This window comes from Camelus bactrianus, chromosome 18 (genome assembly GCF_048773025.1).
Source record: "Camelus bactrianus isolate YW-2024 breed Bactrian camel chromosome 18, ASM4877302v1, whole genome shotgun sequence".
In the NCBI taxonomy this organism is placed as follows: domain Eukaryota; kingdom Metazoa; phylum Chordata; class Mammalia; order Artiodactyla; family Camelidae; genus Camelus; species Camelus bactrianus.
This window is the reverse complement of record NC_133556.1, coordinates 28,644,224-28,906,264: the sequence shown is the minus strand read 5'-3', so window position 1 is coordinate 28,906,264 and position 262,041 is coordinate 28,644,224. Positions and strand designations below refer to the sequence as shown.

At 58.7% G+C, this 262,041-nt stretch overlaps 26 protein-coding genes, 1 long non-coding RNA gene and 2 other non-coding genes across 87 annotated transcripts in view; 17 read left to right on the top strand and 12 right to left on the bottom strand.

Moving 5' to 3' along the window:
• RAB11FIP3 (RAB11 family interacting protein 3) overlaps window positions 1–11,824 on the top strand; it is a 75,965-nt gene extending 64,141 nt beyond the window's left edge. For 4 of the 5 annotated variants that reach the window (XM_074346678.1, XM_074346680.1, XM_074346677.1 and 1 more), the window contains 8 exons: window positions 3,161–3,254; window positions 4,113–4,216; window positions 6,536–6,676; window positions 8,857–8,938; window positions 9,606–9,743; window positions 9,882–10,037; window positions 10,183–10,323; window positions 10,411–11,824. In XM_074346678.1, the coding sequence (XP_074202779.1) occupies window positions 3,161–3,254; window positions 4,113–4,216; window positions 6,536–6,676; window positions 8,857–8,938; window positions 9,606–9,743; window positions 9,882–10,037; window positions 10,183–10,323; window positions 10,411–10,524 (970 nt within the window). In that variant the 3' untranslated portion in view covers window positions 10,525–11,824. Of the gene's footprint in view, window positions 1–3,160; window positions 3,255–4,112; window positions 4,217–6,535; window positions 6,677–8,856; window positions 8,939–9,605; window positions 9,744–9,831; window positions 10,038–10,182; window positions 10,324–10,410 lie in introns of those variants that run through there. The other variant, XM_074346681.1, reaches the window with a different exon arrangement.
• Window positions 11,825–15,798: 3,974 nt separating this feature from the next.
• Window positions 15,799–36,936, top strand: CAPN15 (calpain 15). 5 transcript variants are annotated; one of them, XM_074346674.1, is made up of 13 exons: window positions 15,799–16,245; window positions 24,314–24,603; window positions 29,840–31,298; window positions 32,138–32,346; window positions 32,417–32,600; window positions 32,681–32,904; window positions 33,584–33,709; window positions 33,805–33,957; window positions 34,307–34,468; window positions 34,549–34,775; window positions 35,008–35,174; window positions 35,253–35,431; window positions 35,501–35,643. In XM_074346674.1, the coding sequence occupies exons 2-13, from the start codon at window positions 24,422–24,424 to the stop codon at window positions 35,508–35,510; spliced, it is 3,282 nt and encodes a 1,093-aa protein (XP_074202775.1). In that variant the 5' UTR covers window positions 15,799–16,245; window positions 24,314–24,421; the 3' UTR covers window positions 35,511–35,643. The 5 variants fall into 5 exon arrangements, with proteins under 5 accessions (XP_074202775.1, XP_074202774.1, XP_074202773.1 ...); XM_074346673.1 differs by having other exon boundaries at window positions 15,805–16,245; window positions 24,319–24,603; window positions 35,497–36,936; XM_074346672.1 differs by having other exon boundaries at window positions 15,805–16,245; window positions 35,497–36,936.
• A 5,237-nt stretch (window positions 36,937–42,173) lies between these two features.
• PRR35 (proline rich 35) lies at window positions 42,174–48,152 on the top strand. Of its 5 annotated transcripts, none has more exons than XM_074346685.1 (3): window positions 42,174–42,864; window positions 45,969–47,077; window positions 47,499–48,152. In XM_074346685.1, exons 2-3 carry the CDS (start codon window positions 46,008–46,010, stop codon window positions 47,941–47,943), a joined length of 1,515 nt encoding a protein of 504 aa, XP_074202786.1. In that variant the 5' UTR covers window positions 42,174–42,864; window positions 45,969–46,007; the 3' UTR covers window positions 47,944–48,152. The 5 variants fall into 5 exon arrangements, with proteins under 5 accessions (XP_074202786.1, XP_010949185.2, XP_074202783.1 ...); XM_010950883.3 differs by having other exon boundaries at window positions 42,186–42,864; window positions 47,331–48,152; XM_074346682.1 differs by lacking the exon at window positions 42,174–42,864 and adding an exon at window positions 42,908–43,128 and having other exon boundaries at window positions 47,331–48,152.
• Window positions 48,153–49,671: 1,519 nt separating this feature from the next.
• Window positions 49,672–52,024, top strand: NHLRC4 (NHL repeat containing 4). The gene is made up of 2 exons (XM_045513440.2): window positions 49,672–49,704; window positions 50,239–52,024. The coding sequence occupies exons 1-2, from the start codon at window positions 49,672–49,674 to the stop codon at window positions 51,184–51,186; spliced, it is 981 nt and encodes a 326-aa protein (XP_045369396.1). The 3' UTR covers window positions 51,187–52,024.
• PIGQ (phosphatidylinositol glycan anchor biosynthesis class Q) lies at window positions 49,676–65,849 on the top strand. Of its 5 annotated transcripts, none has more exons than XM_074346669.1 (11): window positions 49,676–49,704; window positions 55,631–56,329; window positions 58,152–58,283; window positions 58,426–58,546; window positions 59,990–60,116; window positions 60,393–60,546; window positions 60,667–60,778; window positions 61,420–61,500; window positions 61,971–62,085; window positions 63,548–63,609; window positions 64,434–65,849. In XM_074346669.1, exons 2-11 carry the CDS (start codon window positions 55,641–55,643, stop codon window positions 64,584–64,586), a joined length of 1,746 nt encoding a protein of 581 aa, XP_074202770.1. In that variant the 5' UTR covers window positions 49,676–49,704; window positions 55,631–55,640; the 3' UTR covers window positions 64,587–65,849. The 5 variants fall into 5 exon arrangements, 4 of the variants coding, with proteins under 4 accessions (XP_074202770.1, XP_074202771.1, XP_074202769.1 ...); XM_074346670.1 differs by lacking the exon at window positions 49,676–49,704 and adding an exon at window positions 50,924–50,971; XR_012500402.1 differs by lacking the exon at window positions 49,676–49,704 and adding an exon at window positions 52,367–52,688 and having other exon boundaries at window positions 63,528–63,609; window positions 64,434–64,520.
• Window positions 65,850–71,005: 5,156 nt separating this feature from the next.
• On the top strand, window positions 71,006–96,787 carry RAB40C (RAB40C, member RAS oncogene family). Of its 2 annotated transcripts, XM_074346671.1 has the most exons (7): window positions 71,006–71,196; window positions 71,913–72,131; window positions 87,851–87,911; window positions 88,409–88,469; window positions 93,777–93,854; window positions 94,081–94,303; window positions 94,889–96,787. In XM_074346671.1, the coding sequence occupies exons 2-7, from the start codon at window positions 71,990–71,992 to the stop codon at window positions 95,167–95,169; spliced, it is 846 nt and encodes a 281-aa protein (XP_074202772.1). In that variant the 5' UTR covers window positions 71,006–71,196; window positions 71,913–71,989; the 3' UTR covers window positions 95,170–96,787. The 2 variants fall into 2 exon arrangements, with proteins under 2 accessions (XP_074202772.1, XP_010949183.1); XM_010950881.3 differs by lacking the exon at window positions 71,006–71,196 and having other exon boundaries at window positions 71,743–72,131.
• Window positions 96,788–96,927: 140 nt separating this feature from the next.
• WFIKKN1 (WAP, follistatin/kazal, immunoglobulin, kunitz and netrin domain containing 1) lies at window positions 96,928–101,453 on the top strand. Its single transcript, XM_010950877.3, has 2 exons — window positions 96,928–98,917; window positions 99,538–101,453. Exons 1-2 carry the CDS (start codon window positions 98,747–98,749, stop codon window positions 101,002–101,004), a joined length of 1,638 nt encoding a protein of 545 aa, XP_010949179.1. The 5' UTR covers window positions 96,928–98,746; the 3' UTR covers window positions 101,005–101,453.
• On the bottom strand, window positions 101,447–103,168 carry METTL26 (methyltransferase like 26). 4 transcript variants are annotated; one of them, XM_010950879.3, is made up of 6 exons: window positions 102,914–103,128; window positions 102,609–102,771; window positions 102,330–102,389; window positions 101,907–101,974; window positions 101,738–101,816; window positions 101,447–101,658 (listed from the first exon to the last, which is right to left on the bottom strand). In XM_010950879.3, the coding sequence occupies exons 1-6, from the start codon at window positions 103,108–103,110 to the stop codon at window positions 101,611–101,613; spliced, it is 615 nt and encodes a 204-aa protein (XP_010949181.1). In that variant the 5' UTR covers window positions 103,111–103,128; the 3' UTR covers window positions 101,447–101,610. The 4 variants fall into 4 exon arrangements, with proteins under 4 accessions (XP_010949181.1, XP_010949182.1, XP_010949180.1 ...); XM_010950880.3 differs by having other exon boundaries at window positions 101,447–101,816; window positions 103,052–103,168; XM_010950878.3 differs by having other exon boundaries at window positions 101,447–101,816.
• A 576-nt stretch (window positions 103,169–103,744) lies between these two features.
• TRNAG-CCC (transfer RNA glycine (anticodon CCC)) lies at window positions 103,745–103,815 on the bottom strand. Its single transcript has one exon. It is a non-coding gene; the product is annotated as a tRNA-Gly (tRNA).
• A 5,811-nt stretch (window positions 103,816–109,626) lies between these two features.
• On the top strand, window positions 109,627–114,646 carry MCRIP2 (MAPK regulated corepressor interacting protein 2). The gene is made up of 5 exons (XM_074346666.1): window positions 109,627–109,920; window positions 110,023–110,140; window positions 113,744–113,871; window positions 114,100–114,201; window positions 114,440–114,646. The coding sequence occupies exons 1-5, from the start codon at window positions 109,869–109,871 to the stop codon at window positions 114,508–114,510; spliced, it is 471 nt and encodes a 156-aa protein (XP_074202767.1). The 5' UTR covers window positions 109,627–109,868; the 3' UTR covers window positions 114,511–114,646.
• Window positions 114,647–115,757: 1,111 nt separating this feature from the next.
• WDR90 (WD repeat domain 90) lies at window positions 115,758–131,978 on the top strand. The gene is made up of 43 exons (XM_074346885.1): window positions 115,758–115,900; window positions 116,118–116,209; window positions 116,338–116,514; window positions 116,601–116,709; window positions 116,923–117,093; window positions 117,391–117,505; window positions 117,594–117,661; window positions 118,039–118,142; window positions 118,220–118,429; window positions 118,877–118,945; window positions 119,541–119,651; window positions 119,736–119,881; window positions 119,953–120,010; window positions 120,492–120,610; window positions 120,705–120,848; window positions 120,938–121,068; window positions 121,141–121,257; window positions 121,577–121,812; window positions 122,025–122,164; window positions 122,391–122,521; window positions 123,032–123,162; window positions 123,478–123,639; window positions 123,820–123,948; window positions 124,163–124,293; window positions 124,377–124,417; window positions 124,615–124,746; window positions 124,885–125,163; window positions 125,216–125,222; window positions 125,267–125,486; window positions 126,096–126,198; window positions 126,397–126,518; window positions 126,698–126,857; window positions 126,950–127,140; window positions 127,229–127,397; window positions 127,515–127,626; window positions 127,762–127,933; window positions 129,876–129,998; window positions 130,174–130,348; window positions 130,461–130,591; window positions 130,696–130,839; window positions 130,915–131,034; window positions 131,146–131,230; window positions 131,554–131,978. The coding sequence occupies exons 1-43, from the start codon at window positions 115,891–115,893 to the stop codon at window positions 131,709–131,711; spliced, it is 5,655 nt and encodes a 1,884-aa protein (XP_074202986.1). The 5' UTR covers window positions 115,758–115,890; the 3' UTR covers window positions 131,712–131,978.
• Window positions 131,979–132,163: 185 nt separating this feature from the next.
• RHOT2 (ras homolog family member T2) lies at window positions 132,164–138,016 on the top strand. 13 transcript variants are annotated; one of them, XM_074346660.1, is made up of 19 exons: window positions 132,164–132,436; window positions 132,577–132,635; window positions 132,734–132,815; window positions 132,909–132,952; window positions 133,864–133,917; window positions 134,298–134,347; window positions 134,425–134,533; window positions 134,629–134,730; window positions 134,806–134,904; window positions 135,041–135,149; window positions 135,238–135,358; window positions 135,625–135,787; window positions 135,860–136,002; window positions 136,084–136,184; window positions 136,271–136,401; window positions 136,492–136,578; window positions 136,688–136,810; window positions 136,903–137,105; window positions 137,339–138,016. In XM_074346660.1, exons 7-19 carry the CDS (start codon window positions 134,477–134,479, stop codon window positions 137,511–137,513), a joined length of 1,614 nt encoding a protein of 537 aa, XP_074202761.1. In that variant the 5' UTR covers window positions 132,164–132,436; window positions 132,577–132,635; window positions 132,734–132,815; window positions 132,909–132,952; window positions 133,864–133,917; window positions 134,298–134,347; window positions 134,425–134,476; the 3' UTR covers window positions 137,514–138,016. The 13 variants fall into 13 exon arrangements, with proteins under 13 accessions (XP_074202761.1, XP_074202758.1, XP_074202754.1 ...); XM_074346657.1 differs by having other exon boundaries at window positions 132,304–132,461; window positions 135,238–135,313; window positions 135,703–135,787; XM_074346653.1 differs by having other exon boundaries at window positions 132,304–132,461; window positions 135,238–135,313.
• Window positions 138,017–138,166: 150 nt separating this feature from the next.
• On the top strand, window positions 138,167–143,028 carry RHBDL1 (rhomboid like 1). 4 transcript variants are annotated; one of them, XM_045513641.2, is made up of 8 exons: window positions 138,167–140,510; window positions 140,969–141,127; window positions 141,357–141,581; window positions 141,676–141,824; window positions 141,937–142,049; window positions 142,123–142,223; window positions 142,304–142,364; window positions 142,438–143,028. In XM_045513641.2, exons 1-8 carry the CDS (start codon window positions 140,472–140,474, stop codon window positions 142,707–142,709), a joined length of 1,119 nt encoding a protein of 372 aa, XP_045369597.2. In that variant the 5' UTR covers window positions 138,167–140,471; the 3' UTR covers window positions 142,710–143,028. The 4 variants fall into 4 exon arrangements, with proteins under 4 accessions (XP_045369597.2, XP_074202764.1, XP_010949173.2 ...); XM_074346663.1 differs by having other exon boundaries at window positions 140,966–141,127; window positions 142,574–143,028; XM_010950871.3 differs by having other exon boundaries at window positions 140,966–141,127.
• Window positions 143,029–143,220: 192 nt separating this feature from the next.
• Window positions 143,221–144,751, bottom strand: LOC105065821 (uncharacterized). Its single transcript, XR_012500400.1, has 5 exons — window positions 144,496–144,751; window positions 144,329–144,423; window positions 143,980–144,139; window positions 143,639–143,791; window positions 143,221–143,509 (listed from the first exon to the last, which is right to left on the bottom strand). It is a non-coding gene; the product is annotated as an uncharacterized LOC105065821 (transcript).
• A 62-nt stretch (window positions 144,752–144,813) lies between these two features.
• On the top strand, window positions 144,814–147,247 carry STUB1 (STIP1 homology and U-box containing protein 1). Its single transcript, XM_074346665.1, has 7 exons — window positions 144,814–145,104; window positions 145,644–145,842; window positions 145,931–146,096; window positions 146,292–146,379; window positions 146,532–146,588; window positions 146,674–146,790; window positions 146,868–147,247. Exons 1-7 carry the CDS (start codon window positions 144,946–144,948, stop codon window positions 146,991–146,993), a joined length of 912 nt encoding a protein of 303 aa, XP_074202766.1. The 5' UTR covers window positions 144,814–144,945; the 3' UTR covers window positions 146,994–147,247.
• JMJD8 (jumonji domain containing 8) lies at window positions 146,145–149,133 on the bottom strand. The gene is made up of 9 exons (XM_010950869.3): window positions 148,808–149,133; window positions 148,632–148,730; window positions 148,370–148,418; window positions 148,196–148,292; window positions 148,050–148,118; window positions 147,846–147,965; window positions 147,676–147,743; window positions 147,463–147,597; window positions 146,145–147,380 (listed from the first exon to the last, which is right to left on the bottom strand). The coding sequence occupies exons 1-9, from the start codon at window positions 148,918–148,920 to the stop codon at window positions 147,300–147,302; spliced, it is 831 nt and encodes a 276-aa protein (XP_010949171.1). The 5' UTR covers window positions 148,921–149,133; the 3' UTR covers window positions 146,145–147,299.
• On the bottom strand, window positions 149,126–154,628 carry WDR24 (WD repeat domain 24). The gene is made up of 8 exons (XM_010950867.3): window positions 153,314–154,628; window positions 152,013–152,190; window positions 151,190–151,862; window positions 150,539–150,657; window positions 150,339–150,460; window positions 150,140–150,244; window positions 149,718–150,058; window positions 149,126–149,543 (listed from the first exon to the last, which is right to left on the bottom strand). Exons 1-8 carry the CDS (start codon window positions 153,792–153,794, stop codon window positions 149,190–149,192), a joined length of 2,373 nt encoding a protein of 790 aa, XP_010949169.1. The 5' UTR covers window positions 153,795–154,628; the 3' UTR covers window positions 149,126–149,189.
• A 1,025-nt stretch (window positions 154,629–155,653) lies between these two features.
• On the bottom strand, window positions 155,654–167,010 carry FBXL16 (F-box and leucine rich repeat protein 16). Of its 2 annotated transcripts, XM_074346661.1 has the most exons (6): window positions 166,690–167,010; window positions 159,813–160,468; window positions 158,556–159,064; window positions 158,097–158,181; window positions 157,721–157,784; window positions 155,654–157,504 (listed from the first exon to the last, which is right to left on the bottom strand). In XM_074346661.1, the coding sequence occupies exons 2-6, from the start codon at window positions 160,452–160,454 to the stop codon at window positions 157,356–157,358; spliced, it is 1,449 nt and encodes a 482-aa protein (XP_074202762.1). In that variant the 5' UTR covers window positions 160,455–160,468; window positions 166,690–167,010; the 3' UTR covers window positions 155,654–157,355. The 2 variants fall into 2 exon arrangements, with proteins under 2 accessions (XP_074202762.1, XP_074202763.1); XM_074346662.1 differs by lacking the exon at window positions 158,097–158,181 and having other exon boundaries at window positions 157,369–157,504.
• Window positions 167,011–172,745: 5,735 nt separating this feature from the next.
• On the top strand, window positions 172,746–175,328 carry METRN (meteorin, glial cell differentiation regulator). The gene is made up of 4 exons (XM_074346646.1): window positions 172,746–173,116; window positions 173,398–173,798; window positions 174,750–174,809; window positions 174,886–175,328. The coding sequence occupies exons 1-4, from the start codon at window positions 172,761–172,763 to the stop codon at window positions 175,200–175,202; spliced, it is 1,134 nt and encodes a 377-aa protein (XP_074202747.1). The 5' UTR covers window positions 172,746–172,760; the 3' UTR covers window positions 175,203–175,328.
• LOC123615624 (uncharacterized) lies at window positions 175,321–178,501 on the bottom strand. 2 transcript variants are annotated; one of them, XR_006723296.2, is made up of 3 exons: window positions 177,329–178,501; window positions 176,157–176,296; window positions 175,321–175,669 (listed from the first exon to the last, which is right to left on the bottom strand). It is a non-coding gene; the product is annotated as an uncharacterized LOC123615624 (long non-coding RNA). The 2 variants fall into 2 exon arrangements; XR_012500399.1 differs by lacking the exon at window positions 176,157–176,296.
• A 203-nt stretch (window positions 178,502–178,704) lies between these two features.
• Window positions 178,705–180,210, top strand: ANTKMT (adenine nucleotide translocase lysine methyltransferase). Its single transcript, XM_010950860.2, has 5 exons — window positions 178,705–179,022; window positions 179,245–179,349; window positions 179,443–179,583; window positions 179,792–179,842; window positions 179,957–180,210. Exons 1-5 carry the CDS (start codon window positions 178,861–178,863, stop codon window positions 180,176–180,178), a joined length of 681 nt encoding a protein of 226 aa, XP_010949162.2. The 5' UTR covers window positions 178,705–178,860; the 3' UTR covers window positions 180,179–180,210.
• On the bottom strand, window positions 180,196–184,651 carry CCDC78 (coiled-coil domain containing 78). 6 transcript variants are annotated; one of them, XM_074346640.1, is made up of 14 exons: window positions 184,526–184,651; window positions 183,604–183,723; window positions 183,431–183,517; window positions 183,059–183,211; window positions 182,910–182,966; window positions 182,718–182,785; window positions 182,531–182,609; window positions 182,273–182,425; window positions 181,884–182,071; window positions 181,655–181,817; window positions 181,445–181,488; window positions 180,707–180,773; window positions 180,527–180,627; window positions 180,196–180,417 (listed from the first exon to the last, which is right to left on the bottom strand). In XM_074346640.1, the coding sequence occupies exons 1-14, from the start codon at window positions 184,592–184,594 to the stop codon at window positions 180,303–180,305; spliced, it is 1,464 nt and encodes a 487-aa protein (XP_074202741.1). In that variant the 5' UTR covers window positions 184,595–184,651; the 3' UTR covers window positions 180,196–180,302. The 6 variants fall into 6 exon arrangements, with proteins under 6 accessions (XP_074202741.1, XP_074202742.1, XP_045369583.1 ...); XM_074346641.1 differs by lacking the exon at window positions 184,526–184,651 and adding an exon at window positions 183,955–184,093; XM_045513627.2 differs by lacking the exon at window positions 184,526–184,651 and adding an exon at window positions 183,955–184,093 and having other exon boundaries at window positions 182,300–182,425.
• Window positions 184,267–187,845, top strand: HAGHL (hydroxyacylglutathione hydrolase like). Of its 7 annotated transcripts, none has more exons than XM_010950864.3 (9): window positions 184,267–184,408; window positions 185,263–185,446; window positions 185,833–185,897; window positions 185,986–186,103; window positions 186,180–186,288; window positions 186,364–186,467; window positions 186,704–186,802; window positions 187,094–187,173; window positions 187,469–187,845. In XM_010950864.3, the coding sequence occupies exons 2-9, from the start codon at window positions 185,342–185,344 to the stop codon at window positions 187,635–187,637; spliced, it is 849 nt and encodes a 282-aa protein (XP_010949166.1). In that variant the 5' UTR covers window positions 184,267–184,408; window positions 185,263–185,341; the 3' UTR covers window positions 187,638–187,845. The 7 variants fall into 7 exon arrangements, with proteins under 7 accessions (XP_010949166.1, XP_010949164.1, XP_045369592.1 ...); XM_010950862.3 differs by having other exon boundaries at window positions 186,701–186,802; XM_045513636.2 differs by lacking the exon at window positions 186,704–186,802.
• A 39-nt stretch (window positions 187,846–187,884) lies between these two features.
• CIAO3 (cytosolic iron-sulfur assembly component 3) lies at window positions 187,885–195,413 on the bottom strand. 3 transcript variants are annotated; one of them, XM_010950856.3, is made up of 11 exons: window positions 195,259–195,413; window positions 194,149–194,244; window positions 192,469–192,612; window positions 192,036–192,168; window positions 191,361–191,495; window positions 190,995–191,113; window positions 190,691–190,820; window positions 190,204–190,276; window positions 189,587–189,724; window positions 189,000–189,157; window positions 187,885–188,911 (listed from the first exon to the last, which is right to left on the bottom strand). In XM_010950856.3, the coding sequence occupies exons 1-11, from the start codon at window positions 195,322–195,324 to the stop codon at window positions 188,673–188,675; spliced, it is 1,431 nt and encodes a 476-aa protein (XP_010949158.1). In that variant the 5' UTR covers window positions 195,325–195,413; the 3' UTR covers window positions 187,885–188,672. The 3 variants fall into 3 exon arrangements, with proteins under 3 accessions (XP_010949158.1, XP_010949159.1, XP_010949161.1); XM_010950857.3 differs by lacking the exon at window positions 195,259–195,413 and adding an exon at window positions 194,675–195,170; XM_010950859.3 differs by lacking the exon at window positions 189,587–189,724.
• Window positions 195,414–210,735: 15,322 nt separating this feature from the next.
• Window positions 210,736–214,203, top strand: LOC105065708 (mesothelin). 5 transcript variants are annotated; one of them, XM_045513415.2, is made up of 11 exons: window positions 210,736–210,867; window positions 211,008–211,095; window positions 211,725–211,768; window positions 211,870–211,969; window positions 212,226–212,404; window positions 212,574–212,657; window positions 212,767–212,909; window positions 212,988–213,115; window positions 213,446–213,540; window positions 213,735–213,921; window positions 213,998–214,203. In XM_045513415.2, exons 2-11 carry the CDS (start codon window positions 211,011–211,013, stop codon window positions 214,084–214,086), a joined length of 1,134 nt encoding a protein of 377 aa, XP_045369371.2. In that variant the 5' UTR covers window positions 210,736–210,867; window positions 211,008–211,010; the 3' UTR covers window positions 214,087–214,203. The 5 variants fall into 5 exon arrangements, with proteins under 5 accessions (XP_045369371.2, XP_045369370.2, XP_045369369.2 ...); XM_045513414.2 differs by having other exon boundaries at window positions 212,743–212,909; XM_045513413.2 differs by having other exon boundaries at window positions 212,514–212,657; window positions 212,743–212,909.
• A 432-nt stretch (window positions 214,204–214,635) lies between these two features.
• LOC105065820 (mesothelin-like protein) lies at window positions 214,636–223,631 on the bottom strand. The gene is made up of 18 exons (XM_010950997.1): window positions 223,613–223,631; window positions 223,130–223,245; window positions 222,895–223,038; window positions 222,057–222,111; window positions 221,089–221,209; window positions 220,120–220,240; window positions 219,023–219,108; window positions 218,773–218,899; window positions 218,499–218,689; window positions 218,127–218,217; window positions 217,773–217,914; window positions 217,224–217,411; window positions 216,991–217,146; window positions 216,795–216,922; window positions 216,052–216,182; window positions 215,876–215,970; window positions 215,403–215,658; window positions 214,636–214,946 (listed from the first exon to the last, which is right to left on the bottom strand). Exons 1-18 carry the CDS (start codon window positions 223,629–223,631, stop codon window positions 214,636–214,638), a joined length of 2,478 nt encoding a protein of 825 aa, XP_010949299.1.
• A 3,041-nt stretch (window positions 223,632–226,672) lies between these two features.
• On the bottom strand, window positions 226,673–229,961 carry RPUSD1 (RNA pseudouridine synthase domain containing 1). 4 transcript variants are annotated; one of them, XM_074346638.1, is made up of 6 exons: window positions 229,867–229,961; window positions 229,051–229,240; window positions 228,831–228,954; window positions 228,598–228,700; window positions 228,345–228,446; window positions 226,673–227,896 (listed from the first exon to the last, which is right to left on the bottom strand). In XM_074346638.1, exons 2-6 carry the CDS (start codon window positions 229,230–229,232, stop codon window positions 227,469–227,471), a joined length of 939 nt encoding a protein of 312 aa, XP_074202739.1. In that variant the 5' UTR covers window positions 229,233–229,240; window positions 229,867–229,961; the 3' UTR covers window positions 226,673–227,468. The 4 variants fall into 4 exon arrangements, with proteins under 4 accessions (XP_074202739.1, XP_074202738.1, XP_010949156.1 ...); XM_074346637.1 differs by having other exon boundaries at window positions 229,793–229,924; XM_010950854.3 differs by lacking the exon at window positions 229,867–229,961 and having other exon boundaries at window positions 229,051–229,731.
• On the top strand, window positions 229,935–238,914 carry CHTF18 (chromosome transmission fidelity factor 18). 2 transcript variants are annotated; one of them, XM_074346636.1, is made up of 22 exons: window positions 229,935–230,317; window positions 230,537–230,731; window positions 230,813–230,963; window positions 231,139–231,307; window positions 231,714–231,806; window positions 231,892–231,944; window positions 232,082–232,220; window positions 232,684–232,893; window positions 233,374–233,471; window positions 233,783–233,906; window positions 233,992–234,143; window positions 234,282–234,375; window positions 234,622–234,720; window positions 234,823–234,953; window positions 235,273–235,393; window positions 236,199–236,423; window positions 236,505–236,654; window positions 236,748–236,878; window positions 237,556–237,700; window positions 237,796–237,927; window positions 238,332–238,389; window positions 238,466–238,914. In XM_074346636.1, exons 1-22 carry the CDS (start codon window positions 230,002–230,004, stop codon window positions 238,600–238,602), a joined length of 3,123 nt encoding a protein of 1,040 aa, XP_074202737.1. In that variant the 5' UTR covers window positions 229,935–230,001; the 3' UTR covers window positions 238,603–238,914. The 2 variants fall into 2 exon arrangements, with proteins under 2 accessions (XP_074202737.1, XP_074202736.1); XM_074346635.1 differs by having other exon boundaries at window positions 235,222–235,393.
• Window positions 238,831–239,349, bottom strand: GNG13 (G protein subunit gamma 13). The gene is made up of 2 exons (XM_010950853.3): window positions 239,252–239,349; window positions 238,831–239,066 (listed from the first exon to the last, which is right to left on the bottom strand). Exons 1-2 carry the CDS (start codon window positions 239,347–239,349, stop codon window positions 238,961–238,963), a joined length of 204 nt encoding a protein of 67 aa, XP_010949155.1. The 3' UTR covers window positions 238,831–238,960.
• Between the last annotated feature and the right edge of the window lie 22,692 nt (window positions 239,350–262,041).

The following is a 262,041-nucleotide window of genomic DNA, read 5'->3' as shown; positions in this document are numbered from 1 at the left end:
CCTTTATGTTTTCATTTGCTTTATCTTCCAGGCTGCTTTTCTGTCTTCACTGCCCAGCCCTCTAATGGGCCCACCAGGCAGCCCTGCTCCTGTCTGGATGGTCCCTCCCAGAGCTTCGGCCCTTTGTGTCCATACTGTGCAGACTGCACGGCTGTGGTCCCCTGTTGCTCCCTGGTCCCCTGTCTTCCTTTTTTTAGTCTCCATTTTTCATCCAGCATTTCATCTTCCTGTAGCTGCTTGAGAAAAGAAGTGCCCAGGGAATAAATTTTGGGGACCTTACTAGACATTTCACTCTCACAGTTTGGCTCAGTGTAGAATTCTAGATTGGAAATGATTTCCCTTTAGCATTTGGAAGGCATTGCTCATTATCTTCTAGCCCTGGGGCTGCTGCAGGACATCTGATGCTTTCTGATTTTTCTTTTTGACTATTTTCCCTCTCTGGATGCTTTCAAGATATTTTCTCTATCCCTGAAATTCAGACACTTTACATATCTTGTGAGTCTTTTCCCCATTGATTGTGCTGGGCAGAATGAAAGATGTGCTGTTTCAGTCTGGAAGCTTCTGTCCCTGAGTTCTGGGACCTTTCTCGACCATTGATTGACAGTCTTCCATCCCACCTCCTGCTCCTGGAACTCCGTGGCCGGAGCCTCTGGGTCCTTCCTTGAGGCGCCTGCCACTGGCCCCTCCTCCCTATCTCCTCTGAGCTCTGTCTTTCTTGCTAAAGGTTTCCCTCAAACCACAGAGGTGCTGTCTATTTGTGCTGGAGTGGCGGCTCACAGCTGGCACGGGCCTCTGGCCAGCGTGCGAGTGGGCAGTGCTGCCCATGGCAGCTGGCTAGTTTCCCCAGAGTGGAGTCCTGCCTAGTGCCAGCGTTCCAGGGCTGTGCCGGGCCTGCTGTATTGTTCAGACTGTGCTGCAGTCTCTGTTTGTAGGCCCATGTGTCCTGAGTCAGGGTTGTGGTGGAGACCCCTCCCCCTCTGCACTCATCTCTTCTGCCCCTCAGGGGCCGTCCTGACCAGCTCTCCAGCACCCTGATGTCTCCTTTCTGGTGCTGTCTTCTGCTCTGTGTTTCCTTGAGGGTGTAAACCATTTATTTTTCTTTTTCTCATTTTAAGTGCTTGGGATCCAGAGGAAGCAGAGGTGAATCCATCACCCTCCTCACTTGCTCTCTCCATCACCCTCTTAGAAAAGCCCTTTAGAAAAGTCTTAGGAACATAGTATTAATTCCAAACCCCACTTTGATTATAGTTTTAGCATTACTTTCCTTCTCACGCCCATCTTTTACCTGAACAGGCTACAGCTGGTGAGACTAAGGAAGGTAGAACTCCCACTATCCTGTCCTCTCAGACTCCCCCATCAGGGACACGGGTGGACCCAACAGCCACCAGGGCCCGAGCCACCTGGGCTGCTGGGCTTCGTGGCCACTGCTCTCAGAATTTGATTTTTCCTTCACAGATACCCTTTGTTATAAAACAAGCCCAACCCACAGGTATTTGTAGTTAACAAACAGTCATATTCTGCTGTCTGGACACACATCCCCACATATAAATGCAATTTTAACCTGCTGCTGTTTTGCCCTTAAAACTGCCTCCAGACGTCTAACGAAACCCGAAATGCCTGCTGTTGGCCATGTTTCAGCCCTTGCGTGTGGTTGGGTTGTGGCTGGGTCGTGGGTTTGGGAGCTACCAGCCCTGACCTCTGACCTGGTGGTGGGCCTTGACTGGATGCAGATGGCTCCACAGTCGGTGTGCCTGGGCTCCAATGACATTTCGGGTGCAATTCCAGCACCTGCTTGTCTACCTGCCAGACGTGACCTGCCTCCCTGTGGGGTGAATCAGGCACTCCCCCAGTCCCTTCTGCTACTGGGTCTCCTGAGTAGGGGTGAGTTTAAATAAACAAGCTCCCCACTCACCACTCCAGGAACCTTGGCCTTACCCTGAGGTGGCCATGTGCTAGGGCCCCACCCTGGGTGTCTGGGGACCATGTCCTTGGATTCAGACCTTGGGAAGTGCACTGAACCCCTGGTAAGAGCTCAGGAGTGACAACCCCCCTGGCCATGGCCTTTCCTCAGGGTGGTCTCCAGGCCTGGGGCGGGCAGCTTCCTGCCCCAGGAATGGCAACAGGAGCTCACATTTGGGTCAGGGTCGTGGGTGTTTAAGAGGAGCGATTTGGTAGGAACATGGTGGTCCCGTCTGCCTCCTGCCCTTTGGGTTCAGCGCCAGTTTAGGAATCAAATGAAATCTATAGAAAGGTACTCATATGTTCCCCTCACCCAGCCCAGGGCACAGTCTGGGGACTCATGATCCCCGGCAATGAAGATGCCCTTCTTTTTTGTTTCACTTGGAGAATTTCTAGGAAAAAATTGAAGAAAGGTACCAGCTCAGTCAGTACTAGAAAGGACATAGAACTTTGTGCAGTTAATAAAGAGAAAGTTTTTAAGAGCATTTTATAACAATGTGCTGTGTCCTTAGCAGAGCTGATTCTACAGCAGAGTGAGGGGAGTAGCTTCCTCCAGGTCACACAGCTTGGAGACTTGTCCTGGGTAAATGTGAGTCAATACAACATCACCACAGCTGTGTCTGCAGAGCACCTCCTAAGGTACTAGCAGCCGAGGAGCAAAGGAAGGAGCTCTGAGGGTATGGCCTGGTCCACCTGAGCCTGGGCTGCATGGCACCCGACGTGCCCACAGCTGGAGACCTGGCTGCCCTGGGGCTCTCACCACCGCTGCCCCAAGACATGCACCTGAAAGTCAGAAGTGGAGGGTGCATGTAGGTGATGGTGTGCCGAGAAGTCATGACCCTGAATTAATGTTTCATGCAGCTCAGTGCAGGATGAGATGATTTCTTATCACGGAGAGGCATGACGTCCTGTTTTATTGCCTGAGTACAAAGTACCCTCGCCCAGTAGCTGGCAGGGAATGGGGCTGGGGCCGGGCCTGTTGGGCCCCACAGGCTGCGGCCTGCTGGCCCAGCCCCTCAGGAAAGTGTCCTGCCTGGAAGTACCTCAGTGGAAACCTGGCCCCTGCTGCTGGTTCTGCCCTTCAGACTGGCCTAGGGGTGCTCATGTTCATAGGACTGGCTGCTCGGTCATCCCCTTTGTTTGCTATCCTTGTTCTGCTGAAGGGCCATCTCTGGACAGAGCTGTCCTTTCTTCTCCACAGGCACCTACACCATTCGGGGGCCCTGACCATGGAGGCCCTGCAGGACCCTGCCCCAGACCCCACAGAGTGCATGGAAGAGGACATTGCTGACAAGGTAGGCCCTGGACGGGTGGCAGGGCCCATGGCAGGGTGTGTGGAGCAAGGTGTGGAGAGAGCTCAGCAGGAGGCGGTGATAGCACTGTCTGGGCTGGTTAGACCTCCACCAGCCCTGATGCTCTCCAGCAGATTTCCTCAGGTGTCAGTGGTCATGGGACTGACAGGAGCGTTTCATGTTGTACAAGGAGAGGTGACAGGGAGGATGGGAACAGCCTGTGTGAACGTGTGGGTCAGCTGAGTGTGCACCAGACCCTGGGGGCACTCAGCCTGCAATGGTCCCTGAGCCAGGACGGTGGAATGGCTGCTCCTGAGAGGTCACCTGGGTCAGGGCAGCCTCACTATAGCCAAGGCCCCAAGGCTTCAGGACCAGCTCCAGCAGAAATGCAGAGGCAGGGGGACAGCAGACCCCTCACCTCCTCCCCCACCCCTACCTCCTCCTGGACCTCCTCTCTACAGCACCTCCAGCATCTCACACTCTGCAGAGCCTTCCCCGGCTCTCCAGGATGGCCATCACACTTCCCACCACCTGTTGTGCATGCCTGTCTCCTGTCTAGTTAATGAGCTCCTGGAGGAGGGTGGGACCAAACCCTGGGCCTTTCTGTCACTTGCACTCTGGGTGCGTGTTGCCTCCATAGGCTGGGTGTGGCTGAGCCTCAGCCCCTGTGTGTGGGGGCCCCTGGTGATGTCTGCCCCTGTGGTTTGTGGGCCCGGCATATCTCTGTCCTCACCAGTGCCCATCGGGCTGCACTGCCTTGTTTGTGGGATAGTCTCCATGAACGAGACGGACCCAGCTCCAGCCTCATGGGCACAGACCACTCCACCTCCTTGATTGTCAAGCCGCTGTCTCGCTCCCCAGGTTGTCTTCCTGGAGAAGCGAGTGTCAGAGCTGGAAAAGGACACGGTTGCAAGCGGGGAGCAGCACAGCCGGCTGAGGCAGGAGAACCTGCAGCTCGTGCACAGGTGGGCACGGGTGGGAGGGCTGCGGTCTCCCTGGAGGCGGGCCTGCTGCTGTCCTGTAAGGGGACACCTGACCCACCTCGAAGTGTGGGGGTCCTCTCGGGCGCTTAGCGGCAGAAACAAGCCCCAAGTGGGAGCCTCAAGCTCCAAGTCAGCAATAAAAGCCAAGTGGAAGGCGGTGGAGGGAGAGGGGTGCTTCCCTGTCTTCTGTTCTGCAGACTTTTCAGAGCAGATGGTGCCCTTTTCAGTGTCAGGAAGCCAGTCATGACGTGAACCTCAGAGCAGTGCTTCTCCTGCAAAGTACGAGCTGTGGGGACACACCAATTCTGGGGCCAAGCTGGTGGGCACCGGAGGCTGGAAGCGCTGTGCGTGTGGCATGTTTTTGCCAGGTGGCTATTGAGGCCTGGCTCTGCTCGGGCTCCTCCCCCACAACCCAGCACCGGGCGTGTGCACCGTGGCTGCTGGACCCCTGCCTTACTTCCCACCCTGGGCGAGTCTGGCCTTCACGACCTGTCCTCTGGTGTCAGGAAGGCAATCTGCTCTCTAGAGGCTGAGAGCTGGGGTGCAGCATGTCATCGTGGGCTCCTCCACACACTGCTTTGAGGGCTGGGTTTCCAGTGCCGCACCAAGAATGTGATGCATCTCCAGAGACACTCTTCCTCCTTCCCCATCCTTGTCCAGGGATCTGGGTGGGCCACCAGATCCTTTCTCTAGCTGACTAGGGAGGTTCATCTAATCTGATGGGCATTTGTCAGTCATCCACATACATAATGGAGAGTCCACGCTCCGTGCCCTACCCGCCAGCAGCTCCAGGGTCAGCCATGTCCAGTTCCTGGGGATGTTTCTTCTGGTGTTTGCCTGAGTTCCCCTAAACGACATGCTTCTGCTGCCTCTTCTGCTCTCCTTTGACTGCCGTTGTAGGAACTCCACGTGCTTTGTCCGTGTTTGGTTTCTGACTTTCCAGATTCCACAAGTTCTCTGCTTACTCATTTTCTGAACAGATCCCCTATTGCCTGGGAAAGTGTGCTTAGGAGCCAGGTCCTCTAGGACCTCGCACATATGAAAATGTGTTTGGTGTCCCCTACTCCTCCCCTCCCCTTTGGCAGCGTGGCTGAGTCTGTAGTTCTGGTTGGAAGTAGGCTCTGGTAGGAAAAGGGCTGGTGCTCTGGTCTCCCTGCTCTGTATGTTCTCTTCCTGTTCTGTTCCTGGACACATGAGGATCTCATAATTTCCTGTGCTGCGCAAGTGGTTTCCAGCCTCAAATCTGGAGACTGTGTCCCTCCACTTCAGGAGGATTTCCAGAATTATTTCTCTGTGTGGTTTTCCCCTCTTTCTTGTCTGGCTGAACTTCTGTTAATCGAATGTTAGACCTTGTGGGCTTTCCCTCTCATTTGCTGTGCTTTCCTACTCTCTGTTTTCCTTTTTTGTGTGTAGTATCAGTGGTTTTCTCCTTCAATTCTGTTGAATTTGAGACTTCTCCTTATCCCAGTTTTAATTACTGAGTTACTTCTGTTATCCATTCCCTCTGAGACATCTGCTCCTGTTTCATGGATGTGGTGTCTCAGGCTTCTGAGGGTTTTATCTACAGGGCTTTCTGTGTATTTCCTGCGCAATGTATGTTTCCTTCAGGTCATTTTTTCTGTTTGCTTTAGCCATTCTGCGTTAAGAGCTTTCTCGTGGTGTCTGGTGATCTTTGGCAGTCTATTCATTCTCAGATGGGAGGCACCAAAAAGCAGACGAGAAGCCCCATGTGTGTGGACCATGCCACCCATGGGCAGGGTCTGGAGCCCTTCTCTTTGGGATGGTCATTTCGTGTCTCCTGCAGGTGGGCATGGTGGTTTGGGAAGGGGCCAGGGTCAAGACTCCACGTGAGCATTTCCTTTGTCCCCGTGTTCTGGCTAAACCTGCTTTTGCATCTGCTGTGGCTGACCTGGGCAGAGCGGGACTGTACCCCAGGTCCCCAGCCTGGAGTGTCAGGTGAGGTGCCCTGGGGACCGGCACCTGGTGGGCTTGTGCCCAAGAGGGTCTCCTGCCCACACAGAGTGAACAGATGGCAACTGTTGGTGCAGGCTGGGCTGAAGGTGAGTCTCCCCGAGAGTGGTAGGGACTCTCCGTGCTGTCAGGACTGTGCTGTGGTCTGAACCCCGTGCACCCTCAGTGTGGGGGTGGAGGCTGTTTGGAGGGTACATCCCCTGCTTCAGAACTGCCCTTGACTGGGGCTGTGGGTTGTGGGGGGATGTCCTCCTCCGGGTAGGGCCTCTCTCTCCAGGACCAGGCACAGCGTCTCAGGACAGTCTCTCCCCTCCCCATCTGCCTTTGCAGAGCCAATGCCTTGGAGGAGCAGCTGAAGGAGCAGGAGCTGAGAGCCTGTGAAATGGTTCTGGAAGAGACGCGCAAGCAGAAGGAGCTCCTGTGCAAGATGGAGCGGGAGAAGAGCATCGAGATCGAGAACCTGCAGGCCAGGTGCGGGGAGAGTGGGATCGAGACCCTGCAGGCCTGGTCGGGGGAGAGTGATCGTGAGACATGCAGGCAACAACAGCTCCCACCCCAGGAGGGCAGGATACCCAGGCACAGGTTTGACTCTAGGAACAGTGAAAAGCGTCTGTGAAGAAAACTGTACCACTCTACTAAAGGCCACAAAAGACCTGAAATCAAAGGCTGACCCTACACAGATGTTACTTCCGTAATCTTTCTCCAGTGGAGGTCACACCGATCGAAATCAAAGTTGAAATCTCTTTTTAAGGCATCTTGAGAAAATTACCCTGATGCTCCTCTGAAGCATAATCCTTAGCTGAGTCGGAAGAAGGGGAGGTGAAGAGGGAAGGCTATGCAGACCCCACACAGAGGCACAGCCAGGAACCAGGAGCTTGGGCTGGAGGGCAGGCAGCACTCATGGTGACCAGTGCTTCTCAAACCGTGTTTGTCAAAGAAAACCGGCGGAGAACCTAAATGGCCACAGCTTAAAGGTCACCCTGAGGTTCCTGCCTATCCTCCTTCCCCAGAGTTCCGCTCCTGGGTGCGCAGTGAGGGTGGGGATACTTCATAGTTTTTTTAACTGAGCTGGCACCGCCCGAAGAGTTCAGCGTGCAGTAGTTTTACTTACTCGTGTACAACCCCAGGCCCCTTAGTATGTTTGTCTCTAGTTCTTAAAGCCCAGAAAATACACATTGACACATCTTCAAAACGGAGGGTGGCAAGAGGGGCTGCATGCAGAGCTGCGCCAGGGTCTCCCTGGATAGGGAGGCCACCTCCTGGGACAGCCAGGCCTTTCTGGGGCCTCAGCACGGTGCCATCCAGTGGACTCAGAGAAAGCGGTGTCTCTCCGCATGCTGAGGCCCTCTCCACAGGGGCTGTGGATACTGAGGTGGGCCATCCATCTCCCACGGTTGCATACCAGACCCTGAACCTCAGGGCATCCTGCTGGCCAAGCAGGCAGCAGCTGGAGGGGCACAAAGTGGATGGGGCCTCCTGAGGCTCTCAGGGAGTGAGGCGGGACTCAGGGTCACCACTGCTTCTGAGCAAACCCACTGCTTGCTCTGTGCACCTCAGGCCAGCAGCTCTGTGTACCTGGGCCCTATTGGCCTCCCACAGCTCCCTGGGGTTCTTGCTCAGACCTTCAGAGGCCCTGGAGCCCTGGGTCAGTGCCCTGAGGTCAGCCAAGCGTAGGAGCCTCCTCGGCTTGGCCTCGGCCCATTGTGTACAATAGTAGCTGCAGTGTAGCAGGATGATGACAGCCAGGCTGTGGAGGGGTCCAGGGCTCCATGGAGAAAGGGCCGGGTCTGTGGCTGAGCTGGGAGCACATGGAAAAGGCAGAAAGTAGGGAAATGCTCAAACAGAAGGGCACATGGATGACAGTGTGTTGAGGGACCCCCAGTAGTCAGAGCTGATGACACCACTAGACCACCACCCAGGGCGTAGCCCAATGTGAGGCTCCCATAGAGGAGGTCCAAATAACACATGGAGGCGGAAGTTGGAGTGCAGGCTGTACTCCATGGCTGGCTTCCAGAGAACAGAGAATGGACAGGAAGAGTAGAATATGATAGGGGAGACACCTGGCACACACCTCAACCAGGTGATCCAGGTCAATGTCGCCTGTGACAGGAAGGACATCTCACTTCTGTGGGACTCTCCCCACCCCACATCCTGTCCAGTCTGGAGAAAACACTGGACAAGGCAATTTGAGGGACATTCTACCAAATACACTGCTCAAAACTGTCATGGTCATGAAGAACCAGGGATGTCCAGAGACTTTTATAGACCACAGGAAGTTCAGGAGCCATGAGGGCTAACGCCAGGCACTCCTGGGAGGGAGGGACCCCAGACCAGAACACGCACTGGTGGGAAAGCTGGGTGGAGTCCGTGTTTTGGTTACCAGCGTGTCTGGTGTGTCCGGTGTGGGCTCAGGGTCCACAGGACCTCACTCTCTATCTGCAACTTTTCTGTAAACCTAAGATTGTCCCCAAACCAGAGTTGTATATAAACACCATCCAGACTCATGAAGAAGCGTTGGCCCAGAGCCCTTGTGTGGGTGCATGTGGCAGTAGGGGGACGGCTCCATGGGTCCCTGGGCGGCTCCTAGCAAGGTTTCCCCGAGGAGGTGCATTTCCTGGGAAGCGGGTCCCAGCCTTGTTCCTGTGCCCCAGGCTGCAGCAGCTGGATGAGGAGAACAGTGAGCTGAGGTCCTGCACGCCCTGCCTGAAGGCCAGCATCGAGCGCCTGGAGGAGGTGAGCTGCCAGCTGAGCTGTCTCCCCGCCTCTGCGCCTGTTGGGATGTGCTGAGAGGTGCTCCAAAGTGGGGCAGCTGCACAGTCTGCCCATGGGTCTGCCAGGGTGTAGCCAGCCAAGCTGTGCTGCTCCAAAGTGCAGGCTGGTGACACCAGGCCCTATGGCCTGGGGAGGTGAGGTGGTAGACAAGGACAGCTTGGGCCTGGTCGTCACTTTGCTGGAAGATGATGGACCCTGCCCACTTCTCAGGATTCTTGGGCTCAGAGATTCATGCTTAGATTAACCCCTGGTTTGAGTCCAGGGATGATGTCCTTGAGGGCCGACTTCAGCTTGGCCCCTGGTGCCCCTTCTTCAGCCACCCCGCCCAGCGTCCCCTAGACAGCTCTGCACCCTGGGGACGTCTGAGAGCACTTCTAGCCCCTGCTGAGTAGCTGGGGTCACCTCCTACTCTTGTGTCGGTCCTTTCTGCCCTGCCCCCGAGAAACAGTCCCTGGGACCTCGCGGGCACACCTGCCATGTGCGTTGGCTGGATCCACGCCCGCCCGTGATGGAAGTTCCCAGGTGCAGCCCCTGGACTCAGTGCATCAAGAGCCAGGGCATCAACAGCTGAAGAGAGCTGTGCAAACAGTGGCAGGTGTGCATGGCCACACAACTGTGTCACTTGCAGGAGAAGCAGAAGTTGCTGGATGAGATCGAGGAGTTGTCCCTGCGGCTCAGCGATGAGCAGGAGAACAGGAGGAAGCTGGGGGACAGACTGAGCCACGAGAGGCACCAGTTCCAGAGGGACAAGGAGGCTACCCAGGAGGTGAGTATGGCACCCAGGTGCACGCAGGCCAGCCCGCAGCCGGCCCCTGGGATGGAGGTGCTGGGTGCATGGAGGGATTGGTGTTCAGGCTGCCCAGAGGTCCTGAGGCCAAGGCTGAGCTGACACCCACGGCCACAGCTGATCGAGGACCTGCGCAAGCAGCTGGAGCATCTGCAGCTCTTCAAGCTGGAGGCAGAGCAGAGGAGGGGCCGGAGCAGCAGTGTGGGCCTGCAGGAGTACAACAGCCGCACGCGGGAGAGTGAGCTGGAGCAGGAGGTCCGAAGGCTGAAGCAGGTGAGGGGCTGGGCAGGCTTCTGGGGGTGGTGTGGAGCGTGTGGAGGTCAGCGCCCAGACGGGGTCCTGCCCCTGCTGGTCTCTGTGCAGCCTCGGCCGTCTGGGGACCATGGCCCCAGCAGTGAGGCCGCTGTGTTCCCCCTAGGACAACCGCAGCCTGAAGGAGCAGAATGATGAGCTCAATGGGCAGATCATCAACCTGAGTATCCAGGGCGCCAAGAACCTCTTCTCCACATCCTTCTCTGAGTCCCTGGCTGCAGAGATCAGCTCTGTTTCTCGAGACGAGGTAGCGTCCCCCACCCCCGGCTTGGCCCGGCCACCTGCAGGTGCCTGCGGTCTGTATACCAGACACCAACCCTTGCTCCTCCCACAGCTCATGGAAGCGATCCAGAAGCAGGAAGAGATCAACTTCCGCCTGCAGGACTACATCGACAGGATCATTGTGGCCATTATGGAGACCAACCCGTCCATCCTGGAGGTCAAGTAGAGGCAGGAAGGCCCCGCCCCCACTGCATTCAGGACTCACCGCAGCACACACACGGGGGCAGAGACCAGAGGTCCCATGCTGACCACCAGAGCACACAACTGGGCAGGGGCAGGGGGAGGAGAGACGCCAGGACTGAGCCCACAGCAGCTCTCTGTGCAGAGGTGGGGACAGTCTCTCAGTCTAGGGATGAGACTTTCTGACTTCTCAACTACTTCCTGCCTTGTCAGGGAAAGAAGGTAGGAAGGAAATGGGTCCCTGCTGGGGGTGCTGCTACCTGGTGCCGCCCAAACCATGGCCGCTCCTGGAGGGTGTAGAGGCCCCAGGACCCTGGCACCAGACAGGGTGGAGTGGGGAGGGCAGGTGGGCGATGCCAGTGAGAGTCAGGGTCTGACCAGGAACTGCAGGGACCCCCCAGCTTTCGTGGGGCTGCTCAGGCCACCACCCAACCAGAAGGGGCACCTTGGTCCAGCTTCAGGCCACACAGCTTTGCCCTCGCTGCAGTAACTCTCAGGGGCTCTGACTTGAGAATCCAACAGGGTGGAATGTGCTGTCTGGCCTGGGTGGGTGTCACTGGTCCCTGCTGAGTCTGGGGATGCAGGCAGGGCTGGGGCAAGGTGCTGCCTCCCCAGGGGTGTGTCCCCCTTCCCTGTGCGGACCTCGGCTGTCTCTGGGGAAGCCCGGGTTTCCTAGGTCTGAACCACATCTCTTCTGGAGGTTTGAAGTCTTTAGAAGTTCTCGTGCCTCCCCGAGGTGCATTTTGCAGGAGGCTGGGCAGGGCAGGCTCTCCAGGTACACAGATCAAGGCCTTCCTGGTGGCTTGGGGTTCCTTTAAGGAAGCCCCTGCCCGGCGCCTGCACTGCCAGGAGCAGCAGCGTCACTCCACGGGGGCTGCTGGGCCTGCCCCCCACCCCAAGCCTGAGCACTGGCCAGGAGCCTCCGGGTGCTCCCAGGTGGGCCACAACCCTGCAAACAGGCTGGCCACTGCTGTGTGTGAGCACGTATGTGAGGGTGTGTGTACGTGTGCGTGTGTGTGTGAGCATGTGTGGCCCTGTGTCCCTCCACCCTCACGTGGCCCACCTTCTACACTAAGATTTAAGACGTTGCCTCGTATTGTACATTTTGGGGAAAGCCTTGGGTGTAAATCAGTGTAAACTTGGAGGAGAGATTTTTCTATCATGTAGAGTAGGTATTTTTTATAGATTGAAGGTTGATCAATTTTTTAATACTTCCAAGAGAGAAAACTATCTGTGTATACACATGAAATATATATATATGTATGATAATAAACACTGGAACTCTGCTTCCTGCCCTGCTGCGCCCCGCCACGCAGACTGGGTCTGTTTCTGTGCCTCACTTGATAGCTGTGGCTGTGACCTTCATGCGAATGCCAGGCACTGACTTGCACACTGACCCTGTTTTTACCCCTTCGAGAAAGACTTCCAGGCAGAGTGACAGAGGCCTAGACGTGGGAGAGTGAGGCGGGGTGAGGGGTGGGCCGCACAGATGAGAGGTAGTGCTGCCTCTGCCAGGGCTGAGGGGCGGGCAGGAGCTCCCCAAGGCATCATCTGGGCTTAGACAGTGGGAGGCCTTCTGGTCGAGCCAACCCCTCCCAGAGGCCACGGGTTGGTATCTCCAGGCTGGGCCCCAAGAGGAGTCCAGCAAAGATGCTCCTGGGGCAGGGCAGCAAGGTAGAGGACCATTTATTCATGGTACCCAGGTGCAGCCCAGCTGCCAGCACAGTGCCAAGGGCCAGCCTAGTGGGAAAGGGAGGAACAGGGGCAGCATCACAAGTCTCTGGGGCCCGTTCCGGTGGGACATGTAATCAGGAATGAAGAAAAGGGCCCCAGGAGGGGCTGTGAACAGAGTACCCAGATGAAAGCACAGGAAATACAAGGGCTCCCTGGAATTAGGCTGGAGATGTGGGCAAGGGGCTGGGGAAGGAGAGCTCAGGTGCTACTATACTCATGGGGACACCACCAAGGAGGTCCTAAGGGTAAGTGACCAAATCTGACTTGAAAGGGGGGTTGTTAGCTAACAGTCCCCCAACTTGATTCCCCAGTCCAGACTGACGACGGTTGACCTGGCCTGGCCTGCAGTGAGCAGGGCCCCAGGCCTCATCCTCAGCTAGGGTGTGGCATTAGGACTCCAAGGGTCAGCAGTCAGGCCAGGAGTCCTGGGTGATGCACAAGGTGGCACTGAGGAGGCAACTTGGAGAGTGTAGAGTTCCTGTGTGGAGCCAGCAGGATTCCAGGAGAGGGTCTGGAGAGGATGCAGGCCCCCACCTGGGCTCCTGGTGCTCATAGGTGGTAGCTCCCCAGAGTCAATCCAACACATCATCTAGTCCATTAGTGGGGTTGGGACTTGTACCTAACTGCCCCCAGGGCCCAGTCCTTGCCAGGTGGGACTAACTGGCCACACAGCCAGGGAGCAGCCAGGGAGGGCACTGGTGTGTGGGCTTCACCCTCAGGCTTCTGGTGGGGCTCAGCGCTGGGGGTGCCCAGCTGCCACAGCGGGTTCAGGAGGCCACCTGGGAGGGCCTTGTCCCCAGCCCAGCTGCACTGAGGGGATCCCTGATGGTCCAAGAAGCCAGTGCCTCTGCTTTGACTCTGATGACACATCCTTATGTCTCTGCCTGGAGCCTGCAGGGCCAACTCAGCTAGGAGGACAATCCAGGTATGGGGTGGGGCCTCTCCCTCCATCAGGGTAGGGCAGAACCAGGAAGGGGAGGAGCGGGAGCAGCTTCCTCCTCCCCATGCCCACCGGTGCCTGCCAACCCCTCCATTCCATTTCCACTCTTAAACACGTGGGGGCCTCTCTCCAGTCCAGCTGGCCCCACCAACAGCTGATGCTGAGATCCCTTCCCTGGTCTTGAAGGGATCCCCAGCCCAACAGAGAGACACAGCCCTCCCCTCAGGATACGGTAGGGTGGGAGAACATGTAACAAAAACCCATTGTAAATGGAAACAGGGCAGTACCCAGCTGCTGCCCAGGAAGACCTTCCTAGAGAGCTGCTTACAGGTGGCCCGGGCAGAGCATGCTGGCGGGGGCCGCTGTGGGACACATGAGGCCAGTATCAAGGCCCAAGTACATCTCTTCTGTATGGGGACCTTCCACCCCCCAGCCCCAAAGTGTCCTGGCCCTGGGCTCTACTTATGTTGCTAGAGCTGTGGCTTGACCATTCAAAGTCTTGGCCAGTTCTTGACTGAAGAGCACAGAGCAAGGCTCTGCCCCTCCCCTGGAAGAAGACTGCTGGCAGGTGGCTGCACAGGCGGGCCCCTGCCCGTGGTTCCTCCAGTGTCCCATGGGCACTTAGCAGGCCTTCCTCTCAGGCCTGCTCCAGCCTGTCCACTCTAAAGGAATGTGTCCCAGTGCCTGTCACTCCATCTGTGGGTGGTTCAGGACCAGAAGATGGAGGCCTAAAGAAGGTAGCTCACCCATGGATCATTATGTAAAACTAGCCAGACCACAGGTGTGTCACACCAGGGAGGGTCCCTCATCCCACAGAATCTCCACTCCTTAAGGGCATCTGGGTGTCTTATTCACTGCTGTGTCCCAAAGCCATGGCAAGCGTGGGCACCAGTGAGACCTACCCAGGGACGCTTGACCTAATACCTCCCATCCCACCCCAGAGGACTCTTTCTGCCCTCCCCGACCCCTCCAGGTGGGCTCTTTCCTCTCCCCCCCTGGGCTGCTATCCCTTGAAATCCCGTATCTTTTGCTTTAGAGTTAAACTGTCCATCTGTGTTCCTCAGAACATCTGAGGTGATTACAGGCTGACACCACAGATGGTGCTCTGGTCCCCTGCCTCCCCTGCATGTAGAACCTGTTCCAGCTCCCTCCTGGGACAGACTTGAAGACTCCCCCTGAGGCCCTTTTCTGGGGACCGGGGTTTCTCTCCATAACAGGCCTTGGCCCCTTATTGGGGAGGGCTGGTATGCTCCTGCTCTCTCCCCACCCCCATGTAGGGACTGGCTCCACAAAACTGTGCAGTGAGTGGGCAGGAACCTTGGCTATCAGGCCACGAGGCTCAACTTCAGCTGTTCAGGGAGGTTATAGGGCTGTGGACACCAGTCCTGACACAATCACCCCAGGCAGTGCACAGGGAAAGAGGCTGGGAAGGAGAGGGAACCGTGGTCACTGAGCCCACACTAGCAGCTGGCTCTTGAGTCCATCTTCTCGTGATCCCGCAGCCACACTCGGTCAGAGGCTGTTCGTTGTCACTTCCATGCAGGTGAGGAAGTTGGGGGTGGGCTGAGTCCCCGCAGGCACTATCTTGGCTGTGGCTGAAGTCCAACCCTCTGCAGTTGGCTTCTGGGTGACTTGGCTGCCACACCAGGAGAGTAGGACGGAGGTGTTCCAGGAGCAGTGAGTGCTGTCCCTGTAGGTGCTGCTGAGCAAAAATCGCCCAACCTCCGCTTTACAAAACTATACTCCATCTGGAGGTAGAGCTGGACCACAACCCACTTTCCTGAAATCTGTCTTAGCCAAGGGGCCTCGCTTTCTTGTCTCCAGCAAGGCCTGTGCCTTCTCAGGCTCCCCACCCGCCCCTGAAAGCCAAGATCCTTGGAGATCCGACCTTAGCATCCCCACTCCCCCATGCAGCCTCTCCCTCTCTCTGTGCTTCAGTTAGTTGCACTCGGTAAACCGCTGACACCAAAGCCCTTTCCTGCAGGTCCCGCAGCCTCCATGACATCAAGGCGACGGAGGGCAGGATCCCCCCAGCCCCAGTTCCGTGGCTGCTGGGTGTGAGTGACCTCCCGGGGAGTGACCGCACCTGAGGAAGTTCTTTGCGAATGGGGTGGGGCGGGGGGCGGCGAGAGCGCGAGTTCTGCTCAGAGGCCCCGCGCACAACACAGGATTCCTTCCCGCCAGGCACTGAGCTGCGCGCTGTGCCTCCCTCGGTCCTCCCAGTGGCCGGGATACTAGTTTCCCTGCTGGCCGAGGAGAAACCGGTTCAAACAAGCGGCGTGCCCAAGTCACACCGAGTGGCGCGGCCGTGCTCAGCCCAGGTCGGTCCCAGCGAAACTGGGGCTCTTGACCATGACCTGAGGGGAGCCAGGGAGACAGACATGTCCAGAGGGGTCCCAGAAGAAAGCTAATGGGTCCGGTGGCCCCGCGGACCACAGGGATCCCGTTGGGGTTGGCTGCCGCAACCCCGGCTTCGCCGTACGGCAGCCGGAAGCGCCGCGACTCGGGTCCCGCCCCTTCCTCCCGCGCCGGGCATTCTAGGAGCTGTAGTCTGGGTCCCGTCCTCGGCGCCTGCCCCTCGCCCCACGACCTGCAGCGCCTCCTGGGACCCAGGGCTCAGCCACCTACTTGAGCGCCCGCGGTTCGGTAGGCCCGGGAAGTCGGCGGGCCCCTGGAGAGCCTCCAATACTGGCCACCGCCCCGAACTCCGCCTCCCGGCCTGCCTGGCGCGCCGCGCCGCCCTGTGGGAGCCGTAGTCCTAGCGCGCGATTCACAGCGCCGCGTGCGCCCCGGGCGCGCCGTAGCCGCGGGGCCCCAGCCGGGCGCTACGCTACGGAAGCGGCGCAGGGCGCGGCGCGGGCTGGGCCCGGTCGTGGTGCTTGCCGGCTCTGCCACTCAGTGCGGGAGGCCATCGGGGCAGCGCGCCGGCGGCACAGGGGCCGTCCTGCCCTTCGAGAACAAGTTGTGGGCCGGCCGGCGCAGAGGAGCGGGCCCGTGCCGCGGGGACTGAGGAGGCGCCGCGGGGTTGTGGAGGTGAGTCCCGCCGACCGGGCCGGACCGGGGCCAGGGGCGCGGCCTGGACCCCTTCCTAGCCGGGCCGGCCGAGCGGCGCCTGCTGGGCATTGGCCAGTCCTGCCGGGCTGGGGGCGCTGCTGGAGAGGGGAGCCAGCGTGACCTGGGGCGCCGGGCAGCGGGAGACCAGCCCAGGGTGCTGCGGACACGGGAGGCGGCCTCAGCCCCTCCTGCCCTTGAGTGTCCTTATCTCTGGGCAGTGTCCTGGCTCTGGAAGCATTAGGGGATGTGTCCGGGGGTCCCGTGGAGTGGGGAGCGTAAGCGCGCCCTGGGTGCCCACTGGCCACCATACTTCCTCCTCCCGGTTCCTCTCTTGCTGTTGCTGTGGAGAAGTTACCCAAGGTGGCCCAAAGAATGTTTGCCAGGCTACCGGCCGACGGGACTGTTTTACTGCCTAAGGAGGGGCCCTTCCGGTCCTGACTAGTGCACCCTTGTTGTATGGTCAAGTGGCCCTGACTGGACTGGCTCCGGGAGGAGAGGAGGGCCATAACCCACAAGAATTTGTGACCGGACCATGGGCAACAGGACCCCAGTGAGACCAGGCCCGAGAGTTTGGGGTCTTGCAGCTTGGTGCTGTGTTATGCTGTCGGGGAACTGGGGCTCAGGTAGGTGCTGAGTAGGTCCACACTCTTCCTGGGAGCCCCTCCTTTAGGAATCCCTGAGCTCTTCCCTCTGCCCAGGTCTGGGGAGCTCTGTAAGCCACTGTCAGGAAGATGCCCGTGATCACCCTCCTACCCCCAGAGGCTAGGCTGGGGTAATTCCATCCTTCTACTTCTAAGTGACTTTCTCAAGTGTGGAGAGAGAGAGAGATTGTGTTTCCCTGGCCAAAGTGGCAGAAAGAAGGCCCCAGGCAGACAGGGGAGCCTGGGAGGCACTGCTCTGTGGCCTGGCTGGTGGAAGTGGGTCTTGTGAGAAGCCAGCTCAGCCTAGCCTTGGTTTTGGGCTCCTCTTACTTCGTCTTAGGTCGTTCTGCTCCCAAGAGTAGCACCCCTCTTCCCTTCTGCATCTGAAACTCTCTCAAGCTGCTTTTCCTGTCAGGCTGATGACCTCGTGACCTACTGAGAGCCAGGCTTAAGCCGTCCTGGGCCCAAGGCTCAGTGACTGCATGGCTTTAAAAAGGGACTTTCAGTCTGAGATACACTGTCTCTGCTTTGACCCCCCAGACTTCGGGCTCCAAGAACAGGAAGTGGATGGGCACTCTAATCCTGTATCCATGAGGGTTGCTCTGAGCTCCTCTGCCCTTCGTGATAGGGTGCCTTTGCTGAAGCTCCTTGCTCTCAGGGCTCGTGTCTCGCGGGTCAGGAGACAAGGCTGAGGGGCAGCCGTTGCTGGTGGGGGAGGGGCAGACAGACTGCACATTCAGCCCTGATCTTCCAGGATTGCCTTTCAACTTCCTTGTTCCACCACCTACTGTTTGTCTTTTATGCACAGAGTAGGGAAGGATTCTGCTGCCCTAAAAATCCTCGGAAACCACAGATGTCTTTGTGGGCCCTAGCTGGTCAGAGGGCTCTGATCAGCTGGTTCTTTACCCTGCTCTTCTGCCTGGACTGCCTCTGGCACCTCCCACCCCATAATTATGGCACCCCATTATTCGGCTTCCAGCACCTGTGGGAACATCCCAAAGCAGGAACATGGTTGTGTTTCTCGCCTACTCCCTTCTGCCAAGGTCTCAGGCGTGTCCAGCACTGCCCCATCCACACCGAGGGGGTGGTCCAAGAGCGTCCTTAGTCATCTACTTACAGGCAGGCAGCTCTGGTGACCCAGCTCTGAACTTGGAGGGGAGCTCCCAGGGTGGCCTGGAACAGCACCCACAGGGTCTTTGGGATGAGGGGCTCACCTGCCTCTGCCTTCTTTGAATGAGTAGTAGGGAGGCTGTGAGTGGAGTTTGGGCTTGGAGACCTGCCTAGCCACACCCTGTCACTCTGGCAGTGGCCCAGGGTGGGGTCTGAGCAGAGGCTCACAGAAGCTGTTGGTGCTGCCAGGAAAGCGCAGGGAGCTGCAGGCTGGAGGAGGACACCATGGAGCCTCCTGGTGCCTGTGGGATGTGCTGTCCTTCCGGCAGGACCTGTCCAGGGTACCCAGTGTGGATTCATACAAGACCAAGTGGAACACATGGCTTCACTCTCTGCCCTAGCAGCTCTGTCTCCCTTGGACAGCTGCTCCACACCCTGTTCCCTGAGGTCAAGGACTGCACCGTTCCCCTCCATATCCCCTGTGGCCGGGCTAGGGGACGTGCCTGGATGGTGCTGCAGGATATCAGGAGGAAAACAGGTCGATAGCTGCTGTTGGGAAGAGTCACAGCGTCTGGGTCCCAGGGAAGGCAACCACATAGGTTCTGCTCCTCTGGGTGGTCACAGCCCACACATAGAGTAGAGGAATTCCTCTACACCCGTCCACCTCCACATCAGTGCTTCTAGGATCTCCTGCCCCAGCCCCGGTGGAAGAGGAAGGGCAGCGTGTTTGGAGCCCCTGCTGCTCCTGAAGAGGTGGCTTCAGAGGCTCCCCTACTCGACATCTGCCTCCCTTTGGGGTGAGCTGGAGGCTGAGTGCCCTCATGTCCCTGTGCAGCAGCTGTGCCACTAGCGAGGCCCGAGGTCACCAGGCTGACCAGGCCAGGGTTGCTCCTGCCACCACTTGGCAAACAGAAATGTGGATGTGCCAGAGAGCAAGAGTGCTCGTCTGGTGCCTCTCTTTTCCTGTTAAAAATAGTATTAAAAATAGTGTTCGTCACTAGACAATATTGAACTCATGAACTAGAAACTGGTGGCGTCCCTGACAGTTTCCTTTTTCACAATGCATGAGTGAGGTGGGTTGGGCTTCAAAGATACCAGAGGATACACAGTGACCTCCTTCGCCTTCCGGGAGGTAGCCAAAGGCCCCTGTGTGCTCATGCTCTGGCCTCCCTGCTGGTGAGCTGCCCCTCCCCTGTGGGTTTGATTTTGAGGGACCTGTCTCCGCTCCTCCACCCCAGCCAGAAAGCAGGGGCCTCGGGAGCAGAGCAAATCCCGCCGGACACTTGCCAGTCGTTTACGTCACCAGCGTCAGTGGCTCTGAGCATGCAGGGCACCCTGACCCTTCAGGGCTGACAGACACACACAAGTCCAGAAACGCCAGGCAGAGCATCTGCCTTGGAGCACACGCGGGCAGGGGTTTGGGGCCCACGCATTCCTCCCAGGAAGTTGGATACTAGGAAGTGCTGGTTATGATTTTGTTCCTGGACCTGGTTCTTAGAGGGATGTTTATAATAATTTTCAGCAGAACCTCTACAGTCCACTCTCAGAGATTGATAGTGCTGTTGCAGGGTGCTGGCCCAGCAGGTAGGGGAGGCATCAGGCCTCACACTGGTTTTGGGAAGGACAGGAAGGGGCACATGTACCCTGTGGGCCAATGGAGTGGCCAGGTGGTACCGGGACCTAGGTCCAGGTGAATCTCCATGGCTACTGGCTGCTCACCCAGAGCCCTGCCCTACCTGGGCACCTGTCCCTGGTGGCCCTAGCCATGGGCAGAGGACTATCCCCTGTGCCCCTGACTGACTTAGAGGTGGTCATGGTCTTGGAGCAAGCAACAAGGAGTGGCTGGGTCACGACATGCCCCTGGGGCCTCCAGCCTACTCTGGGTGAGGGACATATGTGGCTTCTAAACAGACATGGTCCCTGACTTCCTCCCATAGGACTGTTCTTGGGGTGGGGACAGAGTCCTCTATTAGGAGTTCAGGTGGCTGCCAGGCCCAGACCACGTGACTGGTTGGTACCACTCTCCAGTGGACTGTGGCTCCTGCTGATAAGCCTGGGGGTTGGGGCTGCTGCTCCAGGGCCAGAGTCCTGACCCTCCCAGGAGAGCGGGGCTTGCCCTCTGGATAGACGTGTTCTTGGCAAGTTTGCCATGGAGCCTTGCCTCCCAAGACAAAGATCCAGGCATGAGCTCTGTGGGTTTGTCCTGCTGCAGTGGAGCCGTGTGGGCACCCCCCTGAGGTGGTGTGCAGGCCTGTCTCAAAACCCTTGATTCATAGAACCTTTCCAAGACCCACTTCCCTGACTCCTGCCCTGACCAAGCCTGGTCCTCACAGCCCTGTGTGCCGCCATGCATCTGAGGCCTGGGGCTGTGGTCCCATAGTTCCAAGTGCACTGCAAGGCAGACTTTTGGCTGGGCTGTGTCTGTAGTCCCTTTGGTGTTCCCTCCACATAGAATCCCCACATCCCTGATGGCCCCACCTCTGACATGAGCTGCTGATGCAGGCAGCTGACCACTTTGAGGGAGGGTGGCTGCCAGAGGATGCTGTCCCATCGATGCTGGGGGCAGAGAGGTCAAAGTCGAGGCCCTCCCAGGGTGGGATCCCAGCCTGGTTTCTGGAAGGGACTTAGGAGGGTTCACTCACTGTCCTGGCCTATGCCTCACTCAGGCAGAAGTTTCAGGTCCTCTGCATTTCTGCCCAGGGTTCAGGCTTCACCTCTAATGGGTGCAGCCTTGGTGGCCCAGGGAATGATGCCCCAGAAAAGCCTGGGGTCCCCTCAGCGAGCCTTTCTTCCTTTGCACCCCATCCCAGGCCTAGTTCATGCATCCTGTAAGGGTTGTTGCAGTTGGTGAGAACACCATTATTACGGGATGGAGAGATGGGTCTTGAGATTTAATGAGACTTGGGCCCTGGGCCCAAGGTGTTGTGCAGTTGGGACAGGCCTGCTCACCTGGAGAGAATCAGCCAGGCATCAGGTGCGTGGGTCCTGAACACAGACCTGGGCCAGGTGTATACACACATGTCTGTGTGGAGCCCCCGAGTTTGGGGGGATGAGGCATGAGGACCGTGCACCCTCCCTGACCAGTACCTGGGGCTCAACTTCTGCCAGGTCTCGGCTCCCCAATTCTCCCAGTCCTTGGCCAGGTAACTCGCTTGGTGGGAGCAACTCACCTGTCACCCGCGGGGAAGTGCCCTCGAGCCTGTGTCCTTGCCTCATGGCACCTGCCCCCTTCCTGCCTCAGGTGTTGGAAGGCTCTGGGGAGCAATGAGAGGCACTGAACTGGATGAGGAAGTGGGGTGTCGCCCCCAGGGCCTGGCCTGCCACCACTGAGACAGATGTGCCCCACACAGGGTCCTGAGGAGAGGGTCGCCCTGATTGAGCCCTTCGTGCTCTCATCACTCTGGGGGAGAGTCCCCTGCTGTCTTCTCAGGCGCCTAACGGGGGTGCTGGTTAACCCTGGTCTTCAGTTGGGGCGGGGAGTGGCTGCAGCCCCACCTCCATGTTTTCTTGAGGCCAGATCTAGGCCGCCATCCCATTCAGATCTAGGACAGTGGTTCCAGAATGAGGACAAGGAGGAGCCAGCATGGTCTGTGGGTGGTGGGGCAGGCACCTCATCCCCTGCTACCCTGTCCTGGAGCGCCCGCCCCTCGTGCTGGCGGGAGGCTGGTGCTGCTGGCATGTATGCTCCAGCTTCTGCTGGGAGGCCTGCTTACATAGTGCTCTGGGTGCCGGCTTAGTAAGCAAGGACGCAGAAAGGAGGGGATGAAAGGACTTGGCTCTTGGGGCAGGAGCAGAGGTGACGAGGCTCTTGCCTGGGGTCTGGGTAGCTGTGTTTGTGAAAGCCACCTCCCTGGTGGGTTGTCCTGATATGGGTTTCCACGCATCACCCCAGACAGGGGGACCCTTGAGCCAGGGCAAGCCAGGGCTCCTCACCACCCCCGCAGGCCAGAGCTAGAGTGTGAGGGTTTTGGGTTCTGGCATCCCAGGAGAGGCCACTCCAGAGCTGGCTGCTTCCTAGGGGGCATCCATACTTTCTCTTGGAGCCCTCAATGAGGGTGGGCTACATGGTGGCCTGGCTGCCCCAGACCCTCTTATTTGCAGGGTCAATGTTTCCTGAAGGCAGGTCAGGAGGCCGGCACATGGGGTGTGGCTGCTGTTGAGACTTGGGTGCAGAGCTGGCCCTGCTCAGTACCGTGTGCTCTGCCCACATGCAGTGGGGTCACTGGCATGCACCCCAAATGTCTGTGCAGGCCTGAGCACCCACTACCCCAAAGTTTAAAGCATCGATGAAGAGTAGGCGGTCCTCGCAGGACTTTGGTGCCCTTTTCTCCAGGCAGAGCCAGGCCCTGTGGCCCGCAGATCCCCCATGGGCCCAGGGCTACACCTCACTTTTCACTGGGGCTGGTTTCCTCCCTGGCTGTACCTGCATCAGATGCACATGATGCCAGCTGACCAGGCCTCGGGCACACTGTCTACTCTCACCCGTGCTCTGCTCTCACAGTGGACACGGGTTGAGCTCTTACTCAGGGGCAGAGCAGCCCTGGATCGGGCTTGAGCAGTTCTGCTCCATGGGCAGCTTCGCTGAGCTCAGCTTCAGCTCAGGCCATCACCCACCCAGGATATGGCTGTGAAAGGGGAGTGTCAGGAACACCTCAGCTCTCTTCCCGTGAGGGCCTTCTGGATGCGGTGGGGTTCAGGAACCTGGGGGAGCTGTTCCAGTGGTTCTAGTATCCGACTCATAACCATGGGCAAAGCAGATGTCAAATGACCCTGCTCACCTCTGGCATGCGTGGCTGCTGCCCCCGGAATGTGGCCGGTCTCCGTGGAGAAGAGCATCAACCACCGTAGGGGAAGGACCTTGACTGAACACAGGTGGCGCGTGAGTTGCGTGGGGCTTCATCCTGATTTCCAGATGACACGGTGATGTTTTGGATATGTTGGGTTACCTAGGATAGGTTATCAAGACTCCTTTTACCTGTCTTATCTTTTTCACGTGGCTGTCGGAGGGTTAGAAATGACACATGTAGCTCACACAATGTTCCTACTGGGCTGCACTCGTGTAGCCGGAGGCCCAGCCGTTCTTTCAGGGTCCAGGTGGGCACTGTCAGCTTGTAGGACACGGGGCCTCTGTACCACCACTTGGCTCTGGTCCTGCTGAGCAGAGGACACTTGAGTGGTAGGTAACTTTCAAGGTCGTCAAGCCTGTCAGGGCCTTTGCTGCTCTGTCCATGTCCCTCAGAAGAAAGGGTCCAGGCAAACGATATCACTGCAGGAGACTCAGCTGTTGTGACTGAAGCTCTAATGGGGCAGTGGGCCCAGACTTCTCCCACCCCTGTCCTGTGGCGGTTGGTGCCCCAGGTTCCAGAGCTGCGCATGCTGGTCACTCCAGGTGTAGGCAGACTTACTTGTATACCCTGGATGCAGCATGGACCAGTATTTCTAGGGGGCTTGGGCGCTCACTGGCTCACCTGTATGCAAGGACAGCTCCCCTCGGTTTTACCCCACCGCTGACCCCTGTGCCCAAGGGACTTACTAGGAAGCTGGGGGAGGGTGTCATTGGGTGATGCAGACCAGGTGGTGGGGGCAGAGCTGCTGGTCACCTGCTAGGCCAGAAAGCCAAGCAGACACCCACAGTGGGCCAAAGCCCAGCCCAGGTGTCTTTCCTGAACCTGACTGGGACTTGCCTCGTTTGAAATGGGATGCACCTGGTCTCTTGTTACAGGGCAGATGCTCTTGGACCCATCGGCCTTCCCGAGAGGGCAGGCAGTCACCCTGCTGGAGGCCTTGCAGCCTCCCTGGTCCCTCTCGGGTCACCCATCTCTAGGTTGGGAAGGCTATCCCTCTAGAAAGGCCATGGTGGCCTCCCTGTGGCTGCGGGCAGCACCCAGTGCCCCTCTCGGAGGCCATCCTGCCAGGGCTCACCTGCCCCACTGGGCTCTCTTCCCTTACTTTCCTTTCCTCTAGTTAAATATCTCCTCCTTCCTTTCGTCTAAGGATAACACCCTCTTTAAAGACCAGTGGCTGTGGCACAGCCGTCTCTCCTCCGTGGGTGGCTGATGGGTTGGTGTGGGTTTTCAGAAACAGAGAAGAGGGCGTCATTACGCACAGAGGCGTGCCGTGTGCCTGGGTGCAGCTCTGTCAATGCTGAGCCCGAGGCCCTGGTAGGACCCCTTGCTGTGGGGGCACTGGAGAACCTCCCAGGGCTTCTGGGGACTCCATGCCTGTAAATCACGCTATCTTTTCTCTTTCTCTTTATTCTGTGTTTATTTCTGTTGTTGTCGTGTGACTTGGACCAGCCCAGCTGCCCTGTCTCCGGTGTGGGTGCTCCATGCTCCACCTCGCCCGCCACCGCCGGCCACATGTGACCAGGCCCGGCTCTCAGCGTGGCCACTGTCGCGGAGGCCATGGGGAGCTCCGCCTCCTCGCTGGCCGCCGAGACCGAGTCGGACCACGGCTTCCCCGGGGGACCGTCCTACCCAGGGCCCCCGGCAGCAGCCGGCTGGTGTAGGAGTGGCCCCGGGGGGCCTGTCTGGGGCAGCACCCTGGTCACCCGGCAGCATCAGCCCCCACGCCCCCGGGCCCAAAGGTAAGAAGGTGGGGAGGGGTTGGCCCCAAAGGACCCAGAAGGGTGGGTGCTGCTTTGTCAGGGTGCCCCCTCCTTGACAGAAGGGCTTTCAGAGAAATGGGTCTCTGTTCCTTAGGGTCCCCTGGGGTTGCTCACCCAGCAGAGAAGGTCTGGGATGCCGGCCCCTCCCTTAGCATGGCAGTGGGTCTCAGCCTGGCTGGCTGGAGGTAGTTGGGACAGGCACACACTGCCTGCCTTTGGCCCGGGGCTTGCTTATCTAATACTGAAGCTGGAGCTGCTGCTGGAGCTTCTTGCAGGGGAGGGGCGTGCACAGGGGATGCTGGCTTGCTTCTCATGGGACTTTGGGGCACTACCCTGGCCCCCTGCCTGTGTGGGGGCGCTCCTGCTCTGACATGGCTGCCTGCAGGGGTGCAGTGGGGACTATGGGGCCCTACTGGCAAACCTTCACCTGTCAGCTTCTTCCAGCTACAGCTGTGGCCGGACACAGCCCAGGTTTCTGCCCAGGCTGCCCCAGATAACCTGGAGGGCTTCCCTGCTAGGTGCTGGGGTAACAGAGTGGGGCAAGTTGGGCTCCAGCGTCCCAACCCACACTGACACCCCTGCCTTCACCACATCCTGTGGCCTCACTGGAGGGAAGGATGCCCAGGGCTCAGCAGACTTTTGGGTCCCCAGACCTTGGGCCAAAGACAGCCCTCACTCCTGGGCGCCCAGGCCTGGGTTCGTGGGTAGCAGACACCATCCTCTGTCTCTTGAAGGCACCTGCAGTGGCCCTTTTCTGTCACTTCCCTCAGACCCAGCCCACTTGTACAGAACATTCCCCAGGGTCTGTGGGCCCCATATGTGTCCCAGGCCTACCCACTAGGTGACTAGCAGGCAGGGCCCTGACAAATGTGCAGGAGCAGGACCAGCCTCCTGGGAAAGTCTTGTCGCAAAGTCTTGTCTGTGTTATCTTCAGTGGACAGTCATGGGAGCTTGAGGTCCTGAGGGATGTGCTGGGAAGCAGATGGTGGCAGGGACAAGCGAGTTAGCAGATCGCTTCAGTTCTCTTGTTACTGTATCGATGACACTTTTATTGAGGTGTAACTTACATACAGTCAAATTGACCACTCACAAGTGTTCAGCTCAGTGGTTTTAGTCCATTTGTGGGGTTGTGCAGTTGTTACCACAACCCAGCTTCACAGCATCTCGGTGACCCCAAAAGATCCTGCCCACTTGCAGTCACCCCCTCCCCTCCAGCCCCTGGAAACCACTCATCCATTTTTGGTGTTTGTGGATTGCTTGTTCTGGACGCTTGGTATCAGGGGAATCACGCAATGTGTGACCTGCTGTGTCTGCTTTTGTGACTGAGCCTCGTGTTCTCAGGGCTCATCCACGTTATAGCGAGTGTTGGTGCTTCTCTTCTTTACAGCCAAGCAACACTCCACGCATGGAGTTGGCCTGCTCATTAGCTGATGGACGTTTGAGTTTGGATTTTATGAATCTGCTGCTGTGAACGTTTCTGTGCGGGTTTTTGCGTGGACATGTTTTCACTTCTCTTGGGTAGACACCTCGAACGGAATTGCTGAGGTTTATTTAAGTTTATGATTAACTTTCTGAGAAACTGCCAGGCTGTTTTCTCTAGCGGCTGTGCTGTTTCGCGTCCCCAGCAGCCATGTGGGGAGGGCCCTGGTGTTTCCACACGCTCCGACGCTGTTACTGCCCGCAGTCCCAGCCTCCCGGTGGTTTGGTCTGCGTCTCCCTGGTGGCTGGTGCATCTCTTCACACCTCTCTCCAGTACACATGGCATTTTATTTCCACATATTTGTTTCCTCAGGATAAATTGCTAGGAGTAGAATTACTGGGTCTGAGGAGGGAGGCTGGGCCTGAAGCAAGCGGCAGTGAGGTGGAGACCCCGTGCCCCAGGCTGCTCGGGCCTGTTGGACCCTGGCTCACACTGTCCTGCGGGTGGCCTGGGTGACATTGCCCTTTCTTCTCTCCCTCCTGCCAGGCCTCTCCCCAGGCAATGCAGGCAGGCAGCCCGACCTCCAGACACCACTGAGAGCGGATCAGGAGGAAGTGCTGTTAGTGACCTCGAGGAGTCCAGACACCCAGGCTAGCAGTGAGAAGGGACAGTGCAGGGAGCTGGACATGGCAGATGGTGGGAAGAGGGGCAGAAAGGCAGGCGGCCCAACAGAACCCCTCTTTGCACCTACACTTGGACACCTGGACACGCACATGTGCTGCTCTGGCACCTCAGGGGCAGCTGGGCACGTGCATGGGACACAGTCAGGCAGACCCTTCCCTTGCTCCAGTGGGCATGCGCACGGTGAAGAAACCAGCCCTAGGCTGCCCCACTCACTGAACAGCCTCCATGTCTGGGCGTGTCACCCATCCCCATTGATATGGGTGTCAACCACCTGCAAGCTCCAGGCCTTCCCTGGGGACACAGACAGAGGACAACCGAGGCAAGCTGAGCGTGACCTCAGAGGGAGGCGCCTAGGTGTACCTCAGTACCAGCGAGGGTCAGGGGACAGGTAGCCACATCCTGCCCAGGAGCCTGGCCTCAGGTCTGGTGGCCTGACTGAGGTCCTTGAGTGCAGAGACCACTAACTGCTCTCAGCTTCCCTGGGAAGGAGGAGGCCATCTCCCAGGCCTGGGCTGCACCCAAGGTGGTGGTACGCCATCCCTGCCTGTCCCCAGTTGTCCCCGGAATGTCCTGGGCACCTCCGTCACCTCTCTCTTGAGTTGGGGCCAAGTGTTGCTGCTCCCAGATAACTGAGAGCAGAGCAGGCATTCGGTGTCAGGTTTTCCTGGACAGTCACCTCAGTTTCCCACTCAGCCTTTCTGTCGTGAGGAGTAACTTGAGTCGTTTCCTCTATGTCCTGGAGGTGGGCGTGCTGGCCTCTGCATGAGCATGGGAGGGGTTGGGTTGAGGGTTTGGTTTGACCCTGGGTTCTGGGTGCCTGTCTCTTACTTCCAGGCTTTGTCTGTGGTCTGCCCTCACCTTCACACATTGTAAGGATCCCAGGCCTGGGCCCCCAGTGAGGCAAGGTGGCCGTGAGAGTGACCCTGGGTTGTAGAGACTGGAGCTGGGGAGCTGAGTGGGACTCAGGCCCAGGATCCCCTCTGGCAAGCTCCCTGCTCAGGGCTCCTCAGGACACCCGATCACCAACCCCTGAGTCACCTTGTCTCAGCCCACCCGGTGATGTTGAGGTACGGACTGAGGTGTGGGCCACAGGGGTGAGAGAACGCAGCCCCCACTGCCTCCTTCTAGCCCTGGGCTTCCCTCTGCCTCCCTGGGGCTGTATTTGACTTCCAGGCACTGTTTTCAGGCAAACTTTCTGAACTCCACACACAATCTTCCTGATTCAGCGGGTCCACCAGAACTGCTGTGAAACCTGCCCTGTGTCACGCTGTCCTGGTCGTGACACCCCATCATGGGGTCGTGAGGGTGGGTGAGACTTGGGCTCCCTCTCTCCCCCAGGGTCTGCTCAGCGCATCTGGAACCATTGGGAGCCAAGGGCAGGTGTGTCCTAGGAGGGCCCCAGCCCACCTGTCCTGTGCTGGGGGCAGGGGCCTGAGTCTTGTCTCTGGAGACCTCTCCCAGCAGCAGGTGGTCTACAAAAGGTCAGACCAGCTCTGCAGGCCCATGTGACCAGGCCAGGTGGGGCACACTGGGAGTGACCATCCTCTGAGCCTGGGGCCTGGGCGGAGGCTGCCCAGGACCCAGTGTGTGTGTGTCTGTCTGTGTGTCTGTCTGTCTGTCTGTGTGGGCACACATGTGCCCATGCCTTAAGCATGGACCCTTCTCTGAGCAGGGAGCCCTGGTTGTAGGGGAACCCCCGGTCGTCTCCAGGCAGATTTCTTTGGCTTTTCGTGGTACAAAGGCCAAGGCCAAAGCTGACCTAGCCAGCCCACCCTGCTGGTGCTGGATGCCCCCACCTACCCACCCTCACCAGGGCCCATCCGCGTGGGCGCCCTGGGCAAGGCTGTGGGCAGCTCTTAAGTCTCAGGCACACAGGGCGGCTTCACAGTTTGCTCTGGGCCGAGAAACAGTCGTGCTGCTCGGGGGAGGTTTTTGGTTTATTGTTTTTGAAGAGGCAAGTTTTCTTTCTTCCTGAAGGGTTTGGCACAAACGTAGCATGAGAAGCACAAGCTTCATGCCTTGTTGTGAAGAACAATTGATTTTTCTGCCAAGCAGAGCGACTCCAAACAGTGTGGGAGACTGTGTGTGCTGAGGAGTGTGAACACCCGCTTGCACCTGGATTAGCCCTCGAAAGGCAGGTCAAAAGGCCGGCGCTGCCCACCCCCAGATGCTCCCATTCCCTTCCTCCCCTCTGGGAATTTCCAGCTCCTTCCTCCCGCTGAATTTGCCCGTCCTGAAGATTTCCTGCAGACAGAATCACACCGCACATGGCCTTTTGTGTCTCTCAAGGCTCACCTGTGTTGTAGTGTGTTGTGCTTCATCCTCCATGGTGGCTGAATAACATTCCACATTTTGTTTATCCATTTATTCATTGATGGATACTTGGGTGGTTTCCACCTTTTTGACTGTTGTGAGCAGATCTGCTGTGTGTGTTTGTGAAGTGCGCCAGTGTTCAGCTCTTCGAGTGTGGACCCAGGGATGGAATTGCTGGGTCACGTGGTGGTCCTCTTCAACTTTTGGGGTAACTGTCAAACTTTTCCAGTCCCACCAGCAATGTAGGAAAGATTCTGGTTTCTCCATGTTCTTGCCAACACTGTTTCAGTCTCCCTTTTGATTCTGGATCTCTTCGTGTCTTCAAGTCCTCTGCCCATTTTTAAAACAGGTTGTCTGTTGTGTAGTTTCAAGAACTATTTACATATTCTGGATACTAGAGCATTATCAGTTACATGATTTGCAGATACTTTCTATGCTGTGGGTTCTCTTCACTTTCTCAGTGGTGTCTTTTAAAGCATGAAAGCTGCTAATCTTGATAAAGTCCTCTTATTTTCCTTTATTTACCTGTGCTTTTGGTGTCATCACTGCCAAATCCAAGGTTGTGAAAGTTTACCTTTCTCTCTTCTTCTAAGAGTTTTCTAGTTTTCATTCCTACACTTAGGTCATTGATCTATCTTGAGTTAATTTTTGAATATGGGGTAAGGTAGGGGTCCAATCTCATTTTTCAGCATTTAGATCCAGTTTTCCCAGCACCATTTGTTGAAAAGACCATTCACTCTCCATCAAATGATCTTGACGGTCTTGTCAACACTCCCTGACTGCTGCCTTTCCTTGCAGCCACACGCACTCGCCTGGGCCCATGGCCGCAGTTGGGGAGTGGTCCTGTGCACGCTGCACCTTCCTGAACCCTGCCGGCCAGCGCCAGTGCTCCATCTGTGAGGCTCCCCGACACAAGCCTGACCTCGACCAGATCCTGCGGCTCAGCGTGGAGGAGCAGAAGTGGCCCTGTGCCCGCTGCACATTCCGTAACCTCCTGGGCAGGGAGGCCTGCGAGGTGTGTGGCTTTGCCCCGGAGCCCGTCCCTGGGGCCTCCCTGCTGCCTGTCATCAACGGGGTCCTGCCTAAGCCACCTACTGTCCTGCTGGAGCCCAAGGGCAGCTGCAAGGAGGAGGCGGGGCCAGTGCTGACAGCAGGGTCTGTGGAACCAGCTGGGGGGCAGCCTGAGGAAGAGCAGGAAGAGGAAGAAGGGGAAGGTGGGGAGGCGGCAGCAGAGCCTGGGAGCGGCTGGGCCTGCCAGCGCTGCACACTGCACAACACGCCCGTGGCCAGCTCCTGCTCTGCCTGCGGGGGCCCCCGGAAACTCTCACTGCCCAGGATCCCTCCTGAGGCCCTGGTGGTCCCCGAAGTCCTGGCTCCTGCTGGCTTCCATGTCACACCTGCCCCACCGCAGCCAGGGGAAGGCATCGAAGCTGACCCTCCCTCTGCTGTCGACCAGGAGCCCCCCCGGGGGCCACCCTTCAGTCCCTTCTTGCCCACCCTTCAGAACAACCCTGTGCCTCGCAGCCGCCGCGAGGTGCCCCCCCAGCCGCAGCCACTGGTGCCTGAGGCCACCCAGCCCTCCCCCTCTCCCAGCTCCAAGGGGCCCCCACAGGGCCTGGGACGGACCATGGCTGGGGCTTCCCGTCTAGCAGAGCTGCTCTCCGGCAAGCGGCTGAGCTTCCTGGAGGAGGAGGTGGCCGAGAGTGGCCCCACGTTGCGCCCACCTGGCCCTGCCAGCCCAGCCCACTGTGAGGCTGGCGGGGCCGTGCCAGGCAGCGACGTCATTGACCTGGCAGGTGATACTGTGCGCTACACACCTGCCAGCCCCTCCAGCCCTGACTTCACCACCTGGTCATGTGCCAAGTGCACGCTCAGGAACCCCACGGCGGCCCCACGGTGCACAGCATGTGGTTGCTCCAAGCTGCACGGCTTCCAGGAGCACAGTGAGCCCTCCGCCCGCTGCCCCAACTGCAGTGCGGACAAGTCCGGGCCCTGCTCAGCCCACAAGGCCAGCCGCCTCTTCCCCATAGCACCACCTGAGCGCCCAGGCCAGTGGGCCTGCCCTGCCTGCACTCTCCTCAACACATCCCGGGCCAAGCACTGTGCCGCCTGCCACACTCCCCAGCTTCTGGTGGCCCAGCGCCGGGGTGCAGCGGCCCTGAGGCGCAGGGAGAGCATGCATGTGGAGAAGCGGCGGCAGACAGACGAGGGCGAGGCCAAGGCCCTGTGGGAGAACATCGTGGCCTTCTGCCGGGAGGTGGGTCCCAGGACCTCCCCCTTGCGCCTCCCTAGCCCCAAGTGAGGCCCCCTCTGCATTGCTTGTCCTTCCCTGCTGTCCCTTCTCCGTCTGGGGAGAGAGTAGGACCCTCCTGGCTCTGAGCTTGGGTGGGCCACCACAACACCCCTTGCCTGAGTGTGCTGGGCCCTTCTGCCTCTGTGCCCACAAGGGTCCATGACCCCTTGGCTAGGGCGAGATTTCTTACAGATGGTGCCGAGGGAGGTGGGGATGCAGGCAGTGGCTTCATACCAACAGGCAGGCCTGGTGCTTCCTGCAGCCATGGAGACCCTGCTGAAACTCCAGGTTGCGGCACCCCCTCATGCTCTTCTGACCTTGGAGCTGTAGTAGATGTGAGCCCAGGGCAACATCACCCCCAGGGTCAGCCGGAGTGGGTATCTGTCTCCCCTTGGGCTGCTGCCCTCCATCACTGCCAGCAGCCCACCCAGAAGCTTGTGTTCTGGCTGCTGTCCCCCACCTCTCTTCCTGGGGCCTTCAGTGCAGCAGATGGTGCAGGAAGGCAGCCCAGGTTCCCCGAACCCCATGCCCACCCCCTCCCCCTGCAGCCTCCATGCTGGGGGCTGCACCATCTCCCTGGGTGCACACACCTACTGACCCATCACCAGCCTGCAGCAACGTCCTGATTGGCAGTGGTCCTCCATGCCTTGCATGGGGTGGTGTGGGCCCCACAAGCCACCCATAGGGATCAACGGTCTGCACGCATGCCCACTTCTTCCTTCTGGGGCTCAGGCAGAATTTTCAGGGTGCTCCCCTGGGCAGGGGTCCAGCCCAGCCTGAGCATGTGGCCATGGTCTCTGCAGAACAGTGTGAACTTTGTGGACGACAGCTTCCCCCCTGGGCCCAAGTCTGTGGGCTTTCCTGCGGGCGACAGCGTCCAGCAGCGTGTGCGACAATGGCTGCGGCCCCACGAGATCAATTGCTCCGTGTTCAGGGACCATGGCACCTCGTGGTCTGTGTTCCACACTGTCCGGCCCTCGGACATCCTACAGGGCCTCCTGGGGAACTGCTGGTGAGTTTGGGGTGCCCAAGTAGGGTGGGCAGTGGGCGGGCCATGCTCACCATGACCCTGGCTGTGGCAGGTTCCTGAGTGCATTGGCGGTGCTGGCCGAGCGGCCTGACCTGGTCGAGCGGGTGATGGTCACACGCAGCCTGTGTGCAGAGGGCGCCTACCAGGTGCGGCTCTGCAAGGATGGCACATGGACGACGGTGCTGGTGGATGACATGCTGCCCTGTGATGAGGCCGGCTTCCTCCTCTTCTCACAGGTGGCGGTGGGCATGCGCGGGGTGGGCCTGGTGGGCGCAGGCCCAGAGACGGGCCTCATGACTCCAGCCCCTCCACATAGGCTCAGCGCAAGCAGCTGTGGGTGGCCCTCATCGAGAAGGCACTGGCCAAGCTGCACGGCTCCTACTTTGCCCTCCAGGCCGGGCGTGCCATCGAGGGCCTGGCCACGCTTACTGGTGCCCCCTGTGAGAGCCTGGCCTTGCAGGTCAGCTCTACCAACCCCCGCGAGGAGCCTGTGGACACTGACCTCATCTGGGCCAAAATGCTGAGTTCTAAGGAGGCTGGGTAAGAGGGATGGCTGCACTGGGGCCTGGAATGGTGGGAGAAGCAGAGCCAGCATCCTCTGACCTGCACTTAACGTTTCACAAGATGTTTCTGGCAAGGGCTGGCCACAAGCCTAGCTCTTCCTGCTGGGCCAGTCTTCCCACCTGCCCACGCTAGGTGGGAAGCAGGCGGGATGCTGCCCATTGGCCTGTACCTTGAAGGCCCCATCCTGACCTGGGCCTATGATGGCCATCCGCATCCAGTTGGAGTCGTGGAGAGTGAGCCCCATGGAGGCACCTGGCAGGAGCAATGGGGGAGGGGCATAGCATGAACTAGCCAGTGTCTATGGGGAGGGCCCAGGACTCCAGGCCTGAGGGAGACAGATCATTGGTACTGGGACCCTTACACTCAGCTGTACACGGCCCCACCCTCTCAGGGAGCTGTAGCCCTGAGCTGGCTGGCCCAGCCAGCCTCACAAGATCTCCAAGGGACCCAAGCCTGCCCGTCCTCCTGCCCAAGCTCTCTGAGCTCTTGGGCCAGCACTTCTCACATGGGTCCCCCACCCTGTGCTGTATCTCCCCGGGGGCAGTGCCAGGGCCAGAAGGGATCCCCCAAAGAGTGAGCCCACCCCCACACCCCCATAATTGAAGCCTCTGGTTACAAAGGGGCCCTGGTCAGCAGGGATGCTCTGCCCTCACAGGTTCCTCATGGGCGCCTCCTGTGGGGGGGGCAATATGAAGGTGGATGATGCTGTGTACGAGAGCCTAGGCCTGCGCCCCCGCCATGCCTATTCCATCCTGGATGTCCGGGATGTACAGGGCTCCAGGTGAGGACTGGGCTGGCCCCGGACAGCTAGGCATGTGGATGTGTGGTGGAGGCTGTGGGGGGTGTGGCTGTGGCCCTCAGCCCCATGGTCCACAGGCTCTTGCGCCTCCGGAACCCGTGGGGCCGCTTTTCCTGGAATGGCAGCTGGTCAGACGAATGGCCACACTGGCCGGGGCACCTGCGGAATGAGCTCATGCCGCACGGCAGCAGCGAGGGCGTTTTCTGGATGGAGTACAGTGACTTCATCAGGTACTGGATGCTGGGCAGCAAGTGTCTGATGTCAGCCCCAGATACTCACCCCAGCATGTGTGGTCCTTCCCTGGGAGCCTGGCCTGTGCCTTCTGCCATCCAAGGGCCTGAGCCATCTTGGAATCCAGGTCAGCAAAAGCGGGGGTGGGGGTGCTTCTGCCACCAGGGCTGTCTGTGGGCCATTTTTAGGGCCTGGTGCCCCCTGGTGGTGTCCGCATGCAACAGCCAGGACCAGAGCTTCCGGGAAACTGGTCCCAAGAGATGCTAATGGGCAGGGACGCCTGCCACCCAGCCCAGGGACGTGCTCTGTGTCTGGAGCTGGGGTGGGGGCTGTCCTCTTGCCATCCAGGTACTTCGACTCTGTGGACATCTGCAAGGTGCACTCAGACTGGCAGGAGGCACGGGTGCAAGGCTGCTTTCCCAGCTCAGCCAGCGGGCCTGTGGGCGTGACAGCCCTCACAGTGCTGGAACGGGCATCCCTGGAGTTTGCTCTTTTCCAAGAGGGCAGCAGGTGAGCGGAGTCAGGCCTGCGGGGGTCGGGCAGCAGGGGGGCCGGGCCTGGCTGCCCATGACCCCTTCCTATGGACACAGGCGCACGGACTCAGTGGACAGCCACCTCCTGGACCTTTGTGTACTGGTGTTCCGGGCATCCTTTGGCAGTGGTGGCCGCCTGAGCCTGGGCCGCCTGCTGGCCCACAGCAAACGGGCCGTCAAGAAGTTCGTCAACTGCGATGTGATGCTGGAGCCCGGCGAATATGCCGTGGTGTGCTGTGCCTTCAACCACTGGGGCCCCACGCCGGGTCCACCGGCTACGCAGGGTGAGGGCCCTTGGCACCCACCCAGCATGCACTACCACCCACGCCCCGTAGTGGAATCCCTGCCTCACCCAGACCCAGCAGTGTGACTCCGCCTACACCCATCGGCCACTGCACAGAATAACAATCCCCTCCACACCCTGCATGGCCTCCCCATGCCGGCATGCCCCTGTCCCCACTTCTGGCCACCTGGTGGGAAGAGCTGCCTACTCCCCTCACCCAACATCTCCCACAGCCTCTAGCCCTTCAGTGGGGGTCCCGAGGAGCACCCCAGAGCCGCCTGGCCACGTACTGGCCATATACAGCTCCAGGCTTGTCATGGTGGAGCCTGTGGAGGCCCAGCCGACCACACTAGCTGACGCTATCATCCTGCTCACGGAGAGCAGGGGCGAGCGGCACGAGGTAGATGGGTGTGGGTCCGGGGGGTGGGGAGGCAGTCTGGTCTGCCCACCCACCCACACCTGCACTGCCTATGCCCAGGGACGCGAGGGCATGACCTGCTATTACCTGACGCATGGCTGGGCGGGGCTCATCGTGGTGGTGGAGAACCGGCACCCCAAGTCGTACCTGCACGTGCAGTGCGACTGCTCAGACAGCTTCAACGTGGTGTCCACACGCGGTAGCCTGCGCACCCAGGACAGCGTCCCGCCCCTGCACAGGTGGGCACCGCCCTCTCCCCGTGGCTCCCCAGCCTCCGCAGGCCCTCACTGCCCCCCTCCCCCAGGCAGGTCCTGGTGATCCTGTCCCAGCTGGAGGGCAATGCCGGCTTCTCCATCACCCACCGCCTGGCGCACCGCAAGGCAGCCCAGGCCTTCCTCAGCGACTGGACAGCTTCCAGGGGCAGCCACAGCCCCCCACTCACCCCCGAGGTTGCTGGCCTACATGGGCCCCGGCCGCTGTGACCGCCCCACGCCTACCTGCCTGCCCCCACACGCACTTTATGAGGGAGACCCCAACACAGGACGCTTGAACCAGAATCTCAGGACCCGACCTAGGGAGTGCCAGCCGCAGGGTGCAGCTTCCCCTGGGCCTTCCTCCCTGCCCCTTCCTCCTGTCCAGGGCCTCCCAGCCCAAGCAGAATACCTCGAACTGGCCTTTAGCTCAAAGGGGCTATGTGGCAGCCCCTCTGACCAGCCCACCTTGAGGTCGGGCTCAGACTGCTAGGGCCTCCTTCCTGGGTGAGGCAGCCAAGAGCTCCGTTCAAAGAACCAAATCTGGGCGGTTCAAAGGCCAGGACCCCAGAGTGAGAGCAGAGACCAGCCCCTCTGTGGGAGTCAGAGGCCAGGATGCTGGGGTGAGCAGGGACCAGAAGCTGGGACCCCAGGATGAGAACAGGGACCACCTCTTTGGGGGGTCACAGGCCAGAACCCCAGGGCGAGAGCAGGGACTACTCCCCTAGTGGGGCATGAGGTCAGGAGCTTTTTCTCCCCAGTTTGGCCCTGGTATCCGTCTCCCCCCTCAACCCCCATGAGGCACGTAGGAGTCCCTGGAGTCCAGCAGTGTGTCCCAGGAAGCAGGTGCCTGGTGACCATGGGCTCAAACAAGGGTGGGGAGGGACACTATGCAATTCCTGGAGCGCCAGCCAGGATCGAAGCCATGTCCCGGGCTGCGGTGGGGGCAGCAGGTCAGGTGGGCCTGGGCCCAGCTCTGCTGCTAGGTGAGGTGGGCACCACCTGATCTCTGCCGGGAGGAACACAGTCCAGCAGAAATCCTTGGCCAGCCCTATCCAGGCACACACAGGGTGCGGCCCCTCCCAGCCTCTCCCCACCTCAGAAGCCCAGCATCCTCCCCATGGCTGCTCTGCCCTGAGTTCTGTATCTGCCCAGGAACGTCTGAGGCCAGCTTCCCCGAGGCCCATCCGGCCCCCTGCCCTGCGCCCCCAGGTAGCAGGTGGCCCTGCCCACTGCCCCTCACTTCCCATGGGGCTTGCAGGGGGTGGGCTTACACCTGGAGAAGCAACCAGAAGCACTAGGCTACCCCTTGGGCCTCCTTTATACTTTCTCCTTTTACCTGAGCTGTGAGTATTTTTAACCCTGTACATACGGCAGCTCTTCTGACACAGAGACTATTTTATCAATTGTCAGTACCATCCCTATAGGATGACTCCATGGGTGTTCCCAGACTCAGGCTCCGAAGGACCAAATAAAAATGTTTTGTTTTGTAACGATTCCTCCTCATCTGTTCCCCTCTCCCCGAGGGGTTCCAGGCCCCTCCCCTCCCCTCCAGGGGCAGAACTATGCTGGAGAGCACCCAGGCCCACCTGGCGACAGCTCCTGGGAGGTGGGGATTGCTCAGCCAGGGCCTGAGGTCAGCCCCACAGGGAGCCTTGAGGGACACCCTGCTCACTAGCTGCCTGTGCCCCAGGAAGGATGGAGTGCGGGAATGCTCAGGCCAGACCTCACGATGGTTGGCAGACTGGTCCCCACAAGGCCTCAGCCCCACGCAGACAGACTGTATGCATGCGCAGCTTTTCCCAGAGAGACACCTGCGTTCGGAGGGCCTGTCTGAATCCATCAGCGTCATTCAGAGAAGCAGATAGAGCAAGGGGCTGTGTGGAGAGAAAAGTTGGTCTGCGTGCCCCTTCCCTGCCGTCCTTGTTGCACAGGTGGTAGCCGAGGCTGGGCACGCAGTTGACAGTCTCAGCCTGGGCACCTGGGCAGGATCCACAGCAGAAGCTGGTCTCCCTGGACGGAGGGCTGCCGAGAGGGGAGCTAGGGTGCAGAGGCCGCTTGGTGGGTGTAAGAGGCCTGTCACAGGCCAGCCTATCGAATGTGAAAGCAATTAAAGCCACCAGCAGTGTTCGCTCCGGGCGGGCCTCGGGCAGCAGGGGAGCTGCCACAACACATCTCACCTCGGCGCCCGCAAATGCCCGCCTTCCTCCACCACGGCTGCGCTGGCCACACTGGACCTTGTCCCAGGAGTGGGGGTTGCAGGGACAGCCGTGTGCACCCCCATGTCGTCATAGAGCTGGCTCCACCACCCCTGGGGCCTCCTGGGCAGACTGGACTTGCATTCCTCCAGCCCCAGGAAGGCCGAGGAAGTGAAATTTGACAGCAGGTGCCTAACATCCTTGTGCAGCCAGGCAGGGGTCTCCACAGTGGGATGGGGCTGCATGCCCACCCCGTCAACTGGCCTGCAGAGCCCAGCTTGCCCCAGCCAGCACCCTCTCCCCACCCCTGCTCCATCAGGGAGGGGCTGAGGGAAATGAGGGCCAGGAGCCCCCAACCCCAAAGAGTACAAAGTGTCAGGAGTCAGGGACCTGCAGGTGGGATGCTTTGTCAGGACGTGAAAGCTCATGGGAAGTGCTGGCGAGGGTGGAGGTAGGGGCCTGGCCAGGGTCGGGGGCTCCTGGGGAGGTAGCTCCTGTGAGGAGAGGATGGGGGAGCCAGCCTGAGAGGGGACTTTGTCCCCCATGCCCTTGGCCATCACAGGGTGGCACCTGGGCCCAGGCCAGGTGTCAGAAGCGGACAAGGGCGAGCCACCTCTGCACTGTGGCCCTGGCTCCCTGCTCAGCCTACTGCCCACTGCGTCTCTGACCCTCTGACCACTGGGGCTCCTGGTCCTGAGCCCACTTCTCTCCCTGTCTCATCCCCACCTTCCCCTTCCCATGTCCCTGGCCCCCTCCCCATCTCTGCCAGGCCCTCTGCTGGGCAGCTCCCCCTACTGTCCCTCTTCCAGCCCCTCACCCAGGCCGCCTGGTTGCCCACCCATTGGCCGCAGCCTTCCTGAGGCAAGTAGTGGTGTGTTCTCACTTGTGAGGCAACCCTGTCAGAAGCACTTAGTGTACAAATTAGCCGCGGCCTCCCGCCTCCCCGCTCAGCTCTGGGCTCTGGGCGCTTGGGCTGACTCTCCCGCCTGCTCCAGGCACCTGCCCACAATGGAGCAGCAGGCCGGTCCCGCCTGCTGGCCGGGGCTCCTCTCAGGGCCCCCGACCTTGACCTGGATGGCGATGACCACAGTGGGCAAGCGTCCAGTGGGATATCGGTGGTCTCACGCTCCAGGCCCAGCACCTGCATCTCCCCGAGTGGCAGGACCAGTGCTGATGGACCTAGAGCGGCTCCGCAGCCCCCGCCCGCTGGCCGGCCTGCCACTCAGGCAGGGAAAATCGCCTGTGACAGGCCCAGGAAGGCCGGGCCCCCGGGGCCGCAGAGGGACGCACACAGCTCCTTTTCCAGCATATGGTTGCTGTCGGCCCCGGGCGCTGCTCGGCTAGTGCAGCTCTGAAGCTGGGTGGGGGCTCCGTGGCCTGAGCCGCTCCTCCCACCCGCCTGGCCAGGCTGCTCACTCAGTGATTTGAAAGGCCCCTGCCCCTAGCTTGCATGCCTCCCACGATGGGGAGCTCACTCCCACTGCAGCCCCTTGGTGCCTCCAGAGAGCATCCTGGAGCCCGTCTGTCCCAGGGTCTAAGGCGAAGAGGGTCACACCACACCTTGCCCCAGGGGTGTCCGATGATCACACAGGTCCTGAGGTGGAGCACATTGTGGGGGATGGTTTGGGATAGCAGGTGGGGGTCCCAAAGGAGGGAGCTAGTTGTGGGGAGGGACTACAGTGAACAGATATGGGGCAGGCTGGGGTCACTAGGCAGGGGTCAGCCACCCAGCAGTCAGACAGGGGCCTTCTCCTGGGGTGCCAGGAGCCTCCAAGATGGAAGCCCTCTCCCTCCATGTGAGCCTGCCCACTGCACGTCCCTGGGCCAGCTTGGGCAGACCCTCAAACATTCCCTGGAGAATCCCTGGGCCTTGCATGTGCCCCCGTGGGCCACACTCTGCCCATCCTCACAGGTCTATAGTAAGGGGGCTCCCCCAAACCTCCTTGCAGCCCTGACCATACAGTCACCCAGCCTCATCACTCTGGCTCCACTGCTCCCTCACAAACCTGCTGTGAACCTGCTATGGCTTCCCAGAGCTCTCAGGGTCACAAGACTCAGACTGGTGTCCAGGGCCCTCAGGTATGGCCCTGCCCACTTTGAACAAGATCGGGGTCCCTGAGGCTACCTTGAATGGGCAAGGAGGAGGAAGTGCCTAGGACAGCCCGTGCTCTTGCCTGGGGCTAGGGGTGGGGCTCAGACCCTCTGCGGGCTACCATGTGTCTCAGGGTGAATATGAGCCATGGCCATCATCCTGCTTGGTACTGACCCCTCCCAAGGGCTCTGAGACTCTGTCTAGGGGCTCAACACCCTATCCCTCTACCCACTGGGCATGCAGAGGCTGGCCGACCTCCTACACCTGTCCTGGTGAGGGCTATCTGTGGACACTGAGGTGATGAGACAGGCCTGCTCCAGGCACTGCGCCACTGTTCCCTACCTTCCCTGTGCCCACTGTCTGTCCTGCCAACCGTGCCCCTGGCACACAAGTACTGGCATTAATGGAGGTGACAGGCAGGAGGCCGTGGGTAAGCGGGCAGAGGAGGTTAATGGCTGAGATGCCTATGGCTGGGGGCAGAGGGAGGGGCTGCCTGCACCAGGACCAGCTGAGGAGAGAAGGCTGCTCCCTAGGATCCCACTGGTGCCAGAAGCACCCAGAGACCAAATCTGCCACCAGCCAATCTGCAGACGAGGGGACTGAGGTCCAGGGAGCATGGGCAGTGTTCTCAGGGCTCAGGGCCAAATGGGGACCAAGCCCCAAAGCATGAGGCTTCCTGACACCACCTCAGGAGGCAGGGGCTACCTCCCTGGGCCCATGCTCATCCCAACATGTCGGGGGCGGGTCCCAGCAGGCGGGTCATGACTACTACCACTCCTTTTCGGGTGGAAAGTGGGACAGGCCTCGGGCACAACTTGTGCCAGCTGTGAAGGAGCAGATGTGCCTAGGAGTGCCTCAGGCAGAGAGCATGGGGCACCAGGGGCTGGCACTGCTGTCCCAGCCTCGCTTGGCCACGGATGGTGGGATGTCATCAGTGCACCGATGAGCTGACCTGACTCCACCCCCATGTGTAAGCCATTAGGTTGCAGCCACAGCAGAGATCTTGGGACCCCAGGAGCAAGCTCAGGGCCCCCTGCACTCCCAGCAATACCCCACCTGGAAGCCCAGACACTCCCCAGGTCATGAGTCTCCTTGGCTGCTGAGTTCCTCCCACTTGAACTTCTGGAAAGGCCTATCCACAGGGGCTGCCTCCACAGCTGCTGCTGAGCTGTCCTCCCTGGACTTCTGCTTTTCCCAAGGCCCAGAGTCCTGGCCCCCTCCCCCTCCCCAGGGCTCCTTGGTTACCTGGCTTCACTGGCTGTCCTCTCCACATGCTGAGAGGCTGGGGTGCCCAGAACAAGGGCTTCCCAATCCAGCCCCTTCCTTCCCCTAGAAGATGGCAATGGCCTCCAACCAGCCCACCCCCCATGTTGGCAGCATGGCCTCTCCCAGGCCCTCAGAAGGGGCAGAAGTCAGGGCCAGGAATCCCAGAGCCGTCCCTGGGACCCCCACCCCCACTGTCTCAGAGTGAGCAGTGCCCAAGACAAGGGGCCCAGGCCTGGCTGAATATGTCCGGAGTGGGGTTCGTGGGCAGAAGGAGCAGAACTCCCGGCCCCCACTCTCCACAGGGCTGCTGGCGTCACGACTGCTCAAGCTGTCTCCTGGCCTCAAGCAGCCTGCACGGTCAGCTGGTCAGCTGGGCCAGGCCAGGCGGGTGGAGAGGAAAAGGCTGGGGCGCTGTGCCCTGCCCCAGGGATTTGATGGGGAGAAGTGGGGCTCCCCCGCTTGTATCAGGGAAGGTGACACTGGGTAGTCACCCTCACTTCAGTGTCCTTGCACTGGATGTCTCCAGAACCACGGTGTCCTGCTCCTTACAGACACCCGTCATGGTTGACCATAACTCCAACAACTAGGCTGTGACTTGTCACCTTCCAGCACAGATGGGGAGACCAAGGCCAGGCTCACAGGGCCCAGGAGATGAAAGACTGTGGACCCAGTGTTCCCCACCCCTTGGATCCCTGCAGGGTACTCCTTCCTTCCCCAGAGTGCCCCTGCTCCACAAACTGAGCTGGGATACCCCAGGAACCTGTAGCTGAGCCTGCAAGGAAAGCCAAGTGGACCCTCGTGGGGCCCTCTGTGCCTCCATGGAGTGAGCTGGGAGCAGCACGCACCCCTCCAATGGCAGACCCTGTCCCAAGCCCGCGGTGGCACACCACACATCTGTGGGTTAAGGCACCTTACCCTAAACAAAGGCAGAAATTCCCTGAGAAACCCAACTGTCCTGTCCTACGTGTCTGTGTCCAAGTCTGGAATGGAACTGGCTGGTCAGACAAACTTCTGCTAGGATCCAGCTGAGAAGTGGGACCCCAGACTGTTAAGTTTGGACAGCTTGGGGATCAACATGGAACCTGGTACCCTGGGACGTGGGGCTGGGAGCAGCTCTGGCCATGAAGCCCTTTCTCTGTCCCCACCTCATTCACCCCTGGTCCTCCCAGGAGGGACAGCTGGTGGAGATGAGTGGTGCAGCCTCCAGCCCAGCAGCCTTCCTTGGGCACCTGCAGGGGAGTAAGGAGTGATTGCTACAGGGTAATGCTTCCAGAAAGGGGAAGTAAGTGCATGTGACCCTCCCTTCCTGAGCCAGTGGCTGTCAGTGGGCAGGGCAGGGGTCTGGGATGCAGACCCATTCAGCCTCCTGTTTGGAGAACAGGGAAGGGCACTGGAGGCAAGTCCTGCCCAGGGAAGTAGATGTGCTCCACTGTATGCACCAGGCTCCAGCCCTCCAGGAGCCAAACTCTGTACCCTTCTGGGCTGGGCTGCAGCTTTCCCTAGGCTGGCTCTGCTCCCCAAAGACCCCCTGTCCTGGGGCTCAGCCCTCAGCCTGACAGATGAGTGCTGACGTCCCCACTCCCTGAGCCCTCGGCCAATGACACCCCATCACACCGCTGTGTGGACCCCGGGAGACCTGACCACCTCTGCTGCACCCCCGCGGCAGCCTGCAGGCAATGGGGGCGGAGACCGTGCCAGGCGCCCCTCATTCGGCCGCACACCTGCGTCTCCACTCCGGGCTCCTCCGCGCCGCCCCCCATCCTTGCCCTGCTCGGGTGGTGCCACCGATGTCACCGGCCACCATTCCATCCATGAGTTACGGGAGCTGCGGGTATTGCTGAGCGGGTCCCGAGCGCGCAAGGCCGGTGAGTGCGCGGGGGATGGGGTGAGACAGTGGGCAGTAGACGGGAAGAGACTGGGGCAGGGGACACCTGAGGTGGCGGAGGGGAGACGGCTGTTGGCTTTCCCGCACCCCCCTCCCCCCGCGAGCCCGGGTTGGAGGTCGCTGCGCCCCCCGGAGCCCGACGCCGTGGCGCAAGCGCGGCCGCTCCTGCCGCCAACTTCGGTAGGTGCGAGTCGGCGTCGGGGGGACGCGGTCCGTGGCTGACGCTTCGGGGACTCGCTGCCGAGTGAGTGACCGCAGACCCCGCGGGGGCTGCTCCTCAATTTCCCCTGCGGGAGTCCGAGTTGCGGCCCCGAGAGCCTGTGCGGGTCCCGCGGGGTGCCGGGTCGCGGCGGGCGCCGGGCGGGGACGGGCGCCAGGCGGGGCGGAGCGGGAAGTTCCCGCCGGTCCTGCGGCCACGCGCAGACTTACCCGGGCGCTGTCCGCTCCGCTCCACCCGGGGCGCAGGTAGGGCGGGCGGGCGCGCGTCAGACGAAGTTTAAGGGCTGCGTGGGGCCGGGCTGGGCGCAAGGGGCGCGGGGGCGGCGGGAAGCTAGGATTATCGGGGCGCGGGCGGGTCAGCTCCATCCTCAGTGTCCCCCACCTCGCGGCGTCCAGGCTTCACGCACCGGGACCATTTGGGCACAGCAGCCCCATCCCCGTGGGAGGGCGCCCTCCCCAGCGAGGTTGGGGAGGATAAAGCAGTTGGGAAGGGAGGTTGGGGTCGCGACTTCTGCCAAGGAGCCTGGTCACCTCCTCTGCACCACATCCTGTGGGATGATCCCCAAGTCCCCAAGTCCCAAGGGAGCCAGCAGGGAAGGGTGAGCAATAATCCCCCGGCGGCTGGTGGTGGCTCCAGGAGATGGGTGCCCCCTCTCCCACCCTGGGGTGGGGCCTTCGGCTCCTGGCCAGTCACTAGTTCTCTCCCAGACAGGGAAGGATAGTGGAACCAAGTGTTTGGGCAGGCACACTGGGGGTGCAGGCCACCCTGGGAGCATGCACCTAGTCACGGGTTGGGACACGTGTGCGAATGAATGTGCCTTTGGGTGTGTGGGGGTGTGTGCTGGTGTCTGGGGGTATCTTCTGCTTGTGCACAAGCATGCTGGGCTGGGGCCAGGCATCCTCTGGGTCTCCGGGGAGTCAGCAGCTGCTGAGATGGCTCCCAACCAAGCCCCCCCCCACAACCCCGCAACCAGGTGACTGATCTGAAAAGGGGGCACAGGGAGAGCCCTTTGCTTCCTTAGTCCAGAGGCTTAGGAGGAGCCCCCCCCCCAGTCCAGGGGCTCGGCTGGGAGGTGGGGTGGGTGGTGGCACCAGGCAGCACAGCTGTGTGGCTCCCAGGGCTGGGTGATCGATGGTCCCAGCACAGCCGCCTCTGTCTCCAGATCTCACACACCCATTTGTCATCTGTATCTTGGGGGGTAGGGAGCGGGGAGGGAGCCTGCCTCTGCACCCATCGTCATGTCCAGTGAGTGCCTGCAGCTCCTTGGAGAGCCGCAGTTCCTTTCTTGGCCCCAGCCCCGTCCTCTCAACCCCTGCACACCTCTCAGAGCCCCGTCCCCTCCCAGATACAGACATTCATTCACAAGCCGGTCAGTTAAGCTCTGCTTGTGCTACCCTCCACACCCTGGCCACAGCCATGCCAACCTCCCCTCTGCAGGGTCCATTCAGATGGGCAGTCCTCTCCACCCCTCTGGCCGGTTCCATTAATGGAGGTGCCTACCCAGTGTTTGGGGGCAGCAGACACGACTGCCTGCTGTGTGCAGAGCCCAAAAACCAACAGGGAAGATGGCCTGCTCCTAATGTCCAGCTGCCCCAGCCCTGCCCTGCTCAGCCCACTGGCAATCCCTGAGCCCTGGGTAGCAGGGCGAGTGTATGTGTGTCCACAACTATGAGTGGCTGTGATTGTGTGTGTTCTGGGGTTGGGGGTGTGTGCGTGCTGTGCTGAGTGCATGCATGTGTGCACTGACCTTGCCCCTCTGAGTGGGGTGTGAGCCTCATGTGTACATGTGCTCGGGCCCCTTGCATTTTGGTGGCCCACCCTGTTCTCTGTTTCGTGTCAGCCCAGCCATGCAGAGGTGGTCCCTCCAGGCACCATGTGAGGGCTCTTTGGAAGCCCTGCATGCTTGTGTGCACACACTCACCGAGCACCCAGCTAAGACACGCACTGGGGCGGTGGATGGCCCAGGTGGCAACCCAGATGGAGAGCGTCTTGAGCGATTGTGTGGGGCGTGGGGAGAGGAGGGTCTTGGCCAAGCTGGGCCGCTGCAGGCTTGGCCACTGACATGCCTGCAGCCACCCAGATGGAGCCAGGCTGAGCAGGTGGCTGTGCCATGGGGCCGGGGCCGTGTTGGGACATCCACGCCCCCCAGCCTGGACTGGCCCACGTGAGGCTGGCCCCCTCTGAGACCTCAGTGCCCACCTGACGCCCTGCGGAGCAGAACTCACATTGTTAATCAGGCTCTTAGAGCATCTGCTGGTCTCTCATCTCATGGCTTTTATCTCTGTTCCCACACGGGCATGGGTCTCTGGAGGACCTAAGACAAGGAAGGGCTGTGTCCCCTAGGAAGGAATCTGGTCATACTTGGCTTCTTCCCGTCACTCTCCAAATGCCTGTTGGGTAGATGGAGACTCAAGCTCCGATGGTGTGGGGGCAATGGGCATGGATGGAATCACCCCAGGAATGAGCCTCCTGGGGGCTGGCCAGGCCTGGGGGGCAAGGTGTGTATAGGCTCCATCAATCAAGTAAACCTAAATTTCAGATAAACAACAAATACATTTTTAGTGTACATTCCAAATACTAGCCAGGCCAGACTTATACTAAAAAAGTATTTGCTATTTGCCTGTGTCGGATTTGACTGGGCATCCTGTGTTTTTATCCACCACGTCTGCTGACCCTACAAGTGCAGGTGAGATGAACTAGGAGGGAGGCGGGGAGGCTGTTCCAGGCCGGGGCTGCGCATGCCAAAGCCAGGGAGCCCGAGGGCCAAGGGGTGACAGTGTCCCAGCTCTTATCCTTGGAGCTGTGACAGAGGGGAGGGGGCGTTGGTCAGAGCAGCCAGTGCTGACCGAAGCCCCCCTCCGCAGGTCGCCATGGTGCCAGGGCCAGCCCACTAGCAGGCTGTCATGTCCAGAGAGGCAGGCTCATGCCGCCTGGGCCCCGGCGCGCGGGCCCGGGCGCGGAAGCCCAAGAAGCCGCACTACATCCCGCGGCCCTGGGGCAAACCGTACAACTATAAGTGCTTTCAGTGCCCCTTCACCTGCCTGGAGAAGTCGCATCTCTACAACCACATGAAGTACAGCCTCTGCAAGGACTCCCTCTCACTCCTGCTGGACCACGCCCCGACTGCGCCCCGGCCACGTGCACCCACCCCGGACTGCGCCTCTGACCCCACACACCCCGGCAGCCGGCCACGAGGAGCGCGGCTCCTGGATGCTCCTGCCACACCCGACCTCATTGTCCCCGATGTCCTTTCCCTGCGCCGCCGTGTCGGGGGCCCCAGGCCAAGGGCTGAGGGGTCCCCAGGGACACCACCCCCTGAAGTCAGGGACACTCCAAAGAGTGTGGGCCTCAGTGGTCTCCTGGCCGAGTCGTGGAAGCCAGGGCCGGGTGAGGGATCAAGGAGCGCGGCCGTGGTGGACACGGCTGCTGGGGGCCCTGAGAGCAGCGTCCCCTGCTACCCACCCCCAACCCCCAGTGAGTTCCCGGAGGCCCAGAGCCTCCACCTGTCCCTGCTGGGTGTCAACTACCCTCTCGGCCCTGGCCTCTTTTCCTACCTGGGGCCCTCCCTGGCTGCTGCAGCCCACATGCCCTTCCTGGCCTCAGCCAGCCCCCTGCTGCCCCCGGCCGCTGCCTTCCCTGCCCCACAGCCCCCGGAGCGCCCAGCCCTGGTCCCTCGCCTGTACTACCCCCTGCTCCTCGAGCACACCCTGGGGCTGCCGGCGGGCAAGACTGCCCTGGTCAAGCCCCCTGCCCCCCACAAAGGGCCCCCCGGGACTCTGGCCCCTATGTTGCTGAAGGCACCGATACCTGGGCTGGGTGGGTCCTGGCCTGGTGGTGCTCTCAGGGGCCCAGGGCAGGAGGGGGAGCTGGAGAGAGCTGCCCAGAGTGACCCCAAGAGGAGACTGCCCCTGGGAGGCAGGCCGGAGCCCCCGAAGGCCCCCTGCAGCAGGCTGAAGTTCAATTCCCACAGCAGGTGGGTACTAGGGGCCCAGTCATGGGGGTGTGAGGGGAAGTGGGAGGAGGACTGGGCGGGAGGCTGGGCCCCTGGCTGGAACTCAATCACCAGGAGTACGGGCTTCAGGCCACAGAGCAGAGACTGAGACCAAAGAGCCAGCCTGTCCTTCCTTTTGGGGTTCCCAGGCTGTAGGCCAGGGCAATAGACTAGACTCGCGCGTGAGGGGGAAGAGGGCAGCCCAGCCTCCTGACTGGCTCCTACCCACCTCCAGTCTGCAGGCCGGCCCCTCCATCATGTTCTGGCCCGAGGACAAGGAGCCAGGTGACCTCAAGAACCCTGGCCCTGAGACCCCTCTCCCCCAGCAACCGCTGGGCCTCGTGCTGGGGGGCCCTGGGCATGTGGGTGAGGACCTGACTCTGGCCCTTGGCGACTGTGCCAGGGTAGAGCGGTTCCTGGGCCAGTTGGCGCCTACTGAGGGCCTGGCCCCACGGCCTCTGAGGGAGCAGTTGGGGAAGATCCGCCGGGAGCTGCTCACCATCCACCAGGCACTGGAGCGGGCCGCGTGGCCACCTGACACACCCCTCGACCTCTCTGTGAAACGGGCATCCACCAAGGTGCCTGAGGGGGCCTGGGGACAGCCAGAGCTGGGTCCCACGCTGGCGCAGGGGACCCCTGAGCCACCCAGCACGCTGGCCACCCAGCCTCTGTCTGGCCATACCACCAAGTGCGAGGCTGACTCCAGTGTCCACCCCCCCGGTCTCCCTCTCCAGGCCCCAGAGGACCCTGTCATTCCTGGCAGCTGGGGTACCCGTATCGGGGCCAGGGGCTCCTGGCCCTCCGAGGCTGTCCCTGGCCTGCAGAGCCCCCCAGGTGCTGAGGTCTGACCACAGTTCCTGCTGCCACCTCTGTCTTTAAGGGACAGGGGCCCTTCTAACCCTGTGCCCACCACCTGGCCCCGTTACCTGTCCCAGCATGCCCATGGATAGACCCCACCTGCTGTGACCTCGCCTGTCTGGGGCCACACAGGCACAGCAGAGAGTCACAGCTCTTTACTGATCACAGTGTGGACATTAAAATAGAAACCACCTTCACACACTCTGTCTGGGCCTCCTTCCCTTGCTGCTTCCTCCGTGGAAATGTCCCCAGATGGGACATAGAGGGCAGTGTCCTCAGCCTCCTCTTGTAGACTGGGACCTCCTGGGGGGGCCGAAGTCTGGGGAGAGAGTGGGGGCTTTCCATGGAGGGGACAGGGCAAGGAGGGGTACAGAGGCAGGTGTGCATGGTCTAGGAGCTGGTCAGGCCTGTGTTTCTGCATATGGGGGGTGGGTGGGGGCCTCTAGGAAAGCCTCCAGCCCCCGCGTCTGGCAAGGCAGTCCTAATATCTGATTCATGTGGGAGGCTGCTCCCCCTGTGGTGAAACAGTGCCCCCCACATTCTGTGGCCTGGGGCTGCTCGCCTAGCGTGGCCTCTGCTGGGCCCCTGCCAGGCCCTGCAGCCACGATAGGCATCGGGTGGCCTTCACAGCTCACTGCCTCCCTCCTAGCACCACCAGACTTGGCTTTCCCACAGTGGGGGGCTGGAAGGGGAGGCGGGGGACAGGTAGGGAGGGGTGCCTGGGGGACTGTCGGACCCAGCTAACAGCTTCTCTCCCTGGGAGCTGGCCACACCTCCATGCCCACCCAGGAATGGCCCTAGGGAGTGCGGTTCCTGCCTGCGCCTGGCTCCTTGAGCTGGGTTGACCAGGCTGGGCCAGTCGGATCAGGACCCGCAGCTGCCCCATTAACTGTGCCGAGCAGCAGATAGCATCACTAACCTGCCCTCTGCAGTGTCCAGAAATGGGCTGCAGGCAGCCAGGTAGGGAGTGGGTCACAGACACGGGCTGACCCCTAACCTTCCAGGGGTTTCCTGTATGGGCTTATGGGGGCTGTGGGCTGAGTCAGGAGGTGTCTGGAGAATCCCCAGGTCCTGAGTCTGAGGGAGACACTCCTTGCCCTCCCGTTAACACTCCCATGTGCCTGTGCACCCCAGTTTCTCATCACTGGACAGACAGAAGCCTGTCCCTGCTGAGAGGGGAGGGCATGATCCCTGCTTCATAGGTGCAGAAAAAGGATCAGAGAGACAGCACTCAACCTGCCTAGTCTGTGGGAGGCAGGACAGACCCCCTAGAGGTCTCCCACCCTGGACTCTGGTAGGTGACCCAGCTAGCAGGTCAGGGGCACAGCTCCTTCCCTGAGGTCTTGACCTTGTGGTCCTGCTGGGGGACGGTGGGAGTGCTGTCTCCTGAGTACCAAGCCCTTGATTCACATTCAGCAGGTTGTGGAGGCACTGGGCCCCCTGTGGAGAGGGGCTGGGTGGACCAGGATTACATCTAGCTGTTCAGGGGCAGAGTGAAGAATGTTCCAGAGGCCAGTGCAAAGGCTCTGAGGCAGGAATGCAGCAACACTGGAGAGCACCTGGGAGGTTTAGCAGCTGAGTGACAGGATTCCTTAGAGCTTCTTTGGGCTGAGGCTTTAAGGTAGCCATGGCCAGAGCTCCGCCTGCCCCTCCCCGCCCCCCAGGCCGAGGTGGCTCCTCCCACTCCCTTGAGCTGTGGTTTCCAACAACAGAGGCTAATGCCCAGCAGGGACCAGGGAGACTGGCTCCAGGTAGGAGACCCCTCCCCACGGCCTCTTTCAGTGGGAGTGGGCAGAGAGGCCTAGGAAAGGGCCCCTGCTTTACCCTTCAGGGGTTGGAAGTCTCCAAGGGCTATCTGGGGCAATGGGCGAGGGCTTGGGCTGCCCCCAAGGAGGGTCACTTTCCCTGCTTGAAAGAGTAGTTCCGTAGGCAGATGAGTCTGAGAAGTACCGCTCATCTGTCACCCCAACCCCCACCTCGGACATCTAGGTGCCCCTGAGATCATTTGGGCCTCAGAGTAAAACCCACAGTATCCTTCCCAGGGTCTGTCTCCCAGATTTGTGTTCAGGGACCACATCTGGGAAAATGGGGCCCTGAGCCATGGCTGGTACTTGGGACCTGGTGGAACTGAGTTGAATCCTTCTCATCCCCCAAGCCTCCATCTCCTCATCTGTGAAACGAGGTCACCTGCCTGCCAAGAAGTGTGCAGGGGAACCAATGTAGCACTGCATGGCACGGGGTGGGGTGTTATTTCTCTTGTAGCCTCGAACTTGGCCCAGCTGTAGGACTGGCTCGGAGAGGCTGAGGCTGTGACATCTGTCCATCCACCTACTTCGACCTCCTGGACCTCCCCTACCAGTTCATCAGCCACCCCCCAAGGACTGCACCTCACACTGGATTTGCCTGGAGACCCTGTTCACTCCTGGCAGCCCCAGCTGCTGGGGAGGATCCCGGTGCCTGAAGGGGCTGCAGGGGGGCCCCGGGGCCTGCACTGCTCCCCAGATGGCCTGCTCTTCCTGACAGCGGGGACTGTACCCTGCATCCACGTGCTGGACCTTGAGGGACGCCCTGTCTGCCACCTGCCCTGCCACGTTCCAGGGGCTGGGGACTTCGTGCCAGAGGATGTGGCTGTGACAGCTGCTGGCCTCGTGGTAGTCAGTGACCTCGTCCACGGGGCTGTCCGTGCGCTCCAGCACACTGCCCGAGCCCCTCAGGGCCGCTGGGTGACAGTGGGCAACTTCTTGGCCCCCCAGGGGCTGGCTGTGGATGCCTTTGGCCGAGTCTTGGTGACAGATTATGTGCCCGGGGCTGTGCACAGCTTCACACTGGGCCCTGCCTTAGAGCCGCTGGCCCCTGCCTCCATACTGGGCCTGGAGGGCCCCTGCTGGGTGGGCCCAGGGCCTGATGGGGGCCTGGCTGTGAGTGAGGAGTTTGGGGATGTGCGGCTGTTTGGCAGTGCCTGCCAGCCCCTGGGCTCCCTGAGAGGACTGACTGGGCACAGCTTTGGCAGCCCAGCAGGTGTGTGCACTGATGCAGCGGGCAGTGTCATTGTGGTGGACGAGCAGCAGTGCCAGGTGACCCTGTTCCCCCGGGCCAGGGCACCCATCTGCCTGGTGTCCGAGGGGCTAGGGCAGCCCCTGGGTGTGGCCTGTACACCCCAGGGCCAGCTCGTGGTGGCGGATGCAGGGGATGGCTACATCAAAGTGTACCAGTACCATTTGGAACTGGCCTGATCTGGTGGGCTTGCAGGGGAGACCAGCTGTGCGTGGGCCCAGCCTCCAGGGCCCAGACCATGATGGGAGGAATGTTCAGGGTTGGTGGGGTCCTGGAGGGCTGCTGGCCATGCCTTCCTGACCCTGCATGTTTGTGACACTTCTGAGCCAGGCCCTGGACTGTCCTCCTGTCTCTCTCACAGAGGATTCAGACTTCCTTGACAGTCCTAGCTCCTAATCAGACAGAGGCAGGCAGGGAGGGTGTGGTTGGGCTGAGCTGGGCCGGGCAGTGTAGTTTGGGCAGGGGTGTGGCCCCTCACTGTCCCCCATCCTCAGAGGCCCCAGGTGCCGAGTCTCCTGCAGCTTCCCTGGGCCCAGCTGAGGTATGGGGGGAGCAGAGGAGGGGCCACCCTGGAGGAGCCCTGGGGTGACACATGGCTGGGTTGGAAGCCTCCATGCCGTCTCTTTCTCCCATGTGAAACTGTCTGAGCCTTCATTTTCTCCTCTGCACATGGGATCAAAGAGCTGCAAGCTCATGTGGGGGTGCTGGGAGAGTTCCCTGGGCAGTAGTCAAGTGTAAGAGAGCCTTCCTGTGAGGACAGACTCCTGCTGCTTAAAAACAGCACGAAAATGAAGCCAAAAGTGGTGGGGAGGTTTGGGGTTACACTGAGTCTGGGGCCCAGCTAGGCTCCTAGTTCTAGTGAGGGGTCTTCAGAGGGAGGAGACAGTGCCTAGTCCTGTCCCTGGGAGCTGGTGAGGGGATGCACCAATCACAAGGACCTGTGGAGAAGAGGGTGGATTAAGTGGGTCGGTGTAAGGAGATGTGTAGCAGGTACTCAATAAACATGAGTTAGTTGTTGCTGCTGGTATTAGGGATATCGTTCCCTGGAGCAGAAGGCTCAGGGATGCCTCCTGACTATCAGATCAGATGGCTTCAGCCTCCAGGCTGGCCCTCCAAACTCCCAAGCTCTTTTGGCCCTCGAGGGACCTGGGTGGGGGGCCCTATGTAGGGACCAGGGCACAAGGGGGTCAGCCTGGGACTCTACCCAGGGCCTGGGAGCCCTATCATCTGGAAGGGTGGGTGTAAGGTAAGGTCTGGGACCCTCAAATGTCGAGTCCACTAAGTCACTCACGTGAGGAAAGCAGGGATGGGGGAGGTTTGGTGGCTGTGGGAAGGTGGGGAACTGGAAGGCAGAGGTATTGGGGGCACTAGGTAGACTGGAGTGGGGACAAAGATTCTGAGCGGGGACAAGGGCGCCGCACGCAGGCCTCTAGCTCCGGGGGCCGGAACGTTGCGTGCACGGAACGCACGGGCCAGGGGCTGGCGGGCAGCCCGGGCGCCTTTCGGGGAGGACCGTCACGCGGCAACGCCTGGAGCCGGCGGAAATGGGGTTAGTGTCCCGCGGCACAGCCGCGGCTGGGCTGGGGCCCGCGAGAGCCGCCGTTCGCCCACGCCCGCCCGACGCGGTCCCCAACCTCATCTCGACCCCGCCGCCCGAGGGCGCGGCCCCGGGGAGCAGCCGGTGAGCACTTGGGGGGCGGGCCGGCGTCCATGAGGCGCGACCTTGGGGAGATGCCCCCGCCGGACCACGGGCTCCGACTCCCGCTGCGGTGGTCCCAGGCGCAGTCCGAGGAGCCCAAGGGTCTCCGGAGCCTCCTCTCGGAGCGTCTGTTTCCTCATCCGTAAAATGGGGGCTCTGCTGGCCGCTGGGAACGGCGGGTCTGAGACTCGGGAGGGCTGTGAGGCCCCGCCACCCGCTTCAGGAGCGCGCCCACCCACCCCCGGGTTTGCGGCAGGGCCGCGTGAGTGCTCTTGGCCGGGGTACATCCCACTGGGGTGCACCCCAGCCCTGTGGGGTGGAGAGCGCCTGGCTGGTTTCCTCTGCGCCACACCAACTTGTGTCCCGATGTGGAATCTTTCGAAGGACATTCAGGGTCAATGGAACTGGCTGTCAGCGCTTTACAGTTGTCTTTGACTGCAGTAACTGTGGAAAAAGAGTCCTAGATTCATGTCCTTTCTGAAACGAGAGGGGAAAAGCACTGTTTACTGAATGCTTGTTGTTTTTTAAACACAAACACATGGAGTAAAAACGAATTCCTGTGAGCTCTTGAGGAGCAGTGAGGGTGAGACTCTACAAAGAAGAGTCTTAGTGAAATGTCCCTGGCCAGTCATAACTGGGTTTTTGCCCTGAATCAGTTCATGCAAGGGATGGGAGGCTGTCCACTTCCTAAGGTAGACTGTTGAGTTCAGGTTGTGTGACAAGGGGCGTCCCAGAGACTGCGTTACCTGACTGATCTGGGAGTGGGCCAGGTCACAGAGAACTGGGCATCGTTCTTAACGGAGGCAGCATTCCCAGGCCTGCGCCCTTGTTTTTATCACAGTCTTTAAAGCTGCACACGGTACCGAGTTACTGCCCTGCTTTCTCCCATCTGTACCTCTGCTATTGATTGCCTGCTCTTTCATCTTTTCCTGGCTGTCTGATCAGAGCAGACTTCTTTGTGTTGGTTACTCCCAGAGGCTGAGGTGCGGGGTGGGAATGGGAACTTGCCCTGTGATTTGAATTCTCTCTCACTACCCCATGGATGGGAACACCAACCTCTGCCCTCCACGCTTCCCGAGACATGAGGAGGTTTGTTTGTTTTTTTTTAAGGTAAACTTTGAAGATGAAGCATAAGACACACAAAGAAAGTGCACAGATCGTACATGTACAGCTCAGTGAATTTTCTGAAAGTGAACCCACCATGTAACCAGCTTCCCCCAGAGCATCTGATTACTGTTTGCCCAATTGTGTTTCTTTTCTGACAGTAGCTTTGGCAGTTTTCCTTAGCTGCTGTGAAAGGAGTCCCCAAGCAGGGTATGATCTTGTCATTTGGCTGAGCTGGTGGTCCTCACAGGCTGGTGCTGAGAGACTTGGACCATGCTGGCTGGTCCCCCACAGTGGTCACCAAGCCAGATGCTCCAGGAGCCTGACAGAATTGCTCTGTCCCTCTCACAATGGTCCTGCAGAAGTGTCAGGAAGACAAGGTGGCCCTTGATGCCCTTGCTGATGGCCACAGGGACTTCCCCTGTCGACACCCATGTTCCCTGCCCTTTCTGGTCACTGGGGGGTGGGCCATTTGGGAGTCTGGCTATTGCTTCACTCAGAGGGACCCTTTTACTCAGAACCTACAGGTGGGAGAGGCCTCATCCCTCCAGCCCTGCTCTGGACCACCTGCAGGGGAGGAAAGCAGCTGTACCAGTTGCATCTCCCCAACACGTGTGTCCCTCTCTGTCCTCCTGTCCTCACCTGTGTCCTTTCCTCAGGTGTGGCTCCAACTTGAGGGGGTCTTTGCTCAGGGCAGCTGCTCTGCCCTTTGTGCTGGTGCAGTGGGGTCATCAGTGTCTGGGAAAGGGCCAGCCCCAAGGCAAACCCCTACCCAGGCAAACCTGCTGTCCATCAGGCCCCATCTGGGAGGGCTCAGGTGGGAAATGGGGTGCTTACTGAGAGTTCACATCTGCAGCTGGCTGAAGCCGGGGCTGGGCAAGGCTCAGGGTCACACAGAATTCAGGAGTCACAGCCACTTGGGGCTGTCCTTGCTGCTCAGGGGTCAGGTGAAGGTAGTGGAGGACAGGAAGGCGGGCGTCCCCTCATCCATTCTCCAGGGCTGGAGAACTCCCACCCCCCTTTCTAGAACACTTCCTGCTTGGGGAATAGGTCCTGAAGGCAGTGTTTGGCTGTGACAAGAGGATGGGGCTCCCGGGGAAGGATGGGCACCACTGGAGGCTGCAGGGTCAGGGCAGAGGCAGGAGCCCCATGGAGCTGGGCCTGTTGGCTGAGCACTGAGGCTTCCCCAGGGGCTGACTGGGCAGCAGATGGACTTGGGCACCAGGCGTGTCCCCAGGCACCTTCTGGGGCACCTGCAACAATGCCCACAGCTGTCAGCAGCGTGCGATTTCCCTTAGCTCAGCAGCAATTTGTGTCAATTTTTATCTTTATTCTTGCTAGCTTAGTAAGTTAATCAAGGTTTGTAAGATTTTTAATCTACGTTACTTTAATTGTTAATGAGATTGTGCATTTTTCCACGTGCTGCACATGAACTGTAATCAGTTCCCTTGTGTTCAGCCCTGTGCGCCCTGGTGAGAAGGTCATGTGACCTCACCTGTTCTACCTGCTTGTCTCTGGGGATGGGAGGGAAAGCACTGACCTCTCTCAGGGTAACGGTGGGGGGTAGCCTGGGCCTATGCTCACAGCAGCCTGGACTGGAGATGGATACCTGGGCCCACTACCAGCCCTGTGACCAGACCCAAAGCTGCATTGCCCCAACCTATGGGCCCAGTGGCTGTGTGGATGTGTCTGTCAGGGCCATTCGTGTCATGTATTAGCCAGGGCCTGCAGCCCTGGCACTGCCAGCCACCCTGGGGTCATTGGGGCACCACAGCAGCAACGGCAGCAGCTCTGAGCTGAGCCCTGCTCCTCTCTTCTAGCATTCCCAGCATGGTGCTGAAGGCCTTCTTCCCCACGTGCTGTGCCTCGGCGGACAGTGGCCTCCTGGTTGGACGGTGGGTCCCGGAGCAGAGCAGTGCCGTGGTTCTGGCCGTGGTGCACTTTCCCTTCATCCCCATCCAAGTCAAGGAGCTCCTGGCCCAAGTGCAGCAGGCCAGTCGGGTGGGCGTGGCTGTGCTGGGCACCTGGTGCCACCGCCGGCAGGAGCCCGAGGAGAGCCTGGGTCACTTCCTGGAGGGCCTGGGTGCCATCTTCTCCCACGAGCCTTGGCTCCAGCTGTGCCGGGAGAGGGGCAGCAAATTCTGGAGCTGCAAGGCCACCCGCCGGCAGGTGCCCACCTGCCCAGCCACCTCTGGCGAGGACCAGGTCATGCTTGTTTTCTACGACCAGCGCAAGGTGCTGCTATCTCAGCTGCACCCGCCTGCAGCCCTGCCTGACCGCCAGGCTGGGGATGCCACAGCCAGCGCTGTGGGCCTGGCTGCTGTCTTTGACACAGTGGCACGAAGTGAGGCGCTCTTCCGAAGTGACCGGTTCGATGAGGGCCCCGTGCGGCTGAGCCATTGGCAGTCAGAGGGCGTGGAGGCCAGCATCCTTGTGGAGCTGGCTAAGTGGGCAGCGGGGCCTATCTGTCTGCTGCTGACCTGCCTGCTGTCACTCGTCTCCGCCGCCAGTGCCTGTCGGTAGGTGCCCCTGGGGCCAGGGCAGGAGGGAGTCAGGCCCCTGAGGCCTAGGCCCACTCCTTGGTGTACAGCAGTCACGGGGGCCCAGGTGGGTCCTTCTGAGGCTCATGGCCGCTCCCTGTTCCTGGCTCCCATCCCCTCCCTGCGCCCTCTAGCTCAGAATATGTCCCAGTGGTGGCTGCTGTTTTGGTGCCTTTCAGGCCCAGGACAGAGCCAGGCTTCCTGGCAGCCTCCACGGTTTCATGCGACCCACCAGGTAGGGGTATGAGGGGACCCTCTGACAGCCTGGGTCCCTGAAAGGAAAATTAAATGATGAACAGACCTTGGTTGTTGCCACCCAAGGGCCACTGTTGGCCCTGCTGGGGAGTTGTTTGTCCTCCTGCAGACACACAGGCCCTCCTGCTTTCCTGGCCCTGGTACTCACACGAGAGGCAGCCCAAGAAGGCTGTGGGGGCAGCATCCACTCACGGTCCAAAGGGGGTCTGGGCTGGTGGTTCCCAGCCTCGCCTGCTCTCTAGACTCTCCAGAACACTCCTGGCTGCAGGCCTGGTCAAGGGATTTGTAAAAGCTCTTGTGGTCCCTGGAGAATCCTGGGGCAGCACCAGGGAGTTCTGGCAAGTTAACCCCTGGGCCTGAGCCGTGGACCCCTCTCTCTATAAGAAGCCACCTCCCCAGTGGCACCACCTGGTAGGGAGCAGCTGTGCTACATCCTTGGGTTCAGGCTCTGAGATACAGGGCTGGCCTTCCCTGCTTACCAGAGGCTCCAGGAGCACTTGGTCCTGTCCCAGCAGAGAGACCTCGGCAGCTGTGTGTGGACAACACCTTGGGTAGCGGGGACTGCTGGGTGTCTTGACAGGAAGAGTGGGTTTTGGATCTTCACGAACCTCTTGGAATGAATCAAATGAAAATGAATGTCTGAGCCTGGGTGCAGCTTTGGGAAAAAAAGCTACTTTGCTTTTGTCAATTTCAAAGGATGCAAGAAAGGTGAATGGCTCATGTGTCCCAAGTCCCAGTGAGCCCCTTAAGCAGGAGATGGTCATCAGTGGTGGATAAGAGCACCGCAACGTGAACGTGAATCATGGCTGTCACTGCAGGAGTGAAGCCCCAGCGATGCTGCCAAGGGCTGATCTGAGCTCTGGGGAGACCCCTGCACAGGGTCCTCTGCAGCAAGTGCAGGGCTGCCTTCCGCTGGACTGGGATGGAGGAGGGAGGGGCTGTGCTGACCACATTTCACTCTTGGAATTGATTTCAAGTTGCTTGGTTGAAAACGAAACCTTTAAACCTTCCAAACTCAAGACCTTCCTTCCGAGGGTCTGGGTGTGGTCATTTGGTGGCTGCACATGCCCATGAACCCTTTGGGCCCCTCCTGCCAGTGGCACAGCTCTGAGTGGAAGCTAGGCACTGGCCCAGCTGAGTCACCTTTTGGCACTTTCTTCACCTTTGCTTGTGAACTTCTCAACTGAATAGGTCTGTGAGGGGTCCTGGGGCCTCCTTTGCCTTGTGAGAGATGAGTTTTGGTGTATAGCTCTATAGCAGTAGGTCACCTGAGACCCTTGACAACATCACTCCTCCAGGCACTCAGCTTTAGGTGTGCCTGGAGTCAGATCTGAGTGACCGTGATCCCCACTGGGCTGCCCACTTGGGCAGCTGAGTTCAGGAGTGTGGCCCCTAGTGTTTGGGGCCACCAAAGCCTTGGGCTGAGCCTGGCCTGGCCCTTCCTCCCTGCAGTAGAGACGTGTTGGCGACAGCCTCGGTGGCCCTCCCTCCCTGGCGAACAGAACCCCAGAGGACCTGAAGGTCCATTCTCCTCCCTCCTCTGCAGGATGTTCAAGCTGTGGCCACTGTCCTTCGTCTGGAGCAAGCTCTCCACATGTGAGCAGCTCAGGCACCGGCTGGAGCAGCTCACACTGGTCTTCAGTACCCAAAAGGCCAAGAACCCCACCCAGCTGATGAGGTGCTGGGCCTGTCCTGGGCTCCCCCACCGGGCCACGGTCCCAGTCCCTTCCCCAGGCCCTTTCCGGCTCCACGCCTGCCCCTCTGATCCTTTCCGGCCAGGCCACCCTCATCACCCACTCCTGTTGGACTCCTCCTTCCAGGAAGGCCAATATGCTTGTCTCTGTGCTCCTTGATGTGGCCCTTGGCCTTGTGCTGCTGTCCTGGCTCCACAGGAAGGACCGCATCGGGCAGCTGGCTGATGCCCTCATCCCCGTGGCTGATGTGAGTTGGTTTGGGTGGAGCCCAGACTGGACTCAAGCTCCTGTTTTCCCAGGGTGGTGGCAGCAGAGGTCCCTCAGTCAGCCAGAGCAGCTCATCCCTGACCCCAGGCAGGTCCCATGGGTGCCACTGTGTCTCGCAGGATCTGTGGGGCTGTGCAGACCTGGGCCCTCCAGCAGGTCATATCTCAGCTCCTGGCCCCTGCTTTCCCTGCCAGGTCCACTGTCATGGCGTCCCCGTTGTCTCCCCACCGTACATGATCTTTCTGCTCTCCTGGCTCTTCAGGGTGGGTGATTTTTGGCCTGGGCTCTATGCACAGTCAGCGTCACTGGGTCCTTTCCTGTGCTCAGGGCTGTCTGTGTGGTTGATCTTGGCCTCCCATCCTGCTCCCAGCGCTGCTTCTTCAGCTCCCACACTGAGAGCCAGAGGCAGCAGCTGCTCCTGAACTTGCCCTTCATGATCTGTGCACCATTCCCAGGGCCTAGGTGCTGCCCCACCCTCCTCTCCCTTCCATGGTTATCCTCCCACTGTCCCTCCATGCTGGCTCTGAGCCTTTGCCATCTACCTCCTTCAGAGGCCCTATCACGTCTGTTGGGCGCTTGTCTTCCTGCTTAGGGCAGGCCCTGCAGGCCACTCCCAGATCTCTGTGGGAGCTTCCTGGCCTGTGATGTAGTTGAATGGCTGTGGCCTAGGTAGGTGGTCCTTATGGGCTAAGCCTCTGCCTGCCATCGTCAGCGTCCAGCCATAGGTGTGGCTAGACCAGGACCCTGCAGGGCAGGAGCCCTACAGGCCGAGAGTTCCATGGCTTCTCAGGGAGAACTGGCCCAAGAGGGAGGAGGGAGGAGAGAGGGCCTAGGGGCTGGGGATGGGGCTTGGCTGCTTCACTCATCCACACTCTGCCTTTTGGCTAGCTTTGCCTTTTGCAAAATTGCTCAGAAATATAAATATTTAATTTAAAAATGAAAGCCTCTTCCTGCTGCCAAGCTCTTATCCTTTAAATATTAAATAAGCTCTCTACATTCAGAACACTCTGTTCTTCTTCTCACTGTTCCTGACACGGCAGAGGCCTTCACCCCAGGTTAGGAAAGGCCTGCTTTGTGGGTGAGAGGGAGGTGGCAGGCTGTGGGGCAGGGATGTCGCTCCTGTGGCCTCAGTGTGGGTGATGAGGCCAGGGGTCTCTGGGCCCTGCCCACTGCAGCTGGCACAGCTTTTCCTCCTGGCGCGGCCAGGACAGTGGGCAACTTCCCTGCTTGCTTTTGAGGGTCCCTGTGCTATCTCTGGCCCTTACTTGACATTGTTCTTCCCTCTAGGGGACCCTCCAGCCCTCCTACCTGCTACCTGGGCCCCTGACGGGCTTGACACCCTCACGTTCACTCAGGGTCATTCAGACAGGTAAGCGGGGTGGGGTCAGTTGATGGACAGTGTGCCCCTCCTGTGTCCTTGCAGCATGTGGCTGAGGAGCTCCAGCATCTGCTGCAGTGGCTGATGGGAGCGCCTGCTGGGCTCAAGATGAACCGGGCACTGGACCAGGTGCTAGGTCGCTTCTTCCTATACCACATCCACCTGTGGATCGGTGAGTGTTGGTGGGCAGGTGAACAGGCTTCACCCGGCCCCTGATCCCTACCTCAGCTCCAGGGACAAAAGCTCTGGCTGAGGGGGTCAGTGGGGCTGGGCCAGGCCCTGTCCCATCAGGCTCTGCTTCCTGCCCCCGTTATCCTGTGTGTGGAGCATTGCTTTGCTGTGCTGGCCACTCAGTTTCCTGAAGCCTCAGGCACCCTGCCTCAGTGAGGACTTGGGGGAACCAGGCACTCCCTGGGCACCCCTTCAAGGCTGTCTCCCATCCTGCCAGGCTACATCCACCTCATGTCCCCCTTCATTGAGTGCATACTATGGCACGTGGGCCTCTCGGCCTGCCTGGGCCTGACAGTCGCCCTATCCATCCTGTCGGACATCATTGCTCTCCTCACTTTCCACATCTACTGCTTCTATGTCTACGGTGCCAGGTGGGTGTGTGCCCCCTACCCCTGTAGGCCAGCCCCGTGTAGCCTTCCAAGCTAGGCTTCTGGGACTGGGCGGGCGTGGGGTTCGCCAGCCCCCACCCTGACAACACCCGTGTCCTGCAGGCTGTACTGCCTGAAGATCTATGGCCTGTCCTCGCTCTGGCGCCTGTTCCGAGGGAAGAAGTGGAATGTCCTGCGCCAGCGGGTGGACTCCTGCTCCTATGACCTGGACCAGGTACTGGCCTGGCCCCAGTCCCACTGGCCCTTGAACAGGCCTGGCTGGTGCAGCTGCTTGGGCACCACAAAGGGCAGCCACACTCCTGTTCTGTAGGACCTGGGGGACATGGGGCCCTCAGACAGTGCAGAGCCCTGCCCCTGGTGGTAGATGGACCCTGCTCCCAGGGGCTGCCGGGCAGCGGGCACTAGAAGTGATACGTGCACAGGGCCCCAGAGGTGACCCCCAGAGGTGACCAGGCACCAGTCTGGCTCTGGCTCATCTCTTTAGCTTGCTTGGACCTGATGCAGGGACCCTGAGTGCTGCCCTTTGGGGGCATGTTTCTTCCTGCCTAATTTTCACCTCTCTCTGTCTTTGGCCTACATGGCTGCTCACCCTGTCAGCTGGTCCTGTCTGTCCAGCCCCCGTCTCCCCTCGTGTAACTGAGTCTGGAGGGCAGGCTGACACATCCCTCTTGGTGCAGGAGAAAACTGTTATGAGCAGGCTTTCCTGGGTTGTCTCAGGAAGCTGGCTTGGTTGCAAGATGGGTGTGGGGAGGTGGGCAGCAGGGGAGTGGCCAGTGCTGCCGGGGTGTCGCCCGCCTGGCTGGGGCTCTAGAGCTGCTGATGCTGATGCTGATGCTGGTGCCCTTTCTCCGGCAGCTGTTCATCGGGACCTTGCTTTTCACCATCCTGGTCTTCCTCCTGCCCACTACGGCCCTGTACTACCTGGTATTCACCCTGGTGAGCCAAGGGCCAACGTGCCATGGGTAGTCCACCCTTGCAGGCCCTGTGGAGTGTGGCTGTTCTGGACCCTGGGCCGTGTGTGCTGGGCCCTGGAGTGGACACCACCCACTGCTCTGGGCCATGAAGCTGGGTGCACAGAGGGCAGGACCCACAGTGGGTGGGTCATGGTGCTGGTGTCCCGCATATGGGACCCGGTGCAGGGGAGGGGGAGTGCAGATAGCAGGAGGGACATGGCACCCATGTAGCCCAGGCCGAGGGGCCAGTGGCATGTTTCCCTGGGTTGGAGCACCATCTCCTCTGACTGCTCCTGCCTGCTGCTTCCTGGCTTCCTGTGCTCAGGCCTCAGGTTCAGGGCTGGGTCCATGCCCTCCTCTTGGGACCCATTGGGCTGCTCTGCTCAAGGGCGTGCTAGCCTGGTCCTGGCCACAGTCCCAGCTTGGAGGCCCTGAACGCCGTCTCTGCTGCAGCTCCGGCTCCTGGTGGTCACTGTGCAGGGCCTGATCCATCTGCTTGTGGACCTTGTCAACTCCCTGCCACTCTACTCACTCGGCCTCCGGCTCTGCCGGCCCTACAGGCTCGCAGGTAGGTCTGCATGCTGTCTGGGCAGGGGCACACCCGTGGGCCCTCCAGAAGCACCAACTGTGCCACTCCTTCCTGGAAGTGGGGTGGGCAGGGGTGGGCAGGAAAGACAGAGACCCCTGGTCCTGCGGTGTCCGCTGGGCCAGCTGTCTGCTGTGAGCTGGAGGGAGAGGCCCCATGCCACTCAGGTTCAGAGTCCAGAGGCAGCGCTTTCTCTTTCTCACCCTTTCCTGTGATGAACGTGAATGTTTGCTCTCAGGGCTGTCTGCAGCAGTAGGGTAGGTGGTGCATGAACGTGGCTCAGAAAAGACGTGTCCCATGTGGTTGTATGGAGCTGTGTATGCCTGCTGGTGCCCCTCAACCTGGAGGGGACGGGCCAGGGTGGAGGACGCTGGGATGGCCAGACCACGGCCAGGATAAACACACACCATCCCAGCTGCCCCTGATGGGAGGCCATCCCCACTGCAGGCCTAGGGAGGCCCAACCCAACTGGTCACAGAGATGTGTGTTGGCCCATCTGGTTCAGGGGCTTTGAACATATTAGAGAACTTGTGGAGTTCTTGGCACAGCCTGTCTAGCAACTGTTCAGATGGCCCCCGACTTGACCAGCACACCCAGGAGGCCCTACACTAGTTTGTGGCTGGTGGTTTGGCTGTACACTGAAGCTTATGGCAGCTGCTCCCAGCCAGTCCAGTGCCAGAAGACATGAACGTGCATGTTCCATGGGCTTTGGACCTGGAGTCTGCCTGCTGGGTGTCCAAGCCACTTTCTCAGCAGACCCCTGGGTGGCCCACTCCAAGGACCCTGCTAAAGTGCTGCCCAGGCTGACTTGGCCCCCCAGCCCCCTCTACGCCTCAGAATGCCAGGGCGGGGCAGGTGGAGAGCCTGGGACCCGGCACCTTCCTCTCCCAGCCCTCAGCTCTTGGCCAGAGCAGGGTCCTTTTAACGTCATAAAAGGCCACAGATGCTGCCTCTTCTCTCCACTGAGTTTGCCTTGGGGCCTCTTCATCAGCTGATAATTAGTTCCTGTTTCTCCTTTCAAGAACCTTCCACCTTGGAAATCCCCAGGCTCAAGCTCGGGAGCCTAAACTTTAGGCCAGGGGCGTGGTGGGTCCCTGAGTCAGCCATGCACACAGGAGTCAGGAGGCGCCCACCACCCAGCAAGTGCCTTGTCCGCTCTGTGAGAAAACCCGTGTCCCACTCGGAAAGCAGCACAGCTAGTGCCCTGATGCCTGGTGGTGCCGCTAGACCCTTGACTTTTGCCTTTTGGTGAGGTTCTGCAGGAGGCTCTGACGAGGGCCAGGCAGCCAGCTCAAAGAGGCAGATGGAAAGGATGGGCTGCCTAGGTGGCCTGCAGCCCTCTAAGTGCCACTCAGAGCAGGAGGACTGATGTCACTGTCTGCAGGGCCCTGGGAGCCCTGGGGGACCGCCCTGCTCCCTTACAGGGACCTCGCTCTCCTTGCAGCTGGCGTGAAGTTCCGAGTCCTGGAGCATGAGGCTGGCAGCCCCCTCCTCCTCCTGATGCAGGTAAGGCCTCCATGCACCCCTCATGCTGCTCTCTGGGGACAAATCCCCACCTGACACGATGCCACCCACATTCTGGGGCACGTTCTATGCCTCCCTGTGGGTGGGGCCACATGGGTCCAGGGTAAGGTGCTAGCAGGAAGACCCACCAGAACTGAGGCTCCCCCACCCACAAGGCCTCTGGGCAGCATGACCTGCTCTGCCTGGAACCTCCCCCAGCAGAGCTTGTGCAAGGGGTCCCCTGTGCTGTGCCAGATACCCTCGGCCACCCAGGGCTCCTGCCCTTGGCCCTACAGGCTCTCCTTCCAGGTGGAATAGCACAGATTTGGCGAAGGCCTCAGGACACCCAGGCACACTCTATTGGGCTCTTATCTTAAATAGCTTGGGGCCTGTCCCGAGGGAGGGAGCAGGTTGCGAGGCACCAGATCCCAGTGTTGGGGCCAGGCAGGCAGAGTTGTCCTGCAGGGCAAGATCAGATGCTGAGGCAGCCAGAGCCTGTGTGCTTTTCTCAGGGGTGTTTTGAGTCCCACTTGAGGAGGCTCCTTGGAGCTAAGTGAGGCCTGGAGTGGAGGGGTCGGCACCCCGCCAGCCCGGCCCACCATCCCTCCCCACAGCATGGTCACAGCAGAGCATGCCCAAGCCTCCCTCCCCAGCTGCTCCCCTGACCCCTGTGTACCACAGGCGAGAGCACGACTGGCACGGAGCTGGGCCTGCCCCACAGTTGTTCAGCCCAAGGACCCCCCATGAGGGCCTGCCAGGCCCAGAGAACTGGAGGCCTGGGGAGTTGGGGGCCATGTCCAGGCTGATCACTGCCCTTGTGCTTCCAGATAAACCCCCTGTCCTACAGTCGTGTGGTGCACACCTACCGCCTCCCCAGCTGTGGCTGCCACCCCAAGCACTCCTGGGGTTCCCTGTGCCGTAAGCTGTTCTTCGGGGAGCTCATCTACCCTTGGAGGCAGAGAGGGGACAAGCAGGACTGAGGGAACCAGGCCACCAGAAACCCCAGCACTACCAGCTGCCAGGGTGGCGTTGACTGTCAGGGCAGCACACGTCCCTGCTCTTTGCCTTCCCTGCCGCCAGTTGTCTGGGGCCTCTGCAGGCCCTGCTGGGGCCCTGCCTGTCGCATCTGCTTACTCTGAGGTCATGGGAGTGGTGAACTAGAGGATGCAGGAGTGGCCAGCCAGGCCAGCTGGCCTCCACTCTGGCACTGGCTTGTTTCCCTTGGGACCCACCTGCTGATCTGCTATGATGCACTGTTAGCCCATGCTCACCAGCCTCCCAGGACTGCCCCCCCCACACACACCAGACCCTAGCAGAGGTTTGCTGAGCTCCACCTCTACCCACTGGGTCAGTTCCCAGTGGGGTGAGCTGGCAGGCCTTTCCGGCTGCTCCCCGATGCCTGACCCTGTCACGGGGTAGAGGGACCCTTCCTAGGGTGCGTTCAAGAGTCCTTGAGACTCTGGCCCCCAAGCATCTCCTTCCCTGAGGGGTTTTCTGCAGGATACCCTCCTGCATCCCCCGTTCCTTCCAGCTGTCTCAGTGGAGCAACAGCCAGCCAGTCTAGGGGGTCCAAACCACTGCTGACCCCCAGCCGAAACCAGCAGCCTCTGAGAGCCAGGAGGGGCCCTCCAGGAAGCTGAGTGGCAGCGCCCCTCATGCCCTGAATTGCACAGGCTTTACTTGATGCTCCTGGAGAGGATACTCTGTAGGAGGAGCTGCCCACAGGCCGTTGGGTGTCCCTGTGTTAAGCCAGGCCACACGGGGTGCCCAGAGCTGGCAGCAGAGCACCTACTCACCCAGCTGCCCCATTCCTGCCCTGAACCCCTGAGCCAAATCTTCCATTTCATTCACTGACTTCTCGCAGAAGCAGGCAGCTCCTGGGCAGATGCTTCTGTAGTCCCCAGGGAGGGGTCCTAGCACTCAAGCTGCATCTGCTTGCTGGCTGCAGGCAGAATTGAGTGTGGGTTTGAAGCCCAGAATCCCAGGGGGAGGAAGCATGGAGATGCGAATGGCTTCACGTCCAGTGTGTCATCTTGGGGTTGGAGGTGGGGTGGGGGAGGGCAGTGCTCCCTGTCCATCCCAGGCAGTCTGAGCTGTCCACTTCTGCCACCCACACTCCTTGGCTATGGGCCACAGTGGGGGTCCTCTGGGGGAGTCCCCACCAGCCCAGTGTTGGGTGGGAGGGGTCCTGGCTCTGTCTTTTTCTGCTGAGACAATAAAGCCTCTCACGTGTTTGGAGTACACCTCTGCCTCCCATCACCATGTAGGCAGTGGGTCTAGGGAGGCACCCCTTCTCTTGGGGCAGTGGGACAGCTGGCTTCCACTGTTTGTCCTGAGCTGACTACTATGCCCATTTCCTGTTTGATGCCAAGCTGGGGGTCACTGGGAACCTTGTCCCCTGAAGCAGGCCTCTTTGCAGGTCAGGTGGGTGAATGTGTAGGCTCTGGTCCCTTGAAGATGTCCTGGCATGGGTGGATGGACCCAGGGCCACTTACTTTCCATTTTTGGCCTTGCCCTGGTGTCAGGGAGCTCCCAGGACAGGGCCGAGGGCAGGGATGCAGGCTTGTCTGGGAGCAGGGTGGTGGTGGTGGTGAGCCACTCCTGTCTCTGATGAATATGTCATCACCTGAACCCTAAGGACTCCCTGCAGGGTAGGGGCACTACCTGATGGACTCTACCTGTCCTGCAGCCTCCAGGGACCCTCAGGTAGCTTCCTCTGCCTGTTGTCCAGGCTGTAGAGGGGAGGGATTGGAGCCCAAAGAGGTCACTCAGCAACTCCCAGGCCTGCATCTCCACCAAGGGTCAGCAGAGGGCCCCACACGAGTCATGAGGGCAAGACTAACACCCAGACCTGCTGAGAATAGCCTCTGTCACCTGTATTTCTGGGGCCGCCTTCCCGGTCACCAAATGCCAGGACTCGGAGATGGCACATGGGGTCTGTCACCCCTCCCATTGAATTTTCTCCCCTGATCTGCCCAGCCCACCAGGCAGTGGTGGCCATGTCCCAGGCCTTGCCTGGCAGCTGTCACTCTGTGCCGGGTGCGGGGCTCCCTGCCCATCTCCCAAAGGCCAGCCCCAGCCTGCTACCAGAGCTGGCCAAGGGAACACTGGTCACTCTAGCCACTGGCAGCCACGAAGAGATGCCACTTGCACATCCCAGGCTGCTCCTGTCCTGTCTGTCGTCCCTGGACCCATACAGCCCCTGCTGAGGGATGGCCTTCATCTGTGCTCTCATCCCTAACCCAGGGCTCTTGAGCACACCTGCCTCACTGACTTGGCAGAGCCTCAAGCTGCAGCCTCTCCTAGGCTGACCCTCAGGCTGCCCTGAGAAGTGGACTTTCCCCCCACAGCCACCCACTGAGAAGGGCCTCAGAGAGGAACGGTGATCTGTTGAAGTCCATTCTTGTCAGCTCCCTCCTGTGCTTGAAAATTTACTTTGATGTAATTTCAGAGAGTCAGCTAACACAGTACTTCACACCCTTCACCAGAATCCCTGTTGCTAACATTTTGACACAGCTGCTTTTTCATGCTCACAGTCTAACGTTTCTGAACCATTTGATTATCAGTTGCCCCTAATTGTGCCCTTAAAATGTCCAGTGTATCTCTTGTAAGGCCAAGGACTGACCTATGTAACCAGAGCATAGTGAGGAAAACCAGGGACATAACATGGATGGGGCCACCTTACTTGAATGTCCCCAGCACCTTCCTGTGCTCCTGGGCACCAGTCTGGAGGGTCCTTTGACCCCAAATATGCCCACGTCTGCCTCCCCTGTGGTCTTAGAAGGTCCAGCCAGTCACTTGGTAGCATGTCCCTATATGGGGTTCGTTTGACGATTCTTGAGATTCAGCTCCTGTGCTCTTTGGAACAGCACGTAAATGTCACTGTGTCCTTCTAAGGCATTGCCCTGGGAGGAACACCATGTCTGTCCATCCCAGTGACATCAGCCTGATCCACCAGTTTCTCTGTAAAGCTACTTTCCTTTTTAATTAACAAGTGATTTGTGACCATGTGACCATCTTGTCTCCTTTCCCCCTTTGGCCCGCTGGTTGCGTATTCAACCATGGGTTCTTGCCGGTGCACACAGGTTTCAGGCTTGCTCCACCTGTGGGACTTCAGTGGGGCCTCTCCTTGGCAGCAGGCCTGGGCTGGGGGGCCGAGAAGCTGAAACTTGTGTGAGGGCTGCCAGAGCACCAGGGCCAAGGTCTGTTTACCCCAGTGGGTGATCACCAGAACCTTCTCAGAGAGGAGGGCTTGAGGTACAGCACAGAGGGCAGTGGGTATCCTGGAGGGGAGGGGCGAAGACACCCCAGACCACTCCTTCGTTCTTTCCTGGACAGAGGCTGGGTCTGGAGGCCTGGCCCCCATCCTTGTCTAAAGCCAGTGGGTGGGGAAGCCGCAGGGGAGATCGTCATAGGGGGCTCTTCACCAGACATTTCCCAGGCCTCTAGAGGGCCCAAGGTTACCCATGACCACCCAACACCTGGGCGCCTCGCAAGGCTGACCCAGGACTTGTGAGCAGAGGGCTGTCCTGGACTGCTCTGTCCTTGGCCTGAGGTTCCCCCATGGACATATAGGTCCCCAGCCTACAAACCAGGGATGGTCTTGCCTGCTGCACAGGTTGTGCTGGGAAGGACCCAGCTGGCCTCACTCTGTCCTGGGTGATGGAGAACCAGACAGCAGAGCCTACAGCTGCTGGAGCCCCTTCTAGGGGAAGTCCTGAGGCACAAAGGGTACTTTTGACTTAAGTTCTCTGCAAAGTAGAATGATGACAGCTTCTCACCCACCCTTCTTTCTGGGCAGACTCAGAAACCAAGAAGGAAACATCAGCCCCACAGTGCTTCCTGTCCTGTCCCTCAGTGACTTCAGAGCAGGGAGTTAGGTGAAGCCAGGTTTCGGGGTGGCAGGTGGTGGGTGCTCAGTTCTGGCCCCTGTGGGGGCTCAACTCCCTGCTTCCACGGGCTGAGGGCTCACAAGACTGCCCACTGGCTCTTGTTTGTGTAAATGCTGTGTGATGCAGGTGGCTGTGCCCTTTTTGTAAATGTTGGGAGCTGCGTCTGCTATAACCCAGTACTCAGGGTATTACGAGTACTGGGATTACGAGTGAGCCAAGTGGCCCTGCCTATCCCTAGCCAGCCTCTGCCCTTGAGTGTCCCAGAAGGCCAGGAGGCCACCAGGAGAGTTTCTTTGTAAAGGCGCATGAGAAAAGCCCAGGTGCTTGCTCACCAGGTGCTGCCCACCCAACAGAAGGACCAGTTCCTTAGGAAGCCTCCCCAGGTACCTCCCCAGAAGGGGTTGGCGGCAGCTTGTGGGGGGTGGTCACTTGGTGTTACGGCCCCCATACAGAGGTCTGCTCTCTTTGAAGGTCACCTACTGCTGGAGACACCACCCGGGCTCAGTGACCCCTTGGGAGAGAGTCCCTGCTGCCTGTTCCTTGCCTGCTTGACAGATGTGCTAGTCAGGCTGTCCTCAGTGTAGCCCACAGAGTCTGGCCGCTGTGATGACATGCTGGTTCCCTTTGCACAGATCTGCTTCTTAGGGAGCCCCAAATCACATGTGGCCTGTCCCTAGCATGCACCCTCAGCGCCTTGTCTGGTAAGGGCTAGGCTTGGCTCAGCTTTGACAACTCACTCCTTTGATTGTTTATTATTTTTAACAGCTTCATTATTTTACAGGTGTATTTTACGTATTATAAAGTTTACCCATTTCAAGCATACAATTCAATGACATTTATTTATTTAAATAGAAGTACTGGCAATTGAACCCAGGACCTCGTGCATGCTAAGCATGCACTCTACCACTGAGCTACCCACCCCTCCCCAAATTCAGTGATTTTCAATACCTTCACCAGGTAGTATGACCATCACCAGTTTTAGAACATTTTCATCACCCCAAAAAGAAAGGTGCCATTTCCCCCAACCCCCATACCCTGGCAACCACTAGTCTACTGTCTTCGGGTTTGCCTATTCGGGATGTTTCATATAAATGGAATGTAGCACATATCCATGCTTTATTCTTTTTTATGGATGACTATCCATTATGTGGATAGACCACATTTTGTTTCTCCATTGATCTGTTGATGGATCTTTAGCTTGTTTCCTCCTTTCGCCTATTGTGAATAACGCAGCTGTGAACATTCACGCGCAAGTTTTTGTGTAAACATATATTTTAATTTCTCAAGGAGCGTTGCTGTGTTCTTTGGTACTTTTATGCTGAACTTTTTGAGTTACCAATCGTTAGCTACATGTCATATGTGACTATGTTCTCCTGAAAAATTTTATCAGTGAGGAGAAAGTCACCCTCCATCTCCGACCCCAAAAGAAATGATGCTGTCTATTTTGGTGAGCATCCTTCCAGACTTTATCCTATGCACACATTATGTTTCTCTATACATAAATCTCGAATGAATTGATTTATTAGGTTTTTTAAAGCATAATCGTTAAAATTACACTGGATATACTATACGGTTATTTGCACTTTTGTCTTCCCAGGTCAGTGTTGTCTGCACCTTACCTTGTTCACTGTAGGGGCTGCATGAGCCTGGTTGATTTAATGGGACCCTATGGGGGCTCTAGGTGGTTTCACTAGTTTCACCCTAACTATAACGCAATAGTGACATTCTCTGAGCTAATTTCTGAGAACTTCTTTAGGCTAAATGATATATGGAATAATTAGGCTGTCCAACCTCCCTCCCAGTGGGCTATTCCCCACATCTTGGCCCCCAAGCGATGTTGCCAATAAGTGAAGAGTATTATTTTGCTTCATTTTCCATAGTAGAACTGTATTTTTACACGTGTTCACACGCTTTTCGTAACCCATCCATTCGGTAAACAACCCCAAAGTCACTTCCTGCTGTTGGCCCCCATGGTCAAGCCTCAGAGCCCCAACGCCCTGCCCCTCTTCCCGGCCCATCCTAGGTTCCCCACCTGGCCTGACCCCGGCTCTTCCCCGATAGGCGGCTCAGAGCCGGTGCTGCCGTCGTCTCTGGGGTTGGAGGGCAACAAGTCCGCTGAACCCGACGTTCTGCAGCGTCGGGCCTTTGGAGCCGCGCTGTCACCTGTGGGCCTTGCCCAGGGCAAGGGGCAGACGCGACGGGCCCTGGCAGAGCCGCCCCGCCGAGGACTCCGCGCCCACGCCAGTACCCGCGCCTCACCTTGCCGCCCCCTGCGCCCCTCACCGTAACCCTGACTCACTTGACTTCCCCCCACCCCCTGCCTTGAATCCCTGCCCCCTACGCCCTCACCCACCCAGTTCCCCCTCGCAGGTCCCTGCCTCACTTCACAGACCCCTGCACCCACCTCGGCCCCGCCCGCAAGACCGAGGCCGGAAGTTCCGCCTCTCCGGCAGCCCCGAGGGCCGATTGGCCGCCGTCCTCCCACCACGCCCCCGCTGTGGAGAGGGCTGTTTCCGAGGGCGCAGTTCGGTGGGGCCGCGCGTTTTCTCCGGGGTCTCTGCGGCTGCAGCTTGCTAGAGGGTTTAGTCCTCCCAAGTATAGCCGCGTCACCTCACCTTGGGGACAACCACCCTCCTGCTCCGTCCGCGGGAAGGAAGGGGGCGTATGCAAACAACTTGGAGTTCTAAGCTCCTGATTGGTGAGCGTATAAGGAAGGGGGCGGGAAGCTCTGGGCGAGCGGGGCGGGCTTAGAGGGTTGTGATCGACGTGTAGGCAGTCCAGTGGCTCTGGGAGATTGGCCAGCAGTGGCCAATGGAGAAGGGGAGGGGGCAGGCGAGGGCTGAAGAGTTGCGGGGTCAGTGAGCAGGGTTACCGGTGACTTTGGGATGCTCTACGGGAAGCGGCAGGGGCGGTAGTAGTGCGGATGGACGTGCCTATGGACCAGTGGCTTTCTACAGGAAAGTGGGAGGCGAGGGGCCAATGGCGACAGCGTGAAGACGGGGCGGGGAGACTGGAGGCTGTGTGGGAATTGGCGGGGGCGGGGCATCTGTGATGGACGTTCCCACAGGCCAATGGACGCTGGAAGGGATGGTGGTGACCAATGGCGACAGCGTGGGGCGGGGCGACTGGAGGTCTCGCGGGGCTGTCTGGGAAGCGGGGTGGGCAGGGGAGCTTGTGGTGCTGACGGACGTGCGGGCAGGCCAATGGCCGCAGGAAGTGGGGCGGCGGGAGCCCAATGGCGGCGCGCTGGGCGGGGCGGGGCGGCGGGGCTGCGCGGCGCAGTGAGGGAAGCAGCGGGGCGGCGGCGCTGAGGCGAGGCAAAGCGAAGAGAAACGAAGCGGGGGCGGCGGAGCAGGTGCAGGCTGGGCGGCCTCACCGTCCGCCGGCCCTGCTCACCCGCGCCCGCGCCCGCAGGTCGGCTGGAGGTCTCCACCGCCTGGCTCCGCGGCGCCGTGGGCATGCGGGCGCGGCCTGCGCGCGCGTGAGCGACGATGGGGACTCAGGGCAGCCCGGTCAAGAGCTACGACTACCTGCTCAAGTTCCTGCTGGTGGGTGACAGCGACGTGGGCAAGGGCGAGATCCTGGAGAGCCTGCAGGACGGCGCGGCCGAGTCCCCGTACGCCTACAGCAACGGTAAGGCCGGCCGCTGCGCGCACCTGGCGCGGCCGGGCGTCCTGCAGTCCGACTCGCATCTCGGGCCGGGGTCGTGGGGGGAAGCAGCGGCCCGAGCTCGCGGAGGCCCTTCTGGGGCCCGCGACGTCGTGGGGGCGGAGATTTTACCATGGACCTCCTAGGAAGGTCTTGTCTCGGGCCCGCACCAGGTGTATCCACCTGGGCGTCTTTAAAGGCAGGCCGTTGGCTCACTGCGTAGGGCATCAACACCTTGTGTTGGAAGAAAACACCTTTTCCTGATGGGATTAAACGTTCTTTCCCCGTCTCTGGATGTGTGGCGAAAATACACATCAATAGTACCTGCCTGAGCTCCCCTCCGCCTCCATAGTTGACGTGGCCAGTGAAGCGGTGTGGCCGGTACCCCCTGCCCTCCGGCCCATCCCAGGCCGCTGGGTTGGCTCCTCCCGAGGACCTTTGTGCTCCTGGAAGGGCTGTCCTACCTGACGAAATTTACTTCGTGGAGCTCTTGTTCTCCACACCCTTTGTGGCTTTGTTTCCTGGGCTCTTGTCAGTCCTACCTGACCACTGTGAGCCTTTGCTGTTTGCTAAATTGCTGGCCTGTGGCAGCTGAGTGTGGAAGCTTCTTTCTGACCCTTTCGTTTTAGGACTCGTTGGGGTTGTTGGGTTACCTGGGCTGGCTGAGCACCCTTCCTGCTGGAAGGTATGCCACCTCCCCAAGCACATGTTCCCAGCCCCAGCTTGGAGACATCCCTAAGGGTGAGAGAACGGGAGCCCTGGGTTCATTTTAGGGGAAGGAGAGAAAGTGCGAGGCCCCAAGGGGTGTAAGAGTGAGGTCTCCAGGGGGCTTAGCTGGCCCCTTCACTGGTGTCCCTTCAGGATTAGACACTGGGCATCCGAGTTGCTTTCCCAGAGGTGGTGTTGCTTCCTGGAGCCCTGCTCTTAGGAGGCTGGTGGGGGGTGTTTGGCAGAGCTTGAGGGGTTGGGTCTGTCAGCGCCTTCCCAGGACGTTGATTTCCACTTTTGAGGGTCCTCCAGCTCGGTGCAGGGAGCATTCAGGTAACACTGAGCCACAGGTGGAGACAGGGGAGCTGCCTCCTGTCCCTGCTGTTAGGGTGCGGTGTGCTGCCACACTTCTTAGGAGATGGTGAGTGGTGAAGCAGGGCATAGGCCAGCCTGAGATGGCAGGGATGTCAGAGACTCATGGCATACTGGTCCAGCGGGAGGGTTCTCTGCCCGTAATGGTGAGGAAAACCCACTCTTAGAAAGTCCCGTATGCTGGTAGGGCCTGGACATGCCCAGATGATCCTTGCAAGTCTGCGTGGCACCCAGTAGAGAAGGCAGGATGCCTGGGCCCCATGTCTAGGGTCCTTGAGGTCAAGACCTGTGCCATGCATGTGGGGAGTGGGTCCTCATGGTCCAGGCATCAGCTCATTGGGCAGGCCAGTGCTCTGTATCAGTGTGAGGTGGGTGAGTCAGAGAACTACCTTCCCCGCTGAAGGCATCTTAAGCTCTGGAATTGCTGGTTTTCAGGATTTGGCATCATGTGAATTAGTGCTTTGAAAGAGTTGTACTGTTCAGGAGCTTTTGCTCCCTAGTCCTCTTATGGTGGGTACACATGTATTTCTTTCCTCTTTCCTATTAAGAGCCCCTCACCATGTCTCAAGCTTTTTGTGTTTGCCCCAGACTTGCACAGTTGCTCTGAGTGGGAGCAGGTGACCATGGCAGGGAAGTCTCCACCTATTGAAGGGTGTGTAACCAAACCCCCTTTCTTTGGGCCCACCAGGTTACTTCCCTACATCAAAGTCTCGCCTTGGTTGTTCCTCAGCAGATTCCTAAGGGCACGTCACTCTCGCCAGCTTCACCAACATGTGATTCGTCAGATGGTCTTTTCTAGCAGTGGCACCTGAAGCAGCAGAACCATGTGTGACAACTTGCCAGTGCCCTGGGAGCCTACGTGGGCTGTGGCATCTGGTCATGCTAACACACCCCATATTTGGGGGTCTCATAGTTCTGGAAGTCTCCCCTCAGGAGGTTTGGTTTCCCTTTCTTTGTAACCCCCGGCAGTGGTTTTAGGGGAGGGGTCTGTTCTCTCTTCAGGACTTTGCACAGAGGTTCCTCCTGGGCTGTGCGTCCAGTGGGAACTTTCTTTCCAGAGCATAGGCAGCAAGAAGTGTGCTATGAAAGCTGGCGGGAGGGAGGTTCCAGAGCTTTGTGAGCACCTTCTCCCCAGTCACCACCAGACCTGTCCCTGCTCTGCGGAGCCCAGGAATCATTACTGTGGGTCTTGGGCTGTTCCCCCTTTACTGAGGGTGGTGAGCATCCTCCATTAAGGCAGTTCTGTCCTCTGCATCTTGGCTCCCATGAGTCTTTATGTGGAGGATTGTGATTGATCAGCCCACATCCTAGAAGACTAGAGGGTGGGCACACCCCATCTCCTCGGGGTCAGTGTTGGTGGAGCTATGCAGCATACAGGAGCTCACCTTTTTTGAGTCCAGGGCATTGGGGAGGGAAGGAAGGAGATCTGATGGGCAGGAAAAGCAGGGGCATGGTGACGGGTGTGCACAAAGCAGGACAGGTGTGGGGGCCTGCCGTGAACGTGTGGGGTCTGCTGGTTGTTTCTGTTTCTGGGACCCAGTGTGCCAGAGCATCACAGTGTCCCTGGGCAGTTCCAAGTGTTTCTCTCGCTGGAAGTTGGTTTTGTTCTCAGTGTGAACCCAAGGGGAAACCACATCTTCAGACGTTCCTGTGCTTTTTCCCAAGTCAGGACGTGTCTCTGGACTGTATGCCCCTACTATCTTTGCTGCTTTGTCCCCAGTGCTAGCAGGAGACCTGCACACAGGAGGCACAAACTAAGTGTGTGTGTTAGATGAAGAGCAGCCTGATAGCCTGTTCCTTGTTCTGACAGTCACCTTTGCACTTGCCTGGGCCTGCTGTTTGGATCTCACTCTTTTCTGGCTGAGTTACCAGGTTTGCTGTTCTTCTGTCAGGTGACAGATTCTGAAGTGAGGTGTGGCTCTGGGTGTGATGTGTCCCCAGTGCCTCTCATCCTGTCCTCCTGCCACCCTGGATGAGACACCAGCATTCTCCCATTTTACAGGTGACAAACCAAGGCTCAGACAGGCTGAGAGTCTGCAACTGCCGTAGCAAAGTGGGGCCAGGTGCCCACCATTTCCTAGGGGTTGGGCAGCTGGGCACTTAGCTCCCCTAGCCTGGCACTGTGGTTGTGGGGGTGACCCCATTCTCACCACTTCTTGTACCTTCACCCTTACCTCCACCCTGGGCCTGGGCCTGGGCCTGGGCCTGGCTCCTCTCTGATGGCCACAGCCCTCCCCTCCAGCTCTTCCTCTCCTCAGTGCATCGCAAATGAAGCTTTTTCCTTCCTTCTTGCACTTTCTCTTCCTCCCAGCGTCTCTTTCTCAGGTCCTGGGACCCCTCTGTCTGCTCTGGGGCCTGGGACCAGTCACTGAGGCCCATTTGTTCTCCCTTCACCATATTGCTCCTGCCCTGCCTGCCTCCTGGCTGTGCCACCAGAGCAGAGCCCCAGTAGTGCCCAGGGTCACCCACTGACCAGGACAGCAACCTGTTAGTTTCCAGAGGAGTTTCTAGAGGTCCAGAAAGGGCCATGGGTAGACCCATCTGCAAGTGTGACAGGATTCCTCCAGTCCACCCCTTTGTAGGAGGCACTCATCTGCTATGTATGGTGTGAAGACCAACCTACCCTACCTGAGAGGGTGACTGGCTGGGAGGGACAGATTTTGGTACCTACTTCAGATTATGCTAATTACATTGATTTGTAATTTGGACTGGTGTGGTTTTTCCTAAATTTTCAGGAAACTAGTGTATAGGTAGAGTATTTGCAACTTAAGGTTTTCCCCCCAATTTTCAGCACTTGCTGTAAGCTCAAGCTAGGCACAGGAACAGGCAGCGCAGAGCTGGCCTCCCTCCCAGGGTTGTGTGGTTGCAGCAGCACTGCTGTGTCATCATGCATGTGTGATGTCATTGTTTCTATCAGCAGGAGTATTTGTGTCTTAGATGATGAACCAGGAAGGAAACGGGACGGGGAAGTAGACAGGAAGGGTTATGGGGTACTTCCACCTCTGTTCTATTTGAGTTGGAATTGGCAGGGTGTACAGTGGCTTGTCTCTGAAGAGCTGGTTGCTTACCTGTTTTGGGCCTTGGGGAGGGAGGAGGAGGAGGAGGAGGGGACAGAGTTGTAGCCAGGCCTGGGAGTGAGCAGCACCTGGCATGTGGACATGCCTCTCACGAGGTGGTGTGGGGCCTGGGGCCAGTCAGTTAGGGACAGTCCATCAGACATTTGAGGAAAGTGGGGAAGGTCTCAGTGTCCAGCACCCTGGCTTGGAGCAAGCTGCAGAGGGAATGCTAGAAAGGAGAGAAAGATGGCTTGTAGGACTGGATTTACAGCCCTCGGCGCTCAGGAGAAGGGTCTTGGGACTGGTGAAAGTGTCAGAGACCAGGAGAGGGACTGGCTGCACCAAGACCGGATGTGTACAGTCATCCTTACAGTGGGACAGTGGGTCCTTTCAGTCGTTTGGGGACAGACTGGGAAATAAAAGTGAATAAAGTGAACCTGAACCCTAAGCACAAGATAGTAACTAAGGTTCCTGGTTGTGGTTGTGTGAGCTGTTTGACAGGTGGTCTCTGGTGTCCATGGTACTCACTTTTCTTCTGCCAGGATCAGAAAGGTGAGGACTTCATCAGCTGTGGACATGTGTCCTTCGGAAGGTAGAGGAGGGACAGGGGACAGAGGTGACTGGGTAAACCCAGAACTGATGGAGGTGGGGGACCCAAGAACATGAGCAGAAAGCCTTGGCTCTTCGTGGTGGTTTGGTTAGGTTGCAGAAGAGAGAACTGACTCGTGCAGAAGGTGGGGGTGCCTGGAAGACAGGCTTCCAGGATCATGAGGAGGGAAGGAAAGTGAAGAGGGATCTGACCAGGGTTTAACCAAGGAGTGAAGAGGGTGTGGTGTCAGGAGGCCAGCATACTGAGAGAGCACGCCCCCATCCCCATAGAGGACAATGAGTGGAAAAGGCCCGAGTCCTGCAAATGGGCAGGCTCTCTACAGGTTTTGAAAAGCATTTAAGTGCAGGTAACCAGGTATCAGATCTGGGCAGGGCAGTTAATGTCAACCCTGGACAGAGATCTTGGCTGGTGATAAACACATGTTTATGAGCCCGGGAGGCCACTCAGGTGGGTCAGACAGAACAGGTTGGGTTGCTGTGCTGGGCCTGAGGCAGTTCTTGGGGGTGTAAGCTGGACTGTGGCCAGCGTGCATCTTCCTGGGCAGCAGTTGTCCATCACCTGGGCCAAGGTAGGGGTGGGTGCCTGCAGATCAGGTCTGTGCGATGCCTCAGTGGGAGGAGTGGTAACAGGGATGTAGAATGCTTTGTGCAGCTTTGAGTGACTGAGGGAACATGGTGACATCTAACAGGGTGCCAAGGTTCTGTATTAGTTCCAGAAGCCACTGCGGAGGATTTGGGAGCTCTAACTTAGCAGCAGTGTTGGCTGTCCACCCTGCCCACCTTTCACTGTTGGCTGTTGTCTCCTAAGCCCTCAGGCTGGTGCCCCTTATAGGAATCCCCTACCTAGTTTTACCCAGTTGTTTTGCATTAATCTCTGCTTCCCAGTGTTTACTCCTCTCTCTCTTCCTGGGTCCTCTTTGCTTCCTGTTCCACACTGCTGGAAGGCATTAGTAGCTGAGTCTGATTTTCCTTCTGATGTAGTTTGGACAGGAGGAGGTGTGTCCCTGAGCACAGGGCTCAGGTGCGGTGTGGCCAACAGAGGCCCTCATCAGCGTGCAGCAGCTGCCACCCTGACCTGACAGACACCTCCTGTGGAGTTATAGTCCTTTGTGCATGCTCTCTCAGTCACCTGTGCGCTGGCACACCCGTGCACACCACATATACGTTCACGTGTACACGTGGGCACAGACACATGCACACTCACGTACTTGTTTGTTTGTATACACTCTACACATGAACACACAGCTGGGGCTGCAGTGGTTTCATTTGTGTCCAGGTTAGCAGCAGCCAGATCCCTTAGTGGGTGGGAGCAGCGTGGTAATGGTATCATCACTGGGAGTGTTTTTCTCATTTTAAGTCACTTGGCAAGGGTCCCACGATAGTCTTCTAATGAAAGATACATGGGAAGATGTTTAACCTTAAAATTCAGTGGAATGGAATGCTCACCTGTGAGCTTATCACAGGGTAAGTCTGATGACACTCGCAGGGATGGTGCCTGCCATGCTCTCTCTGAGGGACTCAGCAGCACATATCCCGAGCTGTGACAGTCTTCCCTTTTCAACCAAGCAATTAGGAATCTGTCCTTGTTACGGCTTTTTTTTTTTTTAATAAAAATGAAAAACTTGAAAAAGCCTAAGTGTTTGGCAGTAGAGATGTGGTATATTTGTTGGGTGAGATATTACATAGCCTTTAAAAAATGCAGGTTTGCGGGAATATTTAGTGAGTATTCAGTGATATAGGGAAATCTTTATTATCTCATTAAGTGGGGGAAAAACACGTCTAATTACATAGTGTGTAAATATACGTAAAATGGACTGAATTTTTGAGTGAAATATGTGAGAACATTAATGGTGGTAACCTTTGAGTTTTGGGGTTGTGAGTAGTTTTGTTTTTTTGTTTGTTTTTAGTTTTGTTTTTAAGGTTCTGTGTTTTGCCATGTTTGTGTGTGAAGTGAGCTTGCTCTATATGGACAACAGGAAGCTTTTACTTTGGTTTGGTCTGGTGTGATTTTTCAGGCATTAAGGAAACCAGTCCACAAAGTAACTGCCCTGGAGCTCCCCAGCCCCTGCATGCCAGCCTAGAAGGGTTTCTTGAACTGTATCAGGTGCCTCCATGTGCTCTCTGTCCCTGACCTGGCCAAGTGGCAGGCTTGTGTGTGCACCTGGTGTGGGAGACCATGGCTGGGGAGGGCAGGCACTGGGGCCAGCGGGTCATCCTTATTCCCAGACATCCACATGGTCAGCACATTAGTGAACAGCCCTGATCGAGGTATGGAATGCTCCCCCTAGCCCAGAGGTTCTCTCTGGCCCCTGCCCCACTGGCCTGCTCCTTGTGTCTGTGGGTTACTTTTACCAGAACTTCCTGTGAGTGGACCACACAGCGTGGCCTGTCTTGTCTCTTCTTGTTTTGCTCAGCAAGTCCACTCACGTTCACATACCACCTGCCTTCTTGTCCCTCGGTGGCAGTCCTTTGCACGAATACACCGGATTTGTTCATCCTTTTACCTATCAATACGGTTTAGGTTACTTCCTGATTTTGGCTACTGTGAATAATGCTCTCATGAACATTCTTATACAAATCCTTTAAAATTTTTGAATTCATTTTTGTGGGACAACATGCATGTTTATCATGTTGGCCTTTTGTAAGTGTAGGTTCAGTGGCACAAAATGCATTCCAGCACACCAGTCTCTGTGTGGATGTGTCTCGGGAGTGGGGTTTCTGGGCCACATGATGAGTTCTGTGGCTCTATATCTTAGTCAGCATTGGGTATTGTCAGCTTCTTTTCCTTTTAATCGACCTTATTGAGGTATTATTTATGTACCAAGAACCTGTATCCATGTAAAGCTTGCAGTTCGATGTCTGTGGACAGGTGCACTCACTCCACTCTTAGCAGACCATGCCCTATGCCCGGCCTGGCCTCTGCTGACTTTTACATCACAGGCTGGTTTGCACTTCTAAAATTTCTCTGAGTGGAACCACATGGTGCGTATTCATGTATAGCTTCTTTTTTTCTCCATGTTGGGTTGGATTCAGCCTTATCACTGTGTGTAGTCATGGTTCACTCCTTTGTGCGCAGCCTTCCACATGTGAGGAGGCCGTGCGTTCTTCTGCTCTGCACGTGGGCTTTGGGAACGCTTCTGTGTTTGGGTCACTCTGAGCAGTGCTGCTATGAAAATTCTCATCCGTATTTTTTGGTGAATGTACATGTGTGTTTCTGTCAGAGAAACAGTGAGGGGTGGCATTGCTGGGCTGCAAGGTGCAGCCTTTGTAGATCCTGCCAGTTTTCCAGAGCAGTTGAGCAATTTCTGTCCCGCCAGGAGGGTGTGAGAGTTCCGCTTGCTCCACAGCCTGCTTCCACTTTAGCCCTGCTGAGGCCGGTGGCGCTCCACCCTGTGGGTCTCCTGCCATTACCTAACCTTCCTGAGGGGATGGATTGTTAGCCTGTACCTAGTTTACCTATAATAGAAAATGAAGCTGAGATAAATGGCCTTTAGTTGCTTGTGCACTTGGATGTTCCTTCTCTGTTGCTGCTGTGCCCGCCATCTTACAGTCCTGAAGGTGTGGTGAGCCGTCAAGGTGTGGGACCGAGGGCCCTGTTTCCTTGCTGGCTGTAAACGGAGGGCTGTCCCAGTTTCCTGCACTCTGTACAAGTCCCCTCCTCCCTCTGCAAAGCCAGCTCAGGTCCCTTCTTCCATCTCATCTCTCTGACTCACCAGAAAAGGGTCCCCACTCGTAAGGACTCTTGATGACATTGCCCCACCTGGGTAACCCAGGATCCTGTCCCCTTGAGGACCATAACTGAGGTCACATCAGCAAAGCCCCTTTGCTTAGGAAGCATGGTCACAGGTTCCAGGGACTAGGATGGGGACATCTTTGGGGGCCTTTCCTCAGCCCACTACAACTTCATGAAAAGTTCTTTTTGTTGTTTTGTGTTGATTTTTGTAGGCTGGTCAGAGGAGTGCATGTTTGCATTTCTGTTCAGTCCTGCTGGGGTTAGTTACTGCTGGAAACTGAATGTGTGTCCCCCCAAATTCACACATTTATACCTGACCCCCAAGGTGATGGTGTTTGGAGGTGGGGTCTTCGGAAGGTGATCAGGTCAGGAGGGTGAATTGGTGTCCTTAGTGATCCCAGAGAGCTCCCTTGCCCTCTCCATCATGCAGGAACATTGCAGGAAGACAACACTGTCCCTGAACCAGGAATCTGCCCATGTCAGACACAGAGTCTGCAGGTGCTGTGGTCTTGGACTTCCAACCTCCAGACAGTGGGGAATAAACATCTGCTGTTTGTAAGTCCCCAGCTGTGGAATTCTGTCCTAGACACCTGAGCTGACCAAGAAATACTGAGTGGCTTAAAACAGCACCCACTTATTAGTGCCCAGTTTCTGTGCATCTGAATCTGGGCCTGGGTCTCTCACATACTGTGATCGAGTGTGCTCATTGTCAGCACCTGGCCACAGACCTCTCTGTGGGGCATCTAGCCTCGTGGAGCCCACAGGACAGTCTCGTGTGGTGTGACTCCAGAGGGATATCTGTCACCTGGTCCCATCTAGGAGTCAGAAGCCAGTCTTAGCTCCCACCACCCTTGGCAGAGGGGTGTGCTTAGTGGTGGGAATGCCCACCACACTGTGCTGAGGCCTTGCCTCTGCCCTTCGCGCATGCTCTGGCTAGAGACACGTGACCCTGGCAGAGGCCTGTTCTGTGGTCTCCCCCTTGGCAGAAGACGTATGAAGGCTGGTCAGGAGGTCACCTTTGTCTGGGGCTGCCTGCACAGCTAGCCTGTGGATTCCAGGCACTTCTGCGTGTTCACCTGTGTTATGGAACACTTCTTTTGATTCCAAGAAGACCCAGATCTTTTTTTGCTTTTGTCTATCTCTGGGAACTTGGTGAGACCTTATTTTCTCTCCCTAAGGAGTAACATCAAGGGATGGTGGCTGCCTGTCTTGGGTTTTGGGGGCAGTGCCCTCATGCTGTGTGTTGGCTTGATGTTGGAAACACACAGGAGCCTGACTGGGGGCCAGGAGGGGAGATCCGGGAGCTCTACATGAAGACCAACAACCTGGCTTTTGACATAGCAGCATCTTCTCCACGGTAGGGGACCACACTGCATCTGAAGCCTCCTGTGAAGCCGCAGGGTCACCTACTGGGCTGCGAGGGTGCTGCGCTTGGGGTCCAGCCTACAGGGAGTGCCATTCCAGTTTCAGGTGCTGGATTTAACAATGTAAAGGAAGGCATCAGTTAGCTTTTTCTTTTTCATTCTTTTTTGTTGTTGTTGTTACAATTCTTTTTATTTTATTTTTTATATACTTTTTTATTGAAGTATAGTCAGTTTACAATGTTGTGTCAATTTCTGATGTATAGCACAATCTTTTTCATTTTTAATCCAATCTTTCATTACTCAGTTTTTATTAATTGTTTTGAATTTTTAAGAAGTTCTTTTATGGCTGGGGGGAGGGTATAGCTCACTGATAGAGCACATGCTTAGCATGCATGAGGTCATGAGTTCGAACCCCAGGACCTCCATTAAATTAATAAAGCTAATTACTTTTCCACACCCCAAAAAACCAAAATAAATAAATTCTTTTTTAAAAAGAAATTCTCCTATGGCTTTTAATCATGTTGGAAATTAGCTGGATAGTTACACACTTAGTGTTGGCTTTTTTTTCCTGAAGACTGGACCTCACACTGAAGGGAGGTTGGGAAGGATGCTGTGTGGGGTAGGACAACCCTCCTTGCCACTCCCCCAGGTGGGTCCAAATTGAGCCTGGACAGGTGCATGGAAAGTGCCTCCACCTCCAGGTCAGCCGGGCTGTGCCTAGTGGGCTTCGTCTTGACAGCTCCTGCTGCCTCAGAGCAGTGGAGAACTGAGTTTAGAAACTTTCGCAGTCTGGACTCACAGTCAAAATACAGCTGAGTGGGCAGGTCTAGGCGGACAGCTGAGAACTAACTTGGTTTGTTCCTTTCGCCCTGATCACCTCGTAACTTCCTAGACGTGGAGTGAAGATGGGCTTTCTGGAGATCTGTTGTCCTGAGCTGGTGCCAGCAGATGTGGGAGTGGGGAGATGCCTGAGGGGAGGGCCTGCCACGCTGTGGCAGTGAGAGAAAAGGGTGCCCAAGGAGAATGGCTCTCATACCAGGTTGTCCTTGCTAGGCTGGCCACATGGCTGGGGATGCTTCACTCAAGTGGAAATGTCCTACTCCCGAGTAGGGGGGCAGGCAGAAGACAGAGGTTGTGTCCTGCTGGTCAGTGCCCCCCTGTCCTCAGCCTTCCTCCTGCATGTCCCTGCAACTTTGCTTACAGCCCTGGGGAAGTGGGTCTTGGGGGGCCTGAGGGAGTGGGTGCCTGGTGGACTCCCCAGATCACTACAGTGTGGGCAGCTGTCTGGATGAAACTTGAATGCCCTTTTTTGTAGTATTCTTCCTTCCTGCTCCTCCCTCCCCTGAGTGTGTGCTCTGAAGCACCTCTAGGAAGGGTGGCAAAGTCAGCAACCAGGCAATTAGTTGTAGTGTCTCTGCTTCTCCAGCCTGTCAGCGTTTTCCCAAAGCTGGCGAGCTGCTCAGTATCTAGCTCCTCCCTGCTGGATGTGAGGCCAGTGATGCAGGGACATGGTGTGGGAGGAACACAGCATCAGGAGGGACACAGTGTTGCAGGAACACTGCATCAGAGGCTGGCAGGCCCTTGTGGACCGCTTTGAAGCATCCCCTTTATTGTCTTGAAAAGGAAAGAAATTAGTAATCTGTCCTACTCGTGCTCAGAACTAAACACACACACATGTGTATATGCACCTGTAACATAAAGGAGGAAGAAAGGGGTGCTGTCCTATGTCAGAAAGTCATTTGTGGTTGAGTAAGTCAGTGCTTGGGGACAGTTGTGCTTGATGCTGAGAAGGTGACAGTAAAAAATATACCTGCTCTGGTGTGACTGTGGTTGACTTTTCTTTCCTGAATGGTGAACAACTCTTAGTAAAATTCTGAACAAACAAGGCACAGTCTGCTGTGATTCACAAGGTAGTAGCACCCCTGCACACTGTGGAGTGAAGGGAGGGGCACACATGCCACATGGGCTGAGTCAGGGTCTTGGCTTAGAATGAGGTCCCCAGGTCTTCACTGTGCGAACCCCCAGCTGGGTGTGGGCACACTGGTGGGAATTGGAGGCTCCCGTGCCCCTGAGGGGACGTGCTGCAGCTCTTGGCTGGGTGCAGGTACGAGACAGCTGGGTGCCTGGTAGAGGGTCAGAATGTAGAAGCCACTTGTGTCAAGTGAATTGCACTCCTTTCAGGAACCTTATGAAACAATAGACAGATGTTCCTATGAGTTTGGGTATCAGTCAGGTGAGGGAGTCTGACAGTTTGGAGGGCAGGTGCCACTGCCACTGCTGAGTTCAGAGAGCTAGGCTGTGAGGGCCGGCAGGGACCCCTCTGAACTCAGCTCAGGGACAGTAGGCTGAAATCAGGGCTGAATAGCCCCCAGCAGGGACACAAGTGGTCTGCTCTGGCCCCTCACCCTGGTGGCCTCCCAAGCCCTGTGTCCATCCAGGGAGTGTCTGCAGTCCCAGGGCCTGAGCCCTCCCCACGTGTGAGCTGTTCCTGCCTCCTTGTGCATTGGACACACCACTGAGTGCCTGGGCCCAGCCCTCAAGATACTTCATGGGCCTGTGTGCACGGGGCAGCTGCTCTGGCTCTGGAGAGCTGGTGTGTATTCTCAACGGTCATGCCCGTGCTGTACGAGGTGTTAAATGCTTGCAGTGAAACGTCTGGTTGTCCCTTTCTCAAAAAGCCACTTGTTTTTTAAGGACTGGTGGGGTGAAGCAGGGGCAGGGATAACTGTGAAGTTCTGCAGCAAGAAGTGTCAAGCTCTGAGAGTTGTCTGAGCTGGTTCAGTGGTGAGATCTGGCTGGTGCTGTCCTTACTCACGGTGGTAGATGCTGCCTCTCTGGGCAGGCTTCTCTTTGAACTTGGTGAGTCTGTATTTTCTATGCATTTATAAAGCACACCTTACATTTTTATCCAGATTTGGGAGATGGGCAGGTGAGAGGCAGAGCCAGCATGATGAATATACTTGAGATGTTTCTGATATCCGGGTGAGCATGTCAGCCTTTGGGCTCCCTGGCCATCCTCAGCTGGCTCCTGCTGTCTACTGTAGGGACCTGCCGTCCACTTTCCTCAGGCCCCTCACACAGGCCACTCTGCCTTCCTGGGGGTGCCCGAGCCAGGCCATGGAGGCCACCTGTCCCCAGAGGCTGTAGCTGGGGCTGGAGGGCTCGTGGGCAGGTTGTGTTCAGAGAGAACAGCTGCCTTCTGTGAGTCTAAGTCATTTAGTGGTCTCTTCCCTGGAAGTCCTGTTCTCTATGAGCCCTCTGACCCAGGTGGTGGGCTGTGCAGTGGGGCAGGATGGGGGTGGCTTGGGAAGAGAGCTGATCCCTCCTTGGTGCCGGCTCCCAGCTCTGAGTACCTGTCCCCACAGGTCCCTCTTGGGCATTTGGTGGAGCGTTAAGCAGAGCCCCTGGAGGGTGGGGACCGTTCGTCCTTTCTGAAGTTGAAGTCATGAGTAATGAGTTGGGCAGGACTCAGGCAGGTGGGTCAGCGAGGCGCCAGCTGCCTCTCGGTGCCATTTATGGGAGGAGGCCTAGTGAGCCACCGCCGCCGGGACTGGCGTCCTCCCCAGAGGCAAGTAAGGGCAACAGCACAGCTCCCTGCCTCCTGCTTCCTCCTGGGCCCTTCCTGGGTGTCTCTCTCCTCCCCGCAGCCCAGGATATGCCCTTGAGCCGTGGACCTTGACGTCCTTTCCTGGGGGCTGGCCTTCCCAACTGACACCTGTCCAGTCCCCATGGCCCAAGCTCACTGGGCTCATGACTGCACGGAGGTGACGGCCCCTGGAGAATGGGTGCCTACATCCACAGCCTTCCTGGAAATCACTGTTTCCAACGCTGTCCTCATGGAGTCAGCTCACCACAGGTGGAGAGCCAGGACTGAAAGGAAGGTGTCCTGGGCCAAGTTGGAGCGTCCAGTTTGACAGAGAATTCCAAGAGTGTCCACCCAGAGAAGCTGGTTATCAGCAGAGAGTTGGGGGGAGGGGCAAATGCAGAGGAAGGACAGTGGAGACAGGCCTGAGTTCTGTTTCCCCCTAAAGAATGTTTCTTTTGCTTAAGAATATGTGCAGAAGAAAGAAAAATAGTGGTAAAATACACACCATGTAAAATTGACCATTTTAAATATTTTTAGGTATATAGTTTAGTGGCAGTCAGTATATTCATCACCATCCATCTCCTTTTGGGCATTTGGTGGAGCATTGAGCAAAGCCCCTGGAGGGTGAGGACTGGTCGTCCTTTCTGAAGTTGAAATCATGAGTAATGAGTTTACTTTCCGTAACTTTTTCCTTTTCCCAACTGACACCTGTCCCCACGCACTAATTCCCCACCCCTCCTCTAGCCCAAGGCAACCTCTGATCTCCTTTCTTGTCTCTAAATCCGAATGCTCTTTGGGCCTCATAGGAGTGGAATCAAACAGGATGTGTCCTCTTGCATCTGTCTTATTTTATGGAGTGTAATGTCTTCAAGGTTCATCCATGTTGTAACATGTGTCAGACTTTCCTTCGTTTTTAAGGTTGAATAATATTTTGTTGTGTGGATGGACCTCATTTTGCTTATTCATTCTTCCATTGATGGACACTTGGGTTGTATCCAACGTTTGACAATTGTGATTAATGCTGCAGTGAACACAGGTGTGCAGATACATACATATTTAATTCCCTGCTTATACTTTTTTGAGGTACAAACCTGAAGTGGAATTTTTGGATTACATGCTAATTCTGTGTTCAATTCTTTGAGGAATTACCATTATTGTTTTCCATGGTGGCTACACCATTTTCCATTCCCACCATCAGTGCACAAAGGTTCTGATTTCTCCACATCTTTACCAATACAGGTTATTTTCTGGGTTTTGTTTTATAAAAACTATCTGATGGATGTGAGGTGGTATCTCATTGTGATTTTGATGTGCGTTTCTCTAATGACTTGTGGCCTTGAGCATCTTTTCATGTGCTTGTCAGCCATTTGTGTATCTTCTTTGGAGAAATGTCTATTCAAGTCTCTTGCCCATTTTTTAATTGGATTTTTTTTTGTGGCTGTTGAGTTGTAGGATTTCTTTATATTTTCTGGATATCAGTCCCTTATCAGATATTTGACTTGCAAATACTGTCTCCCATTTCGTGGGCTGCATTTTCATTCTTTTGAGTGTCTTTTGATGCACAGGAGCCAGGTTTTGACACAAAGTTAGAAGTCAGCCAGGTGGAAGGACCATCGTGGTAGCAGCCACACATGCAGCGCTCTAAGGTTGGCTTTGCATACACATACACAATGTGTGAGAGCAGTATCCACGTTAAAAGTACCTATTTCCAAGCCTTCTTGGAACAAGTGTGGTAAACAGCCAAGAAACTGATGAAATTTTTAAGGCTTAAGAGAGGAGGAGGAAAGACAGCTTTTAGGAAGTTTTGTGATGTCCCATAAACCAGCTGAAGATCTTACATGTAAGGTAAAATGTCCAGCACTGCCTCCGCTCCCACCAACCTTTCTTGGACTGACTTTTTTTTTTTTTTTTGCATAAAAGTATAAAAAAGTAAAAACTAAAGATATGGCAAGCAGAGATTCTCCAGAGAGTGCTCCAGAGAAGTGGCATTTTAGAAATTACCTTACCCTTGACAGTGCTCCAGGCATGCTCTAGTGTGAGGACCTGGAAGTTATAATGGACCCAAGAACTCAGAAAGCCGAGTAGCTATCCTGAAGTTTGGTTCCCAGCCTGGCCGCCTTCCCTTTGGCCAGTGCCATCGGCACCAGCACAGGCCTCTGGGATGACGTGAGGGCAGCCATATGGGGTCGCTGGGCTGGAGCCACAACTCTGCTTGGCTGCAGGGGCTGGGCCCTGGCCAGATGGCGCTCCTTCAGTTGCCCTCTGCTTCCTTGCAGGGATCGACTACAAGACCACCACCATCCTTCTGGACGGCCGGCGGGTCAAGCTGGAGCTCTGGTGAGTCCGTGGTGCAACTGAGGTGCCCGGGGCGGGGCTACTGCTCTTCAGTTGTTGTGTGGGGCCAGGATGCCTGGCAAAGTAAGTCGGGAATCCTTAAAGAAGCAGAAAGGACCCCTATTTACGTGTCCCTTAGAGTAGCTGTTAACACTGCCACCGTGCGAATGTGGAGTGGAGTGCGGTGCAGGACCCAGACAGTCTGGGGCTGCTTGTCTTGACAGAGCTTAGCTCCCTTTTGCCCTTAAAGACTCATTTCCACAGGGGCCCTGGCCCTATCTCCACAGCCTTTGCTAAGCTCCACGTTAAGGGCATTTCCAGAGCCTCAAAGTCGAGATGTAAATTTGCACAGGTTTGAGGTTCTCCAGTCCCGCAGGACAGTCTTCCAGAGTGCCCAGGCCCACAGAGCGGGATAGGAATGGGTGGCGAGTGCCTTGCAGGGATCACACGGTGCATGCTGGGGTCCCTCGGGCTGTATCCCCAATCCTCCTTTGTTTCAGGGACACGTCGGGCCAGGGCAGGTTCTGCACCATCTTCAGGTCCTACTCCAGGGGCGCACAGGTAAGACCAGGGGTGCTGCCAGGGCTGTTCTCCAGCGGGGCCACTCTCCTTATGCTTGTTGGCCACCTGATACCCCACTTGCAGGATTCTTTCCCAAGAAGTTTTGATATTCGAACATTAGGCTTCCATCCAAGAGCCCAAACAAGGTTGCCCTCTATTGGAGAGGCCTCAGCTGTCAGAGGGCGCCAGGGCCCCACAGCCAGCTCTGTGTCTTTGCGGGCTCCTGTGGCCCCCACTGCCCAGAGCTGCTGCAGGAGGTATGCTGGGACCCCATACTGTAGAGATGTCCCCCATCACCTGGTTCACTCGAGGTGACTTCTCCACTTGCTGAGTGAGTGAGGAGGCTGCTGGGGAAGCCAGGTTGGTCTCAGGGCAAGGGCTCCCAGGGCCAGCTGGGCTGGATCACTAATCAGGCTGCGGGGACTTTGAGTCCAAGCCACTCGCAGTGGGAAGGGCTGGGAGGGATTACTGCAGGTCCTAGGCGGGCAGGGTGTCGGCAGGGAGCCAGAGGTGGAGGCTGTCCCAGGGGGCTCACTGGGGAATGTGGGGGTTTGCTTGGGGTGTGGGGACTTGCTTGGGTGTGTGGGGACTGAGGGGCACATGAGGATTTGCTCGTCCCTCTTTGTGTCTCCTGGGCCCCCCACGGCATACTTGCGTGCTGACCAAATCTGTGAGCGATTCGTCCCTGGAGGGAGGGCATGAAGCAATTGTGTGAACAGACCCGCTGTCGACTCACTGCTCCAGCATGCGAGGTCTGGGGACCAGTCCTGCCTGTGACACAGGGTGGGCCTACAGCTTCTGGAATTGCTGTGGAGACCCCTGCAGTCAGCCCTGCCCAGCCCTGACCCCTAGGCGGGATGATCTGCCAGGATCACACTTGTGTGAGGAGGAGGCATTTGGGCCTATGGGGCTGTGTAGGGATGCACTCAGCAGGAACGGGGGCAGCCTGGTTAGGGCTTTGTGAGCAGGAATCGATGACGTCTCCAGGTGCCCAGGCACCTCTCCATCTTGCTGTTCTTTCTGCTCCATGGAACCTGGGCAGGAGCCAGGCAAAAGTCTGCAGTAGGGCTTGGACTCAGTATGCTTAGGTGTTGATGTTACCAGCCTTTCCCCAGGGCCTTCCTGAGCCAGAGCCTCGCAGATGTGGCGAGAGGCCGGGGAGACTTGGACTAGGCTTGGCGGCTCCATCCTGGGAGCTCCTGCAGAGGTGTGGACGATGGTGCTGCCTGTCCACCAGCTCCATCCCTCAGTGTGTGCCCAGTATCAGGAGCCTTCGGAGCTGGTGCTTAACCTGGCACTTCCACCTGGAACAGCTGATCTTAAATGATCAGAAAGACAGAAGTGCTCAGGGTGCAGATTGCACCAGATGTGAGATTGAGTAAGGAGAACTTCCTCACAGCCCAGTGTCCTCAGAAGACACATGGGAGAGCTCATGTGCCAAGAGTGTGTCCCACGGGCCCTCTTTTTGTAAAGGAGGGACTGCGTGCATGAATTTATACATACGAGGAGGTGAGAAAGCTAAATTCTGAGGGGTGGTATCCATTATCTCTGGACCACTGATAAATTCTGTTGTCTTCCCTTTGATTTTGAATATTTCTCAGTTTTTCTGCGACACACCCGTCAACTTTTATAATGAAAAATGGAGAGATAAAGGGAGTAGTTGCCTTGGGTTATGATAACAGAGGGTGATTGGGAAATATTGAGAAAGGCCCTGGGAGATTAAACCTAAGTGGGCTCAGCTGTCCGCTTGCTTTGAGTGTAAATGCAGAGTGGACCGGGGACTGACAGAGGACACATCTGACAGCCTGGGCAATGGCCAGAGCACACACTTTGGGGAAGGGATACTGTTACCACGTCCACATTCTCTCCAAAGCAGCCAGGACAGTTGGTGTGTATGCATCCTTGCATCCTTATGCTGAATTCTGTGCTCATTCTGGAGGTTCCTGTTGCTTCTGGGCTGGCGGAGCCCAAAAGCAAGAAGACACCTCTGTGCCTTGATTGGAATGGTAGTTCCTCAGGACATTTGCTGGAGGAGCCCGAGTGCACATCTCAGGCCTGGGGTTGGGGGTGGGGCTGGTTTCCTTGGGTCCTCCTACTGAATTATCAGTGCTTGGCCATCCGTTTCCATCCTGCTTGGCAGGTGGCAGTGGAGGTGAAGGTGTTTTCCAGATCTTTCAGCAAGGGGCTTTGCAAAGCCCCTGATCATACAGACTAGCAAAACCTTTCCAAGTCAGGTTTTGTATTTCCTGTCACCCTCCCACCCTCAGTGAAGACCAGAGAGGCCTTGCAGTCAGTCCCTCAGGACCCAGGTCACAAAAGCCACCAGCCAACTCCTGGCTGCTGTCGCCTGTGCTACACAGGACTGTCTTGTGGCTTTTACTACTGCTGCGGGAGAGCCAGCCCCTGTGCGGTTCCCCCAGGCTGGATGTGTGGAGGGAGCCAGGGGTAGGCAACATTCTGTTTAGTTGGGGGTTTGGGGTCAGCCAGACCAGTACCAGGGAGAGTTTGGCCAGGCACTTGTCTCTTTCTTGGAGGGAGCAGAATGGATCAGTTTTCTGAAAATGGGTTTTAGGTTCACATGAGAATGGTCTGGTGTGTGCTGGGCATCAGGTGGGTGCTGACCAGGGTACCAGTAGCCACTTGTCTCTGCCAGGTAAGGGGCGTGCACTCCCCTTTCCAGTGTGTGTGCTTCTGGGCAGGGCCTGGTGCTTGTGGGGCAGATGCTTCCAGCCACAGCCTCTTATTCCTTGGAAGCTTGACTACATAAGTGCATGACACATTCCAAAATAAATTTAATAAAAAATGACACCTCTGTGCCTTGATTGGGATGATAGTTCCTCAGGACATTTGCCCAAATTCATCGAACCTAAAGTCTGCATTTTCTGGTATATAAACTGTAGCCCAGTCAATCGCCTTGGCAACAATAAGGGCACCTACTTCTAGGCCCAAATTCTATGTCTGAGGAATTTCTCTTACAGCTTGAGTTGTATATGCTCAGTGGTAATAATACTGTGTCCATTACCGGAGAGCCAGCAGCTGTACCATCTAATTAGCCTGGGTCAAGGTGCAGGCCACTGTTAGGAAAGAGTCCTGGGGGTGCAGGGTAGTTTGCACCATGACCCTGTCTGTGTTAGGAAATGCCTGGGAAACACTCGAAAGTGAGTAGCAGGTAATTCCTGGAGAGCTACAGGGTGGGTGGTTGGGGGAGCAGCTTCTATTTATTCTATTGTAAAAGTTAGTAAGTGCCCTAGAGTCTTACTAACTTTTAAAAACCTGAGCCAGAAAAAGGAAAAAAGTATATATATACATATGTGTGTGTGTATATATATATAGTGACAATCTATCTGCCCCTCCTTCTGCCTCTTTGAGACACACAGCTGACTCTGGAGTCCTGAAGGGGTGGTCCTGCTAATCAGGAGCCTCGTTTTGGTTTCTCAGCCATCCTGCTTGTGGTCCGCCACAGCTATTTTCCCCTGCCAAGTCCATGAACATTTTGGTCCCTGCCAGCAGTGTGATCAGCTCTGTGTGTGTCCTTCCCCTGGTGACTCCTTTGTCACCCTGACCTGTCAGACTTGGGTGGTGGTACTGGACAGAGACTGGTGCTAGACAGGAGGGGCAACCAGGGGCTCCCCAGCAGACTTGGAATGTGGTTGGAGCCTGAACCCAAGAGATAGGCTTCTCCTCATTTGCTTGAGCTTTTAAACATTACATAGGAAGCATAAGAAAGAAATGATTCCCCATGCAGCCCTTCAATGTGTGGTCACGTCCATGGAAACCTTTTTTGAGCGGTATATTTATATTTGTATTTTTAAAATACTGCCCTCTGTGTAACTTTGGGATCTGCATTTGTTACCTCACACTCTAGTGATAAGCATGTGTACTTCTCAAGTACTGTTACTTACATTGCCCGCCTGGGGAGTCTGCACCTTGCTCCAGCTGTTCAGCAGCACTGGGGGCTGCATATTTAGTTTGTTTCTCAGTTTTTTTGTTTTATGGGCAGTGCTTTGATGAGCATCTGTGAAGGCTGGTTTTTGGACATAACCTCAATTATTTCTCAGAAGAGGGTTTCTGAGTTGGAGGGCCAGTAGCCCTACCCCCACCCCCGCATCCAGGGAGAGGGCTTTGGTCCCTGTGCCCCTGACAACAGGATGAATTTCTTTTCAGTCATATTCTGTTGCCCACCATAGTGGATGATTTCCCTCCAGGCTTAGCTCTTCCTCCCCAGCAAGCCAGGGGCCTTCCTGGAGCTACATGTGGAGTTTAAAGTAATCTTGATCTTCATCTTAACGGCCTACTCTTCCAGAATTTGAAGGGCATTTTTAAGAGGAAGGGATTTAAAATTCCTTATTTTGAGATGGAATATGCCCTGTTCCTTCAAACTCAGCTGCACTTTTCTCCTCCCCTGTGTGTGATAGAAACGTGGGCTGAATGAATGAAGCCTTCCTGATACAGGGAGGAGTGTGAATCCTGCTTGCAGATGGGTTTTGGTGGCTGAGCCTGCTATGGAGTGGAATGTAGAGTAAGAGACAGGCAGTGGGCCGAGGGGTTGCGCTAGCTTGCTGGAGTCGCCTTCCCGAGGCTCTTGACTGGTCGCCACTGAGATGTTTAGGGTAGGGACAACAAGGAGAGCTAGGTGGGTGCAGTAAGTGGTCTCTGAGGGATGCGATGGGAAAGCGCATGCAGCTGCTGGAGTGACTGAAGTCCTCTGTAAGTGTGGGTTGGAAACCACAGAAACACCTCTGCTCAGCACCTCTGGCACCCCCCAGGAAGAATGCACTGTTGGACAGTGTCGGGGACATGGCCCCACACCTGCCTGCCAAAATTGTCCTCAGGGCCTGCCCTTCACTATAGTCCCATGTGCCCCTTTCTTAGCTCAAGTGAATTTTAAATGATCACAGGGTAACACAGTGTGCTTGGAGGAAAAGATGTTGAAAAAATGCCAGTTGTGCCCCCTTCTGAATCCCCAAGGGGAGAGAGGAGGCAGCCTTGAGCCCAGGAGACCCCTGACAGTCAGACCACCACCCCACATGGCAGGTGTCAAGGGCCACAGTGAGGAGACGGGAGACATGGGTAGCTGAGCCCTGTGCACAGAGCCCCTCTTAAATGCAAAAGGAAGGCTCAAAGCACATTTTCCACATTGCCCCGTGTTAGGTAAATTGTATGGTCTACCTGACACCTGTCTGGCTGGTGCCCGAGTGTCCCTAGTCCTTCTTGTGTTGGGTGGGAGTGAAGTGGGGCAGAGCCCCAACAAGATCCCTTCCATCCAGGTGGCCCCTGGGCCTCACAACGCCTGAGTTTCCCTTGCAGGGGATCCTTCTGGTGTATGACATCACCAACCGCTGGTCCTTCGACGGCATTGACCGATGGATCAAGGAGATCGATGAGGTAGGTGTGCTTCTGTGGACACCCCCTTCCAGGGTCATCCCCTTCCTAGGGCATGTGTACTCGTATCCTGGTGGGGAGTCTCTGTGGCACTCTAGGGTGGGGGTCCTGTGTCCCAAGGGGACTCACCTGTCACAGAATCAACAGAGGGCCCCTCCTGCTTGGGGGGTACAGCGCAGAGAGCGGGCACCCCGCGTTTGTGCACCTGATGAGTCCTGTACCTCCCAAGCATGCGCCCGGGGTCCCCCGGATCCTGGTTGGGAACCGGCTGCACCTGGCCTTCAAGCGGCAAGTCCCGACAGAGCAGGCACGCGCCTACGCGGAGAAGAACTGCATGACCTTCTTTGAGGTCAGCCCGTTGTGCAATTTCAATGTCATCGAGTCCTTCACTGAGCTGTCCCGCATCGTGCTCATGCGGCATGGCATGGAGAAGATCTGGAGACCCAACCGAGGTGAGGCGGGGCCAGGTTCAGGGGGCGGGGCCCCGGAGGACCATGGGGTGGGACTACAGAGGGGCAGGGCCATGCTGCAGTGGGTGGGGTCTGGGAGGGCCATAGGGCATTGCAGGCCTGCCCTCCAGAGAAGCCCAAGATTCCACCCCATCTACCAGCACTACCCCCAGGGGAGCAGGTTCCAAGCTCACCACCGCCCCCACCCCCACCCCACCTCCCAGTCCTCCACCCGCTTGGTGCCCAGTCCCTTAGGCTCAGCAGTACCACCAGAGCGGAGCTGCCAAGATGGCAAGGGAAGCTCAGTCCCTGCCTGGCTCCCCAGGGCACCTCTCAGTGTGTGACTCCAGGGCGGAAACGGGAGCAGGGTGCCTGGTGCAAGGTCAGGGGGCACCCAGGTTAGGGAATCCTGGGAGCTTGGTAGACCTCCCCAGTCCGCAGCCTCCACCAGGCATCACCTGTGCTCATCTGCAGGTGAAATGGCCGCTTGCCCCTCAGTGTCTCCCCGCACTTCACTTCCCCACCCCTCTACAGTCTGACCCCATTCCCCACAGTCTGACCACCCCATCATCTGACTCCCATCTGCAGTGTTCAGCCTGCAGGACCTTTGCTGCCGGGCCATCGTTTCCTGTACCCCCGTGCACCTCATCGACAAGCTCCCACTGCCTGTCACTATCAAGAGCCATCTCAAGTCCTTCTCAATGGCCAATGGCATGAACGCCGTCATGATGCATGGGCGCTCCTACTCGCTGGCCAGTGGTGCTGGGGGTGGCAGCAGCAAGGGCAACAGCCTCAAGCGGTCCAAGTCCATACGCCCCCCTCAGAGCCCACCCCAGAACTGCTCACGGAGCAACTGCAAGATCTCGTAGTCACCTGCTGTCCTGATGTGCCCTGGGAGGGCTGACGCCTTTGGAGAGTTCCTGGCTGGGCCTGGGCCCAACACAGTATACAGGGAAAACTTTGGCCACACAGCCCCTCCTGGGAAGCGTGGGGATGCACCTAGTAGGCTGGGGTCCCAGCCAAACCAGTTCCACAGGATGGGGAGGGCCAGGCTGCCGGGATTGTGGCAGAAATGTCCAGGCCTCCAAAGGGCGGCTGAGAAGAGCCCAGGAGGCAGCTTGGCCTGGCCCCAGCCTTGAAGGGGCTGTCCCTGGGGACTGAGAGGCCAGATTCCCTTTCTTATTTATGTAAAAGATGGTTCACCCCTTTTGTACATTTTTAAAGGAGCAGCAGGGAAGCCTTGATGCAACGACACGGTGACGACTATGGGGATGAGCTTTGGGACATTGGGAGAGGGGGTGTATTTGAGGCAAAGATGGGAAGGAATCCACCATCACAGCTTGAATCTGAATTCATCTAATACTTCACATGGGGGTGTGGGCTGTGTAGGGGACAGTGGGGACATGTGGAAGCTTTGGGCAGCAACCTTGGACTCCCCAGTTACACTCGTTGGCTTCTCTGAGCATGGTGAGCAGTGTGCCCACCACGTAGCTCTGGGCAGCGGTGAGCGTGCGGGCCCCAGCAGTCTGCACAGTGGGTCTGCAGCTTCAGGCTCCCGCCAGCCTTCTGGAGGTGTTCCAGTGTGTCATGGAGCTCTGGGCTCAGAGCCAGGGCAACTCACAGGTTACCGAGTGGAATTTCCATGTTTCTTGGAAAAGGGGACGTGGGGTGCACCCCCTAACTCCTTCCCCAGCTCCCCCTCCCCTACACGGGGGCCAACAACCTTCCTTCCGTGATTCTGCACCTATGGTTCTGTTTACATCTGTTGCTACGTGAAATTGGCTCGGCGTCTCTGAGTTGAAGGCACAGAGCTACTTATAGATGATAAGTACTCCCTGGGGCCACCGGGCCCTGGGCAGATCTGGACTGAGCCCACCCCACTTGCCTTCTAGGGTGTCTAGACCCTGCTCTGGCCAGCTTCTGTCTCCTGACCTTGGGTGTGATCCCATAGCTGCTCCTTACCTGGTGTCATCCCTCTGTGAGGTCACCTGTCACCAAACCTTTCTCACCCTTTTCTTAGTGGTGGATGCTGAGCCCCTCCTCGAGGACCCACCAGCCAGCCTGAGCTGGAGGCCAGGCCTCCTTCCGTCCACCTGGCTGGTGACGTGGCCACTGGTCACACTGGTGCTCAACTCTACCTCCTGCCCATGGGCCCTTCCCTGGCCTGTGATACCCCACCCCAACCCCCTGCTTGGGGACTGTCCTGGGTGCTGCTGTTCTGGGAGGCGAGGCAGGGAGGGCCTGCAGCACGTGTGAGCTGGGAGTCTGGCTGAGGCCTGGCTGCCAGCAGGGGTCAGGCAGAGGAGGCCCCACCTGTCCTGTCCTACCAGCAGGAGCCCCTTCTCTGAACTTTGTTTTGAGGAAATAGATGATCCTGCACTCACCATATCAACACTACCCTTTGCTACTGTCCACACTTGCACCGTTCCTGGGCTTGTTTTGGATGGTTTTAGTTTCTTTGTACAGTAAACATAATTCAGCTCTGGACTCCAGGCTGCGTTTTGAGTGAATGGCTGCATGTAGGTGTTAGGGTTTCACTGCAGATTCTTTGTCCTCCATGGCTGCCCTGCTTAGCTTCCATGTCCTGGCCTGAGGGCTGCCGGGTTTCTTTCAGGCCTGCCTGTGTTCCTGGAGGGCCAGGAAGCAGCTCTCCTCAGCCTGTCCCTGCCTGTGCAGTACTGCAGCCCTCAGCCACTGGGACCACCTGTTGCTTGTTGTCCCTGGGGCCAGAACTTGGGACATTGAGCTCTCTTTAGTGGCCTGGGCAGGACCTGATTGCCAAGTTCACACTGCTCCCTGCGAGGGTGCTGGGCTGGAAGGACCATACCCCAAGACTCACCAGAGCTGCAAGAACCTGGGTCTTGGAGTTGGCACCCTCAGTGGGAGAGCCATCTGCTTAAAGGGTGTGCAGGGCTTAGCTCAGGGACATGACAGATGCCCTAGAGACCAGCAGGGCTGCTGTTGGGGCAATTCCTCTAAAAGTGGCCCCCACTCTCGGGAACCACTGCCTCTGGCTGTGGCTCCACAGGGGTGTCCTGGGCCTCAAGCCCTTATGCCTGGGGACACCATATAGGACAGGGGACTGATGGTGTCCTCCACAGCTGGGGCATCTCTTGGTCTCATTGGGACCAGACAGGGTCACAGGACATTTTTCCATCCAGTCTCAGAGCAGACACTTCCTGGGGCCCCAGCCCCCTGGATAGGGCACATTATGGCCGTGGCTGCATTTGATGTCCCCACCTACCCCCATCCCTGGGAGGGGCTCCATGGTGCAGGGGCCTGAAGTGGGCAGGGGAAGACCTTTGGGTCCTGTAGTTCCTTAAGCTCTCCTGTGACATGCTGTTTTCAGGGTGCTTTTAGGTGCCTATGATTGCTGTCAGGACTCACCCACGGGGCCATGGACACTGAGAATCACAAGTCAGACCAAGTAGATACCCTCGGCCACATTTCCAGTGTTCACAGCTGTGTGACTGGTCAGCATACACAGGCCATTTCCTCCCTGCCCACTTCTCTGGGACCTCACTTTTTTGGCACCTATTAATCAGTTGAGGAAGGGCCTAGACCAGAAGTTGGGCACCGGGGTTTCAGCAGGGAACTGGGGAGGGGTGCTCACTAAATGCAAAGTCCTGCCATGCATCAGCCTGTCCCAACTCCGTCAGTAACTGGTCAGAGAAAGGCCAGGCTGCACCCATCAGGCATCTTTCTGCTGCAGAGGGTTAACCCCCCCTCAGAAAGGGCTTAGATTTGATCCCAGAACTTGCTGGCAGGGTATGACCTTCAGAAGCGGCATGGAGGAGGTTGTGGAATCACTCCTGGGAAGGGAACAAAACCCCATTGTTGCTAGGTGGGATGCAGAGCCCCTGCACCTCTTCCTGGACAGTGACTTCCAGGCGGCGGGCCAGCCTAGGCCTGCTTTGGGAAAGATCCTGGCCCGGGGGTGGGGTAGGGGAGCCCGAGGGGTTGTCCAGCCCTGCCCCCTCCTACAGGGCAGCTTTGATCCCTGGGCCTTTCCATCCCTGAGCCCAGGGCCTGGAGGAAGGAGGGGCTCCGGTTACAGGGTTCCCCCTCCCTCTCCAGCCAGAGCCAGCCCTTCTCCGCCCCTTGGTGACCCTTGTGGCCAGTGTCTCTGTGATTCTGGGTGCTGGCCCCTCCCCAGCCTTCCTCGCCTCTCCCCGCCCCCTGCCCTGAGCTGACCAGAGGGGCCAGGCGGGGGAGGGGCCAGTGCCACATGCACAGACTCAGCTCGGAGAGACCCGGACCCACCCAGCCCCTGGGACAGCGTCTACCGTGAGCTCCGACCTTGCTGGAGAGAGGGGAGCCCAGGGTCAGAGGGCAGGGGTGCCGACCACAGGTGTGGGAGGGTGGATGCCTGTAGGGAGTGGGGCTCGGCAGGCCCTGAGGAGGAGCTAGTGGCCACACACCCCCACCCCTGGTCCCACAGTCCCCATGCCTGCCTCGAGGCCGCTCCTGCCGCTGCTCCTCCTGGTTGGGCTGACTTCAGGGGCCAACCTGCCGCCAGGGCCCGGGAGCCATCCGGGTGTGTGCCCCAACCAGCTCAGCCCCAACCTCTGGGTGGACGCCCAGAGCACCTGTGAGCGTGAGTGCATCAGGGATCAGGTGAGCGTGGGCACATCCCTGCTGGCCCGGTTGGGGGGTGGGCAGACTGTAGGGGCCCAGAGTGTCTGGAGGTTCTGGCCAGCCTGGGGGAAGCCCAGACCTCACCCCTGCCCCAGGCCTTGCCTGCAGAGGGGACCCTGGCAGCACTCAACCCTGGGAGTTCACTCCCTCCTTGGGCTCCCCACTGTTCTGCTAGTTTCACACTATGCTCTGTATGATGATCCCAGGGGAAAGACACCCCTAGTCTTTGCCTTCGTGTGTTTGAAGATTGGGGGCCCCCTCCTTACTCCCCAGACTTGCACACCCCCACCATGCACCACTGAAGTGGCCTTAAACACATTTTATGTCCTCTTCAGCCTCAGTGTCCACATCTGTGTGACAGGAATAATAAAAAAAAATCTGCTTTGGGGACCAAAGGATTCAATGAGGTTCAATGAGATGACATGGGTGATGGGCATACCAGGGAGCTGTAGTTCATTGTACAACATGATATGCAAACTTCTGCAAACCTGCTCAGCTCCCAGAGGGGAAACAGAGATTCAGGGAGAGGCAGCAGGAGATGCACCCCTGACCGTGCTGGGGGTATTAGGGTGTCCACTGAGCTGTCCCCCACCCCCTAGGACTGTTCAGCCACCGAGAAGTGCTGCACCAACGTGTGTGGGCTGCAGAGCTGTGTGGCGGCCCGCTTCCCCAACAGTGGCCTGGAGGTGGCACCCGTGCAGGCGGCCTCCTGTGAAGGTTTTGTGTGCCCGCAGCAGGGCTCCGACTGTGACATCTGGGATGGACAGCCCGTGTGCCGCTGCCGTGACCGCTGTGAGAAGGAGCCCAGCTTCACCTGCGCCTCGGACGGCCTCACCTACTACAACCGCTGTTACATGGATGCTGAGGCCTGCCTGCGAGGCCTCCGCCTGCATGTCGTGCCCTGCAAGCATGTCCTCAGCTGGCCACCCAGCAGCCCTGGGCCCCCGGAGACCACCGCCCGCCCGACGCCTGGGGATGCCCTGGTGCCGCCTGCCCTCTACAGCAGCCCCTCCCCACAGGCAGTGTATGTGGGGGGCACAGCCAGCCTCCACTGTGATGTCAGTGGCCACCCGCCACCTGCCGTGACCTGGGAGAAGCAGAGTGACCAGCGGGAGAACCTGATCATGCGGCCAGACCAGATGTATGGCAATGTGGTGGTCACCAGCATTGGGCAGCTGGTGCTTTACAACGCTCGGCTCGAGGATGCCGGCCTCTACACGTGCACCGCACGAAATGCTGCTGGCCTGCTGCGGGCTGACTTCCCGCTCTCCGTGGTCCAGCGAGAGCTGGCCAGGGATGGGGCCCCGGCTGAGTGCCTTCCCAGCACGCAGACCTGTGTTGGCCCCGACTCTGGCCTAGTCCTTTGGCACTTTGACCCACAGCGGGGTGGCTGCATGACCTTTCTGGTTGGCAGCTGTGTAGGGAGTGCCCAGGGCTTTGAGACCTATGAGGCGTGCCAACAGGCCTGTGCTCACGGCCCCAGGGATGCCTGCGTGCTGCCTGCCGTGCAGGGCCCCTGCCAGGGCTGGGAGCCACGCTGGGCCTACAGTCCGCTGCTGCAGCAGTGCCACCCCTTCGTGTACAGCGGCTGCGAGGGCAACGGCAACAACTTTGAGAGCCGTGAGAGCTGCGAGGATGCCTGCCCTGTGCCGCGCACACCACCCTGCCAGGCCTGCCGGCTCCGGAGCAAGCTGGCACTCAGCCTGTGCCGCAGCGACTTCGCCATCGTGGGCCGGCTGACCGAGGTGCTGGAGGAGCCCGAGGCAGGCAGTGGCGGCATCGCTCGTGTGGCCCTGGACGATGTGCTTAAGGATGACAAGATGGGCCTCAGGTTCTTGGGCACCAAGTACCTGGAGGTGACGCTGAGTGGCATGGACCGGGCCTGCCCCTGCCCCAACGTGACAGTGGGCGACAGCCCACTGGTCATCATGGGCGAGGTACGAGACGGCGTGGCCATGCTGGACGCAGGCAGCTACGTCCGTGCTGCCAGTGAAAAGCGAGTCAAGAAGATCTCAGAGCTGCTAGAGAGGAAGGCCTGTGAGCTGCTCAACCGCTTCCAGGACTAGCCAATCCACCTACCCAACCCCACACCCACCCATCCCACCTCTGGCAGCTGAATAAAAGTCCTGGACCGCAAGGCCTGACCCTTCCCCACCTGGCCTGCTTCAGCAGGGATCCTGCCACCACATGGGACTTTGGCTCCAGTCTGAGGTCACCAAGGAGCACCAGCCTCCTTCTGGGGAGCCTCCTGTGTCCCTGCAGAAGCACAAGTGAGGACCAGCCACTGAGGTGGTGCCACCTCCCATGGTAGAAGGCCAGGCATCCAGTTCAGTGTTGTCTCAACGATCCCTGGGTCCTCCCTCCCTCTCTCCCTCCCCTCACTGTCCGAGTGGAGCAACAGAGTCCAGGATGCCCCCAAGCCCTGACCTACAGGCCAAAGCCCTCCTGCCCACAGTATGGAACCCTTGGAGAGACAGCCTGCCTACCCATCATCCTCCATACCAGCAGTGGGGCAGCAGGAAACACTTTTATTTCCAGGCTCTCAGCAGCCTTGTGGCCCCTGGTCAAGAACTCCTAGCCTGGGCAGAGCCAGTCCCCATAGTGTGGCCCAGGGAAGCAGGTGCTGGTAGTCTGGGTTTATCCCAGGGACATAGGCATACTGGAGGAGGGGGTTACTCTTTCCGGAAAATTAGGCACTTGTTGTTGGCTGGCATGTCCACCTATAGGAGACACTTTGGCTGGAGAAGCTGCCTCTGGTCCCCAGGGAGGCTGCACCTGACCACAGTCCTCTCCACCTACCATCCTCTCCAGGAGCAGGCCGCTAGCCTGGCCCAGGTCTTCCAAAAGGGCTGTGTCCCGCAGCCCCCACTCTGGATTTCTGCAGGAGAGAAGGAGGTGGAGTCGTGGCCTGGGGGTCGCTCAGCCCACCTGCCCCCCGAGCCAAGCCCCCTACCCACCCAGCTCTGACCTGCATCTGAGGGTCAGGTCAAAGTCCACGTTACTCTGAGGAGAAATCTTCCCATTGATGGCATAGGGCTGTGGAGATGGGGTACACAACTCTGCCTGCCGCCCACTGCCCCAGGGTCAGCCATCCCGTCATCCACTGGGCAGACTTGCAAGCTGGCACCGACAGGATGGAAAGGACACACCCCTCCCTGCCCTCCAGAGGCGGGATAGCTGAGGACCAGCTACTGAGCCAAGGGGGTGCAGGGAGACTGGCAGGTGGGGTGGGATGGGGGAGGGTATTGGAGAGAGGCAGGCCTGGGTGTGTTACAGTGATGACAGGTAGCTGGGGAAAAGAGAGAATAAGGGAGTCCAGAAAGGCAAGAACAGCCAAGGATGGCTAGGGTGGTCCTGCCAGGGCAAGCCCCACTCTGGCAGGGGCACTCACCCCATAGGTGATGAGCAGCGCCTTGGGTTTGAGCAGGTGTCCTGCTGCTCTGAAAAGCCCCTGTGGAGAGGGGAGGCAAGACAGCAGTGAGGAACTTTCCTCAGACCACTAAAAGAGCCCTGGGCCCCGTGCTGGAGGCTCAGCCTGACTTCCCCGGCCTGAGTGCCCCATCTCTCATATGGGGCAAACCTGGCACCCCACTCCCTCCCAGTGCAGGGGGAGGAATGCGCATGGAGCAGGTGGGTGGCCCCTGGGTAGCTCACCCACACTCCCACACACCTCAGTGCATCTCAGGGGGCTGATGTGGATCATGTTGATGCAGAGTAGCAGGTCCAGGGATTGCGGCAGAATCCCGCCCCACTGCTCCCAATCCCAGGTCACGTCCAGGTACAGAGGGGCTTTCACGTTGGGCAGCTCATGGGCCTGAGTGGTGGCTGCAATGCTGTGGAAAGGCAGGCCGTGGGTGGGGGTGGCCTCTGCAGCCATTTCTGAGCCCCTGCAACCCGGCTTGGTAGAGGCCTAGAAGGGTCACAAAAGCGTATGGAGCCAGGGGCAGCGGGATGGGGCCCGGTCTGCCATTGAACCTGTCCAGGCAGCGCTGGTCCACGTCGGACGGCTGCCACTCGGCGTAGGGGAAGGCCCGCGCGAAGTGGGCCGCGTGCTGGCCGGAGCCCGAGGCCACCTCGAGTACGCGAACGCCGCGCTGGGCCGGGTCCACGTACTGCCGCAGCACGCGCAGGATGGGATCCTTGTTCCGCTCCGCGGCCGCCGCCATCAGCATCGTCGTAGTCTGGTGCCGCGAGACCTGTCGGGAGCTGTGGCCTCGCAGCCGCGTAGCACGCGACCCACCTCACCACGGACTACAATTCCCAGGAGGACGCGCGCCATGCGTTAAAGGGTCCGCAGCCGCTGGAGGCGCTCAGCGAGCGGCTGTCTCCGGCGGCGGACCGGGCGACGAGCTGGGTCACCGGCTTACAGGTGCCTATCGGCTCAGCACCCGGTGTCCGTGGCTGTCCTAGCTTTTTCATCGCGCTTGTTACTCCAAAACTGTGTCGTTCGCATTATCACCTGAATAGATGCTTCCCGCTTGTCTGGCTTTTTTTCGTTGATGAAATCTCTTAGGTCAGAGAGTTTTTTGAGATGGTGGGAAAAAAACCTCAAAAACTCAAAAGCCTAACTGTATAGCACAGGGAAATATATATAAGATCTTGTGGTAGCTCACAGCGAAAAAATATGTGACAATGAATATATGTATGTTCATGTATGACTGAAAAATTGTTATTTTCACTGGAATTTAACACAACATTGTAAAATGACTATACACTGGAATTTAACACAACATTGTAAAATGACTATAACTCAATAAAGGGATGTTTAAAAAAAAATAGACTGATATAAAAAAGTCAAAAGTCTACTGCGCCGCCCGGGAATCGAACCCGGGTCGCAAGAATGGGAATCTTGCATGATACCACTACACCAGCGGCGCTACTTGCTGAGCGTTGGCCCGCGAGACTTAGGGTTTCGTGACGCAAGTTCCCCACACCACTCTCACACCACACAGAAAGACCAGAACGCGTGCGCCGCCGCCGCGCCAACAACAGGGATAGGAGCGCCGCGCTTGGAGAAGGACGCGACAGTGGGGGTCTCGCGGTGCGCTTGGGCGCCCTGCTCTCGAGAGGGAGGAGCGGGAATGAGGGACGCGGGCTTGTGGGCAGCCTGGATTCGGGTTGCACCTTGGAATCTGTGGCAACCGCCGCATTCCAAAAGTGATGGGGCGGGGCCGAAGCAGAGCTCTTCAGGGGAGGACCTTCGTAGGTGGGCGGGGTTGTGTTGTGGGTGGGGCTTCCGGTGGGCGGGATTGTGCTTGGTAAGGCTCCTTGTCGTGGGTGGGGCTCCCGTCGGGGTAGAGCTGTGTGGTGGGTGGGGCAGGCCCAGCGTGCAGGAACTGGACCTGTGCTGCTCAGGGTTTCTCTGTGCACCGAGATAACCAGCGCTAGCCCAGGGTTCACGGGTGTTGTGAAGGGTCGGTGAACCCAGGAATCAAGTCGGAGGCCGATCTGTTGTGTCCAGGGTACTTCTCTGGTTGTCTTCTTGGGGTCCATGTCTCAGAAGGGGCCCTGTTAGCAGGCTAAAGGCGTTGCTCCTCAGTCAACACTAGCTTATCTCCTTAGCTGGACAACTTTTCTCGCTTGAGACTCCCATACTCGACTTCGCTCTGGCAAGGGCTCTGAGGATGGCACTGACTGGAACTTTAGCCGGGGGTTGCTGTCGAGGGGACAAGGGCCCAGAGTCTGACTGTGGTCAGACAGAGGACAACTTTGCAGCTTCTGGACAGGAAATGGTATAGGGTTGGCTGGTCTGGACACACCCCCTGGGAAGTTTCCACTCAGTGGGCCAGCTTGCCCACCTCCATCCCGCCCCGGTGGCACTCTGCTCTACAACCACCCTGTTTTCTTCAGCAGACTTTCTCGTTTCACGGCCCTGAGCTTTCATTACCTGACTCACGTTTTGCCTCACCTCCTCCTAGTTTGTTGGCTGAGCCATTTCTGTGTCTCCAGGTGGAGAAGTGTTCCTCAATGCAAATCCCTGCCCCTGCCCCCATCTGTGAAGATCAGTGGTTACCTGAGTCCTCACCACCCAGGCCCCTTGGCCCACCTTGCCCACTCAAGAGGCACCAGGCTTCCTGGTGGCTTCACATGGCATTCCTGGGCACAGGCCACTCTGTGCTCTTGTCATGTAATAAGAAATACATATTTGGTCTTCATCCTGGTTCCTGGCACAGAGCTTCTAAAACCCTGGAGATTTCCAGGGGTGAGAGGAGCATCTTTTATTCGTAACAAGCCCCTTTCAACCTTACTTGGGTATGTATCAATGAGGTGACTTTTGGGAAATGGGAGCTGGTTGCTAAGGAACCCTGTGATTAGAGGGTTAGAACTTTCTGCCCCACTCCAGACTTCTGACTCCTAAGAGTGGGTGGGGCTGGAGACTGAACAAATCACCAGTGGTCGATGATTTAATCAGTCATGCCTGTGTCCTGGAGACTCCATACAAACCCAAAATGAAAGGGTTCAGGGAGCTTCCATCTGTAAACTCATGGTGGTGCAGAGAGGGTGGCTCCCCAGGAAGGCATGGAGGATCTGCACCCCTTCCCACCCCTTTCCTGGGCATCTCTTCCATCTAGTTCTTCCTGAGTCATGTCCTTTATGATAAACCAGTAAACAGAAGCAAAGTGTTTCCATGAGTTCTGTGAGCTGTTCTGGCAACACGAGGAGGATTACAAAACTCGTTTTACAGCTGGTGGGTCAGAAACACAGGTAACAGTCTGGACTTGTTGCTAGCATCTGAAGTAAGGCCTGTCTTGCGAGACAGACACCTTAAACTGTAGGGTCTGCACTGATGCTGGGCAGTCTATGCCAGGATTGAGTTAAATCATAAGACACCCAGTTGGTGTGCAAAGGGATCTGGAGAATTGCTTACTGAGAAAACCCCACACATTTGGTATCTGAAGTGTTGTGAGTACACCTGTGTTCTGTAAGAGGAAAGGAGACTGAGACAGATCCATTTCCGAGCTTCCCCATGTTGGATGGTGCTGCTTTCAGAATTGCCCAAATGACCAGCAACATCTTCTGTTTAACAGCCTTTGACCTCAGGTTGATATATGCCTGCCATTCATTACTCTGGATTGGCTGCTGTGTGAACTGACACCTGCCTTCAGCACTCACCAAGCTCTGCGCCTGGGACCAAAGGAACTGGACACAACTGGGCAGTGGCCTTTGCTGTGAATATGTGTCAGCACACACTTTCAGGAAAGCCAAGGATGCAAGGATGTATGTCAGACTCTGGGAGGATCCAAGACCCCCAGGGGATGCTAAATATTGGACCCCTGGAAGCATCCACACCTTGGCCTGTGCTGTATGATACCCCCTGGGGTTGTGTCTTCTGGGGATTATTGATGGAGCCGGAAATACCTTCTCCTAGTCATGCTCATTGACAAAGGGCTGTGGAGTGAGCCCCTGGGTGCTGCCCCATGATGTCCAGAGCCAACGGCAGGGTCCAGCTTCCCTCTTGAGGTCCAGGCCTGTGTGCCCACTGAACCCCCTCCCCACCCCATGTGAGTCTGAACTTCTTCCCAAGCCCTCCAGTACTAGATCCTGGGCGAGTCACCACCTCCCGTTCCCTCCACTTCCGTTCCTATGTTAATTTCCTAGAGCTACTGTAACAAATTACCCTCAAGCTTGGTGGCTTAAAACAAAAATTTATTTTCTTACAGTTCTGGAGGCCAGAAGTCCAAAATAAAGGTGTCAGCTCCCTCCAGTGGCCCTACAGGGAGATCCTTCCTACCACTGCCAGCTTCTGGGGGCTCCAGGAGTTTCTGGGCTTGTGGCCACCTCACTGCAGTCTCTGCCTGTCTTCACCTGGTCTTCTCCTCTGTGTCTCTCTGTGTCCAAACAGCCCTCCTTTCTCTTACAAGGATGATCATCACTGGATTTAGGGCCTATCCTAATCTAGGATGACCCTATTTCAAAATCCTTGTTTTAATTATATCTGCAAAGATCATTACTCTAAATAAGGTCACGTGCTGAGGTTATTATGATAACTGGGGTCTGTGAGGTAAAGGCCTTCCCTTACCATGACAACCATTATTTCTGCTGGGTGAGGGCCCTTCCCTCCTGTCCAACTGCCCCTGACTCTAACTCTTGGATGGGTTCCCAGCCTCTCGGACAACAGGGAATGTTGGTGGCTGCAAAATGCTGTCTCTACCAGGACTTCGCATGCTGACCGCCATGATGGACAGTGTAGTCCAGGTAAAGCCAGGCTGACCAAGATTCCGACCCTACCAGGAGATCCCAGCTGAACTCATGGCAGCTGGCCCATTCGGACCCTGACCCCTTGGGGGCGCTCTCCCCAGGCCAAGGCAGATCTGGTGCTCAATTGGGTCCTGGGAGCAGTGAGGCTGGGAAGGCCCCTCACAGGGAGATCAGCCTCACCCCTCTCCTCCCCTCCAAGTGTCAGGGCTTTGCTGTCTGTCCTCCACAACCTGGGTTTCCTTCACCATGGATAACCCTTGCACTGGCTCAGTGTCTCTTAGGGACCACTGGGTTCTCTCACCTCCCCACCCCAACTGTCCCCCACCTGTCCTGTACCTCCTCCCCTCATGCCTATCAGGACCACTCATGTTTGGCTGCTCTTTCCTGGGAGCTCTTCCAAAGGCTCTGGACCCAACCTTTGACCTTAGACAAGGCCCACTGGCAGGGCTGGGATATTAGGGCCTTGTAGCCTTAGCCACCAGAGGACTTAAGCAAAGGCCAGGCCTGTCCGCCCACCAACAGGCCCTGTCCTTCGCCTTGTCCATGCTGGCCTGAGAAGGGTGCCTGGGAGAGGAGGAGCTCTTAGCTCATATCAGCTTGGGGGAGTGGTACTCCCCCACCCCAGGGCCTGCCAGGAACACGTGCTCTCAGGACACAGGCCCCCCACACCAGACCCCTCACCCTCTGGGGTCTCCTCAGCAATACTGAGTTAGCATTATGCTTGAGGCCACCAGGGAGGCCAGGGCAGCCAGCACAGATAACAGAGGACTGTGCTGGCCTCGACACGGCTGGGGAGAGGGAGAGGGATGGGCACCTCAGGTGGAAAGGCAGGTCAGGGAGAGGCTAGCTTGTTGGGGGCCTGCTCAGGTCTGGACTTCCTGAACATGCTCTCCCCTCTCAGGGTCACAGACCTAGCCCAGCCTGGCCCCGCAGAGGGGGCAGCTGGGGAAGAGGGGGGCCTTATTCTTCGGCCTTGAGTAGGACAGGACTCAGAGCCAACGGGCTATGAGGAGGGGGGTGCAGATGAGAGGAAGGACAGCTAAGCCACCCCTGGAATGCAGGCTTCCCTGAAGGTGCCCAAGCAGGCTCAGTCACCCCTGCCACCCACACAGGTGCATGGCATAGCCTGGTAGGAACACAGCACAGAGCAGGTAGGGTGAGGGGTTCCTCTTGCTGGTTGCCCCCACCCCCTACCCTGCCAGGAGCCACCCCTCGCTCCTCTCCATGTACTGTGCTTGTTTGGACACTACACAAGCAAGGCCTGCTCTGAAGATGCGGTGTTGGGGAAGCTGGGCTAGTTTGCTCCAAGCCTCACTGGGCTGTGGCTCCCAGGTGGAGACAGAGCCCAGGCGCTGGTGCTGGTCCAACAGTCTCCTCAGATACCTGTGGGAGCAGCGCAGGAGCCCGGGGCACAAAGTTGTCTCCACTAGCCTCAGAGGCAGATGCCACAACCCCTGGATAACTCTGGGCAGAGTTTTTTCTTTTTGGCATTAGGGACTGAACTCAACTACAGGGAGGATGGGTGCCTCCCGCAAAACCCACAAGGCCCTCAGGCTCACAAATCCAAGTGTGCTGTGGCTCCCCCCACCTCCAAACCCAGGCTGCTGTGACTCCCCCTCCACTCCAGCCTGGGGCAGCCAGGGAGCTGGGAAGAAGGGGCACACCTCCATCTAATTCTCAAGAAGGAACCCTGTGGGTACAGCCTGCCTGAAGGGGCTACCTGGCAGATTAGGGCTCAATGGCCCAGCCTCCCCTCCTCCCTGGGCCTCCCAGTTCCCTGGGGTCATGGTCGCCCAGCTCCCTGGGGGTCATGGTCGATGGGCATCACAGACAATGGTCTTGAGGCACTGTCACTGCAGTAGGTGACGGATCCTATGGCCTGGGGGTTGGGAGGAATAAGTGCTCTTTCTCCCCTGTGGGATGACATAAGCAAGCTGGGTCTCCTCATCCACCTTCTCCAACCACAGGATCCAGCCCCTGTGCTGCGCCTGGACTGGTAAGGGGCCCCCTGCCTCCCTGGGGTTGGGGGAGCACATCAGCATGCAACGCTGAAATGCAGCAGAATGCAGTAACTGCTCCTGTCCCACAGGGTGACAAGGAGATTCCCAGAGTCTCACATCTCTGCCCAAACCCAGGGAGCTAAACTGCCTTTTTCTCATCTCTGACTCCCTAAGTCCCATAAGAGTGAACCCTCACACTGGCCCAGGCACCTTGGCGGAGGATTTCAGAGGTGCGTGGAAACACCCTTGCTTCTAGGGTCCGCAAAGAGCACCCCCAGCTTCTGTCAACGCCTCCGCTCCTTTGACATCACTGCCGACCCCAGGATGGCCTGGGCTGGAGGAGCCTCGCCACGTCTGGGTTCCCCCTGGCTCGCCTAGCCTCCGGTGGCCAACAGGCGGCTCGGGCCTTAGGGAACTTCCTCGGCCTTGGCCTTGAGCCCGAGGGGCGGGCGCTGCTTGCAGCCGCCCCGCCCCAGCCTCGGGCCGCGCCGCGGGTCCAGCCACCTTCCCAAAGGCCCAAGCGCCACTCTTGCTGCGTGCCTTGGCGCGGGCCCTTTAAGGTCCGGGGGTGTGTGACGGGCCCGCCCCCTCCCCGAGACTCCGGCCTCCCGTTAAAGGGGCCGCGCCCTCGGCGCCCGCCAAGTGCCAGCCGGGCGGAGGGCGCGGAATCTGGCCGCGGGCCGGCGGGCGGGGAGGGTGAGGGCGAGGGCGCGCTACGGCCCCTCCACACCATGTACACCATCACCAAGGGACCCAGCAAGCTGGTCGCGCAGCGCCGCACAGGTGCGCAGAGGGGCCGGCAGGGCAGGGAGGGCCAGCCGGGGTCCGCACGCGGTCCCCTCCCCCGGCGCGGCGGCGGCTGAAGCGCCTTCCCGGTGCCCGCAGGTCCCACGCAGCAGCAGGTGGAGAGCAGACTCGGAGAGCTCCTGAAATGCCGGCATCCCGCGCCGTCGACCCCGCAGCCCCCACGGGCGCAGCCGCCGGGACCCTGGCCCCTGTCGAGGTGAGACGCCTGACCCCGGCTGGAGACCGGCCCTCCCCTCCCCTCCCCTCCCTTCCCTCTCCGGCCGCCGTGGGGCCTGGAGGGTGACCTTGGGGAAAGGTTAGCCACATGCTTCGGGCAGGCACGGAGGGGGCGGGGCGCGCCGACCCCGCACGCGTGTGCAGCTTAGCCTCCCCACCTTCGCGCTTCCGCCTCACCTGGCGCCTTGCTGGGTCGGAGGGGCCTGGGCCGGATACCCCTCCGAGCCCTGTGGTACCCCGAGGACCCTGAGACGAGAGAAAGCCGACTGGCTCGGAGGGGCTCCAGGCGGCTGAGTCAGGTGCCCTGACCGACCTTGGGCTGCGAGGGCCAAGGTTTGAGATGAGCTGCCGGGGATTCGCCCTGGAGGGCGGTAACAAGGTGGCCCAGGAACTGGCTCTGGCCCTGGCCCACAGGAAGCCTACCTCTGCCCGCAGCGGGAGGCTGCCAACCCTGCGCTTGCAGAGCAGCTGGGGGAGAACTGCACGTGGTTCCCTCTGGCCCTGCCAGGCCACTGCTCTCCTGCCCTTCACCCCAAACACCCTGGCTGGGTGCAGAGACCCCCCCGCAGATGCTCAGGGGTTGCTGGAGTTGTGGGTTTTCTACCTTTTCTGACCAATTTTGCTGTAGGAATCTCAGTCCAACCACTTAGGCCTCCAAGTGACTGTGACCTGGAGGTCAGATCCCTCATCCTCCTAGGCTTAACCTTTAACTTTTTGGCTCAGGCCCTGGCCTCTGGTTTCACTTATTCTGTGCAAGTCCTGGGCCCAGGGCTTTGGACCAAGCCCACCCAGGCCTGAGGGCTCCTGCCTCCTGCCTGTGGGTGGTTGGGGGCAGCAGACTTAGGGCCCGTGAGGCAGCGCTGAGGCAGCCTTGGTACAACTTCCCAAGCCGAGGACAGACAGCTTCCAAGGCTGGCCAGGAGGTTAGGGGCGGTGTGCTGTGCCCTTCCCCCTCATTATTTATGCCCCGCTCAAGATGCTACAGGTGGGGGCAGTGTGTTGGGACCCTTCCAGGCTGAGGCCCTTCCCAGGGGCCTCCTGCAGGGAGCATGTTGACACTTTGAGGCTGGTCCTAGGGAAGAAAAGTTTCTAGGCCAGCCACAGGTGCCTCCTGGGAAGGGAGGTGAGTGGGACTTTGGGAGATACTACCCAGGACCGGGGCTGTACTGTGACACTGCCCTGTGACATCAGACTTGGTCCTCACAGCCACCCTACCTCCCAGAGGAGGGAACAAGGCATAGGCGTGTAGCCACCCTGGTCACCCAGTCAGGGAGCCTCCCACTCTTTTACCTGGAGAAACCCATTGCCTTCTTCTCCACAGCCCCTTTGCTGGGGAATGGGGAAGGCAGGGTGCATCTGTGGCAGGGTCAGGGTGCTGGGGAGAGAGGTGGGAAAAGTTGTGCAGAGCCCTTAAGTTGCTGCAGCCAGCCAGGTCCCAGGGATTGGGGTGCTGGTGCTTGGCCCCACAGCCTGCCACAGTCCTGTGTGGTGCTGTGTCCTGCTAGCTGCAGAGGAGCTATGAGACGGGTCCCCTCTTCCTGCTGAGGTCACACCCCCTTCCCTAAGCTGCCCCCAGCAGGTCCTCCACAAGGGGGAGCCCCAACCCCAACCCCTGAACCTTCTCAGGGGACAACCCTCTAAAATCACTTCACCCAGACTTGCCCTCGAAGAAGGGAGTGCTTGGTGCACCACCAACGCTTAGGTTCCAGTTGGGTGCAGGTCTGGGTGCCACTCAACAGGCCACACGAATCTGTACCTCTGATGAGCTCTCACTCCCAGCGAGAGAAAGATGAACAGAGTCGATATAAACTCTCTGGGAGAAGAAAACCTGGGGCCATGTGACCACCTGATGGTGTGGGGAAAGATGGGCACATGGGCTGGTAGGGAAGGGGGCTTGGAAGCTCTACTGGGTTTTAGGCTTTGGGGTCAGATAAGCATACAGTTAAGTTCTGATACTGCCATCCAGTCACCGCAGGTGACCTTGGAGAGGTCACTTTCCTGTTGAGCCCAGTTCCTGGGAGCCCAGTGGTCTACCTTGGTGGGTAGTGAAGCAAATTAAGTCAGAGAATGCCCCTCTTGGCACTGAGCAGGGACTGGGGTGCTGTGGGATGGAGCTAATAGTGTCCCTGGGAGCTGGCGCAGAACAGGGTGGGAGGTGGTGTTCCTCTGAAGGTGCACATAAGAGCCGTGCCCTTTCCCCTAGAGGGCCCGCAGAGTAGCCTTATGTAACTACCAGCCGGGGTTGGGCATGTGCCTGCCTGCTGGGGCCCCTTCTCAGCCCCCTCCAGGACACCATCTAGGTCCTTATGATTCATAGCTCTTGGCCCTAAGTCTTCCTTTTTTCCCTTTTACGATCTCTGGTCTCCAAATTTTCCTAGAGTTCATGGCCTTGCAGGGATTGGGGGAGCAGGTGAGGGGCCGTCCCAGTTGAGGACAACTCAGGCCTGAGAGGAGCCCTGCCCCTCTACATTCTCTATGGCCACGACCCTGTCAGCCTGGAGCTGGCGGGACCGGTGCCCCTCAAGATGCTCCTCTTTATTTTAGTGCCCCTCTCAACTGAGGAGGAACCCCGAGCGGCGGTGGGGCACCTGAGCCCAGGATGGCGAGCAGGCCGGCGGGACCGCGAGTGCCTGGCGGAGTGGCACGTGCAGCCCAGGACTCCCGGCTCCCACCTCCTGCTGTAGGTGTGGGCCCTGTTCCCTCCATGGCCCTATCCCAAGCTTCATGTGTATAAGGGCTGGGCCAGGTGCCACCAGCCAGGGCAGCCCATCAATGCCCTGGGCCTGGCTGGCTGGGATGGGCCCAGTGGCCACCTAGACATTGAATGCCCACCAAGCTTAGCTCCAGCACCCAGGACCATCTCCTCACTCAGCATTCCTGCCCCTGTGAGCAAGAGAATAGCCCCTTGTCTGGGGCCTGCAGGGATGGGCCAGGGTTGCAGTCACACCCTCCCCACTCAGGATGGCCCACTTTGCACTTGATGCTCTTGGGCCAGACCAGAGCTGTCCCTTGGGGCTCTTCCCTGCGGGGCCTGGGGCAGCCAGGAGAGGGAAGGGCAAAGGCCACCAGCTTTTGCTTGGGAGCTTCCTCCCACATTGGGGGTGTCGTGAGATGGAGAGGCTTCTGTTGGGGAGAAGGGACCAAGAACTGTGCTTGGTGGGTGGGGTGGGGCCAAGTGACTCAGGGCAGAACCTGGGCTGCTGGGGTCCTGGCTGGTCCGGGGGAGGTGGGAGGCAAGTGGCCATGGGGGTTCCTGAGAGACACTTGGGAGGCAGCCTATGTGCCTTGAGTCCAGAACTCTGCTGGGGATCTGGGACACAGAGCTCCCCGCACTCCCACCTGCAGTCTTGGGCCTGCCTCAGGGCCGGGGGCTGCAGGTATGAGCCGAGCTGCTGGGGGCACAGGCCTGCAGGGGAAAGGCCTGGGCTACTGTCTGTGCATGTAGCTTCCCTGGGGTTCAGGGAAGTGCCCAGGTTGAGCTTGGCCAAGGGGTGGTGGGTGTGGCCTGAGGCTGCTCCAGGAGCTCTGCCAGGTAGCACCTGGCTTGGAACAGTTGCTGACCGTCTCCTCCCCCTTCCTGCAGTCCAGGGCCGAGGCTCGTGTTCAATCGGGTGAATGGCCGACGGCCCCCTGCCACATCCCCATCCCTCGAGGGTACCCAGGAGACCTACACACTGGCCCACGAGGAGAACGTCCGGTTTGTGTCCGAAGGTAGTGTTGAGGTCCGAGGCTGTGGCCTGGACTACTGGTCCTCTTCCCACTGTAACCTGACTCGAAGTGGCCAGAGAGCTGGGCTGTTCCTAGGCTGTTGGCCTGTTTCTCTACCCAGCAGGCTGCCCACTCCCAGTTCTGGGCTGGGATCCAGGGTGGCCACCAGGCCCTGGGGCGGGAGACAGGGTGCCAGGGGCCTGGCTCAGACTGACCATCTTCTCCCCACAGCCTGGCAGCAAGTGGAGCAGCAACTGGGTGGTGGCCCAGCCGGTGAGAGTGGGCCAAGGCCTGTGCAGTATGTGGAGAGGACGCCCAATCCCCGGCTGCAGAGTGAGCCCTCCCCCGTCCTCAGGGAGTCCCCTCCACCTCCTCCAACCCTGACCTGGGCTCAGCCAGGCTCTAATCCCAGGGGATCGGGAAGAGGACTAGAGCCTGACCCAATTCTTCCCAGTGTCTGCTACATTTGTGGTCTGGGGGATGTGCCTGTGGTCATCTCAGGAGGGTGGGGCTGGAGGGATGCTGGTGGTCTGGGAGGTGCATCACCACCCAGCCTTTTACTCTCCCACAGACTTCGTGCCCATTGACCTGGATGAGTGGTGGGCACAGCAGTTCCTGGCCAGAATCACCAACTGTTCCTAGTCGCAGCCTCAGAAGGAATGCTGCCTGTGCAGGGCCTGGCCCTGCCCCACGCTGGACCCTCTGCCAGGAGAGGACCATGGTGCCCTGTCTACCCACGGCGGCAGGCCGTGCTTCACTCTGGGCCTGGCCAGGCGCCAGCCACACCTGAAGTGCCAGCATTTGGACTTTTGCACTTGCTGACCCCTTGGCCCAGCTGTTCCAGGCTGCCAGGGACCAGGGGCTGAACCTGACTGACCTCAGTCCTGCTCACTGTGCCCAGGGACCAGCCCGTGGGGCTGGTGGGGAGGAGCTCCAGGCTAATAAAGTTGAGAAACTGCCCTTAGGGAGAAACCTTTACTTGGTAGGGGGGATGGGAGGCCCCTTGTGTCCCAGTACCAGGTCCAGCCCAAACTTCCCTTGAGGCCTCATCTCCCCAAGGCTTAAGTTTTGTCCAACTCTGGCCTTTGGCCTCTTACCCAGACCTCCTGTGTTCTGGACCAGGTCATTTTGTATGGAAGCCTGTGGACACCACCCTGCCCCACCTGACACCCACTTCCCCTTCCTCTTCTTGTTGGCATTGGCTAGTGTCTGAACCTGGCCTCAAGATGGGAGAGATGTTACATAACTGGTCCTGGGATGGGGTCCCAGTTACCCAGGATGGGGGCCAGGTCTCAGAAATGCCTGGTGCTGACTCTGAATCCCCCAGGTCTGGCTGTGGGACAGTGGGTGAAGCTGTCCCACAGGTTGGGAGGGAGCCCTTGGGGTCCTGTGGGATACTGCTTTGCCTGGGGGTCAAGCTGACCTTTGCGTGCAGTTGACACACAATGAAGTGTTAGTACCCCGATTGTGGACGCTGCCTATAGAGAGCTAGAAAACAGGGTAGGTGTGGAACAACCCCTGCCAAGCGCAGCCCACAGTGTTTGGAGTGCGTCTCATTCCCAATATAAAGATGGGCCCCACAGAGAGTTAGGAACGTCCCTGGATCCCACAGCGGGTCGTGCAGGAGCCTCCCCACGGGGTCCCGGCTTGGGACTGGCTGCAGAGGCCAAGCGGCAGAGGCACCTTCCTGTAGCGGAGAGGTAGTGGCCTGCCAAGGTCCTGGGGCGTCCCGGGAGGCTGCAGGTGAGGAGGGTGTTCCGCCCGCTGCGTAGTCACGTGTCCGGTCCAGCCCCGCTGCGGTCACGTGCCAAGCCAACCCCCCCCCTTCACCGCCGCCGTGCGGTCACGTGTCACCCTGTCGCGTCGGGTCACGCGCCAGGCCCCGCCCCTGAGGCGCGGTCACGTGCCCTGCGCCGTGACGGCAGAAGTGGCGCCGTTGCCAAGCGGCCGTTGCTAGGCGCACGCTGCGTGCTTTGCGTCGGGAGCGCGGCGGCAGAGGCGGGAAGCGCGAGCGGCGGCGCCATGGCTCGAGGTAACGGCGCGCGGCTGGCGGGTTGGGGGCCGGGGTCTGGGGTCTGAGGTCCGGCGCTACCGCGGACAGGCTGGTGCAGAGACTCTTGCGGAGCCCAGTCCGCGCGCTGTGCTTGCTGTCATCGCTGGGGAGCGCGCAGACCCTGCCCCAGCCCCTCCCTGGTCCCTTGATGGGTCTGGCTCCTGGGAGCAGGTCGTCATGCCTCCGTGTCCCCCAGCGTGTCAGCACCCGTTCCTCAACGTCTTCAGACACTTCAAGGTAGATGAGTGGAAGCGGTCCACTAAGGAGGGCGACGTGGCGCCCGTGACGGTACGTGGGCCAGGACACCTGGCAGCAGGAGCCGGAGGCCTCCGCTCTCTTTTGGGACGCTTTGCTGCATCTCCCCTGGCGCTCCCTAGGTCTCTTCGGGACACCGCGCCTCTCATGTCTCTCTCCAGGACAAGACCCTGAAGTGCACCGTGTATCGAGTTCGGGGCTCTGTTTCTGCTGGCAATTACATCCAGCTCCCCAAAACCAGCACCCAATCACTGGGGCTGACAGGACGATACCTATACGTGCTCTTTCGGCCCTTGCCCACCAAGCACTTCATCATTCACTTGGATGTGTCCACCGAGGTGCTAATCTGGGGAGCAGGGGCTGCCTTTGGGGACCCTGCACTACTGTTGCCTCAACTTTTCACGGCTGTATTGTGTTCTCACAGGACAGCCAGGTTATCCGAGTGTCCTTCTCCAATCTATTCAAAGAATTCAAATCAACAGCCACGTGGCTTCAGTTCCCTTTTATCTTTGAGGCTGGGAGGTCCAGGAAAGGTAATACACGGATAGGGCATGAATGGGACACAGATGGTCTGGGACAGGAAGCTAGAAAGCCCAGGGGGCGGTGGGGCAGGCTCCCTCTTGCATGGCCAGGGGCAGCCTGGGTTTGGGGGCAGGTGGCTGTGGCCATAGAAGTAGGGCCAGGCCAAGGACAGAGAGTGCTGTGGGCTGGCTGGTGAAAGAGTAGACGCTGACCTCAGTTTGTAGACCTGGCAGGTATGATCCCTGCTGGTACCCGCTGGACCTGCCTGCAGATCGACCTGCACGACATCCTCCTGGTCTACCTGAACCGGTGCTACAGTCACCTCAAGAGCATCAGGCTGTGTGCCAACCTGCTAGTTAGGAACCTCTACACCAGTGACCTGTGCTTTGACCCAGGTAAGGGCTACCCTCCACACCCTGTGTTTAGCCTGCCACCCACCTGCTCCGACTCTCTGTATGTTGGCCTCCCCACCCTCCTTCCCAGGTTCTCAGCCCAGAAGGGGTCCACATCCCTGACACTTGATGAAATACCACCTTGGAGCCTCCTAGCTCCCGAGGCACCCATTGAGGAAGGTGGTGGCTGGACCAGTGGCTGGGCAATACCCTGCCAGCACCCGGTGTCGAGTCTTGCCTGGGCTGAGAAAGTGAGCTGGGTGGGTTTCCCTGGACCTGGAAAAACTCCACTTTTTGTAGCTGTCACCATTGCTGAAGCCCGGAGGGCAAAGCTGCCTGTCACCCCTGTACCTCGAGAAATGGCATTCCCAGTGCCGAAAGGGGAGAGGTGGCATGACCACTACAGTCACATCCGGTAAGCGGCTCTGCTTGTCCTGAGGGAGGCTGGGTGCAGGGAGGGCAGGGTGGTCCCTGGGAACTGACTCTCCCTCCACCCTGCCGAGGTTTCCAAGTGACAGCTCAGAAACATTCTCCGAACCGGTTCAGAAGAGCTGTTCCCTTCCTGAGGCAGGTGGGCCTGTGGGGCCAGTGGGGACCTGGGTTCAGGCCTGCAGGGCCCATGGAGCTCAGTGGGAGAGGGGGGCCTGATGCTGCATCTGGGGAGGTGAACTCAGCAGAGTGGTGCCTGCAAGGGAGGCTGTCCCAAAGTCCCAGAGCAGTGTGGGAGGGTCTGATTAGGGCACCTAGTGGCCTCAAACTTTCCATCTGGGAAGGGGTGCTGGGGCCCAGGGTAGGGTGGTGGGCTACAGCAGTTGATGTGGCTTTCCTCTTGCAAGTGGGCAAGGCTGGGGCCCACTGCTGCCTTCCTTCCCAGTGCCTTGTGGCCCCATTCTCGCAGGCCTGTCTGTACTCTCCTCAGTGAGCTTTGCGGTCCCTTCTGCATTGTAGTCTTACCGGGGCATGTGCTGCAGCTTCTTCCTCATCCGGTGGCCTTCAGCAAGCAAGTACAGGACAGTGTGTCCCTCAAGGTCCAGAAGCTTGGCCCTACAGCCGTGAGTACCCTTTGCCTTGGGAGATGTGGCAAGGGGTGATGCCCCCAGGGTGCTGACAGGTACCTGTCTCTTTGTAGTCCCGCTGGGCCCCTTCGGCACCCAGACCCCTTCCAGAAGTCAACCTGTCCTGTGAGTGCTCAGAGGTCTCCAGTGTGGGTGGCCCTAGTGGCCATTGCCAAGAGCCCTTCCCCTGGGTTGACAAACGTGCAGCTGGTGACAGTATTCACATATCTGCTCATAAGCCTGCTGTGGAGCCTGCGGCCCCAGAACATACAGCCTCACAAGAGGTAAGTGCCTGTCCTAAGGAAGGTGGGGGCTGGGCTGTGCCTTCAAGGGGGTGGGGATTTGATGATATATGGATAGTGAGCTGCTGGGCCCTAGCGTACTCAGAATACGCGTGGGCCAGATAGTTCCTTGTGACAGTTGCTTCTCATTCAGTTTTTTGGCAGAAAGCAGAACCAACAAGAGGTGGCTGTGGGCAAGAATCGCTTTCAACAAAGAATAAGGAGGTGGTCTGTGGGGGGCATCTCAGGCTCTAGGCTGGGGCAGGACCCTGGGTACTAGAGGGTCTGGCACTGTGGCTGGCATCTTGGCTTCCTACCACAGAGCAGCTGGCAGATGCCACCAGGACCTAGTGGCCTTCTTGGGAGGGAGGAAGCAGCTCTGGGTGGAGCAGCCTTGGTGAGACAGGGGTCTTGCTACATGGGGTCTAACTGTGAGTTTGCCTCTTTCAGAGCTTCCTGCCAGATCCAGTTCTGAGGCTCAAGGGGGTCATCGGCTTTGGAGGTTACAGCACCAAATGGGTGAGGGGTCCCGTGCTCCTGTTGGGTCCTACAAGTGTCAGACATGCAGAGGGGCAGTGGGAAGACCCCCACTGGACGTCTGAGTTCCCCCAGGTGTTGGCTCCCTTCACTGTTGTGGACACCCATCCCTGCCCAGATCTGTACATGCTCAGTGCTTCCTCAGTGTGATGACTTCCAGTTGCAGGCATCTGTTCCCTTGTGTTGTAAACACTGAGTCAGTGCTGATCCAAATGCTTGAGCTTCCAGAGACCTGTGAGCTTCCAGAGAGCTCTCGTACATCCTTTCAAGCTTTGGTGCGTGTTATCCAGCCAGGATCCAGACCAGCCATGTGGGCTCAGGTGTGGGTGAGACTTGCAGGTCCCTGCGGGGGCAGCAGGCCCTCCTGGATGTGGGCTTTCAGTCTTTGTAGGCTCTCTGGCCTTTTGTTACCTGCACCCTGAAATTTCTCATGTTGCAAACAGGGCTTAGAGGAAGCTCTAAACGTGCACACACATGTGCATCCCGTTGACTCCTGTGTGTATGACTTGGAGGAATGCAGAGGTAGGGGGATGAGGCCAGCCAGCCTGTGACCTCAGCCTCTGGCCTATGTATGCAGGCCCTGTGGACCCGGGATGGGGCTGCTGTCGTGTACCCTTGCCATGCGGTCATTGTCATCCTGCATGTCGACACCCGGGAGCAGCGTCTCTTCCTTGGCCACACAGACAAGGTGGGCACCCCTCCCACCCGCCCCAGCCCAAGGGTGGCTAGCATCTGCAGGCATGTGCCCTCCCCAAACCTGCTGCCTCTCCAGGTCTCTGCCCTGGCCCTGGATGGGAGCGGCTCACTGCTTGCCTCAGCCCAGGCGCGGCCCCCCAGCATGCTGCGCCTTTGGGACTTCCAGACTGGGGAGTGCCTGTCCCTGTTTCAGAGCCCAGTCCTCACCATCTCCTCCCTCAGGTGGGTGCAGGGCCTCCAAGGCGGGTGGGGACCGGCCCCAACAACACTGACCACCTCCTCTATGTCTGCAGCTTCTCGGACAGCGGGGCGCTGCTCTGTGGCATCGGCAAGGACCGCCATGGGCGGACGGTACTGGGGCCGGGCCAGGGAGGTGGAGCCGCCTGTTCCAGGGTACAAGCTGAGTCCAAACTGCTTAGGGAACAAACATCCCCCGCTGACCTCCCCCAGCCCCAGTGGGCACCCCTGCCCCACACATCCTTTGGAGTTTCTCGGTTTTTATCCCTCCTGGACGGAGCGAACCTTTTAATGACTCATCTCACCCTCTTTGGTGGTGGGTTCTGCAGGCCTGAGACAGCCGTGTTTTATGTGTCAGCTTCTATGAAGTTGGGTGTCTCACCCAGGGCTTTTCTTCTACTTGTGGTTGGCATCTTCTCCTTGTTTCTGCAGATGTGTCTGTGGGTGCCTGGGGTGGGCACATGTAAAGTTCCTCCAGGCTGTGGGGGCTGACTTCCTTACACCCTGCTCCTTGAAGGCTCAGGCCAGCTTTGTAGGGAGAGGCCAGACAGGGAGGCGGACAAGTGAGTGGGTGCTCAACGTGGGCCTGTTGCAGATGGTGGTGGCGTGGGCCACAGACCAGGTGGGGCGAGGTGGAGAGGCTGTCATTCTCGCGAAGGCACACACCGATGTTGACATCCAGGCATTTGAGGTTGCCTTTTTTGATGAAACCAGGTGACCAGCTGCCCACCTGCCTACCCTTGGTGCTGGGATGGGCCAAGTCATGAGCCCTCCCCTTCTACCTGGCTCACCCTCTCACCCCTTGCAGGATGGCATCGTGCGGCCGGGGCAGTGTGCAGCTGTGGCGGCTGCGAGGCGGGGAGCTGCGCTTCTGCCCTGTGGACCTGGGGGAGCACCACGCACTGGAGTTCACTGACCTGGCCTTTAGGCAGGCCCAGGACGGCCACACACTGTGAGCACTGCCCTCCTTCCCCTAACCAGCCAGGTGGGGTCCTGCTCCTTCCTGCCTTTTTAGCTCTCACCTGTTATCTCTCCAAGCAGCTATGTGTGTAGCCGCAGTGGCCACATCCTAGAGATTGACCACCAGCACATGGCCGTGCGGCATGCTCGCCGCCTCCTGCCCATGCAGACCCCTGGTGGCCCCCTTCCACAGAAGCAGACCTTTAGTTCAGGTAGGTGGGCCCCACTGTGTTTGGGGGAACAGCCCTGATGCTTTGGGCTGACCCTGCATCCCCACACCCCAGGCCCTGGCATCGCCATTAGCAGCCTCAGTGTCTCCCAGGCCATGTGTGCTGTGGGCTCCGAGGATGGCTACCTGCGCCTCTGGCCCCTGGACTTCTCTTCTGTGCTCTTGGAGGCAGGTGGGGCTGTGGTTAACACGTTGCCACTTGGGTTGCCACAGGAGGGCAGTGTCTCTGGGCTGGATGGCAATATGTGGGGCTCAAAGGGGCCACATCCTGAGCGTGGGGTCCACCATTGCTGAGCCTAGGAGTGGGTGGTCATGGGGGAGCTGCCTGTCCCAACCCACAGGGAGACAGGGCTCCAGACAGCAGGGAAACAGGTTTGTCTGTGTCCTGGGAGGGGGCGCAACCTGGATGTGGTCAGCCTGCCCAAGTTGGCCCTGGTGCCAAGCCCACCTCACTTCAGGCCTGGGTGGTCACTGGCCCATCCTGCCCACAGAGCATGAGGGCGCCATCAGCTCCGTCCTCATCAGCCCTAATGGCCTGCGTGTGCTGTCCGCCACCTCCTTTGGCCACCTGGGCTTCCTAGATGTCCCATCCCAGGAATACAGTGTGCTGGTACGGTCCCATGCTGCTCTGGTGGTGGCCCTGGCCACTGACTGCAGCCGGGGACAGCTGGCCACTGTGTCCCAGGACCACACTGTCCGCATCTGGGATCTGGCGACCCTGCAGCAGGTAGGGTGTGACGGGAGGAGAGTTGGCCAGGAGGGAGGGACTAGAGGGCCACAGTCCATGTGAGGCTAAGCTGAGGCCTGGTGGGCGGGGCCCAGGATCCTGCCTGTGTTGGGGAGTGAAGGTTCAGGCTACTGGGAGAAAGACTAGCTCTCAGGCCTTGTGGCTAGCTGGTCTCCCCATCCTGTCTGTCCTCACGTGGCCCCACCTTCTAGTTGTACGACTTCATGTCGCGGGAGGAGGCCCCGTGTGCCATCGCCTTTCACCCCACACAGCCGACCTTATTCTGTGGCTTTAGTAGTGGGGCTGTCCGCTCCTTCAGCCTGGAGGCTGCCGAGGTCCTGGTGGAGCATAGGTGAGTGCCTGGCTGGTCCCTGGCCCCACAGATACCCATGGTGGAAGCTGGGGTGGTGTGTGGGTTTCCCTGGGGTGTGTGGGCATCCAGGTAGGGCTGGGGAGGACTGTCCTTCTACAGGAAGCCCCGCCTTCTGCTGCTCCTTGGGGACTCAGCCAGACGAGCTGTGGGAGGTCTGGGATGATACAGCTCAGGGCCACAGTGGTGGGCATCGTGTGTGGTACAGATGTCACCAAGGAGCCATCACCGGCCTGGTCACCAGCCCTGACGGCAGCTTCCTGTTCAGCTCCTGCTCTCAGGGCACCCTGGCCCAGTACCACATCGGTGGCCCCTGGTGCCGAATCCTGCGTATGGCAGGTCAGGCCTCCACACCCTGTCCCACCCTGGCCTCCCAGCCATCCCCTGGTCAGGTCCCCGTAGGGGTGGGGCTCGTCTGGTGCCTGCTGACAGTGGTAAACTGCATTCCATAGCCTCACTATCCAGACTGCTGGGGCAAATGGTTTAAGGACTCACCAATCCCCCAAAATTTAAAGTCAGTGAGGGTTTGTGCCCACCCTGCCCCAGGAGGAGATAAGCAGCAGTAGGGGTTGGCCCACCTGAGGACATCTGCTTTTTCCCATGGCCACTGTAACTCTAGCTAGCCAGGCTGTCACTTGGTGGTCACTCCAGGAGAACTACTAGCTATCCTGGCAGTATGCAGTGCCCACTGGAGTCTTGGTGCCTTCACATCCAGGCCCCATGCACTGGCTGCTGCGGGATCTGCCCAGCCCAGGCTGGTGGTACCTGTAGTTGAGGGAGGGGGCAGGTCCCTGGCCAGTGGTGCCCACTGCCTGCCCAGCTGACTGCCTCCTCTTGTGCTGCCAGCAGCTAACGTGGTGTGCCTGGACTCCTGCCTGAGCCCCAATGCCCTGGCGGTCAGTGGGGACAGCCGCCTGCTGGCCTTTGTGGGTCCCTCCAAGTACATGGTGACTGTCATGAGCACAGCCTCGCTGGATGAGGTGTGTCCAGTGTGGATGGGGCCACACCAGCCTGGCCCACAGACCCAGTGGGTACCCCTGAGACTGGTTGTTGCATGGCTCCCCTGGGATCCACCAGGGTGGATGGCGGGGGCAAAGGTGGGAGGCCACGCTTACTTCAAAGAGGACCTTGGCCCTGCCCCCGTCACGGACACAAAGGATGCACGAGCTACGGGTGGGCCAGGCAGGGTGGGGTGCCGGATGGGTGACCAAGGCTGCCCACAGCCCAGGCCCTGGCTCTGGGGGCTCAAGCTCTGCCCAGAGGTCGTGGCAGAGACACTCGCTGCTCTCCCTCAGCTGCTGAAGATTGATGTCAGCGCCCTGGACCTGGCTGGCAGCCACCTGAACTCAGCTATGGTCGTCTGCTTTGGCCCCACACCCCCTGGCCACCTACTGGTATCCACATCATCAAACATGGTCGCAGTGCTAGACGCCTCGTCGGGCTGTGTGGTCCGGGAGGTGAGCCCAGGACCGTGGCTGGCAGCCTAGCCTCCCCATCCTTCCTGGGTCCAGCCTTGGTGCCTGCAGTGCCTGGAGGAGGGGGGCCCTGGGCCACCTGCTGCTCCTGAGAGGTGGCATTCTCTGAGAAGAGTGGTTTCCCTGTTTAGTGGTCCTATATGCTCTTATCTTCTCCCCCAGCTGTGCTGTGTCCACCCTGTGGCCTGCTCCTCCCTAGCTCTTAGTGGGGATGGCCGCTTCCTGCTAACAGCTGCTGACCGGGCCATCAAGGTGTGGGACTACTTGGCACAGGCCAGCCCTAGCTGCCAGGTATGTGCCCTGGGCGGATGCATGGCAAGGTGGGGGTGGGAAGGAGGGTGGAGGATAGTCCCCCAGGTTCCCCCTGTGCCTGCTGGGGCCTGACATTGCATGAGGGCCTCTTGGTTGGTCCCCAGACTCTCTGTCAGGCCTGGGTGCTGGGAGGACGGTGGGGTCCCCAGCTGTGCCTCAGGGGTCTCTCTGTATGTGACACTGCTGCCCTCAGGTATACATTGGCCACTCAGAGCCTGTGCAGGCCGTGGCCTTCACCCCTGACCAGCAGCAGCTCCTCAGTGTGGGAGACGCCATCTTTCTCTGGGACATTTTGGCCCCCACTGAGAGGTCCCCCCCAGGAAGGCAAGTACCTGCCCTTGATCTACATCTACCAGGCCTCCTGCTGTGCCCTCCTCTCCTGACACCCTCTCTTGTTGCCTCTGCAGCGTTCAAGGCTCGCCCAAGGCCCCTCCAACGTGCAAGGCTAGTGAGTGGTCCCACCACACTGACAGGCTCTGTGGTGACATCTAGTGCTAGCACTGTAGCCGCTATGGGTGGCCCAGCACTGTTCTTTTCCTGGGGGTCCCAGTCAGAGCTGGTGGGTGTGAGGGGCCAGGCATGCCTCCTGCCACATGCTATGATCTCTTGAGGCCCTGAGCACAGCTTGGTTCTTTCCATCCTCAGGCCTCGGGGCAAGACAGCTGGAGGACGTGGTATCTGGGGCCAGTGGGCTCCCCCGGCAGCAGGTGCCTGTGCCATCCTGGGCATCCCCACTCCAGCTGGGCATCTGTGCCAGGCCCTCCAAGGGCCTTGATGGTGAGGGCAGGGGTTCTGAGAGGGCCTTTGGGGGCATGGGCATCCAGCTCCCATCCTGACCGCCTTGCTGCTTCAGACCTAGGGGAGGGGTGGGAGGGGCTCTGTTCTCTCATCTCATTGTCTCCCCCACCTCCCCAGGCACTTTCTCCATGTCAGATGAGAGCCATGGCCTGGAGGAGCTCCGCCAGGCCTCAGGCCTACCTGTGCTTATGCAGAAGGAGGCTGGCAGGGCCGGTGATGGGGCTTGGGGGGGGGGGTGGTTACAGGGGTCCCCTGGGACCTCAGCAGGCCTTTCCACTCCCATGGGTGGCCCAGTAAGCAGGGGAGGTGCAGCAGGGTGGGGCAAGTTCATTTATAACTGGACAGGGGCCAGGTGCATGTGCCCTGTGGACTTCAGATGGTTTCAGAATGGGCAGTGCCCCTGACAGCCTGGGGTTTGCTCTATGAGATAAGGCATGCTCACCTACAGGGCAGATGTAGAGCCTGCAGCCCTATTGGGCTAGGTGGACGGTGGGGCATGAATCACTGTGCCCTCTGACCCCAGGCATCTCGCCAGCCAGGGTAAAGTGATTGCAGGGACAAATCACTGTTTGGTTACAGGTGGTTTGATGACATTTTGTGGCCTCTCTCCCTCCCTGACAGCTACCTGCAGCACCAGGAGAGCCAGGGTTCAGCCCACCACCCGCCCAGACTCCTACAAGCACTTCATGGCACGCTACAAGGCCTCCCCGCTGGCCAAGGTTGGCCACGGCTGGAGGGGTCCTCACAGCCCCCAGAGGCCCAGGGGTCAGGGCAGCACAGCCCTGTAGTTTCTGGGGATTCTCTTTCTCCCCAGTAAAAACAGATGCCATGGGGTTTCTCTGGGGTTGCTCCAAGTCACCACATGGGTCACCTCTCTGCCCTGAGCCCTGTGCTCTTGCTAGGCTAGTTAAGGCTCTTGCTGTCTTGCCGTCTAGACCCAGGCAATGTTCTAGCTGAGCCCACCCTCTCCAACCCACCATCCTGACTCCCTCCTACCCCCGCTTCTGCATCCTCCCCTGTGCCTTGCCCAGCCCAGGTCACCTTCCCTAAGAGCCCCTGGGTCCTGCAGTCCCTGCCCAGCCTCCCCCTGCCCCAGGTGCTTCCCACATCTCCATCTGCTTCCGTGTCTGCATACCCAGCTCCCATCCCTGGCTGGCCACCTTATACTGTCTTTGGTGCCCAAAATTCTCTGTTTGCCTCCTCCTGGGAGCACATACCTCCCAAGGCTCCGTCCCAGGCCCCGGCCTGACAGGCAGAGCCTGAGATGGTAGGGGTTGGGTGGCCAGGCTGTGCTGGGGTACCAGTGTCCTGGGTCCACTTCCTCACAGGATCTCTCCTTATCCCCCGCTGGCGACGAGCAGCTGCACCTGAAGGCTGTCGTGGGCTACAATGGGAACGGGCGGGCCAATGTGGTCTGGAGGCCAGACACAGGTGGGGGCCGCAGCACAGAAGCTGCAAGGTGGGGCTCAGCTCTGACCACCTGTAGGCCAGGTCCCAGAGTGGGCATATTCTCCTGGTGGCACTGGGTGCTGCAGCTCACACACACTTGCCTCCCCTGATCAGGAGTCTGGGTGGGGGCAGGGGGGTACACTGCAGCCACAGCTGACGGCACTGCCTGCCTGCTCTCAGGCTTCTTCGCCTACACGTGCGGCTGCCTGGTGGTGGTGGAGGACCTGCACTCTGGCGCCCAGCAGCACTGGGTCGGCCACCCCGAGGAGATCTCCACACTGGCCCTCAGCCACTATGCTCAGGTGCCCAACCCGCTCCCTACCCTGAACGCCCCGGGCCAAGGTGCGCCTTAGAGGCTGGGTCCTTGAACCACCTCTGGTTCTTGCCTTTGGAGCACTGTGAGGGGCACCCTTAACCCAGAGCAAGGGTGGGCCCATGGCTCGCGCCCTCTCTGCTCACCACCTGCTGTTTTGTCTTCCAGATCCTGGCCTCTGCCTCCATCCAGAGCAGTACTGCCTTGCACTGCCAGATCCGCCTCTGGGACGTACAAGGGGGCTCCTGCCGGCAGCTCATCTCTCACCACAGCACTGCTGTCCAAGACCTGGCTTTCTCGCCAGATGACGGGTTTCTTGTCACACTGGGTCAGCAGGGAGGTTGGTGGGGGGCACTGGCCTCCGGACTCCCCTGCCTATACTGGGACCTCTGGGTAGCTGACTCTGTGCATCTCCCCCAGGGGACTATGGTGACCGCACCCTGGCCCTGTGGAGCACAGCCACCTGTGAGCTCATGACCTCTGTGTGCCTCCTGGAACCAGTCCATGGCGTGGCCTTCGACCCCTGGGATGGTGGTGTGCTCGCCTGTGTGGGCCGGGGTGCTGTCACCTTGTGGCTTCTGCTGCAGCTTGGGGCTGACGTCAGCCTCCAGGTGCCTAGGTTCAGAGGAGGTTTTGGAAGATGGGCTCAGGCTGGGCCCTAGGGCATCGTTGACCCACGCTGCCCTCATGTCCCTCCAGATCCACCAGGAGCCCATCCCGGAGGAGGTGGGGGCGTGCGAGCTGACCTCGCTCTGCTTCGGGCCTGCGCCCCTGCTGTACTGTGGCTCCAATGCTGGGCAGGTGTGCGTTTGGGACACACGTGCTGGCCGCTGCTTCCTGGTCTGGGAGGCCGACGACGGTGAGATTGGTGGGTATCTCATGGAACCCCTGTGGCCCTTGATAGCTCGGGGTTCGGCTCTCCCTGGGACCCCATGTTGGGTTCCAGGTACCTGGAGACAGGGCTCATACCACCTCCTGCCCCTAGGAGTGCTACTGTGCTCAGGTACGCGGCTGGTCAGCGGCAGCAACACCAGGCGTCTGCGCCTGTGGGCCGTGGGGGCTGTGCCAGAGCTGAGGCGCAAGGGCTCCGGTGCCAGGTGAGCCAGCTCTCTGCCACCAGCTGGGTCTGTCCCCAATGGGACATGCTCAGGCAAGGCCAGGGCCCAGGGGCCAAACCATTTGGCTCCCTGAGCTCTCACTACTGCCACCCCTTTGACCCACTGCCCCACTAGGTCTCACTCTGTGTTCATGGAGCATGAGCTGACCCTTGATGGGGCTGTCGTGAGCGCGGTCTTCCACGACAGCATGGATATGGGTGTGGTGGGCACCACGGCTGGCACTCTCTGGTACGTCAGCTGGGCCGAGGGCACCAACACCCGCCTCATCAGCGGCCACAGGAGCCAGGTAAGGTTGCAGAAGCCTCCAAGGGGCTTCCCCCTGGTGCAGGCAAGGCAGCCAGCCCTCTATCCCCCCCAGGTACTCTGTGCCCAAGCCCAGTTGGGAAGTCCCAGGAGTTCCAGGACGAGGACTGCACACACCTGTGGGCACGGGGTCCATGCCGTGTCCACTCACAGCCCTGAGCCTTGTGGTCTTCTCAGTCTTTTCTCTTTTCTGCCACTTCTTTTCCTTTGTAATTTACTTGTGGAAAAAATCAGGTCATCTGGAGTCTCCATGACCATTGTTGGACCTGCTTCTCTGGCGTCCAAGAGGTCTGGAGGCCAGGCCAGGGTCTGGTTAACACCAGTCAGTCCCAACATCACCTCCTCCTGGGAACGCTGTGTGTCCCACGAGGAAGCATGGAGGGCTCGTGCCTCTTGGTGATGCCTTTGTCTGAGAGCGGGGGTTTTAGGGGGCAGCAGTCAGAGCTGTTGTTCCTTCAGGAGGGATGCAGCCTCGCGAGCTCATGGGTTTCCTGAGGCTTGGAAGGGGCACAGGTGGACAAGTCTGTCCTTGTGGACCAGGTCCCCAGCATCTGCCAACAGCAGCCATTACTCTCCAAGTGTCTTTAAGGGCTGGTGGGTGGGAACGTGGGTCCGGCTTCCCTGCTGTTACTTCTCTTAGTGCTCATGGAGTCCTGACCTCGGCCAGTGGCGGGTTCTTAAGTTGGCCCCAGAGACTTCTTTCCCAAGAATCTGTGTTTGTTTGGACATAAAAGTAATCATCAAAGGAACTCCCACCTGAAGTGGTGACAATTATGTGCTTTTCCCTTTTTTTGGTAACAGCTTTATATTGAGGTATAATTTATGTGCCACACACCTGTTTAAAATTAGTGGTTTTTGAAACGTTCACAGAACCATACAACCCTTGTCCCAATCACTTCCATTCCAGAAGGAAACACCATACCCATTAAATACTCACCCCCATTTAGCACCCCAGCCCCTGGCAGGCACTAGCTGACCCTGTGTCTGTGGGTTTGCCTATTCTGATGGCCCATGTGGACGGAAACACACACTCCTGTCTGGCTTTTCTCACTGGGGCATCATGTTTTCAAGGTCCACCCGAGTTGTAGTGTCACTGCTTTACTCCTTTTTATTGCTAAATATGCTTCTGCGGTACAGATAGGACATGTGTTTATCTACCCGCTAGGGTGAGCTCAGGGGTGCTGAGTCCTTGACCTGAGCTGATGGTCACTGGTGACCTCCCTCTCCTGTGGACCACAGGTGCTCCAGGATGTCCCCCTGCAGCTCCACCCAGGACCAGACTTCGCTGTCCCAGAGCCCGTGGCCTTGCCAGTGGGAATTGAACTTAGAGGTCACAGTCTGAGGCCCAGAGGGTCCCATCTCTTCTCAGCCAGACAGAGCTAAATCATTATTTTTTAGGATGAAATGCTTAAGTTCATACTTACACTTGAAATTCAAATTCAGCATTAGGCTGTTTTATTTCGTCCCATGGTGCCTGGTGTCTGTCTTCTTTTTGTTACACTGAAGATCCTGATTTTCCTTTGATATACACAGTGCGTATATCCGTGCACATGTGCACACACGAGACAATCTCAGCCCCCTTCCCCCCACCCTCTCCCGCTGTGATGAGCCCCTAGGAAATAGCCCCTCCTTTGCTTCCAGTCTGCAGCCCTCTGGGATCACTGTGTTTTAGATTCTGTCAGGACAGTTCCTTCTGTGTCCTAGCAAGTAGTCAGTCATGTTCAGATGACCAGTGGGCTTCTTGCAATTTGGACTCCCTTCTGGTCTAATTTGGGGACACCTGGGACAGTTTCTTCATGTCACATGGAGGGGTTGGGGCCAGGCAGACTTGAGGGGGAGATCAATGCCCTGGTGAACAACCTGGCCACACTGTGTCCCCTCTCTGCCTGATGGCCATGTGGCCTCAAAACACTGGCTTCCTGCAGGTGAATGAGGTGGTCTTCAGCCCCAGCGAGTCCCATTGCGCCACGTGCAGTGATGACGGGAGCGTGAGGGTGTGGTCCTTGGCCAGCATGGAGCTGCTGATCCAGTTCCAGGTGTTAAGCCAGGTATAGAGGGCAGGGGCACCTGGGCCTGGGAGTGCGTGCTCAGGGTGGAGCCCAGACCAGGTCCTGGCCCTTCCTGTTCTTCCTCCAGCCTTGCTGTCTGTCTGCAGCCTTGGGCTTAGGCCCCCATCTCCCCTTCCCAGGGGAGTGCTGATATCTTCCCACCATGGGTCCCCAGAGCTGCCTCTGCCTGGCTTGGAGCCCCCCGTCCTGCAGACGCCCAGAGCAGCAGCAGGTGGTGGCGGGCTACAGTGATGGCACCCTGCGGGTCTTCAGCGTTTCCCGAACGGCGATGGAGCTCAAGATGCACCCCCACCAGGCTGCACTGACAACCGTTGCCTTCTCTGCTGATGGTGAGGGGCGGGGCTCATGCAGTGACAGCGTGGCTTTTGCCCGGCCCAGATCACACCTTTGGGCTGAGGGTCAGGGGCTCACAAATAACAGCTTGGCTCCTGCCTGGCCCAGGGCAGACCATCCTTTCTGGAGACAAGGACGGGCTCGTGGCTGTGAGCCGTCCTCGCACGGGGATGACCTTCCGTGTACTGAGTGACCACCGAGGCGCTGGGATCTGCACCATCCAGAGCACGAGAAAAGAGGTGAAGTGGCCTCATGAGCCGGCAGGGCCCGTCCTGAGGATGCAGGCAGGGAAGGAGATAGGCAGAGTGGGGTGGGAGGCACCCACCAACTCTTACCTCCCCAGTACGGAGACTTCAGGGCAGAGGGCATGGACCTGTGGCTGGCCGCCAGTGGAGACCAGCGGGTGAGCGTCTGGGCCTCTGACTGGCTGCGGAATCACTGTGAGCTCGTGGACTGGCTTAGCTTCCCTGCACCCGTCGTCACAGAGGTGAGAGCCCTGGTGGCCCTGTGGGCAGGATGCTGCCCACCGTGCTAGAACACGAATGTGTTGTGTCCTCTGCAGGCTTCCGGCTGTCTGCCACCCACCCTTGCTGCCTTCTGCCCCTGGGATGGGGCACTGCTGGTGTGTGTGGGCCTTGGCGTGCACCCTGAGGTGGTCTTCTACAGCCTCTACCAGAAGCAGGCAGGTGCACCCCTCCATGTGGTGCTGGGAGCCCGAGGGACCTAGGGCTGGGGAGGGGTGGGTCTCGGGGCTGTGGGAAACCCCCCAGTGCCTCGTGCTTGCTGCCTGCAGGTGGTGAAGAAGATCCCACTGCCTTTCTTTGCTATGTCCATGAGCCTGTCCCCCAGGGCCTGCCTTGTGGCCGTTGGCTTTGCTGGTGAGTGCTGGTGGGCATGGACTCTGGCCTTTCTTGAGTAGGGCTGAGTGGGTACACCCATGTCTCCACACTGAGTCATGCCTCTCACCATTGGGCCCTGGGTTTCTCCTCCCTGAAGTGCGATGAGGACACCTGCTCTGGGGGGTCATAGGGTCAGGAGATGAGGTGGGTGGGGTGCTGGGTTCCCCCATGAGGCATGGCACCCAGCTGGAGACAGAGCCAGGGTGGGCTGGAGGACCCCTGTGTCCTGAAGCCACACAGACACAGGGCCAATGGCACCCTACCTGCACTGCCCCACCTCACCCTGGGCTGTCTGCCCACAGAGCGGGTACTGACACTGGTGGACTGTGTGTCTGGGGCCGTGCAGGACTTTGCTGGCCATGACGACTCGGTGAAGCTCTGCAGGTTTGCGCCATCCAGCCGGCTGCTCTTCACCGTCGCCCACAATGAGATATTGGTGTGGGAGGTCATGAGCCACTAAGCTGCGGTAGGGACTGCAGGGTCAGGCGTGCCCTGTGGGGCAGCTAGGCGCCTGGCCCAGGCAAAGGCTCAGCCAGGCAGCTGGGTCGGCCACGGGCCCCATGCTGGGTCAGGGTGGCTGGGGGGCTGCACCCCTCCACCCTAGACTGGCCCAGGACTATGTGAGTCAAGATCTTGAACATAGGTGATGTGTTTGTTGCTTCTTTTCCTGAGGGCTTTTTGTGTTTTACCTTGTACAGTTCAAATAAATGTGGGTGTTGCAATGTGACACTGTCTGCTGGTCAGTCTGGACTCCTGCCTGGGCTTGGCCCTCCTGCCTTGCCTGAGCTCAGCTTCTGCCCAGTCCCCATACCTCCCGCTCCCGGCCGGGCCACAGACCCTGACCTGGCGGCAACAGTGCGAGGGCTGAAGGCCAGCCCACCTGCGAGAGGGGCCTGAGCCAGAGCAGGAACTGCGGGGGCTGGGCGGCACGTGGGCCAGAGGCCCCGCCCCTCCGGCCGGCGCGCCACCTGCAGTTCCCGACGCGCTCACGCGGTGGCGCCGCAGCACAGCCCGGCTTCTGGTCTGCCCGACTCGTTAGTGCGGCTGCGCGGACGGGAGCCGGAAGTACCCGCGGGAAGAGGGCGGGCCGGGGCCGGGGCCGGGGTTGCAGTGGCGGTCGGAGTCAGGGGCTGGTTCTGCGCCGGGGTCGGGCAGCAGCTCCTGGTGGCCGCCATGAAGCGGGATGTGCGTATCCTGCTGTTGGGCGAGGGTAGGCGCTCAGGCGGGGGTCGGGCTGGGGCGGGGGTCTTGGGGCTGGGGCCAGCCCTGTCCGGGGCGGGGCGCCGCGACCTTGGCTGCCGCGCTGACCGCGCTTCCCCGCGCAGCCCAGGTGGGGAAGACGTCGCTGATCCTGTCGCTGGTGGGCGAGGAGTTCCCCGAGGAGGTAAGGCCGAGTGCGCCCCAGTGCCCAGGTGGGGCCGAGGCCCTGGCACCGCCGCCCTCAGTCCCTCCCGGCTGCTCTCACGGCCTTGTCTGCCCCAGGTCCCGCCCCGGGCAGAAGAGATCACCATTCCCGCAGACGTCACCCCAGAGAAGGTGCCCACGCACATCGTGGATTATTCAGGTAGAACCGCTTGCCCGCCCATAGTGCTGTTCAGGGTTCCGCCCAGGAGCGGGTGTTTCTGGCATCTGCAGTGAGGTCTTTTTTTCCATCTAGAAGTTGAACAGACAGCCGAGGAGCTCGAGGAGGAGATTCAGAAGGTACAGTGTGTCCTAAGGGCTTGGGAAGGAGGTGCTGGGCACGAGTGTCAGGGCTCGGGCCAGGGAGCGGTGCTGCCTGAGCTTGATTGGCTTCTCTCTGAGGGATTGGGTTAAAGTGTTCAGGGTGTGCACAGCCTCACTAATCCTGCTGTGACCTGTCAGCACCGAGAGTTATTGGAGTCTCTGTGATGCACCCTGCTGGGAGCTGGAAAGGAGAGGGACCTATCTTCCCTTCTGCACACATGGCTGGCCAGCCCCATGGCTCTCCAGGCCCAGCCTTCCCTCTTCAATGGACCCTGGGGAACAGCTTTCAAGTCTTCAAAAGTTATCCCTTAAACAGCTCTGTGCCCAGCTACCTGATCCCCACCCCATAGTCCGGTCCACACCCTGAGACCCTGGGCCACAGTAGGTGTCTTGACCGGGGCTGTGGGCTACACAGCCTTCTGTTTTCCTGTTATTAGGAAAACCTGTGCCTGGAACAGGCTCCTGGGGGTTGGTGGCATTGCCCCTGGAACCTCTGCTGTGTCATGGGAATGCCACTGGGCAAGGGTATGGGCTGCAGCTGTCTTGGTGTCACCCTTCTTGTACTGTAGTCCTTATCATTTTCTTTGCCTGTAGTGACCAGAAAGCAAAGGGCTGAGACTGGGGCTGGGGTGCCAGGTATCAGGGTGGTTGTGTCTGTCTTGAGCCCTTGGGACTCGCAGACTAGAACTGCAGTCCTGGGGCTTGGCATCCGCAGTGGGCACAGTCAAGGAAGGGCTCGCCAGAGGTGTGAGTGGCCAAGTGCCAGTCCCAGCGTGACTTGGCCAAGGAGCACTGGCTGGAGGAGCGGGCTTCCCGCAACAACCTGTGGAGCGTGTGAATGAAGCAGGAAGCTTTAGGTAACACTGTGCTTCCCTTCCCTACCATAGGCGAACGTGGTGTGTGTGGTGTATGACGTGTCTGAGGAGGCCACCATTGAGAAGGTGAGCAAGAGAGCTCTCTATCAATCCCGGATTCCTGCCACTGGCACCCAACCACTGGCCTGTTCACACACACCCTAGGTGGATGCTCAGCTGACCCGGGCCTTGTGCGGCTTGCACCCATGGCCAGCCCCATCTCTAACAAGTGCTTTGGGGGAGCCTCCCAGAGCCTCCCTGGCCAGGACCCCCACAGCTTCCCCAGGGAGCCCCATGATCCAAAGAGTGTGGCCAGCCATGTGTCTGAACCTTTTGGGCCTGGAGAAGTGGTTGCTGACTCCAGGCCCCTTATGGGTGTTTGGGGAACTGCTGGGATCAGATGAGTTCCACGTGGGAGTTGTGTGCTGGGCAACCTTCTATCCTCATGGCGTGGCCTTGCTTTTCAGATTCGAACGAAATGGATCCCACTGGTGAATGGGGGCAAGAGGGAGCCCAGGTAGTAGGGGGGCCAGGGGAGGAGGGTTAGGCACCACCAGCTTCTTGATTCCTGGTGACCATAGGCCTCTCCCCCAGGGTCCCCATCATCCTGGTGGGCAACAAGTCAGACCTGCAGCCGGGGGGCTCCATGGAGGCCGTGCTGCCTATCATGAGCCAGTTCCCTGAGATAGAGACCTGTGTGGAGGTGAGCATGCTGGGCGGTGGGGGTGCCAGGACTGTGGAGACAGGGCAGGGGGCCTTCCTGCCTCACCTCTCTGAGTCTGTTCCAATGTGTCCCAGTGCTCAGCCAAGAACCTGAAGAACATCTCAGAGCTGTTCTACTACGCACAGAAGGCCGTGCTGCACCCCACAGCCCCCCTCTATGACCCTGAGGCCAAGCAGGTGAGCATTGGGTACCAGCAGGGAGGGCAAGTGGATGGGAGCAGTGGGGGCATGCTGAGCCGGCTGTCCCCACAGCTGAGGCCCGCGTGTGCCCAGGCCCTCACGCGCATCTTCAGGCTCTCAGACCAGGACATGGACCAGGCGCTCAATGACCAGGAGCTCAACGCTTTCCAGGTGCAGCTCCCTCTGTCTCCTTCATCTCTGTCATCCCTTCAGCTGCAGCTGCCCTCCACGCCTCAGCCGCCCTGGTGACAGGCCGTGCGATCTCAGGGCAGCTGGCTGACCAACAGCTGCTTTCTCTCGGAGGCAGAAATCCTGTTTCGGGCACCCCCTGGCCCCACAGGCACTGGAGGATGTGAAGATGGTGGTGAGCAGGAACGTGGCGGGAGGCGTGCGGGACGACCGGCTCACCCTGGATGGTGAGGCTCTATGTCCTGCCTGTCCTCGGGTGTGGGGAGAGGCAGGGCTGTGCCCAGTGCTACTTGCTCCTCTGCTCCTCCTGAGCAGGATTCCTGTTCTTGAACATGCTGTTCATCCAGCGAGGCCGTCATGAGACCACGTGGACCATCTTGAGGCGCTTTGGGTATGGTGACTCGCTTGAGCTGACGGCCGACTACCTCTTCCCACCGTGAGTGGTGTTTGGGCTCAGGGCTTGCCTCCGCTCTGTGTCAAATGGGGCCTGGAGGCTTCTGGACCCTGTGCTGGGGCCCCTCAGGACGCTTGTCTTTGGAGGAGGTTGGAACCCTTATTGTGGGCTGAGCACTAGGTGGGATGGGGCTGCCTGCCTGGTGGCCTGTGGAGGAAGGAGGTGCCCTGCACTGGGGGGGGCCAGTTGGGACACACACTCTGGGAGTCACCCCAGCCCCAACCGCCTGCCTGCCTGCTCTGCTGAAGGTGGGGAGCAGCAGCCAGCAGGGCGGAAAGTCCACAAGTGGGAGGCTTGCCAAGCTCAGCTTCCCTGGCACCCTGCAGGCTCCGCGTGCCCCCTGGCTGCAGCGCTGAGCTCAACCACCGTGGCTACCAGTTTGTGCAGAGGATGTTTGAGAAGCATGACCAGGTGAGGGCACTGGGCCCCCCCAAACCCCCATTATGGCCTCTTGCACGTGTCACCAAGCCCCTCTGCCCACAGGACCGGGATGGCGCCCTCTCACCAGCGGAGCTACAGAGCCTCTTCAGCGTGTTTCCAGCTGCTCCCTGGGGCCCCCAGCTCTCCCGCACAGTCCGCACCGAGGCTGGTCGGCTGCCCTTGCACGGGTATCTCTGCCAGTGGACGTAAGTGCAGCCCTCACCTGTCGAAACACCCCCCACGCCTTCTGCCCCGCAGTGACACATCTCCACCTCTTTTGTCTCCAGCCTGGTGACCTACCTAGATGTCCAGTGCTGTCTCGAGCACCTTGGCTACCTGGGCTACCCCACTCTCTATGAGCAGGACTCTCAGGCTCATGCCATTACAGGTGGGTGCTTGCTTTCATACCAGCCTCCTGCCTGGTACCTCCCCAGCAGCCCCTCCCTCTCACTCATCCTTGCCCCCTGCCCACAGTCACCCGGGAAAAGAGGCTGGACCAGGAGAAGGGGCAGACACAGAGGAGTGTGCTCCTGTGCAAGGTGGTGGGGGCCCGTGGAGTGGGCAAGTCCTCCTTCCTGCAGGCCTTCCTTGGCCGTGGCCTGGGGGTGAGCGTCTACTGTACGGCAAGGGGCCCGGGGTGGGGAGGGGTCCTGGGGGGAGTCAGGGCAGCGAGCTTCAGGTGTCTTCCTCCTCAGCACCAGGGTGCCCAGGATCCCGCTGAGGAGTCCTCCACTTATGCCATTGACACAGTTCAGGTCAACGGGCAGGAAAAGTACCTGATAGTGAGTGTGGGATCCCCATCAGATCTGGGCTGTGCATACTGGGGGAGCTGTCCTGAGGTGGCCCTGGGGAACCAAGCCCTGTGCCCTTCTGAGGCCACCCTCTGTTCAGCTATGCGAGGTGGGTGCAGACAGCCTGCTGACCGTCGCAGCTGATGCTACGTGTGATGTTGCCTGCTTGATGTTTGATGGCAGTGACCCTGCGTCCTTCACACTGTGTGCCAGTGTCTACAAGGCAAGTTTCCATTAGCCCCGGAGGCCCTGCCAGGTAGCACAGGCACAGGCAGGGGTCCACCAGTGTGCTTATGCACCCCTCCCCCACTGCAGCGCCACTACATGGATGGACAGACCCCTTGCCTCTTCGTCTCTTCCAAGGCTGACCTGCCCGGAGGCATCTCGTCACCTGGCCTGTCCCCAACCGAGTTTTGCCGCAGGCATCGGCTACCTGCCCCGACCCCGTTCTCCTGTGCTGGCCCAGCCATGCCAGACACCACCATCTTTACCCGGCTCGCCACCATGGCCACCTTCCCGTGGGTATCAGCAGCACAGTCCTCATGTGGGAGACCTGTCCCTGTCACTGGGAGGGTGGGACAGCTCTGGTGTCAGGACTGGAGTCGGTTAGAGTTGCTGGGTGGGCCTTGGTGCCAGTGCTAATGCTCAAAAAGGGCACTCAGGGCCTGGTCTCACAGGCTGCTCTGTCTGGGGGTCTTGCTTTGCTGGGCGCTGACAAGGAGCAGTGATGTGGGGCTGCATGGGTTTCTAGGAGACGGAGATGGAGGGTACAGCAGCAAGGATCACCTCTCTCCTACAGACACCTTGTTCATGGGGAGCGACATACTACCTCCTTCTGGCTCCGGGTGGCCCTGGGGGCCGCTGGGGCCGCCGTCGCTGCAGTCCTCAGCTTCTCACTCTACAGGGTCCTGGTGAAGAGCCGTTGAGTCCCCAGGACCCCTTGGTCTGATATCAGGGCCCACAGGGTGCTGGTATGGGGCCACCTGCTTGGGGTGGGGAGTGGGGGGCTTCTTTCTGTCTCAGCTTTCCTTCTGAGGACAGTCTTCTCCCTGCCATGCCTCTGCCGGAGCAGCAAGAGTGGGTCCTCAGGACCCAGAACCCTGTGTCCTGTCCCACTGCAGATGCTGGGCATTGCCCTCCTTTGTGGGCTTCTTGTATTAGAGGGACTGTGGGGCATGGGTGAAGAAGCCAGTGACCCCAGAGCTGAATTCTCAGGGCTCTACTCCTCCTTCCTGGTCCCAGGTGGCCAGTATATGTGAAGGGGGTAAGAAGGCAGAGCTTTGGGCCAAAGGCAGGGGGTGGGGACAAGAAGTGGCTGGACCATTGTGCCCTTCCCCTTCCCCCCATCTGAAGACAGGTCCAGGGCTGTGCCCCTTACAGAAGACAAAAGAGATTGGGTTTCCTGATTAAACTTCACTTGTGTCTTTTCCATCTTGGGTCCTACTTTCTGAAGATGATTTTTTTTTCTTTTTAACACCTTTATTATAGTATGATTCCTATACAGTAAAGTACACATATTTCAGATGTACGATTGGATGAATTTTGATAGATGCACGTATACCAGTGAAACCACCACCACAATCAATATAGCTCACATTTCCATCACTCCCCAAAGGTGCAAATTTCAAATTCCCAATTTATCCCTTCCCACCCCCTTTACCCCCTGGTAACCATAAATTTGTTCTCTGTGATTTGTTTCTGTTTTGTAGATAAATTCATTTGTGTCTTTTTTAGATTCCACATATAAGCGATATCATATGGTATTTTTCTTTTTCTTTCTGGCTTACTTCACTTAGAATGACGATCTCCAGGTCCATCTATGTTACTGCAAATGCATTTTATTCTTTTTTTTATGGCTGAGTAGTATTCCGTAGTATATGTATTACCATATCCATCCAGTCAGCTGTCAGTGGACATTTGGGTGGTTTCCATGTCTTGACTCTTGTAAATAGTGCTTCTGTGAATATTGGGGTGCATGTGTCTTTGAATTATATTTTCCTCCGGATATGTGCCCAGGACTGGGATTACTGGATCATATGGTAAGTTTATTTTGCGTTTTTTAAGGAACCTCCATACTGTCCTCCATAGTGGCTGCACCAGGTTACATTCCCACCAACAGTGTAGGAGAATTCCTTTTTCTCCACACCCTCTCCAACATTTATCGTTTGTGTACTTTTATTAATGGCCATTCTGACTGGTATGATGTAATATCTTTTAGTTTTGATTTGTATTTCTCTAACAATTAGTGATGTTGAGTATCTTTTCATGTCCTTGTTGGCCATGAAGATGACTTTTCTTAAATCAACTAAAACATGTCCTTGGTCTGGATATGGGCTGGAAATGTTACTCCTGGCCACACCCCTCCCTTCTGGTTTTGGGTTACCATCCTGAGGCCTCAGGCCAGGGTAAGGTCCAATTATGGCCCGGCTGCAGCCTCAGAGCCTTTACATTCAGTGATGTCCATGCTGGCCTGAGGATAAGAGGCTGGAGGGGGCCTGATACCTGAGGTCGTTCTGATGTGAATCCTCCCTAGGTGTGCCCGCTCCCCAAATCTCAGCATCCTGTCAGTTTGAATTGTGCTGAGGATTTGGGGTTCTGAGATGTGTAAGGTGGCTCTGACCTGGGGGAGCTGCCCCATTCCTCATTCCCCACCCAGAGGTCTCTGCCTCTCCCACTGGGCAGAAGACAGCCAAAGAGCTCCAGCGTGAGGAGACGGGACAGAACTTTCCTGGCCTGAGGAGGGGGCTCATCTTAGGATTAGTCTTTGGCACTTGCTGTTCAGGTGTTCTCTCTGGTGAGCAGAGTCAGCCCATGGTGTGCCCAGGTGGAAGACCCTGGCTCCTCAATTGCCCCTCCACATAATGTGCTTCCTGTGCAAGGCAGGCTTGCAGTCCAGGGCTCCTCCCCCAGCTTGATATGTATTCCGTTTATAGAGGTTGAGGAACAGCCCACCTGGTAGGGATGCTCGTGCCTGACCCAGTAGGAGCTGGGGTCAGGCCCTGAAGTTATTTCAACCATCCAACCAGCTTCCCAGTTCCAATGGCCAGAGATCCTCGGTTCAGGACAGGGCAGGATGCTATTTCTAGCTGCTGCGACTATCCTGAGGCCCAGCTGCATCACGGTTATGAGTGGCCCTGGTAGGGGTTGCTATGGTTGCACGTTCCCAGAGTCGGTCCACCTTCCTGCCCTCCCCAGGAAGTAGGGGTTCTTCTCATCCCCGCTGCAGTCTTGTCCGCTGGGGGCTCTTCAGTATTGTGGCCACAGGAGCGGTCAGGAACCTCTAGCCTGAAGTGTGTGCTATGGGTTGGTGTCCACCCGTTGAGCAGAGGCAGCTGCAAGGACCTTCCCCTTTCCCTGCTAGTAGCCTTGTTGGCTTCAGCGCACCCTGGGGAGGGCTAGGGCCGTGGTGCCGTCTTACTAGCAGGACAGGCGAGCCTGTCTTGCAGGGAGGCGCCTTCAAGGAGCCCCTGCCTGGGGAGTCTCAGCTGTGGGCTGTTCCCTTAAGACTTCCCGGTGGAGATGGTGTCGGCGCCGCGGCCCCAGCTCGAGACCAAGGGGTGTGCGCGGTAGGGGCCTGCGAGCCCCTCATGACTCAGTTTCCCCGCTGCGGCCTGGGGGCGCCTGCACGCAGCGCTCGCTGATCAGGGTGGGAACTCGGCGACCCGCGCGCCCTTCTTTCGGGGGCACGTCCAAGTTGGGGGGGTGCGCGTGTGGCTGGGCCGGCGGCAGCGCCGTGTGCGGCGGAGGCGGGCGGCTCCGTGACGCGGCGCTGAGCGGAGCGGGCGGAGCCGGAGGGCCGGGGCGGAGCGGAGTCGTCCGCAGAGCAGCCCCTCCCGGCCGCGGCCGCCGACCCCGGCCCCCGGTCCCCGGCCCGGCCTGGCTCTATGGATAGGAGCTCGCTGCTGCAGCTTATCCAGGAACAGGTGCGTGGGAGGTGGGGGTGGGGCGCCGGCACCGCCCCCGACTTGGTCTTCCGCCCTTGGGTGGGCTGTGGAGTACGGAACTCCCAGAGACCCTCAGCCCAGTCTTCTCCCTGCACGACCTTGGTCCTTTGACTGAGACCCCAGAAAAGGGCATGCCAGACCACGGCGCTGGGTGAAGGGCGGGAGGGAGGGTGGTTGTCCTCAGACCTTGGCCCTACCCTTCCAAGATGGGCAGGGCAGAAATGAGGTGGGGAGACCCCTGGAGAGCTGGAGAAGCTGGAGGCCTGGGTCCCAGGCACCAGTGCCCAGAGCTTCTGTGACCATGTGAGCACAGGGGCTTGGACTGAAGGTGCTTGGAACCTGCCTCTCCCAGCTGACCTGGTCCAGCCCTGTGGTCTAGCGGCCGGGCCCACCCTCAGGCCTTGGCCACTGCCCCCACCCTGCCCCAACCCCAGCAGCTGGACCCTGAGAATACAGGCTTCATCGGTGCGGACACCTTCACTGGCCTGGTGCATAGCCATGAGCTGCCCCTGGACCCTGCCAAGCTGGACATGCTGGTGGCTCTGGCCCAGAGCAACGAGCGGGGCCAGATCTGCTACCAGGAGCTGGTGGACCTGGTCAGTGCACAGGGAGTGGGCAGCTGGGTTGGGGGCCCAGGCCTTAGCAGGCACAGTGCCCTGGCTGGAGTGGGGTGGGCAGGCGGCCCCTCCTCCCTGCCTTTCCCACTCGGGAGGGCTGTAGCCGTGGAACAGAGCCTCAGACCCTGTGAGGAAAGGGGTGGACCACTTAGGCAGGGCAGCCATGGGGGGAGTATGGTGGCCTATATGCCTAGGCCCCGCCCCCCAGATCAGCAGCAAGCGCTCAAGCAGCTTCAAGCGGGCCATCGCCAACGGACAGCGGGCACTGCCCCGGGATGGGCTGCTGGACGAGCCGGGCCTGGGTGTCTACAAGCGGTTTGTCCGCTACGTGGCCTACGAGATCCTGCCCCGAGAGGTGGACCGCCACTGGTACTTCTACCGGCACCGCAGCTGCCCACCCCCAGTGTTTATGGCCTCGGTCACCCTAGCTCAGGTGGGCCTGCTTGCCCACCGCCCCCACCCTGCCCTGGGGAGCCTCCATCCAGCATCACTGGCCCTGCCTGGCCTTAATGCTTGTCGCCCTCCAGATCATTGTGTTCCTGTGCTACGGGGCCCGTTTCAACAAGTGGGTGCTGCAGACCTACCACCCCGAGTACATGAAGAGCCCCCTTGTGTACCACCCCGGCCACCGTGCTCGAGCCTGGCGCTTCCTCACCTACATGTTCATGCATGTTGGGTGAGTGGGCTTCCCACCCTGGCACCCCTCAGATTGAATCAGGAGGGTTTGGCCCCTTGAGGTGGGGACAGGGGGACTTCACCCTTCATACCTGTTTGCCCCACACAACCAGGCTAGAGCAGCTGGGGTTCAATGCGCTCCTGCAGCTGATGATCGGGGTGCCCCTGGAGATGGTACACGGCCTGCTCCGTATCAGCCTTCTCTACCTGGCCGGTGTGCTGGCAGGTGAGGCAGGCGCGTGCACCCTGGCCACCTCACTGGCAGGCCTCACCTCACAGCTTTCCCCTTGCTCATACAGGTTCCTTGACCGTCTCCATTACTGACATGCGGGCCCCTGTGGTGGGGGGCTCCGGCGGGGTCTACGCCCTGTGCTCCGCACACCTGGCCAATGTCGTCATGGTAATGGGGCAGCCCCAGCGGCGGGCGGGGAGGGGTCCACAAGGCCTGCCTCGCAGCTTCTCTTATTCACGCTCTCTCAGAACTGGGCTGGGATGAGGTGTCCCTACAAGCTGCTAAGGATGGTGCTGGCCCTCGTGTGCAGTAAGTAGAGGGCCTGGGGGGTGGGCCTCAGCCTACTGCTAGGGCACCGCTCACCTGCTGCCTCCCTCTGCAGTGAGCTCCGAGGTGGGCCGGGCTGTGTGGCTGCGCTTCTCCCCGCCACTGCCTGCCTCTGGCCCGCAACCAAGCTTCATGGCACACCTAGCGGGTGCAGTGGTGGGTGTCAGCATGGGCCTGACCATCCTGCGCAGCTACGAGGAGCGCCTGCGGGACCAGTGTGGCTGGTGGGTGGTGCTGCTTGCCTATGGCACGTTCCTGCTCTTCGCCATCTTCTGGAACGTCTTCGCCTATGACCTGCTGGGTGCCCATGTCCCCCCGCCACCCTGACAGGGTCCCCAGGGCCACACTAGCCAGGGTGCGGCATCTGTGGGCCAGCCACCAGGCAGGTCTGCATGTCCACCCTCTGTGAATGTACGTCTGGAGGCTACTTCTTCCCCGCGGGGTTAGGTGGCCCCAGTGGCCAAGCCCAGGCCAAGCCTTACATCAGCCCTGGCTGCCCCCTCCCAGGCCTTGGGGGAAGGACTGCTGGACTGGGCTGGGTGGTGGGGGTCCCCAAGGGTGGCCCCAGAGGAGACTGTGCCCGGCCTCTCCTCCAAGACTTGCAGTCTGAGCCTTTTTGGAGAATGAATAAATATTTTACACAGCATCAGGGACCTGTACTGGTACTTTGGGGGCTGATCTGGGCTCTCCCCACTGGCTAAACAAATTGTGAGGGCCCTTCCCTCCATGTGGGCAGCATGGGCTCCCCCCACCCCTTGATCCTCTGCATCTGGCAGGAGGTACCTCTGTGTCGGAGGTGGGAGCCCCTGGGGAGAGTTGTGGGCCTCAGGATCACATGTGAGTACAATAAGCATTTATTGAGCTTCTGCAGCAGCCAGCCTCCTGCTCTGCCAGCCTGCTGTCCAGAGACACTTGCAGCCTAAGGTCATATGGCAGGTGAGCAGGTTCTGGGCCACAGCCAAGTTAGTCCACCTGGGTCCTGCGCTTCTTGGCTGGCCTGGTGTCGTCGGGGGTGGCTGGGCTGGGACTGAGATCAGGCAGTAGATCAGGGCACAGCTTCTGCCCCATAGCCCATGTCCACAGTGCTGTCTCCATGTGGTGAGGGGTCCACAGCCCTGAGGCCCTGCCTAGGGAGGAGCAGAGGGAGTCTGGGTCTCAGGGCCCCTGGCCACCCTACCCTGCTGGATAGCTGTGCCCACTCTACCCTGACCAGGGTCCTGGATGCCCTCCCTGGCCACCATCGTCAGTCTCCTCACCTCGGCTCAGGGCTGTGGCACGCTCTTGCACCCTGCACAAGTACAGCAGATAGTGCTTGAGAGTGTACTGCAGGGCTGGCAAACCAGGCACTGCGGCCACTGCCTCCTCAGACATGAAAGCGGCCACCTCGGGAGCTCCAGCAGCCAGGATCGCTGCGGGCAGTGAAGGGCCAGCATTCAGGCCCCATCAGTCCCAGGACAGACTCAGCCTGGGGCCACCCTTACCAATGATCTCGGTGTGGTGTCACGTGCGTAGCCGTTAGGCAACTTCACAGATAAGGACGCTAATAGGCCAGGTCCCGCCCGCAACCCCGCCGGAGTGCCCAGGTCTCCCGACTAACCCAAGGCAGTAGCGGGGCCCACACCCTGGAGAGCGCACAATTCCATGACCGCTGCGTGCATGTCTGGCAGGAGGCGGAAAGCGGCGGCCGAACGCTGCACCACCAGCTCCGGGGAGTTGACGGTCACGAGTTGCTGCAGGCGCGGCCGGAAAAGGCCCCTCTGTGGCCAGGTCGTGTCAGGGTTCAGGGTTGGTAGACCTCGTCGGGGTCCCGGCTCCCAGGAGGAAGCCACGCCCACGCCGTGAGGGTCCGCCTCAAGGAGGAGGGCCCGCCCAGAAGGAAGTCACGCCCACGTGGCTGTGCCCCGCCCCGGGAGGAGACTCCACCCTCCACGTGGGAAGCGCCTCACTGCCAGTTTCCACGCCAGCAACTGCTCCAGGTCATCTAATGTCACATGCTTCTCTACTCGGCCCTTGATGGCCGCAGGCAACTCCTCTCGATACCTGGGGAAGGGCGGTGACGGGGAGTCCGGACAAAGAAAGTCGCCCGCCCGCTCGATCCTTCCACAGCCCTATCATCTGTCCAGGGCTTCCAGCCGTCCCCGAGGGCCCGCGCGCGCCCTCAGCACCTCCGGGTGGCGCTTCAGGACAGCGGCCCAGCGGCTCGGGTCCTCAGTCCCAAAGCCCACAGGACGCCGCCATGTCTACGCGCCGGGGCGGGGCCTCGGGGGTGCGGCGTTGGAGCGCCGGGGCGGGATTCAGTCAGAACCAACTCCGGGCTTCTCAGATTTAGATGCCGCGCGTCGTGTTGTCTTGAGTGCATACTCCCTGCCTGCCCCGCCTCCGACGTGCTTCGGGTGCACGCGCGGCCCCGCCCGCCCCTCTGTCCCCGCCCTCCCGCGCGACCGGAAGTTCCGGTGGCTGAGAGCTGGACCGGGCCCGAGCGGATCGCGGGCTCGGGCTGCGGGCGCAGGGCGGGCCGGGCTCGGAGCCTGGGAGCGGAGCCCAGGCCGTGCCGCGCGGCGCCATGAAGGGCAAGGAAGAAAAGGAGGGCGGCGCACGGCTGGGCGCCGGCGGCGGCAGCCCCGAGAAGAGCCCGAGCGCGCAGGAGCTCAAGGAGCAGGGCAACCGGCTTTTCGTGGGCCGCAAGTATCCGGAGGCGGCGGCCTGCTACGGCCGCGCCATCGTGAGTGCGCCCGCGCCGCGGGAGAGGTTTCGCGTCTGGGCCAGGGGTGGGGCCAGACCGCGGCTTCAGCCCAGCGTCCTCCCTAGAACCCCTGCCCGGCCGCCCTCCCCAGACCTTTGGGCAGGGTGGGGGTGGGGCGCTTGGGCTCTGAGGATGACGGTGATGGGCTTTGAGGGTGATGATCTTGTTCCAGAGGGGTCAAGGCTGCGGCTCCCAAGCCAGTGCTGGTTGCCAGAGAACTGTGGCGGATGGGAGTTTCAGGGTGCTTGAGGCCCAGTGGGATGAGGGACCCTTTCCCCTTTAGAAGTCCGAGTCCAAAACAGGATCTCCGCAAGTATGGGAAAGCTACCTTCACAAGACTCCTTAGAATGGAGAGGGTGGGTCAAGTAGGCTCCACCCTCCACCCATCCACAGAACCCAGGGAATTGGAAGCCAAGAAACCTCTAGTGTCTTGATTCCAGCCATGGGCCTCAAGCTGGGACAGAGGGAGCAGGGTGAGCTCACTCCCTTATGCTGGCTGGTCCGACCTTGGTCCCCAGACCCGGAATCCCTTGGTGGCAGTGTATTACACCAACCGAGCACTGTGCTACCTGAAGATGCAGCAGCATGAGCAAGCCCTAGCTGACTGCCGGCGCGCGCTAGAGCTGGATGGGCAATCTGTGAAGGCACACTTTTTCCTGGGGCAATGCCAGTTGGAGATGGAGAGCTATGATGAGGCTATCGCCAACCTGCAACGAGGTGGGCCAACAGGCTGGCCAGTTCCAGGGCATCTGGGACCAGATGGGTGTACTGGCTGGAGGATTACCTGAATCCTCTATTCCCCCAGCCTACAACCTGGCCAAGGAACAGCGGCTGAACTTTGGGGATGACATTCCCAGTGCTCTGCGAATTGCCAAGAAGAAGCGCTGGAACAGTATTGAGGAGCGGCGCATCCACCAGGAGAACGAGCTGCACTCCTACCTCACAAGACTCATTGTGGCCGAGCGTGAGAGGTGGGCTGTGGTGATGACAGGCTCCCCTCACAAATCACCACTCTAAGGTTAACTGTGAGTCACAAGTGTTTATTGAAGGCTAACTGGTAAGCAGCGGATGGAGGGGAACAAGGCCTGAATAAGCTCAAGGTTGGAGTGGAGTCTGACCTCTCCTGGCCAGACCCACTCCTGATCAGCTTTTGGTTGACCCCCCAGGGAGCTGGAAGAGTGTCAGCGGAACCATGAGGGTGATGAGGATGATAGCCACATCCGAGCCCAGCAGGCCTGCATTGAGGCCAAGCATGTGAGGGTGCCCTGGCCCAAGCGTGGGTCCTGTGTGTGTTTGCACGCATGTGGTGTGAGGTGCCCCTGGCTCCGGTTGGGTCTGTGTGTGCCAGTGCCTGGGGAAGGGAGTTGGGGTGTTAGACCCATGTGAAGCTGCTTGGCTCTTTGCAGGACAAGTACTTGGCAGACATGGATGAGCTCTTCTCCCAGGTGGACGAGAAGAGAAAGGTGAGCTGGCTTTCCTCTGGGGTCTGTGGGTAGGAGCCAGAGCAGCATCCTTTCCTGGTCCCTGACCTGACCCTGTGTGCTGCAGAAGCGAGACATCCCCGACTACCTGTGTGGCAAGATCAGCTTTGAGCTGATGCGGGAGCCCTGCATCACACCCAGTGGCATCACCTATGACCGCAAAGACATCGAGGAGCATCTGCAGGTGAGAGCCCATAGGAGTTGGGAGCACAGCCCACACCCACTGAACATATTCTAATCCTGATCCTGTTGTCGCTGCAGCGTGTGGGCCATTTTGACCCTGTGACTCGGAGTCCCCTGACCCAGGAACAGCTCATCCCCAACCTGGCCATGAAAGAGGTCATCGATGCATTCATCTCCGAGAATGGCTGGGTGGAGGACTACTGAGGCAGGGCAAGTGCATGGGTCACTCACCCTGCCTTGCCTGGTACCCTGGCACAGTAGGGCCTTGGGGCAGTAGCCTTTAGCCTCTGTACATAGTTTATATCCCTGGATCTCTGCCCTGGTGTCCCCATCCCACCCCCATCAGTTCTACTGGGCCATGAGCTTCCGCTCATCCCTCTTATAGACCAGAAATAGTGGGTGAGGGGCTGAGGCTGCTGCTGCCAGCACTGTCCCTGTAATAAAATCTGTGAGCACTATAGGGGCGTGTGCTGGTGTGCAACAGGTTCGCCAGCTACCCCCTTCCTTTGGCTAACTGAGGAAGGTAGAGATGAAGACACTGGTGTCGAGGTTGAGTGTGGCATGCCACCACCGGTCAGGGAAGTACAGCACCTGGTGGAGGATGGGAGGGCACAGGGATTGGCTGGGGGCCCTCGGTTGCGCCCACCCTGGCTCCAGCCTTCCAGCCACTGACCTCACCAGCCTGGATGGTGCATTCCAGGGGCCGTGCAGATGGTGCCAAGGCCGGGTATGTGTCCCGGAGCCAGGCCAGCGTGGTCTTGTTGGGGTGGAACTCTGGTGTCTTCTCAGGGGGGTACAGGAACCAGCGCTGAGAATGGGAGCAGCAAGGTTATTCTGTGTGTTGTGGTCAGTGAATCCAAAGTCTCAGCCACCACCCTGTGCTGACCTTGCGACCGTAGATCACCTCCGAGAACCCGGGACCATGCCAGTGGAAGGGCACCCCAGAGCCGGCTCCTGTGGGTTATTTATGAACAATCGGTTACCAAGCTTAATCCTCTCCCCCTTCTCTCCAGCTGCCCAGTCCCCAAGTCTCCTGGTCCTGAAAGGCACACTCACCTGCAATTCCAAAGCTATAAGCAGGAGTGGTACCTAGCAGACCAAATGGAGGTGGAGAATAGTGCCGAAAGAGTGATGCCCATTCAGTGAAGTTGTTGTCCCCGAAAAAGTACAGGGTGTCTGTCAGAGAGAACACGGGAGAATGCAGGGATCTCGGCACCTAGGCACTCCTAAATCATCCCATGCTACCCTAATCTGGCTCACCATTGCCCATGGAGAGGGGGTCCTGAGGGTGCAGCATCTGCTCCACATACTCCTGAAAGGGCAGATCCACTGCAGTGTGAAAAGGAATGGTCAGGACTGGTTTGTGCTGGTAGCACAATGCTGGGTTCCGGGGTGGGGCAGCTCACCTTTCCGGTAGGAGTAGGTGTTGGCAGTACTCAACCGGACCACGCTGTCCCCAAAAGAGGCCAGCAGCCTCTCACGGGAGCACAGGACCCGGAACCTCTGCAGGAGTAGGGAGAGGACTTAGGGGTCAGGTCTAGCAAGGGCGAAAGGTGGTCGGGAGAGGCGTGAGCACTCACCGAGTTGTCTGTGAGCCCCTGCAGAATGACAGGTCTGGAGAAGGCGTAGCTAGAAAGAAGGGCAGGGTCACCGCCAGGGCTAGTCCGCGCCTACCACCGTCCCGCCCACGCGCGCTCGCATGAGCTCTGGGGGAGGCAGCCTAGGGAGTTCCGGGGGAACGGGCCAGCAGACCAGTGCACGGCCTCAGAGGTGTAGGGTGACGGAACCCCAAGGATGGTTTTCGGGCGTGGGAGGTGTGGCCACACAGGAGGATGCACATACTGCTGCATGAACTCGGCGTAGCTGAGGTCCGCTCGGCGCTCCACCGTGCAGCGTTCCTCCTCCGCCACAGCCACCGGTGCCCCCGGCCCATACTGCGGCCTGCGGACACAACCGGTCAATGCCCCGGGCCGTCCCGCCGCGCGCCCCGCCCTATCCGGCCGCCCAGCGCTGCTCACCATCCTCCGTGGTTCGCCTCCCCGGGACTCCGGGCGGAAGACGCCAGCATCCAGAACGCGAGCAGCAGAAGTGGTCGCAACCCAGGTGCCATGAGCCCGCCGCCGCGAGGCATGCCGGGAACTTCGTCGTCGTGGCAACGGCGCGGCTCCCGGAAGCGGCCTCCTTTGGCCCGCCCCGGAAGGAGGGGGTACTTCCGAAAGGCGGGACGAAGGCCACACCAGAAGCAGCTACTGGCTACTGACAGCTCACTTGGCGACACAACCTCCCGCGGGGATCCGACCTTAAGCGACGCGACCAGATGACAGGTAGCCCCAGACTGCGGCTCCTGCTTCCTTTATTTGGTTCATAAGCCCCACCCCCCCTCCGGGTCCGGCAGGCTGGTCAGGAGTACTCGCACAGGTGGCCACAGCCGGCAGGGCAGTGGGAGCTGCCCTCCAGCCACTTCATGATGTGCTGCAGGTGGCCGCCATGACTGCAGCCCTGGCACCACACGAAGAGACCCTTGACCACGTGGTGGCAGACGGCGCACATGCTGGCGCAGCGGTGGCACCTGTCGCAGACCCAGCCCCGGCTGCTCATGGGCCGCTTGCAGTGACTGCAGTTGACGTGCAGGGTGGTGGAGGCCTGGTTGAGGCAGCTGATGGCGCGGCTGGTGCTGAGCTTGACCACCTGGTTGGACACGTTCCAGAGGCAGAAGCGCTGCAGCAGGTCGATGTAGGACGTGTACCAGTGCTCCTGGTGGTGTGGGGAGGGGAGGAGGGAGGTAGGAAGCCAGGGTCGCAAGCGCACTGAGGGGCCTCACCAGACTGTGCTGGGCACAGACACGGGTATGGGTGCAGGGGGACCGTACAGGGGCAGTCCTGGGGGTAGCAGCTGCTCCAGGAAAGCCCCCTAGACCCTGTCACCCACCTGGGTCTGCTCGTCGATGTCCTTGCGCACACGTTCACCCAGCACGATGAGCACGGATACGGCCATCTGCACGTCACCCTGCTCGGCATAGAAGCGCAGCATGTCACACACCAGGGCGCTGAAGAAGTCAGGCGGTAGGCGGCTGTCGTACAGTGCGTGTGAGACAGAGATGAGTGAGAATGAGGAGTCCATAGGCACCAGGGAGGCTGCGTCTGCCTCACTGCCGCTCACGTGGGGCGAGTCAGCCTTGTCCTGCAGGTGCTCAGGCCCGGGCGGGGTGTCCACAATCTCGTGGCGCAGCGGGAAGGCCTCCTGGGGCAGCACGTACTCTGGCTCCTCGGCTGTGGTGCAGGGCGGGGTAGGCAGGGTCTGAGTCTCTGGCCCCGCTTCCCCTCCCCTCCCCCTCCCCAAGCCCCACTTACAGTGTGCATGCTCTGGGTCCAGGAGGTACAGCTCATCCTCCTCACCCTCCACATCGCCCAGCAGATAATCCGCAGGCACATCGCTGCCCTCGGTCTCCTCGTTATCTGCCCAAGGGAGTGAGGGCATTCAAGGGCCGGCTTGCTCTGGCATGCCCCAGTCCCACTCCCATGAACGCTCTGTGCCTGCCCTCTAGCCTACCTTCATTGGTGATGAGCGTGGCTGAGGAGTCCAGCAGCACTGTGTCACTCCGTGTGTCACCCTTGCTGCGGTCCAGCCGCGTCTCACTGCCCAGCCCTGGGGCCATATCCTTCAAGTTGAAACTGGGGGGAGGGAGGGTCAATAGGTGGGTGGGCTCCAGCAATCCTACCCACTAGGGAGTGCCACCCCCAGGTGTCTACCTGTTCATGAGTGGCAGGCCGCAGGAGCTGCCCTTGCCCACACTGTGGTTGAGGTTGGTGGCAGGCACTAGGCCAGGGCTACAGTAGATGATTCGTAGCATGGTCCACGTCTGCGCCACCTAGAGGTGGGCACTGGTCACTCACAGGGTCCTAGGTCCCTGGCAGCCTGTGCAGGTACCCCCCCCCCCCACGGAACCACAAACCCTCAGCTTTCAGCTGCCCCAGGGACCCAATGTCCTGGCCCACCCCAGATAGGGGAGCTGAGGCTCTCTCGGGAAAGACAAAAATCCTAGCCTCCATCCAGCAGAGGCACAGAAGGAAATGTGGAAACGAGCCTGGGATCCCACGGAGGTGATGAGAGAAGCACTGTGGACTTCTGCAGGGCCAGATGCCTTGGGAAATCCAAAAGCAAGATAAGCCAGAAAAGGGGGCTCCAGCCCCACAATACCCCAGACCGGCACCCCAAGAATGGCACTGGCGTCTGGCCCACTCTTGGGGCTCTGGACACCCTCAGTTACTGGGGCAAAAGCCAGTGGTAGCCTTGACCAGAGCCAAGCACCAAACTCAAGACAGGGTCTGGGCTTAGCAAAGTCAGAGAAGCCTCCTGATGCTGCCCCAAGGTCATGGCCCCCTCAGCCCAGCCTCACCTACCTGGTTGCGGCCAAGCTCTCGAGCCACTTTTGCATTGTGGTCACAGAGTTCAGCCAGTGGCCGGCCAGCCAGGGCATAACGTTCAGCCGTGTCCACAAACCAGCTCATGCTACCACTGCCAGGCTCCATTTCAAAGACACTGAGGGCACTGGAGGCAAGGCCTGCAAAGGGCTCAGCTGGATCCAGCTTGCGCTTGAAAAAGATTGGGTGGCGCCGATCCCCGGTGTAGGGTTTGCGCCCCGATTCAGTTGCCACTAGGCTCTCCTTGGCTGCAAAGGCCAGATCCCCAAAGAGACCGTAGCAGAGACCCTCAGGGTTGGCGCGCTCAACGGGCTGACTGGCATCACGGAACAGGTGCTGGCACAGGGTGCTGTCCTTGGAGCCGGAGAGCAGGAAGGAGGGGTCATGTGGGTGGCGCCAGGCGATGCCTGTTGTGACGTCGCGGTGTTCCTCAAACATGGCGGCTGGCACAAAGGGTCGGCGCACATCCCACACGTAGATGTTGTGGTCCACCATCATGGAGCACGTGGCTAGGTGGTGGCGGCACTCAGGTCGCCACTTGACTCTGGCCACAGATGCAATGGTTTGCACACAATGCACCTCCTTAGCTCGGTGTGTAGTCATGTCCCAGACCTTGACCATCTTGTCACGCCCACCTGTGGCCAGCCAGCCCCTGCAGAAAGCCCAGGAAGCTCTCAGTGTCCTCTTTTGGGATGGGAGGGCTCCCCACTCTCTGTCTCACATGCCTTGAGGCAGTGAGATAGCCCTTCCATAAGCCCCACCTGCCTTGCCCCGTCGCCCCAGCCCCCACCCCACCCCACACCTGTCCTCTGGGTGCCAGTCGCAGCAGAAGACAGGCCCATTGTGGGCTGTGAACATTCTCTCACAGCGGTCCGGCCGCCGAATGTCCCAGAGCTGCACGTTGCCGTTCTCAAAGGTGGAGGCGAAGGTGAAGTAGTCCCGGATGCTGAACTGGACGTCACGCACACTCTCAGACTGGCCTGTGGGCAGGACATCAGTGGACCGAGAAGGTCAGGGGGCCAGCCTCCAGGGAGCTCCAGGAGGGACAGCAATCAAGAGCGGAGCCCTCAGAATGGATGTGGACTGATGTCACATCTGCCTGTGACCCAGGTCAGGAGGCCTGCCCAGGGCAGACGGGGGTACAGAGAGGGCTCACAGAGCAGACAAGAATAGCCTGGGCTGGCAAGCAGGACAGGCATTGGGTGTTTTTTTGACACAAACTCCTGGACCTTGATTTTTCCTGGATTCTGTGTCTTGACATCAGTCCTTGTGCAAAGCTGTGGCCAGCTTCAGGACTGGGTATCAGAGCATTGAGTGAACAGGAGCCTCACTGGGCCATCTGTCCACAATACGTCACAGGCCTCAGGCCCAAGGAGGCATGAATGGGCTGCCCCCACCTCTGCCCAGTCCCTTCACCTTTAGCTGGAGCTGCCAGGTCAGCTCCAGAGGACTGGAGGCCTTGAGGGTCATGTCCACCCTTGTGGACCACTCCAGCTTTGTCTCAGAACAGGTAGCTCAAGGTCTGTCTTAAGAGGGCCCCCAGTTCTCTGAGGGCTCTGCCCTATGCTTCACTTGATCTCATCAAGGTGGAAGAGGGAAAGCTGGCTCAAGTTGGGCTGTCAGGGGGCTGGGCCTCCTGGGAAAATAACTGTAGGAGCAGCACCAGGCTGTGTGCCACACCGCTACTGCTTCCCTGGGCTGAGGACCCTGGAAGTAGAAGACATCATGCAGTAAGGTGGCCTGGAGCTCTGAGACAAGGGAAGAGGCAGTTAAACAAACCCTTTGCTCAGCTGCCCAGGTTAGTTGTGGATCTGCTCAGGCTCTACCCTCTCCCTGATCCTACACCCAGCCTCAACTCCTGCTGACCCCACAAGTGCATCAGAGCTACGACCACACTCCAGGTACCCCTCACACTTCCATCAGGCCTACCCCTCCCCTGCTGACCTCCATCCACTCTTCCAGCTAGGCTGACCCCCTCCTCCAGGAGGCCGTCTGGGAGCACATCTGAAGGCTTTTAATGCACAGAGCACTTCTCAACATGCCTAGACAGGCTAGCTGCCTGCAGAGATGCACACCTGCCCAACCCACCTCCAAGGGCCTCACCCGAGAAAGTGCTGACAGAGTCCTTCCTGCGAAGATCAAAGCACTTCATGAAGCCATCCTGGGAGCCACTGAGAAGCACATGGGCCTCGGTGGGATGGAAGCAGACTTTGTTCACTGTGCGCTTGTGCTCAGTAAACAGCTGGTCCTGCTTGTTGCGGGACGGCCGGCCCAAGTTCCAGGTGACCACCACACCATTGGTGGCAGCTGTGGCCAGCAGGTTCTCATCCATCTGGTGCCAGACAACATCTGCACAGCTCAGGTTGAGTGAGGGCTTGCGGCCCACACGCAGGTTCAGCTTCTCCACAAACTGCTCCTCCTCGATGGCATAGATCTTGAAGATGCTGCGACCGGCCACCACTACCTGGGCTGCATCACGGCACACACTGATGGCATTGGCTGGTGCATCCAGGTGGCAGTGCATGGTGCGGCCCGTCAGTGCGCTGCCACCCAGGGCTGTAGTCACGCGAGACATCTTCTCCATGGCTTCACAGGTGGTGGGGACAGGTCAGTGAAGTGGGCAGGCCTGGTCAGGCTGGAGGCAGGGGCCTGTCAGTTCGGACCCTTCACCCCTGGTGGTTCCTCCAAAACTGCTTAGGCCTGGACTGGTCAGCCTTGGTGAGCCATTCCAAGGCAGTCCACTGTTAGTCAGTCTGATAGGCAAGTTCCACCACTCTGGCCAGGCAGTCAGAAGGTACTGCCCTGAGGCTAGTCAGTGCCATGTCTGACTTCTGGGGAAGACCCTACCTGGTCAGTCCCAGGCCAGGCCACCTCTCGAACCGCACTCCCCCCCAAAACAGCCAGATCAGAACGGTCACTGGACCTTCAGTCAGTCAGTTAAGTCAGGTTGTTCCACCGTCCTCACAATTGGCCTCTGGGGAGGGGGGTAGAAGGGCTAACGGGGCCCAGAAGACACAGGCTGTAGAGGGGCGGGGGACACAGAGGGACTTCAAGGATCAAGCTGTTTAAGGAGCCTGGGGGTGTCTGGCGGGACCGGAAGCAGAAGAGGCTGGCGGCGCGGAGGCTGCGGGAACAGAGCCAGAAGAACCGTATAAATCGCTCCTTCCGAGAACACCCAAACCATTTCCTAAAATTACCCAGCCGAGCCGGAACCGCCGCGCCGGAAGCAGCCCGTCTCTTTCCCGCCCCCACGCCGGACGTGGTCCTTTACTTGCCAGCCCCTGGCTGGAAGCGGACGCCCACATCACCAAAGTTCCGGATTAGGGAGCTGCGCTGGTAGAGGCCGAGGTGTGTGGTTCAGGACTTGGGTACAGAGGCTCCCCGATTGCGTATCGGGGGTTGTTCTTTTTGTCGCAGTATATTAATACCAGTGTTCATCTCTCCCCCAAGGTCCGTCGGCAAGTCTAGGCTTCCTTAAACGAGTCCCGAATCCCTCCGTCGTCTCCGCCTCCTTCCTCATTCTCCGCCAGACCCCGTGAGCAGCTTCCTGACAGCTTTCCCTGGGTCACTCGTTCCCCCTGATCTGAACCCCGCACAGCAGCCAGATACCACTCTTTGGCCTAAGGTCCCTCTTAAGTTTCCACCGGACTGTGAATAAATCGCAAACTCCCGGCGTCTTCCTTTCCCCGCGCACCTCTAGGCCCCGCAGCTTCCAGCCCGCCGAGTTCTTTCCTGCCTCACCGCCATCACACGTTGTCGCTCTCTCTCCATAACGCGTCTTCTTATCCTTCAGGGTTCAGCTTAAGTGTCACATTCTCAGAAGCATTCCCGGACCACTGCATCTAACACTGCCTCTCCGGTCACTGTCACCTCCACCTCCACAGCACTTGTCACAACCTTTTCCTTTGTATACTGATTATCGTCTGTCACATATGTGTGTGAACTCTACCAGGCAAGGATCACATCTTTCTGTGTCTCCAAGAGCTCCAACGTCTGACATGACCTGTTCACAACCCGCTCAGTGACCATCTCTGAGCCTCCCTTTCTCTCTTGGGTATGATCCCTGGTCTGTCCTTGCCGTGTGATCTTTAAGGACACCCTTGACCCTCTCTTAACCTCAGTTACCCTGTGCAGGAAACAGGGCTCATTTTTGCCCTTCTGAAAGGATAGGTTAGATCCTAGATATTTTGGACGGAATCTTATGTGTAATGATTTTAGTGTCTCTCCCTACTTAAGCAGTGAGAGGTTAGGGACCTTCTGTGTTGGTCACTGCTGGGTTTCCAGTCTGGCACAGTGTTACCAGCCTCTACATGTTTGTTGAAAGAACCAATAAGTCTGATGAGAGGTGCACAAAAATTCAGATGTATGCCACTCAAGACAGATACACCCTCCCCCACCATGGTCTGATGACCTAAAAACAATTCAGACCTGTGTTTTTACAACTTTTTAATATATATTTTTATAAACAGGTCACGTGATAAAATAGCACAAGAAACACTTACCAAATATAAGGTTATATCTTCCGCATATACAGGAGAATGAGGTCGTTATGTACAATAAGAAAATGATTTTAGGGGTTGGTTGGTTTTGTTTTCCTCTCTCCCCTTTTTTCCTCCTACAGTCATTGGAAATATCACAGCTTCAGTTGCATTAATACTTTGGACAAATGGACAGCTGCCCCTCCCCACTAGGGAGCTGTGGGGAGAAGAAGCTGAAGAAACTGGCTCCTGACCACCTCAACCCTGGAGCCTCTGGCCAGTGCTCCAGGGGCAGGGAAATCTTTGGGCTGTTGAACTGTTTCTCTTCAACAGCATCTCTCTCTCTCTCTCTCTCTCTCTCTCTCTCTCTCTCACTTTCTGGCTCTCTGGAAACTGGTTACTCTCTTCCAACCAGATTGGGGGGGTGTCCCAAAATTGGATGTGGGTGCTGTACATCCTGGGGCTCAAGGTTGGGATGGAAAGGGGTCCCAGCCCCCTCCTCAGCAATTGCCAAGATGTGCCAGCACCCCCAGGACATCCCAGCGTCTTGGGATTGGACAGAACATGGTGAGCCCATGTGGGCAGACAGAGATTTGGGAAGATGGGTTGAGGGGTGCAGCTAGAAAGGAGCCCTCCCTCCTCTGGGTGTTAAGGGTGTGCTGGCCACTGGAAGATCAGAGTTGCTGGCTGGCACTGGCCGTAAGCCTCAGCTGGGGCCCCACTTTTCAGCTTCCACCTAATGGAGACCTGCCCAGGGTGAAGTGTGGCGCTGAGGGTCCTGAACCCAGCTGGCTACAGGGGCTGTGGGGTGGGGTCCACCCAGGACTGCTCCCAAGGCCCCAAGGCCTGCAGGCCATGAGGTTCACTCCAGCTTAAGGTCTCACAAGGCAGCTGTACCACCACCGCTGGGTTGAGGCGGACTGGAGCCAACTGGGCTAATGTTGATTATGCCAAGGTCATTGTCAGCCTAGCGGCCCCTCTCCTAATCCAATTCTGCCCTAGCCTGGCGAGGGCCCAAGGACCTTAGGCCTTGGAGTCGGGGTGGGGCGAGTAGGGACTGTTTCACACGGCGGCAAGGAAGAGGAGAGGTCGTTGGGGTCAGGCTGGCATGAGGAGGGGGGAGGGTGGGTGGGACTTGGGCTCCTGGGTGGGCCATGGCTTTGGCGGCGGCCTGTTTCCCCTCGCACCCCTCGGAGGGCTCCAGGCGCGGTGCAGTGGAAGATGCGGGAAGCCCTAGGGCTCTTCCGGGCCCCTAAGTCCTGGGAGACCCAGTTCCCCTCAATCCCCCTGGGCCCTGCCCGGGGTGGGGGGACGGCGGGGAGACAGAACAGGGTGTGGCGAGGAAGGCGGTAAGGGTGGCCGCCTGGCGAGCTCAAAGCGCTCCCAGGACCAAGCCCCAGCCCCCCACCGCCGGCGGGCGGGCGGGCTGGCGAAGGATGGAGGCGGCTGTGGCGTGGTGGAGGGCGGGCGTGCAGTGCGGGCACGAGGGGCATGCACAAAGTCCCCGAATGTGCGTGCGTGCGCGGGGCTGGTCAGTCCGCCGCCCTCCCTGCCCGGGGCGGGGCCGGGAGGAGAACAAGGGGCCGAGGAGCCGCGGCTCAGCGGCGCCCCGGCGTCCCCGCCCAGAGCGCGGCGGGCTCCTGCGACGGGGGCGGGGAGGCCCTGCGCTACTCGATGACGAGGCAGCGGGGCAGGTGCTGCGAGAAGTACTTGAAGAGCTCAGGGGTGGCCCCAGGGCAGTTGGTCAGCTCCAGCTCCTCCAGCTCCTGCAGCTGCACCAGGCCCGACAGCCCTGTGGTGGTCAGCAGCGGGCAGCCTGCGGCGGGCGGGAGGAGGGTCGGCGGCTGAGTGGGCGGGGCCCGGGGCTCCGAGAGGCCGAGGCGGGGGGGGGGGGGGGGTCCCCTGACTGAGACCTGGGCCACAGCGAGTCAACCCCAGGTATGGATCTGCACAGGGGACCCGGCAGGGCTGGCTTAGTAGGACTAGGTGTGGGTAGGTGGTCACCGTCCAGGAGGGCACCAGGGGGTCTCACCTGCCAGAGACAAGAGACGCAAACTCCTCATGGCCAGGAGGTGCTTCAGCCCAAAGTCCTGCACCTGCGCGGGAGGGCGAGGCGAGTTTATTTACGTTGGCTCCCTGAGGGAGCCTCATTCCTGGGGTCAGGCCATAGGGGGCGGGGGATGGGTTCAAAACGGGGGTTTCTCAGCTCCCCACAGAGTCGGTGAGGGCCCTGGGGACTCCTTTCTCTCCAATTATGTCGGCCGCTGGGTGTGGGGGGATCCCAGACTTCCCTACAAGATCTGAGTGGGCCGGGTGCAGGTCAGCTGCTTGTCTGGGTGGGGGATTTCCCCGTGCCCCCCACCTCCCCTGCCTACTCCCCAATCTCCAGAGGAGTGGAGGGCTGGTACCTGGCAGCACCATCGCAGGTAGAGACTGCGGAGGGAGGACATTGTGGACAAATAGCTGAGGCCAGTGTCCGTGATGCGTACACACCTGTGGTCGCAACAGAGGGGGGCTGCCCACCTTCAAATCACCTCGCCCGGCCCCTCAGTTTCGACCCCTTCCTTCTTTTTCCGGAGTGCCCGTGGCGTGAACTCCCTGCCCCCCACCATGGCCCCGCCCTTTCCATAGCCCCATCCCAGCCAGACTTCACCCCTACCTGGTCACTGAGTGCTATTCTCTACTCCAGAGGACACAGCTCAGCCCTGCCCTCACTTGGCTGGTGTTTTATCAGGGCCCCGCCTCCCTAGCCGCAGCCCTACTCTAGCTACAGGCCTGTCCACTACTGGAGGCTCCCTAGTTAGAAGGTCCAGTAAGCCTTACCCAGCCCTGCCCTCCACAGCCCCGGGATGGGGGGATACGCATACCTGTCCAGCACGAGCTCCTCCAGGCGGTGCAGATCGCAGGCCACGTACTCGAGAGCCATGTCGGTGATGCGTGGGCACCACGAGAGGTCGAGGCTGCGTAGCTTGCGCAGGTTCTCGGCTACAAGCTCCACGCCATCATCGGTGACCTTGGAGCAGCCAGAGAGGCTGAGAGCAGTGAGATTGGGCAGGCTGTGCACCACATTGACCACACCGTGGTTGGTGATCTCCCAGCAGGAGAGGAGGCGAAGCGTGTGTGTGCTGTGGCCTTGGCGCGCCGTGAAGTAGGCCAGCGCTGTGTCCGTCACGTGGTAGGCCTGCAAGCTCAGCTCGGCCAGGTTGGGCAGCAGCTGTGAGATGGCTGCAATGGCGTCATCGGCCACATTGATGCAGTCGCTCACGCTCAGCGAGGTGATGCGAGCACTCAGGCTGGACCACAGCCCAGCCTCGGTGAAGTCGTTGCAGCCCGACAGCTCAAGGCGCACCACGCCTTGCATCTGCTCCAGCATCACCTGCAGGCGGGCAGGCATGGGGTCAGGAGGCCTCAACCTCGCCCTCGCCTTGGTACAAGCCTATCACCGATTCCCCAGGTGAGCCCCTCCCTGCAAGGCGTGGTGAGGATGGTAGGAGTCAGGGCAGAAGGAGCCCACTGAGGGGCAGGAAGCTGTGTTCTTGAGCACGTAGATGGTGTAAACATGCATCAAGCTGTATGCTGACAAGTGCACTTACAGTGTGTTCATTACACCTGAACAACATTCAAAAAAGGAGGCAGGCCACAGGAGATCTGGGAGCCCAGGGCCTGGCTGGAGTAGGTGCTCAGAGCCGTTGGTGTTAATGGTTTGATTATTAGAGTCTAGGTCCTGCACAGCTGCTCCTCCAACCTCTGCCCCTACTCCTCCTACCTCCTCCAGCATCCTCCCAACCCAAAGTGGGCTTCAGAGGCATGCAGGGCCCCGAGCTCAGAAGGGCCTCACATTTAATCGGCTACTTTGCTGTCACTGGCTTGAAATTGTTAGTCATCTTGGAACATGGGACCTGACTTTTCAGTTTGGACTGGGTCCCCCCAAATTATGTAGACAGTTCCCCACCCCAGAGCCATGCTCCTCCTCAGGGCACCAGCCCCGCTCTTGGCTGCTTTGCTGCTTGGTGCCCAAGCTTCCTCTCGGTACTGCCTCCCACTTCCCCCCAACACATGCTTAGTGGTTGCTGCCTGCCCCTGCCCCTGATCCCTGCCCCTTCCAGGCCAGTGTCAGGGCGCACCTCCAGGCCAGCGTCAGTGATGGTGGAACGCTTGAGGCTCATGGCCTTGACACCCTTCTTGGAGAGGGCATAGTTGTCGATGAACTCACAGATGTCCAGGTCGGAGACTCCAACCAGGCAGAAACCCTCAAAGCCGCGTGCTGCAAAGCCCTGCAGGCTCACAAATTCCTTCTCACCTCCAGGCAGCACTGTGTAGAGCTCCTTGGCGTGCAGCACAGGTGTGAGGCCCGCCCAGAACTTGGGCTGATAGAGCACACGCCTCCAGGCCTTGCACACCTGAGCCAGCACGCACTTCTCGCAGGCAGAGAAGTACCAGAAGAGGCCATTGAGGATTTTCTCGTCGGTGGCCAGTGGTGGCCGTTCTGCTGGGGGCCCAGGCACCGGAGCTGAGGCTGGTCCACCAAGGGGGAGCCCCGCCGGGGGGCAAAGGCCCCCGGCCAGGGCAGCCCGGGGCGGCGGGGCAGCCAGGCTGGGTGGTGGGAGGGAGAGTGGGGGTGGGTGACAGGGTCGGTTCTTGGCAGCTGGTGTGCCCTTGGTGATGCTGGCTGTGCCCAGGCCGTTGGGCTGGCCTGGCAGCTTCACCAAACCATTGCGAGGCAAGCATGGAGGCTTGGGATCGCCGTTGATGCCCGGGCTCGACATCTTCCTCACTCGGTCTGCAGACAGGATCCAGGAAGGGGGAGTGAGTTTGCTGCCGGCGTAGAGCTGGGCTCCTTTCCATCCCTGGGCAACCCTTCCCACATCATTCCCAGAACCACCCAAAAGAAGGGGTCTGAGTGCAAGTCCCACCCCCCAGCTACAGGAGGGCAGGGCTGGTCATGACCACGACGCTCCCTGAGCACCTTCTATATGCTCTTAGCTCAACTTCCACCCACTCACAGAACATTTTGCCACATAGGTACTACAGCTCCCATTTTACAGATAAGAGAACAGAGGCTGAGGGAGACAGACACTCACCTGTGACTGCTCCCTTTGCCTTTGCTACCCTGATGCCTACTGTCAGTGCCTGCGAGGCCTGCCTCTACTGGGCAGGGGCTGAAGAACTGAGGGTTTGGGACATTCTCTGGTCCCTCCTCTATGGGGTGCCAGGGTACTCTCTGGAGTGGTTCCAGTACCCCCTCTGAAACTCACACACCAACCTCGGAGAATCTCAGTGGCTACAGGAAGTTCTGTGGTTCAGAATCTACCCAAAGAAAGGGCAAGTGTCTTCCTGGGGTGTTTACCATGATCCAGCACAGTTAGCCCTGGAAACATTATTTCTTCAATCCTTCACTCAACCCATTGAGGATGATGCTATGATGACTGTACCCATTGTATAGGTGAGGAATTCATGGCTGAGGCAGCCGAACTGCTTGTCTGAGGTCATAGTAAGTGGTGGAGCCAAGACTCAGACACAGAGCTGGCTGTGGAAGGCTATGTGTAGGGAGCTTCCCACAGGGTGGGGCTAAGACCATCACCCAGCTCCCTTCCTCAGGCCTCTGAGGCTGTGAATGGTTGGCAGAGTTCACTGGGCACAGATGACCCTGGAGACAAGGGGCAGTGGGACCCTCACAATGCCATCATCTATTCTTCATTCTAGATCTCCTGCCTGCCCCTACCTCAGACATTCAGCAAGAAAGTAATGTACCCAGTGGCTCACCCCACCCTGGCTGTATAGCCTTGGTGAGCCACTTCCCTTCTCCATGCCTCATTTTCCTCACTTCAAAGCCTAGGAGGTGATGATATCGCCTCATGGGACAGTGTGGGAAAAGGACAAAGTGTAGTGCATGGCTTGTAGTGAGCCTGCTGGCGAGAGGGGAAGAGGACGGGAGTCACCAGGAATGGGGGAAGCCCGTGGTCCCGCCTGGCTCTTCCCAGCGCCATGCCCTCCACTGGCTTCCAAGCCCTGGACAGGACAATACTTGCCAGGATTTCACGTCTGGGGAGGGGGTGCATCCTGGCCTGGGACCAAGGGTCTTCCTGAAATACGTGGCCCTTGTGGCTGCCAACCCACAGCCTTTGGGTCCAAAGGCCTTCCTGCCCTGGTAGCCATGAACCTCCCGGCTGCAGTCCACCCTGGGTCCTCCTTCCCCAGAGGAGGCTCCCACACCCTGGTTGCCCCTACTGCAGCTCATGACCACTCTTGCTCACACTGGCCGATACGGGACATCCATAACAACGTTTGCTGAATGCCCACTGGGTTAATTGTATATTTCAATCTCACAGCAGCCCTGGTGGGGGCACTACTGTTACCACCGTTTTCAGATTAGGAGCCTGAGGCGCCCAAGAGTTACAGTTTGCCCACAGTGGCAGGGACAGCCTGACATGAGGGCTGCTCCAGATCCCTTAATGCCAGTACGTAGGAGGGGACCATGATGGGACAGCAGTGCCTCATTTTGGGACAGGATGAAGCCTACGACTGTCCTCCTCCACTCCTGGGGCCAGGGGTGAGGCTATCCTGGCAACTCCCTCCTGTGAACTGTGCTGGTTACAGAGAGGCAGCCCCAGCTTGAATACCTTCTGTGTCCCTGAAGCAGGGCACGGCGGCTTGCCACAGACCGGGCGCGGCCGGCCTGACGCCTGCCGGCAGCACCATGGACAGCGTCCCTCCAGCCGCCTTCCGGGGGCTCGGAGGCCAGGCCAGGCCAGGCCCGGCCCGCCCGCTCCACCACGGACAGCGGCAGGACCTCGGGATGGCCTGGCAAACCCAGCTCAGCAGGGAGGGGCCCTGGAGGCTGGAGGGAGCGGGGAGGGGACGCCGGCTCGGCTAAGATTCCGAGGAGGCGGCGGAGGCGGCACCAGGGGAGAAATAACTCAAGAGCAGTACCGATTTAGGTTGAAAATGCTCTGAGCCATGGGTGTGCACGTGGAGTGCCTGAGTTGACGGGATCACGTGTATGCCCCGGGCATCTGCGGGGCTCCCTCCGCATCCCCCGCGGGAACTCACATTTGCATACACCCACAGTCTCATCCCCACCCTCCAGGCCTCTGGGTCGAGGTGGCCCATGGAAGAGAGCTCAAGGGAGGGAAGGGCCAAGCCAAAGATGGCCCTCAGCAGCCTGTGGGGAGTGTCTGAGGCCCCTTGTCCCACACCCCCATCCCAGGCCAGAAGGCACTGGCCGGCCTGTAGGTAAATTCTCCTTCCTCAACCCCTCCCCCCACCCTAGATTGGAGCTGCCTCCCTAGAGGCAGCCTTGCTGCTCTACAATCTTGTCCATAGTCTTCTGTGCTCCAGCTGCTCCCTATACTCCAGGCTCATTGACCTAGCCTCAGTCCTGAGCTCATGTCACAGATGGCTCTTCCTGCCAGTTAGGCAAGAGGTCCCTGGGGGGCTGAGATGAGGGCTCCTCTCCTGGCCTGGCCCCACCCACCCAGCCAGACAGGTTGCAGAGCCCCCTATCTTCTTGGTACCTGTGACTGCCCCCACTGTACCCTGTGGGGTTAGGAAGACCTGCTTGGATTTTCTTGCCAGGATGGGGCAGGGGCAGCTGTCAGTCCACTGGGGACTATCTCCCCGCTTTGGGACAAGCACCAGGAGCTAAAACCAGGAAAAGGGGCTTTAAAAACAAAGATGGCCAAGTTTGCACTCTTCTTAGCCTCAGCCCCTGGTGTGTTGTGTCTGTGCAGAGTGGAATTCTGAGGGAGGTCCCCTCCTGGGATGGGCTGCTGGGATTAGAGGTTCCTGGGTTCATTCCAGGGGAAGACAGGAGATGCTGGTCACTACTTTATTTGTTTTGTCCATACCAGCCTGAGCCAGAGCTGGATCAGGGTGCCACTTGGGAGAGCTGACCATGGTCTCTGTTTCCCCAGCTGACTCATGTCAAGCATGGGGGCCAGAGTGGACCTAGGGAGCATGATGGGGTCCTGGGGACTCCTGGGAGGACTTCAGAACTTGGTGACTTCCTGGCTGACAGTCTGCAGATCACCATGTGGGACTTCCTAAGGAGCTGCCTCTTCTGCAGGTCAAGTCACTGGGCCCTGAGACCCAGCAAATCCACCTTACAGCCTCACTTCCAGTTCCTTTCCATCCCTGACCCTAAAGTCCAGCCAGACCCCGGTACCGCATTCCTCCTTCCCTCCCCGTCTCTGCCTGGGTACAAGCTGGTTCCCCTGCTTGCTCAGTAGACCTCCCTACTCCTTAACCCTGCAAGCTTGTTCTCTTGCATCTTCAGTGTGAGTACTGCCCCTGCCTCTCCCTGTGGGACCCCCACATCTCCAGAGTCTCTGTCATCACTATCTACCTGCCTACTTCTCCCCTTGGCTGGTGACTCCTTGAGGACAGACAGCACAATGGCTGAGTGGCCTCTGGCAGTTTGCTGAATGAATGAAGAATGGCAGTTCATTTATCAGGGTCATGCAGAAAGGGGTGCAGCTGCCAGAGGCCCAGGAAGCAGGATGGAGGGCAGTCAATGCAAGAGCTGTAGTTCAACTCGTCAGTCTTGGTTGTGACAGAGGCCAGTGTCCACATGGGAGGGGGGCCACTGGGGTTGGGGCTGGGCTGGTGTCAGAGTCTCTGGGAAGTCTCACAAGACCCTGGGGCTTGAGGTGGGCCTTGCCATTATTCAGACCCTTGGGAAGAGGATGGCTCAGGTCTCCTTTTTGGCTGAGTACCCCATTGAGTGCTGCAGGGTTAGGAAGCTGGCTGCCTGTCCCGCATAATCTGGCCAGACCTAAGGGGAAAGGGACAGGAAGCACCAGAAAGGAGGGAAGCCTGGTCCTGTCCTGCTCTCCCAGCACCACGTCCACCTCCCCATTGCTGTCTGAGCCCTTCGTATGCCTCCAGACCACAAGTGGGGAGCCAGAAAAACTTACATCAGGTCCATCTGCAGTGGCAGCCCCAGGGTCTGGGGTGACACCTGAGGTATCTTGGGATTGGGGACACACTGCGGGCTGACACACTCCATGACAAGCCCCGTGACTCAGGCACATTCACATCCCTGCCACTTTGCACATGTCCTCGCAGCAGCGCAACCCTCCCGCCCCCAGCTTGGAGATGCTTCTGAGGTGCAGGCTGCCCCACCCATGCACCAGGGGCTCTGGGAATGGAGCATGTGGGCCTTGAGGGAGACCTGAGCTGGTGCTCCAGCAGACTGAGTCCTGTGGCCAAAGTCAGGGCAGCTCAGCCATATGGGACTGTGGGCACCTTGGGGAGTGGATCCTGGGCTCCAGGCCTCATCTTGGCCCCTCTGCTCTGAAGGACCTGAGCCCCCATCCAGTCCCTGCTGCTTTGGGCGGCTGCCCCAAACCCTCCCAAACGAAGGAATGTGGCCTGAGCCCACTCTCTGCAGCTGGTCTGCCTAGGGCTCATCCTGGGCCATTGGTAGGGAAGGTTCTGGGCCACCCACTTACCCCACAGAGCTTCCTTTGCCACCACCTCCACTTTCCCCCCACGCCAGACCTCCGAGACACAGCAGCAAGCTCCTACGTGTGACAAGACAGGGGCGGCCAACAGCTAAGCTGTGCTAGCCAAGGAACCCCTTCCCCGACCTCTGGGTGAGATGTCTCCCTGGCTCTCAGCCATGCAGTCCTTCCTGAGGCCAGACCCAGCTGTCCTGAGTGTCCTAGGTCCCCTGACCTCAGAGGCCACTTGTTTCCTTCTGACCAGTGGGAGATAGGACTCGCTCAAGTGGCCTGGAAGTGGATGTAAGCTGGAGGATGGGATCTGTCCAGTGAACCTCCATAGCATTAAAGGTGCTTGTAGGCCTGGCCCAAGGGGTAGTAGAGGTGGGGGCACTAGGCAGTGGAGGTGGCAGGCACTGGGCCAGATGAGTCCTGGGGTCCCCTGGGGCCCAAACAGCCCTCTTTGCACTGCCCATGTTTATGACTGGGGCTTGAATTTCCCTCCTCCCCAGACAGCTCTTGGTCCAGCCCTGTGGCCACCTCCTGCTGGGCCAGTAGGTCTCCACCAGTCCTCTCCCCTGGTCTGTGGGACCCCAAACCTCTCAGGGTCCCAACCCAACCCAGGCCTTCTCCAAGGCTGCTCTCTAGTAGTCCTCAAAGGAGTCTGCTGGGAGAAGAGGCCCTATGCCCCGCTTGGCACAGGGAGGCCTGAGCTGAGCCTGGTCAGTGGGTCCTGGGAAGTGGCAGGTGAAGCAGCATCCGCCATCTGCTCCTTCCATGGAGGGAAAGCTTCCTGTGCAGATGCTGGGAGGGGCTGGAGGAGTGGCCACTGGCCCATGGCTTCCCTGAGGCTCCAACAGCCAGGCCTCCTCTCCTTCTGGGGTCATAAGTGGGGGACTCTCCCCATCCACTCAAACTTCCAGAAAGACAGGACTCCCCCCAGCAAGTCTCAGAGTGCCCAGTCCTCCTTCTGGGGCCCTCCAGCCTTGGTCAGCTCCCAGCCCTCCTCCAGAACCAGGCACATGGCCAGCTCCCTCCCTTCCCCTTGTTCTCCCACTGTGGCAGCTCCACACAGGGTTGGGTCCAGGAGGTGTCCAGGGGCAGATCAGCTCCAGGCCAAGCGTCCACAAGCTCCTCCGGTAGTGTAATTATACCTAACACCTCTCTCACAGGCCCAGGGCTCATGGTGCTGGGGTGGGGAACCCAGAGTGCAGTCGGGTCCAGGACCTCACCTAAGCAGCCCAGCTGGGGGTCTGCAATTCAGCTTCCACAGGGCCACAGTCAGGTGGCACCAACCTACAGCCCAGGTACAGTTGCCATGGGGATTGAGTCTCGACGAGGCGGGCCACTGGGGTGAAGGGCTGTGGGAAGGTCTGGCAGGGCCAGAGGCCCAGCTGCAGCAGCCAGGGAAGGGGCTGCGGTTACGTAAGCCCTCTGGGGGTGGCAGCGGCGGCGCTGTCCCAAGCCCCCTCCCCACCCCCTCCTCATTGTAGTATCCACGGTGTTGTGGCCTGGCCTCCTCCCTGCCCTGTAGCCTGGCCCGGCACACACACCTTACCTCGGCCCGGGCTCCTGGCTCATGCCACGCTGTCCACCGGGCGTCCTCCCGTCATGGGGAGCCCGGCATGCGCACCGGCGAAGCGGGGAGGCGGCCGAGGTGCTGGCCTGGCCGGCAGGGCCCGGCCGCGCCCCGCGCCCGGAGCCCCGGCCTGGCCGGCCCCCTCGGCCGCGCTCCGAGAGGAACTCCCCGGTGGGAGAGGATCGGCCGCCCCAAGCCTCCCACCGGGGAGGCTGAGGCTGTGCCCAGATAAATAAGGCCGCTTTGCAGGGAGCCAGGAGAGCACCTCCTCCCTCCCTTCGTCCTCCTCCCCGCGCTCCTCCTCCGCCCTCCTCCCAGCGCTCCTCCGCGGCCGCCGGCGGCGCCGCGCGCGCCCCCCACCCAGCCTTACGCGCCGCGCCTTTGCGCGCTCCCGGCTCCAGGAGCCAATCCGGTTTGGCGAGCCCGGGCGGGGGCGCCGAGGATGCCAAGCCCGGCCTCGCCAGCCCCGCCCCGCCCCGCCCTGCCGCGCGCACAGCGCGCTCCCGCCGCGGTGCCCACGGGCACGCGCCAGCGCGGCTTGCACCCCTGCCCTCCCTCGCCACGGGCGCTCGCACAATAACAAACCTGGGCGCATGGCCGGGAGGGGAGGGCCGAGTAAGTCAGGGCGCGCGGCCGGAGAGCGGGCCCGGAGCAAGCTCTGCCTGTGTGAAGCGGTGGGGAACCCCAAATCCTGAGGGGCGAAAAGGACTCGAGCCCTTGGGCGCCAGCGGTTGGCCCAGGGGTGAGCGAACGGTCCGACCCTCTTCCTCCTGGCTCCTCCTGAGGAGCAGAAGGTGAGGCTCCCTTCAGGGCACTCATCTGCGCACCTGCTAGGTGCCAGGCACAGGAACCTCCCTCAGTGGGGAACACAGTTGCACACCTGCAAAGCCAGAAACAAGTGACCAGGAGATCATTTCAGAAAGTGATGAGTGTGATGAAAGTAAGAGAGCCACGGAATGGTGACCCCAGGAGGGTGATGGTGATAGTGGAGTTCCTGAGGACATGACACCAGAGCTGAGACCCCCCCAAGGGTGAGAGGGCAGAGAAAGTTGTCCAGGGAGGGGTGTGCAAAGGTCCTGAGGCCTTAAGGAGCCTGGCGAGTACCCTCTGGAATGGACTGGAGGTTTCAGTGGTGGCAGCTTAGTCTGGACAGACTGGGAAAGAGGGTGGGGTGGGGTGTGGTGGGAGGGTGTGGAGGGCTCTGTCTGGGCCACTGGGGACACCAGGCCTCCAAGCCGGCCCAGGACAGAGGACAGAAGCTAATGCTGTCCATTCTGGGGTCTCCTGGGAGCAGAGATGGCAGAGGGAACAGGTGTGGGGAGAGCAAAGTGGGGTCTTCGCATCAGAGAAAGGCCTCAGAGCTGAGAGACAGCCCCCTTGAGAGAGCCTTAATAGAAATGAAACCAGTGGTGTCTGCAACATTTTGACAGGAAGTGGGGCCCAATGAGGCTGGTGTAACGGGAGGGCAGTGGGAGGGGGAACCAGGCTGGTCTGACCCTGGCTGGTTTGAGGGGCATTGTGCCACTCTTGCTGTGTGTGGGACACTGGATGGGGTGAAGGCAGCTCTCCCATGTGGCTGACTGCAGAGTCACAGTCTCGCTGACGCTGACCAAAGGAGGAGGCTTGGCCTGGGCAGGAAGGGTGGGTTGCCCGAAGACTTCGAGGTGACTGGGAGAGTGTTTGTTGTCCAACCCATCCCATTCCCTCCAGTGTGTGGGTCTGGCAGTTTGGCCTTCCAGCTCAGCCTCCACCCCATGTGTGCAGGCACGGGTCAGCATGGACCCTGGTGTAGATGGTGTCCTGACTGGTGGGCAGGGTTTCACTTGGTGCTTTGAGGGGGTCAGGAGGTCACTTGCCTTGGGAGAATCTGAGCACTTGCTTAGAGGGACATGAAACACTACTGTGGGGCTCCTCTTCCCCCTGCCCCCACCTGTTCTAGTTGTAGAGGGGTCACTTTACAGGCATGTTTGGTCCCCATGCTCCCAGGGCTCCCTCTGCTCTTTGCTGCAGCCTGCAAAGCCCTGAGTCTCTGTCACTGCTGGCCTGAAGCCTTGCCCTGTACTTGGCCCCTTGCTCTTAGAGCTTCAGCTACACTGGCTTCCCTCCAGGTCCAAGGGGGCACCATGTTCCTCACCTGGAGCATCACCTCATCTGGAGAACCCCTCACCTGGAGCACCTCTCACATGGAGCACCCCTTATCTTGATGCCTAGACACCGAAGAGTCTCTTCAGTCCAGGTGGCTGGGGGTTTCCAGCTCTGGAGTCATGAAGGGGTGAGGACCAAAGGCTGTTGGCATGTCCCATCCTGAGACCTTGGAGGGCTCTGAAAGAGGGAGCCACTGTCACATCAGGGAATCGGCTGCTTACCACAGAGTTCCCCACTGGTGGCTCTTGAGGTCTGGGGCAGTGGCTCTGAAACTCCTTGAGGCTCCTTGCAGGAGGTCCTCAGGCCTTTCCTTGGGGGGCTCTGGAGTGGAACGTGTGCCCTGGAACCACAGGCATGGGTCCCAAATCCTCCCTCCCTGGATGAGGCCTCAGACAGGTAGTTCTCCTCCTGGAAAATGAGTCGGGGGTCCAAGAGGATGCTCTGAAGATCCTAGTGCAGCACAGGTGGTGAGAACCCCATGCTCCAGAGTGATCAGGCTGGCTCTGAAGCTTCCTGCTCTGGAGCCATGGGCCAGATGGACACTGCTCCTCACTGCCTCTGCTCCCCACACAGAGACAGGGGCGCCAAGAGTGCCTGGGGAGGGAAACATATAGGGTGGGCAGGTGTGTTTGTCTGTCCTGGCCACTCTGCAGCCAGAATGGGCACCTACGACAGTGAGGACCTCACAGCCTGGGGCGACTGTGGCAGCAATGGGTGGCGGGCAGCAGGCAGTCGGCCTCTCTGCTGTTTCCAGCTTCTGTTTCCCTGCCTTCCCTCCTCCTAGGACCCAGGCCTGGCTCACCAGGGGCAGGGGGGCGGAGCGGCCAGAGCTGAGGATGACTCAGGGCCCAGCTGTCACCATGGCAACCCTGTTGCCTAGCAATGGCGGTCTCCCAGTAACGGCTGTCTCCTAGCAATGGGATATTTTCCCGGGCCCTGGCTGGAGCCTGGCAGTTATTTTTAGTTCGGCTGCAAATCAATCTGCAGCTGCATTTTTGGCTCCTGGAGAAGATGCAAGGTGTATGTAGGGGGGTGGATTTCTCATCAAAGGGAGGAAATTTGCCACGTGTCCCAAGGTACAGGCTCATGGGTAGGCGAGGTCAGATTCCACCTGGGGGTGGAGGGCGGGGGTTGTGCAGGTGAAAGGGAACCAAAGGTTGCAGAGTTGGCAGATATGACTCCCTGATGGGGTCTCTAGGAGGACTGGTCTCTCCAGCACCCTGGAGTTCCCTAGGTCAGGCTGGTCAGGAGCAATCCAGGCCAGTCTTCATGGTGGACACCATTGGATTGTGTCACTGGGTGGTCCAGATTCTAGCTGCTTTCTGGCACCCCTTGGCTCTCAGTTATGGGAACTGCCCTCATCGTCTCCTGCCCCCAGCTTCTCCCAGGGGTGCAGCACCCTGCCCTGGGCAGCTGAAGCAGCATATTCAGGAGATCCTAGCTGCAGAGGTCTCAGTGGCCACAGGCTCTGCTGGGGACACATCTCTCCTTCTACCCTGCTTTTCCTGAAATGGGAGCCCAAGTGGGCAGTCTTGGGCAATTAAGAGAACCTGACCTCTCTCTGGGCTTTCTCACCATTTCCCTAAGGGCTGTGTTTGCTGTCCCTTTGAAGCCAAGTTCAAACTCCTCGGTGGCTGCTGGGCCTGGGGCTGTCCCTGCCCACCTCCCACTGGCCACCTTTCCAGTCCCTGTTTTGCCCTAAGCTCCATCCAGGCCTTGGGCACTCTTCCTCCCAACCTGCCCGCCACTGACTCTGCTTGGCTTTTGTGTTATTCCCACAGGCCCTGGACCAGCCCAGCCCCTATCTTGGTCATGAGTGCTCCTGCCTGTGCCCTTCACCCTGTGGGGTTGCCTCCCCTGTCCCAGGCACTGTTCAGGGAAGGGCTCACCTTGGACGGCTCCTTGTCCCAGCATCTCCTCCAGCCCCCTGCCAGGCCAGGACCTAGATTTTGAGTGTGGCCCATTTGGAGGGTCAGGGCACTGAAGGATCTGGAGCTGGGGGACTTTGAAGGAGCCTCTAAACTGAGCACAGACATCAGGAGGGGATACCTGAGGTTTTGGATGTCAGTTGTCTATCCAAGCACTCACACTCCAGGTGTTTACTGAGCACCTGCAGTATGTCTGCTCTTGCACCCACAGCAATTGAAGCCAGGTATGGTCTTCTGGGCTCCCTGTCCTTTGGGCAACAGACCTCTGATGGCTAACAACACTTGGTGCTTCCCTGGTGGGGCCAGGAGCTGTGAGAGACAGCCCTTGTCTGTGAGTGATAGCCTCACCAGTCCCCTTGAAGAAGCATCTGGGGCAGGAGGCAGGGGAAACCTGGTGTCAAAGGGCCAGCTCAGGGCCAGGCATGTGCCCATTCTGGACCAGGTTACCCTCAAGGAGCCGCTCCCTGGCACCAACATACACAGGCCCATTCTCTGCCCAGAGTGGGGAGGTGGAGGGTGAGGGTGGGTGAGCCAGGGGCCCAGGGCTGACTCCTCATACTGCCACCAGAGGGCGCCAGGAGCCCACTGTCAGCCTCAGAGACTGGGGCATGGGCAGTAACATCCTAGTGACTCCAGAAGTGGAACCCCCCACCCAGTCTCTGCTGGGACAGCTGACTGGGGTTCCCCCTCCCTTCCTTCTACTGAGCCTCTTCTGCCTTCTCTGTGCCCAGCGCCAGGGCCTGTGTACCCCTTTTTATTTTTAATTGGGGAATATATACATAAGACTTACCATCTTAACCATTTTTAAGTACACAGGAGCGTTGACTCCATTCACATTCCCCTGCCCCTGGCACCCTCCATTCTACTTTTTCCCTATGAATTTGGCTATTTTAGGTCCTTTTGTGACTGGCTTATTTCACTGAAACCAATGTCTTCTAGGTTCTTCCATATGGTAACGTGTCAGAATTTCCCTTTTAAGGCTGAATTATATTCTACTGTATGGATGGACCCCATTTTGTTTACTATCATCCATCAATGGACACTTGGGTTGTGTCCTCCTTTAGGGGTTCTCACCCCATGTTGCCCAGGGCCAGGAGCCAGCTGAGCCCTGCAGGTGCCTTGCCCCTCTTTGACCTGGAAGGGCCCTGGGGCCAGGGGAGGGGGATGTGGTACACTCAGTTTGGCAGTGCCTCCGATGCCCTACTTCCCCTTAGTGCCATTTGCCCTCATCTGTCTGCATGCACTTCTGGTCCTTGGTAGCAGGAAGGCTGGGGTTGGGGAGATAGTGGGGTAAAAGACTTCACACCCACAGACAGCAGAGAGTCTTATGCTGGTCCCTGCAGATGCCAGCCAAAGCTCTCACTGACTCCCAAGGGTTCCAGTACCCGGTTGGAGTCTTGCGTTTGTGCCTAAGGCCTCTATAATCTGACCCCAGGGTGTCACAGGCTGTTGGGAGCCCATCTACTGGGTTCACACCTTTGCCACAGCTGTCTATCTGCTCCTCCCCTCTGCCTGGAATTCCCTCCAGTCTCCACCTGGCCAGCCACTCCCCACCTCCCTGGCCTCCACAATGACCCTAGGTGTGGGGGGAATCCTTTATGAGAGTAGGCCCCATTTCAGCTTGTCTCGATCTATTGGGGGCCTAATTCTGGGGCTCAGGGCTGTCCTTACTCCTGCTTTTCCACAGTGCCTGCAGCCCCAGCGCCCTGGCCCCTCATCCCTGGTTTCAGTCACCCCCACCCCCTGCCCGCCGCGTGTGGCGAGTCACCAGGATTAGACTGGGGCGAGATGGGGGATGGCAGCCCAGGTCCTACTCTTGGGAAAAGACACCGGAGATGAATCCCCCTCCTCTAGAGGTTCCGTGGGCACCACCCCCACCCCGGCCAAGGGCTTGAAGGACGGTGGCCCAACCAGGACCCAAGATGGCATACAAGTCGAGGCTGGAGGTGAGGGGACTTCGAGGAGGCAACACGGAGCATGTCCAGCCGCGGAGCCCCCTCCCGGGTGCTTCCTGGACTGCAGGCTGGTCCTCCCGCTCCTGAGAGCGCCGCTGTGATTGGCGGAAAGTTCGGGGGCCGCTGCGCGATTGGCCGCCTGGCCCGTCCCCCGCTCCCTGGAAGCTCCCAGGCGCCTCGCGGGGTGCGCGGCCGGCCGGCGCAGGCGGTGGGGCCTGTGCGGGGCCGGGCCCCGCGCCCCAGCTGCTCCCCACCGCGCCCCCGCGCGTCCTCGCGCGCCATGCCTCCCCCTGCGCTGCTCTGCGCGCTTTGCTGCGGCCTCTTGGCCGTGGCCGCCCGCGCCGGCTACTCGGAGGACCGCTGCAGCTGGAGGGGCAGGTACGAGCCTCACTGGAAGCCCTCGCGGACTAACCCTCTGGGGCTGTGCGCACCCATTAGGAAGGAGCCGTGTCATCCGCTGTTTTGGATGGAACATTCCGACCCAGCACCGCACCGAATCCTTGCTCTCTCCCTCTGAGTCCCGGAACGCTGGGCCTCAGTTTCCTCTTCCACAAAGTGGACGCAGCTGTTGGTAGCTGCAGTGAGAGGGTGCACGGGGAGCAGGCTGGCCGGGTGGGGACGCCAACCGCCCTCCTCACCACCGCCCGTCCTGTCCGCAGCGGCCTCACCCAGGAGCCCGGCAGCGTGGGACAGCTGGCCCTGGCCTGTGCGGAGGGCGGGATCGAGTGGCTGTACCCCGCCGGGGCGCTGCGCCTCACCCTAGGCGGCTCCGACCCCGGCGGGCGGCCGAGCATCGCCTGCCTGCGGCCGGCGCGGCCCTTCGCAGGAGCCCAAGTCTTCGCGGAGAGGGAGGGAGGCACTCTGGAGCTGCTCCTGGCCGAGGGCCGAGGCCCGGCCAGGGGCCGATGCGTGCGCTGGGGTCCTCGCGAGCACCGGGCCCTCTTCCTGCAGGCCACTCCACATCCCGATATCAGCCGCCGCGTGGCTTCCTTCCGCTTCGAACTGCGGGAAGACGGGCGTCCAGAACTGCCTCCGCAGGCCCAGGGACTTGGTGCAGATGGTGAGTGCCAGTCCGAGTTGGAGACCGGTGGGAGTCTTGGAGTCGCACCATGGCCGGGTGGGGTGAGAACGTGTCCGTCTTCCCCATTGCACAGAGGGAGAAACTGAGACCCCAGAGTGAAGCAGCCTATCAAAGGCACTCAGCTAGTGAGAAGCAGTGCCAGGACAGGTGGGAGGAAGGAAATGAGGAAGGGGTGATCCCTCAGCCTGCCGCTTAGGGAGAGAGCTGGTAGGGGGCAGAATCCTGGAAGGGGAAGCCAGGCAGGGCTACCCAGGCCCCTGGTCCCTGAGGAGTTCAGGGGAGGGGATGATGGGGGACAGAATCAAAGCCTCCGGCCAAAGATGTCCCGGGCTCCCTGGCCCAGCGGTGACCTCCCTCCCCTCCCCCAGCCCAAAACAACAGAAGTCCAGTGTGAGCCCAGTCACCATGGAGATGAAGCCCCACCTCCTGGCAGGGCACCAGGTCCAGCTCTTTGCTCTCCTGGAGCTTGCAGCCTGACCTCACAGGGGATGGGGGTCTCTCTCTCACAAAGACCCCCTGACCTCAGAGCCCACCATAACCTCCTGCCACATGGGCTGGGCTGGTGTCCTTGGGCCCCAGGAGGCAGCCCTGGGAGACTAAGGGGTTATCGCCTGCTGGTGCCTATATGTGAGATGCTTGCACCCAGACACTTGAGCTCCAGGTCAGGGGGTCTTTGTGCTGGCATGCTGGGCACAGCACCCAGGCCCATGTCTGTGTGTGCATGTTTCAGGCAGGCACAGGCCTGTGGTGTCACCTTGGGTACTGGGTGTCTTCAGGGTGTGCACACATGCTCTCTGGGATCTCCAGTTGCCATCAGGCCCTGAGAGGGGTCTGGTAGCTTGCCCTCTCCCTCCTGTGTCCAGCTGGGGGAGGCCTTTGGTGGTCCAGGAGAAGGCAGGGCCTCCACTCAAGACCTCCCCTGCATGCCAGGTGCCTGCAGACCCTGCAGTGATGCTGAGTTCCTTCTGGCTGCATGCACCAGTGACTTTGGTGAGTGTCCCTGCTGTGGGGAGACCCTGGGGCCTACCTTCCCCTGCATGCCACTGGCCAACATGTGTCCCCACAGTGATCCTCGGAACCATCCATGGGGTAACCCACGACACAGAGCTGCAGGAGTCCATTATCACCGTGGCGGCTGTCCGTGTCCTCCGCCAGACGCTGCCGCTGTTCCGGATAGGGGGCCCTGGGGCCCAGGTGCAGGCCTCCATTCGCACCCCACTGCGCTGTGGTGTCCGCCCCGGCCCTGGCATCTTCCTCTTCATGGGCTGGAGCCACTTTGGTGAGGCCTGGCTGGGCTGCGCCCCCCGCTTCCGGGAATTCAGCCGTGTCTATGCAGCTGCCCACACCAACCACCTCCACCCTTGTGAGGTGGTGCTGGACTGAGGCGCCTGGGAACAGGATGCTGGGAAGGGGCTGGGAGGAGGGTGGGGGGATGCCTCCAGATGGCATCACGGTACCCACTGCTTCTGCTGTAACAGCAATAACCAATAAGAACACTGACTACATTCACCAATGGATATTGAGTGCTGGTGCCTGAGCCCAGCCCCGGGCCTGCCTCACTGCATTTTATTCTCCCATAGCCCTGGGGACTGCGCGATTCCTGCTCCACAGAGCCAGAGACTGAGGCTTGAGGGCAGTGGTGCTGTGTCTGAGGCCACCTATTCCCCAACCCGGCGAGGGGCTTCTGCTGGGTGGGAGGTGTGACTCATGTGAACCTCGGCTCTGCTGCTCCTGCCCCCAATGCCAGTGCTTCCGTGGCTCAGAGCAGGAGTGGAGAAGTGGCCATAATTCCCCAGGTCTGAGGCGGCTGGGGTCCCTTGTAGGGGCAGGCAGGCGACACCACTCTCAACCTGCAAGGGAAGGGGTTGCAAACTGACGGGCAGCCGACTTCCCTGCATAATCCTCTGCAAGCCTGGCAGAGTCATCCTGGCCCCATCCTGCCCTCAAGGAAGAATGGACCCCTCTGTCCTGAGGCCCTTGATACATGCTGAGCATCCCGACGGCGGTAGGGTCTCCCCTGCGGGGCCCAGTTTGTTGCCCATTTCCGGCGGGTGGGGCACACAATGGGTTCTCTAAGGACCGTTTCCCGCCACTGGTCCCATTGTTGCTACCTCCGCCTTTCTCCTCAGCCTCAGCCACATAAAGGGCCAGCCTGTTCTGGACAAAGCCAACAGCTCTGAGGCTGAAAGGCCCCAGGATGTGGGCGCACGTGGGACTACTGAACCCGAAATGAGTGGACTCTGCTGTCCCAGTCCCACAGCTCCTGGGAAGGAGGGCCACAGCTCAAGTCTTGGGGGGCACTTGTGAAGTGCCCCAGAAACCACTTTCCATCTCTACCTGGTGGCCTTCACTGGGGAAGTGTCTGTCATCTTTCAGGCAGGAACTGAGGCTGGGAGAGGAACATGGCTGTGCACAGCCCCCAGGCAGGGCTGCTTCTGCCAGATTTGGCTGATGTAGGTACTTCGTGTTGCCACACCCTGTGAGGACACTCAGTGTTACTCCAGTGGCTGTCTGGAGTTTCCGTGGGGCTGGCTATCTGAAGCTGCATTCATGGGGCATGGCCTTTCACTTGGACTAGCTGCTTGCTGTGAGGACTGGTGAGAATTGTGGGTGGGAGCATAGCCACCCTGGACAGCAGGCTGCCCTGGTTTCCTCCCACCTCCCACCACTCCTGAGGCTTCTTGCTGTGCCCTCTCACCTCCCCAAACTCCCATCCATGGCTTTCTCAGGGCTCAAGCACTAGACCTTTCTGTTGACATTCCCACATTCCCTCCTTGGAGAGCTGTACCAGCCTCCTGGCTGTAAATACCATCAATATGCTGATGACCCCACATGTGGATCTCCAGCCTGGACCTCTCTCCTGGACAGCAGACCTTTGTATCCCTGTTCTTCCCTCTCCCCCCACCAGGGAGTATCTCAGTAAAGGCCAGAGGGGGAGGAGGTGGGTGTACTCTCCCATCCCCCTCCTCCTCTCTGTCTTGGGAGGCTTTTGCACCTCACCCTTGACTCTTGCCCTGATTGTCTGGCCAGCTTCCCACAGCCTCTGGTTTGGACAGAGGCCTATGGCCACACTTGGTGGTTGCTGTGGCTCGCCTGTGGGACCATCTGTCCACAAAAACGTGGAGTAGCTGCTCTGGGGTGGGCCCTAGGCTGGACACTGGCCTCTACCCACCTGCCCCAGGAAGTGCCTCCTACTCACACACCTTCCTCCAGAGAAAAGTACTGGCTTTTCTCGTAAGGAGCAGGAAGCCGAAGTGGGTGCTGCCAGCAGGGCCAAGGGAGCCCAAGGGAGCCCAAGGGTGTTCCTAGGAGGAACCTGGAAGGCTTGGGTGAGGGCTTCATGCCAGCGCTGGGGAGTGGCCAAGGTGAAAATGTGGGCATGCAGGCCGAGACTATGGGAACAGGTGCCTGTGGGGCACCTGCATGGCTTCTCTTGGTGTGTGCACTCACACAGGTGCACTTGAGTGCCCAGTGCCCAAAGGAGAGGAGCGGACATGCAGGTGAGGTACCTGTGGGTATACACACTGGGAAGTCTGGCTAGGTGTCTTCATCCAGTCAACCAGCTTTTATTGACTGTCTGCCAGGTGCCAGGGGTTTGTATAGACACCAGGAATAATGCAAGGAAGAAAAGAGACAAGGGTGAGATGGCTGTGTAAGCACTCCACCAGCCTAGAGCCCAGTGCATGTCCTTCCTTTCTAGGGAGGGCCCAGTGATAGCCAGGAAGGAGACAGGATGTTCTGATCTCTGTGCGGTGGGTCAGCCGCCCTCCTCTCCAGTGCTCGGATCTTGGGAGCAGGGCACCTGGGTTTCCTGCAACAGGGGCACCTGTCCTTCAGGGCTGGTGGTAGCTGGGGCCAAGGGCAGGTAGGCGAGTGAGGCGGCCTGTACTTGAAGCGTGGGGGCAGTGGGCTCTGGCGTGCCCACATTGTCTGAAGCACCTCTGTCAACGTTGGGGCTCCTGACCAGTGTGGGGAATGGCGGAGAAGTCCGGCCAGGGCCTGTGTGCAGGCAAGCCTCTGTCACTCTTGGATGTTTGTCTTCAGAGTCTGGTGAGGAGGAGGTCCTGGCTCTGTCCCCGCACTTGCCTCTCCCTTTCCCAGGCTCTGCCAGGTCACCTCCAGGAACTCAAATCTTTTCTGTGAGTGACCTTTTCTGGAGAAGGAAGGTGGTCTCTTCCTCCCAGCCGCCGGGCTGGGTCAGCTACCAGAGGGCCCCGCCCCTCACATCCGGCTCCCCTCCCACTATGCTCGCAGAGAGCCAACATCTGTCCGCTCGGTTGTGCTAAATTTCTCCTTGTAAGCCCCCTCGGCCCTGCCCCTCAGCCGAGCTCCAACTTCCACCGCCCCCGCGGACCCCAGCGCATCCTGTTTCCTGCGCACTCGGGCTAGTTGCCTTCAGCTGTGGGAGGGGCCCCGATGTCCTCCCCGCGACTGCTCCTGTGCTTGGCGGGTTATCTGGATGTGTAGGTCGGCGGAGACGCCACTCTAAGCCGGTGAGCCGTTCCCCACTGGCTGACCGCTGCCCCAGGGCTCCAGCCACACTGCACTGGCCTTCACGGCCAGTCAGCAGGCGCCACAGCATCGCTTCTCTTAAACGTATCCCCGCGCTGGGATGTGCGGCCTCAGGGGTCCGCAGCGCCCGGGACAGGCCCATAGCAGCCGTTTGAGGAGTGGGCCAACGCTGCTGACTGCCGAGGGCTTCGGCCAGGAAGCAGTACGGCCAGAACCCGCAAGGGTCGCCCTGGACCCCAAGGCTCCAAGGCCGGGAACCCGCTGGAGGGTCCCTGGACCCGCGCGGAGAGTAAGGTGAACGGACCTGCAGCGCAGCCTCTACCAGCCGCTTCCGGCGTCTCGCCACGGCCTCTGCCCCGCCTCTTCCGGCGACGGCGCAGGGGGCCCAGTAGGCGCAGGGCGGGGAGGAAAGGCTTCGGGCTATGAAAAGGGCTTTCCCCTCCAGCTCCCGGCCGGGGCGTGAGGGTCTCGGACCTGAGGTGGGGAGGGGCCTTGGGGCGTGACGACCCTGAGCCGCTGTCCCGCAGCCATGGAGCAGGATGACCCGGCTGAAGAGCTGACGGAGCTACGCGAGCGGCCGCTGGGCGCGTTGGCCCTGCTGCAGGTGGCGGCGGGCTCAGGCCTGGCCGCCTACGCCGTGTGGGCGCTGCTGCTGCAGCCGGGCTTCCGCCGCGTGCCGCTACGGCTGCAGGTGCGGTGCTGAGCCCGGGCCGGTGTGTTGGGGACATAGGGGCGTGACGGACCGGGGATGGGGGTGGTCTGGATTGAGATACTGAGCCTGGGTGTGAGAGGAGGGTGCTGCTGCCCAAGGGCCAGCCGGGCTGTGGGTTGGGCCGGACAGCGCGCTCTAAGAAAGGAAGCCTAGGAGGCGGCGCCTCACTTCTCCCTCTGTCTTGCTCGCCTCCTTGCCCAGGTGCCCTATGTCGGTGCGAGTGCCCGGCAGGTGGAGCACGTGTTGTCGCTGCTGCGAGGCCGTCCTGGAAAGATGGTGGACCTGGGTTCTGGTGATGGCAGAATTGTAAGGACTTTGTGTGTTAGGTGGCGGTCCTTGCTGCCCCCTCCCATGGGTATACCTCCCCATCTCTTGGCCTGACGCTATCTGTGCCCTCAGGTGCTGGCTGCCCACAAGTGTGGTCTCCGCCCAGCTGTGGGCTACGAGCTGAACCCGTGGCTGGTGGGGCTGGCATGGCTGCATGCCTGGAGGGCAGGCTGTGCAGGCAGTGTCTGCTACCGCCGTGAAAATCTCTGGAAGGTAACCCGGGGAGTCCTAGATCCCCTCAGACCCCAGCCCTGATCTCCATTCTTTCAGTTCTGGCTTGGCTGCCCTGCTGACAGCCCCAGGTGCTTCTGCCTGAGCAGGCTGGAGCTGGGACTTGGAAGTTGCAGTTACCCCATACCCACCAGTTCTCTTCCCCTGGTGGGGCCCCATTCCCTGCTGGGGTGACCTCCTTTTCCTACAGGTGAGCCTGAGAGACTGCCACAACGTGTCTGTGTTCCTGGCTCCTAGCGTGGTAGGTCTGGGGTGTGCCAGCCCCATGGAGACATAGGCCATCCCCAGTGTAGGTGCCGGCTAGGGGCAGCTGTGTTCCACCTGGCCCACCCCGCCCTCCTGCTCTCTCCCACAGCTCCCACTGCTGGAGGACAAGCTGCAGGCAGAGCTGCCTGCAGGAGCCCGTGTGGTGTCAGGGCGCTTCCCCCTCCCCACCTGGCAGCCGGTGGCTGTGGTGGGTGAAGGCCTGGACCGTGTCTGGGCCTATGATGTCCATAGGGGTGGGCCAGCTGGGCAAGTTGCCCCAGCACCCACTTCTGCTTCAGTACCTGGGTCCCCCAGTTCTCAGTCTGGCTGACTGGACACAATAAAGACTCGGTTCCACTCTGATTCTTTTTGGGTGGAGTGATCTCCCAGGGCGGGGCTGTGGGGACGGCTTCATGCTGGCCATGGAGAATTCTCGAAGTTTATCTGATGAACAGTTAGCGGCTACGGGTCCTTGGGCGCTGGGGCTTGACTGGAGGTGTGGTCCCCACTTTCCAGGGATTCCCTGACCCCACCAGCTTCCTCAGCCTCAGGATCTCCTGCTTGTACCTGCTTAGAGAGAGACCAGGCTTAGTCACCAGCTGGCTGTGGACAAGCCCTGCTGCTAGTGCCCAGGACTTAGGCCCTCAGTCATATCCAATCCACCTTTCCTAAAGCCCACCTGCCCAGGTGCTGGTCCACGTACTCCTGTAGCTCAGAAAGTTGCTCCTCAGCCATTGTGGCCCGGACCAGCAGCTGTGCCCGCTCCCGTTCCAGTTCTGCCTGGCATGGGAAGGGGGTCATAAGCCATGAGCCTGGGCTCAGTGAGAAGAGAGGCCTCCGGCTAGGCCTTTCTCACTACCTGAGTGCCACGGGAGAAGTCCTGTAGCTTCTGGTTTATCTGGGCCCAGGATGCAGCTTCCAGGCCCCTGTGAGAGGAGGGGAATGGGTGGGTGTGAGAGCTGGCGTAGGCCAGGTGCTGACCAGTGACCCTGCTCAAGTCAAGGCACCTAGATTTTTGAGGTGCCTGTTGGGAACAAAGTGGGAACAGCATAGACCTGCCTTCCCACTCTGGGCCCTGCCCAAGCCTTGGAGCCATCTATGCATGGGGGTCCGCTGGCCACTCGGACAGCTAAGCCACAAGGCCAGCTTGGACAGTGAGGATGTTTATGGGAGGGGTCTCCCCTTAATGCTGGGGATTTGTTTCCCAAAACCCTGGGAGGTGGGCTTGTACCAGCTTCTGCCCATCACACAATTGGGAACATGAAGGCCCAGAGGCAAAGGCTGTGAAGGTCACCAGGTAGCCTTGTCCTAGGACCAGGACCTCTGCCAGCCATCTCCCAACAGGTCTTCATCTTTGGGTCCTCTGAGTCTCAGCTGAAATTTCCTCATGGGCTCTCCCTGACCCTTCCATTCAAGGAGGACCCATCTTCACTGAGGCATTTGGGTTTTCTGCGATTATTAGTGTCTCTTAAACAGACTGAGACCAGAGAGCACAGATGGGCCACATTGTTCACTGCTGCAATCAGAACCCACCCAGCAGTTAGAGCTGACAGAATAAATGAATGAGTTTCCCCAGCACCCACACCAGGGTACTCACTGTGGCTCTAATGTGCCCCGCTGGGAGGTTTCACCTGGTCCCTTCTGTGGAAACAAGAGCAGTGCTGTAAGTCTGTCGGGTTGTAAAGGCTGCTTGATAGGGTTTCTCAGTTGCTGAACAAGACAGGCTGCACAGAGGCCCTGGGGTTGGGGCTTTGCTAAGCCTGGAATGGGCCCTGGGGTGAGTCGTGGGGCAATAGGGAGGGGTCACCTGGGCCTGGAGCTCCCGGAACTTTGTCTCCAGCCTAGCCTGGTCCTCCTGTGGGTGGCCGAGCTTGGTGACCTCAGGAAGGGGCAGCGGCTCCAGGTCCAAGGTGGCTGCACCAAAGGTAGCCTTGGGGGCCCCATCGGGGTCTGCCAATGCCTGCTGCACACTAAGCCATGCATCGGGTTATGTAGGGCCATCCTACCCCAGGTCCCTATATCAGGGAGGCACCCACCTGTGGGCAGCCAGCAGCTCCTCATGCCTACGGCTCAGATCTGCCAGGCGCTTGCGGTAGGCACGAGCAGCCTGGGCCAGCTGTTGCTCACGACTGTGGTATGCCGCCCGAATGTCTTCCAGAGTGGTCTCCAGGAATCTCCGAAGGACTGTGGCGGCAGGCGTCTGGCCTCCACCATCTGCATGCTCCTGGAGGGGAGAGGGTGGGGCTGGGGCGGGGCCACAGCTGGGGAGGGCGAGGCTTGGTTGGTCCCATGCCAACCACCCCCCCCAATTCCCTCCGAGGAACTGGTCTGACAGTGTACTGGGCAGGCTTATAGTCTCCCACCAGGTCAGGTCTCCCAGAAGTGGTCTAGCACACCCAGGCCCAGAGGCCGCTCAACCACCCACCGTAGGGCCACCCAGCCCAGGGCTCACAGTCACGACTCGGGCACAGTGCTGCAGCCGAATGGTGTACTCCTCATTCAGCTTCTTGAGCTGCAGCTGTAGCCGGGCATTCTCCGCCTCAGCCTGGCTGAGCTGGCCCTGGCAGGCTGACAACACCTGGGGGAGGAGGCGCCCCTGAACCCATGTCCCACAAGGTGGACCTTTGTTGAGCTTGTAGAACTCACACCCACCAGGTCTCAAACAAGCAGGCCTAGGCCTCACCATGGCTTGTGCAGCCAGTCGCTGTCCAGCTTTCCTGGCCTCCTCCTGGGCTCCCTGCAGCTGCTGGCCCAGGGCTGCCCTGCAGACATGGGTGAGGCTCAGCTGGAGAGGGCAGGGGACTCCCTCTGCTCCTTTGCTCACTGTGCCCTGCTGGGCACTCCCCATCCCAGGTGAGGCAGCCACTCACACACGCATCTCCAGTGCCTGCTGCTGAGCCCTTTGCTCCTCCAGCACCTGCTTTACTTCTCCCTGCAGCTGTGGCGTACACAAAGGCTGGCTAGATGAGACTCCAAGCTTTAGGTCCCCTGCACTCCCCCACCTCCACCCTGGGCTGGGAGAAACTTTGACAGACTCCTGGGCTAGGTGGCTGTATACTCACGCTGTTCCCCAGCTTCTGCTGCTGCTTCTTAGGGGTCGGGATGTCCTTGGGCTGTGCCTGTACGAAAGAGCGAGTCTCAGCCTCACTGTGCTCCTGCTGGACCCCTGTTTGGCTTGCATGCAGCCAGGCCCTATGGTACTCATGGTGACCTGGTGTCTGTGGTGATCAGACTGTCCCTGCACCCAGGCCTTGCACCCGAGCTCCTGTGTCAGTGCCTGGCAGTGCCCTGCATTAGCCTCTGCTGGGGCTGCCTGCTCTCCGTGCAGCTCCAGCTCCAGTACCCGGCTCTCCAGCCACAGGACCTGCAGGGTAACCAAGTGCCAGGTCACCTGGGGCCAGTCATCATCTATCTGAGCATCCTCAGAAATACACAGTACACGCAGCACAGGTGGGGACTCACAGACACCGAGTGTGCACAGTCACATGGGGCACACCTAGACCCCTCCCAGTGCTGGTCCCAGGTATGCACCCTCCCCCCAATGCCCTGAGGCTGGCACACATGGGCACACTTCAGTGCCCACCTCACTCTTCAGCTCAAAGATTTCAGCCTCGTGCTGCTCCTGTAGGTGATGGGTTCTGATCTGCAGGTCGACCATCTCCTTGCAGACCTGTGGGTGGCCGGGATGAGAGGTGGAGCCTGTGGGACCCTGTTGGTTCCCTTTCTCCTGCCAGCACCCCAGGACCCCATACCCACCTGCAGTCGCTGTTCCTCACTCAGCTCTAAATCTGAGGGAAGCTCTGTCTCAAGGCTGGTGGCCCAGGCTGGGGCACCCCCAGGGACTCCTGGCAGCCAGTCCTTGGCCCGTGGCAGAACCTGGGGAGGCACCACCACCCATCCCCCAGGTGCGTTTCAGGCCTGGGCTGTGGCCTCCACTCCCATGGAGCCACCAGCCATCCACCCACACACTCAGCCTGGCTGAATTGAATCAGTCTCTCCCACAGCCTGAATCAGGCCCAGGTCATGGGTACCTACACCCTTCCTGACTTCTGAGGGGACAGGGAGAACCCCGGACCCCAGAAGCAGCAGTGTCCTGGGAGGACTCACATTTTCAATGGCCCGAGATGGGGCCCCTGGCCTGGGAATTGAGGCTGAGGCTGCTGCATGCTCCATAGGCAAAAGGGACAACCACCAGCCCCAAGCCTACTGCCACTTCGCCTACTGGCCTGTTGCTGCAACACGGTGGCTTGTGTTGCCAAGGCCTCTGTTGTTCCCAGGAGACTACCGGGGCCCCGCCCACCAGGGCAGGCAGGACAGTTCAGTGGTTGAAGAGGTGGATGCAAACTGTCAGCTTCTTCCATATTTGGCCACCCTTTCTTTCTGGCTTCCTTTTCCTCAACGAGGAAACGCAGACCGGCACCCCTGTCTTCATCCGGGGAGCACACAGAGCCAAGAGCGCATAGCATCGCCCAGCATGGGGAGTTGTGGAACAGCGCACACTGGAATGGAGCTGTCGCTGCTGTTAATGTTCTCAAGCAGGGCGCCTTGCCCTACCATGTAGGTTCGTACACTAACTAGGCCCCTTCCGGTGCTGGCTGAGCGCTGGGACAGGCAGGCGAGCAAAGTGGACATACCCCTGCACCCCTAGCCTGACGGAAATAGGCGCAGACGTCCCAACCTGGGGCCTGGTGATTCGATAGAACGGGTTCAGTCGGTTGCCAGAAGGGCTTCGCGGAGGAGGCGCCATAGCGCCGGACGTGCGCGCAGTCCCTTCGGGCACGCGTGCACTCCCTCTCGCGCACGCGCGTTCCCTGAACCGCGCTCGGGTTCCCGACGCGCGCGGGCTCCAGGCCGGCCCCGCAGGAGGGCGCCTCGGGGGCGCAGGCCGTTGGGGCTGGCCGGGCAGAGCCGAGCACTCCGTCCAGGTCCCGTGACCGGCGTCCAAGGCCCGCCTATGTCAGGCTGTCCTTCAGACAGTCCGCGCGACCGGCTGGCGTAGCCGGTGGGGGTGAGTGGGCGGCCAGGGAAGGAGGCGGGCCGGGACCGGGGTCGCACTGCCGCGGGAGGGGCCCTGGGAGAGATGGGGCCTGAAGGGATCGGGGCATTGGGGGCGGAGCGAGAGAGGAGCTGGTCCAGGGTCGCGCTGCGGCGGGAGGACGCCTTGGGAGGGGGCGGGGCCTGGGAAGCAGGCGGGTCCTACTGGGGCAGCGGCCTGGCTGGGGACAGGCGCGGGGAGAGGGCGTGGCTCGGGCCCTGAAGTGGGCGGGACCTTGAGGAGGGATTGGGAGCGGCAGGTCAATTTAAGGCTGGAGCATGGACTTCCACACCACTCTTCCCGGAAGTCCGAGAGTAGGGAACAGGGCTACGTTTTTTAGCCCCCAGCGTGTATGTGGAGCTGACTCTTCCCGGGCACAGCCCTCCCTAGGGTCTGGAGAGCGTAGCCCCATTCTGAGGAAGAGGCTCAGGAGGCGCGAGGTAGCTGAGCTCTGCGACCATGAAGGTCAAAGTCATCCCTGTGCTTGAGGACAACTACATGTACCTGGTCATTGAGGAGCACACGCGGGAGGCTGTGGCCGTGGACGTGTCCGTGCCCAAAAGGGTGAGGGCAGGCTTCGGGCGGCAGGAGCACCACTCTGAGCCTAGGAATCGTAGGTCGTAACCGCCAGTCTGTGCTTGAAGCAGCTCCCCCGACCACACTGCTGGGAGCTGACTCTTCCGCTATTCTTTGATCTCAGGTTATTTGGTGTTTAGGATTTTTCTGATTATCCTGGGTCTCCTGTGAGGTTAGAGCCTTCTCTGGCCTCCTCTTTTCCCTTCGTTTGGTGCCTGTGCCATATACACCGGGTGCTCAGTAATTAACTGCTGAATCGCCCCTACCCACAACCCCATCCTGGCCTGCTTGGGGCACTGTGCAGCCAATCCTGGCTCCCAAACACAGGCAGCCACCTGGACCATCCGCATCTCCTTAACTCCTGTCCCTTTCAGCTGCTGGAGATCGTAGGCCGGGAGGGGGTATCACTGACCACCGTGCTGACCACCCACCACCACTGGTGAGCACCGTCTGGGCGGGCTGAGGCACGAGGGTGTCACCCCAATCCTACCCCAACCACATGTGATTATACTTCTACCCATCTGCAGGGACCACGCTCGTGGCAACGCGGAGCTGGTGAGACTGCAGCCTGGGCTGGTGGTGCTGGGCGCGGATGAGCGCATCTGCGCACTGACCCGCAGGCTGGTGCATGGCGAGGAGCTGCAGGTAAGTGGGCACCTGGGAGGCGGGGGAACACCCTGGGCTCAACTGCCTCACAGGCCTGCCTGCCTCTCTGCTGTAGTTTGGAGCCATCCACGTGCGCTGCCTCCTAACCCCAGGCCACACCTCTGGCCACATGAGCTACTTCCTTTGGGAAGACGAGTGTCTGGACCCACCTGCCGTTTTCTCAGGTTCGCGCTGCCCTGCGCCCCTCTGCCCCCCCTCCTTGTCCCCTTCCACCTTCTCTGACCTGGCCAGCTCTCCAGGGGATGCACTGTCTGTGGCCGGCTGTGGCTCACGCCTGGAAAGCACAGCTCACCAGATGTACCAGAGCTTGGTGGAGACCCTGGGCACCCTGCCGCCTGAGACAGTGAGCAGCCTGTCCCTTACCCTCACGGGGCCCAGCCTCTCACATAACTTGGGTACTCTGCACCTGCCTTGTGCTGGGGTTCGGAATGACTGCTGGCCAGTTGAAGGAGTGGGCGGGCCACGTGTGTGGGGAGGGGTACAGGGGTGTGTGGAGGGGCCAGACAGAGGGGTGAGTGCCTCTGCTCACCTCTGCCTGCGGTGGCGCTGTGCACCTCAAGTGCCTCCTTTCTCCAGAAGGTGTTCTGTGGTCATGAGCACACGCTGGGCAATCTCGAGTTTGCACAGAAAGTGGAGCCCTGCAACGATCATGTGAGGGCCAAGCTGTCCTGGGCCAAGGTGTGGGGACTCCTCCCCTCTTGATGGCAAGGCTGGAGGGTTGGGCAGGAGCGGGTGGGTCCAGGAAGGGCATTGCTGGGGGAGTCAGCCATGGGCATGCTGCCAGCCAAAGCTCCCACTGGTGAAGGGAGGGGTTGGTGGCCTTGGGTAGGGAACTGGGCAGCCTCTAGGACTGGCCCACGAGTGCCTGCCCTCAGGGTCTAGCCTCCAGCCCCGAGGCTGGGGGTGAGCTGGGTCAAGCTGCCTGGAGCTGCCAGATAAGGCTGTGACAAGGGCCTGTGGTCATTCCAGAAGAGGGATGATGACGACGTGCCCACGGTGCCGTCGACCCTGGGCGAGGAACTTCTATATAACCCCTTCCTGAGGGTGGCGTGAGTACTGGCCAGCATCCCGGGCCTTCCTGTGGGGCAAGCTGGGGAGCACGTGGCAAGGCCTATGCCTGCGTGTCTCGGGAGGACCTCTGCCCTCTCCAGGGGCCGTGCTGCAGAACAGGCTGGCACAGGGCTGGACTGTTGTCCTCTGGGCCTCCCTGGCAGTCAGTGGGACACTGAGGGAGGTGCTGGGGGATCGGTTATTTGGCTGTCTGGCACCAGGGAGAGGCTGCTCTTTAAGTGCCCTCTGCCTAGCAGTTCCCCGGAAGCCCCCATGGTGCCCCTCTCCCTGCAGAGAGGAGCCTGTGCGCAAGTTCACAGGGAAGGTGGCCCCAGCCGAGGTCCTGGAAGTGCTCTGCAGGGAGCGCGCGAGCTTTGAGAGGGCAGCTGAGCCGCTGCAGCCACAGGCCCGGGCACTCCTCGCACTGCAGTGGGGGCTTCTGAGCACGCCCCAACAGAAGTGAGCCCTGCACAGGCCAGGCCACACGTCCCTCCTCTCTCAACCTGTCTCAACCCTGCCCAGCCTCAGAGGGTGGGCATTCTGGCACTTCCTGGCGGTGGACACCCAGACCGCTCTCTGGGCTACAGTGAGTTCCAAGACCTGGATATTTGGGAGGCAGCCTACTGGGGTGCACTGGGCTCCTGAACTTATGAATAAAGCTTTGAAAGGCCTCTTTCTTGATGGTGGCAGACACTCTTGGAGAGAAGCAGTTTTCAGATAGAGTTCCCTTTACTAGAGATGAGCTCCTTGGGGGCAAGCTTGGCTGGCTGAACCCAATTGGCCCACCCCCTGTCCTGTACGTGGGGATCCAGCTGTGGACATAGGACTCAGCCTGAAAGACCACTAAGGCCTGACACTAACAGAGCCTGCCTCCCACAAGGACTCAGCCCCCAAAATGCAGGTTCTCAGGCCCCAGAGGCCACAGCTTGTAGAACACCTGGTTCTAGATGGGGGTCAGGGGGACCCATGCCCAGGTAGGGTGTCATGGACCAGGTGCGTCTCCAGCCAGTGTTCTCTGCTGCCCAGTGTGGCAGAGTTCCCCCGCTCTGCTGTGAGCTCAACCAGCTGGGCAGGTTCAGCCTGTTACCACCCTCCATATCCCAACTTGGAGTGACTCTGGAAGTGAGGGATGAGGAACCCCCCTCTTGCTCTGCCTTAAGCTCCCTATGGGACTAGCTGAAACCCTCACAGCTCAGGCCACCACAGCCAGGAGCCAGAGCACTGATCTGGGCTCCAGGCCCATAGAGAGGTTCCAGAAGTTGGTGAAACCTCCAGGCCCCTGCAGTGCAGAGTCCAGGTGAGCGCAGGCTGGAGGTCAACTTTACTGACTGTGGGTCCTGAATCCCATTTCTATGTGGGTTCCAATGTCCCCGCAGCTCACCCAGCATTTTCAGGGCAAGCCTGGGGTCTTGGAGTGACTTCCCTGCTGGAGACTCCACACGCCTTGCTGGGAATCCTGGTACTGGCTGCGGTGGGCCCGGCAGACACTGGAGGGCTCCTACCACCTGATGCTAAGGCCAGAGCCAGCCTTCTCCACTGCGTGGTAGCTTGTGTGCAGCAGGCGGCTGGCCCTCTCTGAGCCCTCACCCTGCAGCCAGTGCCCATACAGCTCCTGGATCCCGGGCGCTTCCTCTGGCACCTCTGTCCTGACCATGCTGTACAGCCTCTCAACCTGCTGCAGGAGCTCCTTGCCAGGCCTGTCGGGAGCCTTGAGCTGGCCTCCGCCATTCAAGCAGCCTGTGGCAGAGAAGGACAGGCAAGAGTATGGTCATGGGAAGGGCATCGTCACCTGGGGGTCCCAGAGGGCCCCACCCTGTCTGCGCACCTGCGGGGCAGGCCATGACCTCCACGTAGTGGTATGGGCAGCGCCCCCGCTTGAGTTTCTGCACCAGGTTCTGGATGTTGCGGAAGCCATAGGCCACAGCAAAGTGCAGCAGGACCTGACCCTCCCTCTCCAGAGTCACCTCCTGCAGGTCCTTGTTCCTGGGGGAGCACAGACCCGGTTGTCCACACAGTGTGCCCAGTCCCTCCTGGGTCGGGACAGTGACAGGGGAGGGTAGAAAACTCACTTCCACGAGCTGGGCGGGTGACCTTACACCCAGCCTTGGTTTCCTGGTCTGACATGGAGGCCCCAGCCCTCCCACCGAGGACATGGGGACACACCCTGTGCCAGGAACACCATCCTGCCACCACGGGCTGCTCAGGGCCCTGGGCCACCATGCTGTGGGCAAGGACATCGACTCCTACGATGAGGAGACTGAGGACTAGAGACTTTGGCCCTTTCATGTGAGCTTCCTGGTGCCCCAAGGTCCACGCCAAGCCCACCCTGATATCCTCCTCCATGCCTACTGCAGTGAGGGGACCTGGAGCTCCAGCTGCCCCGTTCCCCAAGCTCCAGCTTTTGCCACTGACCTCAGGGGTCTGTAGGTGACCTCAGTCACGTGGATTCCAAAGAGCTCCTGGGCCGCATGCCGGAACACGTGCTCCAGGTAGCCCCCTGAGCCCCCACCCCGATGGCTGGTGGGCTCCTGGGGGGACACGCTGCTGTACCTGGGGAGGAGGGCATGGCCTCAGGTGGTAGTGGGGCTGCTGTCTGCTGAGGCTTCTGGGTAACCTCTGTCTCTCACGTTTGAGAGCATTTGCTTTCTAAGTGGAAAATGAGTCATGGACCACAGGGGCTTTGTGGCCCTGTCAGGAGGCAGCTCATGGGGAAAGGGCTGTCCCCTCCGTCATGTCACCTGTTCTGGGGAGCTGAGACCTGTATGAAGTTGGGGTCAGCTCTGATGACTATCAGCCAATTGTCCACAGGCCTGTCTCATGAACTCAACTGTCTCTGTGGACACCGAGACATACCACGAGGCAGAAGCAAAACCAATCAGAAAGGAGACATAGCAGAGAAGGCAGGAAGGGACAGTGCCTAGCCCCACATTGTCACATCTGCCCACCAGGACACCCATGACCCTAATGTCTTGAGCACCCTGATGCTGGAAATACTTCCTGCCCCTCCACCGTGGCAGGTGGTAACTCACAGACTGTCCAGGGGAGCTGGCTCCAGGTCTGACAGTGAGACTCCTTCCTCTTCCAGCAGCTTCAAAACTTCTCCTGTGATGAAACCACAGAACACGCTCTTCAGCTGAATCTCAAGGAAAACAAGAGTCAGTTCAAGAACACCCACGTCACCTGCATCCACAGCAATCTGTGACCTGGACACAGAGGCCACGTGTCCACCCCTGGCTCGTGGGTAGAGGCTGAACCCAGCCACAGAGGCAGGGTGGATGCACCGTCCCCTGGGCGCCTCACAGTGCGCCTGGAGATGGGCAGGGCACTGTGTCCCTGGAGGGCAACCATCCCTCAAGCTATCTGGCTGCTGGAAGGGTGTTCATTTCTCTGCCTTTTAAGCACTTGAGAGCCTGTGAGGCTGCTCAACTCAGAGATGGGGTGACCGACGTGAGCCAGAGGGGCTGTGCCAGGGCCTGCACTGGGGACACAGCACCAGCTGGGCTCAGGGATCTGCACCTGTTGTGATGACACAATCCACATCGCGCGACTGGTGTTCCTGGCTGAAAAAGTCGGGTCTGGAAGCTTCCAGCTTTTTGTCATAGCAGGGCATCACCGTCACGTGGTAGATCTTGTCAGGGGTCAAACGCTGCATGGAGAAACGCGACTGTGGAGCAGCTGCCCGACCCGGGCAGCAAAGAGGCCAGGCTGAGGCAGGGGTGACAGCACAGGCACAGCAGGGAACACAGTTTGGCGTGTGGGTCCATGAACTCACTTTTAAGGAAACAACACAGACTCTCAACAGCAGCAGGGTTCCCATTACCTGTTGCTGGGCGAAGAAGTCCTTGACCAGGGAGCCCATGACCTGCTGCGGGGACCGGGCAGTGCTAATGTAAGGGAGGAGGAAGCTCCCATGGGTCTTCTCGGCGTAGCAGATCCAGCCTGAGGCCGACATGGGGAGCACATGGGGCTGTGACGTGAAGGTTCTGGGGGTAGACACACTTGCACAAGGAGTCAGGGTCCCCGAGGAATGGCCCCACTCTGCTGTCCCTGTCACGTCTCTAGCATCCCTGCAATCACTCCTCAGGGAACTGAAGTGACTGCAGGTGACTCTTGGGCTCCTCCCACCCCCCAGCACTCCCGTCACCCACATCCAGGTGTCAACATCCTGTCCCCAGTGTGCACACACCTGGGCAGGCGGAAGTCAGCACAGGCAAGGCCTGCCTGGAGTCCGCCTGTTCTCGGAATCGCTGCACAAACTCTCGCTGGCTCTCAAGGAGACTGAAGTTCCGTGAGAAGGCGGTATCAAACACATAGTGTGCCCCTGGAAGGAGAGCACCACCTCACCCCTAAGAAGGACACCCGGAGTGTGAGGTGCTGCCAACCATGCCCCCCAGGAGTGTCACAGGACCCGCTGGCATTGTGGCCAGCCTGGATTCCTTGGGGCTCACCTCCTCTGAGCTCAGTGGCCACCAGGACCAGGCCATACCCTACACGGTGTCCAGGACAGGAGCCTATGCCACAGCCTCCCCACACTCTCCCAGCCAGCTCCCGGCATAAAGAGGTCAACCAACCTTTATTTTTTTCTGAGCCAGAACCCAGCTCAGACCTGGGAAATGCTCCTTGATGGTGATAATTTTTAAAAAACACAAGGAGGGAGTGAATTCCAGACTCGCAGAAGTGCAACATCAGAATTCAGACAGTTTTCTCTTAAAAGGCACTGCTCTCAATCATCAAAACTTTAAGCTAAAGTCAACTTCAAATAGGGTTTCTGATACGTTTAGGTCCAAAGACCAGAGGTGTGAAGACCGCCCCCTCAGCCTTGTGTCCAAGCTGGAGTGCTCACCCAAGGTTCAGCACCCACCTATTTTTTTAAAGAATGCAGTTAATTTCCTGGCAGTGTCTGTAGGATTTAGCTGAAATCTCGCAGCCAGTGATGCTCTGGACTGGGGTGAGACCGAGATGACAACCAGCCTCTGCTGACCAGGTGCCGCTATCTGCAAAGCAAGGGACATGCCACTCACTCTGTGTGTTTTACAGACTCCCAGTGGGCCAGGGCTGACAAGACCAGACCCTAACTCAATCAAGGCATGTCATTTTTGTGTACACAGAGAACCTAACATTTAGGGCTAGTACCTCAACAATGGAATACTGACCAGTAATTCACTGAGATCCCACTGATGAGACTTAAAGATGCCAAGAGTCACCAGGAGATGAGCTGCTCGGACAACACGAGCAAGCGAGGCTGGGGCTGATGTCGGGTTATAGCAGAGTCCTGAGGACCACCCACTGCTTACCTCATTAGCACCTAGAACCTTCTGCAGCTCCTCGTGGCTCTGCTGAGTGATGAGCACGGTCTCTGCCGAGGTGACACAGCCACTACACGCCAGGCAGTCATCCAACGAGATCTTGGCCTTCTCTAGCCTCCTAGTCCCTCCGTCCTGGAAGCAAGAGAACTCGGTACACCAAGAGCCCTGCTGCATGAAGACATGGCGCGGTGGAGCTCAGGGTAATGGAACCCACAGGAAACCTTCATTCTCTGGCTCACAACACTGACAACCAATGGGGTAGCTGAATGGCTTTATGTGCCCACTAAAATTTTAGAAATTAAATATTTACTACAGAAATATTTATACACATTCTAGATTTTCATAGTGGCACCAAATTCTAACTTTGGTACAAACTTGGCTGGCATGTCAGAATCACACTAAGGAGGCCTCAAGCATTAAATCTACAGAGAAGCAGCTGGCTGGTCACAGAGGTCTTGGAGGGTCGTTGGTCCCCAGGCTGTACTCATGGGGCTGTGGAGACAGGAAAATGCCAAAGGCCAGGCTCTAAGAGGAGGAGGAGAAAGGCCAGGGTGTAGATGAAGGAAGAAAGGACACAAGGACGAGGAGGGGGCAGAGACAGGAGATGGTGGGAGCTTGTGCCCTGCTGGGCTGTGCCCGCCAAATGTTGGCACTTGGAGGAGTGTGGAGTGCAAGAGGGACATGAGGGGCACTCACATCAGACTCAGCCAGACAGTTCCAGAACTTGGTGTTCAAGGCCTCCAGGCTGACACGCAGCAACTCTTCTTAGATGCAAGTGATCCCAGCAAAACCCCTTTACTCCCGCTTCACACGCAGGAAAGATCTGAGCCAGGGCCAGGTGAGCTTCAGGGGCCCAGAATGTGACCTAAGGGCTGAAGGAGACTAGAACTCCCTTCCAGCCCAGCTCACTAGGCCTCACTATGCACCTAAGCCACAACTTGAGTTCAATGCCTTTTCCCAAGTTGGATGGGCCTGAAGGCCCAGACTGTGATGCTGTGCTGAGCAGGAGGCTGGTGTGCTTCTGACTTCTCTCCAGATCAACCACTGCTGCCCTGAAGCAGGGCTCACTGGCACTCTCACCTACCCTGGGTCCCCGTGCTGTGCCAGGATTGGGTGGGACCCATGGTGTGCTGCTGGGTCACCCTCCTGGACTAAGTAGACAGTGGCTCTTTCCCCATGACCTTGGGATCCCACTTGTCTGGCCCCACCATGAGCCATCCTGTAGCTCTTCCCCTGCTTGGGAGGGGTCCCTGGGCCGGTGAGCCTGGTGCCTCTGGTCCATGGGATGGCAATGGATGTTCTTGAGAATTCAGATGGCAAAGAGTTGGGGTAAATTTTAGCACTGATAGAATAGGATCTTGTCATTGTTAAATCACACAGGAAGTAGGTATTCATTAAGAACAAGTGACCTGGACTAGAAAATCTCACACAATTAGAATTCAGACAGAGAGGGAGAGAAGCATGGGAACTGCCATCTCTGCTCCATGTTCAGCCTCTGTTCTCTTTCCCCACCATCCCCGAGGGTTCCCATCTCTCCCAGCCTCCCTGGCAGTCAATGAATTTGACTAGTGAGAAAAGACTGGTGGGAGGTGGAGGGTCCCACGGTCACTGCACTTGTCATCGGATGGAGCAACGAAATGTGTTTCAATCACCTGAGCTGGAACTCACCTGACTGACTTGGAAGTAACTCCCATCATCCTCGATGTGGATCTTGGCCATGCCGCTTCCTGGCCTCTTATCCACTTTCATGGGCTTGATGCAGTCCTACACCAGTAAGAGATTGCAAACGGGGACCTGAGTGTGCAAAGGTTCCACAGGAAGAGGGGCAGCCTGATGGCCACACCACTGCTGCGGGGGACAAAGGCTCTGCCCCGATTCCAGTCTTCCTGCCACAGAAGCAGTCTTGGCAGTGTGGCTACTTACGTTCACACCCCACCTACACTAAGGGTCACTCTGCAGGTCACAATCAGATGGAGGCAGCGCTAAGTGGGTCTGTACGCCAACCTGTCTGCAGACAGCCAACCCCGACCCTTCACCCTTCCTCAGTGTCAATGGGTGGCATGGCACTGCACAGAGGACCAGTGGCCAGTGTTTCACTGGCTACTGAGAGGAAGCCAAGGGGACAGAAGGAAAGTTTTGCTTGGAGGTCACCTCCCAGCCCAGTTCCTGGAAGAAAGTTCCTTTCTCTCCCTACCTCCTTAAGTTCCCGCTGTCTCTCTCAGCACTTGGAGAACCTCCCTGGCCATCGCATTCCCAAAAACGACCAGCCCCAGGAAGCCTTGGCGGGAGGCCTGTCTTCTCCCTGCTGCGGTGCTCTGGTGCGGTGCTCCAGCTCTGCCCCCTCCTTCTGGGACTCCTTAACTATGGCCCTCAGAGCCCTGGTTCTGGATGGCTGGTAGCAATCGATAAGCAGGTACACCAGATAAAGGCGGCCACCTTTCAAGTGCAGCTATCCCGTTCCCTTTAGGGGCAAGCTCTGCCTTACTCCTCGAAGGCGACACCGACGACCACCTCCCCTGCCCTCGCAGCTGGGTGGGGCCGTCCCACCCCGCTCACACGCAAGAATCCGGCCAGAGAAGCCTGGTAGGGTCTCCCCGGCCCCACTCCTGAGTTCGCCACCCCAGCTAGGTGACTCCTGTTGCCATGCCCGCCATGGAAGCGGACGCGGTCGCCCCGGGGCTGCACGGCCCAACAGCCCGGCTTCCGAGCCCCTCTCTCAGGGGTGACACTGCGGTGGGGGGGGCCTCCCCGCGCACGACCGCCGCCCGGCCCGCCCACCTGAGATGGCGCGATGAAGTCGTCGAGGTCCGTCAGCTGCAGCGCCCCGCTAAAAGGCGACGCCATGGCGCCACACTGCCGCCGGCTTCCGCACACAGGGGTCGCCAAACGTCGCGAAACGGTGAGGTGGTTCCGCCACGCTGCCGGAAAGCGCCAGTGCGGCGCATGCGCATCAGGCCCCGGGACTGGGCCCCTGTGCGGCGCGCGTCTCCTGCTGGCGGGCCCGGGAGCCTCTCACCTTCCCCGCCATAAGGGTGGAGGGGCGGCGGGGCGGCGGGAGAGGGAGGCGCCTCCTGGGCGGTCCCGGGCTCACCTGACGATCAGGTGTGCGGCCCCGGCATCTCCGCTTCGGGAGCTTGCAGAAGTAGTCCCGGGCGCAGCCCAAGAACCCAGAAGGGCCCCAGGCATACAGGGGCCCCCAGTTCTGTTGAAGAGGGAAGAAAATGAGAGTGATAGGAATGAGGAAAAGTTCCTCCCAAGGCTGCAACCTAGTGCAGAGCCCAGAATTCTGGGGGAGGTGGGGAGAGTCTGGTTATTTCGGGGACCAGCCTGAGAAAACTTCATTTCCTGTATGATTTCATAACCTGAGACAGGACTGCTGCCTGCTGGACTCAATTCTCGAGTCATCATATACATTTAATGACTTCTTATTGCGGCATTGCAGAAAACTCCAGTGGTGGAGTCTGGCACATCTCCAGGCCCCACCTCGGCCTAACCCTGAAGGTGCCCTGGTAGGCTCAGCCCCAGAATACTGGCTAGGCACAATCTCACATTCTAGGGGGCCCATCCCAGCCTATGCTCTTCTTGTGGTTCTTGTCCTCTCCTTGACTCTACCTGGTAACTCTCCACCTGCCTAGGGGTTAACTGTGGGGTTAACTGAGGCCCACCAGCTGGCACCTGCAGCTGTTCCTCCTGGCTTCCAGGACAGAAACTTCCTTCTCAGCAGCGAGAGGGGCTTTCCCCAGAGGCTGTGTCTGGTGGGCTTCCAAGCCCCAGCACGCCCTATCCTGGCAATATCTGACCAAGGTCTGGGGTACAATGCCTGGAATCTCAACGATCTCACTCATTATTAGAACCAGACAAGTACAAAAAGAACTTAGTTTCACTGAAATGCCCTGGGGGAGGTTACAAAATACGTGTGAGAATAGCAAGTGCTGTTGGGATTTGGGGGCAGGATGAGGGTTGGTTAGGCTGGGGTAGTGGAGAGGGTTTACAGCAGAAGGGGCTCTGGTTGAGGTTGGAGGTTCTTCCAATGCTGGAGGGGGAGAGCCTGATGTGTAGAGTGGTTTCAGTCTTCGTTTCCCCAGAACCAGTGGAGCAAAGGTAGGGGCTAGACAAAAGGTGGAAACAGCCCATGTCCATCAGTAGATGTGGATAAAGGAATGTGGTCTATACACACGACGGACTATCATTCAGCTATAGAAGGACGAAGAATGGACACGCTATAATGTAGATGCACCCTGAAGACACGATGTTCAGCGAGAGAAGCCAGGCACAAAACACCACTAGTATGTGATTCCACTCCTGTGAAACATGCAGAACAGACAAATCCATAGAGACAGAAAGTAGATTAGAGGCCACCAGGGCCTTGGGAGGGGAGTTTCAGTTTTGGAAATAGTTGGTGGTGATGTTTGCACAACGTTGTGAATGTAACTAATGCCACTAAAGTGTACACTTAGAAATGGTTACAGTGGCAAATTTTGTTACATATTTTTTAATGGAGGTACTGGGGATTGAACCCAGGACCCCTGCATGCTAAAAATGCATCTACCACTGAGCTATTACTTTCCCTCACCTTGTTACATAATTTGAAAATTAGTAATGTAATATATTAAAAACCATTGAGTTGCACACTTTAAGTGGGCAAATTGAATGGTATGTGAATTTATACCTCAATGAAACTATTTAAAAACGACAGGGCTAGAGGCTGCCACTCAAGCTGGCGACTCCAAGGTGTTCCTGAGAGGCCCAGGCAGTAAGTACACCCTGGTCTGTCCAGTTTCAAGCCATTGGCCGAACTGTCCCTGAAGGAGTGCCTGGGTGACTACCAGAGTCAGTTTCTGGTTAAAAAAAAACAGAGCTCTCACTCGCTCGCTCACTTGCTCCCTCTCTCTCTCTCTCTCTCTCTCTCTCTCTCTCTGTCTCTCTCTCTCTCTCTCTCTCTCTCACACACACACACACACACACACACACACACACGCACACACACATTGAGGGCAGGTCCTCCTCCTGCCTGCTCTGGGTGGAGCCAGGATTGGGGACTTTTCAGCCCCTTGAGGGTCTTTTATTAACTCACAGCCATGTCTGTCCCTAGAGACCCTCAGCTCTTATGCCAGCATTACACCTTGCCTCTGGTGTGCCCGCTCTCACGTTTTGCAAATTGTTTCATCATCATCATTATCAAGTTTTCACCATGCACTTCCCATGTGCAATACCAGAGTTTACACACGTAGGGGAACGCAAGGGCCAGATGAGGACACAGGGAGGGGCCGGAGCTCCTAAGCCCAGGCTGGTGGGCCTGTGCAGCTGTCCTGACGCTGTGGCTGTGTGTGGGTATCCCTTTCCGTGAACTAGAGCAGGTGCAGAGCTCAGCCTCTGCTTGCTCTGGACATGCCCACAAGATCCACTCTGGCCAAAGCCAACCATCTGATCGCTGGATGGGAGCAGCAGGGTTTCCACCAAGGTATGTGGAGCTGCTGACCCTTCCTGCCAGTTGGCCTCAGAATTTCACCCTGCGAGGGACTGGACCTGTGTTAGTGTCCTGCGGCTGCTGGAATGAAGGACCACAACTGGGGGGCTTAAAACAACGGAAATGTATTCTCTCAGTTCTGGAAGCAAGAAGTCTGAAATCAAGGTGTCGGCAGGCCCATGCCTGCTCCAAAGGCTTCAGGGGGCCGCTTCCTGCCTCATCCAGCTTCTGGGGTCTCCAGGCCTTCCTAGGTTTGGGCTGCATCCCTCCAGTCTGCCTCCATTGTCACACGATGCCTGTGTGTCTTCTCTCCTTTTTTATCTTATAAGGACTTGTCGTTGGATTTAGGGCCACCCTAATCCAAGATGATCTCCTCTTGAGATCCTTGACTTAATTGCATCTTTTTCCAAATAAGGTCCGATTCATGGGTTCTGCTGGAAAAACATCTGGGGGTTCACCATTCAGCCTGCCACAGGCCACAGGTCCAAGTGTTTGTGGGACTTCCAGGAGTCAGAGGACAGCTGCCTAACAGAAGTGTCTCACCTGGCCATAGACCACCTCCTACTTGGGCTAGGTTGGCCCTCAGGGGACAGGTGGGAGGGAGGGACCATCCTCGAGGGCTTTGCCACAGAGCCGGGGCTGGGCCAGTGGCCATCTTTTCAAGGCAGACAGCCTGTGTGCAGTGGGAATAAAATGACCCAGGGTGGGCACAATTAGAAGGGATTTTGTCTTTTCCAAAATAAATTAAAAATGTTCCTAAACATATAATTTCAAAACATTTAGTGCATCCTCCAATGTTACTGTGTTGTGGGTCAAGGCCCCCCAAGAAATTATAAAGAAGTGGGGCTCCGAGTGGCTGGGATGTAGGAGCAGGCATGTGCAGCCCATGGAATCAAGGTGCCCGTGATCCGCAGGACCTACCAAGACGCCCCCTATCAGGGACGTCCTGCTGTCCCCAGCACTGTGGGGTCACCTGCTAAGAGGTGCCTAGCATTAAGTTTAGGGGCCCAGGAGTGGCAGGTGGGAGGAGTGGGGAGACTGCTGGGTTGGCCAGCCCCTGCCTGCGTGGCCGTGGTCGTATGGAACAGGGGACTCGTTTCCCAGGGGCCTGCCTCAGAAAACTGTCCAAGTACTAGGTTGGCCTCATACCCAGACCTTCTCAGGCCACCTCCATACCTTTTATAGGCTAGGGGAAATGTTGTTTGTTAGTTTGGATGGTCAACTAGGGTTCTCCTTTTGAGGTGAAGGTCTTCACACTCAGGGGTTCTCGGTAGATCCCTCAGATCTCTTCTGGTCCTGCGTGCTCCCCCCACCCCATCTCAGTGGATGTGGAAACAAAAAGCCTCCAGGTCTGTCCCTGCAGACCCTTCCACAGCCCTGTAAGTCTTCTCCAGGCTCTGAGCTCTGGGGTGGGGGGACCCCACATAGGGTGGGTCTGATGTGAGAGTGGGCCCCTGTGCCTCTTACTGTAGAATCTGAGAGAAAAAGTAGCCTTTTGTAGGCAAATACGCGGGCCTGTTCCCCGGCTGCGTGAGGGGTCCCCACCAAGCCCCCCATGCTCTCTGTGAAGCCAGATCGCACCCCTGGGTTAAGCCATGCTTTATTTGTTGAAGGGAATTACTGTGGGCAATGAGCACATCATTAGCAGCATAATCAACACCAGTGCCTTCCCTCTGGGGCCACCACATCTTGTCAACAGGTGTGATCCCAGCAACAGCCCTGGGAGGCCTGATGCACATGGCAATTAGCCACTAATGAGAGGCCTGCTTGACCTGCTCAGCAGGCAGGGCCAGGCTGGGAGAGAAGAGGGCCCAGGGAGAGCCTGGCAGCCCTCCGGGGTTCCCCCTCTGCTCCTGTCTGGTGGAGCTGCAAGAGGCAGCAGAAAGAGATGGTCACAGAGAGGCCCTGGCCCTGCAGTGGTGACACTCCGACCTCGGGAGGACAGGTGCACACACATCTGTCCACAGGCATGGAAGGTTGGCCCTACCCTGGCCCCAAGAGGACCAAGCAGGTGACCCAGAGGCTTCATCTCTGTGGGGACAGTGGGCCAAGCAGTACCAGCGGGCAAGCTGAGAGGAGAAGCCCCTCTATTGCCTGACCAGGCTCTGGGCCCAGCAGCTCCATCCTCTGCCACGGGTCCCAGGGAGGACGGCCAGGCCACTGGTCTGTGCTCTCAGGGGGCAAGCACCGGGCACAAAACTAGCTTGGATGGGGCAACTCCAAGCCATTTGTTAAACCACTGGCCTGTCCTGATGGCAGGTTTGCAAGTGGTTTGCAAGTGGTTTACGGTGCTGTTAGCCATGGCCCCATTAGAACATCAAGGTCAGGCTTGCTGGCAGCCCCGAGTTGCCTCTGCACCCGAACTTTGTACTCAGCTCCCAAGTCATCAAGGAGCCATCTGGAGTATCTGTGGCAGAGGCGTGGGGCTGCCAGGTAGAGTAGGGAACCTCTGCAGGAGCCCCAGTCCCAGGACCTCCCCCAGGCCTGCCCGCCCTATGGTGCTCCACACCCTTCAGATCTGCAGGCTCACCCTGCAGGTCTTGGTAACCTGGCTTCTGGAGAGGCAGCCCCTCTGCGTGTTGTGGGACCTGTGGGCCCCTAAGTAGTCGTAGGCCCCAACCCTGCAATCACAGCAGGTCTGGGGCTGGTGTACCCCAGGCAAGGGTTGAGGGGGGCATCCAGAGCTGCTCCACCAGCCTGGCCTGAGAAGATGACAGACCTAGAGATGTCTGACTGCCCACTCGGACCTCCCTGGGGTCAGTTTTTACAAACATGTCCATCTCTGGCACGCTGGCGACCAACACCCCCACTACGGGGGAACAGGCAACATCACTACTCCTCCACTGCTACGTCTGACCCCCTCCTTACTCCCCCATCTGTAGATCCCCCACCAACCCTGTGTGTGACCCCCGACGCTGTCCTTCCAGTCACCCCTCACCCAGCCCCTACTGCCTGGGACAGGCCCTTCCCTGCTCAGCCCTCGGCCCCGCCACCTTCTGGAGCACTCCTTGGACCTCCCCAGTGAGGGGAGCTCAGGCAGCCCCCACCCCAGGGGACAGCTCAGGGGCTGACCTGCACCGTGACTGGAACCCACTTGGCCATTGGAAGCTCAGCTAGTTTTCTCTGTGATGTTTTTACTGGTTTGTGAAGGTCAGGTCTGACCACTGACTGTGGGAGAGTCACCCTGGAAAGTGTGCTTTTGGGACCCAGCAGCCAAACCTGGGGAGCACCCAGCTTGTGAGATCATGGGCTCCCCTCAGGAGACCCCACCCCAGGCTCCCTGTCCTTCTCCCCTGACAATCTCTGCTCACCCAGCAGGGCCGCCACAGCTGGGAGTCCCCTGTACCCGCTGGAAGAGGAGGTCTTTCTTGTGCTGGGGGCACCTCCACTCTCAAGGAGGAAGCAGGCGGCCTTGGGGTGTGTGGGGGACAGGGAGCCACTCTGCAGAGCAGACCCCGACAGGGCCCCCCGTCACGTGTGCCCGGGGTGCTGTCCTCCCACTGTTCTGGCCCAGGAGAGCTGCAGCCCCGAATTATCTGAGGTTCTGGCCCATGTCTCCACATCTGCCTTGGTTTCCCTTCTGTGGGGGGTGTGGAAGAGGTGACCTAGGACCCCTCCAGGGTCAGCCCTGCCCTCCAAACCTGCCCTCCCTAAGCACCCTGGGCTCCTCCTCCTCCTCCACACCCCAATCTGGGCCCTTCTCTATTAGGTCACCCTCCCCACAGGCAGCCAAGGCAGCGGGCAGTTATGTGTGTGTGTGTGTGTGTGTCTGTATAGCCTGTATTCTCTCAGAACTGGGGACATTCTGGGAGCCTGAGGACAGTGGGGAAGCAAAGTCACCTCAATGGTCTTGAGGGGTGGCCCCCCCCCACAGCCCGGCCACTCACCATCTGAAGCTGTCCTGGAACATGGTGGGGGCCTCGCAGGCGGCAAGGGGCTGAAGAAGGACCTGCCATGTGGGGTTGGCAATGCCAGGCAGGGCACAGGAGTAGCCCGAGGGCAGGATGGGAGGGGCCGAGAGCACCACCCCAGCTGCCCAGGATGCCTGCCATGCCTCGAGGCTCACCTGGTGAGCTCCAGGAAGAGCTGGTCCAGGGCCTGGTCCACATCCAGCTTCCAGGTGATGGCACCTGAGGTCATAGGGAAGGTGGCCAGCTGCTCCAGCACAAGTCTACCCAGGACCTGGGCCTGGGGTGTGCACTGCCTGTCAGCCTGGCCGTCCTCTGGTGTCTGTCCTCCCACTTGTCTGCCCGAGGCACCCCACCCTCGCGTGCCCGCTCCCTGTGCTCCCCACCGCTGACCCTTGGGTTCGAGCCCAGCAGGTGCTTAGTTGGACACGATGCTGTTTCCCAGGTGCGTATCTAGCCACAGCTGGGAGTTTGCACCCTAGGGCCACTCAGATGTGTCGAGGGGAAGGGGTGCCCAGGGGCCCCTTCTCAGCCCATGCTGGGGTTCAGATATCTGCAAAGGAGGCAGCCCTCAAGCCTAGGACCTGGGATGGGGCCTTCAGGGTCCAAGCCTGACCTCTGACTCTAGCCAGGGCTGTCCCCAGTGACTGCCCCAGGGCCTGGGACTGTGGTGGGGTGGGGGGTCAGGGGATTAAGATGGCTCTGCCCACCCACCCTCACCCCCAGACACCTGCAGGTCAGGACATTTCTGCAGATGCTGTGGGTGCCGGTTCTGGGAGCAGCTGGAAGACAGTGAGGGGGCCCTTCCTTCTAGGGTCAGGGCACGTGTGGGTGGGGTCACCACCCAGGCCTCCTCAGACCCAGTGTCAGGGCTTCCCATGCCTGCCTGCTCCTACATCTGCTGGAAAACGTTGTGGGAGGTGTCCACCAGGATCTGGGCCAGGACAGTGCTGTCCATTACCAGCACAAAAGGCCACAGGGGAGCCTGGTGACAGAGTGCCACGTCCTGGCTGCACGGCTCTGGGATGCTGGGCCCCAGGCAGCAGGAGAGGTCCAGCAGGGGGTGACTGGGCAGTGCTGGGCAGCCAGGCATGAGGAACAGGAGGCAGCTGGGCAAATGGCAGCCCCACGGCCTTCTGCACCCCCAGCCCCATCCTTGGCCAGCACACTCAAGTACACAGCCAGCAGAACCAGCTGAGTTAGGGTTCGGAAGTGGTGACCTGGAGCAGAGGCCCACTGTATGTCTGCCCCAGGCTCCAAGCCAGCGGACTCTGGTCCCCTTTTCTATTTTGCCCAGACTGGGGGACAGGTTTTTTTTTTTGAGAAATCGGAGCAGGAGCCAACCTACTGAGCTTTGGGCACGGCTCCTGTCCCCTGGGAATGTGGGTCCTGCCAGGAGACCTGGCTGGCTGCCCTTGGCTTCATGGGGATTACTGGATCAGAGCTACATGGGTCTACACTGGCAATGGAAACAGCCAAGCCAGAAGAGATTATTTATCCCACTTCTTAGGTGTGGCTGGAGGTGCCCTGATGGGAGCAGGCTCAGCCAGGTGGAAAAAAAAAACGCAAAAAGCTTTTCTTTTTTTTTAATTGCAGAATAAACAGCCCCTAAATTGTTTTGTTCACTCAAAAATGGTGAACAAGCCAAGGGTAGCTGGAGGGCAACTCCTGACAGGACAGGCAGGGGGTGTGCGTGATGGGTAGGCGAGCAGGAGGTGGGCTGTGCACCAGGACTGCACCATGAGGAAAGGCTAGAGGGGCCCCCCCAGTGGGCTGCAGGGACTGGGCAGGAGGTGGGAACCAGGGCAACTGTCATCTTTCCACATTTTCTTACATTTCTTTAAAGAGCATCACATACTTTTGCATATTAGGAAAAAAAATCTATTGCTGGGTTTGTCTCAGCATATGGTCACCAACACCTGCTGTGATCCACCTTTTGAATTTTGTAAATCTCCTGGTTTGAGTTCGAATTTCTAGGGTTCCTGCAAAGGTTGAAGCTGGCTTCACAAGCCACTAGCTCCTCAGTCTCCTGAGAATTCCTGCTTGCCTCCTGGGCCCCCTTCCTATCGGTTTCTGGCTTTTCTTGTTGATGTGCGGTTCTTCACGTGTCCTCCCAGTTTCTGAACCACACATGGCATTATAAGCTGTTAGACATCTCTTCTCTCCTTCTGACAGCTGCCTGTTAGCTGCCGATTTGTTTATTGCATGGGAATCCTTAACTCCAGTGACGTCACGTTCACCCACCGGCTCAGGGCAGGTTCTGTTGTGGAGGGTCTCCACATCTCCCTGCGTTCCTCAGGCCCTCCTTTTTCTGTCCATCTAATCCCCTCGGTGGTACACAGGTCTTTAATGCACCCGGTATCCAACTTGTCTGATGTAAACAAGGGCTCTTGCTTTACTTTTCTTCACTCAGGGCGTCCCATTTTCCAACACCATCGGTCCTGTGGATCTGTCCCTCCCCCGACACTGCTCTGCAGAGCCACCTTTTCCATGAGTGAAGCTCCATGTGCACAGGGTGTATTTTCCTTGAAATCTGTAGACTGTGCCTTTGTTTCTATCTTAATCACTGTGGTGATGTCTTAATATCTGGCAGCTTGCCTCTTCGCCTCTTCTGTTTAGTTCATGGATATTTATTCCCTTTATGTTCAATGAATCTGTTGAGTTCTTGAAAAACAATTCTCCTAGGGTTGAATTGACTGTTAGGGTTGAATTGACTTTATAGGATAATGTCAGGGGAACTGACACTTAATCATGCTGGGTTGTTCCAGAAAAAATTCTGTGTTATCAGATAGGCTGATTTCTATGAATCTACTCTGTGGATTTCATTGTTATTAGAAATTATACATTTTCCTATTAAATTTGTTCTGATTGCTGACAGACAGGAATGCTATTGATGTTTTATTGTGGTAAAATACACATAAATAATTACATTGTAATAACTTTTAGGTGTACAATTCAGTGATGGTTAAGTACATTTGCAATGTTACGTAACCATCACCACCACCAGTTTCCAGAACTTTTTCATCTTCTGAAACAGAAACTGCACCCAATAAACAATAATTCCCACTTCCCTTGCCTCCCTGGTAACCTCTGTTATACTTTCTGTCTCTATGGGTTTCCCTAATGTGGACATTTCATATAAATGGAATCACACCATAATTTTGTTGGGGGGGGCAGATATTAGGTTTTATTTATTTATTTAATGAGGCACTGGGGATTGAACCAAGGACCTTGTGCATGCTGAGCACACGCTCTACCACTGAGCTGTACCCTCCCCCGACCATTCTTGTGTATCTGATTTCTTCCACTGAGCATGATGTTTTCAAGGTTCATCCACGGTGTAGCCTGTCTAAGAACTCCATTCCTTTTTATGGCTGAATAATATTCCATTGCATGAATTGTACCACATTTTGTTTATCCATTCATCCACCAATGGACACTTGGGTTGTTTCCCTGTCTTGGCTCTTCTGAATAACACTGCTATGAACATGGGTGCACAGGTTATCTGTTTCAGTCCCTGTTTCCAAATCTTTGGGGTGTATCTTAAATTGCTGGGTTATGTGGTTATTCTGTGCTTAAGTTTTTGATGAACTACCAGACTGTTTTCTACAGCCCCTGCACCATTTTACATTCCTACCAGCAGTGCACAATGTAACAATTTCTCCACATCCTTGCCAACACTTGTTATGCTATTGATTTTCAAATCAATGTTTTCTGGTATAATTTATGCACAATGAAGGCATCCATTTAAAGTGTACAGTCCAGGGGGGAGGGTATAGCTCAGCAGTAGAGCATGTACTTAGCAAGCTCAAGGTCCTGGGTTCAATCCCCAGTGCCTCTATTTAAAATAAATAAATAAACCTAATTACCACCCCCTACAAATAACATTTTTAAAAAAGTGCACAGTCCAAAGAGCTTGGGTGGTTACACACCCCATGAAATCTCCCCCCAGTAAAGACACAGAACATTTCCATCACCCCCAAAAGTTTCCTCCCTGCTTACTCCTATGAACAGGAATCCTTAATTTTGATGAAGCTGCCTGGCTCCTGGCCACCACTGATGTGCTTTTTGTCATAATAGATTAGTTTGCTGTTTAACATTTTTATAGAAACAGAATCATACATCACGTCCTCTTTGATGTTGGCCTCTTTCAGTCAGCATGATGATTTTGAAATTCATCCTCCCCGCATCAGTAGTTTGTTCTTTCTTACTGCTGACTAGGACGGCATCATGTGAATATATCATGTTTTGTTTATCTGTTGATGGGAAGTTGTTTTTCCCCATTTTGGTATTGTGAGTAGAGTTGCTAGGAATATTCACGTACAAGTCTTTCTGTGCACTTATTTGTTTCTCTGGACCAGTTACTTAGGAGGAGAATGGCTAAGTTGCATGGTTAATTGTATGTTTAGCTTAGTAAGAAAATGCCAAACAGAAGTGCCAATATTACCTTGTGCTCCCGCCAGCAGGGTTCGAGACTCCCAACTGTCCCACATCTGTGACACACTTGGCCTTGTCAGTGCCTTTAAATGCTGTCATTCTGGTGGGTGTGTGTCTCCTTGTGGATTTGATTTGCATCTCCCCAGGGAGTGGTGGAGTTGGGCATCTTCTCATGAGCTGATTGACCATTAACCGTTAACTTCTTTTGTAAAGTGTCTATTCAAGTCTTTGGCTTGTCTTTCAAAAACAGCTTCCCTGAGATAGAATTTCCACACCATGTAACTTACCCATTTGACGTGTAGAATTCAATGTTAGGATATACACAGAGAAGAGCTTCCTTTAATCTGAGTCATCGAACGCCGGATGCCTTTGGAATTTACCTTTTGCTTCTGACTTGATAATGTCTTTTAACAAAGTCAACCTAACATTACAAGGGAGAACAGAACTTACAGGCAAAACATATAATGCTTTACCGTCATCTTAACAACAACAAAAATAATGTGTTTCATATACTTCTTATGCAATCAGAGTTAAAACCAGACATGACCCCTCCTTTCCCAGGCAGACCACAGTCGCTGTATCTTTTGAGCTCAGACTGCAGTTCCTCCTTGCAGGCACAGAGGAAACTGCCACATCTCACAATCCATTTAACTGTGCAATTGGGTAGCTCCCACCTAACCCTCAATTGGAAGTGATGGATCCGGTTAAGTCCATCCAGGGAATTTTTAAATTTCAGATTTTTCATTTTTAATATTTCCTGTTTGGTTCTTTAGAAAATACTGTCATTTTTTCCTACCTCGGCATTCACAAGAGCTAATTTTCCATTCCCTCGATGTCTAATAATGCTAATAACTATCTTAACTTGGCATGGATTCTCTTCCCTGGAGAATGGGTCACAATCTCCCAGCTCTCCCTATGCCAAGTCACAAATGTTGTGACTATTTTATTGTGTGGACACTGCATTCTGTTATATTCCTACAAAGACTGTTGATGCCTCTGTTTTGGTGGACAATGAGCTCAGTCAGACTTGAGCTGTAACCTCTGCCACCCCGAGGAGGGCAGAGGTCAGTCTTGGCCAGTTTGTAATCTGAGCTGTTTCCCGTCTGCCCTGCACACGTGGCTCAGGGGTCAGCAGGAGGTCTAGGTGGCATCCATGCACAGAATTTGGGGTTCCCTCCTCTGGCTCTCTCTTTTTCAGGGTTCTCCATTCACTCTCTACTGTCTGGGGATTCTGGGCTCCTTCCTCTCTTCAGCCAGAAACGTGGTGTGATTTCTGCTGGAGTCTAAGTGCTCCACCCAATAAAGCCCCTCACACAAAGGGAAACACACCCCATGCTGGTATCAATTCCCACCTGAAATCTGTCTTGTTTCCTTCACACCCCAGAGCCCTTAGGGAATTGGTTTTTTACATCTTGTCCAGAAGTTTTCAGCTGTTCTCTGCGAACGGAACTTTTTTTCCAGGGCACTTACTCTATGCATAAGTTGGTTCTTATACCTGGCAGCCTTCCTGAATTCTGTATCAATTAGCATTTGGCTCCACTGCACGTAATAGAAGACCCAGCTCATGGAAAAAGGTCAGAGACGGGGCAGCTGTACATACTTGGATCAGCCAACAGAAACCTTTGCAGATGTAAAATGCAGAGACAGACTTCACACAGGGGATTCTTGTTCACCAAAATGTTGGAGCACACAGGGTTGGGGTGGGCAGTGAGGGAGCCACAGGGACTCCATCTGCCGGGGTGCACACCAAAGCCATGGAGCAAAGTCAGATCGGCATGCGGATGCTGGCATCCGGCCAGCACAAAGACACACACACTGTCTAACCTTGTAGCCACAGCAGCAGGAAGGTGGCTTCCACCTCCCACCTGGGAGACAGCCGGTACCTCAGTAGGTGGGCTCCTTCAGCCCCACATCTGACCACCCCCATGGTGATGTGCAGGCCAAACGGCCCTGATCCCGGAACTCGCTCCCGGGAGTCACATTCTGGCCAAGTAGCCACCACCCCAAACCTGCTGACCTTGGGCTTGGAGGGGTGGCCGACGGAGACTCTCATGGCACCAGCTGGGAGAACACACCTCACCTTGCTGTGTGATTGTGACCTCCCTGCAGCAGCGAGCCTCAGTTTCCCCACCTGAGAAATGGGAGAGTAAGACCCTAAGAGGCAAGGGCGTGGCTCTACACACACCTGGTATGTGGGTCAATCTGCCCGAGGCTCCCACACCCGCCCACAGTGGGAGAGGCAGAGGCAGCTCTCCACCCCACAACCCTCCCCAGGACTCCATCCTCCCACACATTCCTGTGGCCTGAGTACTGCCACTCCCAGCTGCCGGCCAGTGCCTCATTTGTTTGCCTCGACAGACCTCAGAGGCTGCCAGCCTCTTGCTTCCCAGTTGATGAAACTGAATCAGAGGAGGCTCAGAGTTGGCTGATCACCCTGGAACATCAGAGTCACCACAAGCAGGGTCCCCCAGATCCTGTGGAGGTGACTGGGAGCTCCCAGCCCAGGGTCCAGGCTCATGACCATGGCCTCATCCGTGTGGAGTGGGGTCACGTGGGAGGGCAGGCCTGCGAAGGGGAATGGGGGACACCTCTGTCAGCACCTTTAGCCAAGCAGCTCTGGGTAGGAGCAGGGATTAAGTGGAGGCTGGTACTGGGACCCACCCTGCAGGGGACCCTGGCCAGCCCCACACAAGCAGGCTGGGGTGGTGGGGAAACCCCACCCCTGCCCCCTCTGTATGCTCCCTCCCTAGTTCCCACTGCACTTGGGGAGCAGTGAGGATCACCTCCCCTGTTCTCAGAGGGCAGTGCCCTCAGGGTCAACTCTACTCTAGCCCTAGCTGCTTCTGACATGCTGTGTGACCCCGGGCTGGCCACACAACATCTCTGTGCTTAGGGCAGATAAAATGACCCTGTATCCAAGACCCTAAATCTGTGATCCATGCCCCTGCCCACCCTCACCAGAGGAATCTGAAGCTGGCAGGGAATGTGGTCTAAATTCATTTTCCATCATTTGAAGGCCAGACTTTGGGGACTGTGGTTGAGCTGGGGTGGGAGGTTCTGGAGGTGGGTAGGACAAGTGGGGCGGGAGAGAGCTTCAGCCAGTGTCCTGCAGCTGCACACCTGCTGGAGGCTATGAGCTGATGACCCCTGGGCTCGGGGGTTGGAGCTGACCATTCCTCTGTCACAGTCACAGCTACCTCTGTCTCACACACCACTCTGCTCAGCTGGTGGTCCACTCGGATGCCAGACCCCATAGGCTAGCAGGGCAGGGACAAGAGGGCAGGAGCAGGGCCAGCCCTCTCTGTGGCAGGCCCCACCCCTAGGTCCTGGGTAGGGCTTGAATCACCTACCCCGGTGTGTATCAGCGTCCGTGTAGGGCCCAGCACACAGTAGGCACTCAGCGAGTATGAGGTGGTTAATGAGTGACAGGGGTCCAGGGGAACACTGGTCTTGGAGGGCTCAGGGTTGGAGATGGGACCATCCCAGCCCAGAAGGGGAAGCATCAGAACAGCCTTGCATAGGGAGGCAGAGTGCCATAGGGGACTGTTCCCTTGTCACACAAATATGCCTGCCCTAGACTGGCCGAAACAGATGTGGCTTCTGCAGGTCACACCTGGGCTACTCTGGAAGCTGCAGCTCCAAGACAGCTGAGGTGCATCTGTGGCCCAATCTGGCCTACCTGGGGGTAGGTTGCAGATTCCAGGGCCTATAGTGGGAGACCCCAGCTAGGGCACTAGGGGGGGTCCCTGGTTACATGGGACGGGGGTAGGGGCTGAGAGGAGACAGCAGGGGCTGCACAGCCTTTGCCTGGCCTCACCCACCCCACAGGTAGGGGCCCCAGTGAGCGGCCCATTCTCCAGGGCACTCCCCCAGGCTGGGCTCTTTGCCTGGCTGAAAGCGGTTGCTGAGACATAAACGTGCCTCTCCCCCATTTCTGAGCTGGGGTGGGGCCCGACACAGGCCTTGGCGAAGGTTTGGGGGAGGGTATGGCTCCACTGCCCTTGGCTGTAGGCGGCCTCCCACTCTGGGTCTCTCTGGGAGGGCAAGAGTGGAAGGTGGTTCGGTTTCCTGCAAGCCCCCCTCTTTAGGGAGCAGCACCCCACCCACCTTCCACTCACACTGGTCCAGGCCTCTGTTTCCGGAAGGACCTCAGAAGGGAAACCAGGATGGCAGGTGGGCTGTGGCGGCCTCGTCCACCTAGGAGGGCCCTGGGATTACACAAAGCCAGGCACCTGTGGCTGTGGGTGGGCGGGGAGGACGGCCATGCTGCAGGTTGAGGGGTCAGCGTGACCCCCAGCCTCCAAACTGCTCTGTCCCTCTGCTTGGGGTGGGGACACCAAGGCCAGCCAGGCCCTGCTTCCTTGCACACGAAACTCTCCCGCCCTGCCCCATGGGGAGAGAGGATGGGCGCCCGCCTGGGCTCTCACAGCTGAGGGCCAGGCTGACTCAGACCTGACCCCTCTGGCAGAAGGGCAGGTTTCCCGGAGGAGGCGGGCCAGGCAGGCTGGTTGGTCCTGAGAGGAGGGCCAGAGGCCACACACACAGACACTGCCGCTGCCGGGGAGGCCTGTGAAGGTTTGAGCTGGTAGCCCTCCAGGGCCCTGAGACCCCTGCAGCCCCACAAGGCCCCACACTGGCCTGGGGCAGTATCGTGGGTGCAGGGAAGCGGTGGGGAGGGGAAGAAGTGGGGACATCAGAGTGGCTGTCCTCCACAGACCATGGCTTTGCAGACTGCTCGAACCCCACTGGAGTCCTGTGGGACCTCAACTCATGGCAGCCTCCTGCTCCTGCTTCTCAGCCTCGGTGAGTAATGACGATGAGCTGCAGCAAAATACTGGAGTGCCAGAGAGTGTCCAAGGGTAGCTGTGGGTCCCTAGGGCTCGGGGCCTTAGGAAAGGCGCTACCTGCTCTATGCTTCCTTCCCTGGCTGTGGACAGTGCCCCCCGACCCTGCCCTAGGCAGGTGCCTCGAATCCTGGGCAGATGCTCTGAATCTAAGTAGGTGCCCTGAGCCCAGACAAGTGTCTTGAATCTCATCAGGTGCCTCAAGTCCCAGGCAGGCTGTCAGCCATATCTCTGCCCTGAGAGGTGACTATGTCTGGCACCCATGCTGGACTGCGGTGACCTACGGGGTTGGAGGTTGAGGCAGGGTGGTGATGGGGGCACAGGCCAAACTGAGGGTGCCCATGAGACAGGTGTCTGACTGCCCTGAGCAGTAGGGCCCCAGGAGGAGGCCTGTGCTCCCTGGTGTGGTGTTGCGGGACGTGATATTGTGGGGTGCAGGGGCCTAACCCTCTGCTTCTACACCCATGGGGTGTGCACGGGGCTGGGAGGGGCCAGCTTTGTCTCCTTCCTCGCCAGGGTGGGGGACTGCAGCAGGCATTGCTGGAAGTCCCTGGCCATCCCTTGAGCCTGGTGTGCCCTCCCCTGCAGGGTGGATGTTACCTTCCAGGGCCCAGGCTGCAGATACGGGATTGGTAAGGCCCCTCTGGGGAATCAAAGAGGGTTTTCTGGCCCTGGGTGGGGGTCCTTGAGCGCCAGGCTTCTCTGCTCAGTCCCAGCGCTGCTTTGTTCTCAGGGCCTCACGACTTCATGGCTGCAGCACACCTCCAGGGACCAGTCCTGGCCACAGCCTGAGCTGACCGTCATCATCCCAAGGGCCCGGCGGGGCACAGAGAGTGAGCACAGTGCCCAGCCCCATTAGGCGTCAGAAGATGTAGGGTGGGGGCTGGCATGTGATGTCTCACCTGCCTGCGCCTGCGGCCCTTCTTGTCAATCATGATGACCCAAGAGAGTGAACAGAAACACCCCATTTTGCTGATGGATAAACTGAGACCCAGAGAGGTCATGTGTTGCCCAGGGTCTCAGCGTGGGTGTGGGAGGAAGAGGTTGATGGGAGAAGCCCAGTCCCGAACCCCCTGCCTACCCCTGCAGAGAAGGCCTGCCCCCCGGGGCGGAAAGCCCAAGTGGTGGATGAAAAACTCATCTTCTACGAGGAGTGGGAGCTGGAGGCCTGTGTGGATGGGGCCCTGCTGGCTGCTCAGATGGACCGGGTGAACTTGATACCTTTCACCTACCAGCAGCTCCACATTTTTAAGCGCAAATTGGACGAGGTAGTTCAGGACTCGGGCTCCCACTTGCCTGCCATAGCTCGGCTTTCCCAGCTGCCCGGGGAGTGGCTGTGGCCCTCATGGTCACTTTCCGGGGAAGTTCTACCCACAGGGATACCCAGAGTCCCTGATCCAGCACCTGAGGTACTTCTTCCTTTCGGTCACCCCCGAGGACATCCACAAGTGGAATGTGACATCCCTGGAGACTGTGAAATCTCTGCTCGAAGTTACCAAAGGACACAAGATGGATGCTCAGGTGACCAGCTACCAGGGTGGGGAGGGGCAGACACAACATGTGAGGTTGTGCAGGTCCAAGGGGATACATCTCTCGCTGCCCCAAGCCACCTAGTGGCCTCTTCCCACAGGTGGCTGCCCTGATTGCCCGCTATGTAGTGAGAGGGGGCCAGCTGGACAAGGCCACCCTGGAGACCCTGGCCACCCTCCACCCTACCTACCTGTGCCTTCTCAGCCCTGAGCAGCTGGGCTCCATGAGCCTCAATGTTGTCTGGTGAGTCCAGGGCTCTGTCAGGTATTGTGGGCGTGCCACGCTCCCAGCTCACTGCCTGGCCCTGTGCTACCTCCCCAGGGTGACCAGGCCACAGGACCTGGATGCGTGCAGCCCACAGCAGATAGCCGTCCTCTATCCCAAGGCCCGCATTGTCTTCAAGAACATGACAGGGTCTGAATACTTTGAGAATATCAAGCCCTACCTGGGTGAGCCAGGGAGGACATGGCTGGGGAGGGGAGGGTGATGCCTGAAGCTCCCGCATCCATGCTGCCAGATTCCCCCCTCACTGGGCAGCCTGTTGGCCGTGTGACCAAAGTGTACCCTGTGTCCCTCCAAGTGTGTATAGGCTGAGATCCTGTGAGTTTTGGGCACCTCCAGCCTTTCTTCCAACCCAGAGGGTCAGGTGGTCACCAGGCAAAGGAATTCTTTGGGAAAACTCTCAGGAAAGGAAGTGGCTTCTGGTAGCCTGTGGTCAGAGGGTGAGACTAGGGGCTGTTGCAAGCTCTCACACTTAGGGGGCCCTCTCCCGTGGGCAGGTGGGGCCCCCATGGAGGACCTGCGGGCTCTCAGTCAGCAGAACATAAACATGGACCTAGCCACGTTCAAGAAGCTGCAGACAGAGGCTGTGCTGGTACAACCACAGAGAAGGGGGGCATCTAGGGGTGGGGCTTTTGAGGGGTAGCCAAGGCCCTCTCCAAAGTCTGGAGGGGCCAAGGCAGGGTCTGGATGGGGAGGCATAGGGTGGGTGGTTTGGACACAGTAGAGGAAAGCAACCTTCTGGGGAAAGGCAAGTGGACCCTGACTGCCGTCTGGGGGCCCTGGCAGCCGCTGACCATTGCTGAGGTGCAGAAACTTCTGGGCCCAAACCTGGTGGGCCTGAAGGCTGAGAAGGGGAACAGCCTCGTGCGGGACTGGATCTCCCGGCAGTCGCAGGATGACCTGGACAGCCTGGGGCTGGGGCTCCGCGGCGGCATCCCCAATGGCTACCTGGTTCTGGACTTCAGTGTCCAAGGTGGGCTGGGGTGGCCGGGCGGGTGGGGTCGGGGCAGAGTGAGGGGGAGGGTGTGAGTCTTCCCCTCTCCGCACAGAGGCCCTCTCGGGGGGCCCCCACCTCCTCGGACCAGGACCTGTGCTCACTGTGACCTCAAATCTGCTCCTGGCCTTCATCCTGAGCTGAGCCCATTGCTCTGGAGGCCCTGCTGTGGAGGCCCTGCCTGGCTGGGAGCAGGCCTGGGTGGTCCCTGTCCGACCTGAGGGCACCGAAGCACAATAAAAGAAGACCCATACCCCCCTCGCAGTGGTGCCCCCTGGTGTTTTGAGGACTGGGTGGGAGGGCCCCCGACGGCTGTGACCCCATAAGGCATGGTTCCCTGGGTTGCAGCCCCCTCCTGTTTGCACCTGGAAAGAGGAGGGACTCCAGGCAGGAGGGCTCTTGGGACTTTCCTGCTGCTGTTTCCCCTGAGGCCAGGCCAACACTCAGTGTGGCTTCTAGTGACACTGTCACCCCAGGGGACTCTCTGGGAGTCCTGACCCCAGCTAAGAGGGTCTCTGTGCCCTCCTTAGGCCCAGAGCAAGGGAACACAGGCAGGAAGATCCCCTCGTCCTTTATTCAAATCCATCAGCAAAATCAGCCCCTTTGCCAACCCCTGTTCTTCATCTGGAAGAGGCCAGAGGGCAGGGCAGCGTCTCCCTCACTGGCTGGGGAAGTGACCCTGGGCTCAGGTCCTCAGTCTGGCTCCAGGTCCTGGGAGCTGGGTGTGGGCAGGGACCGGCCCTGTAGGCCCCAGGACATGGGGCGTGGCCAGGTCCCCTGGGCCTGGTGCCTGTATCTTGGCCTGAGTAGTCGTCCAGCTCCACTTAATAGCCCCAGTTTTCCTGCATGTGGTGCTGGGGCAGCGCTGCCTTCAGAAGCTATGGTGCAGATGCCCCATGAGTGGTCCCAGCTAGGCTCCAGGGTGCCCCAATACAGCAGCCACAGGAGGCCTGAGGGCAGGGCTATGGCAAGTAGCAGGTACCCAAGGTGGGCTGGAGGGCTGCCTGTAGGTGGAACAAGGAGGGAGCACCCTTCAGTCTTGCTGGGTGCCCCCCGTTCCCACTCAAGGCTGTCCCACAGCCTCCGAGGCCTGGACAGCCCCTGCCCTAAGCTGGAGGCTCACACCGTCCCTGTGGGTGGGAAGAGCAATGAAGACCCCCATGCACAGCCACTCTTTTGGGCCCAGACAGGGACCTCATAGCTTCCCTACCCTCCACCTTCTGCAGCTCTGTGGATTTGGGGGAGACAATTGTGTCCTTCACTAACTCGGCAGGTGATGCAGGGGAAAGCCAGTGTCACCCAGATGTCATCCGAGGAGGCAGATGGAAAGAGTTGGCCAGCAGAGAATGAGATTGGGTGAAGACGAGAAGCTAGTAGCAGTCAGGGGTCTGCAGAGGGCCCAGGGCACAGAGGGCAGAGGGGGGATGTCCTGCTGAGGGGGAGGGTGGGTGCAGTTGTACCTGAGCTGGGGGCATCACTCCCAGGCTGGTCTGAGGTGGGGGCTAGCTGGGGCATCCAGGGTGTGGTGCTGGGGGTCCCAGTGGTTGAGTGGGCTGGGCCAGTGGGGCCAGTAGGGTCCGTGTCCAGGCCCAGCTCACCCAGGGCTGACTGGTTGAGGCTGCGGAGCCAGGAGCTGATGGTCGGGTGGCTGCGAGCCTTCTGCAGGTCCCCTACATTCTGGCCTAGCAGTGTGGTCACATTGCCCACACTCAGGCTCTGCAAGGGAAGCCAGGGGGCCATAGAACGAGGGACATGGATCAATGTTTAGCCAATCCAGGGGTGAGACCTGGCAGAACCAGCCTGGAGAAGTGACCTGGGGCCCACACTATCTGTACACCTCCAATTTGGGGGTATTGGGGCCTGCAGACGTGACCTAGGGCTCCCCAGCTCGGCCAGCCCTGCCCCACACCTGATGGGCAGCCCCTGGGCCCACCTGAAGCACACGGGGGTTCAGGTTGGTAAAGGTGTCAATGTCCATGGAGACGTTAGCCTGGGCCAGGTGCCGCAGCTCCTCCACCGGGGCACCGCCTGGGGGTAGGGCAGTGGTGAGGGCTCTGCAGGAGGGCAGGGCTCCAGAGGAGGGGTGTTGCACACAGGGCGGGGTCTCACCGAGGTAGGGGCGCATGAGGCGGTAGTAGGCAGCCACTGTCCTGGCACTGCTGAAGGCCTCTCGGGCCTTGGCGTAGAGCACGTTCTTCTGGCTCTGAGGGCAGGAGGAGATATCCAGGGTGCCGGCCAGCCTGGGGGAGGGTGTGGGGCTGAGGGCAGGCCAGCAGCCCCTCATCCTCTGGACATGGGGCCTGGCCCTCTCTCCCTGAACCACAGCTTTCCTCTTCACCTTGGCACTGGGCTGACTAGTGTCTCCCCCAAATTCACATCCACCCAAAACCTCAGAATGTGACCTTATTTGGAAATAGGGTCTTTCCTATGTGTAGATATAATCAAATTGAGATGAGGTCATGCTGATTTCGGGTGAGCCCTAAATCTAACCACTGGTCATAAGAAGAAATTTGGACACAGACATGGGGAAGATGGTTATGTGATGATGGAGGTAGAGATGGGGGTGATGCAGCACCAGAAGCTGGAAGAGGTAGGAAGGACCATCCCCTACAGGTTTCAGAAGGAGGTGGGCCTGCGACACCATAATTTCAGACTTCTGGCCTCCAGACTGTGAAAGGATACATCTCTGCTGTTTGTAGCCACTCCCCTTGTTATGGTGGCCAAAAGAAATGAGTCTACCTCTGATGGCCTGGCCTGGGCCCCAACCTGAGCCTCAGTGTCCCCCAACCTTCCTTGGCTAAAGAGTGGAGTTGGCTCAGAGTTGTGGAGGGTGAGTTGCTGGATGGGCTTACCGGAACTCTGAGGGCTGGATGGCCTGGATCTGCTGGGAGCTCATCCAGCAGAGGCGGGAGCCCCCGATGGCCACAAGCAGGGCGCCAGTGACAGTGCCGTTGTGGTCCAGGAACTTCTGCAGGATGGCCTGTGGGTAGGGTTGGGGTCAGCAAGGCTGGAGTCAGTGGAGCCTCCTAGAGCCCCCACTGCCCTCACCTCCGTCTGGTTCTCCAGGGCCCCATCTGGGGCCAGCAGGGCCACAACTGTGTCCCTGGATGTGATGTGCCACCGGCCGATCTCCCCACAGGAGTAGAGGTAGACCAGCGAGGGGATGAGCCGCAGCTGCTCCTCAGGGATGCCGCCCGGGTAGACCTGCAACGAGTGGTGGGCGGGGGTCAGGCCACACCGCTGGCCCCCAACTCACCTCCCACCACTGGTCCCCAGCGCACCCGAGCCAACTTGGTCTTGACGACTTGCTGGCACTCGGCAGGCAGCGGGTGCTGCAGCAGGGGGTCCAGGTTGGCCCTGAGCACGTGGTTGCCCAGGCAGGACTCGAGCTGTGAGCAGTCGTAGCGCACCAGGAAGAGGTTGTCCTGCAGTGTGGTTGCAGTGATGTCGCCGCGGATGCAGGTTCTCCCTGTGGCTGCGTGGGGTGCTGGTGTTGAGGACCGAGCTGGTCAGCCTCGGCCTGAGCTGACAACTGCTGCTGATTTTGGGCCCCACTTCACTCCTAACCATGACCCACCCATGACTCTCGTCAAACTTGACCCCCTAGCCAAATACTTGGCCCAGACCAGACTGAGTCAACCCTGACCTTGACCTCAACTCCCAGTCCTGCCCCACCAGACTCTGACCACTCTGCTGAGGCTGGATGAAGACCCCTAGGCCAAGCTCAGGGGGTTCAGTGTGGGTTGCCATGTCTCTGGTGCCCCCACTCCTGGATGAGGACCCTGAGCAGGGGGAGATGCAGTGTCCCCAAACATGGTGGCCACACTGACCTGTGTCCCTCTTGAACCGTGAGGAAACCAACTTGGCCTTGGCCTCAAGGAAGCAGGTGACAAAGCGCCTGGCATCACGCTGGCTGAGCTGCCCCTCCCGGCACATGGCCACCATGCTGCCGAAGAAGTCCAGGCCCACGGCCTGGAGGGACGGGCCTGGAGAACCCACACCCTAGGGAGGGCCACCAGAGCCACCCGTCCCCTCCTCCCTCTCCTCAGACAGAAACTCTGTGATGGAGAGTGACCAGGGACACGACTTGGGCATCAGAATGTCTGTACAGCCGACCCGCAGGCTTAGACGGGCTGATGGAAGGTCGGCTGGAGCCCCTACCCTGCCCCGAGGCGCTGCCCTACCTCCTGCACCTGCATCCACAGGCCAGGGCTGATATAGGTGGCCAGAGGTCCCAGAGCCTGCAGCCCCTCCAGGTTCCAGGAGCCAGGGGGCCTGACGTGCAAAGGGGGGCTCTGTATCAGGTCTGAGTACAGCTCCCAGGGCCTGCCCAGCAGAGATTCTCCCATCCCAGGCCTCTGGGGAGGGGGACTGCGGGGCCCAGCAGGTGGGGACAGCACCCCAAACCCATACACCGTAGGCTGCAGGGTCAGGGTGGGATGTGAGCTGGGTCAGAGGCTGGAGGTCAGTGGGGCTGTGGACACCAGTCTCCAGGCCGCCTCCTCTCTCATCTCAAGGAAGGGAGGCCTGGGCAGAAGGGACAGGCCCCCACCCACCCGAGCTTGGTCCTGCCACTGGCCAGCAGCTTGTTGAGGGCGAACTGCTGGGTGGCTGTCAGCCGAGGGCAGCGCAGCAGGTTCTGCAGCACACAGGGGTCTGCGGCCATGATGCTTGATGCGTCCATGTCACACACCAGGACCCCGAGGAGCAGCAGGTCAGAGGCACTGAGCCGTGGACGGGGCCCTCCCTGCAGGATAGCAGGTCAGCATGAGCTTGGTCCCACTGCCCATCACCCATCCTGTCCTGGCCCAGCCAGCCCACAGCGCCTACCAGGCAGGCCAGGGCCCTGTGCTGCAGGGCGGCCCTCTGGTCAGGCAGGTTGGCCAGCAGTTCTGTGTCTCCCTGGGCGGCACGGTGGATGAAGGCCCGGCAGTTGGCTTCTCTCACCTGTGTCAGGCTGTGGGAAGGTAAGGGGCTGTCAGGAGGGCAGGGCCAGCTGGGGGGCCTCCAAGTGACTGAGGTGCCCCTGGGAGCATGCTCAGCCCAGGCAGCCAGATGCTGGGCGGGGAGGGGCACTCACTCATAGAAGAGCAGCAGGTCCGGCGGGTGGAGCTCAAAGTCACGCTGGAGGCCTTGCTGGGCGGCCAGGTTGGCCAGGCAGCTGAGCTGGGCAGGGCAGGCAGTGTGTCATGCCCTCGTCCCACCTGGGGCCTACCCAGCCCCTTCCTCTCTGCCTGTCACCCTTCCCTCAGTGTGGGGCCCTCCTTGGGCCAAGCCCCTCACCCACCTCTCCACCCTCACCCCAAGTCCACCTGTCCCTTCTTTCCACCTGCCGGCTCTCTGTTACTGGACTCCATGTCTTCCTCTTCTTGCCTCAACCTCCATGTCAGAACAGGCCTCAGAATGGGTCAAACCTAGCCTGAGAGCCCCCAACTTCCGGCATCAGGCTCCTGCCCACCCCAGCCCCCACGGCACCACAGTGGTTCCTGGAGTCCACTTATCCGCTGCCAACCCCGCCTGGGCTTCTTGTCCCACTCACTTGGCCTACTCTGGGGTTGTTTCAAATTTATTACTAGTTTTATATTAATTTTATAACAAGACAAAATGATAGCTTTTCTTCCTTTCTTTTTTTAAACTCAGGGGCTGGTGACTTTGTGTCAGCTGTGGGTCCCGGTGGGCTCAACTGGCCCTTCTCGTGGCCCAGGTAGGGGAGAGGCTAGCAGGCTGGAATATCCCCCTGGGAGTCCGGACAACTTGCCCCAGGTGCCAGATGGAGGCCAGGTGGGCAAGCCCTCATCAAACCCAGAGCAAGAGGCAGGAGTCTGTGGGCAATTGGCTGAGAAATCCTGGCAATGGCCCAAAGTGGGCCGTGCTGGAAAATCACTCAAGGGAAGGAGATGCTGACCTCAGAGGCCAACTTCATGTCCCATCAGGTGACCTGAGAGGTGCATCTTAGGTGGCTGTGAAATTGGCAGGTTGGCCTACAAACAATGGATGCAGTTCTCTAGTGCGGGGTCCCTGTGCTCCAGGAGAGCTGCTCTATGTCCCGGCCCTGAGGTCCTGGCCTGGGTCCTCTGCTAAGGATGCCTCCCCTCCTGCCTGTCCCCGGGGCGCTTCTCCAGGGAGTCTGCCCTTGCCCTCGACACCCAGGTGCTCACTGCAAGTGCCGCTGCTGACCTGCCAGGCTCTGAGGGGGACCTGCTGCAATGCCATCCTCCTGATCAAAGCTGCAAGCTGGTCCCGGGACAGCTGGCTGGCCGGCTGGCACCAGAAGCCTTGCAGGAGGGAGGTGTTGGCACTGGGCAGAAAGGAGGCAGACAGTGAGGGGCAGAGGCTGGGGGCCTCCAGGCTGCAGCATGCAGAATGGAGATCACTCTTCAACACTGGGGAGTGAGACAGGAACTGCAGACGGCCAGGCTCTAGTTTCACAGACACGCATGTGCACACACTCATTCCTCTGACAGTACCTGGTTGGTGCCAGGCACCAAGCCATGGGCGGGATTAAAAGTGGCCCCTGAGTCCAGAGTGTCCAGACTCTGAGTCTGCGCTTCATCTGAGGCCTGGTTCCAGAGTTTAGGGCTCCATGGTCCCAGCGATGGCTGAGAGTTTGGAGAGCACCTGCCAGGCACCCACAGCCAGGCCTTCCTCATGATGTGAATCTAATACAATTCATGCACGGGGAGGGGGTCATGTCTCAGCTGGTCCAACTTGGCCTCCAGCTCTGCCTGATCAGTCAGAAGAGTGGTCAACTGATTCACAGCAGATGAGTAACTTCCAACCCCCCTGCATGAGAACCCTGGAGAGAGTCCCAGTTTGGAGCCTGAGAGGGAAGCAAAGCTTGAGGGGGAAAGGGACGCTGAAAGGCCTCAGGACAAGAAGTGATTGCCTGCCAGGCCAAGGAGAGTAGTGCCAGCCATGTGGGCATGACTCTGTGCAGGATACCAGCCTCCCTGAACCATCTCTGGTGAGTTACCTAGGCAGGCAGGGCCAGGCCCCCATGTTGGAGCCGGGAGTCAGAGCCCTGCCCCAGCCATGCCTGGGCCATCACACGCAGACCCTGGAGATGGTCCTTCCTTGTCCCCTACCCAGGCCTGCCAGGGAATCTGCTGCAGGAAATGTGATTGTCGACTTAGAACTTGCACTCACCTGGCCCACAGGTTGGCCCTGCTGGCATCCAGCCCTCCCTGGGAGGCACCCTTGGTGTTGGGAGGAGAGCAGTGGGCAGTGAGTGACACCAGGAGGGCAAGGCCTGGGCTCACCAGGGCACCTGGAACAGAACAAGCTGTGAGCACGTGTGGGAGCATCCAGTGTGGGTCTGCCCAGGGCCTCTGTGTCTGCCACAATGGTGCTGGTCACCTGTCTATGCCAGCCTGAGCCTGAGCACATGTGCCTGGGTGTGCTTCTGATCAGGTGAACATGTGTGTGACAGCGTGTCTAACTGTATAGATGACTGTCTTTGACATTGTACGCGTGTGCCCCTAATGGTATGTGGTGATGAACACACATATGTGGTGGGTTGTATGTGTGTGGTGGCATGCATGCCCACACAGCACGCCTGTGTGTCTGGTGGTATGATTGTGTACACACCCGTGTGATGATGTGTCGGCATGTGCAGCAGGTGGCATGTGACTATAGAAGCTTGTGCACATGTATGTTGTGGCCTGTATACATGCCTACCAATGCCACGTCTATAATGGCACATCCACGTGTGGATGGTGTGGACCCCTGTGTGTGCCCCTGGCAGGTGTACATGTGTGTAAACTCCTGCCTCCACCCCTCCCTCCACCCTCTGTCCTCACAGTCTGAGCCCCAAGATCCCCAAGCAGAGGGATGGGGTCAGCTACCATCTTCTCCTGAGCCCCTCGGTAGCTCCGTCCCTTCTAGCCATGGTCCCCCTCATCCATGCCTTGTCCCCGCCAGGACCCCCAGGCCCAGTGCCCCATCTGTGCCGTCTCAATTCCCTTCCCTAACGCCCAGTGGGGGAGCCCTGGGGCAGGACCCCCAAGAGCAGACTAGAGGAAAGAGGGTGGTCCTGTCCCACTGGGGAGCTGCTTCCCGAGATGGGGAGGGAGGGTCATTTCACCTGCTCTGGGGCCCATGGCTGTGCGGCGCGCAATGGTTTTCCTTGCAGGAAGGCACCAGGGTCACAGGCAGCCAGTCCAGGACAAGCTGGAGAGGAGACAGGAGGTAGTGAGGCCCGGGCAGGGCACAGAGGGTAGGTCACCATCCAGGGTCACACAGGATAGGCACTGTGAAGGGCCTCGAACTTTGGGCTGCAACCATGTCTCTCTGTCTTGGGGGAGGGTACAACCCACAAACAATTTGTCTTTGGAATAAAAAGGAGTGGCAGATGGGGAGCCAAGCCCAACCCTGGGGCCTTTGTCATTGTGGGTCAGGACTCAGGGGACCCACGGGCTGGGCTGCCGTGTCTCCAATGAACTGATATCTTAACAGCTCTAGGGGTTGGGTGGGTGGTAGTCCCAGTGAGTCCCTGTAGCATCAGGGGTGAGAGGCCTGGTGGCCCCCAACCTATTTTGGTGCAGCCTTGGCTTCAGACCCACATCTGGCGGCCTAGGCAGCCCCCTTTCCCTCTCAGGGCCTCAGGTGCCCAGTGAGACCTGACCCCGGGCACCACCCACGCTGCAGCCCGCTGGCTGCCCTGACCAAAGTGGAGATGACAGTTGTGAGGCCTGGGGAAGGTGGGTGGGCCGGGGAGCCCAGGCCACGTTGCTGGCTCCTGGGCCACAGCCTTGCACGGGCTGTCGACTTCGGACACCCGTGGGCCTCTGGACTCTGCATGGCCCAGGAGGAACACAGAGAGGTGTTACTGCCCCACAAGACAGAGGCTCAGAGGGACTCAGCTACCTGCCCAGGGCCGCACAGAGGCCAGACTTCCAGCTGAGGCCCCGTGCGTCCAGCTGGTGGTGATTCCCGCTTGCCCCTGCCTCTCACCTGAGCATGAAGAATTCCGTCTGTCCTAGAGGGAGGCTGCTCCAGGGCCAGGCGGCAGCTGTCAGAAGCAGCGATCTTGTAGACCAGGTGCTCCAGACACCAGCAGTCCCAGTCCACCCAGTGAGTCAGCCCCTGCAACTGAGCCTTGGGGTACAGGGATGGTGCAGGGTAGTGGCACCAGGGTCCCTGCTCACTTCCATGCCTCACTCAGCACCCTGCCCAGCTGGCCACCCACTTCTGCAGCGATGCCCGCCAGGCAGACGTGTAGGGGAGGGGCCAGGGCTATGCCAGGTGACGCTGCCATGTCTGCCCCTCGGGGCCCCAGGCACAGCGGGCACTTGCTCTGCAGCCCTGCGAGAGTGAGAGGTTGAGCTCACGGTTGGCAGCTGCCCAGCGCACACCCCTCGCCACTGGTGGGGCCCCAGCCCAGCAGTGTCCTTGCCTCGAGGTTCATGTGTGTGTTTGTACATGAGCACACCTGCACTTGATGTGTGTGCTAGCATCTGTGTGAGTACATGTGCACGTCCGTGTGCACCCAGGAGCACACACATCTGCATGCATATGTGGTGCACGTATGTCCCCTGCAGGGATGTCAGGCATGCGTGGACCCTCTGTGCTGCCTGGGTTGAGTGACAGGTGTGGTGTGTTTCCGTTCTGTTGGTGCTGTCACAGAGCTGGCCATGTGTGTACATCTGGGTGGGGAGAGCGTGCAGGCAACCTTGATGGTGCACAGCCATGCCGGCCACACACGCCCTGGTGTGCAGCCTGCTGGGGCCCAGGATGGGGCTGGCTCCATTGGGCAGGTCTCGAAGGTAAATCAGGAGGTGGGGATGCAGGACGGCTGAGGATGAAGGTGCCCACAGATGTTTCCCTGCCAGCTGAGGTGGATGGGGAGCCAGGTGCCCCAGGCTGGCCCTTGACCTCAGCTTTCACCACATCTGCCCCTGCTTAGTGGGGCCAGGAGGCTCTGGAACCTTGAGCCCCCACAGCACGGTTCCATCTGGCAGGGCGAGGGGCAGTGAGGCCCGTGACCCCCAGAGTCCCAGAGTCCCAGGGGGCAGGGTTGGGGCCAGGTCCACCAGCAGGGGCAAGCTCACCCTGGGTCCCAGCACAGAATCCCTGAGGTGGGCCATCAGCTCCACCCAAGCCCTGAGCACTCGAATGGGAGCAGGTTTTAGCTAAGGGCCTGCTGGGGCTCTGGATGCTAAGGGGTCTGTGGGGAGGAGGTATCACTTAGTGGTGGGGTCTCTACCCACCCCAGGGCCCAGGCCGGGGTGGAGGAGGCTCCTCATAGGCTAGCGAGTGCAGGAGGCCAGATACTGGCTGTCCCATTTGGACTTGGCCCCCAGGGCAGGCTCAGGCCGTGCAAACAACCACAGCAACAGACCGATTGCTGAGCTGTACAGAGCCACACCCCGCCCCCAGTTCTCCCGAGTATTCTCACGGAATCTGGCCCCACCAGCAGCACAGTGCAATGCCCGCTTTGCAGATGAGGAGACTGAGGCCCACAGAGCTGAGCAGCTTACCCCTGGCCATACAAGGTGAGCAACAGTGGGACAGTCCTGTAGCTGGACTGTCCTGTCAACACCGAGTTCCCTGGGGCGTGACATCTGTGGCTGCCCCACAGTCAGCTGTTGGGGCAGGTGCGCTGGGTGGACCGTGGGAGGGGCAGGCAGCCTACCTGTAGGGAGCAAGGTCGGGATCTGGCCCTGGGGGCTCTCAGAGGGGCTTTTCAGTGGGAGGAGCCAGGCTGTGGGGCAACATATGCGGAACATCCCCCAGGCAGTCCCGACCCACAGGCCGCCTGTCTGCCCTTCTATCGCACTTTCTCTCCCTCTGCAGCTGCCTGCCTGTCCAGCCCGCCCATCTTCTGTTTTGCTGCTTGCTTTGCAGGCTCAGCCCATGGGCCCTGAACCAGGTCAGTGTTCTGCAGCTGGTCGTACCTGTCCTCTGGTCTCCCCCAGATCCCTCCCCAGCCTACAGTTCCCACTTGGCAGACTGGCAGTCAGGGTTGACCGAAGTCCCCAGCTCCTGGCTGACCTCCTAGTGCCTCCCCAGACCACTTGGCACTAAGTAGAAGCTGGAGCTCCCGCCCTCAATTGGGTGGGATAGAGTGGAGGCTAAATCCTGGCCCTACTGGGACTCCTGGCTCCAAAAGGGTGGGGATGGGAGTAGTAGGCTGTCCTCAGCCCCCTGGCCTCCCCAGCAGCTTCTTGGGACCTGAGGGTGGGTGAACAGTGGTGATGCTATCTAGCTGAAGAAAAATTATTTTTTCTGTCCTGGCAAGAGAAATGTCCTCTTGACTTCAGGACCTATGCCCCAGGGAGATATAAAGGGACCCCTGGTCTCCCCTCCATGTGGCTAGCTGCTGGGGGACAGGGAACGAGACCTGGACACTCTGGGATGTTTTGGGGTAGCCCTGCCTGAACTGGGCAGGGAGAGACCCCTGGGGGCATACGTGGAAGGAAGGGCTGTCAGGGTGGTCCTGGCTTGGCCACAGGACCCTGTGGGCCCAGATCCTCTGGGAGGTGCCAGCAGTTGGGAAACGACTGGGTATGTCCAGGGAAATGGGATGCAGAGCTTCCAAAGGTCACTGCAGGCTCAGGCGGACGGGGCTGAGAGACCTGGAACAGCAGTGACCCCATGTGGCAGCAGCAGGCATGACGGCCTCTGAGCACCGCCCAGGAGGTGTGGAGTGTAGGGGCGTGAGGAGGGGGTGTAGGGGGTGTGGGGAGAAGCAGGAAGCCTACACAAGGGCTCCTGGCCTTCCGTCCTTTGGGGAATCTTCCTTCATTCTCTACTCACTCACTGAGCAGTGTGTGTGAGCCAGGACCGTGCTCCAGGTGAGGGGCTCAGTACAGAGTGAGCAAGGCCAACACAGTCCCCAACTTGTGGGGCGGATGAGAAACAGGGAGCAGACAGTGGAGAAGTTCCGGGAAGGGAATGAAGTGAGGGAAGTTGATGACAGAGGCGGGGGGAGTGGTGGATGGTCGGGAAGGGGAGATGAGGGCAGAGTGTGGAGGGTGAGGGCAGTAGGAGGGAGGTTGGGGGAGGTGGGGCAGTTCTCAGTGAGGAAATGAGGGGCTGAGAGGGCAGCAATGGGGATACAATCCCATTGCACCCTAGTCCAGTGAGAAAGGTCATGCTAGGCACATCACTGTAACCATCTGTCTTGGGTGCTACTCCATGGGCCCCTCTGGTACTCCAGTTACAGAAGAGGAAACGGAGGTGCAGGGGGCAGTGGCTGGCACCTGCATTTCTGCAGAGGCCCCACTGGTGGGTGGGTGGCTGCCTCTGGCTCCATCCTGGCTGAGATCCCACTGTGATTACAAGTGGGGCCAGCCCAGGAGCGCCACAACAGGGCTTGCCTGCCTTGGATGGCTGAGAGGAGGGGCCTGGCCCAGCTGGGTGAAGGGACAGATGTGTGACCTCAAACTGGCTGAAGGCCCAGACACCAGCCCTCTCATGGCATTCTGAGATTTTGGAGTGCCCCAGGGTAAGCACTCAGCGAGGCACCCTGGTAAGACCAGATGGATGCGGTTTTTGTTGAGGATCTGGGGGTCCTCCAGGGATATGACTGGCCCAACTTGTGCCAATTCAGAGTGCAGCCCCACACCAGGGTGGCAGGGTGTTCACCACATGAGGGGGTGGGTGGCAGATTAGGCTCACAAGGGTTGTCCTGGCTGCTGCTGAAGGCCTTGAGCAAAGGTCTGCCCAGTGCTGGGATGGGGGTGGGGGTCTGGGTCCCCCCGGAACCCCACATCAGGCACATTCATGGTTACTTGCAAAGTCAGTCACTGACCGTTTATTCTGAGTCCTTAGAGCCCAGCTGTGGCTGGGGCAGTGTGGGCATGTTGTGGGGGATAGGGGAAGCTCGGGGTGACTGCCCTTGTTCCCAGGCTGAGGCCTGATGACCCGTGGCTAACTGGGAACTGCCAAGCAGGTGGTGAAGTCAGCATCTGTGACCTGGCGCCCGGAAGACCCCACAGGGGCAGCGCTTACATTGGGTCTGGAGGAATGGCAAGCGAGGTGGAAGCTGGGGGTGTGGCTCATGCCCACTTCCATGGGAGATGCTCCGGATGTGGGCGGATGGAGCAGTTTGGCAAAAGTGAAGGCACAAGGTAGGACCTGCCTAGCAGGGAGGGTCACGGTCTGCAGGTGGAGAACCCAGCCAGGCTGGGGTGACGGGCACAGAGGGTCCAAGCAGAGCAATGTGGAGTGGGGCACTGCAGGCCCAGGAGGAGCCCACCTTGAGGCTGGCACAGGTCCTGGCTCTTCCTCTTCTAGGGTGATCCAGAGCCAGTCTACAAGTCAGCCCCTGGGGGTGAGGCTTTGGAGCCAGGGAGGAGCTCTGGGGCAATAGCCACGATTTCCCCAGAGGGGCTAAGAGGGAGGCCGTGTGGGTCCCACAGCTCAAGGGCTCCATCCTCTGGAATCACAGCTGCCTGGCTCCTCTGCTGGCCCTGCCAGCCCCTCTTCAGGCCTGGCCGCTGCAGGGACTGGTCCAGGGCTCTGACCCACAGCCCCTGCCCCTTGGGGTCCCAGTATGCCATCCCCACCCCAGGACAGTGTTCTCAGTTGTCTGGCTCCAGAGTCCACTCCGACAGCCACTGCAGGCATGAGGCCCGCTGTGCCTCTGTCTCAGGGGGCTTGGCAGGAGGTGGTGGGGGCCGGCCTGGCCCTGGCAGGGGTGTGGAGGGGCTGCAGGGCCCAAGGCCCCCATCTATGGGGTCAGGGTCCGGGGCCGCCCGCAGGACCTGGACGAGCTCATCCAGTGGCTGCACCAAGGTGTAGGGGCTCCAGCAGGCATCAAGGGCAGGCACGAAGGGGTCAGGTGTGCAGGCCTCCACGCACTCAGTGTCTGTGGGGATGCGCAGGTAGAAGGCGTGGAGCATCATGCGGAAAGGCTGGTCCTCCTGGCCCGAGGCCTGGCCATAGGTGAGGTCCCCTACGATGGGGTGGCCAAGGGCACTGCAGTGCACGCGCAACTGGTGCGTCCGGCCTTTGGGGAAGAGAGGGGGTCGGTCAGGTGGGGGTGCCACTCCATGCCCACCCCCTACCCGTTCACGTCATGCCCAGCACTGTCCTCGACTGTGGCCTTGGAGCCTCAGGCAACTCCTGGGGACAGCAGACCTCTCTGTTTCATGCCATAGATAAAGATGTCAGAGCTCAAGACAGAAGCAACTTCTGGGGTTGCCTCTGGTGAAGGCAGGGCTGGAGCAGTGCCTGGTTCACATAGACCAGCAAAACCCCATGTGGGGCAAGAGGCTGCAGGCTGTGGAGCTGAGCGTGGGGGAGGAATCAGTTTGGCCAGTGATGCTAAGGGAGCCTGGGGAGGTTCCCTTCCTTCTTGACGGAGATGCCTGAGGCAGGACACCATCAGAAGCAGGACAACATCAGAGACAGCAAAGAGACCCCGGCAGCTGCTGGGCCCCCACCGCAGGACATACCTGTGAGGGGCTGCAGCAGCACTTTAGAGACAGGCTTTCCTGCATACAGCCCATGTTCCAGGACCACCAGCTCCGTGAGGCTTGGTTTTGGGTTCTCACAGCCTGAGGGGAGTGAGGCAAGCTCAGAGTTGGCTGGACCATCTCTGGGACCGAGTGCACCCCAGCCTAGGTCACCTGCCCAGGTTGCCCCAGTCCACCCAGGGTCCTCACTGGACAACATGTGCCCCTAGCCCCCACCCCCTGCTTTTCGTACCCTCTGTGCCCTCAATGCACATGGTGTGGGTCCGGCCTTCTGTGCTGCTCTTGCCGATGGAATAGCTGACGGTCATCCGGCTTTCTTGGACATGCCCCCGCACCTGCCAAGCAGGGGTCACATGCTGCTTGCCAGGGTACCTGCCACTTCTGGGGAGCCCACCCAACACCCAGAGCCTGCCAAAGCGGACTGAGAGTTGGAGACCCCTGCCCCAGAGACCAGCCACGCCTTACTAGAGCCAGGTAAGCCTTGGTGACACGTCGGTCCTTGAAGCACCTGTAAGCACTGCCTGCGGCTGCCTTGTTCAGAGCCACACAGAGTGCCCCACTGGTGGAGAAGTCCAGCTGGTGGCAGAACCTGGTATGGGGCAGAGGATCAGCGGTGGCTGGGCTGGGGGTGACTGCTTCCCCCGATGGAGGGTGCTGTGGGAACCTGTACCCAACTCCCGCACACCTGAACCCGTAGCAGGTGTCAGGGTCTGCCAGCTCTGGGAAGCGGTGTCTCAGCTGCTTCTGGAGGGTCAGCGTCTCCCGCCAGGCCTTGCTGTCGATGCGCACGTCCCAGTGCTTGTTCACCACCAGGAAGTCATGGCTCCGGTACACAACACACAGGTTCTCCATGCTGCCTGGCTCCATGGTGGCACCTGCATTATGAGGCAAGTGCGTGGGGCGGGTGGGGTGTGTGTCATGGGGTGTTCAGCCCCACACCATGGCCCTGCCCACCTAGTGTGGACACTCCTGCTCCCCTGGGCCCCCGCTCTGAAGCTACCAACCCTATGCGGCAGACAAGCTTGCAGACCTACTGTGTGCTTGCATCCTCATCTCTGAGTCAAGTAGCAAGTTATCTACCTGCTGGGGTGAGGGATCCGGCTAAGGTCAGAGAAGCTAGTGTTGCTCTGGGCTCTGGCTATGGGGCAGTCCTGCCCAGATCCAGGCCTGGGGAGAAGCAGCCTTCTCCTCCAGCCCGCCCCCACGGACCCTTCCCGGACAGGCCATGGACGCACGATAAGAGTTTTTCTGAGTGGGGTCGGGTGCAGGGCGGGGAACAGGGTCCTCTCTCGCTCACGCAGACACCCCCTGCCCTGCCATCCCTCCACAAAATCCCCGCTCTCGCGTCTGATGGGCACAGGCAGAGCGTTGCCGAGAGGAACCCGGCTGCACTCCTTCCCCGAGCCCCCGCCCATTCCAGGGCCGACCTGCAGCTGGGCCGCGCCGTCCGGGTCCCCGATGCAGCGGCCCAGCCCCGGCTCCTGCTCCCGCGACTCCGCACCTGGTGGTCCAGCGACCCCAGAGGCGCCACTCGGACCACTGAGCCGCACCTAGCCCCGCTCGGCCTGCGCACGCAGCCCCGCCCACGCCCCGGACACGCCACGCCCATGCAGCGGACGGGCGGCCGTGCTGACCAATGGAGAGCTCCGGAGCCTGCGGCTTTGGCTCCGGAGCGCGGACTCGGCCCTGCCCAGCCTGCGCGCGCAGCCCCGCCCACGCCCCGCCTCGCCTGTTGACCAATGGAGAGAGCCGCCGGGCACGTCGGCTATTGATTGGCGGCGCCGGGTCGCTCGGGGCGGGAGCGGCGCGCACGGCGCGGGAGGTTCGGACCCTGCGGCCCGTGGCGGGTCAGCAGGCGGCCATGGAGGACTACGAGTGGGAGCTGTGCGGCGTCGAGGACGACTTCCATAGCCAGTTTGCGGCCGAGCTCGAGGTGCTGGCCGAGCTGGAAGGTGGGCATGGGCCTTGCCGCGGCCTCGTCCCCGGTAGCCCGGCAAGGGTTCTGGCGCCCCCGGGAGTTCAAGAGGGCTGCTCATAGAAGGGGAGGCGCGAAGGTCGAGAGGTAGCAACTGCCTTAGGCAGGCGCGTCGGAGGGAGCAGGGCCTTTCAGCGCCGCCGCCTGTGTGCAGACAGGCTGCCGTGGGCGGCTGGTGTACGCCTTCTTTCCGCAGGGACAGCCCCCCTGTCATCCTCCAGTGGCCCCCGGCCCACCGTGGGCCAGCTTCGCCTGACGTTCGAAGAGGCCCTTGCTAGAGGGAATGTTGCCACTTACTACTCTCCAGCTGGACCTCCAGGGCATTGCAAGGACAGTGCCAGGAAGAGGCAGCTGCCCGCTGACATCCAGGGGGACGGACCCCTGCCCTCCAGTACGTTTGCGGGGCCCCAGGGCATAGGGGTGGGGTGCAAGAATGGGGAATAATATTTCTTACTTCCATATGTCTCCCAAGCCCCCAAAGTCAAACGGTCCAAGCTGGAGGCTGCCAGGAGACTGAATTTCAGGCCCGACGAGATGGAAGAGCCCCTGCTTCCTGACTCCCTGAGTCGGGACATCACCCCCCCACTGAGTCCTGAGGTCCCTGCTGAGCTGTGGAGCAAGGGGTGTGTGGCTTGGGGCACAGGTGTCCAGGGGGCCTTGGAAAAATCCCATTCCTCAGACAAGATTCCTGGCCTGTGGGCCTGTGGGAGTGCTGGGTAGCTGGGAGTGAGTCTGGGCCCCTCCTCCTCTGAGAGTAACAGGAGGTGAGAATCCCCACGTCACCTCATCCCTTCCCAGGCCTTTGGACACCGGGGCTGATGTGGATCTCAGTCCGGCCCCACCAGCCACCCGCAATCCTGTCCTGAGGCGGCCCCCTGTCTTGGAGGACTATGTCAACGTGACCTCTACGTGTGGTGACCGGGCCTTCCTGGTGCTGCGGGCTGACCCACTGGGCACTGGGGTGCAGGTGGGTGCTGTGTAGCCACAGGTAGGGGCCTGGACATCATATCCCCACTCTGACCCAGGAGGACCCCTCTAGAGGTCCACCTGGCCTCCAGTCATCCACTGGGGAGGGCCGCCTCCCTCCTCCCCCCACCCCCTCCTTCTTCTTCCTCCTAATCCTCCTCCCCCCTCCCCCTTTTCTTTCTCCCTCCTTCTTCTCCTCTTCCATCTTCTTTCACCTTCCCTCTTCTCCCTCTTAGAGCTGGCCCCACCCCAGTGATTTCTCCCCTTGGGGTCCCTGGTGAGAGGGGGCTCCTTGTGGCCTGCTTATGCTACGGAATGCTACCTGGGTCTCTGAGCACTGTTAGGAAGGGGACTGAGGGAATCTCATAATGGAGGAGGGGTTGACTGCTGTCCTCCTTCCCCTGCAGAGCCCTTTCCTTGATATCCGGTGGCGTGGCGGTGGCCAGCTGGACCTACTGGGTGTGTCCTTTGCCTCCCTGAAGGAGAAAGTAGACAGCGAGGTGGGGTCTGCTGGGGTTTGCTGGGAGGGGAGAGGTAGTTCTGGGGTGACTGGCAGAGCCATCCTGATCCCTGTTGTTTGTACAGCGGCGGCAGCGACTGCTGGAGGAGGCCCAGCGGCTCTCGGAGACACTGTGCAGGTGACACGGTGGTGGGCCCCTCCACCCCTCGGGTCCTTACCAGACTTTGGACTGCTGATCCCCAGCCTGTATTCTGGGGGGTGTGTGGTCCCTGCACGTGGTTAAGGCCTAATGGCTCAGTGTATGATGTTCTCCAGTCTCAGGTCAGAGGAGGAGGAAGCCCAGCCTTTGGGAGCCCCGGAGGAGGAGGTGGCTGACGGCCGAGATGCCTCCCAGCATTGCCTCTGGGTAGATAAGTTCGCTCCCCAGCACTACACGGAGCTGCTCAGTGACGATGTGAGACCTTGTTTTTGCTCAAGTGTGACTGGCTTCTTTGTTACTGAAATGAAAAAACTCAGGGTTTAGCACATCTTTGTGTTGCCAGTCCACGGAGGTGTCAGGATTTAGGGGAGGGCTTTGGTCAGCCTTGTTGAATTGTAGATGGGAAATTGAGGCCAGTACAGGGCCAGAGTGTTGCTGGTCACTTATGTTTTATGTTTCTCACAGTAGCTGATGCTGAGATGCTCTTGGAGATAGTGGGCAGGGGTCCTGGAGGGGTCAAAGCCTGGGCTGTGGGGAAGGTGGCCTTGGTGTGAGCCTGACTCTGTTGCTCACCAGCAGTGTGACCAGGCATCACTCTCTTGTCACTCAGTGTCCCTGTGTGTGTCTTTGAGCTTGTAAGGGCAAGTTGATGTGAGAGGCAGGCAAGAGGAGTTCTTGGTGCTGGTGTCTCCTCCAGGCCAGGCCTCTCTTCCCACAGTTCACTAACCGCTGCCTCCTCAAGTGGCTAAAGCTGTGGGATCTGGTGGTGTTTGGCCGAGAGAGGCCCGCCCGGAAGCCCAGGCCCAGTGTGGAGTTGGCCCGTGGAGGCAAAGAGACTGCGGCCTCCAGCAAGTGGAAGAGCCATGAGCAGGTGCTAGAGGAGATGCTAGAGGCTGAGCTGGACCCAAGCCGGCGGCCCCGACAGAAGGTGAGCCACACCTGACTGTGCTGCACAGGCCTCTGAGCCCAGGGTCTGGACTCTGGGGACCATTTACTGCTCTTTTGGTTGTGGGTTTATGTCAGGGTCTTGGTGTGGAGAGCCAGCTCCACCCCAAGGGAGTTGAGCTGGGGCTTGAGTACTTTGTCCTAATGACTTAGGTGAAGTCAGCTCTCTTTGAAGGACCTTAACATCCCCCCACAGTGATCACGGTGGGACTGTGGGTGGCTTCTAGGCGTCAGTCATGTCAGTAATGGCTATGTCTGTCAGATATCCTCACTTCTTGCTCTATGCCACGAGCAGGCTGGGGCTTGTTCTTCTTTGGTGACTGGGGTGGCACAGGGGGACGTCTTTCAGCACCAAGCTTCATGGAACAGACAGGATTTTCACTCCCTGGCAGTTGGGCTGGGGGCTCCCAGAGTCCTCAAGGTGGTGGGGGTTGCAGCACGTTTTCTTCTGCCTCGACTGTAGGTGGCGCTGCTGTGTGGGCCCCCAGGGCTGGGCAAGACCACTCTGGCCCATGTGATTGCACGGCACGCTGGGTACTCCGTGGTGGAAATGAATGCGAGGTGAGTGGAGGGAAAGGCTGGGCCTCCTGTCTGCCCTGACATGTCTGGTCGAGTCTGGGACACAGCCCTGAAAGCCTGGATTGAAGGTGGAGCTGGGGTCCAGGGTCCAGGGGCAGTGGAACTTGTCCATTCTTAGGGCTCACTGGGATTTGGAATTTGACCACAGTGTCATGGGGTAGCCTCGTGTAGTACCCTTGAGGTGTAGGCATGGTGGTTCTGCCCTGGGAGATCATCCTTCCAGGGAAACTGGCCGTCACCCTGGCTGAGGCCATGGCTGTTCTGACAGCCTTTTCCTGGCCTTATGGTTCCAGTGACGACCGCAGCCCTGAGGCCTTTCGCACGCGCATTGAAGCGGCTACGCAGATGGAATCAGTGCTGGGCACTGGTGGGAAGCCCAACTGCCTGGTCATCGATGAGATCGACGGGGCCCCCACGGTGGGCCTCCTGGGTGTGTGGTGGGTGGGCTGGCAGGTGGGCTGTGGGGGCTGTGGCTTACCACACTGTCTGCATGTTCTTTCAGGCTGCCATCAATGTTCTCCTGAGCATCCTGGACCGCAAGGGCCCACAGGAGGCAGAGCCAAGGGGCCCAGCCATGCCCATGGGTGGGGGGCGGCGGCGCCGGGCAGAGGAGGGGCTCCTGATGAGGCCCATTATCTGCATCTGCAATGACCAGTGAGTGGGGCGGGGCAGGGTCTCCCCTGGGCAGGTGTGCCCCCACCTGGCCCCTGATCCTTTACCTACTGGGCTGTTGCCTGCTCCCTGGTGCCCAGGCCAGGCAGATAACCCTTTGGACACTGATCATCCCCCTAGGTTTGCGCCCTCCCTGCGGCAACTGAAGCAGCAGGCTCTTCTGCTCCACTTTCCACCCACTTTGCCCTCCAGGCTCACACAGCGGCTCCATGAGGTCTGTGGAGGCTGCCCTCCCCTCTGCCATCAGGCTCCCCAGTCCCCCCGCTGGGCCCAGGACGTGGGGTGGAGGAGACTGGTGGTCTCGGGTGGTGGATGGTTCCAAGCAGTGACTGAGGTCCTTCCATAGAGATCTACAGCCTTTGCTCCTTGTAGAATAAGAGCTGTTCACTTGTTTCTAGAGAGGAGGTGGCCACAGGGTGGGGCCCTGGGGGCAGACACCCACCCTCCTACCTCCCTGCAGATTGCCCTGCAGCAGGGCATGCATGCTGACCGAGGTGCACTGGCAGCCCTCTGTGAAAAGACAGACAATGACATCCGCGCCTGCATCAACGCCTTGCAGGTAGGCAAGTGACCCTCCTCTCCCCGCCTGCCCCTGACCCCTTGTTAGATTTCTGCTTGGGCAGGTGTCAGCCACCTCTTACTCCCCACTCCCTGTGTCTAGTTCCTGCATGGGCGGGGCCAGCGGGAGCTGAGTGTTCAGGCTGTGCAGACCACACGCATTGGCCTCAAGGACCAGCGCAAGGGGCTTTTCTCTGTGTGGCAGGAGGTCTTCCAGCTGCCCCGGGCCCAGAGGTAGGTAGACCAGCCTTGGTCTGGATGTCCCTGGTGCCTTGGTCCCGGGATGCTAGCCAGTTCTGCCTTTGTGGACAGGATCTAAGGCTGCATGGGCCCTGGGGGCTGCTTTGCTCTGGCTCGAGCTCCCCCATCGCCCCTTCTGTGGGATTTCAGGGTGTGGTAAATGTACAGGAGCCAGTGCCACTGGGGGGAATTAGGTGGGTGGGGCTGGGGTACAGGGTGATGGGTTGGGGGCTCCACCCCAGCCTCAGCACCATCTCTGTAGGCACCGCGTGGGTCAGGACCCGACCCTACCCACCCACGTGCTTCTGCTCAGTGATGGGCACGCAGGCTCGGAGCCCCTCGCTGCTGAGGCACCCATGACCCTGGCCTCGCAGCGGTTCTACCACATTCTGCACATGGCCGCCTCTGCAGGGGAGCACGAGAAGGTGGTCCAGGTAACTGTGCTCCACCTCAAACCTTTGTAGGGGGATAGGACAGGAGACCAGCATCTGGCAGTGTTCTTTGTCTCCAGACAGGGCTCAGCCCGAGGAGAAACAGGTGGGACAGGAGGGAGGGGAGCAGGCACAGGGCTTTGGGAGACTTCTTAGAGGAGTGACGAGCAGGGATAGGGGGCCAGGAGGAAGGACTGACCCATGCCAGGAGAGGGAAGGTTGGTGTGGGCGTCGTCTAACGGGGTCACTCTGGCTGCTCTCTGGGAATTATCTAAAGGTGGCAGCAGTGGCTAGGGATGGGGTGGGGATTCTGGATGTGAGCTGCAGGAACGTGGATGAGGGTGTGTGTGGTGTGGAGAACAGGTGGCAGATGCCCCCCACCCGCTGGGAAGCCTGGTATAAGCTGCCTCCCTAACTAAGCAGCTTTGGATTAGCAGCTGGGGATCCTTGCAAATCCGGAAATCCACTCTGTGGAGGGCAGCATGGTGGCGGGAGAGGAGGGACTCCCACGAGGAATGAGTGGGAACTCCATGCTCTCAATTGTGGTGGACAGAACTTTCTTTAGGGAGGGGCTGGGGGTTTCTTTCTCACATGTCTTGGGGTTTTGGTCAAACCAGAGTCGAGGCACCAGGATGGGCCTTCCTGGCCTCCCTCAGGGCCCCGGGCCATTCACTGGTATTTGCAGTTGTGCCTGAGCTCCTTGGCCTCACAGGCAGGTGGGAGATGAGGGGTCCTGCTGGGTGGTGCTTGTACTGGGGGGAGGGGGTGTGGGACTGTAGGGGTTCAGGAACTGGCCTGTTGCCCACAGGGCCTGTTCGACAATTTCCTGCGGCTACGGCTGCGGGACTCCAGCCTGGGCGCTGTGTGTGCAGCCCTCGACTGGCTGGCCTTTGATGACCTGCTGGGCCAGGCTGCCCACCACAGCCAGAGCTTCCAGCTGCTGCGCTACCTGCCTTTCCTGCCCCCAGCCTTTCATCTGCTCTTCGCCTCCAGCCGTGTGCCGAGGATCGCCTTCCCCAGCAGCCAGCAGGAGGTGCGCCCTGCGCCCTGCCCATGCCCAGGGTCCAGCCTAGGGGTCTTGAGTGATCCAGTCCTGATTCACCCTCCACCCCAGGCCCAGAATCGCATGAGCCGGACACAGAACCTGATTCAGACACTAGTGTCAGGCATCACACCAGCCACCCGCAGCCGGGCAGCACCCCAGGCCCTCGTCCTGGACACCCTCTGCCTGCTTCTGGACATCCTCGCACCCAAGCTGCGCCCCGTGAGTTCCTCGCCCAGAAGAGGGTGTGGCTTCTGGTGGGGGCAGGCCCCTGGCCATGCTTAGCACCCATGCCCGCTGCCCACTGCCCCACAGGTGAGTACGCAGCTGTACAGCGCCCGAGAGAAGCAGCAACTGGCCAGCCTTGTAGGCACCATGCTTGCTTACAGCCTGACCTACCGCCAGGAGCGCACACCTGATGGGCAGTATGTCTACAGGCTGGAGCCGTGAGTCTGTGCAGTGCCTGGGGTGGGAGTGCCTGGGGGCAGGGAGGCTGTGGGGGCTGGGTGCTAGGTGCCTTGGCTATCGCTTGGCAGGAGTCTGAAAGTGTGGCCTTGGTGAGATGTGTGAGTCTCAATTTCCCTGTTGGAGGGTGGGGAGTCAGTTCTAACTCAGCCCTTACCCATATGTGACTGTGGGGTGGGGGCCCCCAGGTGGGGCACAGCCCTGGGATCTAAGGTTTACTGCAGGGTCTCTCTCTCTCTCTGCCTTAGTGCCCCCCAGGGGCTGCCCCTAGAGGGCCCTTGAGTTCCCCAGGGCTCCAATTCTCTGTCCTGAGACGGTCATGGGGATGGAGGGCTGGCACCAGTGGTGTCCTGGATGCAGATCCTGGAGGCAGCGATGATGGTGGTTCCCAAGTCCTCAGCCTCAGGCCCTGCCAAGTTTGTCACACCATCCCTGTTTAGCCCTCTTCATCCCCATATACGGCTAGGGAAACCAAAGCTCACGTTAGATAATCCCTGCTGCTGCCATGAGGCTAGGGCACGGCAGTGCCAGGATTGGACTCCATACTGCGGCTGTTGCGTTCCGGCAGTTGGGGTCATTGTGGTGAGTAGCTCCTGTCCCTGTCCCTGCTGACTGGGTGCCTTGGTGTCCTGCCCTGACCTGCTCACCCTGAGCACAGGAATGTGGAAGAGGTCTGCCGCTTTCCTGAGCTTCCTGCCCGCAAGCCCCTCACCTACCAGGCCAAGCAGCTCATTGCCCGCGAGGTTGAAGTGGAGAAGATGCGGCGGGTGGAGGTCTTGGCTCGGGCTAGGGACAGCCCCCAGGTGAGCCCACCTAGGCAGAGCAAGGCTCTCAGAGTGGACACTGTCCCTGGTGTGGTCCTGCTCAGTCATCTCTCACTATACTCAACTTCTTGCAGGTGGACGGAGATGCCCTGGGGGCCGAGGGTCCGCTGGGGAGCACTGGGGAGAAAGGGGCGCAGCCACCTGCCCCATATAGCCACAAGCAGCAGCTGGAGTGCATCATGAAGAAAGCCACTCTGGAGGAGCAGGTGTGGGGTGGATGTAGGGGTGGGAGACAGTGGGTGCGGGGCTAGGTGGCTAGAAGGTGGAGCCTGCTGGGCTGGAGCCGGTGACCTTGAGGTGGGCTGATTCTAAGCCCTGCAGGTCTGGCTCCCTGCTGATCAGTGTGATGGTTTTACCTGGGCTCAGCGTCCCATCTGGGCAGGGTGCTGGCACTTCCTACCCCAGACCTGACCTTATTGAAGGGTGGAGGGAACATTTGCTAAGGTCAGCGCTGGAGTGAGGGGAGAGGGGTCATTGCCCAGAGGTTCCACAAGACCCCTCCTCACTGGGAGATGGCCTCTGGGCCCTCCTTCTCTCCAATGGCCCCTGGGGTAGGGGACTGTCTGCTGTGGGTCAGTCTCCATGAGCCTGACCAGCCTGTCTCTTTCAGCCTGAGAGGGACTTCTTTGGCCGTGTGGTTGTCAGGAGAGCAGCAGCCCCAAGCACAGGTGTGTAGGGGGTGGTGGGGATGGTGCAGGGGTGGGGTCAGAGTCAGGTGTAGGAACAGCTCTGTGGCCCCCACAGAGGATGCAGCTCCTGAGACCGACACAGCTGAACGGCGCATGGGCACTGCGGTGGGCAGGAGCGACGTCTGGTTCCGCTTCAAGGAGGGTGTCTCCAATGCCGTGCGTCGCAGCCTGTACATCAGGGACCTGCTGTAGGTGGGCCACACTGAGCCCCTGGGATCTATGCTGGACATCCCTGTGTTGTGCTGGACGTTTGGATCTGTGCTGGACGTCGTTGGGATCTATACTGGACATCCTGATCCACGCTGGACCACCCTGGGGTCATGCTGGGTGCCCTGGATCCACCCCAGATGTCCCCAGGATCTATGCTGGACACCCTGGTCCTATGCCAGATGTCCCCAAATACACACTGGACGCCTGGACATTCCTTTCTCTCTGCTAGAGAATGTACAGAAGACTTACAGCCTCAGAAAGTCTTTTTTATAAAGACTTTTATAGTCCCCTTTACAGAGCTGTCCTCTTTAGAGGGAGGTATGAGCTGGTTGCAGGGGCCTCACAGGATGGCGCACTTGCCCTTCTCCACCCACGGGTTGTTCTTCATCAGGTCGGGATTCAGGAAGGGATCCTTGGGGATCCCATCCTCGATCCACTTGAGGAGCCTGTGGGTGGGCAGGGTGGGGTGAGCAGGTGGGCACGGGGCCCCCCAGAAGTGCTGCCTGATGGCAGTGTGTAGGGATGTGGTCTTGGCTCAAACAAATGAGTACAAAACAGGGAAATGAGATGCAAATCACAGCTGGCCTTGTGTGGGGTGTGGCTGTGGCTCCAGGGGGTCTTGGGGACTTACTCAGGGATGGTTTTAGACGACATCTCCCTCTTGAAGGCCAGCTGGTACTTGAGGCTCTCAACTTCCTTCTTCATCTGGGGCACATCCCACTCCTCCATGGCGTCGGGAGCTTCGGAAGTGGCCAGCCTGGAGCTAGAGGGTATGGGAGAAGGCAACAGAGCTAGGGGGCTACCAGCCTGCCATCCGCCCCGCCCCAGGTGCTCTCTCCCCACTGGTGAGCCTCCACCCTGACAAAGGCAGAAGGGAGCTCCACCCTAGCACACCAGTGCCCAACTCATTGCCTGGAGAGGTCCCCAAAGCACATGCGACCCACTGGGGTACACAGCCTGGAGCTGAGGCCCCACTAACGAGGCCTCATGTGCCTGCCCCCCACCTCCCTTGGGGCTAATTAACTGCGGAGAAAACTTTCCACACTTAGCTCTGTATCCCTACCCTCCATCAAAGCCTCACCAAGGCCAGGCTTCTGGGTTGGAGAGGGACAGGGCAATGTCCCTGCCCTGGGAGACAGCAGCACAGCACACAGCAGGACAAATCCCCCGACCCCCGACTGTGAGGCCCACTTCCCACTCCTGGTTGCAGAAGGGGCAACCCAGACCATCGTCTAAGGGGTAGGGCTCTGATACACACACCCGTGTGCCTCCCCCTGATTTGCATGGGCCAAGCCCACCCTGAGGGTAGGTTAATCCTGGAGAGTGAGGCTGCTATTTGCATTGCTCTGGCCCCAGAGATGGGGGCAATGCTGAGGATCTTGAGGTCACAGGCTGCGCAGCTGGTCCAGGACTTGGAACCCCTGCAGCCTCCTGCTACCCGGTGTCTCCTCTGACCTGCCTACAAGCCCCTGGCCAGGTCCCTAAGTGTAAGCCTGCCCAGCAGAGCCACAGGTTCAGATCTCGCAGGAGACCGTGTGAGCTGGGGTCAGCTAAGGGTAGGTTGTTCTCTGCCTCCATTGCCCCAGCCCACTCAAGGGGCCCAGGGAGCCCTGCAGTGTCCCCTCAAGCCCTGCCCCCATCACTGAGGCTGCGAGCCAGGGACCCGGGTTCCTTGACTCAGGATGGGTGAACAGGGGCTACCAGGAGTGTGACCCTGCCTGCCTCCTGCTGTGGAGGGGGTCCTGGAAGGGTCGACCAGGAACAAGGGTGAGAGCCAGGGCCGGGGGAGGGGGCGGCCAGTGGGGGCGTGCAGGGCTCCCCTCCCAGAGACCTCGACTTTGAGCACCCCACCCCGTGAAAACTCAGAGTCACGTGGGCGAGGGCTTCTCAGGTAGGGGCGGCAGCCCTCCCGCAGTCCCCTCCCCGCCGCCGCCCCTACCTGCGCGCAACCGCTGTCGCCGCCGCTGCGGGAGCCTGCCGCCCACCCCGCGCGCCCCCGGCCTCGGCGCACGGCGTTCGCTTGGCGGGCACTGCGGGCGGCGCGCACGGCGTGCAGACGCGGCTCCCCTTGCGGCCCTCCTGCAGACTGAGGCTCCTCTCCAGTCCGGCCAGCCCTTTAGAACACGCAGGGCCGCTGCCTATCCCGAAGACAGGCCGGCAGGGGCGTCTCTGGGTTAGGATGGTCCAGGTCAGCCCAATGGGACATGGGCAAGGCCCAGAGCCGCCGGCCTCGGTTTCCTGCTCAGCCGAGAAACGGGCCAGTTCATCAGACCTACCTTGGACTGTGACCGCGAGGATGAAGTGATGACAAGAGCCAAGTGATGGAGAGGGCGAAGTGATGGACTGGACGAGTGAGCCTGGCACACAGGCGGGCAGAGCCCAAGCAGGTGCCCCGCCCACTCCTGCCACCTGGGCCAGGCCCTGGCACCGCCCCCACCTCCGCCCTCCCTCCTCAGGGCTGAGCTGACCCCTGGGATCTGGCTTTGCCAGGCATGCTCTGCCAGCCTCCAGGGGTTAGAGATGCAGCTGGGGGCAGTTTGAGGTCAGCTCTGGCCCTGGATGGTGAGGTGTCTTCCCACTGGGCTGTGTGGGCTCCTGGGCTGCCACGTGGTGCAGCACCAAAGACCTTCAGCCTTAGATTGTACCTCAGCCCCTCAATGCCCCTCACAGCCTGGAGTCACCAGGCTACATGGGAATAGTGGGGATGGGGCCAACTTGCTGTGCCCCACCTACCCAGGCCTCAGCAGCATCCATTGACCAGACCAGAGATAACCCACCCATGGGTGTGAGCCTGTTCCAGCTAGGGTACTTGGGCCTGCATAGAGTTGCTTCCTGCTCTGACCCCTGCCCCCTATTCCCAGGCCAGTGGTGGTGGGCAGACTGGGCAGCTGTGGAAAGTGGCAGGGCGCAGCTCACCAATCAATGCCCATGGAGGCCAGTCCCCAGAGCTCCCTGGGGCAGCTTGGACCAGGCTCTTGGCAGGTGTTCCTGCAGCCACCCTGGCTCACTCTGCTCCCACTTGGAAGGCAGGACAGAGTGTTCCCTGCCCCCTTGGGCTCCTGGGCCCTCCCTGTTGTGAGTGCATAAAACAAGGTCAGCTGCGCCTGCCGGCCTCTCAAGCATCAACGTGATGATGGATCAGGAGGCACTTCTGGAACTGGGGCATGTTAGGGAAACTAGGGATTATTTTTATGGTGGATTTACAGGGGGTGGGGGGCTTAAAGCCAAGGGTGCCAGCATCCTCCTTAGAGCAGATGGCCAGCAATGCTGGCGTCACTCCACCTAAGGGCATGCACCCTGTCGCTCAGGCTGTTAGGGGCTCTCCTCTGCCTGGGGGCCCTGCTCACATGAGGTGGGGGCAGGGTGTCAATTCGGCCCCAGAACTGTGTCAAGGTTTGGACTGAGACCCAGGCCAGCCAGGCCCCACCACCTAGCCACACCTTCCCCTTGAGGGCGTGGGCAGAATGGGGCACCTAAGACCAGGTTCTGGCCCAACAGTTTTCCAAGAGTCCCCTGGGAGAAGCCCTGGTGTGACCCAGCAGGGCATGGCCCCCTGTGGTCTGCTCTGGGGCCTGCTTTGCAGGTGCTCTTTGATCTCTCCACCGTGGATCAGAGCACTCCATTGTGACCACAGCTGAAATCAGCAGGCGAGCTGCATGCAGGCCTTAGTGGTAACACTTGAACACATCTGGATGTTGCCATCAGGATGGTGGGAGCTGTGGGGCACAGGGTCCTGCACTCCCACTCTGCAGTGCTGTTTCCAGTCTGTGAGTGCTAGTCATGCCCACTGCCCTGTGGACCCTCAGGGTTCAGAAGTGGTCTCTGTGTTGACCCCGGTGGCCCCGTGTGATGGAGGCCATAACTCCATGTGGTGACTGAGCTGACGCACGCCTGCTCCTGTGAGCCTGTGAAGCCCCCCATCCTTGGTGAGAGTCAGGGACCCTGCGGCTCCTATTTCTCACCTTCCTGGGAAGGTGAACTTGTGAACCCTAGACACCCCAGGGGGAGTGCTGGGTCTGGAACTCGCAAAAGTCCAGTGAATTGAGGCAGGAGGAGGACGCTCTGGAAGCAGTGATGGCTTGTGCTCCAGCTGATGCCACCTTGCAGTCCCCCAGAGCTGGTCCAGGGAGACCAGATGCCTTTCTGAAATTAGCTCCACTAACTGGGCTGCTGAGGAGAACCAACAGGGCTCCTCGCTGTCCTAGAAACAGCTGCTTCAGGCCCCTCACCTGCAGGGCTCCTGACTGGGACAGGCAGTGCAGGCTGGGCTCCCAGGAATGTGGCAGGCTTGGAGGCGGGTGCAGTGCTGATTTTAGTGCTCAGGAAGAATCAGACAGTAGTGTGTGGGGGGTTCTCTGACCCCTGGGGCAGTGTCTGAATGAGGGCTCGGGGAGCAGGGGGAGGAATCACTCCAAAGGAATCACTCCAACCAGATGAGACCTGCAGCTTGTGCCGTCCCAATGCCACTGCTACCCGTGGCCTTGCTGGGCAGGGCCAGAACTGAGACTAGCCTCTCATTCAGTTACCTCTGAGTGTGAAGGGCATGCTGGCAACCCAGCAGCACCCTGGCTGTTGTCAGCTCCTGCTCAGGGCCTCCTGAGATGGGGGCTCTCCCCTGCACAGCATCCCAGCGAGTGAGTACGCAGCCCGGACAGATCCAGCACCAAGTGCAAGTAAGACAAGGTCTGTGCGAGACCACCTCCCCTGGGTATGCAGCTGCACTTCAGGTCTTGGGGATGGGGGGTCAGACCCGACTCACAACCCTCCCAGGGCCATAGGCCTGCCCTCCAGTGAGGAAATTAAAAGGCAAGTGGCCCACACGGCAAGACCCAGGCCTGGAAAGGAATGGAGGGGGGCTGTCTGGCCAGCACTCCATCCCGGAGTGGGTGTGGGACCCTCAGGGTTACAACAAGGTGACCCCGATTCCTGAGGTACAGTAACAGTGGTCCCTGCATGAGGGACATCATGCCAACTTGTTTCCCATCCCTGGAAACAAAACTGGCAGAGGAGAACATGGGGATTGGAAGATAACAAAGAAACTTTTTATTTCACCCAGTTAAACAGAGGTCACAAAAAAAACCAAGTAGTCCTGGGGGAGTAGGTATAGCTCAGTGGTAGAGCACCTGCTTAGCATGCAGGAGGCCCTAGATTCAATCCCCAGTTCTTCTGTTAAAACACAAAAAGCCAAAATAAACAAAAAAACCTAGCTCTCAGATTCACATGTACAAAATATACAACCGGTGATTCCAGGGACTTACGGGCTCTAGTCAGAACAATGACCTCTGAGTCACAAAGTGACTGGTGAAGTGGTATATTCTAACAGTTCTGTGGTCAGGGCCCAGGGTCTGCACCTGCCCAAGCACACAACACTCCAGTGCCCACAGGCCACCCAGCAGTCCCCTCCTAATGAAGCCAGTGCTGCTCATGGGTTCTGCGCATTGCTGCTGAGTCTGCTGGTCTGCATCCCCAAAGGACCATGTGCCCCAGAGGTGGGTGAGTAGGGTGGATGCACACACCAGGCCATCAGTGTGTCCTTGCCGAGGTCTGGGCCTGGCTCTCGGTCTTCCCTCTTGGCTTGCAGCTGCAACCCCAGATCCGTGCAGCACTGCAGAGAATTCTGCCCGAGCATGGGGCAGTGGCAGCATGCAGCTATGTGAGTGGGACTGAGGTGTGCAGAGGACCCCTCTGCTCTATGCCTCACAACTGACCCCACACGTGCACCCTCTGATGAGAAGAGCAAGGCTGACCCAGCATGAGCACAGCCAGCTGCGGCTGGTTCCAGAAGCAGCTCACCTTTGCTGCTTCACAGAGGAAACAGGTGCAGATGGCCCTGTTGAGCCTTCTAGGACCTCCCTCAGGCCAGTAGTCAAGCACAGTGGGACTCAGGCCTTAGCAGGTGGGATTCTGGGAGCTCAGGTCCCAAGGGATAGGCCCACCACATCGAGGAGGATGGAAGAGGCCTCCTGGATAGAGTACTCAGGGGTTTTCCACCAAAGCAAAGGGAGGAGACACCTTGGGGGACATGGTTCTGTCAGGTCTCAGGCCACACCCCCCAGGCAAGGACAATGTCCAGCAGTGCTCACTGTCCAAGATAGGTCCGATGAACTGGCCCCTGTGCTGAGCAGGAAACTGAGGCCTGGGGTTCTGGGGCTTGCCCAGGTCCCACCCTCTTCTGTGGGTTTTGTGTCCTTCATGGAGTGACTTCCCTCAAACACCTGGAACCCTGGTCATCTGCTCATTTCATCAGAAGCTGACAGAAGCTCTGGTGACCACAAAGCACAAATGACTGAATAGGGACCCTCAACTATCACAAAAGTCTCTTCCCAGAAAGGACCCCTGTCCTGTGCCAAGGGACAGGTCTTCATGGGAACCAGGACTTTCACCCCTCCCAGGTCCAGGGTAGGACTCCCTCCCCTGTGCGCGTCTTCTGCCTCAGGATGCAGACTGTGCAGAGGACTGCTGTGGCCAGTCGGGGTGGAGAAGCTGATGTCTTAGACAGACGCCAGGTTTAAAGAAATCAAGACATCCCTGACCCTCAGAATTAAATCTCCCGTGGGGAGGGTCTGTCATCGGACACGGGAGATGATAAAGCCAACTGGAGTCCACGCAAGGAGCAAACTCTGGCTTGCGGCCTCCCTGGGTGTGTGCCCTGGACAACGGAGCTTGCTGGGCAGAGACGGGCAAGAGCTGCAGCCATGGCACATTCACACTGCTCGGGTTCACACAGAACGTATCTGTTCTTGGGAACCTGTTCCATGGGGACTGGGGGGCAGCGCGGAGGGTCAGCACAATCACCCCAAGGAGAGCTAACCCTCCAGGAGTAGCCCACGCACCGCGAGGTCCTGGCTGCGACCTTAGCCTGGACTCAGGCCCCGCTGCTCTGCCACCAGGACGCAGAGTAGGGTCAATGGGCTTCCCCTGAAGGCTGGGATTTCGACAGGAAACCACGACGCGACAAATACTATGATTTAAAGTCCTTATTAGACGAAGTTTCCTAGGACCGGAGGCTGATGACCCGTTTATCTAAAGAAATTGAGCCAAGCAAAGGTTTCTGGCACTCTTAATGGCATTAACGTGGTGGTGTTTATCATGAAAAAAAGCACTGAGCGGCTCCGGGAGGAAAGGTCCGTTCAGCAGGCTACGGACCCCTAGGCGGGGCACAGGAACAGCGAGCACGTCCGAGCCACCCACTGCTTCCACTTTCCACCTGGCCACGCGCACTCGAAGCGCACTTGGGAGATCCCTTCCGGATCGAAGCCGGAAGAGGCGGGACGTGCCGGAGGGGGGGCGGGGGCCCGTCCACCGGCACCGGGGCGGGGCCTTTGCGGTACGTCTCCGTGCGTGTCGCGGCCATCTTGGAGCCGGGCGGCGACGTCTTCAGGGGCGGAAGCGTGGCGTGGAGGGAGCTTCCGCTGTCACATGTGTGACTCAGATTTTCCTTTCACCTGGCTTCCCAGGCTCCTGCTAAGTTATGGCAGGTGACCTTTGAGGCGGTCGGGCACTCCCACGCCGGTATTGGTGAGCGTGACCGGTCGCGGGACTCCGTGACAAAAGTTGGAGACTGAGAGAGCCAGAAGTCTCTCTGCCCAGCTCACGCCCCGCTCTCAAGTCTTCCCAGGTTCCTCCACCCAGGTCCCCCTCAAGTCCGCCCGACTCAGGTCACCATCTCAGATACCCCTTCTCATGTCCCCTCTCAGGCGCCTCCTCACGTTCCCTCCCTCAGGTCCTCCCTTCCCAGGTCCCTCCATCCCATGTTGCCCCTGTCAAGGGGACACCGTCTTTCCAACTCAAAGAGCTTTCTTGGAAACCTGAGCCACATTGCTACAGCTGTGTTTTGAGGAATGTCGTGAAGCTGTACATCAGGCACTTCTGTGTGAAACGTGTGCAGACAGGCGACAGTGGATAAAGATTGTCTTCCGATGTGACTCAGTTAAGGACTTTGGTCGCTGTCCTGGTGGCCTGTGGCTTGCACAGCAAGGAGGTGAGGCTTACAGGGAGCAGGAGGGGCATGTTAGAGACAAAATCCAGCGAATCAAGGCACAGGTTTGCATACGATTAAGCCTGGTATCCTGAGACCCACATCCAACCTTGCCCCAGCTCTCTGCCAGGGTGTGGATGGCGGCTCCCACCAGAAGTGGTTGTGGCATCTAGAGGGTGGAGGCCAGGGGTGTTGCTCAACACCCCTGTGCACAGGGTGGCCCTGCCACTACCCTATGTTGTTAAGTCCCTGAGTTCTGGCCTCCAGGCCGCCTCTCCTGGTTCCTTCACAGCCCTTCCCTCCTCAAAGGCCCCTGACCTGGCCATTGGCAGGTTCTGGGTTGTGCAAGTCGAAAAGACCCATGGTATAGAGGTCCGTCTCTAATGGGCAGATGCGTGGTGGTGTCAGGCAGCTCTGTCCTCCCTTGTCCCCTTGCTTGGTTCTTACCACTAGGTGGAGCCACAGGCCCACGCAGTTGCAGTCTGCCGGTCCAAACGCCAGGCACAGCTTTCACATTCAGTCTCAGAACCCTGCTTCTATTAAGAAGTGACATCTAGGTGTATTTACTGTGTTAGAAACGGAAATGGAGAAGCCATAATGCTTATGCTTTTCACTTAAAACCAACAATTATAATTCCACTACATGTGAACAACATGCTTTAATGAAAACCAGCATTATTTTCCCATCGTTTTACATTTGTGCAGATCTCCTAAAGGAGCTGCATTCTCAGCTCTGCTTCTGCCTTCACGTGATTTCGACATTGCCTGTCCCATGGCCTTTGGAACAGCACACTGTGCCCTTTCAAGAGATCGCGGGTGAGAAAAGACAGTTCTTAGCAGCCCTATGAAAACCAGACCTTGTGCCCCTGGACCCACCTAGAGAACCATGTATGCCTGACTCACGCCCTTTCTCATGTTCTGTCCACACTGATTTGCTGCATTTTGTTTTCTTTCATTGAAAATAAGGAGGGTCAGACATAAACTATTTTAAGTGATTTTTATGGGGAGAAACGAGCTTGTGGAAATCTGATTTGTAATCATGCTTACCCTGCCCCCTAGTCTTGCTGAGGCCCAGATATTTGGGATTCCCAGAGGACACTGTCTGTGTCAGAGACTGCAGGTGACCAAGGGGATCCTGGTCCTTTCACTTTTTGGGGTCATTGGAGAGACTGGGCTGGTATGATTATGGGGCTGTCTTGCTACTTTAAATAAATAATTAATAGACTTTAACTTTTTTAGAGTAGTATTAGGTTTATAGAAAAACCAAGCAGAAAACACTGAATTGCTCTGTGCTTTCCTGCCCTGCGCATCCCTGTCAGTGACCTCTACTTTGGTGAGGTGCACTCATCACAATTATGAACTGATTTTGACCCTGTGTTAACTAATATCGGTGTTCTATCCAGAGTCCTCTTCCTGCCCCAGACCCCTGTGATGTGTGGTCCTCATGTTTCCCGGGCTTCTCTGGGACAGGGTCTTGGACTTCATGGAGTTTTCAAGGCCTTAATCATTCTGAGGTGTACTGGTCAGGGATTTTGCAGGATGCCCCTCAGCTGGTGTTTGCTGGATGTTTTTCTCATGGTTAGACAGGAAAATGGTGGCTGCTTTGGACCATGATCTTTCTGTATATCCTTCTTCCCTCCCCGGAGACTGAGAGGGACTGGAGGCACAGAACAGGGTCCTTCCTGTCCTCCTTGAAGGGAGAGGGAGGGAGGGAAGGGACATGAGAGGACAGCATCCCTGGGCCAGGAGAGCACACATGTCATAGGAGCAGCAACAACAAAGCAAGACCTGACACCCTCGAGCACCTGGGGTGAGCATCTGGTAGGAAGATCTGGCTGGGAACACCTGGTGGCAGCACCTGTCGGGGAGCCCTGCAGCCTTTCATGGACTGAGGCCTTGTCTCAGGGGGAGCGGAGGCTCTGCTTTGGTGAAGGGCTCTCTGGTCCCTGTGGCTGGACTCTGTCCAGGGAGCATCTGTCCTCCCAGCTCAGCCCATGGTTCCTGGGATCCAGTGGGCACCCCTAGCCCAGCCAACCTGCTGTCTCCACGCTGGGCTTGCTCTTGGGTAAGCTAATGGGATTGTGTGTTCAGTCTGCCACCTCCCCGGCATCCCTCTTTGGCTTTTCTGGGAGGCTTCACTCTGGCCTTGGGGTTTTCCCGGTGACTCGAGGCACTGTTTTCATCTGCTTTACCCCTGAGGATCCACGTGAAGTTTTGTGGACCCCGATTGTACTGGTCATGGGCCACTGACTCTTGCTGAGGGCCAGGCTCCACAGGGACAGGTGGGAGGGAGATGGGGAGCATGAGTGTGCACACGGACAAGGTGGTGACCATAGGGGTTGGGGGATACTCTGGGCTGAGTGGTTCGGGCTGGACTGGGAGTAGGGGTCCACTCCAGGCTGTCCCCATCACCTTCCCAGTGCTTGGGATGAGAGCAGCCTGGAACCCCATGGCCATCTGGATCTCACTCCTCATTGTCCTGGTGACAACTGGTTTGTGGAAAAGCCTGTTTCCTTCTTAGAAAAAGTGTGTTTGGTTCCATTCTCTGCTGACATGTCCTTACCGAGTGAGGATTGAGGCTCCTGGCTTTTCATAGATATTCTTAACAAGCCCCCGTTTCCTGTTGTCTCTCAGACACAGCTGATGGGCAGTCTTCCCATCTGCAGGACCTGCCGAGGCAGCCCTTCTGGGCAGCAGGATGTTGCTGCAGAGGTACTTGCTGCCTTTGGGAGACAGTTTCCTGGCCCTTCATTTCTGTTGGCTCACAGTTTCTTCCAGACCCTTCACCTGTGTACACCCCCTGCCCAACAGCCTCCCCAGCTGAGGAATCCACTAGCAGTTAAAGCAGAAACAGAACCAGCCCTACCCCCTAAAACTGAACTTTTGTTGTTTGTCTTCAGAAAAGGAAACCAAATGTTGAGTTGGGCTTGTCTGGATTGTTTCAGCCGTGGATGAACAGCCAGACCTTCCCGTTTCAACATCCAGATGCCTCTTTTCTCCCTCCTTAATGGCGGATCAGAAGCGCTTTTGTTGTGTACAACACAAGCCACCCCATTTCACTGCCTGAGAGCTCAGAGCTCTCTGTGTAAGAAATGGAGGTAAGAGAAAGGAAAGCAGGAGGGCTCCCTGCTGACTGTGCACCCATGATCCTCTGTGCCCTGGGAGTTGGGTTCATGAATGGTCTGGTATTTCAGGGACCCACCTTATTTTGGAGCCAGACCACTAGGGTTCACACTCTGGTGGTGTCCCTTCCCAGCTGTGTGGCTTCAGCTTCTCTGTGCCCTGGTTTCTTCACTTGCAAACAGGGATTAACCCACCGGGTGTGAGGGTTAGATAAATTAATACATGGAAAGGGCCAATGATTAGTGCCAGGTAAGTGGTGGCCCAAGATGATGGTGGTGGTGATGATATTAGGAAAAAACATATGAAGAAATGTAGTACATAAAAACAAACAAGATGTGTGTAAACTCATTAAATGTCAAAACATAATTTAGAGAATGACTTGAATTATGAAAGTACTCACTGCTTGGTTCTTTCTGGTGCTGTAGTACATATTGAATTGACAAAATATTTGGTTCTCAGACATTTCCAAGCACATGTCTCTTGTAGGGATTTAAGAATGCTTGTCCCTGTAGTTTTTGGAAGGGGAGGGGGATTTATTCATCTTATTCCAAGTGGGAAAAACTGATGTATTAGGACAGAAATCTTGCCTTTTGTAATTGTCACAAGAATTCATCAGATGCCCTAAACACAACCACAGTTTCACTTCTCCACAGTGGGTGGGCTCCCAGGCTGCCACAGGGGCCGCACTCTCCTGTTGGTTCCTTCTTCACTGGGTATTTCAGTCACTCTCTCTTGGGAGATCGAATAGCCCTTAAAAGATCTGCTGGGCCTGGTCTTAGAGGAAAGAGCAGATACAGCCCACACAGTAGCAACTCACGCTGACCCAGGTCACCAAAATATACCACCTTGGCATGAAGCCGAAGGCAGTTGAGAATCAACAGATGCAGAAAGAAGCCTTTTTGGAGCTTTCCTCATCTGACTAAAAGCAACTTCTGGGAAATAGGGCTGCCGTAAATTCCTTCAGTAGGGCAGGTCCACTTCCAAAGGGGATACTTCGAGTACAGCCTACCCCAAATCCCATCTGGGGAGGGGAGACGTTTATGGCCCTGAAGGAGATGGAAAGACCACTCAGACCTGTGTAGACATTATCACCAACTTCCTTATGTGTGGATTATTCTCCTACAACCCATTTGTCTTATCTAAAGAGATTTATTTGTTTTTCCTATAAGAAGGCTTTTTTCTTGACTCTCTTTTCCCTATAAAGCTAGGTAGATAAGCATCAAATTGAAACCATTTACTGAGCCAGCTACTTTTCTTGGCTCCCATGTGCATGCAAGTGGACTTTTTCCTTCTATTAATCTGTTGTCAGTCCACACGCCCCAGTGACTGAACTTAAGAGGGTAGAGGAAAAGGTATTTCTTCCCCTACAGCCTCCACCACAGAGGCTCCCTAACTTAGCCAGATATGAAGATGGGGTGAGGCAATGGGGGTGGAGGGGGCATGGGGATGTGGGGGTCGGGAGGTGGGACTGAGGACCCCTACACCCGCCCTCTGTCCCTACTCGTCTTAAATGTGACACCACGCTGGCAAAACTCACCAGAATGAGCGAGAAGATCAAGATTGATCCCCTCAGCAGACAAATGATGGCTTTTCATCAGAAACAAAACACTGTCAGGTAGTGACAGTGAGTGAGAAAAGAGGTCCTAGTGAAGGCAGGCAGAGGCTGTGGAGAAGGGAGGGGCGGGCCTTCTGCAGGGCGGGTGATTCCTTGTGGTCTTGGGGGGCTACACATATCGGAAAGTTGGGAAAAAAAACTTCTTAGTTTTTTTCCTGTTTGGTTTAAATTGGGTTCAAGATGTCTCACGTAGGAAACCAGAGGAATTTACTGCATGCCATCACCACACCCAAACTTGCCATCTCCTTGGCGCTCAGAGAACCATGAGTCCATCGGGTCCCTTGCCTGGGCCAGCAGGAGCCACTGGGGCTTGGCCAGCTCTGGTGAACCTCTGACCTCAGGAGGAGCTGGAGCAACCTGCATACTGCAGACGTGTGTCTGTCCTCCTGCATGCCTCCCCATAACCAGGGGCAGATGTGGTGGGCAGAGGTTTGCTGAAATGACTTAGAATGTTTATCATTAGAAACCTTGTTTTCAGGTTGCAAGTGTAAGAAGTCATACCCCTGTTTTCCTGTAGATACAGAAGAGCATAGTTTCTGAATTTTGGGTAGCTCCTTTAAATTGTGCTGGTTGTTCAGGGAGAGACACTGTAGAACTTAGAGTTAAGATGCAAAATGCTTTTAACACGGCTCCCTAGCATTGCATGTGCTTAGAACACATCTGGTGAGAATTACATGGGCCCTGCTTTTGTAAACGAATCTATTGCCGCTTTATCAAAGGCAGAAAATTAGGGGGCTACTGAGCCCACTGTGCAGGGGATGGACGTGGTGGCACAACTCTGAAGCAGTAGAAGACATCTTTACGTGTGATATTTGCCACTGTTTTAAGCTTAAGAGTGACATTTGGTATTGCAATGCATCATCTGGCTTTTTTAGACGAACTTTGGTCCTTCTGACTCTCTCCAGGATTTGAGGTTGCAGTGCACTTGCATTTCAATGGTGTGGAAGCCCTGGCTGCTATCTTACCATGCACACAGCTTGAGGTGTCGGCCTGGCCTCTGGGCTGTTCCTTATCCTCTGGGATAATTGGGATCAAGTTCTTCCCAGGAGAAAATAAAATATACTGGATGAAAATGTCCTCTGATCAAAGAGCCTTAACAAGGAAACACCCAGGAGGTCATTAAAAGGCTGAGATCACCCGTTCCCCTGTTTCCAAAAATCTACCAAAAGTCATAGCCTGGGAGCTGGGCGGGGCATGCTGGAGAGCCCTGAGAGCCTGAGGTGAACACTAGGACCCCATACGCCCAGGGCCCTCCTTACACAGTGGGCTAAAGAAAGACCAGTGGAAACAGGAGAAAGACAAACAACCCAATTAGAAATGCACAAACAGACATTTCCCCAGAGAAGATGGGTAGATGGCCAGCAAGCACCTGAAAAGATGCTCTTCAAAATGCAAGTCAGAACCACCACAGGCACCACTCACCCCTACCCTGGTGATTACAACAATGAAAATGCAAAACAACAGGTGCTGGCGAGGACGTGGAGAAACTGGAAGCCTTGTGCGTGGCTGGTGGGGACATAAAACGATGCAACCACCATGGAGAACAGTCTGCGGTTCCTCAGCAGGTTAAGCCCAGAGCAACAACAAGACCAAGCAACTCCGCTCCTGGGTATACACCCAGGAGAATCGAAGATGGGCACCTGCCCGCCCATGTTCATTCCAGCACAGTCACAGTCACAGCAGCCTAGGGTGGAAACAGCCCAAGTGTCCATTGAAAGATGATGGATAAACAGAATGTGATCCGTCCATACAGTGGGGTATCCTCCAGCCCTAGAAAGGAATGAAGTGCTGATATGCTACAGCCTGGATGGACCTTGCAACCATTATTCTGAGTGAAAGAGGCCAGACACAAAGGGCCACATACCTGACATGAGTCCACTTGTATGAAACGTCTAAAACAGGCAAATCCAGAGACAGAAAGCAGATCAGTGGGTACCAGGGCCAGGGGTCGGGTGGAGAGGGACTGCTGATGGGCACGGGGTTTCATTTTGGGGTGATGGAAATGTCTAGAACTGGGAAGGGTGATGGTTGCACCAGGGAGACCAATGAGGCACCTCCCCGTCAGCCTGGGTGAGGACAGTGGTGGGGGACGGTGTTACGGGTGGCTGTGTGGCACTGAGAGGCAGCCTCTCTCCATCTAGCCCTTCCCACAGGGTTTCATGAGCTGAGAGCTGTAAACGGGTCTGAGAGGAGACACCCTGTCCTCCCCAGCAGGAGGAGGGTCTTTGCTGTGATGGCGAGGGGCACTGAGGTCTGGGAGCCACGTTCTAGCCCCACGGCTTCCCACACAGTCCCTTCCCTTGGCAGGTTCAGCAGCGATGAGTTTTATGCGGCTGTTAGACATCTTCCTAGCAGAATCCCTGGAGAATTCTAAATTTCAGTCGCACACTTTAAATTTTCATTAAGAGCTTTCACCCGGAGAAAATGATGGATTAGATTTTATCGTTGGAAAGAAGCCAGATAAAATTAGATGCCTTTTAGTCCCCATGGCCCACCCCTCACCCCCTGCTTTTTTCTAAAGTCTTTGCTTTTCTCTCTTGGTTCCCAGCAAACAGGTGCCTGCGGATGTTTGTTCGTTAAAAACACTGGTGTCCGCAGCTGCCTCTGAGCTTTTCTGCTTTTGTTTCACGAGTGATCTTTTTTTGCTTCAATCTCTGCGAGCCTGGGGCAGTTTTGGGCCTTGGACTCTGCACTGGGGGTGTGTGTGTGGTATCTTTCTTCTCTTCTGTAAAGCTTGTTAGTTGTTAGAACTTTGTAGCTGTTGCTGGTAGAATATTTTGCTGCACTAATCCGAGTCCTCGTCTGTCTCTTTTTTTCTCTCCAAGTTCTCCTCCTTCTCAGAAGTAACCCTCTGCCTTCTCATCAAAGTACAGTAGAGTTTGCTTCAGCAGCACGTGCACTAAAACTGGACCAGTACAGAGATTAGCAAGGATGACACGCAAATGCGTGAAGTGTTCCGTATTTTTCATGTGCGTTTAGTCAGTTTACCAGAAGAGTGATTTTCCGATGGATACCCTGCCCCATTTCTGGGAGGCTCTGTCAGGATTTTGAGACGATATGGGCTGAAAAAAAATCACACTAAATTTTACATTATGGTTAGCATTTGGAAAATTTTTATAAAAATAAAACATTTTTATTTCACACTAACTGTGAATCAGAAAGTGTGACAAAATCTTGGCTGGTAAGGCTATGTGGGATATAGATTCTAAGAGTGATCTTCAAGGTGGAGAGAGACAAGTGTGTGTGAAATTTTTGTGATAAACACAAGACGGCTTTAGAGCTGATTCTCCATTTCACCTGTATTCCTGCAGTTCTGTTGCTCGCCACTAGGTGCATGTGATTGCTGTTAAAGATTGCAGTCATTAGGATAACAAATCTATTCTTGGCAGTCCGTCTCTATATACCTCTGTGTCTCTCTCTGTCTTCCACGTGGAATCCAGCAGAGCCCTTGAGCAGATTTCAGACTGCCTTGCCCTCACGTGTCCCAGCATCTTAAATTGATCGTGTGGGAAAGATAGATCCGTTTGCAGGGAAGGGGATTGTTTGTGCTGTATTCAGAAGTGGGCAGACCAAGTGCGTGTTCCGCGGAGCCTGAGAGGAACCTGCAGGTTGGGCGCGCATGGTCAGAAGGACCCGGTCATAAACGGCAGGCTTCCCCAGGTGAAAACCTCCCACTTCTCCCGAGCCTGTCTCCTTCTGCAGTGCTAGTCTTGGCAGGCTTACAGCCCCCACTGAAAAGTGTTCCTTCCACCCCCACCCCATACCGAATTTTAACGTCCCAAAGGTGCTCTCTTGGCAGCTGACAGGAAAGGTTAACAGACAGTTTTATTGGTTTCGCGATGCTGTTTCAGGATGATGTCGCCCAAATCCCTTGGAACATTTTTGGGACCTCGGATTCAGGGGACACTGGTGAAGCCCCAGAGGCGGAGGGGGGCCATGCACTGAGGACCCCTGCAGGTGAGGGGTGGCTGCCGGCTGCCCCTCAGGCTCTGAATGAGACTTCAGAGCCAGTGTCTGGTCACAGCAGCCATTAGGACAGGCGTTCTATTTTTCGCCTTGTCATCACCCACGGGGCCAGCGGGGCTGTGGGCTGTTTTGTTGGTGGTTTGTTCCTGCTTCCACCCTCCCCTACCAGTGCTGGTTACACAGCATCGAGCAGAGACGAAGAGCTTCCCGGTGCCCCAGCCAGCCATACTCAGCCACTGAGCCCTGGAATTGCTCAGCCCAGACTGAGGTGCTCTGAGTGTGAAATGCACACCAGATGCAAAAACGACACAGAATGACGGATTAATAACTCGTACATTAGTCCACGGCAAAGGGGGAATGTGGTATATCTGTCAGGTTAAATGCGTTATCTAGATTAATTTCATCTGTTCCCTTTTATTTTGTGAATGTGTGTGGCTGCTAGAAAATGTGCAGTTACATCTGTAGCTCACATGATATTTCTCTTGGATAGAACCCGTCTTCTTGGAACACATACATGCATACACACTCACATGGATGTAACAGTGCAAGCACATACGCATGTGCACACACGTGTGGGGAAGTTTTGGACTCACGGCCTCACAGGGAAAACGAAGCCGCCCGTCCTGATTGTGCTGAGTGGCCTACAGGGCTGAGAACCCTGCTCACCTTCCCCTGTGACAGTGACAGCGGGACGTGAGACTCACCAGCCTGTTCTGCCCCAGTTCTCCCTGCCACTGGTTTTTACCAGTTTCTTTTCTCTTTTTAAAATTGAGATGAAATGCATGTCATGTGAAGTTAACCATTTTAGATTCAACAATTTGAGGCATTTGGTGCATTCAGGGATGTGCAACCACCACCTCTGTCTGGTTCCAGAACATTCTCATCCCTCAGGGAAACCTGTCCTCATGAGCGTCTCCTCCCTACCCCCCGCTCAGGCACCCGCTCCTCTGCTCTCGCTCTTGCGGACCAGCTGGTTCTGGATGGTCATGCAGAGTCACACACCACGTGGCTTCTCTCACTCAGCATCAGGTTTTTGAGGTGCATCTCTGTGACTGTGTGTGTCCTTCCTTTTTGTGGCTGAGTCACTGCCCTTGTGGATGGATAGACTGCTCACCTGGGAGGGGTGCTCAGGCTGTGGAGATGGGAACAGCTGCTCTCACTGCCTTTCTAGAAGCACCCAGGACCTGGTTTCCTGGCAGAGCCAGACACGCTGTGTGCTGAGCGCAGCTGCAGGGGCGCAGGGGCCCAGGTTCTGTCCTGGTGCAGGAGCAGAACTCTGCCGGCGCGAGGCCTTTATCAGGTGGATCCAGTTGCCCAAGGCTGTTAGGGTGCAGCGGGCCCGAGCTCACCTTCCAGCCCGAGGCTGGGGGGCGGGGGCCTTGTGTGGGACTGGGCCTGAGGCCTGTCTTTGCGCCTGAAAGTGCTGGTGCTTCCTGTCATTGGGCTGGGCAAGGCCAGGCCAGGCCCCTCCGAGTGCTCTGAGGCAGGTGTGAGTGTGGGGCTGTTGTTCATTTGGGGGTCGTCCTCTTGGCTTCTTGGACAGGTGTCTGTCATGTGGGGGTGTCAGTTGGGGCATGTGGTGGGGGAGCCTGAGGAAATAAGAGGAGGCCATAGGGCTCAGCACAGCCTGGGCTGAGAAGGGGTGTGGGGGCTGCAAGGGATCTGAGGAATCTGGTGGGAGAAGCTCAGGAGAGTCACATGGACCGGGAGGGAGGGGCTGCCGGTGTGTGATCCGAGGGGCTGCATCCCAGAACCGCCCTCCGTCCTGGGGACATCCTGTTTAGCCAAGCCCAGGGGCCTGCGACCTCTCATTTTTGAGGTGAGAGCCCTGTGAGACACAACAACCATTTTGAAGTGAACAGTTCATCAGCATTTGGCACGTTCACAATGTTGTGAACCACCACTCTGGTTCTGGAGCATTCCCCGAATGAAACCCTGAGTCCATTAGCTGTCACACCCCATGCTCAACCTACCTCCCACTTTCTGTCTGGTCCTCGAGAGAGACGACTCACATGCTGTCTGTCCTTCTGTCTTCCTCTGTCTGGCTTCTCCCACCGAGCACCACGCCCTCCGGCTTCCTCCACACTGCAGCAGGTGTCAGAGTCTCCGTCCTTCCCGAGGCTGAGTCATGTCCTGCTGCGTGGATGGACCGTGTTGCACTGGTCTGATGTCTGTCGTGAATGCTGGGTTGGGAATCTCTCGGCCTTGCGACCATCTGCTGGGTGGGCCTGCTGGGCCCTGGGTGTCTGTGCGGAGCCTCGTTGAGAAGGAGGAGCAGGAGGATAAGCTACTTCGCCAAGGGTGCCACCTGCAACCACTGTGCGGCTGAAACAGCACGAGGGTATCTGTCTGGGCCATTCAAGGCCGAAATCCAGAACCTGACTGAATTAGTGTCCCATGGCCGCCACAACAAATGGCCACAAAGTGGGGGCCTGAGCTGACACTGACTGTCTCACAGCCTGGAGCCGGGGTCAGAGGAGGTGTCTCAGGGCCACGCCTCCTTCAGAGGCTCCAGGGAGGATCCTTCTGGGCTCGGTCAGCTCCTGGGGCGTCAGGTGTCCTGGGCTGTGGCTGTGTCACTCCAGCCTCTGCGTCCACCTTCATCAGGCTTCTCCTCTTTGTCTCTCCTCTTCCATTTCCTGTAAGGACAGTCATTAGATTTAGGGCTACCCTGATCCAGGATGATCTCATCTCAAAGATCCTTCACTTATTTATATCTGCAGGGACCCCATTTCCAAATAATGTCATAATCTGATGTTCAGGTTGTATTCATCATGTTATACAATTTTCTGTATCTTTTAATGCTTTGACATCATAAAAACCTGTGCTTCCAGACCCCACACCACCTCCTTGTCCATTCCTCATACTCTGTGCCAGTATTCCTCTTGTCCTAAGTCACCTGGGGCCAGGGACTAATCAGCTGGGGCAGCCCCTGTGCCCCTGGCCCCAATAAAGGCTCTGCCTGGCCTCCCCTCTCCTGCTTCCACCCGGGTGCTTCCAAGTGGCCCTGGCTTTGTGGCCCAAGCTGTTCCTCTGTCTCTACTGTGGCCGCACCTGACCAACCATCTCATAAGAGAACACTGAACAGACAGGGCACAGATCACAGTGAATATGGGGACACTCAGCCCACTGCTTGGACTGCATACATATGTGCGTCGATATTAGGCCAGCAGGTCTGGCCACTGTCCACCCCCTTGATGCACGCTGGGACAGGGTGACCAGACACCTGCTGGGATGCCCCATCCCAGGCCTCAGCCCTGGGAACCTCTGTCTGGGCTCTGAGGTGCTGCTGACTCAGTGCATTTCAGACAAGCAGGAAGTTCCTGAGAGGAAAACCACAGCTTTATTTTTATTTAATTCCAGCTATTCTGTGGTTTTTGGTGATGGCCTTTAAAGATTCGTCTTTGATTTTTATCTCAAAGAGATTCAGAAAAGCCCACAGGTCGGGCTCCAGAGAAAACACACAGAAGAGAAGAGGGGAGCTCGCGCCAGGCAGCTGCGGGAGCGGGCAGGACGGGCCTGGGGCGCGCGCTCCGGAGGAGGAGCCACAGCCTGGAGCCCTGCCAGAACCGCGCAGGGTCAGTCCCCACAGGCTGCAGGCTGCACGCACCTTCGGGTTTTAGGGGTGGTGTGGTTTCATTGTCACTGGCCGGGAAAGCACTACCAGGTCCCTTGTTGCTTCCTCTGGCCACAATGAGGGTGCTGGTGCCTCAGGGGTCCCGGTGACCTTTCGATGCCATGGAGGCCCAGCTGGAGAATGGAGAAATGGCTTCCTAGAAAACACCACAAGGGGCACCCATTTGGGGCAGGACCGATGGCCGAGGACAGAGGAAGGGCCTTCTTCCAGGGAGCTGACCCCGGCCCCAGCCCCAAGCCGCTGCTCTGGCTGCACATCGGCCCCTTGGTTGTTCCCCCGACTGCTGACATCCCATGCCGGCCCTCTGAGAGTCCAGCTCTTGCCTGGAGTCCAAAGTCCCTGAGGTCCTCCCTTGGGGTCAGGCCCCCTGGATTCTGGGGCTGGTCTCTGTGCCAAGGGAGGGTCACAAGTTCTTAGGGGAAAAACCAAAACAAACTAAACATAGAAGTTGATCCATGCAGTGGGATCCTTTTGGGAAGGGGAGACACTATGACAAGTCGGCTTGCTCCAAGCCCATCTAAGGGACACCATACAAGTCGAGGACACGTGGTGGGCCCTGGAGGACCAGGCCAACATGGGAACATCTCCCTCCCGTCCGTCTGGACTCAGTGACCATCAGCTTTTGAAGACGAGGGCCCTGGCCTTGTGGGGGACCCAGACTTGATCTGTCTGATGTTGCTTTATGACAGATGGTTTACACGTGTGCATCTGTGCAGGATTGCTGCCTGGCACAGCCTTTTGGGAGGGCATGGTTTCCACGGGGTCTGTTTCTGGCCATGTTCACTGTGATGGCTCAATCAGCACCGTGACCTCAAGGCCTCTTGCCCCTTGGGAACCTTGAAACTAAAAGTCTTGCTCTTCATCAGACTCTTCATTCATTCGTTCATTCATTTCCCATTTCATGTTCATGCTCTAGAGTATGGGCCTTGGCCTGTGGGTGCCCCTCATTTGTGGTTCTGTCCTTTCTTCCGGGACTGAAGATGTTCAGGCTCTGTTGTCCGTGCCCAGCCCTGGACATGGCTTCTCTGCAGAGCCTGGTGCCTTTCAGCGGGTGGTACGATTTGGAAGGTATTCTAGGTGCTCTTGGAGGATGGAGCTAAGGAACTCGTGAATGTGAACACACACATTTGTTTGTGCGCTTGTGTCTGTAGCCACTTATATTGAAAGTGAGTTCATGCCTGTGCCCCCAAGTCCACTCAGCTCTGCAGCCTCACTTGTAACCCCTCCCAGCCCTGCCTGCTGCTGCTGCCCACCCTGTGGCTCTCATCCCTGTTGAGGACGCCTGACTTGTCCTGTCCTGCCAGTGGCTCTAGGGTTGCACATTCTGGAAAGGGCAGAGCTGGTCTGGGAATAAGTGAATAAGGAGGCAGAAGGGCCCCGGGGGGTGAGGGTGTGGCCCCTGGTGGGACCTCGGCTCCATTACCACCTGCTTGGGGCAGAGTCACATCACCTGCCTCAGTTTCCTCCTCTGAGAATTGGGGATAATAATGATGCCTGGCCTATTGGAATAAGGTCATTTATGTAAGGATGTGAGGATGGGCCTGCCTGGCGGGCCCTCAGAGCTGAATGTGCTAGGTATGGCTAGGACATTAATGTGTGAAAAGAGTGAGGCGTGTTTGCCGTGGCCCCTGCTCCTGCACCTGCTCAGGTAGCAGGGACCTGTCTGGCTCCTCTGCGCCCAGTCAGGTGAGTGGACACCCCCGCTGACACCTGGGGCTGACAGTCCTCTCTGGGTAGACACAGTTCTGTTCAGCTGCACTAGTCACCTGGGGTGCAGCAGAGTCCTGTCCCAAGCTGGACACTGGTCACCAGACTCTGCTGGGGGCTCTGTGGCTGTCTCCTCCGCTCTCTGGTCTGGACCGCACCCTCTCCAGGCAGCGCACAGACGAAGCACAGTGTGTGCAGGCCCTCTGTCCGAGGTGGGTGTGCCAGGCTTCCTGTCTCCCTCCCATCCCTCCTCTCCCTCTCCCAGCTCCTTTTAGGTCTTGGCTTTGCCTGTTACGTGGTTTCCTTTCTGGGCCCCCTGTGCATCCGATTAGCATTTGAAAGAACCCACATTTGCACTTAACAAGCCTGAGGTGGTTTCTGGCTACAGCTGGGGCCTGCGCTACAAGTGTCTGGAGTCTACATCTGGTGAAAGGGACCGACCCCGGAGGGAGCATCCCTGCCCTTCGGCGGGAGCGCCAAGGCTGGCTGACGGGGTCCCTTGGACCTTTGCACGGGGGGCTCAGGCTGGTCTGCTTTCAGGGTCTGTGTTACTTTAACAGGGCTGCCTAACAAAGCACCACAGGCTTGGGCTCAAACCACAGAAGCACGTCCCCTCACGCCTGGGGGCTGAGACCAGGCCGCTCTCTCTGAGGCTCCAGCGGAGGCTCCTCCTGCCTCTTCCAGCTTCTGGCGCTGCCGGCAACCCCTGGGGTTCCTGATCTGCAGATTCATCACCGTCTGTCTCGTCTTCACATGGCTCTGTCTGTGTGTCTCTTCTTCCTCCTATAAGGACACCAGTTTTAGTGGATTAGGGCCACCCTGCTCCAGTGGGACCCCTTCTTAACTAATTACATCTGCAAAGACCCTATTTCCAGACAAGGTCACATTCTGAGATGCTGGGGGTCAGGGTGTCAGCATCTTTTTTGGGGGACAAAAGGATGGAAACAACAGAGAACATCTTTGTAGAAGCTGAGCTCACAGGCACAAGAGTGAACTCAGTTCCTGCAAGGAAGTGCTGGGTTTTGGAGCGTGAGCATTTGTAATTCAGTTCTTTAACTTTTCGTTGTGAAATAATCTCACATTTAGAGAAAAGTTGTAAAAGCAGTACAGTGAATCCTGCATTCCTTTCTCCCAGATCAGCCAAAGGTCAACATTTCCCGTGTTTGCTTTGTCCTCAGGGGCTAAGTTGCATTAAGGTGCCCCTACACTAAATATTCCAGGGGTGTGTTTCCTAAACACGGGACCTTCGTTCTCCTGTGACAGTGGCACAGGTCAAACTTGAAATATTAACCTTGATGCAGTACTACATGTTCTCAAATCTGCAATTTGTACTGTTTCTTTTATTGTCCCAATGATGACTTTTGCACACTTTTTAGGTTTATTCCGAAGTATTTCA

Coding starts and splice junctions, on each gene's coding strand:
- CCDC78 (XM_074346640.1), bottom strand. CDS start 184,594: ATGGCGCCTCCTCCGCGAAGCCCTTCTGGCAACCGACTGAACCCGTTC. Junction 180,628..180,706: donor ACTTCTCCCGTGGCACTCAG/GTAGTGAGAAAG, acceptor TTCCCATGCCAG/GCAGAACTGGAACGGGAGCG. Junction 180,418..180,526: donor GTGGACCAGCACCTGGGCAG/GTGGGCTTTAGG, acceptor TCTCTCTCTAAG/CAGGTACAAGCAGGAGATCC.
- RPUSD1 (XM_074346638.1), bottom strand. CDS start 229,232: ATGGAGCCAGGCAGCATGGAGAACCTGTGTGTTGTGTACCGGAGCCAT. Junction 228,955..229,050: donor GACACCTGCTACGGGTTCAG/GTGTGCGGGAGT, acceptor GCCCCATACCAG/GTTCTGCCACCAGCTGGACT. Junction 228,447..228,597: donor GTGCATTGAGGGCACAGAGG/GTACGAAAAGCA, acceptor CACTCCCCTCAG/GCTGTGAGAACCCAAAACCA.
- RHOT2 (XM_074346649.1), top strand. CDS start 132,425: ATGAAGCGGGATGTGCGTATCCTGCTGTTGGGCGAGG. Junction 132,816..132,908: donor GCACATCGTGGATTATTCAG/GTAGAACCGCTT, acceptor TTTTCCATCTAG/AAGTTGAACAGACAGCCGAG. Junction 134,731..134,805: donor ATGACCCTGAGGCCAAGCAG/GTGAGCATTGGG, acceptor CTGTCCCCACAG/CTGAGGCCCGCGTGTGCCCA.
- CIAO3 (XM_010950856.3), bottom strand. CDS start 195,324: ATGGCGTCGCCTTTTAGCGGGGCGCTGCAGCTGACGGACCTCGACGAC. Junction 191,114..191,360: donor GCTGACTTCCGCCTGCCCAG/GTGTGTGCACAC, acceptor TGTCGGCCTCAG/GCTGGATCTGCTACGCCGAG. Junction 190,821..190,994: donor ACTTCTTCGCCCAGCAACAG/GTAATGGGAACC, acceptor TTCTCCATGCAG/CGTTTGACCCCTGACAAGAT.
- JMJD8 (XM_010950869.3), bottom strand. CDS start 148,920: ATGCCTCGCGGCGGCGGGCTCATGGCACCTGGGTTGCGACCACTTCTG. Junction 148,419..148,631: donor TACGCCGAGTTCATGCAGCA/GTATGTGCATCC, acceptor CCTTCTTTCTAG/CTACGCCTTCTCCAGACCTG. Junction 147,966..148,049: donor CCCCCTCTCCATGGGCAATG/GTGAGCCAGATT, acceptor TCTCTCTGACAG/ACACCCTGTACTTTTTCGGG.
- RHBDL1 (XM_010950871.3), top strand. CDS start 140,472: ATGGATAGGAGCTCGCTGCTGCAGCTTATCCAGGAACAG. Junction 141,582..141,675: donor CCTCGGTCACCCTAGCTCAG/GTGGGCCTGCTT, acceptor GTCGCCCTCCAG/ATCATTGTGTTCCTGTGCTA. Junction 142,224..142,303: donor ACCTGGCCAATGTCGTCATG/GTAATGGGGCAG, acceptor ACGCTCTCTCAG/AACTGGGCTGGGATGAGGTG.
- PRR35 (XM_010950883.3), top strand. CDS start 46,008: ATGTCCAGAGAGGCAGGCTCATGCCGCCTGGGCCCCGGCGCGCGGGCC. Junction 47,078..47,330: donor AAGTTCAATTCCCACAGCAG/GTGGGTACTAGG, acceptor ACCCACCTCCAG/TCTGCAGGCCGGCCCCTCCA.
- NHLRC4 (XM_045513440.2), top strand. CDS start 49,672: ATGCCCAGCAGGGACCAGGGAGACTGGCTCCAG. Junction 49,705..50,238: donor ACCAGGGAGACTGGCTCCAG/GTAGGAGACCCC, acceptor GCCCAGCTGTAG/GACTGGCTCGGAGAGGCTGA.
- CAPN15 (XM_074346673.1), top strand. CDS start 24,422: ATGGGGAGCTCCGCCTCCTCGCTGGCCGCCGAGACCGAGTCGGACCAC. Junction 34,776..35,007: donor GGGTCCACCGGCTACGCAGG/GTGAGGGCCCTT, acceptor CATCTCCCACAG/CCTCTAGCCCTTCAGTGGGG. Junction 35,432..35,496: donor AGCGTCCCGCCCCTGCACAG/GTGGGCACCGCC, acceptor CCCCTCCCCCAG/GCAGGTCCTGGTGATCCTGT.
- WDR90 (XM_074346885.1), top strand. Junction 117,662..118,038: donor CTGTTCCCTTCCTGAGGCAG/GTGGGCCTGTGG, acceptor TCTGCATTGTAG/TCTTACCGGGGCATGTGCTG. Junction 130,349..130,460: donor CGTTGCCTTCTCTGCTGATG/GTGAGGGGCGGG, acceptor TGCCTGGCCCAG/GGCAGACCATCCTTTCTGGA.
- METRN (XM_074346646.1), top strand. CDS start 172,761: ATGTCCAGCCGCGGAGCCCCCTCCCGGGTGCTTCCTGGACTGCAGGCT. Junction 173,117..173,397: donor CGCTGCAGCTGGAGGGGCAG/GTACGAGCCTCA, acceptor TCCTGTCCGCAG/CGGCCTCACCCAGGAGCCCG. Junction 173,799..174,749: donor CCAGGGACTTGGTGCAGATG/GTGAGTGCCAGT, acceptor CCTGCATGCCAG/GTGCCTGCAGACCCTGCAGT.
- WFIKKN1 (XM_010950877.3), top strand. CDS start 98,747: ATGCCTGCCTCGAGGCCGCTCCTGCCGCTGCTCCTCCTGGTTGGGCTG. Junction 98,918..99,537: donor GTGAGTGCATCAGGGATCAG/GTGAGCGTGGGC, acceptor CCCACCCCCTAG/GACTGTTCAGCCACCGAGAA.
- WDR24 (XM_010950867.3), bottom strand. CDS start 153,794: ATGGAGAAGATGTCTCGCGTGACTACAGCCCTGGGTGGCAGCGCACTG. Junction 152,191..153,313: donor CTCTGTCAGCACTTTCTCGG/GTGAGGCCCTTG, acceptor TCCTGCCCACAG/GCCAGTCTGAGAGTGTGCGT. Junction 150,658..151,189: donor GAGAGCTTGGCCGCAACCAG/GTAGGTGAGGCT, acceptor GCCCACCTCTAG/GTGGCGCAGACGTGGACCAT.
- MCRIP2 (XM_074346666.1), top strand. CDS start 109,869: ATGTACACCATCACCAAGGGACCCAGCAAGCTGGTCGCGCAGCGCCGC. Junction 113,872..114,099: donor CGTCCGGTTTGTGTCCGAAG/GTAGTGTTGAGG, acceptor TTCTCCCCACAG/CCTGGCAGCAAGTGGAGCAG. Junction 114,202..114,439: donor GCCCAATCCCCGGCTGCAGA/GTGAGCCCTCCC, acceptor ACTCTCCCACAG/ACTTCGTGCCCATTGACCTG.
- CHTF18 (XM_074346635.1), top strand. CDS start 230,002: ATGGAGAGCTCCGGAGCCTGCGGCTTTGGCTCCGGAGCGCGGACTCGG. Junction 230,964..231,138: donor GCTGAGCTGTGGAGCAAGGG/GTGTGTGGCTTG, acceptor ATCCCTTCCCAG/GCCTTTGGACACCGGGGCTG. Junction 238,390..238,465: donor AGCAGCAGCCCCAAGCACAG/GTGTGTAGGGGG, acceptor TGGCCCCCACAG/AGGATGCAGCTCCTGAGACC.
- FBXL16 (XM_074346661.1), bottom strand. CDS start 160,454: ATGTCGAGCCCGGGCATCAACGGCGATCCCAAGCCTCCATGCTTGCCT. Junction 158,182..158,555: donor GAGGAGCTCGTGCTGGACAG/GTATGCGTATCC, acceptor TTGCGACCACAG/GTGTGTACGCATCACGGACA. Junction 157,785..158,096: donor ACCTGCGATGGTGCTGCCAG/GTACCAGCCCTC, acceptor CCTCCCGCGCAG/GTGCAGGACTTTGGGCTGAA.
- PIGQ (XM_074346667.1), top strand. CDS start 52,552: ATGGGGTTAGTGTCCCGCGGCACAGCCGCGGCTGGGCTGGGGCCCGCG. Junction 58,284..58,425: donor AACCCCACCCAGCTGATGAG/GTGCTGGGCCTG, acceptor TCCTCCTTCCAG/GAAGGCCAATATGCTTGTCT. Junction 60,117..60,392: donor CCACATCCACCTGTGGATCG/GTGAGTGTTGGT, acceptor CCATCCTGCCAG/GCTACATCCACCTCATGTCC.
- LOC105065820 (XM_010950997.1), bottom strand. Junction 221,210..222,056: donor TTCCTGCAAGGAAAACCATT/GCGCGCCGCACA, acceptor GTTCTGTTCCAG/GTGCCCTGGTGAGCCCAGGC. Junction 218,218..218,498: donor AGTGGCAGGACCAAGCTCGG/GTGGGTGGGGGC, acceptor TTTGCACGTCAG/GCCCCCTGGCTCCTGGAACC.
- HAGHL (XM_045513632.2), top strand. CDS start 185,342: ATGAAGGTCAAAGTCATCCCTGTGCTTGAGGACAACTACATGTACCTG. Junction 186,104..186,179: donor TGCATGGCGAGGAGCTGCAG/GTAAGTGGGCAC, acceptor TCTCTGCTGTAG/TTTGGAGCCATCCACGTGCG. Junction 186,803..187,093: donor CCAAGCTGTCCTGGGCCAAG/GTGTGGGGACTC, acceptor TGGTCATTCCAG/AAGAGGGATGATGACGACGT.
- GNG13 (XM_010950853.3), bottom strand. CDS start 239,349: ATGGAGGAGTGGGATGTGCCCCAGATGAAGAAGGAAGTTGAGAGCCTC. Junction 239,067..239,251: donor TCGTCTAAAACCATCCCTGA/GTAAGTCCCCAA, acceptor GCCCACCCACAG/GCTCCTCAAGTGGATCGAGG.
- METTL26 (XM_010950878.3), bottom strand. CDS start 103,110: ATGCTGATGGCGGCGGCCGCGGAGCGGAACAAGGATCCCATCCTGCGC. Junction 102,390..102,608: donor GCCCCCTGAGATGCACTGAG/GTGTGTGGGAGT, acceptor CCCTCTCCACAG/GGGCTTTTCAGAGCAGCAGG. Junction 101,817..101,906: donor GACCTGACCCTCAGATGCAG/GTCAGAGCTGGG, acceptor TCTCTCCTGCAG/AAATCCAGAGTGGGGGCTGC.
- LOC105065708 (XM_045513412.2), top strand. CDS start 211,011: ATGGCTTTGCAGACTGCTCGAACCCCACTGGAGTCCTGTGGGACCTCA. Junction 211,970..212,225: donor GGCCCGGCGGGGCACAGAGA/GTGAGCACAGTG, acceptor CTACCCCTGCAG/AGAAGGCCTGCCCCCCGGGG. Junction 213,922..213,997: donor TCTGGACTTCAGTGTCCAAG/GTGGGCTGGGGT, acceptor CTCTCCGCACAG/AGGCCCTCTCGGGGGGCCCC.
- ANTKMT (XM_010950860.2), top strand. CDS start 178,861: ATGGAGCAGGATGACCCGGCTGAAGAGCTGACGGAGCTACGCGAGCGG. Junction 179,023..179,244: donor GCGTGCCGCTACGGCTGCAG/GTGCGGTGCTGA, acceptor CTCCTTGCCCAG/GTGCCCTATGTCGGTGCGAG. Junction 179,843..179,956: donor TGTTCCTGGCTCCTAGCGTG/GTAGGTCTGGGG, acceptor TCTCTCCCACAG/CTCCCACTGCTGGAGGACAA.
- RAB40C (XM_074346671.1), top strand. CDS start 71,990: ATGGGGACTCAGGGCAGCCCGGTCAAGAGCTACGACTACCTGCTCAAG. Junction 87,912..88,408: donor CGGGTCAAGCTGGAGCTCTG/GTGAGTCCGTGG, acceptor CCTTTGTTTCAG/GGACACGTCGGGCCAGGGCA. Junction 94,304..94,888: donor GATCTGGAGACCCAACCGAG/GTGAGGCGGGGC, acceptor TCCCATCTGCAG/TGTTCAGCCTGCAGGACCTT.
- STUB1 (XM_074346665.1), top strand. CDS start 144,946: ATGAAGGGCAAGGAAGAAAAGGAGGGCGGCGCACGGCTGGGCGCCGGC. Junction 145,843..145,930: donor TATCGCCAACCTGCAACGAG/GTGGGCCAACAG, acceptor CTATTCCCCCAG/CCTACAACCTGGCCAAGGAA. Junction 146,589..146,673: donor AGGTGGACGAGAAGAGAAAG/GTGAGCTGGCTT, acceptor TGTGTGCTGCAG/AAGCGAGACATCCCCGACTA.